The sequence below is a fragment of the Tinamus guttatus genome, unplaced genomic scaffold, assembly GCF_059628265.1.
Source record: "Tinamus guttatus ecotype Peru unplaced genomic scaffold, ASM5962826v1 Tinamus_guttatus_pri_ptg000193l, whole genome shotgun sequence".
Lineage (NCBI taxonomy): Eukaryota > Metazoa > Chordata > Aves > Tinamiformes > Tinamidae > Tinamus > Tinamus guttatus.
In genome coordinates this window covers 2,079,681-2,368,038 of record NW_028288727.1, presented here as the reverse complement: position 1 = coordinate 2,368,038, position 288,358 = coordinate 2,079,681, and the positions used below count along the sequence as shown (strand labels likewise).

The window sequence follows — 288,358 nt, the reverse complement described above, 5'->3', positions numbered from 1 at the left end:
TATGTTGAATATTTTAAGATATAACACTGAAAGATATATACTATCTCAAATAAAATATATTTGTGTGCTGCAAAATCACTGTCTGTGTTCTTTGCATTATGATGTGAAAACCTAAATTGGTTAAATTGATAGTAGTATATTCAGGTATGGAAATATAAAGTTTCTTCACTCAATCTCATTGAAAGATCAGACCATACCTTGATCTTCTTGGGTTTTCCCCTTTCTAGTGTTCTGTTCCTTTCTAAAGTATGGAAGTCAATTTTTGATTCATATATTATAGTACTGACTTCTTAAATCCCCAGTTGCTTCTTTCATACCTACGGTATCACATTCATGGCATACTTTTCAGCACTCAAACCATACTCTGACGTAATTAATTGGCTAAAATAATCCCCTTATTCTTTGGAGATTAGTTTTCATATGGCTAATTAAGGAGATCTCCGTAAAATTTATGGATTTTACTTCATTTGCAGACTGAGTTCTTTGCAGTCTGAATAAGGGATTATTTACTCCATTAAAAGTAGTGATAAAATATTATCTGAAGCAAAAAATACAAGCAAATAATTTTTATTTGTCTTAATTACCTTAACACATACTAAGAAACAGCACTAATAGTAAAAATGTAGTTTCAGAATTTAAAATGTAAATTAAGAATGCTAGCTATAGTAACTCTGTATAGTAACTCTACATGCTAACAAAATTTATAGTAGCTTCTTGCATTCAGTAGCTGGTTAACTTCAATAGTTAGTCCTCATAATAGCCACTCTTACAAGGTTCTTTTCTATCTATCATCTCATGTGTCAATATCATATGCTTGAAAAATATGTGCAGGAGCTTTAGGTTAATTGCAATTGAGTTGAGTATGTGCGTTATTTGAAGAACTGAACTTAAATTAAAAAGCTAAAATTTTCTGGTTACAAATTTTTCTGGAGGAAAAGCCTCCAGACACTTTCTCAAAAAAATAACTAAAACAATACTTTCATAATGGCCATATTCCAAGTAAACTGTAAAATCTTCAGAGAGTAGAACAAAAAGATACACACACACACATATACACACATTATGAAACAAGATCTTTTTTGTTGAATAAAGTTACACCGCATATGGAGGCTGAAATTGCTTAGGCAGAGATTCCTTTCTGTTTCCAGATCCTCTGTGCACCATCCATCCATTCGTTCTGCACACTAGCTGCTTGCTGTTTTGGCATCCCAAACACACTAACTACTATGGGATAAAATTCTGAGGGCTCAACTCAAAAACAAAAACTTTTTTTTTCTTTTGCGGTATATCACAATGGTGCTAACTAAAACAAGGTAGTTGCTTTGTAGATGCAATGAATCCAAGGCTTGGAGCAAAGGAATGATCTCTACAAGATGATCCCATATGATGGTCATTAAATCTTGCACAAATAAGAAGTCACATTTAGTTTTGAGGAGGAAAATAATTTCCCTTAATAGTCTCAGTTTCTGAACTAAATTAAGGCCACTCCTAAAAATCACGATTATACTTTTTAGGGAACTGCTAATTTTCGTACTTATTCCTCAAATTAAGTTTGTTTTGCACATTTTTATTATAGTATAAATGGCTATGTATTCAATCATTTCCTATTGTAAGAATGCCCACAGGCTATAATTAAAACTTAGACCATTCACAATCATGCAAAATATAACAATCAGAATGGAAATATAACTAGAAAATTTAACATCCATCTGATCTGAAGTACAAAGACAGATCTATTATTTAAGATAATGATGGTTGGTGTTGAATATTTTCTGAAATACGTAGAGAAACAGATTTTGCTATCTCTTCCTTTTATGTTCATCAGAGAATAACCTGACAGATTATAAAGTGCATATCTGAACCATTTTTTCACATCTGTCCCTTGTCTTGCAGAGTGTTTTGTTATACACAACTGCCTGGTAATATTTATTTTGGAAAACCTATGACAGGAGAATCAGAACAATTCCACCAAGAGTTTTAAGCCAAGTGGTTAAATATAAATGCATTGCTGCCATTGCTTTGAGAGAGTTTTTTAGTCAAACATTCACCTGTCTTTATTTTCTTTCCTTTTATATCAGTAAAAATTTACACTGCTCTTCAGTCTGTAAATGGTCTTTGCAGGCAGATTCATTTTTAGCGCTAGCCTGCCACGTGGCCTCCAAGAATTAAACAACAAGAATGAGTGGTACTTTGTATAGCCCCATGCATCTGGCATTCATGTATTCATTGTACCTTTAAGCATGTCACTCTGATTTCTCTACATCTTGCAGAGATGTTTAGTTTCAAATTTTTGAAATATTTTCCAAGTGGATCATATATATGCATTCAGTAATTGTTAGACATGGCATTTGGTGTTCTTTTCTTGGACAAAAAAATATGTGGAGATCTTAAAAATAAATTCAGCCCTCAGGAAAAGATTGTGAAGGGAGAGGCATTTGATAGCATATCTCAAAATGGGATTTTGGTATTATATTTCTGAGATGGCATGTGGGAATGTTAGAGGGGAAGATCAGTTTCATCACACTCCTACAGCCCCAAAACTGGCAACTCTTCAATATGAACTGATCCAGGTTTTGGAAAGTGGAGTTCCAGTAGGAACTTCCAGGAACATCCTTCCAGTAGGAGGATGACTTGCTTTGATGACTAGTTAAACATGTAGATAAAAGTTACATGGTAAATGGGAACAAAAGATATAAGGAAGCAGGTTGACTTTTTTTTTTTCCTATTGAAGCCCTAACCTTCCCTCAGAGGAGAAAGACAAAATTAGAGAGCAATTTCACATAATAAGGAGTTTTTCTTTGGAACAGACTGTCTTGTAAGCCTGGATAAGAGTTGATGGTTTTCATTTCAGGGTGTCCCGATCCACCTTAATTATCCCATTCTGCAAACAGGCTTGTTGATACTTAAAATATCTTTATTCACTATTTTTCCTACTAACAATTAAACTGTCTAAATGATTGGCTCCTTTTGTCACCGGTGACAATGACTTTAATAGGCAAATTCAGCACACACCCAAATGTTGTTTGAACTGTAAATTATGTAACAAAAAATGAATTTCTCCCATCTATCTCAGAATTAAAATGTTGTTTCAAAAAATTTGTGTTGTCAAGAAAGTCCTAAGAGTTAATTTTCTAGTCCAGAAATAGCATAATTAGCAATTGTTGTAAGGTCAGAAGTTTTTAAAAATTGAATCAAGCTAAAAAATATTGTTTATATTTTTGCCTATCATGAAATATTATCTAATTATTTCCTTATAGCTCTATTAGTCCAGTTGTTCCTGGTTAACATTAATTTGTATTGGAAGGGGTTTTTTGATCAACGGGATTTTTGGCAGGCTGTTTTGCATTTATACTGAACTTTCACAGGAAGAGCCAGATCTGCAGTTACAAATCCAGAGTGCTAAATTCAACAGCAATAATAAGCATTGCTAGAGTACAGAGGTTTTCCAGAAATTTCCTGTCTCAGGTTTGACATTGGTTGCATGGATTAGGAAGAAAGACTAAAATGTTATGAATCTTAGGAATTTCACTTTTCTGTCATTAAAATGCGTGTTTCATAGATCTTTATCAAGCAGTGATTTGGCTTTATTTCAAAGAATATATTTTACTTTCACCTAAGTGACTTTCAGTGACTCAGTAGGTGTAATTAGAAAACACATTTTAGACACTCTGCCATCAAATATCATTTCCAGTTGGATAGAAGGTCCTGGGATCTGCTTTATGTTTTATTCTGCAGCTATAAATACTTACTGCAGTTTTCCTTGTTTGAACAGAAAATGTCCCTGGATACCAACCGCTCTGCCCCAAGCTGCCCACCCAGTAATTTTATAGCACAGCACACTTCCAGAAGTGTTGATATATTTAATGGTTCAAAATTAAAAAAAATAAATTAATTAAAAAAAAAAAAAAAGGTATGCCTAAATGCTCTGGAAACAGTGGAGTACCTAGTACTACTACTACTGCTCCTCCAGTCTAAAATAAAGCTCCCAAAACCCAGAATCCCTTGTCAGTGTTCCTAAAGAAGCGAGATTAGATTTTTATAGGCTCTGAACCTCAAGGGGACTCAGGCTGCTTTGTCACAAATGCTCCAAAAATAAAAGTAGTTCAGAGCCCTGTTGGATTAACACTTCTTGTTGTCTCACCTGAGATGTCTTCTCACCATCCAAGGTCTTGGTCCTTAAGTGTCTTCTGCTGGGAGTCTCTGAGGAATCCAAATGCCCTGATGCATTGTGTAAGCTGGATAGACACCTGTAACTATAAGAAAGTTACTGTTTCTGCTTTAGGCCCTTTGATCAAACTTTGCAGGCAAAATATATTATACAGACGGACCAGCCTTTGACAGAGATTTGATTCAGTCTATTTTTTGGCACTCTCCATCTTACACTGGATTTTGCAAGTCTAGCCTGGATCCAATCTTTTACACTTAGACCCAGCAATGAATACCACTGCTAAGAAAGGAAGATTACTAAACTTTGGAAATAAAGGATGATCATGTTATGAGCAAATATTCTAAGATTATTTTGCAGCCACAAAAAAATAAAAGCCTTCCATTAAATATGTGAGGGACAGTATCTTTTGTTTGCTTGCGCCTGTTGGTGTGCTGCATTCTCCTACGAAGAGTGTTTAGGTCAGGTGAAGCTCCCTGCTAAGAGAAATTATTCCTTCTTTGGAAATGATTTAAGCAATTGAGAGACCAGGTTCCAGAGTGTGAAAGCTGGTAGGCAGGGAATAGAAAATCCCAGCAAGGACCGGCCCCACTCAGTGGGAGACCTTTCAGAGAGAAGCAGCAAACAGACACAACCAGGCATCAGGCATGAGAAAAGAAACGTCCTCTGGGTCATCAGAGTTGTGCCAAGTCTGCTGTGGCTTAGAGCTACTGAGCTGGCGAGAAGCTAAGAGCATCCCTGCAAAGACACAGTGTGGAGCTATACATAAAGCCTTTTCTTTTCTATTCTATTTGACCAAAACATGCTGAACTGTAGTTATGCAGTAGTCCTAATGTGTATTTTATTTACACCTGACTTCCTTCAGTTTAACAGTCTTTGTCTCCTTTGGTGAGTTCACTGCAAAGGAAAGGTCAATGCAGATCTCCCTGAGAGCACTAGCTGACTATGAAGGGCTTTCAAAATGTCCAAGTTTCTTGTTATCTTAGCTCTGCCAGAGCTTTTGTGCATGTATAACTGTAAGTTTTACAGATGTGGATACTTGTGTTTGGATATACGCCTCTGTGTGTGTATGCCTGCGTGGGCAGACATAAAGATGGCCAGCTTGTCTTAGATGAACTATTCTGGTTACAGCCAGGCTAGTTGTGATGGCACAGATTTCAGTTCAGGCCAATTTTTGCTGCTTTTTGCATCCACTTTGACCTCTGCCAGCTAGTGCTAAACATACAGGTAAGGTGATGGGCTCACCTCTTGCCTATAAAGGTAGGCCAGAGTCAGCTATCTAACTATTATGGTATTATAGTATAATGCCTTTTTTATTATTGTTATTTATTTTTTGCATAGACAAGACCACAGACACTATAATTGTAGGAGAAGTGCTATGCTTCACCATGCTATGTTTTTGACCTAAATCAATATATATATATATATAGTATATATATATATATATATATATATATATATATATATATGTATAAATACATTCAAATACATAGGATTTATTTTTCTCAGGTGGTTCTACAATTCACCTTATGAACTATACTGACAGGACAGGTCAGTATATCTGTGCATTTATTTTGCAATATAATTTAAGTCCATGATCGTGGCTCCATCATGGTATTCTGAGTTTGCGATGTCAAGGTAGTAAGGGGTGACAGTGGGTGACTGCATCATAAAAGATGTATTTATCTGGTTTAAATTTAGCATTAACTCTTTGTTCACAGTAAATCAGACATTCTTATTCAACCCAGTTCAACATGCTAGGCTCACAGCCAGATTCCACCATGCTTACTTGCTGATCGGTACCTGACAGCCCTCTTAATCCTTTGCAAACAGTGGTCCCAGCTGCCCAAAAACGGACTCCCCAGTCAAATAAGCCTTGAAAAATTCAAAACCCTGTAAGAGTAATAAATATGAATGTACTAAGAATAGAATTCATTTAAAAGTCAAATGCCTATTGCTGAACTGATCACCTAAATTCCCCTTATAGCAGCAAAGAAGTAAGCACATTCAAAAGCTGATTCATCTTACTCATCTGTAAGCACCTATGTCCCTGAAAGAACCTTCTTCATTCAGATCTCAAACTTTGAATAGGTAAAATTAGAAGAAGAAAATCCCATCCTAAGATACAAATCCTTATGAAAAACGCATTCACTGCAGTGCTGCACATGGGTGACACAAAGAGGGCAAAACTAACCATAAGAAGAATCTGTGCATATGTTGTGCAGAGTTTTTCACTTTTCCTGCCCAGTACTGTTACTTTGGGTCCAAGTGTTTTAATGTATACAAACACTGCACAGACACACTGGGTCAAATTGTTTGAAGGAACATAGCTGTAATCATTTCTGCGCCCCTTCCTCTAAATTAGCATCTGTGACCCAGCTGCATAAGCAGTTTTTTTTCTGGCCAGGATTGAAGTCTCTTTCCCACTACCCCCATTGTAGTTTTTGTGGAGCAGAGCCATTTAATGCGGGCTCTGCTTCTCTTTCAAGGGTTGGGCCCAGAGCCTTTAACAAATTTTGCATTTGCAATTGATTTGCTCCCTCCAGGGCTTGAGAATAAAAAGCAGTGGATAATGTCTCAGGTTTGGACTTTTTATGATGAAATAGTAAGGACTGGATGAACTGACAGCTTTTTTCAATGCTCCATAATGCTCCTTAAGTTAGACATTGTTTTGATTTTTGATTGAATTGCTCATTTTACAAGGACTATAGTCAAAAGAAAAAAAAATGGATGAGATAGATAAGTATAGCGAGACTGCAGTGCTGTTTTCCTGGAGCAGATGAAGGAACCCAGCATCTCAACCAAACAATACAGAAAAGTTATTTTTTAATAGAAATAGAAGACCTTTTCATTTAGACTCCAGCTGTTTTGCTGGACTCCTGCTCTAAGAAATATCAGTTAAACTTTGTTCCTCTTTTTGGAAACTAAACTAAAGACACTTTCAATCTCAGTACTTCACAGTCTTTTGCGATAAAATAAACAAAAAACAACCCAATGTCCCATGGAGTAGTTGTGAAATGAAGACCCCATGACATTTTTAGGAAGAATAGGTGAGTTGGTTCCAGTGTGGTTTTGACAATTCTCTCTGGTTTGAACTATCTTAACATTTCAACTATTAAAACAATTAGATTTTTCTTCACTTTCTTCAGAGTGCTGTGCCATTTTTCTGTTTCCTACTGAACAGCATCTGCCAGTGCCAGACTAGCAGGGAACAAGTAAAAGCAGAAAAGCTCTCTAGACTCTACATGCTGCTAAAAAGATAATGCAGAACTTTTTGCTTCCTTCCGATTTATTTGTAAGTTGTTTGTATAACATACGTTTAAAATCAAATCCTAGGGACTTTGGTATGTGGATCATCTGGTGGTTATACATTAGGAGCAAAACTTTGACTAAAAAGTAACATTTTTATCTCATTACCTACACAAGTTCTCTATAAAAGAGAAAATAAGAGAAATAGCAGGAACTGCTTAGCTAGTTCAGCTCCCTCTCTCAGACAGAACAGATGAGTCTGGTTCTAACAAAGCCAAAAGTGAATATGATCAAAACTGAGTCTTTAGAGAAACAAAAATGACAATTATAAAAGATTATTCTCTCTCAAAAAACGAAAACCATGAAGCTCATTTGTGTCTAATAAAAAGGGCAGAGACATAATTCAAACTAAAGTTTTTCTTTCCTGTTAAACTAATTTAAAACTCATGATGAAATTATTAATTTTATTTTGTGTATCTCTCAGTAGTCTGGGATTAATAATAAAAATGTTTTTATTTAAATAGTAGGTTAATAGGTAAAAATATGAGTTGAATGGAAAGAGACTTTGGATTAAACTCTTCAAGGAAAATGCTTTGGGCTGCATCCTGGAAGCGGTAAACACCATAGGAAAAGTGCAAGTGCCTTTTTCCGTTTCTTTTAAGGCCATGGGCTCCTGAGAATTTGCTCTTACATCATTACAAGTCATATTTTATTTTAAATATTTATAATATTATTTTAATGAAACATAATCTTCATTTAGGACACAGGGACATTTTTATATGCCTCCATTTGCACAATATTGTGTCCACATACTAGGCCTTCAGGGCAAGTTTTATTGTGCCAGTGTAACATATGTTCCCAATAGGTAAGTGACACATGAAAGGAAAGGAATGTGATTTAATGTTTCAATTTTATTGTTTGTGATTTAACATATGGCAGTGAAGAAGATACAATCAATAAAGCTACGTGAATGTGAAAGCACACAATAAAAGATACTTCAGAAGGAAGGTCTGATTTAAAGACTTACCGAATCGAAGCAGTCAAATACTTCATCACAAAAATTATATTTATGGTCTTGGACTCATTCTTTATTGGCAAGTTGTTAGTGCATAGCTAATGATTTTATAAACTTCCTCCACAAATCGTGTGCAGGCTTTGTATTTCACCCTTTCCCACTGCACTTTTCTAAATGAATCCTAACCAAAATCAGCAATGTAATACTACCATGAGTTTTTCCCTTCTTGGGAAATTGATTTTTTTCTTCCCCTTTTCATTTATAATCTCATCTGCCTCTTTTATTCACTGATTTTCCTTTTCTTTGTATGCGTTTTCTCCCCTACACATCCCACATGCTACCCAGTACTTCTCTTGTCAGTTTGGCCAAATGACATCCAAGGGGACTCCAAGAAAATCATGCCCTAATTTCCTTGTTGGTATACAGATTGCAAAATTTTATTGAAAAAAAAAAAAAAGAGAGAGATGCAGAAGAATACATTTTAAAAATGTTTTTCAAGCTAAAAAAGAGCATTTATCCAAAACATATTTTGTTTTAATGAATGCAAAATTATAGTTGGTTTGACAAAAAAAGTTTTATTTTATTGAAAATAGATGATGAAAATCAGAAAAATTGCATTTTATTTGATACAAAAAAATGAAAAAAGTCTAAAATGGAACTCCTGTATATCTTTTTTTCTAAATCTAATATTCTAGAGAGAAATTGTCATTTTAATGAAATAAAAGACGTGAAAGAAAAATTATGAGCTTTACAATGTCTGCAATCCAGAAGCTCTTTTTGTTAAATAAGATTAATGTAAAAAATGTGTCCCTTCCTCTCTTGTATTTTAATTAAAATATTCAGAAGCAAAATTGAATTCCAGGTAGACAAAGATAATAATTTAAAATATATATCATTTCTAAATCACTTAAATACAACCAAGATAATGGAGGACTAAACTTCCTCAGATAAGAACACTATTTCTCATAGCAAGGTTATATGCTGATGATAAAACAGATGTTTAGATGACTCAAAATGAATATGCAAACCTTTTAAAGGTTGTTTTCATGTAATTCAGGCAGGAGAAATGCAACTTCTGCATCCATGTTTGTTTCGTTTAATTTCGTTTAATTGACATGTGTAACATCCTAGGCAGAAAGGCCAAGCTATAAATATTATTTCTTGAAACAAAGGAGCTAGTGGCTTGATTCAGTAAAGGATCTTGGTGCTTTATTTCTGCTTTGACCTCCTCACTCAGGTCCAAAATTCAAGTCCAGAAGAGCTTTAGTGTAATACCAGAAACACTTAAGTGCAAGAATTGTCTCCCTGTCTAACATGGGACTTTCCTTCAAGAATTGCCATCGCTGTCGTGTTCCCCAAATTCCTAAGTCTAACCAGCAAGAAACAGATTCCAAATTCCAGCCTCTCTGTGATACAGGCATTGGGCAAGAGTGCCTAAATCACATGAGGGTTTTGGCATATAGGAAACATACATACATAATAAGTATAGAATGTGCTTATACTATTCCAGTTTCTTCAGGATTGTAAAACCTGAATCTATGCAGGTATGTCATGGTGACTGACCGCCTGTAAATACCACATCCATGATTGTGTGCAGCACATATGTTACCTATTTGCTTGGTTGTCATATATGCATTGTGAAGCTCCTTTGGATATGGCCTGTAATGAAAGCTATATTTGAAAAAGAATTTTATATCCATGTATATACAAGAGAGAGAAAAAAATACACTTGTTAGAACTTATTTGTATTTATGTGTACCTTTCCCATCATTATAACATGAAGGATTAACCAAAATGATAGTACTGTCTGCAGGAGAACGACAAAACCATCAGGAATTTCTATGAGGTTCCTATCACATTTCTGTCTTCCAGGTTGGGTTGTCACAAAATCCGCAGGATTCATTCATCCTTTTTTCATCTTTTGAATTTTGTGTTGTAACTTTTGCCATAGTAGTGGGAGGTGGAAGATGAAATATCTTTAGCGCTGAGAGACAGGCATTGCAGGCATGAACACCACCTATAAATTGAGGCAGCTGGAGAATGAGACCCATAAAACTGTATTGTGCTGGTGCCATATGGAAAAAGATTCCATAATCTGTGAAGCATTTGATCCTTATTAAAATTGTCAATATATATCTTCCATGGAGATGGAAAACCTTTGCAATATAGCTTTTTTCTTTTCTTTTTTCTTTTTTTTTTTTTAACTTTACCACTCATTCACTATAAGTCACCACAGAGGACCAAGGAAAAAAAAAAAAAAAAAAAAGCACATCAAAGTAAATTACACTTCCCCAAACAAGTGTCCAGGATATTTCTACATTTCTGTACAAATCTTATGTGACAAGTTTCCTCCTAGGACATATCTACATACATTCTCTTGCTAGCTAAATTCTCCAGCTATTGACTAAAAATAAGTCCATCGAACCATGGTAACTGCCTAGCTTTGCAAAGAATGTTGCCTTTGAGAATTTAAAAGGCTGGCAGGAAAAACACCAGACCTTCCTTACAGTGATATAATTAAAGCAAAGTCATCTGCTTATTTGGGACCAGAAAAGAACCTTCTCTGTCTCTCCTAAGATAAATAAATTGGGAAGTCTCCTTTCACTGAGTTATTGTGCTTACCCCTACACATCTTTGAATAGTGCTTCCCCCAAAATTATGAGGCTGACTAAAAGCCGGACCCAGCTTCACATGCTGGCAACCTGAAAGAGCAAATTTACAGCAAGGCGAGAGACTGAGCTATTTCATTACGACCATCAATACATGACTGGCCTCATAAGATACATCAAGGAAAATGGCTGGAACCCAAATCCCTCAACAGTTCAGTCATCAGTCCTCAAATGCTGACTGCCTGGTAAGCGTTGTGGGAGCGCCCAGGCTGTCCAACCAACAAACCACCTTAACTCTTCACCCCGTGTGACCAAAGCCACAACTATGGGAAACAGCTTTGCAGTCATTCTTTTCGATACCCTCCCTTTTCCATGGCCCTTGCCAGCCTTCTACACAGTAGGAACCCTGGAAACCAGCTCCAAGCCCTCTCCTTCCTGACACATCCGTGATGAACAGCTGCAACTCCTTAGGCATGGGGTGCAGCTGCCTTGAGCAGTGCCACAAAGACAGCGAAAAATGGGAATACGCTCTTGTGTGCTTGGTTAGTGGTCTTCATGCAACAGCTAGATGGGTGGCTTCCAGTTTACATTGCTGAGGCTGATAGAAATCATGTGCAAAACATGAATCTGGTACTTTCTTTCACTTTTTTTATTCCACAGCTATTTCTGTGTAAGAAAAAAGTGAAGAGAAGCAAGCAAGTTTATAATGCTCCCTTCTCTCCCTTCTAGGTAAAATTATTCACTAATATCTTTACAAAAATTTTACAGCCTTCATGGAGGCTCAGACTTCAGCCAAGAGACCAGTTTATGACTGCAGTTGCTCAGTACTGTGCTGTGAGCACTGATGCTATCTGAAGTTCAGATACTAAAAGCAGAAGAGACTCATTAGCATGGCATTTTGTCTGGCTAATTAGCCTGCAGCTGAGAAACAGGTTTTATTAGCTGACAGGAGTGCTTTATGAATATGTCTTGCATTCCTTCTGACACCTGAGGAAGCTCAAAGAGGACATGGCACTACGGTGTTAGTATATCTCAATCAGATTGCATTATGATTTGATTTATCAGAAAAAAAAAAAAAAAGCTTGAACTTAGGCAACATGACTTCGCTGCACTCAGCTCCTCCCTGCAGTTAGCAGTGCAAGTGGGCAGGCATAAGCCTGTACTCTATTTCATGAAACTCCAAGTTGGCTGGTTGCTTCCTCTGAGGCCTACAGCAATTCCTACCACCAGCATTGCAAGGAAATAAAAGACAATTGTGTGAAAAAAAAGGATTAAAAAATGCTTGCAAAAAACCCAGTGTCCCACAGTGTTTTATTCATGGCACAAAATGATCCATCTGGGTTGCAGTATATATAAAAAACTTTTGCATGATTATCCCTTAAAAACATTCTTATCTGATCAAATATTTCTCAGGAATTTCTTCATAGATTAAGAACCCAAGACTAGTTTTTGAAAAGACATGGTTCTGCTTGATGCTAAGAGTGGTTATTCACTTGGTTTTAAAGAGGCAGTTGGAGATTTAAATACTTGGCTTGGTTTTAAATAGGAAGTCAGTTCATTTATTAACACATGCACATGATATCTTGATGCAGAAGTCAAGAGAAAGAAGTTAGGAAAGTGCTTAAGCAATTTGGTTCCTATTCCTATGAAGCAGGCAACCTTATTTCTTGAGGTTGCTGCTATGCTATGATGTCTGTTCCTAAGAAACTGGCACTGGGGAATAACGAGGGGATGGATATTTTTTTCTTTCTTTTCCTTCTTTTTTACTTTTTTTTTGTTTTGAGAGAGTTTTAATGAGAGAAACAAGGAAGAACACAAGTGAGTTACTAGTATATACTCAGATATGTATAAGCTTGGAGCAACGGATTTCTGATTGGAAGATGAAGCATCTTTAACGCTAGACACCTGGGTAGAGTAACTTTTTTTTTTCCCCCCTACTAAGCTGTTAGTTTGTCATCTGCTGCAGGCTCTAGTCTTGGAACATAAGCAGCACTCAGCACAGATTGGCTGCCTGCAAAGAATGCTGTAAATTAAAATTCACTCTAATTTCCACTCATCACAAGAACAGTAATATTACAAAAGCAAGCTGGGGTGGTTTGGCTTTCTTGAGGATCACTATGGCAGAAACAAAAACCTGTGAGGTTTGCTGACATGTGAATGTGCAGTGACATTTTTAAAATGTGCACTGACTTTTAAAGATTCTCCCTCCCTGCACTGTGAGTATTAAAGAAGCAAATAAATTCATCAGAGTTTTGTGAACTGGTGTTTCTGTCTTTACAACATGTAGTTGGATTTAGGTTCAGGCTCCTATACTTCATTAAGAAACCAGAAATTCTGCTTGTTAAACTGAAGGCAAATAAAAAAATATATTTGCTACATCTGGGTTGCGAGATGAAAGCATGGGATTTGTCATTATATATGCATCTGTCTTCGATAGGAGACAGCAAGCAATAACTTGTTCTCACCACATATAACACCTTCCAGACAAGAAACTCACAGTGGTCTGCAAAATCAGGGTACCTATCTCGATAACATTTCAAAGATTTATTTATTTCATAAGAGATATTGCTATCTCTATTTCATAGATGTAAAACTGAAGTACAGTCAATACTTTCAGGCTTTAGTTCTTTAAATGATTACTGCTCATCTGTCTTGGCACCTGTCAATGTAGTATCTAGACACCTTCCATGCTAAATAAAAATGCTGTGTGAATATCAACTAGACATCTATAATTAGAACCTAAATGGGTACAAGTCAAGTCGTCTGTGGCTGCTCATCATTAGCTATGAGGATGTACTTTGAAGTAAATGCAGACCCTTAAGTAAGATTTGTGTTTAGAAATCTTCTGTTAGAAACACAAACAACAGAAAAATCTGTGGGAGCATCTCAAGATGCCTGAGCAAGTAAAAATTTCTTTTTCTTTTTGTTTTTCCTACTCACAACAGTGTGTAGAATTACAAAGGACAATGAAAGAAATGTTATGACTGCATATAAGTGTTTTAAAAACAATAAACTAAAATTTACAACAAAGTTCATATTTAATAGAATGTATTCATTGAGAACACTTAATGTGGGCCTATTGCCAACACTCATCTTCTGGTAAAGATTTTTCTTTTTTCTTAAAATCTAATCTAAATGTCCCAAGCTGGGATTTGTACTGCTTTTCCTCTATTTTGTTGGCTGCAACTACCAATAATTCTTTGGGTCAACTGTCTTTGTAAACTTCTCTTCATCTCTTCTGTTGATTCTATTACCTATACCATCAAGTCCTTCTGTTTTTGAGTTCAGTACTGTCAAAGTGCATTTAAATAAAACATCCCCATCTCATCAATTCCTATATTAAAAGAATGTGATTTAATACACTTTTATGTGAATACACATTCACGCACATAGATACATAAAATTCATGTAAATGTATATCTATAAAATATATTTTTCTACAATATTGAAAGCAATTGTAATTTTAGCATGAAATGGTCATTTCCTTTTTCTGATGGTGAGGTGGAATGTATAAATGTTCATTCATATCCTCCTTTTATAAATATTAATTAGAATTGGAAACTGCATATACACATAAAAACAGGAAGTCAAACATATATATGCTAGTTTCATATGAAGCACAGATGGGCCAGGGTTTGAAATAGTTTGTTCAAGAAACAACTGCAACTTGGGATCTATATATTTCTTTCCTCTCTCAAGGTTTCTTCTCCAGCCTGTGCAAACTTTTGGCTTCACAGGCACTCATGAAAACACATGTAACTGTTTGTAACCACAGTGGAATCATTTTCCTCTGGGCAAACAGATTTTTGACTAGAGATAGACATCAGCCATCTAGATCAGATCCAAATAAGGGTTTAATAAGACTGAACCTTCCATATATTGAATATGTGATTCAGGCTTTTCATTTAACCTGTTATTAAGATAGAGACCATTTATGAAATACATGTACTGATTCATCTGTATGTTACTTGCATCTGTGATTCAGTTGAGGATCTCATTTACATTTTGTAATTGAATTCAAGAAACTCATTATCTGAGTACCACTGTGATGGAGAATCCGTTTGACAGGAATAGTCTGAAAAGGCAGACTGCAGAAAAAACTTAAGATCAATAAGATTGTACATGTCACTATAAAGAAAAATGACGCGAGAATGAAGAAAAGTTTACTCAAAACAAAAGCTGATTACAAAATATGATAAAGAAAATGCTTTCTAGATACAGAGAATAGGCTTTGAATCTTTAGATGCTGAAACAAGTGTTAACTTTCTAGAAATAAAGCTAATCATTTCTTCTGAGTCTGTTTGAGGATGAATGCAACACATAATCAATTTGACTTTTGGGTTACTCAGGAGGATAGTATTGGACATTGGTTGCTGTGTGAAAAAATAGCATTGTTATAAACAGCTTTTTTTTTTTTTTTTTTTCCTGGAGTCCAGCATTTTATTAAATGCTGAAGCAGGAAAAGATATATGGGGAGAAAAAAAAATTAGAAATACTTATATCTGGAGAGGAGGAGTATCATAATATCTAGCTTTTCAACAGCAGAACTTACTTTTCTTCAGCATTATAAAAATCTAATATTTTTATCCCAATTTTAGAACCACAATACCTAACTCCAAGAAAAGCAACAATTTTAATTAAAATATAAAAATTCTCTCTAGCCTTCAGATTAAATATAACCATATCGTATATGTCATGTGATGTAAGATATTTTTAGCATTGTTCTTTAACCTCTCCAATCCTTAGATACTGTCAGTAAGAAGATGAGTAAAAGCCACATTTGCTATATAATTTATTGCTACAATAAAAGCTATTTAATTCCTGGAATAAACTAGTGTTTTTACAGGATAATGCTATAAATCCAGTGAACCATACATTAAAAATGGTTCTGGCTTTGAAAGGAGTGGCGTCAAGTACATGGCAACCATGTGACAATACATGGTAGCACCCAATAATAATATAGTTGCTCTCATGCAGAAAAAAAGTCAACTTGCGGTTTGCCACAGCAGGAGTTGCCTTGCACAGCAGCTTGGTGTGACTCATGAGATCTTATTGAAAACACAGCAAAACCTGTAGTTTGACACGGGAAGGCATTTTTTTTCATGCTAACATATCTGTGTATTCCCACTCTTCACAGCCCATCTTCCTCCAGTCTGGCAGACATCCCTCATGCCAAAGGCACCATATTTTAGCATATACTGTAAGTTGCACAATGATCTTTAGAACGCATTTGAGACTAAAAATAGTCCTGCACAGATGGCTACCCCTCCTTAAGGCTATTTCATTAGATTTACAGCATAAAGTGTTGAGTAAAATAATGCAATTGTGTAGGAGATTTCATAATATTAATATTAAAATTGTAAATCTCCTCTAGAGATTTTTGTGAAGATAGACAACTATCTAAAAGAAACGGAGAATAGTTTGAGTGGGATTCTTAATGAATTATAACCATAGCATGATCAGAACAAAAGATGGTTCCTTCTCCAAAGATCATACAAACTAAATAGGAGAAATAAACATTCAGATTGCAGGGTCCAAGGAAACAATGTGGAAATACTGATAAATCCCTTGACCAGTGATATGATACCAGTCTGCAACTTAGGAAAAGTTTGCTTGTATACACAAGAACAATTGTGTAACAGCTTGTGGGTCTTCTTCCTTACACTCTGTAAACTGTAAACTGTAAACAAATAACACTGGTTAACCGAAATGAAGCTTCCTAATTATCATATTTTATTTTTACTATGATACTTTATTGAGATAAATGATGAGAGATATATCTAACCAATGTATATCTCAGCCTAAAGAAAGAAAATAGTTTCTCAAATTTAGACAAATTATCTAAAAAAATAACCCTGGGGTTTTCTGTACTGGTTTCATCATGGTGTCTACTCAAAACAAGATTTCAAATATTGGTACGAGTATTTTTGAATAAGGGGCAATTAAGTTTATAAAACTCAAATAACTTCTTCAAAATTCATGTAATAGATGAAGAGAGCATATGTAATTTGAGAAAGAGACAATTTGTCTGGGTATCCTTAAGAGTAAGATTATATAAGGAAAATAAATCAAATGGGACATGCATACATAAATATTGATTTAAATATGGATATAAGGACAGATACAAATATATAGTTATAAAACCTGCTCACAAATAGTTCCAAGAATAGCTTGACATCTAAAAAATAATGGCATTGTTTTTCCAAGACAAATAACTCCCTAAATACCTATTGTATAAATGACTCTTATAATAAAAAAAAATAACTATGGCATCTGACTTTTATAAGCTCTTAGAGTCCAGCTCTATAACTTCTGCTTTACTTACCATTACCTTTAACTTGTTAGTTTATGCTATCTTTTCTCTCATACCTCATTTGCTACTAATTTTAATTTGTCTCATGCCTAAATGCACTAGTGTTGAGTAGTTGAATTTCCTTTTGCATAACTCGGAAGATATTCGGTTCAATTGATTTGTCTTTGTGTGCAAGCTATATAGAAGAGCCATGAGACTGTCTAAACTGGCATAACATTTACTCCAGTAATTCTTTAGGCAGTGAATAAATGCAGCAAGGAAATGGAGTTATGGAAAATACTGGAAACCAAAGCAGTGGCCACACATTTTATTTCCCCATTAGAAATTACGTCTGATGGGTTAAAATGTTGAGAGAAATCAGTTTGTGTGGAAAGGATGTTGTGTCATTAACTGATGAATTCCCACCAGAAATATTGTCAGGATGAAGAGGAATGGGGGAATAAGTTAGAAAAGGCAGAGATGAAGTCATCCCCCAACCTCCAGGCATTTCATGAAGACATCAAAGATAGAAGAGCAGTTGCTGTAGGGTCCTTCTGCTAATAATAAGGAAAGGCTGTTACCTCTGGAAGGAGATGGAGAGGGACAGAGTAATGCCATTAGAATGTTTACGTCTGTCCATTGATTACAACAATTTAGAATACTCAGACATCTCTACTAAATGGAAAGATAAATAATTTGTGAGATGAATCTGGATCCTGGTTTCTTATGGGTTTGTGGCATGAAGATTAAGAAATGATGTTCTGGCTCAGGAATTGAAGTGTTCTTTTCATGCAGTGTCAGCACTTCAGGAAGAAATAAGCATCTGATGTCCATTAATTGATTGCAAAAATTTTTTACAAGTAAAGAAAGCAAATAACTGTTCGTGTCATGTTGCATCCTGCAGTGTTTTCACATAGCACTGATATGACCAAAAATGGCTCTTAGGAATGTTTGTTAGTTTGTTAGTACGTCAGAGAGGCTGAGGGCTTGCAGGCTTGAAGGGAGTGAGCTGAATGAGTTTCTGCATTAGCCACAGAAGATCCTCTTCTTCACTATATGATCACAGCATGGCCTAGGGGATGTGTGGCCGAGTATTCCCCTTCTCGTAAAGCTGGCATTGCTTTTCTGAAGCAATACAAATCCAGGGGGATCTTGGAGAAACTGAATAACAACACGTCTTAGGAATGGCTGAATGGAAGTATAATGTCCTACTTCACTCACCCTCTGTATTTGGATTCATAGAACTGAAAACTCTCAACACAAACAAATAATGTCCCATAATGTTCAAAAAGATTTAGTTTTCCTGAGATGTTTCAGCTTCTCCGCTTAAAACTGAGAGAACTGCCAGCTCAGGATGCCTTTTTACATAGCAGATAGCCAGTTGATACTGATGTTGCTTCTTGGACTTTGATTAAAACACAAATGTTACAGGAATAAACTGGTTTCCTGCACTGGCACTGGTTGCATTTAGCAACAAGAGATCAGATTCAGCATTTTAGAAGTGACTGCAGCACACACACAGCTGCTGGTACAGCTCTTGATTGACAATTTACTGGAGCAACTTCCTTGCTCCTCCTGCGTCTCTGGGATTCAAAGTTGCTCCAGGAATCTGAGACTGCTTCATGGGGCTCTGTGAAGACTGAAGGTCTGACCTTCATCTCCAGGTTGCTGACAAGGGTTTCATCACCTCCCTGTAGCAAACAGGGCACCTCCACACTCAGGCCAGTCTCTCCTTCAGCTCCCAAGATGTATACCAGAGGGTAAGGTGGCTTGAGATGCTTTGTCTTTTTTTTTATGAGAGTTTTTCCTGCATATGGCTGCTCAAAGTTGGACTCAATGATCTTAAAGGTGTTTTCCAACCATAATGATTCTATGGTTCTGTAATTCTAAGGTGGGGACAGATGGGAGGACAGAAAACAAGAGGATCTCAAACAAGGCTGCCCTGAGATACATGCTCCTTACCAGAACATAATTCTCTCCACGTTTGCACAGCTGCTCAGACCAGCAATCACCCCATCTATAGCTTTGGGGAAGACATGGAGAACTCCAACAGGGAAAATAAACGTCCATGGCACTTCGTAAGGAAGTGTGCCTTTTAATCAAACTCTCCCAACCTCTACCTAGCCCTGAATCAGCCTTGATAGGTTGGCTCTGATATTTTGCTTAGTAGACTGAGAAGCTAATTTGATTCCTCTTTTGGGTGGCCTAAGCTCCAGCTGAGTTAAAATTAGTGCCTGAGATCTAGTTGTAAAAATTCAAAGTAACAGAAATGGCCTACCCCACTGGTGATGGCAAAATTCACTAAAAAAATATTTCTGTGATTGCTTGGTCAGACTAATTTCAGTGACTTTACATCCCTAAAGAGTATTTTTAAGTAGCAAAGTGTACTCATTGGTATAATGAAGGCCAGAAAATAGGCATTACCTACTTTGTGTCATCACAGACTTAAAATTATGCCTAATTTTATTATCAGGAAAGGAATATCTTCAGCAATGGTGAATATCTTCAGCAGAGGGACAGAAGCTGGTTAGGCACTCAAGAGAGATGCAGTAGAAATACCAGTTCTTCTTGTGTTTCTACCAATAAGAGGTTTCAGTAGGGAAAATTGAAATAAGTCAATCAGTTGTTTACTTTCTGATTCCTTCAGAAGACAGTAAAATGCTCTCACCAGAGACTTTGATATTCAAGCAATATCAGCATAAAGCAAAACCAGGCCAGGAACCAGACATTGTAGTTTTTTTTCCTTATTTTTATATTATATTTTTCTTTGATAACTGCATAGCTACACCCAGAAATTCAGTAATTATATCCAGAACTCAAAAAGGGCCATCATAACATGAAAATTTTGTGACATCAGAGTTCTTGGTTAAGGAAATTATAATGATGGTAGAGATTAAAGCCACAGAGTAAGAAAGGCAAGAGAAGCAAGGAGACTCAGAAGGAGACATTCTTGCTTAAAAAAAGCAAGAAACCTTTGCTTTTTGAAAAGGAGTTATTAATAGGTAAGTGACCTTACTTTTACAATGCTTCTTTGCATGGAAGGAGGTTTTGCAAACATTTTTCAATTGGTGTAGGTTTAAAAACATTCATGGGTAAGGTGGAAGAGAAGAAATAATGAGAAATAAATTCAGTGGAAAAACAAGTGTTGATGGTGTGACTAGGCAATGAAGTAAATTTATGAACTGATTGGATCATGGATATTAGCACCTCCTTTCCTTCCAGTGTGAGTCAGCGTGAACATAAACATCAGAGCTATATGGAAAAATGTACCCCTATAGAAAAAAAAAAAAGTAATTAAGAAAATGAAAACTAAAACTTTTTGCAAGAGCTTTTTATTGTCTTGAGGCTTCTTAGGCAAAAATAGTTGTAATAGCTGTCCCAGTTCTTGTCAAACTAGGAGAAGGAATAAATGGGCATTAAGGACAGTGTGTGACATGCTCTGATAAACTTCTAAGCAGAATGCTATTAAGAGATTATAGTGTTTGTTTCTATAAAGATGCTGTGACACCAGAATCCACTATGTTATGGGTTTAAATAAGATACGACAAAAGAAATGCAATTCTTGACTCTGGTGCTGCTAATTGTTTTAGCCTTCTTGGATTAATATAGGAAGTGTTCTCCTTTAGCCAGCTTTAATAGTCTAGTGCTTTTACAAGCAAATTCACATCTCTGTCCCTAATCTGTTTGGCCTTACTTGCAGAAAGGGAAGCCAAAAAAGGAAAACAAGAAAACAGCTTTGTGGTGGTGGTAGTAATACAATGCATGTGTCAAGAGAAATTAGGAGAGAAACTTTTGTCAAAGACAAACTTCACTTCCAAAAATGATATGAAATGGTTGTTGTTTTACTGGTGGACTAAATAGTCACTTTCCTTTTGTTGTTATTGTTGTTTTTAAAGAAATAAATGTAGCCTGGTATATGTCAAACACCAGTGAATGCTGATCACTATTGGCTCCTCAGCCAAATCCTAGATGTTCTTTGTTCCAGCCATATGCTCGTTCCTCTCTACTGTATAACAATCCTGTTTTTGTAAGTTCATTGGAGCTGGCAGATAACTAAGAGATATTGAATTCCAAAGCAGAGTCAAAACTTACTTTATATCCATGACTAATGTCAAATCTGAACTCTATCTAATAGAAATATTGAATAACCTCATGTTAATCTCTTCTCAATGCCAGTTATGACTAGCTATAATAGCTGAGGTCAGATCCTTGATAATATACATATTCTCCTCCCACAGAGTTTTCTTTGGTAAGCAGTTATACTGAGGAAGAACCCCACTTCTAGTTCAGGCTCTCCTGCTGCAAAGAAATCAAAAAACATTATGCAAAACCTGTCATTTAAAAATCCTTGACTCATGGTTGCAGGAATTCAGGGCTAAATTATTAATCTGGCAAGCATTTGTTCTCTAGATACTTTCATCTGTTTGTATACTCTGAGATTTTCTTGGTCATCTACTCTTTGAAATATAAAAGGAAAGAAGGCATGTGGATAGTAGAATATACAACAAAAATATTAGTTCATTACTTTATATTGTATGAGGAATCCCTCAAAAACTCTTCTTAGAAAGAGAACAAGCAGACTGAGCTAAGATTTTTTCTTCCTGAGAGCATAAGATTGTATTAAGTAAATATTGTTTTTATTGTACAGATGTGCCATAACAAAGAAAAATGCATGTGATATTACATTTTCTCTACTATAAAATGAAAAAAATAAAAGTTACAATAAAATAAGTCTAATCCTTAGCCTGTGTTGTATAAACCTAAAGCAATGGTAATCAACCTTGATGCGTGACTAAGGCACACATCTGTCTATATGATTTATGACAGAACACAATCAGAGAATAAACTCTCGTCATTTTTTTTTCCAAGAAATACAGTTCCTTGTAAGAGGATATTTTCCTCTACAATGAAGCATAGCTTTTTTTGTTTTCATATTTTCTTTTCCTCTAAGCTTTCTAAGAGTTATTACACATCCACAAGACCTGGTTTCCATAGTCATTATTATAAAAATCCTTTTCAGTCTTTTCTACTCAGAAGCTCAGAGTTGTTCTTCATGTTAGAGAAATGGTTTAATCATTTTCCTTTCTAAATTAGAAATAGGCTTCTTCCTGAATAATAATAATAATTCTGAATCAAACACCAGATAAATAAAGAGTTTATATATATATATATACACATATGTCTATGCATTAGATTAGTGTGTATAAATAGAGCAAGCTGACTATTTCTGTAAATACTTCTTAATCTTTAATGTCACATTTGTAAGGGCTAAAGAGTATTTCATCTTTATGATTATTTGATTAAATTTCCAATAAAAGCACCAGCTGCATTCAAGATGTATGGTGAAGCCAGCATGGACAATATCACTACAGGAATCGGATAAAGACCATCTAATTAAGCTAACACAGGCCATTGAACTTAACTTTGCTTTAATACAGATATGAGCTGTGTTCAAAGGAGCAAACCGTTATGAAATACTTCTGTTTTTTTTAAAATCCAATAGATGTGTTTATAAATAAATAAAACATCTCTTGAGTTAGAACAGGAGGGCTTGAAATGTCTACACTGAAGTCAGCGATATGATTTCCACCGACTTCAAGTGGAAATTGATAAGTAATTTAAGGCACAAGGTTTTCAAATGGCCTGGAATTTTACTATTTGACTTCATTGCAGATGAAGGCCAGGAATGTGAGTTGAAACATCTTTTATTGATCATCAGAATATCAGCAACACAGAGAATGACAGAGCATGGTAGCAGCACATTTCACTGAACAAAAAACACACTTAGTTAAGAACATAAAATAGTTCCTCTTTTCCTTGTTTACGCAGTTGTAATGAATCACTTTGGAAGGTACATCTCACCAAGTGAGTTTATGTTACTAGTGCTGGCTAGACCTGCCAAACTAGCTGGTGGGGGACATTACGTAAAAGATTCGCTGTGCAAAGTTTCTGGATTTCTGCCACAGGGAGGAAGCAAATGTTGCTTATGTATTTGTCATTTTTAATGACCTTTTCGGAAGGAAATTGCAGGTCCTGTGACATCTATCTGCAGGAAGGATGGCTTAATGGAGAGAAGGAAGGTCTTGCATCAGTGAGAACCAAGTAGTCAATTAGTAATTTCCACAGTCATGCCAAAGTTATGTGATGACGTTTATGTACAGCGTATTCAGATGGGCCTAGAGCAAGCTTAATGAGAGTAGGAGGCATGGGCGATGGATTTATTCGCTGTCTTTGGTATATGTCAAATACCTCATAGCATTACATTACGTTAATCTGCAGTTACATCTGCTTCTGCACCTCTTTCATTCATTCTGGAATCTTTGTCATGGGGTGACCTGAAACACCATAAGTAATTTTGGATATGGAAGAAATATAGTAGCTCCATTTCATGGGTTTTCTTCTGTAAGGCATAAGCTGAAAGACTTCAAAGCAGAGCATCTATCACAAAAAAAAAGATTTTTCTATATGAAAGCATAAAAAAGTTAAAAATTTAGACCTGAGCAAAAGCAGTCAAAGATAATAGTTTAGAAGCTACACTCTACTCTGTTAAAATCTGTAAATTGCATTAGCAGTGGGTTTTTATTTTTTATTTCCACTTCAAATTCCAGTATTTGCCAAACTACTCAAACACGGTGAAAGTCATATGAGGATGACAAGAGGACTCCATTATTCACAACTCTGTCTCCAAATTTCATGGAATTTTCTTAGTGTAAAAACAGTACAAATGTAGATGTATTTATATAGCAAAGGGATAGTCAAAGACAGTAGTGCACAAATGACAGAAAGCAGAAGCAAAGTCTTTAAAAAATATGGATTGGACAAAGGATGCCAGATTCTGCAAAGTACTAAAGCGCTTGAGAATAAGGCTGAGTTCCTGCTGATGCCAGAATGATTTAATATAAAATATCTTGGAGACTCAATTTAGTCTCTCTGCTAATACAAGAAAATTTTAATGGTGCCTCACCTCTGTAGCATTCTTGCTTTAAGCAGTTCAGGGAACAAAACCCTATATTATTTTGGTCACTTTGCAATGGTGTTGGAAACTATTTTATTTCCCTGCATCGGTCTTGTTTGCTGTCTGAAAAAGACAACATATAGCTCCTTAAATTTAGCATCTAGTTTCTGGGTCTCTGGGCCCCAAAAGTAGCCATCAACTACCTTTTTTTTTCTTTTTTTTTCAGTCAGTGAGTAAAATTGTTTTTATTTTCTTAGAAGACCACCCATGAGGCTTTCCCCTCCACTTTTCCAAAGCTGTTTCTCATTGGAACTAATGTGTTTGCCCTTATACATACCAGCCAGGAAAGGCTTTCATTAATAAGGCCAGTTCTGAAAATGCCTGTGTTCATTTTCACCAATAATTTCAGAGAGAGGGAAATGCTTCTCCATCTCTTTCACTGTCAATGTCAGTGAGATTCCAAAATTTTACACATACACACACACACATACACACAGTACAGCTGTGGGGCGTGTTTATGACAACTGGAAACAGCGAAACCTGATTGACAAGAATTGAAAGTACTTTGTCCAAACACAGCAGAGACTTTGCCCATCTCAGAGTCTAATATTGAAGGGACATATTTTCGCAAATGCTCCTTTGGAGATCTTTTGGGGAGTAAAAATGATATTTAGGATAATTTATGCCTTATGCTTTATTTCTTCATTAAAGAACACTATTCTCTCAAAAAAATAACACTTGCTACAATTAATATGACTGGGATAAAACTTATCTCTCTAGAACACAAAAATATGGTTTACATAATATTTAAATACTGCTTGCACCTTATTTTAATGATTTGTGTGACAAACTGTTCTAGCACTGAGTCAAGGCTAAACATAATCTCTTATGATTAGGGTGTAATGCAAATATTGATGTCTAAAGTCAATGAGAAATGCTTTGTGAAAAAGTATTAACACATACACTGAGCTTTGTGTATTTGTGATGTTGTGATAGGACTCAAGTGAGGCAAAGTTGTGTCTTTCAGCTTGAGCTCTTGTCCCTAATGGACTGCTGTGTATCTGTGAAAAATCTCCCTTCCACTCACTCCTGCAAGTTGATGCTGCTTCCCCTGGAGTTTCTGCCTGGTTTCTTTTGTTCAGAAAGAAAATGCAATCTGTTCTTCAAGAGGGTCCTTGAATAGATAACATGACTTCGTGGAGCCTTTTGCCTATCATTAAGACCTTTTTATCATACATTGCCCATAACAAAAAAAAAAAAAAAAAAAAAAGGCATAGAGCGCTAACTGTTTCATCTGAATTTTCTTCAAGTCTATGCAGGTTCATTAGTTAACCTAGTAGCCCAAGCTAATGTTTTGTATGTGGAGTTTTCAAAAGGAGAACTTAAAATAGTAAAGGGTATGTGAAATATCTGCTTAATTTAAAAGCTCTCCATGCCTGCAAAAGCTTATAGTTCAAAATTCTATCTCCAAGTCGAACTTGCTAGTGCTTAAGAATTAATCATATCCGCAAAAGTTCCCCTTCTGCTTCCTCTCTTTTGCCTTGCAAGAAATATTAAAAAAAAAAAAAAAGCAGATTTTCCTAATATATTGTTTGGTTTTTTAATCATGGGATGCTTAACAGGGTGGTCTGTTCTTTTCCCTCCTAGAGCAGTTGTTGAGGGAGCAGGGAGGTATGACTGGACAAGGCTGCCCATTTTGGAATATCAGAGCCAGCTGGAAAGGGGTCAAACAGCTCCTATAAAGGAATGAGAGAGCCCAGCTGTGAGAGGCAGTGGGAGGCAGTTTGGCTCCTGGGATTGCCCTGGAGCAGCGGGAGCAGCATGTAGGGAAAAGCAGTGCAGCTCCTGTAACGTGTATAGGACAGAAGTTTGGTTTGGTTTGATGCGTGTGTGTGTGTCTATGTTGGTGAACCTTCACATTCCTGTGCTTGAGTCAATAAATGTGCCTTGGAGGAGAGTGCCTGGAAGAGCTGTGCGGATGTTGTCAGTCCTTCTTTCTCTGATGAGGTGGAGAATATATCCACTCTATGTATGAGAGTGAGCTTTGGGTTGAGCTTCATATGCATAAGAAAGAAATATGTGCACCTGCAATGAGAATTTCAGAAGGGATTAATAACATGGGTGCTTAAACTTTTGATGCCCCTCTTGAGACATCTTAAAAAAGCTAGTCAGCTTAAAAAACAGAAACAAAACCTGAACCTTGAATCATTTAATACTTCTCTTTTTTTTAATTAAAAAAAAAAAAAAAAAAGGTTTTGTATCTTGGAGATAAGTTCTGGAACTCTTCTGCATCTCATGTTAAAAATCATAGTCCCTTTAATGCACAGTTTTAATTGTGAACTTCAGCACAGAGAATGCTCTTGAGTCCAGATGATAAAGCTCTAAAAATACAGCTGTTGTTGTATCTCTGGAAAAGTGTTGATAGAACTTTAACAGAAGCATCACAATAGAATTATTTTAGTATCACTCTAATTCTACTATGATTAAGAAGAATATGCCTTCTTCAGCTGTTGTATGTTGCAAGGAATGCTTTAATTATGTGCATCATGAGAAAAAGATGCACTTAAATTTTAAGATGTTCTACATCTTTAACCGGCACTTTTTTAATAAAACATCATACTCCATAGAGGAGTAGACTAGCAGGGTGTTCACAGGGCTGCTGTAGTGATTAATAACTGTCAAGGGGAATCCGAATGCTAAACCTGCTTAATACTCCTAGGATGCTCTTAGTTATCTTTTCAAATAACTTGGTTAGGAATAGATTAAGAAAAATAAAATCAAGATTCCGCAGAAATATTTCTTAGGGATTCGGCCTCTGTTTACTTTTAATACGGTTTATATTACAGTTATATTACTAGAGACCTAGAGCTATTAAATTCAGTGGGTTTGCACCAATTTGGGGTTTGAAGTGATGAAACTGACTTCTACTTTCCTCACTGGGCCTTGTTCATGTTTTAACATGCGATATAGTAAGGTCTGAATTTTGTCCTTAGCCTGAAAAGAAAGAGCACACAAAAAAACTGAAGTATGTCCCCAGAGAGTGAATCAGACAGCAGCTATTATATGTGTTTTTAAAAAAGAGAGAGAGAAAAAAAGTTATGAACACTGTTCCCTGTAGCAGATAGGGTAATTTATTTCATTTTAAATCACTGACAGTCTAGGTTACGGACGATCAACTCTTATATTTCTGAGGTATTAGAACTTTTTATTTCTAATTACTTTAATTGTTCGTGATGGCTTCTTTTTGACAGCTGATGTGGACAAGTTCACAACACTGTTTTCTTCCACTGGCTGCCATTTTGTCTGAAAGTGCTTTAAAACCAGCAAAGTTTTTGCCCTGCTTTTCTGCAAGAAAAGTGTATTATAATCTCATCTCTAGCTTCTTATTGGGGAAATTTACTTAGCAAAGCTCCCCTCACCTCAATTATATTTATAAACTGAAAGCACTTCAATAATTCTGTAAATTTTGCTGTATATGATCCATATATGTAAACTTTTTTTCTGTTTTTACTGTTTTTTAGCCACACTCACATATAACAAACAAGATGCTGCATAATTCTACGTGAGAATGTTACATATTCCTTTGCCAAGGAATGCTAGGCACCGCACAAGCACACATTAAAACACCAGATATGTCCTCTGAATCTGTAGGATCCCTTAGCATCTGCCATAACAAATGTAACAACATTAATCAACGTAGCGTATGTGTTCCAAACAGAAAACTTTAATTCGAGATGTTTAGTGAAGGGAACTGACTATATATCAACCAGAGTTTAGTTCCATTTGGCTTTAGCCTTAATGGATTGATTTCATATGGAGAAGGTGTAAGAAGTCATAGCTTTTTCTGCCTTTCTCCCTAACCCCTTTGAGCCCCTTTGCTCTATAGCAGCGCTTTCTCTTTTAGAGCAGAAGGTGAAAGTTAGATGTTCCTGAATGCTCTGGTATGAATTTGGCTTTCTGGTTCACATTTTTTGGCTGATCTTACCCTTTGTGAATATGCGTGAATGCATCTGAGTAGACCTATGAGGCTAAAGTGTGTAGCTCTTAAGTGGAGCTCCTAGGCAAGGGCAACCTGACATCTGTGCTACAGCACGGATCGGATTCCCTGGCATGCTCGTGTGCTCTTTACGTGTTTGCCATAGGTTTCTGCATGCACTGCTTCCCTCCTGTGCTGTACATTATCCATATAGCACTGCCCGTCCCCGATCCAGATAAACTTCCCCCACCACGCATGATTTGCTGCATGGGCTAGAGCAAAACAACGATATAATGTTTCAAAAAGTGAAACTAATTTGGTCCAATGTCTTTTGTCTAGGCTTGCTTTTATAAGAGATCTAACTTGATTCCAATAAAAGTCAGTGCATGTGCAGTAATATTTTTTTTTCTTATTAATGATACAATCTTAACAAACTGCTGCTCCAAACCAAGATGACTTCATTTCATTACACCAAAAAGGCTGATATTTTATACAAGAGCAGTACACCAACTGTGTTTCATCACAAGTCCCCTACCCAAATCGTATTGAATTTAAAATGTTCCTTGTTATATAGTCAAGGCTTTGAACACTTTAAAGCAATACTGTGGTAATTGGCTTTGTTCTTATTTACTTTTCAAGTCATGTAGGTAAACTTTTGTATTCTATCTGTAATTTAGTTATATTTTTCAAATGTAAAACTATTTTCCTTTAGGAGTATCGAAAGAAACATCAATCAAACTGGATAATATTACTTTGACTACTAAGAACTTGTAGCTGTGTGAGGTAAGCCCTCTTTTTTACCATTTAATTAATTAAGGTAAAACTGTTTTTTTGTTGTTTGCTTGTTTGATTTTACCCTGATTGCTTCGTAGTAAAAAGGAATCTGTGCAATATTATTGTGTTGTTTATTATAATAACTAATACTTGGAAAGTCATATGGAATACTAGTTTTCACTAATTTTCTATTAAAGTATCAGCTATAAGCATACATTGACACATAAGTGCATATAGACATGTCTGATCTGGTGGTAGACTGATAGACTAAGTACCTCAGTGGAAGAATAGGTGTAATCCATGGTACATCCTACAGCTTTGGTTCCCTAGGTATGTCTTGTCTGTTCATTAAGGTGAGAGCTGGCTTTCAAGACCCCCTGCTGCACTTTCCTTCCTTCTGGGGAATTTAGATATCTGGTGTGGCAGTGGGTGTCTCTATCCTAGAAAGCAGAGGATCGAGACTAGAGTTCCCGCTTCGGGGTCAGAACATGGTCAGGGTGTGCGTGAAATGGGGCTACAGATACACTGAAGCATTCGTGCAGTCACTGTGAGCTTTTTTTCCCCGTAATCATTAGCCTTTTTTTCTGTGACAAGAGGCGTTTACAAAAGTTTTCTCTTGCAAGTTCAGCTCTCAGTGAAGTATTTGCGTGTCTGAGACAGTTTCAGCTGTAAGAGCTCAGGCGCCACCTCTGCAATTCAAGGGGCGCAAATTTTGGAGGTGAAAGCTTCAATGGGAAAGGAAAACCATAAACCTTTTTTTAATACCCTCACAAAAGCTGTATGATCCTGGAGATTTGTTATTGAATACACTTGTAATTTTTAATATTCTCCTTTTTTCTGTGGTGTTTTTAACTGATTATGGAGTAATTCCTGCTTGTGTGAACCCTGAAGTAATTATGACCACTATTCATGCAGGTTCTTTACAGAAAGATAGGCTTTCAGTAGTAGTTTTATTTAGATGCTCTAAATCATTTTGTGGAGCAGTGTCTTTTCCCTAATTGCGGTGCACTCATTGCAGAGATGAAACTTAAAGCTAGACGCTGTGAATACCCATTCAGACACACATCCTTCCAGTGCAGGTTCTGGTGAAAGGACTAAAGCACTTGAGCTCTTTTCAAAACTCTTTGCCTTTCTTGATGTGCGGATCAGCTGCTGCATATGGAACAAGGTGCACCAGGGTTTCTCATTTTCCTCCCCTTTTCCCCTGGAGTTACAGTCACAGCAGAGACAAAGGAGAAGAGCCTCCTCACTCCCTTGCATAGCCAAGAAAGAGTTATGACAATTTAGCCCTTAGTGCTTAAGCCATGGTCCAGTGCTGCCGAAACTAACTGAGCTTGGCAACATTTGAAGGAGCCTGCCGAAGCGTGAAAGACACTGACGTGGCTATGATTAAAAAGTATTGAAAAATTATAAGCCACACTGCAAGACATCAAGACATTCTTATTCAGGTGCATGAGGTCAGAGCAGGTTAGTAAGTGGTTTGGTTTTTTTTTTTTTTTTTTTAGTTTATGCTTGTATGAGACAGGCGAGGACACACTAAGAACTGTTTCTTGGGCATATTCTGTTCTTCCCCTCACTGGACAGGATAGAATTGTCAGAAGAAAGTTTTCAGTCATAAAAGTAAATCTTGTTATTCGTGTTGTTTAGATGAGATTGCGCATGGGCAGGAGTCCTCGTTGTATCTACTCCTCTGTTTTTCATCCTTTTGATGTAAGATTTTATTCCTGACCCAGTGAGAACCTGAGCACTAACAGAGAAGGACACTAGGGGTTGTGATATATGGTGGAGCCAGACCAAAAACTTAGGTGACTGAAATTGCATTGATATGATAAATTTGGGGGAGGTTCCCAGTTTACTAAGCACCCGTTCACATATCTTAACTATAACTGTTAGAACTGTGAGACAAAGGTTTTATCCTGGATTCTTTTAAAAAGAAAAACAGCACCTTAGCAAGTGGCAGACTTCCAAGTTAACTCCATACTTCAGTATGAAATGAATGTCATTTCCAACACTTTGGAACTATGATTGACCCCAGTGTGTAAGCACAAATATTTTTTTGATGCTAAGTAAGATTTTACTCCTATTTTCATAGCTGTATTGTAGAGTATAGATAAAAGCTAAGTATCTGTTTTCTTTTTTTGGCAAACAATGATCTCCTGATTTTTCTAATCTAAATTGCCCTCCAGGGCATTAATAAAACAAGTCATGGCTCACAAAGTAAATTTCCTGTGTACTAATTGAAAACGGTTTCAAATTTATTAGGATTTCAATCATCTTCCCTAGATCAAATGCTTGTGTTCACAGTAGTCAACATATCTATTAATATATTTACCTGAAAGATAAAAGCTGTATTAAGAATAGGTCTCAAGTATGTTGGGAAAAAAAAAAAAAAAAAAAAACTCACATGTTATATAACTGAAGGTGGTTTAGAAAGACATCTGAAACCAAACACCTTTTTTTTTTCATTAAAAATCTGATATTATTTTACTGTCAAATCCTGAACAATATATGTTGCCAGGCACTGGCTGTAATGAGTGGTCTATTAGAATTTGATGGTGGATCTTATCCTGAGATGACAGAAAAGGCAGGCGAGTGGGGAAATTGATATCTTCTTTTTTTTCGCTAGCTCTGTCTTCATATATATGCAGTATAAACTGCAGGAGATGGAAAGCAAAAAGCTGTTGAAATGTTCCAACTTTCTCCTTCTTCAAGCCTCACCACAAAGCTCAAGCGTTATGTGAACCGTCCCCACAGAACCCGCAGAGTCTCCCCGCCACCCTGGGTATCCTTCTTCCAAAATGCTGCGCCAGGAGCCAGCTAAGGAGGGAGGGCATTTGTCACAGTTCCTGGCACTACATTTCATAGCAGAGTCCCTCTAGCAAGAGACCACAACCCTTTACACAGCCTGAATTAATAATACGACAAAAGCATTTGGCCTCCATGTGGGTGAGGGTTGGCTGGAAAACTAGAATACTGGTTTCTGAAAAATTTGGGGTTTTCAGCTTTTTATTTTATTTTTTTCTTTGTGATAAACTAAGAATGCTGGGTGAGGGAGCAGAAAAACTGCCTTATTTTCATTGTAGAAATGATGTGAATGCTCTAATATCACCTATGAATATTATAGAATTAAAAAGCAAAGCAAGCCAACAAACAAGCAAAATAACAGACACAAAAAGGTAAAAGTTAGGATAAAATAAGTCTCTTTTAATTGCTTCTGATACAACCTTATTGCTTTGTACAAATACTTAAATACTGGGTCAAAACAACTGGCTGGTTGCTGATATGGAATGAAATTTCCATACACGAGAGAGTTCCGTATCTCAAGGGATGTGGTCAACCACAGTTCAGGTAGCTTTCCAATCTCCTACTTTATTTGGTTCATGGTAATCCCTCAAGAAAGGGGGGAAACACACTGTTTGTGAAGCAGCTCCAACAACGGCTTTCTACATTTGCTCAATATATCCTCTGTGCCCCTGGAGAGATGCAGGCTTTCTGGTTGCTCTTCCACTTCTGCCGTGGATTGTCTTCGCTGGGCCATAACACAAATGGATTTTTTCAGGGTTCTCATGTTCTGCCAAGCTTGAAGTACAGTCAAGGCAGATTTACTCCTTTTGGGATATTCTGTGTGGATCTATCTGAGAAATTTTTCACATAACAATATGTCTGAAAATTCTAAGTTTTAATTAGGGGAAAAAAAAAAAAAAAAGCTATGTTTTGATGAATCATATTTGTTCGGTAGAAATCTACTTTGCTGGAGAAGTCCCAAGCAGCTGCAATACAGCTGGCGTTTGCTCCATGTATGTCCCCTGAAAGCTGCAGTGTACAAAAGCAAAATGCAAAGTTTGGGTTCCAACACTTGGGTTTTGTCTGTAGGTGCCATGGTGCCTGTGGCCCCCACCTGCTTTTTAAGGCAAAACAAGAAGCAGTTGTTAAAGTCTAGAAACCTTATTTTATTTAGATCCAATTCCACACACACAACACTCCCCTCAAAAAAAGAAAAAAAAAAAAAAAAAGTGGTTTGGGCTCCTCTCTGTTTAGAGGCATATTCTCGTTTACTATACCTAGGGGGATCATATTAATATCTGCTAGCTATTTTATCCAGTCACAATTTCTCTGTCAAGACTCATGTTCATGGCAAAGACAGCAGAAGACCAGATGAGCAGCAGTTGCAATGCTATAAACTAATTCCCAGATGTAGAAAAGACTAGTTGTAATGGCTGTATTGTACATGTGGAAATTAAGTCTAAACATACTACAGTCCCCATACGCTTGTGAGACTATTAAAATGTCATTCATGACAGCACTATGGCAGATACTGTGTTTCTCCTTCTGTTCTTTTGTATTCGTATAGATTTTTTGGTATATTCATGATCACTCATGGAGAAAAAAAGAAGAAAAAGAAAAGAAAAGAAAAAATGAAATAAGTATTTCTTTATCATGTGCTTCCTGCTATGCTTAGTACAATACTAAGAGAACTTTAAAACATATTCATTGAATTCAAGAATTTCTAGCTCCTTTCAAACTGTTCTAAGCAGTAGTTGAACTTTTCAGTCTTACATACTAGCATTGTCCCATAAGCCTGTAGCTGATAATTTGTCATTTTATAAATGTTAGAACATAAAATACATGTTTTATGCAGAAAAATCCTTTCTTTTGGCAGTACCGTGTTCCAGAAAGTTAGAATATAGAACCATGAGATGATTAGAGAATCCATCAATAGTTAGTGTTCAATGGGAAAAATTTTGACACACATTCTGTGGACTCTCCCAGATACAAGTCCAATTTTGAAGTCATGGAAAACTCTTTTTAATTGGAATGGAAAATTTATACGGAGAAATGAGAAATGGGTCTGAATTTCAGTCGGTTTCAGTGGTTGATCACCAGCACCATAGTGTGAAAACATTTAAAGGTGTAAATTATGTCCTCCATGGTACATAGTCCAAACTATATATAGTGATTGAAGAGTGTAAAGTTTGGGAGGCTTTTTTTTGGGTATTGAAAAGCCAGGTCATTAAAAACAGATTCTCTAATAAAGGTGGTTACACATACATTCAGGAAAGTAGCATTCTTAGTTCTTTTTCAAATGTTCACACTTTCTCATTATCTTTTCTTCTACAATGAAAAACAACGAAAGAAGCGACATTATTCGGAAGGCACTGATGTCCTGAGCAGAAAGGGTCATGGAATTGTTTTGCTGCGCACTGACTACACCTTGATGAAGAGGGATGTTGTGCTTTCTATCCGAGTCAAGATTAGCTTTATGAGCATGCTTGCATTTTTTATTTTATTTTATTATTTTTTTTTTTGCGTAGTAGAAAGAAAGACTTCTTCCACCAAAATTGTAGTCTCAGTCTCTCATTAAAAATGCTGGCAAATGACAATTTCTCTTATATTGGAAAGTCAATATTTCTGAGGTTTCTCCCACTTCTGTTGCAAATTTTGATGTTTTCTATTGTGACTACAAAGTGCTCTTGGAACTACCTGCAAGTCCTCATATAGTGTGCATCCAGAGTAGTTACTTACCAATATTGAGAATTTGATAAGCCAACAAAGATGCGTATAAATGAAAAACAGCAAGAAAAATACTATGTTAACATAATGTGGGGAGTGATTTACTATGGTTAGTGAGCAGCAAACCCTTCAGAAATCAATTCCTAGATTTAGCAGACTGTGAGGCTCAAGACCTGAAGCTGCCTGTATTATTAATAATAATAATATTACGAAAGGATGCAATGAAATGTGGAGGGAAAAGGCAGTCACTGATTTCCCTCTCTTCTTTTATTCTTCTCTCTGCATCTGTTTAACATTGGTTCTCAAATGGATATTTGCAAAAGAGGCCACAACCTTTCTCCATATTTTTTCTTATCACGAATATCATTGCAGGACTCCTTATGAGCAGAGTGAGGAAGGTACTTCTGGGTCCCCTTATTTCTGTCATCTTTTTTTTTTTTTCTTTTTTTTTTTTTTTCTTTTTTTGCCTTTTTGCAGCTGAACTCCACTGCATTCTGCTCTTCTGTTTGGTTCGGTCACAAAGCTGAGGTAAATCTCGGGTTTAACTTTTTTTTCATTTTCTTTTTCTTTATTCCTTTTTTTTTTTAACTAGTATTTGACAAATGGAAGGATGAAATGCTAATGAGAGATCGTTTTAATGCTCCAGATCACTGTCTTGTGTACTGCCATGGTCATTTTTGCCTATTTGAAAGCAATTATAGGTATTTTGAGTATTTTGGTATCCTCCTACTTCCTGATAGGAGGTATTCTATCACATTTGATTACTTTCATGGCAGTCCCATCAGAGAGTTAAATTTACAGCCATGTTGACTAAATCTTGTTTCTGGATATTCCTTACAATGACAATGGGCATTTTTTTTAATAGCATATGAGTTTAGTTTCTTGGGTTTGGTCTCATAGTTTCAATCACTGGTAACTTTTATAGTTTGAATTTTAATTAGCTCCTTTAATATTACAAGATTCAGTGAAGGAGAACCCCTGCTTAGACAAATAAGAATGGAGCTTATTCCTGCATGTCATAGAAAAAAAAAAGATTTTAAAAAAAATCACTTCAAAAGGTTTTCGTACCTCACTCATGCTTTTCAATTCCTCCAGCACCTCTGTTTGTTTCAGTAGGAGTCCTCCAGATGTTTTAGAATCAGAGTGGCATACTAATACTGGTTAGGGAACTCTTAAGAAAATAAGTTATACCTTATTCTATTACTTTAGAGTCCTCATGAAACATTCCCCCGCCCCAAGACTCTCATCAATCCATCTGAATTTCCGAATAGCATTGCATGTACTTTAACGACATCTTAGGTTCAGGAAAAAAAAAAAAACCATGAGAAACAATCAAAGACAGGAATATATGTCCCAGTTTATAGCTTAGACTTCTCTTTTGAAGAAGCTCTGCTGGATTTATCTTCCTGTTGTTTTTCCTTTTGACTCTGCATTCCTACTCTAGGAATTAGGCCTAGGAGAGGGAAAGCTGTACTTTTAGCCTAACCAGGGGCCAAGTACCAATCAGTCTATCTGCACATTCCTCTTCGGTTAAGGGCAAACCTCACTCCAATAGAAACTCTTAGCTATGTCCCAGGCCAATGCTACTTCAAAGGTCAACTTGTCATTCATGTCTAAGCTTAAGCGACATAGTAAAACTGACATTTGAAACCACAAGCCACAATGTTTCTCTCTCTTTTTTTTTTTTGTTAAGGTAAACAGGAGTGGCTCGAGAGTCACACAGTCAGAAATGAAATGTGTACACAATGAAGAGAGGCTTAGGCAGGAAAGTAACAGTGAGGCAATTTATGCAAAGAAAAATTGGTTCTAAAATGCCAAAAGAACATTAGTTGCTATTCTGTTCTCAGTATATGGTAGCTTGATTCAAGAGGGAAATATAGATTTTTAGGAATGTCAGCATGAAGATAAACATCACACTCATAGGTCAAGGGGTTGGGGAAGAGGATATGTTCACCACATTTTCTGGCTTTCTGCCCTACCTATGAATCTGAGCAAGTTGTATGTGGTTATGATAATCATATTTAGAGACATATTGGCTATTTTGTTATTAAAAAATGTACATCTGTATCTCTCCAGGAGGAAATGCAGATTTGTTTCTGAGCCAGCTGACACAGCAAAATAAAAGTCTGAACTGTCCCTTGCTCAGCTGCATGAGGCTCCTTTTCTCATATGCTCACTGCCTTTTAGTTTGAGTAGAATGAACTTCGTAGTTGCTTAATTTGTGTTAGCTATGTAGAAGAACAGCTTGAATATATCTGTATGACTTCTTTTACTGATTCAGTACTATTAACTGATTATTATTTCCCCTTTTTTACTCCTATGCACCTTCTTGTCATTTTTTAGTATTTTTTCTGAATTATCCTCACTTCATAAATGCAATAAGAAGAAATGTTTCCATGGTACTGAGTGAAAGCTTATACTGTACATTTTTATACTCTTCATCCATCCATGTAGAATACATGTTGTGTAGAAATGTGTCAATGTTATCTCAGAAATCATGCCTGGTTGGAATTCAAAGTCATCAAATTTAGGGAGGATTCAAACTGAGATATTGATTTATCTCAGAAAAGATCCTTCTAATTTGATCTAGATTTGAGTTTGTTCTAAATTAAGATGAAATTAGGATATAGATCTGTTGTTTTGTTATGTTTTCTTTTTCTCCCTGTTCCTCCCTCTGAGGATGGACAAGAGATTTTATGCATATAAAGTATAATCTTCCTAGGAAGAAGAAAACATCTAGAAAACACTAAAAACGAACAAAAACAAAACTTTCATCTTTCATATCTAGATTTGTGAGGCAACTTGTGATTTCTTATGCTATCCTGTGTGCATCTGATTTTCCCTTTCTCCAGCTCTGGTGTCCATTCGCTTGTTGAGATTTTTGTTTTCAATCACAAACTGGGAAACTAACTGAACCTATGCGTAATGACCAAGAATCTGAATCCGTATTTTAATAGAAACATCTGTATCTTGTTACAATATAAGTGCTAAATAATAATTTAAGAAAGTCACACACACACACACAAACACACATTATCAACTGTACTGTTACTGAGGCACTGACAGTCACTGATTTGCCTTTATCCTTCATATTGTTGAAATGTGAATAGACAACTAAGCAGCCTTAACTTTTTCTTAACATCTTATCTTTACAGCTGGATCACTGTGAGAAGGAAATTAGTTACTAGGAAGGATTAAAAAAAAAAAAAAAGTAAAATAGAGTAAATAAAAGGGAAATAAAGATTGATTTCTCTTCCCTTAGTGAGTGTTAGCAATTAGATAAACTGATTTGCAGTGAGGTCATCAGTCACAATTGGAAGCTAATTTGAAAATGGATTAGCTTAGAAGTAGCAATTTCTGCTCCATGAGTTTTGGCAGCAAATGATTAAATTTTGTAACAGACCTCACAAATTGGCCGAGATCAATGCCTACCTAAGGTGCCGTTGCACACTGGGAAAACTTCAGTGATTGCAGGCACAGCTGTGGCTTTGGGGAGGTTCCCTGTCCTGCTGGGTTTCCTCTGCTCTGTGCTCTTTTTCCACAGATGTGTTGTTTGATTATTTTGCCCATGGCAATAAGCAGTTTAAGAGAATTAGCATAGGTGAAACTGTTTTCACTTCTCTTGAGAATGAGCTTTTCAGTTCTAGTGCAGGAGTCTGTAACAACACAGTAGAGTCAAAAAGAGGAGGTACCATCACTTCCGGGGACAGAAAATCCCGATTATGGTCAAGGTTTTGGGCTCTGTGGGTCAAAGGAAGAGAAAGACTCTTTCTCCCACTCTGTTCCAAGGTTTCACCTCTCCAGAAGAAGACTCCAAGACCATCTACCACCTTTTCTGAAGACTTTGCCTCTTGAAAATTAGGATGACAGCCACATTACTTCGTCTGTCCTTCTTCACCTGCCTTCCTAGGTCCTGCAGGCCATGAGCCAAATACTTTCCCCAACTAGGCAGGGGTGAAATGCCTAGAGAGATTTGCATATCACCAATGGTAGGGAAGTCCACACTCCAAGATAAGGTTGAATTAATACGCCTAGAGAGATATGACTTATTTGCAGTATTTTTTTTAAGATTTCAGAGACCTTTTAATCTTTGACTTGGGCCAAATTGTGCTAAAATATTTTAAATTTCATGTTAGAGGTCTAAAAATGATTGGATAATTCAGACATCTTTGTCTGGATGCTTCTATAGTGTCTCATTTCAATTTTTGCTTCTGAAGATGTTTACTTTTTCTAAAAAGTAGAAAACTAGATTTTGAAATGGTAACTGATCTTGAGTAAAGGTAGGGAGACTTTCATTTAAAAATCTGAGAAGCTCAACAATTTCAGTTACTTAAAATGGAAGTCTATCTAAATCACCTTTTATTCAGAAAAAACAAAGACTTTCAATGAGTTTTTTTCTCAACTGCAAAAACAAATCATGAATGTCACCTAATTCCTGATCTGGAATACTAACATAAATTTGAAATAATAAAATGGAAAATACAAGATGTTTCATGTCTGTTAACTCAGTCCTTCTAAATGCAGTCCTTCTAAATACAGCTACTAATGAAGAAGGTACCATTAAAAAAATGAAGGCACATCTGAATCAAGTCATATTTTGATTCAATCTTCATGATCATGCAAAAAAAAATCCAATTAAGTGGAAACTTATATGTAATCAAAACAAACAGAACTGGTTTAGTCTCTGTCTGAACATAAGACAGACTCATAAGAACTTCCTTTTCCTGGACTGGTAGAGAATCAGGGTATGCTCAGTCTGGGTCTTTTTTCCTAGACAGCTGAGGGACTAGGATGTCAATGCATTTATTGTATATTGCATGCAGTCTAGATATACTCTTAGAAACAGTCTCTTGTACAAGGTGCTAATTCCCATTAGGCCTGCTGTAATAACTATAAGGTAATCAATACATGTAACATGTAACTATAATGAAATAAATACTGCGTGATCACTGAATATCAGAACAAAAATTTCAGAGTTGCGCAGATGTAATTCTATTGCTTTAAAAGTATTTTTTTCTATTAACTTCAGAAATGGCTATTCCGTGAGGTTCCACCTGAAAACTCAGGAAAATTAAGTTTTACAAGCTCTTTTGAATGTGGCTTGTGTGAATATGTTTGCCACCAAAAGAACAGGAAGAATACATGGAACATAATAATGAAGGAAAAACAAGGAAAAAAAAAAGTGAGGGAATCTCCTAACTTTAAGATAAAAATTGATCAATTTCCAGAATAAATCTATAAAATGAATGAGGGATTTAAAGGGTAAGTATCTTCTAGTGTCTTATTCCTAGCCTAGCCATTCTACATTTTGCACAGCAGTAAATAAGTTTTTTTTCCTGTCGCTACTTATTCATAAACTGAGTATTGTAATTGGAAGAAATAAAAGATTTTGGAACCAATTAGCTCTCTTGATTTCTGCAATAAGTAATATGTATAAGTAGTATCCCCAGAACTAGCTTTGCAAGGACTGCAAGGACGAAATTAGCAAGAACCCTATTCCTGGTTAAGGTCTCATTCTCTTAATTAAGAACATCATGTTGGAACCCTCTTGCTCACCTCCCATCACCTACCCAGGTACAACTTTCTGCCTGCCTTTGGCAGCAGTGTACTGAGTTTGCCAGTTGGATGGACATGCACCTGTCTTCAACACAGGAAGTGGCATTATTTAAACCAAGTCTAATTTGATAGTGATTGCTGTGATTGGAGGGTGTGGTCACCTTGAGATTGCAATCAAATGTCAACATCTGGTTAATAAACAAAATGATTTTTTTTTGTGATTATTGCATAGCAAATTAGAAATGAGTTGAAATTTCCTGCCATTTGCTTAAATGAAAGCCTGTGATGTCAGTGACACCAGCTCCCTTTTTCTGACCTCACAACGTGAAAGAGGCTGGTTAGGGGATTAGCTGTAGGAAAATTAGTTTTAGATGAAGTGTTGGCTAAACATGCCAAGTAAAATTCACCCCTACTAAAGCTCCAGTGATCACATGGGAATAACACCAAAGACATAATTTTTCTAACCTTAAAAACAAAGTTTCCCATTATTTCTTAATTACTTCCCTCAACCATCCTGAGGCTCAGTATTTCTGTGATTTCAAAATGCATGTACAGAGTGAAACAATTTTGCAATGAAAATTTAGAAGCAACTGCAAGCAACTCATGGAGCTGCTTTTCCACAAAGCAGACTAATTTGTGAGAAATCCTGTTGTCCTTCGTTCAGGAAGTGACAAATGCTTGAATACTTTCTGACGTCTTGCAGAATGAAGCCATCAGCAGCTCCAGAGTGGGACGTCCCATCTCCCATGTACCGATTGAGGCTTTATTGAAATCCACAGTAAAACATTTTGTCCATGGCCTTTCTCATGCCTCTCTCTGGGCAGGGAGTATTTAAGATACTTGACCTGTAATGCGCCCTGATTTATGAAACCTTTAGCTTATCAAAAACACTGTCAGATGAACTGAAGAGAGATCCACAAGTCAGGATGATGAAATAAATATATGTGCTTCCCAATTCCTTTTCCAGAGCAAAAATTAAGGCACCCATTTTGCATAGTCAGATATAGCTCCTCTTAGGTGTAGGGAGCTACTCTGATTTATATCATAAGAATGTCATTTGTGGTGAAACTGCATTTCTGGTTTTATAGACTTTTCAGGAATAGAAAAGAAAAGCAGTCAGTTGAGAATCCGGCCTACTCTAAATGGTCTACTTCATGTGGTATATGATAAAATTTCCAAAAGAACGATGGAATTCAAGACAGTCTGAGTGCATCCTTTCTTAAATTAGTTCAAATCTTTCTGTAAATCATACTGTCACTTCTGTCATTTTAACTTTTAATGACCCTCATGCTATGACTCGTTGTTCAGTTAAAAGTCTGCTTATCTAAGTAAAGGGATCAATATATAACATCTGAGATACTATTGGAAGAATGGGAACATATCACGTACTATTATTGTACCCACTCAGCAATAGCCTCACACGGGCTAACCTTCTTGAAGATCTCCATCTAGCTTCTTAAAATAGTCTACAATCAGTCTCAGTGTTACCATCTGGTGTTTTTTTATTTTTCTATTCCTTATGCCTAGTCACTTCAAAGAGTGAGTATATCATAGCTCCTTGCATAAAAAGATTTCAGTTTCACAAACACATGGAAATATTTAAAATGAAATACTGTTTTAGATAGTTGGAGAATCACCAAGTTCTTGTTATATATGCTTCTCAGTTTTTGTGTGAACATGAACATAAAACAAACCAACGCCTAAGAATTTGTATATGAATTTTCTTTCAAGCTTCTTTAGAGACCATTTGAAATCTACAATGTGTATTAAATTATGAACCACAACTTATTTCCCAATATCTAATCCAACATCCACAACTAACTCTTCAGTTGTTTCAGACAACTTGGATGAAAACAGTATGTCTCCGATCTTGTCAAAAAAGAAGAAAAAAAAAACAGTCTGTGATAAAAAAAAATGTCCCTAGCACTCAAAGCTGGTAAAATACTTTACCAATATTGATAAATATTTGGATAAGACACTTGGACTGTACAGAATCTCAGATGTTTTGGGGTCATAGGATGTGGATATTGGTTAGTGGGCATCTTTTAAGCAGTTACAAGCTTCTTTCTATCTTAAGATTTCAAAAGGTAAATGACAGAGACATTATATTCATACTGAATCCCCTAAATCATCTCTTTTATTATGCCTTTGGATCTTTCCATTACAGGGAAGTCAAAGCTCTACGGGCTGACCTCCATTTAGCTTCTTTCACCTTTAGGGAATTCCCAGATACTTACCATGTGCAGTTTCCTGATTGCTTTTACTCTTCAAATGTCCCAAATCTGATTTGAGTATTTGGCTTCTAGCAATAAAGTCTTGGATAACCACACTCCTTTCCTTGTAAACAGTGACTCACTAGGTCTCTTCCTGTCAGATAGTATTGCCAGCAGACTCAGTGGGAAGAGACAGCAAGACATTAAATAGCCATCCACTGCACTTATAAAGGACTTCCGGTAATCTAGAGCAGTCTTTCCCTGACAGCCCTAACTATGAATCAGCCAAAAGATCTACGGATCTTCACTTAGGTTTTGTTGTTTTGATATTGACTTGATGTCCAACCTATAGCCACTAGCCAATATAGCATCCATTACTGAATAGAAGTGATAAATGCTCAATAGTCATTTCAAACCCACATGATACAGTCTGATTATTTTCAAATTGTTTGTATAATGGCTTCCTCATGAAGGAGTTCAGTCTGGAATCAATCCCCAGTTTACTTCTTCTACTAATTAAAAAGAAAAACTCAATGTCTTTTCTGTCCAGATTCTACTTTTTCATTCAAATTACTGAACAAAAGGTCTGACATGATTCCTCGGCTATGTATAACCCAAGTCTACAAAACTGGAAGACATCATCTTTTCATAATGCCTAAGAAGTAAGCTTGATACATAGCAAGGATTCATACTCCAGAGTCCAGTGGTTTTCCTTGGAGCTGTGCACTACCAATGAACAAAAAGTAGCTTTTCACCTTCACCCAGGATCTGCTGAGGCCCTTGGCTGACAAAGTGCATGATGGGCAAAATTTATGAAGTGAAGTTGGTCCATAATGGCGGAGTCCAAACTGCCTTCAAGCTCCCTCTCCTGGACAGTTTTGCAGATGTGAGCTTAGGATCTGGCTGTATTTTCTGCCATGTATAGGCATAGATAGCTCAGGCCTTTACAGCATGTGCTTTCCTTGTGCGCCCTGCACAGCACTACTTTGTGATACATGTAATTATATCAGTCCTATAAAAGGTAAATTTGATATTTTTAATAAGCCCTTTGAATTCTGTCTTTCAGGTGATCTTGTAGTTATAGGCTGTTCATTCATTAATTTAAGTTCCTGTTTTAAAAAATGTGACTGCTATACACTTGCATTTAAGTATTTTATTTAATAGTTCTTTTCTTTTTGTCTTGTTCTATTAAACAGTCTGTAGAATATTGCTTTGTTTCCTCACACACAGGTGTTATGAGGGTTATTTATATTTTAAAGGCTATAGCATGGTCACTGCAAATTCATATTTACCTTCCCTTCCAAATGAAAAAAAAATACATTTTTATTAATCATGAATGGTTTAAATTTGTCTCTTTATGCACCTCCCAGGAATCTGAAACACCTGCTGTGTTAGCCTATGCCTTAGAAGAGTGGAGAGGTTATATATTAGATTTAGACTTACAGATTAAAATAAAGTTTTCTTTATAGAAGTCTGCCTTGGGAATGGCTGCCCTAAGATTCTATAAAAACAATGAGAAAATTTGTTTCTATCCTTGACTACTTAAAAAAAAAAAAAAAAGAAAATGAAACTTAGGCAATGTTGACAAAAAAGTAAAGTGCCATAGGAGAATCACAAATTTTGCACTGCCAACACCATTTTGAAACCTGCTGTTTTCCTAGTAGGTGTCCACATGGCTTTGATTTACCGTTGATTACAAAAAAACATAAACATTGGCATATGCGGTGAAAAAAGACACTGACCCCACTGAGCGAACGAGCACTTGATGCTGTTTGCCACAGTAGAGTCTCAGTTTGACTGTAAAGATGAGTTCATTTGGTTTTAGTTTGAGGAAGCTTTATATTTCAATAAAATCAAAATGAAATTCCCTTTGTTCAGATCAGTAAATTGTGACAGTTGAGTTTTACACAGATTTGCTGGCGGTTGTTTTTGGTGACTCTTGTGTCTTTTTTTTTTTTTAGTATTTTAGTATTATTTGTATTTAATATTTCAATATATGTATAATTTTATTTGAAATATGAAAAAGAAGAAGAAGAAGGAGAAGAAGAAAATCTATAATACAATAAATCAGCATGTGATAATTTTCCCTGTAGCCTTTGTACAATGGTAGAATCAAGTTTAAGGTCATATCGAGGGCTGTAGGCAGCTCGTTGCAGGAGAGGAGGTGACAGATTTGCTCACAGAAAACGTTGGCCTCCTCGTATTGTGACTGCAGTTGCTGTTTGGCTAAGTTGTGGTGTTGGCAGTGAGAACAGATTTATGCACATAAAGCTGCCATTCTATTAGGGCTTTTATAACACAAAATGCACTTCTCAGGTTGTACCTTGGTCTGAAAAGAGCTGAAAGAAAGAGGCAATTGAGAACCCAGAGAATGGTACCAGATGCTGGCCTTTTGACACCAGCCAGCAGGCCATGGCTGAGCACTTCCTCAACACACCAGATTTTCAGCCACCATGTCTACCTTGAGAAACACTCTGCTAAAGAAAAGGCTATCAAAACCACAGCAATTCATGGGCCCCAGGCAAAAGAGAAGGAATTAACTAAAGAAGGTGGTAAAGCCTAAAGCCTGATGCTTCTTCCCATTCCCACATCAGATGCCATTTTTGTTGTTGTTGTTCTTGTTCTTACCTTTACAGCACCAGTTCTTACCTATACAGTACCAGCAATTGAACTTTGTAGCTGGGCGGTGAGGAGACTAGTGGGTTTGTGCTCACCGGAATATCCTCCACACTAGGATATTCTGAAGCACTAGGAATGGGGTTCAGATCTGTCCCATCTCCCTGCATCTGCTGCTCTTTTTCAGCACCTTCAGAAATAAATATATTAAGCTGGGCGTGCTTCACTTCTCCCTCTATAAAATTAGGATGACAAGTTTTAACTTTTTCTGCCCTTTCATCTGTATTTTCTGTTCATACGGTAGGATTTTTGGGGGCTGAATGTGTTTTTTACATCGTCAGAGTCCAAGAGGGAGAGGTGAAAATCTTGCTCATAAACACAGGGAGATGTATTCAGATTTGACTCCTGTAGTTTCAATTAACTCCTTTTCACTTTTTACAGTACCTTTTAGCCAAAAATCTCTAAGCAGTTTACAAACAATGCTATATTCAACTTCACAATACTCTTACGAGTTCATTAAATATTATTGCAGTTGTATAGATGGAAAAAACAGGGGGATGTAGGACGGCTGTGACATAGAGATCATCAGGCTGTAGATTTCCAGAGCATCTGTCCTCTGCTCTAACACATAGGCCATCCCTCCTCACCTACTCCCTGCCAAAATATGTGTAAAGTAATTGTATGGGGAGGCAGGGGAGGCACGTCAAGCTTTACGCACTGCTCCGTCTCTGGTGAAAGTCATGGACACATATTGCCAAATTATTACAACACCAACTCACAAAGCATATGACTGATGAAATACAGAAAAATAAGTTGAAATGGTGGAAGTTAAACAGCAGTCTCTGGTATGGACACCAAGAGAGGGAGGGAGTCTTTGCTACTGCAGAAAAGTCACTTCTTACTGAGTTAAGGCAATTTTGGTCTTTGTCTTAGTAGGGCAAGATTATCTGGAAATGGGCAGATGAAGAGAGCAAAGAAAGCATGATGGTTAAGGAACCCATTTTATGCCTATTGAGCAAGTCCTCACCTCTGTCTGCCCATCAGATGACAGAATAGTCTGTCTACACTTACCCAGAAATATTTTAGTAACTTTTTTCCTCAAAAAGGAGTTTGTTTTTATATATGAGATTATAATATCATATTTCTTTATTAGAGTATGTATTCTTTTACCTATTCCTCATTATATTGCATTCATAGATATATTTTTATATATTCTAAATTATACTACATAATAATTCTTAAGGGGAAGAAATGATGTCATGCTTAAAGCTGAAATCTCAAGACCTGGGTTAAATTCCCACTTCTGCCATAGGCTTCTTGTGTCACCTAATTAGACCTTCTCAAGTTTTGCTCTTCTTTTGCTTTGTGTATTACATAATCCTTTAGAAAATGCTGGCTAGTCCAAGTTAAAAAATATTTTCTTCTACTGAAAAGACATCCCAGTACATAAGTGTGTGTATATACCGGACCGACTATGCGAGCAGTTAGTATAAATAAAGGAACTTGTATGTATATATGTTTGCCCAAGTGTGTATGCCTATGAATAGGGTGCACTTCTTTCATTATGGAAACTCAGTCACCTCTGAGGCAACAACAGATGATGTTTTCTGCTAGAGGTGTTTTTCAAGGACCTTTTGGAGGAGGAAGTGAAGAATAGAGCTTATCCAACTGGAAACTCTTGGAGAACAGATGCAAACATAACATAATTGCCTATATTGGAATTAAGCCAGGACACTAGGGTCAACACCCCTACTCAAGTGAAAGAGCCAGAGGACAGTTCACAGCTACAAAACTGGTCAAGCACTGTCATTTGAGCATATATCCAAATGCAGATGAATGCACTGAACTGAGTACAGATTTTGCTTGTTTGGAAAAGCCTAGAACATTTTTTAATTTACTAATATTTCAAGCAAGCTTCTATGCTTCTTATTTGGGGTAAAGAGAGGTCGAGAAGTTAAAGACAGAAGGAAAAAATATATTCAGTTCTGATCTTGGTGAAACCATCTGTCATGTTGGGGACATTTCTCTGTTACTGAGAAAAGCATCAGACTTTCTTTCAATTTTAGTGAGTGTGGTATTAGGTCCCTAGCAAAATAAATAAATAGATAGATAGATAAATAAATAAATAAATAACATTGAGCCATTCTATAGGAAGTTGCAGTTATAGAGACTTCTGTAAGATAAATATGGATTTTCTTCTGTCACTGTGTTATGTCTCTTATGTGAACCATGCCACCACTCCAGTGGCAGGGCCTCATGGGAGAGCACTGGCCACAAGCTGTTGGGGTCATTGTTTTACAATGGGACATTTGTTTTTTTCGATGAAAGTCTGATCATGATTATTCATACAAGTAGAATGGAGAAATGAAAAGCAAGTAGTGCTGATAGGGAAAGAAAGGTGTTAGAAACTCTGAGAGAACTGCCTGTGCAGGCCAGCATGGGCCTTCAGAAAACATTGGTGAGAGATGCTCGTCTTTCAGTGATGTGAACCATATTTTGCAATCTTTTCTGGTTTTCACCAGCCAGGATATTGAACTGGGCAACGATCTGGCATGTAGATCACAGTACTTTTGCAACAGCCCACGTACAGCTGTGCTGAGCAGGCACCCAGGTGTTTACACCTGTATGCTCTGTCCTGCCAATGCTGCTGTATTTTTTTTAAGGGCAGTCAAAGTTTTGGCAATCCCACTCAGATGTTTTGCAGATACAGGGTGGGTGAGTGAGTGGAGCCCACCCAGAGAGAAGGAATTAAATCATTTCTGTCCCTCAGTCACTTCCTGGTTGTTCTTAGCCTTTGAGGAAGAAGTCAAAGCAGGCAGGTGAGTCATTTAGGAAATGTTTCCGTATCTGTATGCTTATTTTACTGTTTTCTAGCTTATCCGGAAAAGCTTTTGACACAGCATCTGGTTTTCAGTGAGGTCCTGCCTTTTCCCCAGCTATACCGCTGGCTTTCTGAGGCACATGGAGGTCAAGTGACTGTCCACAAGGTCACCCAGTGAGTCAATGCCTCGATTCAGACTCAACTCCAGCATCTGCTTGACTCTTGATTTTTTTTGTTCTGAACACAAGACCCACCCTAAATTAATTGGGGAGGAATTCAGCACTGGTTGGACTAAGTAGGTTCTTTTATGTTTGTGACAATAGCATGTCAGTGTTTTCATGATGAATAGCGGAAATCTGGTACACAACATCCATCCCTGTAGAAGAATTTAGTCGTTATACGAGGAACAAGCTTTAGAAACTTAAAAAAAGCTATACACACAAACAAATGAGGGATGATCCTAGGGCTTTTCAATGATTCAGTCACAAACAAGTTTTCTTTGCTAATAGCTCTTGTGCTTCTGAAGCATTTTCTTCTGTGACCAAGGTCAGCAAAACAGGCAGAAATCACTCTATGGTAGGAAAATGTATTATAGTTCTGTTTTATATCTTTCTTTCTTTTTCCTAACTCTTACTTTTTAATACTTTCTTTTTTGAAAAATAAAACGTATACTGAAGATACTGGTAATGTGTAATTCACTGAAATGTGAATATTCAAATATTTGAGAACATGATGCCTACTCTATAACAAGATAAAGACTTTGAAGAACTCCAAGCAGAAAATAAACTACTCACCTCAATTTTATTTTTCCAAATTCCCTTAAGAGATCATATAATTGTGTTAAATGCCGTTCAGTTTTTCCAACAATAAATTGATGTAATTTGGACCAAACCATTGGAGAGGAGGAGCTAAAGCTAAAGGACTATTTCATGAATGGAGTTTCTTGGATTTTTTCTTTTGGGCAGTCAGTCCCTTGATGAAACCAAGATCACAAACCCTCTAATCTTATCAAAATAGTACATACAAGCACTGGATATTTACATTTTATTCAATAAATGCTTTCAGATTGCTAGTATTATGGTTAGAAAGTTGCAGGAAAGAGTACTAAAGGAAGGGAGCCCACAGGAAGATGGAGTAATTTGAGGTCATGGGCTGTTTTTGGATCATCCAACTCTCATAAAAGAGAATTGCATAGATAATTGTTCACCCCATTAAGTTAGGAGGCTAGTAATTTAAACTGAGAGTATTTGTTCCTTGTGTAGTAGGGGTAGGTAATGTTACCTTTTAGCTATTACTGTCAGATACAACTTTCTCCTCTCATCATTGATGGAGTCAGGAAGCTGAGTTTTCTTCTAAGTTAATCTGAAGTCATAAAATGAACCACGTGTAAATGTGAATCATGAGGAATCTCAGCGCCAACCCTTTCAAATGGAAATAATTCTTTTGCTTGACTTTCCTTACAGATATTTACCAGCATAGAAATTTAAAATTCCATTAAAGAACAACAGTATATAACACAGATGATAGTTTTGAGGAGAAGATGAGAGAGAAGAGGTTACACATGACAAATGTCACTCATATTGCTTAATATTGTTTTGAAAGAGACTGAGTTACTGTAATGATGGGAGTGTTGAGAGCTTAGATAGACTGTAGTAGAACATAGAACAGCTTTTGTAACCTGCTTTAATACACGTTGATTATCTCTATTATATATTTCTATTAAATCTCTATCAAATATTTATTTTTTGTGTTATTTTTCTACCATATCATAAAACTAATTATTAACTTGCTATCTTTTAAGAAATTTTACTTTTGTATACCTGGCTGTTTTCAAAAATTAGAACCATATATACTTTATGCATTCCTATATGATTAAAATGGACATATTTTTTCCTCTTTAAAGAAGTATTATTAAGCAGTTTTTCATGCAAAACTTTACTAGCTACTTTTATCTGGTTGAGGATGGAATAGCCTTCTTTCAACTAAGTGGCAGCATTTGTCCTGGAAATGAAATTCACATTGGCTAAGTGTTTATGGAATACTTGGAACTGGAACTTATAAATTACAATCTCTCTCTATATAGTTCAAAAACAGTGATTTAAAATGTTGCAGGCATTACAATAACTTGTGCTGAAAAATAATGCACTGTTTCATGAGAGCAGGTGGGATGACATTGAAAAAGTTTTTACCACATGCAACAAAAGTCTAGCTTTATGTGCGCCTAAATAAAGGGTACACATGATTAAACTTCAGTTGTGTTCCTCTTTTAAAAACTTCAAAGACGCTACTCGGAAAAGCTGAGTACTACTGAGACATTGGTGGTCTGTAGATCATATGCCCAGGTATTCTACAAAAAAAAATGGTGAGCGGAATGCAACTCCATATTACAATACTAAAAATAACTATATTTTCAAAGATAACTCATCTTGGGACTTTTTTTTTTTTTTTTTTTGCTCTTACTTAGACAAAACTATCAATTATTCAGGTCCAACATAGAGCAACAAAGATGATTAAGGGAGTGGAGCATCTACCTTATGAGGAAAGACTAAAAGTGAGCTAGGCCTGTTGAGCCTGGAGGAGAGAAGACTGAAAGGAGATCTGATCAATATGTATAAGCACCTTAAGGGAGAATGTGGGGAGGATGGGGCCAAACTCTTCTCGATAGTGGTCAGTGATAGGATAGGAGGTAATGGGTACAAGTTGAAACACACGAAGTTCCACCTGCATGTGAGGAAGAACAACTTTCTTGTGAGGGTGAACTAGGTGATCTCTACAGATCTGCAATTCTGTGATTTTGTAATTATTTCAAATCTTGTCATAAATTTTCTTTTATAGCAGAAAATGCAGGAGACCGTATGAGATTATCATGTGTTCTACTGAATCTATAAATGAGGAACAGTAATTTTGCCATTTCCAAAGGTGCTGTAATAAACTGGCCTTGTGAATGCAGCTCTTAGCAGCCATAACCAGATGGAAAGAACCTACAGCTTCAAATAACTCAATGGGTAATAATGGGTAGAAAATGGAATCAACTTGTCATGAACTTTTTGTCTAATGTCTAAAAGAATTATCTCTTTTGCTCATATATATATGTGTATGTGTGTGTTGTACGCACACACATATACATAATATATATATATACACACATATGCACACACACATACATATTTCTTACTATGGTATTGCTTTAAATATGATAATTAAATTATACATTCTACCTAGAGGGGTTTATATTCTGTTTTCTGGGATTCTTGTTATCTTCCATTGTTTTTAAAAATTGAGTGCAATTTTAAAATCCAGAATCCCTGAAGCCCATTTCCACATGCTGCTCCCAATTGTTGTGAGATATCTGTGTTCACCAGGAGGGCTTCTCACTGTACAGTACATAAATCTTGCACAATTGCTGTTTCAATTTTTCTCTTTCCTTTGAACTCTTGAATGGAGGGAAAGAATTTCTTAAAGAGTTCAGTAGGAATGTCCCATTACAAAACATCAATCATCAGATGCCCGTTGTACATAGAAAGTGAGGTGACTGGAATAAAATTGACAGAACTGAGCAAGCAGCATCTGACCTTTAGGAGCCAGCACTTATGATCAGAAGACCCACTCTTCCAAACCTTTAGGAGTTAAGAGTTATCATCTTCTCTCCCCCCCAAAAAATACCTCAGTAAATGAAGTGCTACATATGAATGTATGTGATAAAAGAGGTGGAATAAATTCTTCTCTGACCCTTGGTTGGGGAGTGTTGACAGAGCAGAGGTAGAGAGTGACTTTTGAAAGGAAGGAAAAAGGAATGTATCTTTGGGTCTAGATGGAAGCAGCTGCTCCCCTTATCTTGCATCAGTGTTAAAATAGTCACTGCTCCTTCCATGTCAGCCAAGTCACAACACAGCACGCAACGTGGACTTCAGTTGTCACAAAGAGAAAGAGCAACGGGTACCGTCAAAATGTTGTATCCACAATGTGGACATAAATCTTCCCTGAGCTTTGTCAACCTGTTTGCTTTTGTCTACGCTCTATTTTCCATGTAATGAGCTGTCACTACCATATTATTCTTTCTGAGCTTGCCAATCTTTCAAGTATTTCCAGGACTGGTTAGAGGAGACACAGCTACTGTGAGTCCTGACTCAGCCTCAGACTTTGAATTAATGTGGTTTTAGGGTTCGTTTTTGTTTTTGTTTTTCCTTAGCTGCTCTCCACTGCTTCTCTGTTTTGTTTAATGCAAGTCAACACATACACGACTAATGTAACTGATTAACGCAAACATGTTTTAAATCTTGGTGGAAAGCCTCAGATCATCCCTTGAAGGGACTATTGTTCCTATTTCAAGTGCCACAAACTTTTCCAAAAATGTGTGACCATAAGGTTGAATGTAATTTGCTTTCTTCATGTGCATTTTGATCATGCATGTAAATGTTATAGGATTATACCTGTTCCTCCCTGTTTTGTTCAGCTTTTGTGAAAATTCATAATAATGACCAACCGGAAATTACAGGAGTGTCATATGTAATATTTCCAGAAAAACTTGAGAAAATTCTCTCCTCCTATTATGGAGGCTTTGCTTAAATTATCTCTTGGTTGAAAATGTAAGCTTTTAAACAGGTAGCATGCTACAGCAGCATGCAATAGAGTTGAGCTGCAGATGGACTATTCACAGAAAAATAGCAATTTCAAAGAATGTCAGCACAGCCTTATAGGAAAAAAAAAGGTCTAGCCTGTTTTTGATGTGTGCTTGACATTTATTACTTCCTTTCGGTCTTTCTGTTAGAAACACTTTGGTGATTTAGAATGACTTGACTACTGGCTTCTGGGGGTTAACAGTGAACTCATGTACAAAATGATATTCCCTTATTACTATTCAACTCGTGAAAGAGTATGACGATTCCAAGGTAGGAAGAAAGTATCTAGTAAAAGGTAAAGTCTTCTAGTCATTTATCCTGCTGTCTATATCTGATATACTTGTGACCCAAGAAATGTTATATGAAAAGGAGAAAAAGGGCTATATATGCATATACATATGTATATATATATATAGCCTTCTTTCTGACTCTATCTCCATATCTCTGTCTCCATGCTTACATTTACAGGCTGCCCAGAGAGGTTGTGGAGTCTCCTTCTCTGGAGATCTTCCAAACCCGCTTGGACACAGTCCTGTGCCACGTGCTCTAGGTGACCCTGCGTGTGCAGGGGGGTTGGACTAGATGATCTCTAGAGGTCCCTTCCAACCTTAAGCATTCTGTGATTCTATGATTCTATGACCCCTATTCCTCAGTTACAATATCTGAAAACATATATAATGGTGGTGTTTAATTTCAGAGATCCCTTCTGTAGACAATTCCCATGGTCTCCATTTGCCAGATAAGAAACTGAGGCACTGAGGAACTGAGCTATGCAGAAGGTCATCCAAAGAGGCCACAGAGCAATGCCTTCAGTGAAAAGTTCCTGAGTGCTAGCCAGAAATGTTAACCACTGTTAACCACTGCTCTTCTGTTCTGGGCATCTCCATACGGTCTTGGGCATCTTTGGGCAAGCATTTTCAGGATGTGCTTAGCTAGACTGCTACCACCTCTCCTCATTCCTTCCCTTCGCTTCCCTTCGCTTCCCTTCCCTTCCCTTCCCTTCCCTTTTCCTTTTCCCTTCCCTTTTCCTTTTCCCTTCCCTTTTCCTTTTCCTTTTCCTTTTCCCTTCCCTTTTCCTTTTCCTTTTCCTTTTCCTTTTCCTTTTCCTTTTCCTTTTCCTTTTCCTTAGCGCAAGGTTGGAAAGGACCTTCTGCCCGATCTGACTTGCTAGGGTTCAGGGGCAGAATTTATTTCTACTACATTTCTATTTTATAAACAAATTTATAAATAAAACAAAAAAGACGATGGTAACCATATGCCCTCTTGCAGTTTGTGATTTCAGAGAACAGAGTTACAAGCTTTTCTTTGAACCTGAGAGCAAATATGAGTTTTGTACTCTGCAGATGTTACAGCAAACCATAACCCATCCTGCTTCTCTGGAGTACAGGGCACTGCGGCTTTAATTCATCAGTGTACAGCATGTCAAATGTCAGGCTGTTATCACAGCAATAAACTTGTGATTCTCTTGAAGCAGATGTTTTAATTTGTTAGGTTTTTTTTTTTTTTTTTTTTTTTTTTTTGGTTGGGGGAGTGGGAAAATCTGCTTGCATTTAAATAGATGTTCAGATAGAGAAAAGAATTTGCTTGAAAACATCTTTTCCACCTGTATGAAAACTGCATCGCAAAGGCTTGGGACACATGTGTGAAGCGTGATGTGGTAAAGGAAATCATCACAAGTATGGCCAATTTACAGAAATCTCCTTCATATCTGAAATATGACCTTACTAAAGTCAGCATGGTCATTCCAGTGCAGGAGCACATCCTAGATCATGAGGAGTCCCTGTTGTTTAATCTCTTATTGCAAAAAAAAAAAAAGAGTAGCAAAATCAAGAGTGGCTGAGTTATTTTACTCAGAGGAGCTCCAATTCATTCATCCTTGTTGCCACTGTGGATTAAAATCATACTCTTCAAATTCTTCATTCCTGGGTGTGCTATTGCTTTTACTCTTGTTTGTAGTGATCACTGAGGACTACAGATTTAAAGCATGGGCTAAAAGTGCTTCCTTTGATGGTTTTCAAAGATAGGGAAGAATTATATACCTGTCTGAGCTCCAGGTAAAGAATGTTACAGCTGTGGGAACACCAACTCAAATAATTAATTGATCTCTGTTGGCAGCGAAATACTATTAGACCTTTCTCAGTCCTCAATAGGCAGTAGGGCTGTCCTCAGGCACGGGTCTGATTTGAAAGTTCATAATTTAAAGGATCCATACGGAAGGCAAAGGCTTAGGCAATAAGCTTTTGTGAACAAAGAGGATGCACAGAAAAATACACTCCAAAGTTCTGGAATAATAATGGAATATGACCATAAATATTTAAATTCTTATGAATCTGGGAACCATGCAAACTTCTTGTGATGGGAGGTCAGATCTTTTCCTTTAGTTGTATAACTGATGAAGACCTGGTTGCTGAGTAACATGCACATGCACCAAAGTCTGGTAACACCAAAAGAAATAAGAAAAACTAAACTCCGCATGAATATTTCTGGTTTTCTCAAAAGAAAAACGATGATGACTGTAATGACTCTTCTGTCCTCAGGAATGTTTGTAGGAGTTATCTGGAGTCCATTTAGAATCAAAATGATTCAGCAAAAGTAGGTGGGAGTGTTTAACCCCCAAGATAATTCATCAGATTCCTTATGCAGATACCTCAAAACAGCCACTCAAATGAAGATCAATCAACAGCGGGAGTAAGAGCATTTTTCCATCCTATTTTAATATTATGTTCAATATTAATATTATGTTTTATGAGTTTGTAAGACTGTTTATTAGATAATCCCAGTAACTTAAGTTACCCCAATAAATCATAGGATCATTCAGGTTGGAAGGTCCCTACCTTTAGAGATCATCTAGTCCAGCCCCCTGCACACACAGGGTCACCTAGAGCATGTGGCACAGGACTGCATCTCCAGAGAAGGAGACTCCACAACCTCTTTTGTCAACCTGATCCAGTGCTCTGTCACCCTCACAATCAAGAATTTTTTCCTGAAGTTCCTGTGGAGCTTCTGGTACTTCAGTTTGTGGCCGTTTCCTCTTGTCCTATCACTGACCACCACATGGCCAAAGAAAAGGCAGGGATTTTATTTCGGTGTTTTTCTGCATCCTTAAGGGCCTGTACGCATCATATCTGCGACTAGTAAGACACAAAATTACTCCAACTACTGCTTTCTCTAGCAGGGCTTGGTTTGCGTTTTTACCACCTCTGTTGTATGGTTGCAAGAACCCTGCACTCTGACTGCCTGCTTTTGAATTCATTCCAGACTAGATGATTTTACAGTAGAAATATTCTTTATGGAGATCATAGTCTCTGAAAAGTTCGTGCATTTTTTATTCATCTCAAATCTTAAGACAATTCATTATGGACTTCCATGCATTTGCAGCCCTAACGTTAACCTAATGTGAATTTATTTTGGAGACTTCAGTTCCACCACATAACATGGTTCATGGTACGTTTTCAAGTAGAGACAACTTGATGCAGCAGGGGCTGCAAGAAGAGGGGGTTTCTGTATCCTCCCTCCCATGCACATACATCTTTGGTTACTGAGTGCCCTTCCAGATTATACATCACTGCCGACTTGCTGGTGGGATGTTTATAATTGGAAAGCCTGACATTTGACCTTTAGTCCACGGCCATAGCACATTTGCATTCATGTATGAGTGTAAATCAAGTAGGTTTAGCTCAGTGCTGTGTTTACGCTGCATTTTTTGAAAGGCCGCTCTTGCCATGGCATGTTGGGCTGCTGCCCTTTGCGGCAATGGCAGCACGTCTGTCACCCAGGAATTGCAGGTATGGAGGTGTGAGCAGTGTGAGAGTCGGAGGCCTCGGAGGACTCTTTTAGCAGCTCTAACTGACGAGAAAATTTGAACAGCACCAACTTTGCCTTTGAAGTGTTAACTACCCCACTCCCCTGCCCAAACTTTAGTAGAAATTATAGACCTTGGTAATGAAACTCATGCATCCCCACTGAAGTTCTTGGCGTGAGCTGAGCAGCTAACTCCTGGCCTGTCGTGCCACGTTTTTGTGCAGGCTCTGGCCCCAAACCTGTTCATGGTGAGCCATCCCTCAGCGTGCCTTTGAACCCTCGCCATGCCTTGAGGTGAGCTCCCAACACCGGGACCTTCAATCGCCTCTGCACCCAGGGGCACGCAGAGAAGCGAGGGGAATTTCAACTGCTGGTTATCAATCATGGAGTGCAAGCAATCTGGGGGAGTCATCGGTCTCCCTGTCCTTAGCACAAAGAGGTTTACAGCACCGGAGGAGTTTATTATTATTGCTGGTCTGAGAGCATCAAAGCCATTTTGTTCCCCCTCGAACAGTAGTCAGAGGGGTTAAAGCGAGGTTAAACTGCCCAAACAAAATGGAAGCAATTACACAGTGGAATCAGGGAGGGCTGTTTGCTTTGCCCTTGCTGACAAAAAGGTACTATAAGAAAAAAAAAAAAAAAAAAAGCAGTCCTTAAATACATCTGTCTGTTCCGCTTCACGCCAAGCTTCTCTACTGCAGTCTTTTGGGGAGCATCACCATTTGAGATGCTATCAATTTTCGGTGCGGTGCTGTCGGCTCTGCGAGCTGCTTTGCAGGGCAGCGCTTGCGCCGTGCTGGACGTGTGCCGGCAGAAGTTACGCATTGGATTTTTCTACTTAGCTACTTGGCAGGAAAAGACAGGGCTATGTGGAAGAGCAGGATGATGGGGAATGCAGATTTGACCCATTCCAAACTTTAAATTGCAAGATAGGGAATTGGTTCCTCTATTCCATTCAAGGTTAAATTGCAGCTGAATTGTCAGGCTTGGCCTTCCAGCGACCTACATCATGTGATGGGATGAGATCTGCCTTTATTAGTTTTATTTTTCTATTTCTCAAAAATGGAAGGTTGTAGCATAAACAGCTTTCACTTTTACACTGTGAACCCTGCTGTATCATGGAGCTAAATGGAGTCTTTATTGAATTTCCCGCAGGTTCTTTACTGTTAGGCAGAAAAATACATCAAAGGGTGTTAAGAAGGTGGCGTGTTTAGAGAAAGAATAGGAAAAAAGTTATTTTAATTCTATAAACAAGCACTGACACAGTGTTTATTGAAACTTGTCTGCCTGAAAGGAGATGGGGGGCTGCTCTAGATAACCCAAATGAAGAATTGCATGCCTAATTTTATCATTATGTAAGATTCCTGCAAAATGTTTCCACTGTACCCTGAAGGAGAACTGCTGAAATAGCTTCTGTATAGATGGAGATCTTCTCAAAGTTGATGGTGAGATATTTCTGTGATGTTATGTCACACCTCTAAACATGAGGTGGCTCTTTCAAAGAGTTCTCTGTAGTCTGTGAGGTGTTTATCTTGTCCAGGCTTGCTGCAAGGCTAAAGGATAAAACTAGTAGGAAATAAGATAGGAGGAGAGTACTAAGCTTTTACAATTTGTAAAAGAGCTTGCAGTTTTGTGGTGTATATTGTCTGTTGGCAAAAACTTTCTTTTATGTGGAGAAAGTAATAGAAACAGCTTGTCAACGGAGCCAAAATGTTCAAATACAAAAAAAGATTTAATGGGTTCACAGCAATAGAGCTGGAGTTGCACAATGCTCTCACTTCTCAAAACATTACTGTAAATGGTAAAGACTAAATAATATTCTTGCTCAAATATCTGTGCATCTCTGATAATCAACCACAGCATGCACACGAAGGGCCATATTTTGATCTGCCTTAGTCCACATCCCCTTTTGTCAATGCTTTATTCCCTAATGCAACCCCCAAATATAAATTATGCCGGCTTGAATATACCAGCAGAATTTTTTTCTCTCAGGTTTGTTTCATTTATTGAGGCAAAACCCAGCCCAGAGGACCAAGCAGGGGTATTGCACTCAGGTCCCTCAAAGAAGAAAAAATCCCATGCTTTCATCAAGCCCACCATCTGGTGGTCTGAGCTATGAGCTGCTGAAGCAGGTTGTTCCCAGCAGACACCAGGACTGAGTGTCCTTCTCTGCACTGTCTAAGCATTTTGAGTAAGCACAGGACCAGAGCAGGATGTCACTGTTGGAGGAGGGGACACAATGTTTGCCCTTGGTTCTAGCACCAAGAGGGGGAACATGTTTAGCAAAGGGAACCAAGAGGCAGCGAAGCCTTTATTGCTTTATTCCTGACGTATGCAGAGAGAAAACTTTTGGACTTTTGGATCTCACCCTAATAATTCATTGGGGTTTCATTCCTTCCCCTTAAATAGGCAGAGAGGATAAGACTGATAGCCATTTCCATGGCACTGCCTTGAATTAATGCTTTCAGTAGCAGGCAGTGTAAACAACCATTCTAGGTTGCGCCTTCTGATCTCATCTGTCATTTAGGAGTTCTTAAAGCCAACTGATCCTTTCTTTTTTTTTTCTTTTTTTTTTTTTCTTTTCACAATCCAATTCCAAAGGATTCTTAAACTATAAAAATGAAATCGCTCCCAATAAAATACAATTGGAGCTGCATTATAGTTCAAGTGACAACCAGATGCTGGAAAAAAAGTCCCAAACTATTACTGCAATTATGTAAATTTCTTAGTGTTCTCACTGCATTAAATCTTTTCCAAAGGAGATTTTTTCCAGTAAGATTTTGCTGGTAGTTTTATTTTCTGTTAAAGATAAGCTTTTCTCTTTCTGTATCTACATATATTCTTAATATACTGACGCTAAACACATATGTGTATTTTGTAGGCTGAGAAGCAAATTCATAAGTGTGATACCCACCATGCCCCCAGAAAAGATTTCTTGGCAACCTTTTACCCAGGCAAATCTAAGACAGTTCCTTAAACATTTGTGTCCCTTCCATCCAATATAATTTAGGTGAAACAAAGAACAACAGAAACATAACACACCTTCAAGGCTCTTGTGATTGTCATAAATTCTAACAATATCTGTGTATGAATCTACCCGAGATCCACTTTTTCCTCAAAAACATTTGTAAATGGATCAGATAGGAACCTTTCAAGCATTTGCCAGCTGAACATAGATATGAGAAGCCAGGGCCAGTGAGGGAATCTTTAATTTTTTTTTCTATAATGCATCAACATTTACTTGGTTTGTTTAATTGGCCTGAGCTTTCCGTTCCTTGCTTCTTATTGTATGAATTTTAATGAACAGAGCTCTCTTTTATCAAAATATATGGCTAGAACATAGACAAGTGATAGAAAACCATCTTAGATATTCAGGGTATTTAGATCCTGCTTTAAGTTCTCTCAGCTCTGCAAAATCTCTACATTGAGTTTTTAGGATTTGACCATCCTGAGTCTTTCTCTCAACTATTTTCTCCTTTACCTATATTTTGCAATTATATTTTCCCCTTTATTGCTCCATCTTGTTTCTCTGTTTGGCTTTTTCTCTCCCTGCCCAGTTTAGAGCTTTAGAAATGAAAGGATATAGGAAAGGTCAGGGGTGATTTACTACCTCTCATAAAGGAAGGATAAAGAGACAACAACCAAAATGCCCATTAACTTTTTTTTTTTTTTAATAAAGTGTCTTTTTTTTGGCACAGTGAAAAGCATGTTGTGAAACCAATTTCTACAGGTTTTTGAGAAAGACAATAAATGAAAAGTAAATGGGTTTAAAAACAGCAACAACAAAAAACACAAAGGAGAGAGGCACCAGCTGCAAACTGTAGCTCTGATGATCTGATTGCAAGTTGGTGGGAGGATGGGTCCTGTCATTCTTTCCATTTTTTTTCTTATATTATTTCCAGAGATAGACTAATATCTTCCACGGAAAAAAGGGAACTGAGCCCTTCATCTGAACAGCAGTTTTGATGATTTTATGAGTGGAAATGTTTGTGTAAAAAAAGGTGCTGATCAAGGTGAGGAAGGCATTCCATCTTCATTAAATAGACCCTTTAAGAAATGGAAGAAATCTTACCAAAAAAAAAAAAAAAAAAATACAAGGCTGAACCAATAATATTCCAGTTGTCTTGTAGAAGAACTAATATTCAGACAAGACTTTAGACTTACTCCTGCCAATACATTTCTTGTAAAGAGACCAAACTGAAACACAGATGTCCCATCTCATCAAATGTATATCACGGCTGGCTTTAAGCCATGCTACAGTCTTTCTCATAACCGACCGGGCATTTCAAAAATCCTTGTGTCTTGGTCAGGAGAATCAGCTTTAGGATGACATGACTGATCTGGAACTGCCCTCCAAATATATATATTTTTCCCCTAAAAGATATACATGTTGCAGAGCCAATCATAGCCTAAGTGAAATGGCAGAAAGCAGCTAAAAACCTCAGGAAAAAAAAAAAAAAAAAAAAAAAAAAAACAGCTGTGAAAAAACAGTGCCTGGATGGTGAAGTCTGATTTCCCAGCACTTTTTTTTTTTTTTTTATGCTAGCAGGGAAATATATCGCTTGGTTTTCACTATCTATACTGAAGAATATTTGAGCGATATTGCTCTCACTCCCACTCTTTGGACAGACATAGCCTACATTATACAGCTGGCTCAGTGGCATCCCTGTCTTCAAATATCTTTCAAGAGGTTGTACAGGAGCAGAAAATCTTTATTTCTTCTGTAGTAACATGATTATCAGGGTGAACGTTTGTAGCTCAAATAGTCCTTTTGTGGGGATAGAAAATGCCCCAGTAGGTTTCTCTAATCCTTCTTGAGAGAGACATCCTGGGGCAATCAACTCATACATTCTCTACATTTTTTTTTTAAGAAAAAGGCTGGTTTGCTGCCAAGACCTGTCTAAGTGGTAACCTATGCAATTCATTCCAAAAACACTCATTTATCATTCCCAAATTAATCTTGTAACAGGATAGCTGTTCTTATTTTCATTGTCATTTTGCCCTTTGGATAAGAGATCACAAACCTGTGGATATCTGACCCCAGAATCCACAAAAAATGTATATAAAAGAGAGAAAATAGGAATGGCATCACTATAATTATAAGCAGAAATAACTAGTCATACATCTTCATTTCTCTCATATCACATCTATTAATAATAGTGGGAAATGTAATTTGTGCTGAATATTGTTCAGAGTCCCATGTCAGGAGAATAATTATTTTCAATCAAACTGGTTGTCGAGGGAAAAAGACTTCTTTAAAAATACCTTCAGTAAACACTCAGAATTTATTTTCAATTATTAAAATACAAAATATTCTTCTGGCATGCAGAATGCATTTTGACATGAAAACCGTATAAACAGTGAGCACTTTGGTACTCAAATACCATGCAGAATTTTAAAACAGTGCATATATACACACAGTTGTGAGGGTAGAAAATAATATCTTGGTACGGGCAGGAACAGCTTGCCTCAATGAAAAAGTTATAGATGTAACTTTTTAACTGCAAGCATGCAGCCCTTTTCAAGCGATGTCTTGTAAAAGCATTGCAGACATTGAAATGAAGGGCAGAGGTTTCTGTGGCAGGTTTGGACTCTCGCTTCTTCCCTTTTTTTTTGGGGGGGGGTGTAAAATTTTATGGGTTCTGCTCACACACTTCGAGGCTTTTCTCTCAAAGGACTTTCTTGTAGAGGAACACACTGCAAAATGTGTGATTTCTGACACCTCTCCTGTTCCCAGCAGCACAGGCCTAAATTTATGTTCTCTGTCCTGCATCCCACTCTGCAGGGACATGAAGAAAATAATGTCTTATTTTCCTTCATTTCCCCACACACCCCCTTTCCCTTCATGCAGCGACATATTTCCTCAAACTGACTTTCCTTGTCTTTGGATATGACTTATTGGTAAGTAAATGTTCTGAAAAAAATGGTTCCTCTCCTTGCATAGCTGGAAGAGCTTGAAACTATGGTTTTCAAATACACTTGAAAGCAGAAAACATTCCCCAAACCCACTGAAAAGGGGGCAGTCTGTCCATTGATAGCATTGATCAAGACCTTGATCTTCACCACCTCTGTGAAGTGTTCACGAACTGAGCTACTTCACTAATTTATGAGTTATTATTCATTGAACAGTTTATGTAAAGAAATTTAGGCCATGTATTTTTTTTTAACTGAGAATTTGCTTTCTTTATCCATCTTTTGCTGCTCATTGGCTTGTCTGTGGTAGGTCACTCAGGTCAGTGGTGTTGTTTCTGCTCCATGAATAGAAAGACTCAAGGGTTTGAAAGAGACTAATGACTCTAATAGCCAGGATAAAAGATAAATTTGCTTATGTATAAACATCCTTGTTTGCATGCCAGCTAGGATGTTTATGGCACAGTACATCTATTCTTCAAGCATAGGTGCATGCAAATTGAGAGAGAGCTGGTGGCAAAATGGCAAATGGAGCTTGCATCTCTTACATCTCCAAGACTTGGGAGCAACCCAACTCCCTGGCATAAAAAAAGACCAGACGGAGCAGGAGGCACCTCCTGTCCCCTCCTCTGAGCCCTGGGTTTCACAGAATGGGAAATTGCTGCAGGTCCCGTGCAGGCTGCATGCTCTAACAAGCCTCTAGCCAGGCTGTGCCGAGTGGCAGGGCTGCAGGGCGCAGCACAGCACAGCCTCACGGGCCAGGTTTTAATGAGCTGGGGATGATCAGAGAGATGTAATGGATGATGGCAATTTGTGGAAACAGCTTGGGTCTGTGTTTGAGACATAAAAGATAAATATAAAAGCAAAAAATCTTTCAAAGTTACCCTCCCTCTACCCACAGTTGCAATGTTATAAAAATCTGTTTTCTTATCAGAAGGGTCAACTTTTCAGTGTTCATCATTTTTTTCGTCTCCCATCAGAAGCAACCTCAGAACCCTTCCCATTTAAAAATGTCATCAATACTGCGATGTTTGTGTAGAATATTTTAGCTTAACCAAGCCAGCATATACTGACTAAATTATCTTTGATTGAAAGTTTTCCCATTTTCTGAAAAGACAGTCTTTGTTTGTAAATTATTTTTCAGTTTGAAATCCTTAAAATGGTTTTCACTTTTCATGCTTCTGATTTTTTTCCTCCTGCTTTTGCATGATCTGAAGTAATCGTGCAGTAGGCCCTGTGCATGTGTTCTGAAAAAGAATAGTTACACTTAAACAACTTCTGCAACAATATAGAATTGGATCAATTTGAGAAAATATTTACCTTTGCTCCTGCTTTTCTCCCCTTTTCAGTGAATCCTTGGTTAGAGTATGTTGGTTTTGTCCTCACTTACTTCCTTGGTCAAACCCGACTATAAGCTGGAGCTCCATAGCCCACATGTTAAACTCTCCAGGCTGCCATGGTCAGCCCAGTGCAGGGACAGGAGCAGATGTAGAGAGTGTGCAAGTGCCTGGGGTGGTTTCCTCCCACCACCCTCCAGGACCTTCACAGCACATCCCAAAAACAATAAACCCAACATACCTAAGCTGAAGGCTCCTTTCCATAGCCATAACATGTCTTTCCCAGCAGATCTTTTCTCTCTGTAGCACTGGTGGATGTAAACTTCCACCCACTGCCTGCTTTAATGGCAGGGACACCCACACTTTGGTACCGAGTCTGCTGTCAGCACTCAGACTTTCTCATGGAGTTGAGTTGAGCTATTTTGGGCTGATGAGATCATGCTGTTTAGCAGAGCAGAGACCGCATACGGACAAGTTTCCATCACTTTGGGGAACTGCAGCTCCGGAATCAGTGAGCTAAGTTAAACCATGAGGTTGATGCTGACAGGTAAGATGGGTCTCTAAGACTGTTCCTCTCTAGGAGATGCAAGAAACAGTATTTCCTGCGTTTTCTTCTGCAACACTGTTTTGACTTTTTGCCAATAGCTGCAGTAATGTATGGGGAGGAGAGAGCAAACTCAGGTGTGAATACTGCAGATTTCAGCATTGGTTTCAGCACTTTAAAAAGCCTAAAATTTGTCCCCATTTAATATGTGCTTCCAGTTTATCTCAAGCTGTGTCTTTCCTCCCAGCTTATGCTGTGTTTTGTCTATGAATGTGACCCGTGAATTCCCTGCAAGAAGGGAGGGATGAAGGGATGCCTTCTGTGAGAGCAGGTATTTCTGGCCTTATATGTCCGGAGCCATTTGGTCTCCTCAGCTTTCAGTGAGACCTGAAACCCTGCACCTCGACGCAATAATTTTGGGGAGGTACCTACATATAGCTCACTTCTTTGCAGAAGCATCGTGGTTGAGCGTGCCTAAAGCCAAGCAGCAGTTATATTTGCCTGTTGCTGTGTGGTACAGATTCCAGGCAGAGCTTGGATTTGTGGCTGGGCTCTGAGCCTACAATGGGAAGGAATCAGGATTTGGCCTGGATACGCCTGTGTATTTACATAATGACAGAAAAAGCAAATTCCTTACAAGCAAATATGAGTCAAAACAAAAACACTGTGAAGGTCAGCTGAGCACACCAGTGAGATGATGTTATCCAGCCACACGTTCAACTTGTGAGCTGCCTGACTGGCTAGAGGGACTCCCAGCCAAGAGCCATGCGAAGATGCCAGCTGGGAAACCACCCACCAACACCACAGCTGGCTTCCCAAAACAACTGGAGCTTCAGTTTTGACACATGGCTCCAGGCACAGCTGCAGGGCAGAGCACAGCCACTGAGTAATACCAGGGCCTTCTCACCAGCCTTTCCAGCAGAAATACTGCAGATGGGCAGCACCACCATAAACCTTAATTTCATAGGATTTCCTTTTTCATGGGAGGAACAGTGACACATACAAGGCTAAACTTTTTTTTTTTTTTTTTTTTTTTCAGGGGGGAGGTGGGAAAGGAGGGGACAAGTAACGTAGCTGGCATTGAATTAATCCAGCAAGACAAATGCCATTTTAAGATTCTTTTTTTCTTTTTTTTTCTCCTAAATATATTGGCTAGCTTCTTGCTTTCAGCCAAGATGTTATAAACAATTCACAGACACAGACCTAATCCAGAGTTAATTAAGGCTGATCAAAGCTTACGTGCAGTCCTCGACTCTTAGTGCTGAGGATAAAGCACTGAGGTCTGAGTTAAGGATGCAGTGTCCTTGGAAATAAATATTTCCTCTTGTTGGTCTCAATTTCCTTTAATTTCATTATAACCTCATGTGCATGAATGCCCTTCCATTAATTAATACCAATCTTCATGAAAGTCTTCTTGGGAAAATTTTGAAAACTATCTTGAAGTATTCACCATAAATCTGTGTTTCATTTTTTTCTTTTCTTTTAGAGATGTTGTAATGTGTTTGCTCTATTAATTCTGAGAAGTTACTTCATAATATAATCACTTTTTTTTTTTTTTTTTTTTTTTGTAGGAAGGCTCCAGATTTGACCAATCCCACTACATTAGGCACCTTATTTAGGGAGAGAGAGTCCTTGCCTGGAACAGTGTAAAAACTAAACAGGCAAGACAGTCAGCAAATACTGTCTGGAGTCTATGGACAGATCACAGAGCCATTAGTTCTAAATCTAGTACTAAAATCTAAAATCCTGCCTGTCTGAGCTCCCGGTCCAATCTTCCTTTACTCGTGCTGGGGCAAAGCCTATGTGTGCACTGGGCATGTATATATACCTGCATTTTTGAGTAAAAAAATGTCTGAACCTGCAGGTTGGAAGGGAATTTAGCAGCCAGGTATTCATTAGGAATAATCTTGAGTCTGAGGAATAGATAAATGTCAGCTGATTTATTCCAATGGGCAACTGCGTCCTCTGTAACCACAACAGTGCTGCCATTTGCTAATGATGGATTCTGTTTTGAACTGGGAACCAAGAAGCAGAGGGGTTTCATTTGTATTGTTCTGAGTCATTCACCATTCTTCAATTAGTTTTACTGCAAGGAGGAAAGGAGTAAAGGATAAAGCAAAATGTTAACAATTATTCTGTTGTTGTCATAGCAATGGGAGTTGATCAAATTGGTAAGGAGTGTGAAGCTTTGTGCACTCATGTCTTACTGAGTCAAAGATCCTGAGGAACTCACTTTTCTACCTCAAAAAGCATTGCAGGCCACTTAGCTACTGTAAAGCCTAGAATATTTCACTCTCCATTGTAAATTTCTTCTTTTTCTTAATGTTGTAACAATAAAAATAATCAAAGATTCAGTGAAAAAAAAAGTATGCCATCATTTTGTTGGAAGCATTCCTTAAGCAATTAAGAAATTCAAAACATTTCATATAGGCTATATTTAAAAAAAAAAAAATCCACTCCTTGAGCCTGGATGAGTTTGCCGTAAGAAAGCGGGAATCTGATTATATATGTTGTGAATACCAGAAGCAAATGAAATACCACCAGTGGACACACTGCACGATGAACTGTCATTTCAAGTCTCATTTGAAATGAGAGAATTGCATTGTGTTTCATCACAATTTTTCCATACATATCTTAAAAGGAAGATATATTCTTCAGCCTTTAACATGGTTCTGATTCCATGTTTCTTCCTAAGGGTCTTGCTATCTATCTATTAAGTGTTATCTTCACCACAACCTGCAAGGACACAGCTCTTGCCAGTATGTACATTGGAGTTCTTTTGATGCCTTAATTGGACGTGTCTACAGTGTTGTACTGTAAGTATCTCATTTAGCATTGGTGGTTTAACATCTTCCAGAGCAAAGTGAACCAATGACTTAATTAACTTCCACTTGGGTAGTTATCTGCACTAAGAGCCTTCAGGAAGTATTATTCTATTTGAGGGTGACAAATGAACGTACATGAGGTACCACACGCCACCCAGTGGGAGACCTGACAAGAAACATAATTTATTTCATTAGTGGTGCCAAAATGGGCTTTCAAGCTGAAAATCTAAATATGTAGCAGTGTCTTTGGAGAAGAAGAAACAGCGTGGGCTTTGTCTGGAGTAATTGATTGTGTACAGTTCATAACATATATTTCCATGGGAAAGTTTAAGTTTAGTGTCACTCTTAATCCATCATATTGCAGTTTGTTAGGTGCTAGCATATGTACTATAAAAGAATAAACAGTCATAAATAGTTTTAGAGTTGGTGTATTTATCGACTCTGTTATAAAAATAAATTTAAAAGAAAATGACAATACCAGAGACAGAATTAACTTAGGTGTTTTAGAATATATTTACAATTGCTAGGTAAAATGCAGAGAGTGAGGCGCAGTTACAGTCTCAAAGATCCTTGACTTTCTTCAGTTTTATTGTAATTTATAGCTCAATAGTTAGTGGCAGCCTCTAATTACCCACAGAACCAAAATTTCCTGAGTGAAAACTTGAGATCAAAGGGCATGAATAATAGCCTTAAAGGCATCTCCCCTTACACAGGCTACTCTTAGCCCCTCTGCTGTCCTTTGGTATAAATTAAGCACCTTAGGATGAATAAAACATGAAGCACAGAAGGTTTAGATTTCACAGAAGATGAATGGTTGGATTATTGATGGGAAAAGGAGCATGGGAAAATATAAACCATGTAGATCTAAAAACTTTAAACTCTGTAAGCAATCACCTTTGCTTTAGTAATTTTTTTTATTATTATTAATTTCTTCCAAATCCTTTCTCTTGATGAGGCAGCTGTATTGTTTCGTGCCATTGAGACGCACTTTTAAACAAGCTCAGAAGCTTTTCGCAGTTCATTCTGCTGATTTCAATGGGCATGCGACCAGGCCATAAAACCACAAGAGCAATCGCTGGTTGTTAAAAACCATACAAGCACTTACGTTCAATTATAATGAAAAAGGTGCATACCTCTTGTGTCTCATGAAACTCAGACTTGAAGGCTGCTTGCTTCCTCATATATATAACATGAATCCAGTTCCTTCCTGAAGTAAATTTCATTGCCTTTCACTAGTGTTACACATGCTGAACTTAACTCATTTCATATCCCATCGTGGGTATAGGCATGTGCTACCAAAGGAATTAGGGAAGCAGGATCAAAAACATTTCTACTGTAGGTATTTGCTCTTAGGACAAGGTTTTGTAGGAAGAGTGAGTAGACAAGACAAAGGTTGTATGTTAGTTTTTAACAAAATTATTTTGAATTTTGGTATTTGAAAAATCGATTGCTTAATGTTTCCCTATATGGCAGGCAATCCCATCTTCCTCTGAAGATCGGAACTCTGAATCAGCTTGCCTCCCAAACCAGGGAGAGATATTGCCATTATCTTATCTCATTAAATCCTGTAGCCCAGTTATCAGGTCAGTCATAGGGGAGAGGAGAAGGGGGCTTACGTACTCATTCTGCTTGATCAACATTAGGGCTTTGAATGAAGGTCGTCTGCTTTCCAGGAAGTAGAATCAGTCTTTGTCTCTCCTCTTAAAGCTGCTCCACTTTTTATAACACAATTAAAAATTCATTGGAATAGGAACAGGAACCCAGGTGTCTCATGTCCCTTGGGAGTGCTCTAGCCACTGTCTTATAGAGTCATTTTCATGCTCTCTCCCTGGCTCAATAAATATTAAAGCATTTTATGCAAAGTGGAAGACCTTCTGCAGGAGAAATGAAGAAAAAAAACATACTAGGAACACCCTAGACTGTGTTTTTCTACTGAAGTCTCAGCCTCACTTTAAATCTTTGCCCTGAATCAGGAAAAAAAAAAAGTGGGGGGGGGATTTTGAATAACTCCTAGCTCATGCAGGATAGAACTATTATTGGGAAAAAAAAAAAAGGATAAACTGTTCATCTAGTTCAATCTCGTTATGCAAAAGGCTTAGGATGACCTACACTGCATTTTCTGATATTTTTGTTAAAAAAATAGGAAATAAAGAAATCTAAAGAAATAAAATATAAAAGATCTGCATATCTTCCTATATTTTGTATTTTTTTCTTAGTTCCATTTATTTAAAGGTAGATGCTATGGGTCAATCTTTAGATTACATTGCACTCAAAAGCTTGAAAATACGTTGGCTTTTTTTTTCTTCTCTGTGAAGTATGGTGGAAAAAGGGACCATTTCTCAAGTAGTTTTAATCTTATCTCTGAATAGGTGTAGTTATTCTTAAATTGTCAGCTTTCTGGAAAACTTTGAGCTCACAAAGCCCCATCCAAAGCCCTCTGAGTAGGTGACAGTCTTTCTGTTGACTTAAGCTGTCTATAGAGGGGACACTATCCGAGTTAAAACTTACTGATGGAGAATCTGTTTCTGTTTATATCTAGTATGTTTAGACAGTTTTACGGGAAAGATAGATATCACAAAGCTATCTCACAGAAAAAAATATAAGTAATTACATTTTTGTAGTAGAGGTGTTCCTATTTATTGCTTTTTTTCTGTACTACCTTGCGGACATAACTTATGGATATAAGGACGCTGTAGAGGCTAATGAATTCCAATCAATACAAGCACAACGAGCTAGGATATGTGCACGGTCTGAAGCCCACATCGGTCAAACGGCTCTAACAAACAAAGTCATTTCAGGATATATCGGCACACTCATTGCACGACATTGAGGAATCAAAGGGGCAGGTACCTTATGTGCTCATGAAAAAATAAATCTCTAGGAGCAAACGTTCTCACTTATAGCAGTTTTGTAACAATAAGACCATTTCAAAAGGAAAGGGAGTTCACAGGTCATTCTTATTAAGTGTTTGACTGATTTATTTTAGCAAAACTCTCCTTTCTCCTGGACCTCAGAGAGCTGAGATGCAATTTTCTTCCAGAAATGCCTATTGTACCACACAAGGCTGCTGGAGGGGGAAAGTGAGCATGGATATCCCAGCTGCAGCACCCTTCCATCAGCTCAGCCAAATGGCTGCGGGATGCAGAATTTGCCCCTTTAGATCTCTTCCCTCTCCGCCTCTTCCTGACCTCTAGAGCCTGTCAAATGTCCTTTTAGGAGTAGGCAGGTGGTAATTTTACTTGTCCTTACAATCTGGATTAGCTGTGTACGCTCCTCACTGCCCTTTTCTAAAATATTCATTTACGGAACAACTCTGTTCTGCCTCTAGAAACTGTTGTGTTTTGATCTGCCTTCAAGCATATGCAATGTCTTTGTGCAAAGTCAGACTGCACTGGATGTTAAAAACACAGTGTAGGATGCAATTCCTCACCCATATCATAAACTGTATCTTTCGGGATTCCAACTTCTCTTTTAATTAAATCATTACCCTAATTATCTTGTTAGCATCCTCTGGTGTAGGCAACCCTTTATGGAAGAATGAAATAAAGATTTTTCTTTGCCCCTGTGGCAGTCTCCTGATCAAATGTTCAGAAACTATTACACTAATCATAACCATTTCACTGTTATCTTCCCCTTTTCCCATCTGCCTGACCGCATACACTTAAACTGAGGCAGGGGCTGTCTTACAAGAGCTTCACACTTCTTTTTTCTTAATTGGGACATGTGGGTGGCAGAAGAGTTGTAACGATGGATTTGTTTTTCAGATTATCAATGGCATAATTATGTTATGCTAAGTTGTAACGTTTTTGCCAATGCACTTTCTTACCTCGTAATTTTGAAGCACTGTGTATTATTGCCAAGCCATTTGGGACCTGCTACTCATTTACTAATTAGAAGCGTTGATATACAGCAACTGAAGCAGTTTAACTGGCTACAGTAGAGGCAAATGTTTCTCCCCTTAGTGATAGTTGTTCCTGAGCTCAACACACTTTGCAGAAGTGAGATCTGAAATGTTGAAAAGAGACTTTGATAGTGTGTTGGCACTCCAATTCCTGCTTCTCATTTCCCACCATTAGTTCAGTCCCTTCTTCTACTCATGCCGCCCTCATTGTGTCTATTCAGCCATTTTTTATCATATTATTCATTTATTCCTGTTTGCAAATTTGACATTTTTACTTTAGGAGGAAAGCACAATCAGAATTGCTGGTCACATTTTTAGTTTCTTCATCTTATTTAAATGAAGAAGAAATATGAATCAAAAGCCATCTCCATCAAAGACAGTATTGTTTAGAGAAAGTTGATGTTGGTTTCAGTAGAATAAGGAGTACAAGCTGAAAATATGATACAGCTGTGCCGACCTCTTTGCGATTATTTTGAAAAGTTGGCTATCTGCCCCATCTCGCAGTTTGTGAACATGGCAAATAATTTAACATTCATGTGCTCCTGTTTTGGCATAATGCATATGAATCATGTGGTCACCACTTTCCAAATTGGTAGTCGATCAGAAAAGAGTTAATGACTAATTTTTCTTCACGATTTGTTCTATTATTCTATTTTAAAAAAAGATAGATATGAAATATCACAGCATAAAGGACATTTTGTGTCATGACGCATAAGTCATGGGAAACTACTTTTTTGGTCTGTTTTGAAGATCTAGTTCCAATTTTGAAAGTGCCTTGGAGAGCTGGTCAACAGGATATCCCTTAACGCCAGCCACGTTCTGAATATTCATGGATGCCTCTTTGACTCTGAAGGTTTCTGCACCACTGAATAATCAATCAGTCATTACACATACAATCATCTCTAGCAAATCTCAGGAGAATATGTTAGATCCTATTCCAGTTGTTTCAAAAGTCTAAGGAAGGTTTGCAATTAGATTTTCTCATATCAAAATATATTCACTTATTATTTCTCTGGAATTTTTTTAGAGTAACTGAAATATATGAGAGCAACAGCCCTGATCTGGCTATGTAGGAAAAGAATGATTTTATCCTGAGCAGTGCTCCAGCAAAGGTTGAATAATCTGTCTGGAGGCCTAGAAACAATTCTAGACCTGTATCACACCATTAGTGTATAGCAAGTTTACGTGTGAAAATCACCCTGAGGAATAACACTCAGATTCCTAGGTCAGCTTGGGTGCTGCACTTATCTGCCTGTCATTTCAGACCAAAGCTGATAAGCTAATTAGACAACTTCTGTGCGGTTCTGAATGCAGCAGCAAACCCTATCACCTTAGTGAGTCTCCATCAGTGATTCATCATTATCTCCTAGCACACATGTGATTCCAGAGAATTGACTCAAGAGCTGCTTCTCTGTATCTATATGGCAAATTAGCCATCCTAAAGGACCATGAGTTTGCACTGGTTTAATTTTAGCTCTTTTTCTTTTTTCTTTTTTTTTTTTTTTTAATTTCTGCTGAGCCAACTCAGGTTAAAAGCAGTGTGGTGTTTGTGAAGACAATAGGCTTATTTTCAAGACAACTGGGAGCACTGAGGAGAGGACAAGCACGAAGAGGCAAAGGAAGCTCATCCAGCCATGGCAGTTATGGCCATGGTACATCTGTGCTTTGCATGCAGCTCGGTAATAATTACAGCATGAGTTGCTCAGTCCTTTTGCTTGTGCATGAGAATCCAGTTAAAATGTATATATGGTAACATTTACAAACAGGGACAGATAGTGGTTGCCTCTGTATACACTAGCAGAACATGGATTTTCTTATCTGCCGTCATAAACAGCAACCACAGCCTTGGCTCATGATTGCACAGAGAATGGGGAGGAAGGAGACACAGTGTCACCAGCCTTCCTGGAGCCTACTGAAGAACCACATCTCATTTCACTCTAAGGCTGGCAACGTGAAACGCAACAGCCTTTTCAAGAATACAGTTGGAATTTGCCTGCCATTGGTGCAGAACACATGTGAACACCTGCCATAAATTTGCTATCAAATGCATTCGTTGCAGAGCTTCGGCTGCAGAGCAAACTCACAACAGACAGCAAAACATAGCAATCGAAAGCAGACAGTGCTTCAACTTGATTTAGTGCAAGAAACATGAATTTGTAACAACTGCTGTTGTCTTCTGGTGCCATATGAGAACATTCTTTTGATGATCGTTTGAACAAACGAGATGTCTGTGAGAACTTCTGCTGTTAGAATAACACAAGCTGGATGACATTTGGGGCTTTTGGTTTGTTTGTTTGTGTCAGTGGTGCAGCAGGAGATGCTAAAGCTACCCAAAGTGATGTGAAAAAAATGAACAGTGTTACAGAAGTGCCCACAGCCTCCATATCTAATAGAAAACACTCTTGTTCATCTGTAAAATTTCATACACCTACAGGCTTGATTTCAGATCTGCAAAGGCTGCCCCTTAGGATTAACAGCCTTGCTAGGGATTGCATGAGAGGCTTAAATCCTTGACTCAGACTTTATCCAGCTAATGCCTGATCTGTTTTAACCACCTAATCTGCCTCTATTTTGCATTTACCTATTGTAGTTATGATAAAGCAAGCCCTTAGTTGCATAGTCACATAATGAACGTTAGAAACGTTTCAATAAAGAAAGGACAGCAGCCTCAAATTTAAGCAGTCAGCATCTTCAAATTTAAGCAGTCATACTAGTTTCCCATCAGGCAAGAACTATGACTGGAAGACTGATAAAAGGAAATCATGCTTTACTTATTATTATTTCAAAAGAAAAATCTTATAGTTGTATTTACATATAGATTTTTTTTTAATCTGTTAGTGAGCTTTATTAACATTTGCCATCTAAAATATTGGTTTAGGGTGAAAACAGGGAGGAAGGAATCATGAAAAGTCAATGTTATGATGATTGTAAAATTAATCTCCAAGGCAAAGGCAATCCCCAGATGAACTGGGTAAGACATCAATAAAAGTGCTGAAGTGATAAACCAACATTGTCAGGGCAATGCATCTTGGAAAATATACTCTGCCCAAATGCCATTCAAAGACTGTAGTGGGTTTTCTGGTCTCTTATTGGTAATTAGATGACTCGGGTCCCTATCCAATAAGGGAATTGCAATTGATTTCACAAACGTTGTTCAGCATGAAGTTTTACACACACAAAACTAAATCAGCTGCAAATACACTTCTGAAACCTTGCTAAAGGAATAGAAGAATAGGAGGAATTTGTTATCAATGTTGCTCAGAAGGAAAGACAATAGTTCATAAGGGATTTTAGATAGCAGGATAAAAGCTCCAGCTACATGAACTCTGTAAACTGCTACCTAAAATTTTGCTTTTATTGTATTTACAACACAGCTACTCTGCTTGTGATGGTACAGATATGCCAACCTACTTATAGACCCTTGGTCTAGAAAAAAACATTCTTTAAAAAAACAAGATGCAGCCTGATATGAGAGACTGAATCCAGGGCTATAAAGTAACACACGAACCAATAATATCCATTCTTTTGGAGAAACCTCTGCCTCAAAGACTCATTCTCAGCCATAAGAGCTGAGTAGTCCTCCCAGCCTGCATTACCTGTAACCAGTAATATGTAGTTTTCCACGTGATTCAAAGAAGCAGTGAGGAGCTGACACCTTGCACCAAGCAAGTGCATCCTGTTGGTATTAATGACACTGGACCAAAACCATAGCAGTTGGATAGACCAGTAAGAGAAGTAATATTCAAAGTAAGAACAGCAAATGTTTGACAAAGGAATAGGAAAATCACTTAGATAAAACCTTATAAAATAAACATCAACTAGTTCTTCTGGGAGACACTTAAACATTTTTTCTTCTGTTACTGCAGCTCGTTTTTTAATGTTAGTGCTTTAGCCTATGAGACGGGGTACGTGCATCTATTTATTAGTGCTTTTCTTAGTCTCATATGAGAAATGAGGACAGTGCCAGACTCTTTTATAACTATGTTCCTCCAATACTGATCACAGTCCAAGAATCTGAATAAGCTGCTCAATTTTCTAACCAAGCAATAATATTCACATGAGACACGACATAACTTGAGTACTAGTTCAACAGACGTGATAAGATTTTCTGTGGGGGAAATACCACCCCACAAATTCAGTGGCAGTGTTATACAAGTATGCAGGTATGCTTAGTATCACTAAGAATGCGACTCTACAGCATTTTCATTGTTTTTCTATTCTTTCTTTTTCTGGGGGGGGGGAGGTGAGGGTTGAGGAGAGCACCATTTTCTTGCTAGCCTACAGCATTAGGGATAATATCAGTCAGTGGTTCCATTCTAAACCTGTACTTAAACTGCTTAAAATAACACCAGCTAATCTGTGGCAGAAGTTACTATGCAATAGGTTTCTAAATTAAAATAGTTTAGTAAATCAAAAAAGTTAAAAAAAAAGATTTAGTGCGTATGGTTACATGTTTAGCTACAGTACTTCTGCTAAAACATTTCTCTAGGGAGTCAGCATTATATTCTAACACAAGTATATCTGTCCTAGCCAATATAAACAACATCATGTATGTCTGCTTTCCTTCAAGGTGGTGCTTTTCCTTTATCATTAGCATGACTTTATCACTTTTCCCCTTCACTTGGGCACATGTGGTAAGCCCTGCCAGTATTCTTGATTTCACTCTTCACTATGGGTTGTTATAAAATATTTTTGCCCTTCCTCTAAGGTGTTTTTGGATCATAAAATGACTTTCACATATCCTTTGAATATATATTCTTGTAACACCTTCGCGACTGCCAGGTGGTTTCCTTTGAACAAAATCCCTTCTACCGCTGAGCAGGCTTCCTTGGAAAGCTCTTGGAAAACTACTCTTATCAGCCCATGCTGGTAACCTCAATGATTTTCTGCAGTCTCATCTCAGATGTGGCAATCTCAGTCCACATCTAACCTGAGACCTGATGAATTCATCCTTGCGCTGACAACTCTGTAATGTAGGAATAGCCATTGTTCCTCTGCACGTTTTCTGAGAGAGTGTTTCTGTAGTTACTAAATCTTTTCCACCTTTTTTTATCAGTTAGAAAGTGCATGTTTGAATCTGAAAAAAATCATTTCCAGGTTCTCAAACACCAAAGTTGTTTGCCAGATCCTCCCATGATAATATTTAATAGTCTGTGACCAACTTCATGTAAAAAGAGAATTAAAGAATTAGAAGAAGGGACATGAAACTCCTTATTTCCATTGCTAAAGGTCAAAGGCTGTACTTCAGAAGACTGAAACCCAGTTTTGGATAGTGGTTAGCGTGGTTAGTGTGATGCATAAACCACTGCTGACCAATTTTAATCATACTACAGTGATGAGACTCTGCCAGAGACTTTCGTAGAACTTCCTTAGAATGTTTTTTTCCTTTTGGCACAGAAGTATTAACCTTTCTCTAGAAAAGCCCATCAGTTCCAGAAACTTTTGGGGCTATTGGATTGGCTATTGGATTATTTTGCTCAGTTTAACTTTGACAGGAATATTTATCATAAACGTCCCTGTATAATTTAGCTCTCTAAAAGAACTTGGGAAACTTTTTATTGCATCAGGCCTTTTAGTGATTACTTCAGGCGTTTAATAATCTGCATATACAGCTGTGGTAAGGTCGTCACCAGCTATGTTATATAGAACTTACATTGTGTTTATTCAGCTTTGAGCCACAGTCTATAGTTCTTTCCAAATTTGCTCAGAACTGTTGCTCGTGGCTATCTAATGTTTTGTTTTTATTAATCAAAATATTACTTGTGTAGGCCTTATTAATACCTATAGTGGTATGAGTATACTATTGGTGTTGTATATTTATATATCTGTAGCCAAAGTAGAGGCAGTCAAAATATATTTTAGGCCTGTTGCTGTATATGAGCGCAGATATAACAGATCATTATTCTGCCCAAGTTAAACATGTTGGAGTTTTGAGTGTTTAAATTGAAAAATCCTTTTGTGCCCGTATCCAGATATATGTGTTCAGGGGACCTGTGAGTCTCACTCTGCAGGATAGTTAGCACTGTATGCTAAGCTAAGTTAAAAAGCATATATTTTTTAAGCTTACTTTCTTCTTCTTCGGCTTTCTTCAGCTTCCTCTGTACTGTTTCTCAGTGACTTACTTACACTTATTCCAGATTTCTTTAGCTCTAATACTGCATGTGGCTCTTTTAAGCTTGTGAGATCTTGTACGCCTGTAAATGCAATATGCAGATTATTTGTGGCAACCTAAGCAGCAGAGGAGAAATCTACCTCTACTCCTGAAAACAAGAAGTGACATGATTTCAGGATTTTTTTTCTTTCCCTTCTTTTGATGACACAACTTGCCAGCACTTTGATCAAATTCTGATGACTTAATGTCTTCTTTTAGAGTATATCAGTTCCTTATTAAGGCTACTGCTCTTATATATGTTAGTTGTATTATTTCTTTGCACTGAGTGTGAATATCTCACTATTTTTATATGAAAATCTCAAAATTTGATAAATTATTAATGACTATTATTTATTGTATTAAGAAGAATCCTAGATAACATCAGTATACATTTTTCCAAATTTTCTTAAATCAGCAAAATGTTCACATAACTTCTGATCTTTATCCTAAAGAGATGTTGCAGAGTGAAAATACCATACTATCTTAAACCCAGATAAATAATGATATGGAAAGGCCAAAATTTATTCAAAACTCTGTAACTCTTGTCTAACAAAGCTAGTAATTGAATACCTATCTTTACTAAAAGAAACGTAGCTCAGATTCTGAAAGTTGTAGATGCAAGGCAAAGATTTTTTTTCTGCAACTTTTGTAACCATCTGCCTTCCCAGCTCTGGCACCCATTTACCTGTAATTGTCAGAAACACAGAGAGGAACCAAGCACTGTAGAAACATGCTGGAAACACAGAATCTCAGCTATGATTCTTTCTTTTCCCCTGAAGTGACAAGACTCCTCATGTTTCCGAGACATTGGGAAATACCTTTACTTATGAAAGCTGGATGAAATGGTGCATCTGTGATACGGTCCTTCATTAAAAACAACAACAAAAAAGGCAATAACAAAAACTTAGGTGAAGCAAAGATGGCTTTTGAAAAGTTTTTTATTACCTACCAAAGGTTGCCTGTAGAAAGACATCCTTTTATAGACAGAAAGGAGATCTTGCCCCACTCTCTTCAGCTGCCATGGATGGATCACCTTCTACACAATATATATATAGTGCAATATAGTCTCTGTGTAGCTTTTGTTTCTCCTTTGATAACCAGTGTTATGACAGTATTTTTGTAGTGCAAACTGTTGTCTCAGATAAAGTACTAAAAAATCCTTTAGATGATAAAAGCCATCTGCCTTGACTAGACTCCTTCAGTGACCTACAGATCTCTATCCCATATTACTGGCTTTTCTGAGTTGAAGTCTGAGTTATTTATTTGTCAGAGTTGCAATATTAACCTGTTTTGTGCCAGACTGATGATATCCTGCTTTACATGTAAATACCCAATTGTTTCTTCTCTGAGGGATGTCTCTCAGCATAAATAGTTCAAATGAAATTACAGCACTTCCACTAACACCCGACTGCCATGAAGGAGGCAGAGCCCTGCTGTTCTCTCTAACACAATTTTCTTGGTTCCTGAAAACAGCTTTTATCTGATAGTAGCTGTGTAGTAAAGATTTGTAATCGGAAGTGGATCACAGCCAACTCTTCCACTCGTGCAGAAGATAAATACGCCATTAACCATGTCTCTTAAAGTTATTTATCTCAAGCAAGCAAATGAGTTCAAAGCCCTCCATTTACTGCTATATGACTGTAGATATCTGCTATCAGGTCTTTGTCAGCTAAAGTTGGGCACTTGGCAGGGACAGAAGTGGAGTATACAGTACAATACAAGACATGTATAAGTATGTAAAATGATATCTCTTCACTAGTAAAAGTAGACACTGTACATATATTTTAATAAGGCAGTTTGAAGCAGAATACTATCATCAGGCCTCTCCCTTAGAAGTAGATATCGTGACATCATGCTTTCTTCAGCTGAGATGTCTCAGGGACCCAGGACAGTCCAATATATATAATATTTAATTAGATTGAACTCAGGGCGCCACCACTGTCGTCTGGTGTGAGAATGGGAAATCACCTTCACCTCTATGTCTCTAATGTGACTCTTGCCATTTGACTATTTCAGATCTTTTCTCTTGGGAAATGTACAAGATATCATACAAACTCAGCATTAGTGCCCTTAATAATCATAACGTTCCCCAGGAATAGCTGCTGCTCTTTTTCCCACCAGATAAACACTGTCTGAGCTCAGAGAATATCACTTTTCTGATTTGTTTTGGTTTTGCTTGCTTTGTTTTTATCATCTCCTTTCTCCATTCTTTTCCTTCCTGTCTTTGCTGAGACTTCCTGCTAAAAAATATTCGTGTTAGGTGCAATTGATGCTCATTTATGACAGGACTGACCCTGGGAGGACTTCAGCCTTCGGTGATGCTACTTTCCTGGGAAGGCCAGGTAGTGTTACCCTGTGTTTACTTTTCTGACTATCCAAGTGCCTGTTACCTGTTGTACTCCCTAGGCTGTCTCCATACAACCAGAGCTGCTGCTAAGCAGAGTATACCAATGCTCTTAGTATAAGCTAACACACTCCTGATGGCCTTGGATGTGATTCTGTGCCCCAGGTCCTTCCATGCCTTGAGCTGACCTCAAACCAGATCTGAATAGGTTCTTGGTGCCCTAGTTTTAACGACTGCAAAGAAAAATATTTCTCAGAAGATATCAAAAGTTCTTACAAAAAAATAAAAAAATAAAAAAGCTTTCCTATCATTTCAGATATGGAGAAGACCTTTCCTTTATTTTCCAAATGCATAGGGAGAGCCAGTAGCACAGATTTTTAAAGTTTATTTCCCCAACTTTTTAATCAATAAGTAATGCCTTCCAAGAGATTTTCAGAAGCAGTAGCTTGTGGAGCAATACTTGCCTCCAAATAATAAAAAGTCATTTTTCAATACATCCATTATTTGAAATTCCTGTTCTTTTAATTTGCTTTTGATGGAGGCACTCAGAATCAATACACATTTATGAAGATGATGGTCCACACTTCATGAGAGCAGATGTGTCAGAGGGAGCTATGTAACACATTTTTCAACTGCCAGCCAGAGTATGTTAATGAAATGATTGTGTGTGACTTCAGTCTTTTAATTGAGCTGCTCAGGAATTATGCCTGTCAGGTACAACCATGATAATGCATATAATGCATATGCAGTAATAAGGCCTGAAATATAATAATAATAACAATAATAATAATAATAACAATAACAACAAATAACAACAATATTTGCTTGGGTTTCTTTGTTATTCATGTTAGAAAAAAGAAAAAACTACAATCACAAAAGGAAAAAAATCTGTAATGTTTTATAACACAACGCCTAATCAAAGGGAGGAAAAATTAAAAGGACAGATGAGTGAGGATGAAATATCCTTAACAGAAAGCTAGGAAACTCATTTCCAGTCTGCAGAAAATGACGGAGGAGAACATGTGGCAATTACAGAACCATTTTTATTGCCTTAAAACAACACAGTTTAATTGCTTTGATATAAACATTGAAGCATGTCTCAGCTATGAGCAAAGCAGTGTACTCAATCATGTTACTTTTAATGAAAATACTCTTGCAAATAGGTTGGGCAGAGAACGTTTGTCATAAGTGTTGGCCCAGCAAGTCAGGCAAGCACAGCGAGATAAATAGCGCAATGCGTCCTGCCGCTTGTAACTTAATCCACCCGCACATTTCATTAGAAGGTTCTTAATTTTCACCCGACTGTCTCTGTCTTAATGAAAATGAGACTAGCAGTTGGCTAGAGGCCAGGTCAATTTTGTGCAACAACACAGTAACCTCATCTCAAACTTATCCTTTCCAGTTATTTTACTGTATAATATCTTAGAAATAAAAACAAACAACAACAAAAACATAACAAACAAACAAAACAATAAATAAGCGAGCAAGTTAATATTCTTCATCAAATCGTGCATTGAAAGTTTTCTTTCAGGAGTCTTTAAAATATGATCAGTAAAGAAATATGGCTTTTGAGGAAGTAGCTCTTGCAGATACAAAATCTTGGAAGAGATTAGTGAAATAGGTTTTGCATTTTTCATGCTGTTTCCACGGGACATGTGCTGAAAGCCATAAAGATATGCTTCTTTCTCCAACTAATTTATTTCACATATACAATAATTTGCGGTCAATAAATCTAGGACGGATTTCCATGGTATGGTATTGGTGTGGCAAACAGAATGGATAACTTTATTCATATTGTGGTTGTGGTATTTTTATAATCAGTTTTGTAATGCAATATTGCTGGAGAGTATCATCAAGCAGTGCTCAATTTTAAACAAAGTTTTCCAAAAGAACACATGCTATATACTAATTCATGTCATCAGGGATCCATCTTATGGGGCAAAAGACTCATCTTGTGTGCACATGGCTTTTGGAGGAGATGATAGCACTGAGAAATCTACTTCTACGCTTCTTGAGCCGGGCACTCCAGATGGAACATTTCACCATAGAAGGACATTTAACCAAGAGGAAAATAAGTCCTTTGCCAGCCAGAGTTCTCTTGAATTGCGAAAACAAAACTTGTGGAACAGGGAGAACTTCTGAGATATTTAATGAGAAAAAAATGACTGTAAAATAATGATTTTCACAGGGAATATTGATAAAATCATTGTTTATTTCTTCCACCTGTTGGTTTGTATGTGGAGATTTTATAAAAGGCAAAATATTTAACTTGAGACAATAATTCACTTACTTAGAAACATCTATTTTAGAAGGAAATGTTGAATCTGCTCATTGAAACAATCCGGAGTTTAGTATTCATTAAACATAGTTTACATCTCAAATCTCTGCACAAAGGCCTGTTTTGAGAGGCTAAAAATCCTGGTCCTGCATCTGGCTGAGTTGTTAGTCACCATGCTGAAGTTTAGGCTCAGCTTGCCATTTTTCTAGTGTTTTCAGCTGCAAGGCAGAGGAGGTCCAGGCTACGTAGCCTTCGATTTCTGTTTTTCCTGGAGGTCCTTCACACACGCGCAGGGTGAGCAAGAATTGGCTCTTCCCGGTGCTGGCGCGTACGGGCTGCGCTATTTGTAGCACACGGTTTCAACACACCCCGGCACTGCTCCAGAGCAGCATGTGCAAACCTGTGAGCAACTGCAGCTAGAGCTGCCAAGGATGGCAGCGTGCAGGGATGAAGCTCTGAGCTGTAGGGCAACCAGTGTTGTAATCCCAACCACCACGCTGCAAACTGTAGAAAGGTCCCAGCTTTCTTGGTCTGTTCAGCACTTGCCAAGGATGTTGTTTTCCTTAGTCCTATAAGTCATTGTCATTTTGAAGAGTCATTTATGATTCCTGAGAAATGATGTTACGTTTTGCATTTGATTCCCCTTTTCCTAACCTTCTGCTTGTTGTGACTTTTAATTCCTGTGGAAGGCTGGATGGGATTATATACCTATTTTTTTTTCTGCTTCAGCAAAGTCATTAGACTTTCCTAACTCAGCCCTGGGTAGAGAGTGGAAATATTTTTTAAAGGTCAAATCATAAAACCATAAACTCCAGAGGGAATTATCTCTAGAGAGTTGTATCAAGTGCACCACTCCCTTGTATGAAAACTTAATTGATGTCACTTGGCTGAAATGATCATCTCCAAGCTGTAAGCTGATATGACATTATGTAAGTTATCAGAGTAAAATGCATTTTTCGGATCAGATTTTAAGGCCAGCTTGTGGTATCACAATCGGTCATTGTAAAAATGATTATTATGTCACAAACAGGGGATTACCATGTCAGGTGGGGACTAAGTGCAGGAGCAGATAAATTCTTAAGAGACAACAGTGATTCTGTTTTAATGCGCTGTCTCCAGAAAGGAGGAATGAGAGGGAAGGAGCACAGGGAAATCTGCGACACAGAAGAACTCTTGTTTCCAAATAAGACATTTCCCAAAGTTTTCCATAAGGTGACAGCTGCTCTTCCAAGAGCCACGTTCTGCAGCAGAGTGAATCTGGAGGAGCTGCATCTGATTAGGATTGGCATCAGGGCAACTGAGAGCAAAATTTGGCTTTAATGTCCTTTTTTCACAAGTTAGACCTATTTATCCCCCTCAAAATAGAGAAGGTGGAATGTAATACGTCATATTACATTATGTTCAATGCTTGGGAAGAAAAACAGAAAGCAAGATTTGTTTGAAGTCTGGGATGTGGGCTTTTTTTTTTTCCCCTCCTCCTTCAAGTTTTCACAATTTATTGTGAAAATTCCCCTTTGCCCAAGCACCATATAGACCTTTTGGGCACTTAGGAGCTCTCAACAGTTGCTTTTGCCATCATGATAACCCATTTGCAGAGCCTAACCCCAGGCCTTGGTGCACCCTTCCTTATCATTAGCAAAATCATGCAAGTCATCTGCAAGCTCATTAAAAGCACCTGAAAAATAAAGTCTTTCTCAACAAAATTAGCTTGGACAAACTTAGGTCTGACATTACTTAACTGGGTAAAAACTGGACTTGTGTGTGTCCTCTCTGCAATCACGAGACAAGCAGGCGACCAGATATCATCGCGTTTCCCAGCGCCCGGTCCCTTGGTGGGGGAGAGGAGTAAGGTTTCAGTCGCTAAAAGCAGATGACAAGGAGCTTCAGAACCTGAATACTCGCACACCAACCTGCTGTCTTCATTTGTATTCAACAGATGCCTCGTTTTTTCCCCCTGACTGCCTAGTCTGTACCGATCAGTATAAACAATAGCATTTTTGTCTTTCATGAGCATATTCTTGTTCTATTTCACTTGAAGGTAGAGATAAACATATAAGGATAAAATAAAAAAAAATAAAAGAGGAGAAAAGCAACCTTTATAGGCATATATTTATAGTTTAAAAGAATGTTATGTAAAGCTTTAAGAAACACTCTTGTGATTTGGCTGAGAAATTCATGAAGCAAGTGGAAGATGCATATAAGCTTTAAACAGAAAAAAAAATAAAAGGAAAAAGAAACAACAAAAAAGAAAAACCTGAGAATCCATCTGTGAGATATTTTGAAAAGCCAGGGAAAATGAAGAAGGATAGCTATGCTATTTTTATACTATACTATATACATACAAAATGTATGGTCTCTTTATATACATATATATATATATAGAGAGAGAGAGAGAGTACATATGTGTCCAGTCTTCTCCCTGACTATTTTGGTATAACATAAAACATGTTGCAATTGTCCTGTTTTTACATGATCTCTGTAGCTCGCTTCTTTGCATATGATTTTTTTTTCCCTCCTAATCTGATCATAAGTCATTAAGGTGTTGCTAAGTAGCTAATTCTGGGCCAGAACTAAGGATTTGCATTGTCACAGGGATAATTTCCAGCGCCAGCATCTTCTTCATCCCTCCTGCCGCTCCGCTTCAGGGAATGGCAGAGGGATATGACACCCCACCACCCGTTTGTTCTTATCTTGGATAAGGATGCTGTCAGGGTGTCAGGTGGCTCTGGCACAGCCTCCTCCCTGCCTCTGGCCATATGTTTCCTGCCACCTCTTACAAAAGGAAATTGCACCCTGTGAGCCTGTTTGGAGAGAAGGGAAGCAAAGATGAACTGCAATGGTTTGGACTTAGAGATTCTTAACTTTCTCAGACAGCCCAAGTGCTGGCAGGACTAGCTTATTTCAAGGGTGGAGGATGTGCATCTTGCTACCTGATGTTCCTTCGTGCTGCCATCTCCGCCGCAAGATGCAGGAGAAATAGGGTTGTGCTATCTCTACTCTCTCCCTGTTTCTCTCTCTGAGAGAAACAACGCAGCAAAATACAGTCTATCTATCTGAAATGTTCTTAGAATGACTAAGATATAGAGCAGGATTTCAGTTTATTTTCCTAGGGCATTGTTCTAAGTATATACGTGTGCATGGGTTTAACCTACACTTGAATTTCCATGGGTGAGATTTATGTGACTGACTGGTCCAGCTCCATCCTTACTTTACTTTGGATTTCAACACTTTTCAGGAAACAGAGAGAATCTTTCTTTCCTGTGTGTCTATTCACCTTCCCAAAATACCAGGAACTATGATATCACAGAAAAAAAATATATGAAAATAATGTAATGGAAAAGCTTTTCTCAAACTGTCACAAATTCCCTCCTGAGGAGGGACACAGTTCTCCTCGCCTTCAAAAATCCCTATTCACTGGTGACTGAGAGGGGAAAAGTGAGTTAGGGAATGCTTTTTTAGGGCCTGTTTTTCTTTGAATCCCTTGCTTCTCTTTTAACACACACTTTCACCTATTGCTGACACTAAAAGCATTTACAGAGATCAAATTATTGAAAGTTCAGCCAGATTTCCCTCAACTATCACAACCTGCCTGCTATCCACAGCTTCTACAGCCTGGCTGAGCAGCAACTACACTGCACTCAGTGTGGGCTTTGGAAGCTGTGCACTGACCACTGATCTCATATTTAGTGTGATATTATTTGATTTGATAGCAAAGACTATTTGCACCCACACACTCTGTTCAACAAAATCAGCTTCTAACTATGCCCATGAAAACAAACCAAAACAAATCCTCACTGAAAAGGATTTTTTCTCAGTCTAGAAGGTTAACCAGGGTAGATGTATGATGATGACAGCCCATGGTTATCGTTTTGTTGCTCTTGTGTCTTTGTCAAGTAATAATGAACCACTCAGCACAAGGAGAAAGAAAGGGAAAAAAACATGGAGAGAAGGAATAAAAAGTGATGCCCTGGGAGTTCACCTGGGCTATTTGAAAGCCTGTGACGAGCGGGTGGCACACACAGTGGTGTATTTTTCAAGTCTTTGACGCCTGGCAGTAAAGGTTACTAAGCAAAACGGCAGAGGGCCAAAAGGTTGCCCATGATGGATCCCAGATACAGCAGAACTAGTGATCTTCTGCATACAGAGTGATAAGGAGGGACTCTCAGGATTGACAGGAGTGACTTAAATACTGTTACAAATGAAAAGGCAAGGATGTGGCATGGGAGAAAGGCAGCAGCCACTTCTTGTCATGTTGAGATCTCAGTGTGTGGCCCTGAACACACACTCGATCCCTTAGGATCAGATGTTGAAAGGTAGACAGGGGTCTGAAGAGGCAAATCAGTAATGGAATTTTCAAAGGCAAAAAGGGAAATTCTGAAAATCATTATTTTGATATCTATCTACTGCTTTCTAAGGGTATAGAAGCAGGCCCTTATTTTTCTGGATCGGATTTTGTTGGGGAAAATATTTGTCCGTTGTTCTAGTTCTGAAAAAAATGTTGGTTAAAAATGTCTAAAATGGATGTGAACACCGAACTAGCTGAATCTATAAGACATTTGTAATACAATTTGCAAGTAGGCTTGGGAGATAGCAATGGGGAAACGGGATGAACTGACTGACTATCTTTTCAGGGATCCCTCTACCATTAATTTTGTTGGGCTAGAAGAATAAGTCATTCTCTATTCTAGTTTGAGGGATCATAGACTTTCCTACTTGATTAGAATTTCCTCTGAAAGTTCAACATGCAAAGACTGGATTTAAGGAGCCAACTGTTGCACGGTTGTAGTTGTTGCTTTATTTTCCCCTTTGCAATTATTTTTCTTACATTGGCCTTTCTCTAAAGAATTAGAACATCAAATCTTTCCTTGCATTTCCCTCATCCCCTGTAAAAAAAAACATATGTCTTTGCCAGTGTTTCCTCAGTTAAGGCCCAACAGCCAATAAATATAAGCAATCGGAAGGATGGAAGTAGCAGTGCTCAAAAGTTAATAGAGTTGGAATTTTTGCTCAGTTTGGATGAGCACTCAAGAGCTAATCCATTGGAAACAGAAGCTATTGAGCCTTACCATGAGATGGAGAAAATAAACTTTCTGTAATTCTTAATAATGTCACATGCTTGCTAGTATGTAAAATTGCTTACTAGTGGTTCAAGGTATTGTCGCTGCCAGACCATTTGGGCATCAAGCAGCAGAGTACCAAGGAAAAGGAAAAGTTTATTTAAGTCTGAAGAGCAATCTGCAAATGCAACTGTTGAGACGGGCACATAACCTGTCTACAGAACAGGATGCAAAGGATATTTTTGAAGAATTTGATGAGGTGTTTAATAGGCCTGAAAGCATTGTGAATAAAACACATCATCCTGATACAGATCCCATTATGCTGCCAAAAGTACAAACATCACATGTAGTACAGTCTCATTAGCCCTGAGAAATGAAGGAAAAGCTGATTGTGACAAGATGGTAAGATGCGGTGTTTTTGAGAGACTGCAGGTACTAGTTGGCTTGGTTAACAACCTGATCACATGCAATAACACAAAATGTTATGGATTTGTGTAGATTCAGGAGATTCAAATAAAGCTATCAAATGCAACGTAGCCCAAGGGAGCACTGGAGAAAGACATGTCTAGACTTCCAACAACAAGAATATTTCCAGCTCTGGATGCAAGCCAGTGATTTTGGCAAATCCATCTTGATAAAACATTAAACTCTACACCTTGGACTCCATTTTTGCTGATATATTTTAAGTAACTTTGCTCTGTGATTATTTCAGAACGTAAAAAGTGCCACTGCACAGAATTTCAAGTCCCTTAAGATCCAGGTGGAAACAGCTATTTATAGCCTCTTGAGCTACTGATAATGATCAACATTAAAGGAAAAAAAAAAAAAAAGTGATATCCAGCTCAGCAGGTGTGGATATCAGAGCATTTTTTTTCTTCACCATACAGGCCTTTTAGTTTTCCTTTTCCTTTCTTTCCTTTTCTTCTGTAAGAAAGAGAGAAGAGCAATCATGACAACATTCAGCAGTATATCAAATAGCTTCCAGGTTTAAATTCCTGTCTGTTCGAGACAAAGGACTTGGACTTAAAGGTTTAATTTCATGACAAGTTGCCTGCAGAATTGAAGCCAACTTCAGAAATCCCGAAACCTCCCTGCACTATGAGTTACTCTTCCTCCATGCCAGGTCAGAGCATCTACTGCCCCATAAGCCAGTTGCAACACTGAGTCCATGAAAAAAAAAATAAACTTCCCACCTCCACAGACATTTTTTCAAACATTTGTTTCTTTTTAAGTCATGTTTCTAGGAAGTCCACCCAAAGCTTGCATCCAATGTCATCGTGAATAAGACAGTGGCAGTCTGTGACACCGAAGTGAGGAATGACAGCTGAGATCTGAATCTTCCCAAACGGGGTTTTGCTTCTGAAGCTAATGTGTTGTGAAGATGCATCCCGAGGCTCTCACCCATGGGATGACAAATGCACTTATAGCAGGGCTACAGACTGAGCCTGCTTTTGGCCCAATAATCCTTCAGTTATTACAAAGTGTATCAAAAATATCACTATACATCACAACCAGAACAAATTCAGAGACCCTTTCCAGAACTGTAAATATCCTGCTTGGGAAGCAGCTCACCTGCTAGCGGAGGAAATTCGAGCAGGAAGTGATCAGAGTTAGGGTTTCACATTTCCTACAAGAGTGCATTCTCTGGAGGGGTGTTTAACAACCAGGTACAGTCTCAGAGGGTTTTCTTTTTTTTCCCCTCCGATTTTATCCACAAATTCCACACTGAACTAAGAAATCTTTTGCTCAAATATTACTGGATTAGTATTGCCTATCAAAAAAGGATTTGGGTAATTCCTGGGCAATTCCTGAGAAGCACCTGATTGCATCAATATAAACACATAATGACTCATCTAAAACACAGGAAATGATTCTGGAAACACATAAGTACATTTTTAAAGCACGCTAAAGACCTTCCTAGAGCAGTTAGGCTTTCAAGAGCTTCTAAGTATAAAAATCACAGCAGCAGTGAGAAGATTTGAAGTAATGATGAGTCAGGTAAGGTTGTTTCTTTCTAATGAAAAGCTCCGAATGATGCCAACTTGCAGGTGATTGGAAGAGTAATTCAGAATGAATGGCCCAGAGCAAAAGCTCAGACACATTTGGGTAGGAAATTCTACAAGATCCATCAGTGGGAAGTTGCTGCCCGTACTGAAAGGTGATATTAAATATATATATATATATATAAATATATGAAGAATTATGCCACACAGCATGAGACCAGACCTCTTAAACAGAGCCCACTCGTGTGCGTATCTGGATTTTGAGAGGTAGAACACTGTACAGAGTAAATGCCATTACCGAAAATAAGAGCGTGGGTGCTACCAGCACTCCTGAGCTTGAGAGCAGAGGGAGACCCAGGGGCCACTTGTGATGGGGGTACGGAGTGAGCTAAAAATGCTTCTGCACTTTATCTCTGCAAATGCAAATCTTATCTACGTTAGTGCTTATTGTACGGAATCCATATGTTTTCTGGGCAAAATATATTGGCTGAGATCCATGATTTATTTATTTGGTTGCTGGAAAATAGCCTAGAGTGTTACACATTCATTCCATATTAGAAAGATGCGATTTTAGCTTCTTGCTCTCTTTTCTTTATGTGTGTGTGTGGGGGGGGAAGGGGATAAAAAAGAAAGCAAACAAAAAAAGTAGCTGTGCCTTCTTTATGCAACTAGAAGGAAATTGAGTGTAACAACCCCATTGTAAAATTATGTGTTTTATAAGGTCCTGAATATGGTGCATCTTTTGTGTTCTGCTTCTAATTGTTTGCTCTGTACAAAAGGATAATTCATTAGGCCAAGTCTCCAAATAATCTCAAAGTGACATGAATTCCTTTGCAGAGTGAATGTCTGTTTCAAGTAATCCATGGAAAACAGACAGGCGTCTCTTGTCATTTTGGAGCTCTAATCCACTGCCCGGAGCATGAAAATGCTCGGGATAACAAGTGTGGGAATGACCAAGATCAACATTATTTTGCGGGGTTTTGTTTGCTTAACAACGCCGCTGATCAATAGAGTTGCTGGACCTGGCAGATACAATGCGGCAGGATTCATGAATTAAGCTCAGGAAGCAAAAGAATTTGCTAAAGAGGCACGGGGACAAGCCCCTCCTTCCCCCCTTGGTGCATGGGTATGAAAGCAGCAGTGACAGAGTTTGAGCGCTCGCTTCACCAGTGTACCCAGCCTCATTCTGCAGGAGTTTTTACACTTGAATTAGAACCACACTGACACCCGTATTTGCAGCTATGAACTTCAGTTGCAAAGTTAAGGGCATTTGCTAGACGCTAGTTTAGTGTCACGATGCAGAAAGGAAATCCTGAACTCTCTAATACTCAAAGCGTAGCGCGATCCCCTTCGGCAGGACTATGCAACTGATCCCTAACTCCAGGTAAATAAGAGCAGAATGGAAAGAGCTCCCTCAAATACTCCAGATGCCATTGCTCGTAAAACACTCACAGGCTCCTTCTTCTGGAGAAGCAGAGGGCAAAGCCAAGAGGAGAGCCGGCACTTCTCTGCAGATGACAGTGCTTTGCAAAGGTTGGCTTCCAAGGTGTCAGTGTTGCTCAGGGAGGTGATACATGCTACCTATTGCTGGAAAACCTAATATTCGCCAAATTGCACACTATACTGAATGTTCTGCACAACATGGAAAATGCAACAAGCTGCTGCTTACAATAAGTGGGGTGTTCAGCTGTGTGGGAGGGAAGAGTTAAGTTTGCTTATATGTACTTACAGCTCCTTAGCATTTAGGTGACCTCTGGGGATTTTCTGCCTCCTTTTGCTTAAACAAACAAACAAAGATCATTAGGTAGCTGCACGGTATTGAAACACAAAACTACTATAATCCCAGAACGCTGGAAATGGGAAGGACCGGACCGTTCTGGACTTGCAAGAATGCTTCGGAGGATCCGCTGGTGTAATTTATAAGCCCCTCCAGACCTATACGTGTCTTGAGCTGCTGGCTGGAGCGGCTCTGCTCGGAATTTCTTGCGTTGCAGCGGGGCAGCGCAGGAGGTGGGGAGGGCGGAGGGCTGGAGCTGCCTTCCTAGCAAGGCTTTAAAAGCCTCGGCAGCCAAGTTGCGCGGACGGAAGAGTTTGTGGCTTGTTCTGAGCCCTCCGGCCGGCATCACGTTATGGGCAAGAGATGGGATTCATGTGGGTAGCGCCGCCGCGGCTTGTGCCCGGCTCTTGTTTTTTAAAGGGGGGGGGGGGGGGAGGGAAAGGGAGAACGACTGAGCGCATCTTTTAATTCCAATTATAAAGTGAAATTAAAAAAAAAAAAAAGGAGAAACAGTGCAAAGTGCAAGCAGCTTTTGGAGGTAAACGTGCAGGCCCCGCTCCCCGCCGCGGGGCTGGGGGGTCCTGGGTCCCTGTAGTCGCCGGCGCGCTGGGTGTTTGCTGCCTGCTCGGTGTTTCCTCTGCCTGTGTGTGACACGGGGTGGGGGTGGCGGGGGTCGCGCTTTCCCCCGTTGCCCCCCCGCCCGGTGCGCGGGGCCGCCCCCGCCGCCGGCCCCGCCCGCCGCCCATGTGCGCGGGGAGCGCGGCGCCCGCCAGCCCCGGCCCGGCCCCGGTCCCGGCCCCGGGGCCGCCGCCCGCATCATGCGGCCCCCCCCCGCCACCGCCGCCGCCGCCGCCCGGGGGCTGCTCCTTTTCCGGCCCGCGGCGTGTGCGTGAGAAGGGGGCTCCAAGTTACCCCAGCGGCGGCGGCGGCTCCGCGGGGGGACGCGGAGCGCGGAGCCATCACCTGTTCCCTCCTCCGCTCCCGCAGGTCGCGCCGAGGTGGCCGGCGGCGCCCGGCAGGACGCGCAGCGCCGCGGCCCCGGCTGGCGCGCACCCCGCCGCCGCCGCCGCTGCAGCATGGGCTGCCTCGCCGGGATTGCCCTGCTCTCCTGGGGAGTCTTCCTAGCGGGACGCGTGAACTGCCAGCATGGGAAGAACAACGTGCCCAGGCTCAAATTGTCCTACAAAGGTAAGTCTGCTTCTTTCCTCCTCTTTTGTATTATTTGTTATTATTTATTACCCCGCCTAAAACAAATCTTCCCCTGGCGTTTCCCCTCATATCTTTCCAAACAGAAAGCGGTGCTCGGGGCGATCTCTGAGGATCCCCCGCTCGGTACCCCCCCAGTTTGGGCGCAGACAAAGCGGAGCGCGGCGCGGGGGCCCGCGGGGCTCCGCGCAGCCCGGCGCGACCCGCGCAGCCCCCGCTCAGCGCCCGCAGCCCCGGGGCTCGCCCGGCTCGGCTCCGGGCACGCAGGGCAGCCCCAGCGAGCAGCCTGCCATAGGGGAAGATACATACATACATACATACATACATACATATATATATACATATGCACTTTTTTAGAATTTTTTCTTTCCTTTTTTTTTTTTTTAAGGCATGAAGTGGTTAATTTTCGAGTCATGAATATTCAGCCTGTGCAAATCTGACAATCAGATGCCTAACATAAGCAGTAGATGGTGGGTTTGCCAAGAAACTATAAACTGAAAGGAGCAGATCAGCCCAGAAAAGGAGGAAAGGGCTGTTAGGCGCTAGGAAACGCTGCCTATGGATGTTTAACGCGGTGCAATTTGTTGGAACTGGAACTGTTCTCGGTGCAGTCTGATGTATTTCATTAGTGATCACAGGGAAGGTGTAACTGAAGAAAGGGAGCTGCAAGGTTGCATTTACCTTGCGAATGGTGTATTGGCACTTACTCACATTGCAATGTCAGTACTTAACTTGTGTATCACAGTGCTTGTGCTAAAGGAGGGCTCTGAAGTAGGCAGACTTTCTTATGAGTATAGTTCCTCTGTAGATACATTTTAGGAAGAACTCACAACATCTGGGCAATATGCAACTGGGGGAAGAACTTTAAACTGTAGAATTTGTGCAGTATCATCATTAAAAAGGGTGTCTATGTATCTGTCTTTCTCTCTGAAGTGCTGACTTTTTGTATTTGTCACATTATTGAAGGTTGAGGGAAGGAGAAGCAGGTACAGGTCTGAGGGGAGGGAGGAAAAGTAGCACAGTGCTTCTGCAGTGGAAAAAAGTGAACATGTGTGTGCATGCCTGGTCATAGATGTCAGGCTCAGTTTACAGTGCAGTGTCAATACACTTCTTGCCAGTAGAAATATGCTTTCTAGTTTATTTTTTTTCTCATCTGTCCTTCTTGTGCAGCAAATGGGAGAAGGGTAAAATTCTCTCTGGTGCAAGGCAGGCATCGTTTGCGCACTTTAGATGTGAAAACTAAGCACCTGCAAAACTTGGAGGCATCATATGAGAAATGCAATTTCATCAGAGCACATATATGCATATCGTTATATGTTTAAACTTGAAAAGATATATATGTGTGTGTGAAAATAACAGTTTAAGGGTTCTGAATGTGTTCCTTTGGTTTTCATAAGAAAAAAAATCATTTAATTTCAACACAGAATAGATTATTTTGCATAATGGTATCTGAAGACAGCTATGAACATGCCACATTAAAAAAAAACTCTTAATTTCTTCCAAACTTTCATAATTCTGTGGAAACTCAGATTAATATATAGAAATATAAATCCTATAAAAATACCTGTAAAGGGCTTTAATGGCTAATTAATTATCATTTATTATTTTTTATCCTTTTAAAGTTTCTTGGTGGCCCAGGTCTGCTGTCCCTGTTCACAGTGACTGATTTCATGGAAACTAATTTCAGAGAGTGTGGCCAGATCTGGCTCAGAGTTTTCTCCCACTACTGTATCCATATACAGTTTAGCAGCCTTTAGTTATTCTGCTGATTTGTTATTTTCCAGTTCTGCTCTTGCTGGGAGAAAAAATCTAATTTTCTTTATTTTTTTTTTAGATCAGGAGACATCAGATTTTAATATATAGTCCTATATGAGTAAAACAGGAAACTGAAAAGAACATTGAAACTGTTTTTTTTTTTTTTCATCACTGTAAAAATGTAAATCACTGTAAAAAGAAAACGAGTACAAAACATCAAGCAACCTCTTTTCCAATCTAGTGAAGAAATTAAATGCATGCTTAACTGGAAGCAAGTTAAATGTCTGAAGACTCAGGAATTCACGCTCTTGCCTTTGATTCATATATGTACTTAATCAATCTTTGACTTAAAACATGTGTAACCCTACAACTCAAATCAGACTACTCACATGCTTAAAGTTAAGTACCAGTGTAAATGCTTGGCCAGGTCAAAAGGAACGTGTTGAATGTCCGGCTGCATTGATCCCTAAGTACAGGGATATCATTATTAGGCAGGGAAAACTAAGGCTTATCAGTTGGTGCTTTTCAAGACAAATTTTCTTTCCAGCATAGCATGGTATAGAGAGATAAATGTTAACACTTGGTGTACAAATTGCCTTAAGAGCTGCAGCTATTGAAAATATGTCTTTTTGACACTGATTGAATGCCTTACATATTCATGTGTATCTTTCAGGATGTATTCCTGCTCTATATATTGGTATATGATTCATCTCTATTCAAACTACTTGCAATCAGAGAAAGAACCTCTCCAGTTACTTCTCCAGTCTGCCTCTCCATAATGAACTGAGGTCTAGTAAAATAAACTTAAGATATTGAAAAGAATATGCAGGGTGAAAAGAGTGAACCAAGTGAATTCTCTTTTCATTGACTCACATTGTGCTTTGTTTTAACATGCAGGCTTGTATTTTTTTGCCTAAACAAATACCTTGGAGCTAATTGTCAGTGCCTTATTTCAAAAGAGTAGCAAGGATGTTTTTTACCTTCTTGTTTTTCTCGACTAATTAGATGTCAAACATGGTTAAGAAGTCCAGGCATTTGCTTTAAAAGTTACCAAATGAGTCCTGAAGGGTTAAATCCCTGCCAACCTTGATTTCCTATGGTCACTTGTTTTCAAAGGTCCAGTGTTAGCTCTGCCATTTCCCAGGTTGCTGGACAGAAGTTTTAGTGAACTCCCCATTCTTGCTTCCTCTTCTTGTCACTCACAGTCTTGCAGCAGATTAGAGGCATCCTACAGGGCACATTATGGATAGGGAAGGAAGGGAAAGTGTATATGCATATATTAAGGCTGCATCTGTGGTCTGAAGAGGTTCCTTCTGTTTATTGTAAAACAGAGTTCTGGTTATTTGGTTTCTATCAGCTCGATTTTGGTGGCATATTAGAAGGAGAAAATTTGGGGAGGACATTATTTGACCTGCTGAACTCAGTGGCAAAAGCTGTGTTCATCATGAGGGGTTTCTTCAGTACGTTTTAAAGCTTCCAAGCATTTTCATGTACATGCATGGACTGGAAAGGTTTTTACTCGCATAATAGTTATCTCCGGATGATTTAGGGGCTGATCCAAAGTTCACTGAGGCCAATGAGTGCTGGATCATAGCCTAAATGTAGTAAAACCAGCTATAAAACCGAAGGCTCAGCTGAGCCCTTCTACCTCAGTGCTCCCCATCTGGTGCTCTTCAGAGTTGTTCCTATTGAAAAATAACAAGAATTTATCTTGTCAATCAGTCAAAAGTAAGGGATCCTTCAATAAACCGACAGGAAACAATTTGGCCTTAAAGATTTTTTTTTTCTCTAAATCTTATCGGCTTGAATTTCAGCCTCTGTTGTAACAGTCTCTATACTGTGTCATTAGGTCATAGACTCTGTTCAGGAAACTTCTGCTGAGCTCTACCTCCTCCCTAAGAGGGTGACCAGACTGAGTATGCAAAGTTTGAAACAATAAACATAGTCTTCACTCCAGATGAATTTCTTGTTTTGCTTCCTATTTTCTTTTGCTGTTGTCTATACGGTCAGGTAAGGACACAGAGATATAACTGGTTACAGTAACTTTTGATATAAACTTATACGCCCAGAGAAAGAGTTTCCATCAATAGGCCCCGATTTGCAGGCCTTTTCCTAGGGCAACACTTATTTTTGTCCCTGCATGAGCAGCTCTGGTGAACCCAACTTTCTCCAATCCATCTGTCGCGTCCTATTTGTTCATTGGAAATTACCAAATGCTTTAAATATGTTTCGTAAGAGTACATGTGTGGTTCTTTCTTTGTTATTGTTGCTCAATTGGATACATATTACTTGAGAATAAGTAACTGGAAAAGCATGGCGCACAGATTTAGCTGTATTACTCCCTGGCTCCAATTCAAGCCATATTAAAAATAAGTGTTTTGTTTAAAGTTGCAGTGATAGGAAGAACTGCTCCATTCTTGACGTGCAGCTGATTTACGTTTTTGTATGATAGATTTCCATACGGGTGAAATCCTGGCCCTGGAGAATGCCACAGCAAAACTGCTGTCTGCTTCAATCAGGCCAAGGTGCCCTTCCAAGGCTGCAATGGCACAGCACTGAATTACCTGTGTGGACGTTGGTATAAATATCATACTTGATTTATAGTTTGTTGACCTAATCTAGCTATAGCTGATGACCTGCCAGTGGGTAGGATTGTTGTTTTTGCTTCCAATCAAACTCCATAACTCATAAGCCAATAACTCCACAAATATTGGGAAAGTGGGATATAGCGGGGGGAGAAAAGGGGAGAGAAACAGCAGGGAGGGAGCAAAATGGGACTAGCAAGAGAGTTTGTCTCGGGTTTCAAGGTATTTGTTTTAAAAGCCTTTTGCTTAAACTGCAGTGTGCAGAGTTTTTCTGTATAGAATTTCTAGGCTCTGACATGCCTGAAAAGAAGAGAGATCCACTCCAAATTTGTAAGGAAGGCTGGTAAGATGGGAGAACAGGTGACCTTTTCAGCGTAGGCAGAGGCTGGTAGCATGTGTCAGCTTCCACCGTTCCTGGTGCTGCATTCCTGCATTGCTCCCTGACCTCATTCATCTCGGGAAGGAGGCAGTGAAGGTGTCCGATGCCTTTTTTTTTCTTTTTTTTTTTTTCCCTTTTTTTTTCCCCCCATAAATTTTGAATACTTTGAAGAAGCTCCCCGTCTGTGCTGATCTTCTTACCTTCAGTTGCCTGGGGTCTTTTCTGGATTGATCATGGACAGGACAGACCTCCGGCTTACCCGGCTATGTCCTTCCTGGCATGCCCCACGCGCTGACAGGAGGCAGGAGCTGATGAAGGAACTGCCTAAGCTCCAATCTTGCCTATATAGGGAAATTTTCAGCAAGCTAATTAGGGCTGGAGAGTAATTGGAACAAGGAGAGTGAAGCCTAGCCCAATTTTTTCATTTTGCATTTCCAATTTTCCCATTTAATTCCGGTGGAAAAAGTGGTTTCTGTATTACAAAGCTTTCCTTTTCTGGGAAGCTGAAGTTCTCTGTAATTATGTTTTTGCTGTACGGATTGCAAACGACTGAATTATTCACGGAAGGTGCTGTTTTGGCAGAACTGGGAGCTCTGTTCCTTCACCATGGACAAGGTGTGGAGTTCTTGGGAGTGGCTTGTTAGAGTGTCTTTAAAATTCTCCTCTATCAAAAAAAACAAAAACAAAAACAAAAACATAACTGTAATTTCACTGAGCTCAATTACCTATGGATACTTGAAGTCTACATTAAAAATGATTTCTGTGCTTGGAGGCTTTTTCGATTGGGCCTGAAGCATCTTTCTGGATGCTCAGGACTTATTCAGGTGTCTATGCATGCCATAAGATACAGCAAATCAGGATTTAAAATAAGAAACCCAGTCTTTGCAGGTTGCTACCATGTGCATGCATTATTTATGATAATATATATGTGCACGTGAGTGTATACAGAAAGCATTTACAGTGAGGTCCCTCCAAGAAGGAACCAGAAAAATGTTTTGTATTTTTATCTCTTCTTGTTTGAAAGTGTTTGCCAGGTTTTATTTAAGGCATTGCTATACTCTGACTTATGCTGATGTTTACTCTGTGCTGGGGTTTTTGAGGGATTTCTGATTTAGCATAGGGCCTTTAATCACCTAAAAAACTAATACTAGGGAAATGTCTTCATTATTTCCTCCTGCTGGGACACAGTCTTTTTCCCTTGTACCTAGAAAATTGCAGTGGAAACACCCACAATACAGAGATGCTCCAGTATTCCCCATTGCTTCTTTATCAGCTTGGGTCTGGCTTGACCCTTAGTCAATCTGAGGCAAAATCAGGTCTTCACTTGGGACAGTGCCTAAGTGATGGAGATGGAAGCACATCCTTCCAAGCGCTGTCAATGCTTGTGACATTCTCCAGTTGTCTGAAAGCTAAAAAGGGTGGAATTGTCTTAGGGCTCCCACGCACTTATTTTTAAGCAAACGTGTGGGGTGTGCCAAGTCAGAAGCCCTGGAGGTCGTCGTGGTGTCAACCCTGTTAATGAAGGGTGCGCGCGTGGGTCGCGGGGCAGTGCCGTGTTTGGTGGGCGATTCAGTGGATTCCTTCCCGGGCAGGATTAAAGCTCCTGCTGGAATGTCTGCAAGTTCACGGTCCTCCCACTAGCAGCCTGCACAGGGGTCCACTGCTCCCTTACGGTAACAGCTGTGGATGGTGCGAATAGCTGGGGTGATTGGGCATTTTCTTGACTTTTCCTGTCTCCTTCCTACCCTCCCCCAAGTGGGACAGTGCCACTATGCAGGGGTGAGAAAGGGATGGCTGCAGTTGCTAAGAACATCATGAATCTTAATTCTGCCTTTCTCCTCACCTGGAAGAGCTTCTCCATAGTGTCCCCTTCTCTTTTTGCCATGAGGCTCCTTTTACTCTCCATGAGAGAAAAGAGGTACCTCTGGGAGCTAATCCAGGCTGCAGAAGACTTAAGCTCCTTTGTTATTCATTTACTTTTCATGAACTTAGGCTGGCTTCTGATAGCAAAATACCCTAATTAAACCAACTGTCTCTGTCCACATAAACATTTAAATCTGTGTAAAAATCCCCCCAATTAGACTTGTGCATATGCTGAGTATCTGTAATTTTGAGGTCAGCTGTGGTCATCTAAATGTTGTGTCATCTAAATTTATATTACACTTTAAATCACAGCAAGAAACATAGAATGCCACTCAAATTCTTCATATTCTTAAGACAGTTGTCCAATTTATCTCCCACATTTCCCATATTTCTCCTCCTTTCACAAATCAGCTCATCCCAAATCCAGTGCTACATGCTGGAAGGGACTGTCCGGGTCTGCAGAGCTTCACTAATCTTTTAGCTTAATCATTCCGAGCTTTTGATAAGCTGTCTCGTAATCAGCTCTGTCATATTCTGAAGGTTTCTACACTTTAAATGTAGAACGTTTTCAAGGCTCAGCTTCATGTAAGATGCTCTGCACACAGAAATGCATATGTGCAACTCAAAGGGCAGGTGCCTGGACCTTGCTGCTCCCCTTCTTTTTTGAGTTATCTCATCACTAGTGAGAGTAGGATGAAATCTAATTTAGGTTTATTCCTAAATATTCCAAACAGTCAAAATTTCAAATGTGGGAGATGAGATTCTTTTCTCTTTGGTGATTGCAGTCCCCCCCCACCCCAGGCTAGACTCATGTGCAGCAATCTTTGCAATATGTGAGCACATTTTGTGTCACATCCAGTTTTCATCCTTTGCTGTTCGACAGCCAAACTTCGTAAAGTCAGAAGTTTTTGCCATTCTTCTAATGCTTTAAAACTGTTTGACATTTGCTGGGTTTCTTGCTTATCTCACCAGCTGAAGGCTGCAGAAACTTTAGAAGTGAGCAGTCAAATAAAATTCTCATCTCTTGTAAATATTTTTGTGCAAAGCCTGGATCTTGCAGGAAACAATCTGAGGAATGGAACAGTTATTTGCTTTCATCTAACTTGTGCAAGAAGGAAAAAGAAAGCTCTCCTTTAGTCTCCACTCTAATGAAGCAAAGCTCATGTTGGTTCTGGTGGCCCCTTTTGGCTCCTTTTGAAATTCCAGCCTTGTGTGAGAAAAGGACACAAAAAAGCTCTGGGAGATAATTTAAAGGATTTAGGGCTGTCTTTCAAAGGAGAGAGGTTGGTGGCCTCTTCTACAGGCAACAGACAGTAAATACAGCTCACGAGCACCCAGAAGAGCCAGGAAGAGCAGGGCACAGCTTTCATCACTGTGCCTGACAAGGAGCAGAGCAAAGTCTCTTCAGATTAAGGAAAGGTATCAGAATGTCAGTATTGTTTTGCTTCTTTCATGGACTGCCCACTGAAACTGGGCTAATTTTTCATGAATCTCTGCCTGCCAGAGAAGTGATTTTTCTCAAAACGGTACAAGGATCAACTTTGTGCTGACTATTGCTCTGCAGCATCTGTAGGCCAACTCATGCCCGTTGTGCTAGGTCTGTTCTGCTCTGGCCATATGGTAAACGTCAGTTCCTATCAAGGCATGAAAAGAGGCATAAAATTTGTGGGATCCTGGAGAGGAGACTTTATCTTCTAGATTTTTTTTTTTCATATTCGTTTCTGCTGCAGCAGATGAGAGGCAGCATCAGAACATATTACTAAGATGTCCTTGTAAACAACTGCATAAACAAATTCCTCAGGGAAGTTGTTTAAGGGAACAATTAAGGGAAAATTCCTGCAAGGGAAATTCCTTAATTTCTAAAATGTTGCTCTTGTAAGATATGTCAGAGACAATCCTCGAAGAGCAAGTGTAGGAAGGTATGATAACATTTCAGTAAATGCATATTTTAACATAATAACAGAAAAGGGTGCATATTTACTGGTAGAGAGATCAGGTGAACATAAAACTTTCTTGTGATGAAAGAATTTTAGACATTCTGAAAAGAAATGCTTCCACTGGACATTGCATGCATTTTACAGGTACCAGAATTTCCATATTACTGCAGCACCTTTACTGTTCATTGCAGTGATCTTGAATGTCGCTCTTCATCATGATTCCTTAAAGAGCTTGTCTGCACTTATCTGAAATGTCCTAATCATCAGCAAGGGAGGATTTACAGTACGTTGACCATGCAGTTGTCAAGATAGTAACCCGCTCTCATTATTGCTGGTATAAATTTATCCACAGTTGTTTGTACTGTCATCATAATTGACTCCCAGGTAATAGGTAAATGAGATTTTGTCTCAAGGTAAAAAACATAGGGATTTTTCACATTTCAAGGAGAAATCCATACTTTTTTAAGGAATTTTGTGAAATGTGAATTTAAGGAATTTTGTGAAACATTTGTAATGTGCACTGGATTTTTTTTTCTCTCTGCATCCTGGAGCATCAAGTCAAATGTATCATAAATGTCTAATTCAACTTTCCAGATATTGAGTGTTTTTAATGTGTTTTATATTTCCATTTGTGATTTTCTTGTAGGGAATTGTAATATATTGCTTTGAGTATGGAATTTATGAATCCTAATCCCTTTTCTGGCATCCCTTTAATACTTGGTGTCTTTCATCATTCTTTTTAGATCCCCTGCACCTCACACTCTTTACCAAGCAGCAGTCACACAAAGTAGGAAAATTTTGCTGTATTTGCATACAAAAGGAGGCTGGAGGTTAACTGAAACCCTGCACCACGTCTCCTGATGCACAAGAAGTCTGTACTGCAAGGGGAATCAAAGAAAACACCATAAATATGAAATTCCTTTAATTCTTTGGCTCTTTGGTGTCAGCTTTCTCACCTGTAAAGTGGTATTAAGTCATCCTGTGAGGAATTGCTTGAGGTCAGAGACTTGCCATACTTATTGCCATGCTTATTCAGAGCTGTATCCTACTCTCAGAATAATCCCATTAATGTGTATACTTGAAGTTTAGTCAGAACTTACTTCTGACCAACATACATACAGGCTTATAATCACTTTAAAGTGATTCTAATAATTATATTCACAGCTGTGTGCTCCTGTTACATGAAACACATGCCTAGAATGCAGAGAGTGCATCTAATTTGATGCTGGATATTCCAGACAGCTCTGAACAGGAAACTTTTCTCCACCATCCGCCTACATTTCTCACTAAATATGCTGTGAAGGTGATTAGGGATGATCCCGACTGGAGAAAGGAGCCTCTGTCCTTAGTCTTTGCAACACCCACTCCCAAACATATGCCAGCAAGGGCAAACTTGTTCTGAAACAAGCTGATTTTGGATAATTCCTCTTTTCCACTCTGCACATATCTTACCCAAGACACTTCCCAGCCTTCCCCAAGAATGAGGGCATCCGTTCCCTTCCCGTTTAGGCAATTACTCCCTCATCAGCTCAGTCTAATTGGCTGTCATTGGTGATTCCCTCTCTGGAAAGCCCTTGCTTAACAGCCTAGTAGTGAGGATTAACGGCCCCAATAAATTCAGAAAAAGGAATCCTGCATGGCTAAAATTCACATCCTTCATTCCTAAAGTAAGTACGAAAGCACCTGTTCCCCTCATCAGCCTGGCACATGTGAAAATAAAATTGGTGGTTTGGATATTCCACACAGCTTAAATGTAGCTTTTAAATACTACTTCCAGTTCATTGACTCAATGAATGTTATTTGTTTCTTTGCTTCCACACTTCCTCAAGGTGCTATAATGCTTACTCTGAAAAACATTCTCTTTTCTCTTTTTTCCATAGCAATATACTATTTTTCCTTCCCTCAATTAAGAAATATAGGAAACAAAAAAAAAAAAAAAAAAAGAGCTTATGATGCACTTTTGAACTTCAAAAGAAAATTAGACCAAGGTGTTTTATGGACCATTTGCCAGCCAGGTAGCTGCCAGTTAAGATAGTGCTAGAAAAACTAAACCCAATTCTTGAACAGAGACCAATATGAAATACTCAGCTTACTGAAGTAAAGATGTCTTTGCATTTGTCTTCAAGTGGAGCACTATGAAGACCCAAATGTATTATTATTCTTCCCAAGAATTTTGTCTATCACTGATTATTCTGGTGTAAATCAAGTGTAACTCCATTAAAAATCCTACAGCCATATCAGTGGAGAGGACCACAGATCCTGTTAATTTACACAGCAACATAGGTACTGACAAAAAGACTGAGCACTGCAACTTTTACATTTTTGGACTCAATTTCTGTAGCTGAGACTTAACACAAAAAGTTTTTAAAGGGATATTTTTAATAACTGCCACTCTTTTAAGAGTGTTTTCCATCAGTGTGTAGAAATATGACAAAAGCTGAATTTTGTTTCACTGTGGGTTCACCCCCATTACTATGCATACAAACTATTTTACCTTATGCCAGACATATGGAAGTGATCAATGTATGTAAATTATATGAGGAGAGGTGAGGGATGGCTTTTTAGGCTAGGAAATATCCACTTGTTTCTGGTTATAGGACCCTGAAACAAAAACAGAAAAAGGAGACTTTAGGTTTTAAGACAGGTTTTCTTTTGAAACCGCAGCCAGTGAATGGCTAGAATAGCAATGATTTTTGATAATCACAGTGAAAGCATAATATTGTCTTGAGCTGAGCTACTCTGTTAGGTCTTTTGGACATGAGTTTGGAGAGAACTGCTTGCATGTGCAGCAGCAGATTGTGAACCTATTACATGCAGCAGTGAGCTGCTCTGGGGCCCACTTATTAGTGAGAAAATACTAAGAGCAAGTGCTCCGTGGGGCAAGTCCAGGTTCCTCAAGGCCAGGGTTTAGCGAGCAGGACCAGCCTGAGCATCTGTTGCTCATTTTCCTCCCTTTGTGCACTATTGGTGCAGCACTTGGTCCACCAGGCACTGAACTGGAGTCAGTCTAAAAATGATTTTCTTTTTCTTTTTTTGTGGGAGGGAGATAAGTTATTTTGTTGGATTACAAGTGGCCAAGGGAGGGAAAAGCAAGAACTCCTTAAGTCAGCACTGGCTTTTTAGTAGTTTGTAAAACTACCCTCCCACAGGCAGCCCCTAAGAAATTAATTCTTACATTGTGACAAACTTGCATTCATGGTGCTCCCAGAATTTTCCATTTGTAGAAAATTTTATTCATATTCACTACTGCGGAGTAATAAACGAATCTAGAGTCTGGCAGAGCTTTGTTCCTAGATATTGTCATATCTTTCATTCTGAGCTGAAAAATGGACAGATCGCTGGGTTTCATAAATGCATGCAGAAGCTGTCAAAGAGCCTATTTGCATGTGAATGGTCATGGGAGGTAGGAGGGGAGATATGTAAATAATTCTGTGGATAGCTTCTGACAGCGATAGCTGAAATTCAAAGTACTCTAAAAAGCAGCACCATGAAACATTAACCTATTCACAGGTACAGAAACTCCCATGCCTTAAACAGATTTGCCGTAATAATGGCCACTTGGGGAAAAGCGAAACTTAAAAAGCAGTGCCAAATCTCCCACTGCTTTACATTTTCTGCCTGTTTTAATATTAAAAGAAGAAGAACAAGAAGAAAAAGCCAAAATAACCCCTCCCCTGCCCTTTCCCCCAGCCCAAGACCTAAGCAGCAAGCTGAGCTAGACCTTCATTGAAAATCCAGCAGACAAGTATCACAGGAGTAGAACAAATATAAAGCACCCAAGAGTATTTTTCTGAATTTTTCCAGAGTCAGAGCCCATAGGCACTCAAAATAATCATTACTTTAACCTACTGTACATGCTTTTCGGTATCTCTCTATTCTGCTCTACTGTTGCACTTTAGTAGCCAGTAGAATGGCTAAATGTTCTCCTTTAAAACTAAAGGTGTCCTTCAAAAGATTCAGTTGTTCATGACCCAAAAAGAAAAGAAAAAAAAAAGTGAAAGTAAACAGTAGAAGAATGAAGAACACCGAGTAAAATAAAGATCTTAATAGGCCTTGAGCCAGGCGATTTTCTACATGTTTTATTGTACTTTGTGTCTGCTTAGATAGAATTGGCATGTGTGTATATGGGGAGAGAAAGATTTACGAAACCATTTATGCCTGAAACAACTCCAAAATCTGTGATTAGGCAGGCACAAGGACTAAAAAATATTTCCAAAGTAAAGTTCACATTAGAAGGTGATGTGAATTATGTACCGATCCCTTAATCATGAGATAACGTGGTACCTTTCCTGTAGTTTACCGAGCAATAATCGCTTTTCCTGATATTATTTTGTAGTTTCCATCTACTTACCTCAAAATACCATGCTATATTTCATTCAAGCCTCATAATTCAGTAAATAGCTTGTGTCACCCCTGTAATCATTTACAGCACACATTTTCTTTCTCAGAAAAGCTTCTGTGCACTAATTTGATCTGGTTAAATTATGCTGAAAGGAACTCACTGAGACAAAGTTAAACACAATTTCATTCACTGCATTTATAAAGGGCAATTATTCAAAGACTCTGGAATTTGTTCAATCACGCTAATATTCCTATAATGAAATGTGATTTGTCTTAGTATTTACCAGGAGATTAAAAATGAAAAAAAAAAAAAAAAGACTGATTTTAGAAACTTCTGCTCACATGAGTAGCCCCATTGATTTCAATGCACATGGCACTTGTGGTGTGAAGTGGCCTTTAGGGAGGTTATATAAGTTCTCTTTCACTTATGAAATAATAATCCCACAAAACCAAGCCATTGTTACCATTGCATGAAATTCTTGAGCTTTGGCTGGGTAATAGGAAGAAATAAGGCAAAAGCTATTCAAAATGTTGTTCAGCTCCCAGATGAAATATTTTTCAAACCAGAACAATCTCTCTTGCTCTTGATTGCCCTTCAGCTGCCCTGCACTCTGAAGTGCTGCAAGGAGAGCATCTTAGCCTTGTTGGTGATCAGTATGGGCAGCAGGACCCTGAAGTTGGTGCAAAAGACCCCACTCAGTCCTTGCGTCCTTTCACATGAAGTGTATCAATTTGATCAAGTGCATGCAAGGTGAATTTTCAAATGGCAAAGCAAGTTTGAACTGAGGTTTTGAGCAAAATCCTATTTTCTCTTTTTGAAGCCTTCTGTTACTTCCCTGTTAGCAGGTCTTTCCATTAAAACACTTGATGTAAAAGACCATCTGTGTGAATGTAACACTAAGAACAGGCTAAAAATCAGCCTTGAAGTAACTAGACTGATTTGACTTCAGTGGCTGGAAATAAGTAACACCGCAGGTAAGTGGCTCCACTGGAGGCACTGGTGGAGCCATTGGGCCACATGCTAACGTGGTCTGCACAGTTTGGCAGTACCTACTCGGATGAAGCCACTTGTGGAGATGCTTCTGCTAACCCCAAATTTATTGTATCCTGTGTCATGGGTTAACAAAATGCAGCAAGTCCTGAAGGCAGAACTGGCTGGTGACACAGTAAAGATTTTCGCCTTTTTTTGATAGGCCTATATTTGAAGAAGGAAATAATAAGAATGTTTTCGATTAAAAATTAGGAGCGGAAACCATTTGTGGCATAAACTCCAACAGGAAACACATTTTGCGCTGCTTCTGCTCTCTGGTGCAGTTGGCTGCGAAGTCTTTCCCTTGGCTGGAAGGGGGAATCAATGCAATTAACTGGATCTCTTACTTAAACCGTGTTAGCAGTCAGAGATCAGCCTAGCAACGCGCATCCCTCGCTGACAGGCATGTCCGAGCCCTTCGCAGCAGAGGCACCCGGCACTTCTGTGCACCCGGCCAGGGATGAGTTTCCTGTGACTTACATTGTAAACGTGTTAATAAATACATTCATCAAGGAGGCAATTGCTGTCAGCCTTCAAAGCTGCTCACCTGATAGCTAAGCGCCATGCAGACAAGCATGTATTTACTTACATAATGTACCCAAATGCAGAGTTATTTATACAGCTGTTTTTGGACCAGACCCACGAAGCGCACTAAACTACACCATGCCCTGCTACGAGTTATTTTAAGTTGCTCTTTGCCGTAAATACATAATTCAAAATTGGGTTTCCAAATTGTGGATGATGTGTTTTGTGCTTCAGTGGATACAAACATTTGCATTGTACAGTATATGATATGAGCATGAAAGGTCTGGCATTCCTAAGTCTGTTACAAAGTGTGGGAGGGAGGTGGATGTTTTATCCTTTGCTCATACCAGGAAGGAAAGAATGAATGAGTATCTGCCACGTGTTTCATTAAGGCAGTGTTAACAGTGGACATACGCATTGAGGAGAGAATAACAGCTTACTTGCAGGAAGGAATTCAAATGCTCTGAACAGCAGGTCTTTGGCTTTTAGTGCCTACAGAGGGTGATTCAGCAATGATCTTATTGAAACTGTGAAATGTGAGCCTCTGCAGTAGTCATTTGGCTAGCTAGTATGTGCAGGAGACCCAGCACAGCATTTTGTTAAAGCTGGAATATTTTCTTCAGATTTAATGTGGTGGGGCTAACAGGAACTGTATCTTGTCCTGTCCTCCATACTCTTTCCCTAAGCACCTATTATTTTTTATCAGCAGTTACTGTGTTATACTGTCCTTTAGTCTAATTGGCTATTACTATTCTTAGGTTCCCATCTGCAAGAGCAGCATGGTGATTTCTGCATCAGTGTCAGGATCCATGCTCAGCCCTGCCCTTGGGGACGAGAACATCTCCGTACATACCTGTTAAACAGCAGCAAAGCCTAGTCAGCAAAGTGGTGGTGCTCAGATTTTGTTGTATTTGTTTTTTCTCTGTGTCTTTTTTAGAAGTTTCCTCATGTTTTAAACTGGAAATGGAGTGAAATTTTATCCTTACGCACATTACCGAAAAGGAAAAAAAAAGAACTTTTCCTAATAAAAACATTACTCATACTAGTGTCATAGCCTTGACTTTGCATTTATTGGCATAGATGCAAACTTATATGGCTGTGTGGATGTTTGCCATATGCAAATCCATGCATCCATAAATCAGCATGTGCAGTGGAGGCCGCACAGCTGAAGTGCCTGCAACAGAAAACGGAACCTTTCAGCACCAGGTCAAACACAGTTCAGTGTGTGCAATCAATGGAAATCCCTGTGCTACCAAAATTGATCTCTGGCACATGTGAGATGAGTTTCTGACCGGATCACGCCACCACTTTTACCACAATCTGAGCAGAGAAGTCAGTGCAGAGCTGCATGGACTGGGCTGATAACCATGCAGAACCAGAGAACTTCCTGCTGGCTTTCCCTGGTGGCTTTTGGGGAGAATTAGACAGGCATGTCCCATCAGAATGAACTGCTGATGAAAAATGAAGTTTCCATTTAATCAGTTTTTTTCCACCAGTTCTATCCAAATGAAAGCAGTGCTTTGGATCACTGTGCTGATGTATGTGAGACACATGACTCTGCATTCATTGACATCAACCTGAGCGTGTTCGAGCAGACAGCATGATTCATGAGGACTTCATGCAGTTCAGGTGCTTGTGTCCCTGGTCGTTCCTGCACAGGACCACAATTTCCATTAAGACTTCTTTGATACAACCTCAGAAATTAGCATAAGAGTTAAATGATAACTGTACAACATGAGAGCTGTATCCCTGTCTGGAATTATGGATAAAAAGTAACCATCAGGCAGAACGTGTATTTATACCTTTCCTAGATGCAATTTAGTGGGATTTGAGTAGGATGCAGTGTGAGACAGGGACACTCAGAAGCATGTGTAAGATTTGGGGATATGACTTGGCCATGTCAGGGTTTTTGAGGGCAGGCACTGGTTTCTCCCATTCAATCGCAAGAAAACTGAACACCCAGGCCACAAATGACAGACAAAACATTCAGGGGAAAAAAAATCCACACCTTTCCAGATTTTTTTCCTAAATTGTCATTTTATGAAAAGTTCAGCATTTTGACTGTCTTAATTTGAAAGCAGATGTTGGAATATTGTAATTTCCCCTGAGAAAAAAATTCCTTGCTTTTCTTAGGTTTACTTGCTATGAAACTATGTTGTCTCAGAAAAACACCATGCTTTGTAAAGCTCTCATGTGACTTGTGGAGCTCCAAACTGTCTTGATCCGTAGAGCCATGCCTTAATGTCAAAACGTACTACCCAAAATTTATTGCAGAAAAAAAAAACCCATAAAAATAGATGTCTGATTCTTTAATAGAACATTAATGCAATATTTAAAGGAATAGTATGTGTTACAATTTGTGTAATAGAATTATTATTTAAATAAGGTTTAATTTGAGGTATACAGAGATATTTCAATATTATTTTCTCCCTGGAAAGCATTAATGTAAAATAATGATAAAGCATTTTGGATGAAGTAATATAATATACGGCCCAGATACCTTCCTCAATTTTTTAAGATTATTACCTCTAAAGCTTATAAGACATTGAAATATTGAGATAAGTGTTTGCCTTATATTGTTTCATTTTCATGTTTCAACAAAGTTTACAGTGTCAGGAACACTGGCCTTGTGGCTAAAACCCTGAATTCATGGATTATCTTAAACTCCAGGTTCTTACCCAAACTTTCTGTGTGACTGCAGGTGATCTTGCCATGCCTGAACTTTCCATCTATAATTAAGAGCAGCGCTGCTTTGCTTACCCTACCCTTTTGCTTTATTTTCCTTGATACTGTGTGTTTTCTTGGAGTCAAGGACAATCTTTTTGCACAGTGAGGTTCTCCCTGGACTTTTCAGAACAAGGAGAACAAGTGATAACCAACAAATAATCAGTTCAAGGGTAAAACAAGGCCCTGGGTACCAAAGCAAACAAAGAAAATATTACTGTAGTAAGAAAGCAGTAAAAAGAAATTAAAACATGGAACAATTCCTTCACAATCTATCTAGCCTCATTGCTCAAACTCAAGAGTTTCAGTCACTTGGAACATTAATTTTTAAGAAACAACTCTTACTTTCTCTCTCTTTAAAAGGGGCAAACTTCTAAAAACGTTAGCTTTTCAGATACTGAAGTAAGGTAGTCAGAAAGATATGTTCCATGTTTAAATGATTATTGTCCTACATGGATAGTTCGAAGGCTGACAATTTCTATTTTCAAAATTTCTTCTATGTGTGTGACATCTTCATGCTATGCAGATTTGGTCAAGTCTCTTTCATTTCAATATGAAAAAGCATGTTTGTCTTAAGCTGCTATCAAGGAGAGGCATTCTCATGCTCATTTTTATTGGTCCTGAAACTTTGTATGTGCAATCTCCTCTCTCTCTCTTCTTTTTTTACCCCCAATTCTAACCTGTGGTTTCAGGTATACTTTGTTATATCAGTCAGCTGCAACGCTGTAGATTATCAAGGGACTTCCAGCTGTCACACAAGAAAAATGACTGTTTTCCAAAACAAGCTGTGCAGTCCCCTAGCTTCTGGCATAGATGAATATATGAGTGTTACTAGGCATAGGAAACATTTCTGAAAAGTTAATCCCATGTTGTATTTGAATGTTAAGGAAACCATCTACTCATTCTAAGGGGTTTAACCTTTCTTCTACAGCTAAAACTGGAACAATAGTTATTATTTACGAAAGGTTTCCTTTATTTTCCATGAGGAATACAAACTCGAGCTTTCTGTTTGTTGGGATTGCCCTTTCCTTGATGTAGGTATTCGTTGCTGTTGCTGATTCATTCAAATACAGATTATTGAGGTAATACTAAGTGACAAGCTGTGTTGTTTTGAAATAGCTTGCATTATGGTTCACATCATGCCTTTAGAGACCAAAGCAATGTGTTATTTCACAAATGCTCTAAAGTGTTTCCCCTTATGAATAAAATATCATGCACATAACCTGACTTTCAAGGGTGTACTGTACAACAGAATTAGGATGCAGACCTCACCGCAGCCATCCTGAACTCCTGTCCACTTCCTGTTGGATTCCCACTCTACCTTGTGTGGTGCCTGTTCAAAGCTTATGGAAAGACATCATCAAACATTGATCAGGCCCTTAAACTGGTCATGCCTGAAGGTGCTTCCTTGCAGTAGGCTCTAATCATCTGCTTGCTGCTGCTTTGGCACCGTGCTGGATGCAGTATGTAATTCGAATTCTTGGTATTGCAATCTGAAGCCTTTTAAATTCCGTGGAAGTCGTTCTATTGACCTCAGTGGCCTGTGAATCAGGCCAGTTTAGGGTTGTTAATAATTGCAATAGTAATTCTTTGTCCAAACTCGGCCTCAACAGTTGACGTTACCTGGGGTGATGAAGTGTGATATTATTTGCTTGCCTGGGGTTTCTGACTAAATCTTTTAATTGGCGTGTCAACAGCTCTGGATCTTGCTGTGTCAACTGGAAAGTGCTTCATCCTACAGGACTGCTAAGGAATGATGGAAGGTATAATTTTTGCCCAGGCACTTGCCAGCTTAAGATATTGTACCCTTGGCTTGGCCCTTTCAAACCAAGTTATTCTTGGTTACTATATGAATTGCAAGTGAGAATTAAGAATGATAGTGTAAAATAACATAGGCATCTGATGTTACATAAGTGACTTTTGTCTTTGAATGAACTGAGTTGTAGTTTGTTGGGTGGTGCTCCCGAGTGTCCTGGGGCAGATAAACCTGTGGTCCAGGTGTGCCCAGGGAGCCACTTCTGTTAGACTGACAGTGATTTTGCTTCCACATGTAGAAAGATGCAGGACTCTAATCCATAAAAATGTGAATCAAATCATCAGCACATCTTTTCCAGCTCCAGTGAAATTTACCTCCTACATAACATTTCCAATATAGAAGGTATTTCAAGGGGAAAGTTTCACATGGATTAATGTTTATTGGTTGCCAAGGTAATAGTTTGGAGACCTCTCTAGCAGAAACCAGATAATATCATAAGCAGAAGTAGATAAGTGTAAGGAGGTAATTTATAGACTTTGGGAAAGGTAATTTTATGAGTGTTCGCTATATCTTTTAGAGGTTATATTAATTTGACTTGGATGCTTTTCTGTTAATGAATGAACTTCTGCCTTTCTACTTGTTTGATAAGAGAAATTAATTGTTCCCATGAAAGTTGGCCTCAGCGTACAGTATGAAGCTACAAAACATTGTTTCTGTGTGGAAAACCTGACAGCCTATTTAGCAATTCCAAGATAGCAGCAAACTGAGAAGCAATTGGGTAAGTGGTGTGGCCAAAGACATACCATGGCTGTTTGTCAGAGATGGAAAAAGGACACAAGCACATCAGTCCTGAGTTAGGCAGTTTTTGGAAGGAAAAAAGAAAATAATTGATTTTATTTTTGAGGAGTAAAAATAAGTGGATTTAGCTTCTGCCTTTTTAGATTGTCAGTTGACAAAGAAAAAAGGTTGAGGTATAAAGAAGGAAAATATGGCAAAGTTCTACCTTTTTTTTTTTCTATTCAGCAAATAAACTTTTTTTTTTTCCCAAAATCATAAAAAAGCATCTCTATATTGGGCTTTCCAAGCCGAACATTATGGTGGATACAAGCAAAAGAAGGCATTTAAAATTAATAACGTTCACTTTGAATCATTTCAAGCATAGCTACAGGTTACAAAGTCACTTCTGACAGAAAAAAAAGAGAGAAATCCTGAGTGTTAAGATCTGTTCATATCAGATTTTACTTCAGGGAGGTTCTTCAGAAGTATATAACAATATGGCTCCTCCTCGCCCTTTCTACATCTCCCTACCATGGTCATGGACTTACCCATGGGATGGAGGGAGTCGAGAAGTTGCCAAGTTCCTTTAGAACTGAACACAGCCACGTATCATTGAATCATTGCCATGTATCGCTACTTTTTTTAGTTCCATCTTAGCTCTGTAGCTCTTTATACACACAAAAACAGGACAAAGTGATAATGAATTTTTAGAGTCTCTGATTGACTTCAAATTGTATTCACTTTTATCTGTAGTCTCTGATATTTTTGCAGCAGGTGTCATTTGTGATTTTTCAAAGATAGCTTAAGTCAATGAAAGTGTTGAGTGTTTAACATCCCTGAAAATGCTGCCTTTTAAGAAAATAGGCATAAATATGAAATCAAAATAATATTGCTTGTCCTTACTTTAAAAGTTATGTATTTCTCTCATCTTTACTTCATGCTATATGTATATATTTAAAATCACGTTTTCTGGATCACATTTAATCAGGTGTCAAGATATTCTCCATACTTCAGTATATTCTAGTATGTAGGTTTATATTCTAGTACGAGTACTATAAGTTAAAATAAAAATATTACAGGTACATTGTATTATGATTTTTTCAGGACGTTAGAGAGAGTCAAATGGGGAAACAAAATCTTGAAACTTCTGCCAGAAATTTGAGTCTGAAAACATGTCATTCAGGCTTTTCCTTATTTGATAATTTTTACTTAGCTACATCAGAGGGTTTTGGAGGGCTAGTCATCTCTCACCATGAGAACAGTGGACCATGCTCCCCATTTGCCTCTGAAGTACGAATTCCTTATCTTGTCATCTTGATTACTTACATGGGAGATTTCCAAGTGAATGAAATGGTCCCACTGTCTTTATCAGAGAAACCTGGCAAGATGCTGATTTTGTCTATTTTTTCTGAGAATGATACAGAGTTCCATGAGAAAGTTTAAGAAGGATTACAGCAATAAAATAGAGCTAAATCAAATAATAGATTTTGATGTCTGACTGACATAAATTTTGGATATAAGATGCTTTCTGACTTGAGAACTCAAGGTTTAGTGAAGTTTATTCAGAGCAGGAGGCTGTCTCTTAATTATTTGAGACAATGGCCGCTTCCCAGGTTATAATTTATGTCATTCAAGAAAGCATTGTTATCTCCTACCCCATGACTTTTGCATATATTTCTTTAAATTATGGGTGGCTACTTCTGTTTTCATGGCAGGCTTGGTTCAAGGTCACATTTGGTCAGGTGGGAGAAGGAGGTCCAGTTTCAACAGGACTTAAGTACTGAAGTCAAAGTGTTTGCTCAGCGTAATGCAAATGTCACCTATTAATCATGCTTCCTTTCTTAGAAGAGTTTCCCAGCATGGATGAGTATTATGGATTTGTGGTTATTTGATTGTTTGCTGGACACATGACAGGTCTCTGTAAAGGTCAGAGGGATTCCAGGAAAGTCTGCCAGAGGAAACGTGTGTCTTGCCATGGTTTGTGAGCCCAGTTTAATGTAGGACCAGGTCAGGGCTGCTACTCAGTTCTTGAATAGTCTGTGGACAGGTGAATATTTCTCTTGTACAAACAGTAGAAAATGAGCCCAGGTGTTAGTCTGTCATGCTTGATAGGAAACGTATGCAGGTAAGTAACTACATTTAGCAAGCTACAGCTCACTGCTCTCTGCAGTCCACAAAACTCTCAGGAAGTATGTGGCATTTTGCCAACTATTGGGTGCATTGAGAAATTGTGCACCAAGATCAACTGTGGGGCTGCAAGATGGCTAATGAAGTAACCAGCAGCATCACTGTTCATGGTATTATACACTTTGGTCATACCAAACTGGTCGAGAATGAGGAATTGCAACTGATGTTGGGGTCAACCATATCAACAATATTTTGCATGGAGATATGTATACTAGGTCGGGAGGTTTAGAAAGTCACACAGATTTCATCTATTGGCAGGGCAGTGAGTGCTGACCAATGTCCAGGGCTAGAAATATGTATCAATTAACACTGATCATCTATTAACATTGTGGCACACAAGGAAATATAGCGGGTAACAGAGAACCTGAAGTTCTGTAATAGGAAACTTAGGCCTAAAAAAATTCCATGGATGTGAATATGAGCTCCCCAGGAGGGTCCCAAAATAAACAAAAATAATTTGGTAGGTAGAATTGTATAGTGGAAACCTTGGGAACGCACTCCCATGCTCTGAAAGTCCATAATAAAGTGAACTACAAGCAGTTATCTCCATCTAGATCTTTCCATATCCAGGTCTTCTCTGTATATTTATCAGGAGCAAGTAGGAAAAGAGTGTATGAGCTGAAGTCATGATCAGGGAGGGTTTCAAAAATAAAAAAATTGGGTATAGATTCAGAACTCTAGATACGTCAGGGAGTTGAGCGTTAGCTCTGGGTGGCACAGGAGGTGTTGGACAAAGTAAATTTTCCAGTGTGGTACAGCAAAATCACTGAAATGGAGTGCAGGACATCAGACTGGTTTTCAATAAAATGAACTTGGTCCCCAGCCATGATATGTACCTTGAAAATCAAATATCTGTTAAATGGATCTGATGCTACCAAACCATCTTTGAAACATGTCTAGAGGCTAAAAGCGTTGACATTATTAATATTGAATGATAGCCATGGACATTAAAGGGGAATTATATCCACTAACTTAGAGTAGAGTCATAGTGCTGTTAAAGCAATTGCGCTGACATCAAACTTTGGTTTACCATGTAGTGTTGTGATTTGGGATAACTCTAAACTACAGAAAAATGAGCACAGTGAGACAAAATCTTATTCAGTATATGAAAAATAAATCTGTCTCCATTTTTGGTACGGTTTTTGTAACTGCAGTCATGCTGTTTTATATATCACAAGCAGAATGCTGATTAGATGACACTAAAGAAAAATGAAGGGTTAATGCTGAAGAGTCAGACTGAGAAGTCCTGAAAAGTTGTACATCTTAACTGAAATGAGTTGCAATAACTTTGCCATCATTAAGTTTGGCATGGTAATTCTTCTCCTGCCCCAAGATGGAATTTAAATTTACCCTGCAATCATCACAGCATTTTGTGGCCTCTCACTTGCATGAACACATCTTAGACTTTATTTCTGAAAAACATTGATTTTTAGTAGAAGTAATTTGTAGATCTTACATTTTAAGAATATAACTGAAGTTAAGGCCCGGAGAGAAGAGAGAATGTTTTTACTAAAACTGGAAAAAAAAACAGAAAAAGTAGTCAAGACTTAGCTATACAGGCATTCCTTCAAATCTTCAATAAAGATTTTATCAAGAAGGAAAAGCATGACTTTGGGGGCTTTGGCCATTTTTTTTCAATACATTTAGAACATTACTAAAAGCTTTGGCCTATGAATGGATATAGAGACCTTTGCATCTCTTGTGAAGTACCTTGGATTTCTATTTTGAATTCAGATTAGAGATCATACTGAATGTAAATGCCAGAAGATAAACCAAAATAATCAAATACGGATGTCAGCAATATGAGCCTCTTATAGTGCATGTAAAAGCCTGTTTAAAGGGATTTGTGTTCATCATTTTTTATAATTCAGTGTGATATTGTATTCCATCACCAGCAGCTTAATTTATTTCTTTCACCATCTGTTCTTTTTCTTTCTTCTTCCATGCCAGAAAATCAGTAGCACTCAATGAGCAGAACCAAGCTATACCATAATCTAACTACACTGTTTTTATACTGTTGTTATATTGACCTATTTCTTATATTAGTTTTGTTCAGCTAACCAAAACCTTTGTCTTATAAAACTATAAAATAGGAAACAGTAAATACTCAGTGTAAATTGTAAGTGACAGCACTTTTGTAGCCATCACTTTATGAGACATAACTGAGGCCAGTTGGGTTTTAATTATAGACAGTATCTAAGACTATGTAATAAGTTTAGGTCCCCTTGCCACAGCTCATCCTTGGTGGAGGACAGGCTGAGCAGCTTGCACAAACATAGACCAGTAGTCAAAGCAGTTTCCATGCCAAGCCATATTAATCTAGCGATATCTTGAAATGTCCTTGTGCATTCCTTAAACCACAAAAACAATTACATGAGTTTTGTGAACTCCTGGAATGACGACTGTGCCTTCATTAATACCTTCTTCCCCAATAAAAATATAAATATATACATGGGTCTTCAGAACAAAAAGTTTTAGGTCAGAACACCTTGTCAATTACAGGGCCAGATGAAATCTGGGATTGACAGTGCAAAAGCTCTGAAGGTCTGAAAGGCAAAAATACTTTGGATTGCAAATTCTTCAAGCTGATATCCATCCATCTGTGAAAAACCTGCATAGAAGGCTGCATGCTATATATTACAAAGAAAAGACAGAGGATGCTGATAGTACATAAAAGTCGTACTAACCTTTCCCTGTAGCTTCAGAGCGGTGATCACCTTTCTAGCCTATATAGGAATAAGTTGGGCATTGAAGTGCCATGCCTCACAGAATACCTAAACTGAGTTTGAAACTATTTTTTAAAGAGTGAAGATTCTATAATCTTAAACTTGTTGGTCCGTCTGCATAATATGAGGCCCCAAAATTTCACCTAGTGTCGCCATTAAGTTCATATTTCCAGTTGGCTATTTCTGAGTGATATCTAAATGTCAGAGTATATAATCACCCTAAAACCGTTACAGCAAAACTTTCATAGATTTTACTAGGTAAGGCTTATGCACTTCTCTATAAGAAGTACAAAACCATAAAAAAAAAGTATTTTACTATGGAAAATATAGCTAGCTACTTTGGTACAGAATTCCTTTCCACATGCACTTATAATTTAATACAATTCTTTCTTTCTACTAAGTGCTGTTACTGTAATGCCAGGAATTATGCTGGATTTCAGGTTCATATCCCAACCGTACAATTCAGGATATGCTTCAGACCTGTTTATTGAAATCATTTTATTCAGACTATGGCTAAGATAAACAGAGAAGCAATTTAAAGAAACTTGACGCAGGTCTTTCTGAAAGCCTGGTAGACATAATGATTAATATTTCCAGGAAGGCTGATGATTAGACAAAATAATAGTATAGAGAAGAGCTTTCAGGAAAAAAAAAAAAAGTATATGGAAAAGAGCTCTTGCTGAAAATTGCTGGTAACCTAAACCACCTGCAAAAATACAGTATTTGCAATAGGAACCCTTAAAGGTAAAACAGAAGTGAAAATAATATAATTATTAAATTAAAGATAATTAAGAAATACAAATACAATTGGTAAGTGGCAATAGCATGTCTGTTGTGCCGCCTCTCTAACTTAAGAGCGACACATTCATTAAGCCTTAATTCAAACGGATGTGATGAAAGACAAAAATCTATCAGGGAAAATGTAGCGTGGTGTTCCGCTGTTAATGTTATAAGATGTACCTCTGTGTCAGTTAGCAGTTCACCAGCACAGAGGGTGCTTTCCTTCCATGCCTTGCAACATCCTCATGCTAACAAGTAAAGTCTCATTTATCTGCCCACGCAGGTCATTAAAGCTGGAACCTGTTTGCTTGAAGTTCTGTCTCTTTGCTGCTTTCTTTGTATCCACCCCCGCACCCTTCTTGTGCTCCTTATAATCCCTTAACTTCAATAACAACAGTATAGGAGCTTGGGTTTATAGAAAACCAAAGAAAAATTTTTCTTTTAGTTTCATCTAAGTTTCTGATTCTAACAGGCTACAAGAGTTTTGAATCCCAGGCTATGGAATCTCACATATAGTGGGATCTGATAAATCCTAGAATCAGCCTACTCAGATATAAAACACAGATTACACACATCACCATGATCTTGCGTATTTTTGCTTGCATTGCTACTTCAGTGATAGTGTTTGAGCTGCCTAGGTGTCTTTCTACCGAAGAAAAGAGGTTTACTGTGTAGAGTGCTGTGGAAGTGGTAGGATGTATAGAAGAAAGAGGCTTGAAAGTCTATGTGTAGATAATATAGCCATAGGGAAATATATCACTTACTTATAGAATCATAGAGTAATTTGGGTTGGGAGGGACTTCAGAAATCATCAAGCCTTAGCCTTGCCAAGTAAATAAATAAGGTCAGAACAATTACAAGCAAATTCAAATATTTTCTTCAGTCTCACTAAACTAAGCAATATTAGGTCATTTTATTTTAAGATCCCTGGTCTCAAAGATATTCTTCTTCTTTTTTTTTTTTTCCATTCATAGTTGGGCAAGGGACTTTTAAACACTTCCCAGTTATCCATGCTTATGTTTTCTTCAAATTAAATTAATGTAATATACTCTAGCCGAAAATCATCTTGTAGACTATTTGAGGTTAGCTAGCAAAGAAAGTGTTAGCCCCGTTACTGAATGGGATAGAATGATGTTATGTGTTTTGTATTGGTGTGTTGACTCCTGGATGAAATATGAACTAACTAACTCATTTGATTTTAAAAGTAGACAGCATTTAATTTTAACATAATTTTAGAAGATTATAATTTTTAGTTGAAATGCACTGGATTCCTTGTAAGTTGCAACACTTAAAGTATTTGAACTTCTCTCTAGTCTTTCCATGTTTTGATACCACCCAAAGTGTATATATATATATATTTATTATTTTTGGGGTCACAATTTTGTAATACACCTATTTGGAAGATTTGAATGATTGGCTATGCATATTCTGGTGTACATATACTGTATATATAGATAAGATTAGATTATTTTGGACGAAGCAGCTGCTGAAACTGCAGCTGCCTTCTGGGTAACATCAGCTCTCTCCTCACCCCACTTGGATGGAGTGAAACCAAGAATATCTCAGTTCCTTCATGCTATCAGGGCTCATTTTGACTTCTACTGTTTGTAGATATAGTGTAACTTTTGATACCCATACATAAATACCAAGATATATAATAGGATAGTTCTACCTAGTATATTTTGTATGAAGGAGTATAATTCATACAGTTTTTCTTTGCACTGCTTATTTAGGTGAAATGAAAATAGATCTTGCTAATGGTAGAGACAGGTTTGTGTCTGCCTGGTTTAGAAAGTGGACTTTTCTGTGCCTGTCCTCTTGGCTCTGCTACATCTTTCACTCTTCCCCAGAAGTGTGGAGATGCTGCAGAGGCAGCTGGTAGAGACAAGCACTCTAGTAATTCAAGCAACTTAAGAAGAACATCTGTAAGGGAGATAAGGGTATTTGATTTCAGCAAGACAGACATGGTAGTGTCATCTAAGCCAGATGAGTTAACAATAATTCAAGAATGTTACTATATATTCTATACTTCAGGAAAAAAAGTAAATCTGTGGAATTAAGAAGAATCTGACAGAACCAATGTCTGCTCTGCTTTCTTCCTCCTGAGTGCTTATTAATTATAGACTATTGGCATATACAAAAAATGCAATGCAAAGTTTAGCCTCTGTGGCACATATCTTCAAGTGTGGTAAATAAGAGATCAGGTGTGCCTTGTTAGAGCTGTAAAAATACTCCTATTAAAGCATTCCAAGATTTCTTGTCTTTCTGAGATCACGGTTGGCATGTGTTTTATGGAGACAATCTTTGTTTCCTCCTACCTTCATTTGACAGATCCCTTGTTTGTCAGCCCAGTTAAGAATGCTGTGTTTTTCTGGGAACACAATGCAGTTTGTTTCTGTGGAAGAACTGTTAGCCTCTGGGAACTTGTTTTTTATATCGTGCATCCAAATGTGTTTTTTTAGTAGACATTCACTTGGAGAGCTGTGAAGATTCCCAGTCTCTGTTGTGATCCTGAAGATGAAGTTACCTTATCCTGTTTTCCAAAAAAGTCACAGGTTTGGAGTTTTGTCAGATCTTCTATTTCATGTTTCTTGCCACTCCCCCAAAACTTATTCCCCATGGTTACATGGTACAAGGGGAAACCAAACAGCACGATCTTTCAAATTACTTAGAAAGAACAGGACTTTTCTGGAGCTTCTCCAGACTTCTTTTATAAGTCAAGACACTGCAGAACTGATGAAATACAACTTGGTTATCCCTCAGGCAGATAAAAAAGCCAACTTAAAAGTCTGGGGCTATAGGCGCTCAGACTTTGAGGTGCTTTTGTCTCTCAAAAATTTTCAGGGCAACAATTGTATAGGAGTCGCTCCTCCTTGTAACCCAACACTATAATTTAACAGATGCCAAAGGACTTTAAAGGACCTTTTAGCATCCATCTCTTGGTTATGAGGTCACTGTTCACTCTTCACCAGCACTACAGCATCCATGAAAGAAAGTCAGTAGAAGAATTTACCGACCTTGAATAAATCTGTTTCTTCAAGACATAGTTCCCTAAGACTTTCTTCTTCCCCACTGCCACAGTGTCTACTTGAAGTCTGAACTGGCAAAAGAATTTAAGACTGGTTGAGCCTGCTCTTCCCTCTATATCAGCTTGTGGGAGTTCGGAGGGGGTGAGATCATTTGGTGCACAACAGAGCCCCAGCAAAGAGCTCCAACTTGGCAAATCTGAACTCGCTCTTGTGGTTCTCGCACCCAGCAGAAACAGTCCATCCTCAGCACTTGTTTTGCTCAGTAATTCCTCTTTTTCTATCTCTAAGGTAACTGGAATCTGCGCACGCTTTTATCTTTCAGCTCATCAAATGTAGCAGCTAATAGTTAGAAGGTGGCACAATAGAAAGGAGATGCTGCATCAGCATGTGGGCTGCAAGTGGAACAAAAGAGTTTTCCTAAATCCAGCATGAAAACATGAAGTTAGAGGCAGTGTTCAGCCAGGCAGCAACGGGCCATAAAAGGAAAATGAGTTACGCTTAATGTTGCAGTTCTTTTGTCTCCATATCAACATTGCCTCGTTTCTTAAACAGCTATACTGCATTACAATGTTAAGCGGCATTTTTTGCTTGTTTTTGCATTCTGAGCTCAGTACTCACAAGCACCTTTGCTGTCTTCCAAACTATTCTTGTACAAAACAGACTATTAATGCACTAGTTGTGGTTCCTTAAATCCTAAGTCCCACCGTGATCTTTATGCCTGCAGGACAGATGATAGAGTGCGATCTCGAGCATGCTGGAGTCAGTAGGACCAAAATTTGTTCTGCCTGCTGAGACTACAACTTAATCATCACGAACATGGTGGTTACCTCTGTCTCCTTTGAGTGATAATTGTCACCTCATCCAATGAAATTTTTAGAAGGGCCTTTTTTATAGAGATATAATACATCTCACAATACAATTCTCAGTAATAATCTATGCTGAGTGGTCATACCTGTGTGGTAATGTAGTAAAGATAATCATTATTAATAATGAGTCACAAACTGGTGTATTTCTTTCACCTGAAGACAAAAATCCTGTGAAAGAAATAAGGCACTATATGTAGAAAATACTAATCCAGAGCAATTATCACCTGCTTGTGTTTGTATGACTTGTAAATGTTGTTTTTTTAAAGGAAGCTGTGATTGATAATAGATGAGAAGATGCTGAATGAAAATATGATTGGTAGATGAATTTCTACACAGGTTTATTGCAGTATACTCTTGTTAATTGAGAGTTTGGCCTGAAATATGTCTGACTACCTGTATCTGACACACATATCCTACAATGCAACATTTGATATTTCTATTCAGTCTTTTTCAAAAAAGAATACAAATCCTCATTTGCCCAGTAATGCAGAAACAGTGGTAACTATTCTTTATCACTGTCACATTTTTTGTCTTGTTTAAGCATGTGTCATCTCTTCTGTTCCCAATTTGCTTTATGCTTTTGCTTGTCATGAAGAAAAGCTCAGGAATAATCAGTCAGCTTCAAAAGATCAATGAGCACTTTTTTCTTTCTTCCTTTCGCCCGCCCCGCCAGGAGGAATGTGCCAGTACTGCAGTATTATTTTTAGCGCTAATTTCTCAAAGTTTAATCAGTATATTTAAATCTTGGAAAACAAGCAAACAAATAAATGAACAAAAACAAACAAACAAACAAAACCCCCCAAATATTCGAAAATGACCAGTCCAACCTCCCTGCTTATGTCAAGTCTGGCTTCAGAGGTAGAGGAGGGCCTAACTCTGTTCAGTGTGTTTTCCACCAAGTTTCGCAAACTCCCATGGATAGTCCACAGCATCTCTGACATCTTGTACTAGTGTCTGACCACTTTCTTTGTCAAGACTTATTTTCCTTACATACCTTTTGGTATTTCCCCTGTTGCAAGTTATGCGTGTTAGCTCCTGTCCTTTCACTGTGCACCTGTGATAAAGGTCTCATTCTCGCTTCTCTCTAATATCAGAACAGGTAATTGACTACAGCAATTACATCACCTTTAGCAGTCTATTATTATTATTATTTTGTATTTTTATATTTATCATATTTTTCTACAAATGGAAGAGCACAAGAGATGATTAATATGTTTATTTCCATTTTGAAATGCTTCTAGACTGCCAGAAAAAATAATTGAGAGTGAGACTCAGGTCTTATTCCTTATTAAAATGAGGTTAGATCTTTGCATGAAGGACTAAATTCAGTGTAATTATTATTATTATCTGCATAAGTAATAAGGTTTGCTAAATTGGAGTCTAATATACTTAGTCAATAAATTATGGTTACCATATCTTACACAAAATGGTCACCTTTGTATTTACACTCTATAGGTAATGGTAGTTTAGATTCAGTGAATCAAACTCTGGAGGGCAAGGACTGGACACAGAGTATCAACACTGGATGGTAATTGCTGGCTTATTTAAATGGTGGCTTATTCAAATATAGCCACCAAAATATAATGGCCTCTAATGCTTGGGAATGATTTGTGCTCTTATGTTCAGTGAATACTTAGCTATATCCTTTATGTAAACATCTTACTCACAGTAATCCAGTAAGGACATAAGGTAGAGTCTGTTTATTTTAAGAGGTAAACCACTCAGGATTATAGAGGAATTAGGATGTACATGCAGATATGGAGGTTTCCGATGTAAGAAACTCTAGTTGTCCATTTGGTTCACTTACTTGTGCTTCATAAATATAACTAAGGCCTCCTACCTGCAAAATACGTTCCTGATTTACAGGGACGTTTTAGCATATATAATTTGAAACAGGAATTCAATACCATTGGCTTCAGCAGAAGTTGAGCATATGCTAAGTTCTCAAGGCTGGAAGAAGTCATACACTTCTTTGTGCTTCTATGGCTATGGAGTATTATTCAAAGCAAAACTGATATTTTTATGTACATGTAAAGGCAGTGCCTTATTATTTGCACACTATTTAAGTGGGCCTGGTATTTCCCATGATAAGCCAATGGTTTCAAATTCTTATAGCCCTTGACAGCTTGGACAGAAAGTTTATATACTGTGTTCTGCTACATGATATATATATATGTTTTTTTGGCCAACATGGTCATTTCTGGATGAGAATACATGGCATGAAGTCTGGACCACGATCTCCGCTGGATCTGATTCCAGAAGGGAGTCTTGTCCTCCTCATGTGGCTGGAGGATTCAGAAGCTCATTTCATATGGGAACTGCATCAGTACCATGCAGTTTTAGGCTATGATTTCTCAGGAACTCCTGATTCCCTTGTGCACAGGATGGAACAGAGAAGGCATCAAAGTGTTGTGCTGTGTAACATGTACCTCCTTCATTTACTGCAAAATCTTGTACTGGTGATGAGTGAAGCAAAGGAATAAAAGGCTAAGGCATTTGGTTCCTGTCTTAGAGACCTAAACTATTCTCTTATTGTTCTCTCATTCCTGTGTGATGAGCTGGATAGTCATGGACTGAGAGTTGCTCTTTTTCCAGGCTCCCTGGCTACCTGCCCTGTGGGTTTGCAGAAGCTCTTTTGTGGGTTTGTGTTTTGAAAACATGTAGCCCATAATACTAAGCATTTTCAAAGATGAGGGCTTGTTGAATCAAACTGAATGTCTAATATTTTAGGGTTTCATTTCATTCACTCTGTGTTTATATAGTAGAAGTAGTAATACACTCTCCTCCATTTCGCAAGGGTGTTTTAAAAAATATAATAACGTTTGTAATTCAGTCAGAGTCATTTGATTACTATGTAGTCAATAGGCCACATACTGAACAAGCTGAAAAAGAGAAGAATAATATCATGTTCCATCCATTTTGTGCATTAAAGGAGGTAAAAATAGCATATAAAAACGCATTTTCTGTAAGTAGGGACAATTAGTGAATACTTGCAATTAAAATGATTCAATTCACTGTAATGCTGATATCTTCTTAATAGAAATAAATGTGATCTATTTCTCACAATTTAGAATCTTAAATTTAGACAGGAAGACTTGAACTCTTTGTTAAGAATCTCAGGGGAACCTTGCAACTTCCACTGACTCATGTAACATTTACTTTAGGCAAACTGCCTCATCGCGTAACTAAGATTTAGGCTCAGGTCAGATATATTGGATAGCATCCATTGTTTTAGCATTACTTTGGAACAAAATTCTCAAATAACATTAGTAGGGCACTAATATCTTCTTGGAACTCTCAGCCAGCACTAAATTGTTCTTCTCAAAGATGACTCTCAACTTGTATCAGTTACAAACTAAGACAAACTAGAAAACTCCTGCTGCTCATGGTATTTCCCCTACAGAGAGCATTGCAAAGCATGTCAGTCTGAACATTAAATCAGAAGATAAGAGAATTATTTGGAGCACTATGTGTAAAAGTGTCACCTGGTGACATCTGTCAGGGGCATTCATTTTAGCTTAAATTGCATTAAAAGATATGTTTTTGAGGTTATAAGGGTAAACGTTTTGGAGGAAGTGCCTGGAAACATAGGTCCTGCAGGAACCATAGCCTTAATCCATTGGCTTGATTCAGTTTTCAGCACAGTCAGTAAAATCCTGCAGCCTTCACTTGGCTTTGGATTAGACCTCCAGGGTCATGAACTAGTTGAACTCAGCAGTGGAGCAGATGCAATCTTCCTCAACTTTGGGGCCTTTCTACTAGATTGGTGTTCAAACTTGTTAGCATCTGAATCTCAGGAGTACATTCTGGTAAGTACATCTGCAGAAACCAGCATATGCAGCAAATGTATAAATTATTGCCTTAAATCTCAAAGCTTATACTTCTAAAATGGGCAACAGTAACCTTATTTTAGGGAACTGGGTATTATGTTCATATTTATGCCCAAGCTTGAAGACCTGCTGTTCTGTGGAGTGTTTATATGCTCCTTATTTAGCTGTCTTATTAGCTGTCAGAGCACAGTTTAATTAAGTAATATCCCACTTAGACTGCCATTAGCCAATATGGCCAAGGTGATTTTCCTCTGACCACTGTGGCTTTATTTTATTTGTTCAAATTAGTGTGTTAACTCCCTCTGAGGAGGTAAGTAGTGTGTCACAGCTTGAGGCAGGACCTCCGCACATGACTCCCTCTAGTTCTTAGTGGGCTTCGGGCATGCAAATGTTGACATTTTGAAATTGTTTCCCCAGTAGGTCAAATTAGTATTAGTGGCTACAAAAAGAAAACACATCTACCCTGATGCATTTCATAATTAGACTAGCTAGAACATAAACCCAAATGTTTCTCATTATATTAGAAACAATGTCAACTGCTACTGGAATTACTTTTGTTTAAGGAAAAAAACAAAGCAAAATGTTTTCTTTTTCTTGAATAATTATTTTACAGCAGAGGAAAGAGAAATGCTTACAATACGTGGGCAAACGGGTGAATTTCAGAAATATTTAGTGCACTGGTTATACAGACTGGTAATGCTCTCTGGAGCTACAAGGTTCACTAATGGAGCCTGTGAACCACTGTATTCTTGAAGTTCTCTCCATGTCTATGAGTCAATAGGAAAATTCCCGATCATCAGATCAGGGAGTCATTTCCTCAGCGATTTTAGAAGAATGAAAGTAGTCTACAACAAGTGTCATGATACTACTTTGTAATGTCTTCCTTTAGCATTACTTCTACCTTATAAACATGTAGAAGCTTTATTGTTACATGATGTTGCTTTATTCCAGATTTAATCAAAATCCTGCCAGATAATCTGGGGTTTTGAAGAGAAACCAAATTCACCTTATTTCAAGTTGTATCCACATCTGCTGTAAATTAATTTAGGTCTACTGAAGGCAAGAGGGCTATACGAATTTAGCTGAAAACTGTCTCCTTAGAAGTTGGAACCACCCAGTATTACTTTAGTTTGGAAACACTGAATCAGTGTCTTCTTCAAGTTTAAATGAATTAAAAAAAAATCTCTGGAGCATACCACAAACTATAATATGTTAGTGTGTGACCATCAAGGAAAAATGTGAGTTTTCCTTTCAACTTTTAGTGGAGGCCTTTGTGAAATGGTGCTCATCAGTCAACAGTGACTCACAGTGTCTTGGATCCCTGTGGGCATTTGGAAGCCTGTGCAACAGTTGACATATATGTACAGTTGCATATTGGATCCAAAGGAACATTCTTTTGGAGGGAAACTAGCGGAATAACCACTGGAGCTGCTCTGAATGAGTAATATCATTGGATCTGGATGGCCAAGTGGAAAGTGCCCTGCCTTTTTCTTCTCTATCCAAAGCATTTTTTTAGTGTGTCCTTTACCTAGGCCAAACTGTAAACAACCTAGTCAAGCAATTCATTAACCTCATTGTCACCAGTGGAGAATGATCCTGAATTCATGCGAAAATTCTCCTGTGCTTGAAAACTCCAAGCACAAAGAAATGCACTGAAGCAATGAAAAAAATTAAAACTCCCTGTACACTTTCAGAAATTGTTACTTTCGGATAATCCTCATTTTAAATAGTAAGAAAAAAGAGGTAAAGCCTACTTTCTGTTTCAGTGTGTTTCGGCCACATTAATATCTTCAGGTTACAGGTCTTCTAAAGGCTTTTGTTCTGGCAAGGGTCTTAAGCAGGTAAAATAAATTTGATCTGTGATCTTGGTCTGGGCAAAAAAAGGGGTAGCTTTTGAAGCTTGAGGAGAAAAAAATGATCAATGCAACCTTCTTATTTATATTCCACCAGAACTTCAGAAGCAGAAAACTTGCATTATTTTTCTCCTGATGCAAAATTTGCAAAATTTGGCTTAATTTTATTCCTGATGCTAACACCAAAAATAATGATGCTAATGTGTTGATACAATGAATCATTTACTCAGTTTCACAAGATGCCTAGGAACAGGGATTGTAACTCCTTTTACTATTAAAAATAGAGAGCAAAAGAAGCAAAAAATACTTTTTTGATTATCTTGCTTGTGTGTCGCTTCCCTCTTGCTGAAACTTGCTGCAGAATGTGAGGGGAGATGTGGCCAGATGCGCTGCTATCCTCCAGCTATTTCAAGTGACACAGCATCCAAAAGGCACCCACTTCGAACAGGGTCGTGTTGGATTGGCTGAGTTCTCACATGTGCCTGGAGTCAAAACATCTTGAAGTTACTTTTAATTAACTTGAACTCCTTTCTGAGGTCGCTCTGAGCAGAGCCCAGCACACCAGACGATGTGGTGTGCCCTCAGATCTGACTGCATTTACAATGACATGTCTTTAAGCAAATGAACCTGTGCTCTGAGGTCAAGCACCACAACCTCCTACCCAAATCTTGTCACGCATTACGCCCATCCAGACGGCAGATGCTACCTGAGAGCTGATAATCCACTCATTTTCCCTCATTTCTGCAAATCGCTGCCATTTTTTGCTGGTGTTCTTTTAAAAGATCAAGGATGTATGTATTATTCCAAAATAATAGCTGTTTAGAAGTAATTAGAGTTTGAAATGCTCTTACAGACCACAGAAGCAGTCAGTGTGAGAGGCTGCTGCGTGTAAATACTTTAACTTGCCTGAGACCAGCTGGGATGTTTGGAAGAGGGGAGACAAGGAGAGAGGAGGAGAGCATGGCTGGGAGCTGGGAGGAAGGATGGCAGGGGCTATTTTGCCTGATTACATGTCACATCAGACAATGTGACTATCCTTCTCAAGGTATCTATCCTCATTATATTATTTTCTCTTCTTTTTTTTTTCCCATAATCTTACTTCTTTGCCCCTTGAAACCATGAACATCTCCAAACCATGCCAAGAATTTCTACATCTGAACCCTGGAGAAGTGAAGCAGACTAAGACAAGTTTAGGGGGAATAGAAAGCTAACTAAAGAAGTGCTTTGTACCATAATTTCCTGATATTATCAGAAGTGCAGTTCAAAATATGTTGGTATGTCATGGAATTTTAGTTTGAAACATGCTCCTTCCATCCCCTTTCAAATATGTCCAAGGTCCATAACGTGAAGGTAAAGATTACTTTAAGGTTCCTTTTCCATATTGAATCTCTTCCTTTTTTTTTAGTTAGAAATTTCTTGTTTCCCATTTGGGTGTGTTTTAATTACATAAATACTGAAAACAGGGTTAGTTTGGTTTGTGTAGCTCAAGGTAAATTTAAATTTTTGATTAATGGAGCAGTGTTACCCTTGGAAAAAAATCACTGAGTTGAAAAACAGCAGTGAGGACTTCGTTGCTATTTGATTAATAATTCTGATTATGACATGAATACTGAAAGGAGGAAATAGAACTTCCTTTTTGTTTGCACAGAACCCAACCTAACACTGTGTAGGTGCTACTGGCAATGCAAGAAAATAATGTTGATTTAACTAATTAGAATTTCAATTTTATGTAATGGAAACCAAATATATTCCACATATCACAGAATCACAGTGGTATGATTCTGTTACCCATGTTGTAAGCCCTTTGATTTTCACTAGAGTAAATTCAAAGCAAAAATCGAGCATCACTTGCTGTATTTGGCACCGAATTCTGTGGAAGGAAGGTCAGAGGGTAAGAAAAAGTTCCTTCTTGTGTATGCTGTGATTAAAGCGAGTTAGCAGAGCTGTGTGTGTGGGTATATGAGCTCCCAAGACCGTTTAACGGCGTTTGGGGCTTTCAGCCCTTTGCTGAAATTCATCCAAATCCCGCCTTGCGGATTAGAAGAAATAAGAGCTATCAGAGGAGAGAAGGATGTAAATCTGAGCTGAATTTTACTCATCTGCTCTAATAATGCAAGCAGACAGTTCCTCCAAGGGCTGGCTATGTGATCAAAGCAGAGGAGCGGATCCCTCTTTGAAAAAACAAATTTTAACAGGAGGAGTGGTGATAGCTATGTCTGAAATTGAAAATATGAGGTCACTGGTTTGTACCTATGGAAGAAAAGCTGGACATTGTCCATCTAAGACAGCTGTTTTATAAAATAATATGATTTACCTGCAGCTAGGACTGCCCCAAAGTCTATTTGCACTTTATGAATCTCCAGGATTTTGAAGACTTGTTAGACAAATAAACACAAGTGTTTGAAGCATAAAAAGACTTTTTTTTTCAAAGAAGTCAAATGCATTTTCCTTTATAAATCTGTCCCTGAAGCAGCGAAAACTTAAGTACTCTTTATTCTATTTTACGATTTTGCATATGCCACTGGATTGCTAGGCAAGTTTCATACCCTATAGCACCTTCATAAGTATTCAGTGTAGTTTTTATCATCTGCTCAGCAGATGTGTTAAGTAATTAAAAGTCAGAGCATGCTGAAAAAAAAAAACTGTTTAATTTCAGACTGAATTTTTCTCTGTTGGGCTTTCAGTGATGTCAAAGTATTTTGATCGGTAGATGCACATCCGGTTTTCGATCCTTCTTTCTAGGAGATCCTGCTATAGGTTACACTCAGTCTAACACTGTCTGAAATTGGATATGTAAATCTGTCATGGACCTTGCCCATATTTGTTATCAAAAGTCTGTGAAAACTTGATTGTCCAATAACAAATTCACACCTGAAATTGAAACAGACATTTTTTTAAAAAAATATTCTGCTATTTCCAGCAAATTTAGCACCTCATCTTATTGATTCTAAAAAAATCTCCCTTCTTTTGAAGTATATAGATTTCTTTACGATAAAAGCAAACTTTGATACTCTTAGCCTTGAAAAAAAAAATATATAATTACCAGAAAGATTTTATTAGCAGAACTCCAATACGCTTTTTAATGCACTTGTTAACAAAGTTCTTATTTTGATCAGTAGTTGTTGATGATATATTAATTATAAAGACACTGACTAGACATTGGAATCCTGGGTTAAAATGTTAGACTCAAATGAGAGTGGTATTAAGAGATGAACGAGAAAAGAAAAAGTCAACATTCTCACTGGGTCAGCTTTCAGAAAGGAATTTTCTCAAACGTCATGGTATTTTAAGTAGTTTGTTGCTTAACAGTCCCAAAACATCTTGACAGATTCTGACATTACCCAGACCATTTTCTTTTCACCTGAGAAGCTGTGTTCTTTTTTTCCTTCTTTTTCTTTCCCCTGAAAGGATTATATGAAGAAATAAGCTATTAGAAGTGGAAAAAATAACTAAAAATAAATAAATAAACGTAAAGCTTTTCCAGTTTCACCCATGCAAAAGCTGCAGGTAAGCACCTTATCCTTGGACTGATTACATCTGGCTTTTGGTTGTCATTCAGATCATGATAAAGCACTGGCATACTCCCTGGACTAACTGAAAAGTAGCTTGCGTAGTCTAGTGTAGCATCCTGGTCACTGAACATGAACTTCATGAAACCGTGATTAAATGAAGAGCAAAATGCATTCATCTTTGCTGACCCCTTAGCCATGGCTGTTAGACTCTGCAAGTAAATTAGTGAGTTTAAAGTTTGATCAGCTGCTCTATTTTATCTACAGTTGATATTTTAAGGGCAGATAGATGAGCCTGTAGAATCACAGTTCCTTTTCTGCTTTACTTTTGTTCTAGGAGAGAAAAAAAAAAAAAAAAAAAAAAAACTTTTCTATCCTTAACAGAGTCAAGGGTCTTTTTAGTTCTCATTTCTCTCAGTATTATTATAAAAGGGCCTGAATTCCTTACCTGAAATCATCCTGGAGTCAGGACTCAGTAGATCTGGTCTCCCCAGGAGATCTACACATGTGCACAGAAGGCAAGAAGATTTTTTCTTTCTTATCCACCTCCAAGTACTCTCCCATCTCGTTATTGCTTGGCAGTGAGTAGAAATTGTGAGCTGTTCATGGTTGGACCCAGCAAGAGGTTAGGCCAAGCTGAGGATGGAACATGACCATATTCCCACCTTGTTCCCCCCTTGACCGTTTGAAATATATTCTAGAAGAGTGAGAAGGACAATCCTTGAAGTGAATTCTACCCATGATTTCACACTGTTAACCAGGGCCCGTTCTGCTCATTAAAGCCTAACTTTCCAGCAGTATCAAACAAATAGTGAGAATTAATGAACTACCAATCACATCTGATAGCTGAGCTGCTTAATGAAAGAAACTGAGGTGTCTATTTAGCTGCAGATAGTATAATTTAGGGTCTTGCAGTGCCATGTTTTACTTACCAAACTCATTCAGGATGCTTACCCAAGGCAGAGAACTGAGTTAATGCTGCTACTGTGTTTCCGGTATTTCAGCTGGTATGTTGAGACACCATTAGCTCAGTATTTTGCTACCTTATCTAGTGTGTTTTGGAGAAGCCTAAGAGTTACAGATGTTGTAATTAGCATCTGGGGACTCACAATGCACTTTCATTACTTCTCCTGTACAGTCTTTATAACAGGGTACAAATGGGAGGTAGCAAAAGTGGTACCTATTCTTATTTTGGTGGTGCCTATTTCGAGCTAGATAACATTTCCCCTTAGATAGAGAATTCAGTAAAACCAGATGCTTGTCTTTTTTTGTCATTATATATATAAATACATACAGATGTATAGGGGTATGTCTATATGTCTGTGTATATGTGTACATACATACACATATAGGTGTTCATTGTTTTCTACAAATATGCTGTAAATAATCTTTATTCTCTGTGCTTTTGTAACAAATTTGTTTTTAAATATCTTTGCAACTCACAGTTAAATCTGTATCATACTCATAAGAGATATTACAATAATTTCACAAATACATGAAATCAACCTCTATAAGCCCATGTTTAGCTCAAAGGTTATTATTTCTCATGTCTTATAAGAAAATAACTGAGCAATAGGGATAATCTGGATTCACTTTTAGGGACAAAGAAGATAATAAAGAGAAAGCAGGTTGGCTTTACAGATCTAAATGTTTTATGTCTTTAAAATATCATGTGACTCCTTCAATTATTCAAATCAAGAACACTTTAAGGGCTGTCATGTAGCTAAATAGCGCTGACATTAATGAGCTAAAATCTACTCTCAGTTTTACAGTATAAAAAACATATGCATCAGTATTTTGAAGTCAAAGGAGTTAGTCCATACTTATGCCAGTGCAACTGAAACAAAACATTGGTGCAACATTCCTCCTTTCAAGGATCTGGTTTTAATCAAACTCTACTTGTGGCCCTCAGGTTTTCTTTGCTGCAGTGGAAGGTAAGCAGGAGTGTTTCATTTAAACTGCTTGGCCTCCATCACTAGTACACCAAAAACTGCATATCTTGTCTTGGCTGCATCTAATTGACTACCTCGTAATGGCAATGTAGTTTCTTGAGCTACATTTCTGCATTACATGTTCTTTCAGAACTAAAGTTTTACAGCACAACCAAAGTACTCTTTCTAGTAGAGTTCAGTGAAACCTAATGATTGGCAACTGTTATGATAAGGTGAATGAGAAGGATGAAAGCTGGGATTGATTAAACAGCTGTGAGAGGCCCTGTTCCAATTGTATTTTGATTACTGATAAGATAACCGTCCCTTTTCTCGCTGTGATTTATCTCATTGAAATTACAATAACACAGAATTGCCATCAACAACAAATCCTGTGTAGCTTCAAGTTCATCTGGCTCATAACGTAGCAGAAAACAAAGGTGCTGATTGCAAAAGTTTTCTTGTTGCATTAATAAAAAATGGATAAACCACTTAGTGCACAATATGAGCTCATGCGTTTCATAAACCTGGCTTTTTTCATCTCAGAATGAAATGATCACGTTCCTAAGCACTGTAATTCTGAAATTTTGCAATATCACAAGGTTTCGAGGTTTGTTTTAAAGTTGTTTTCTGCTTCTATTTTCTGCTAGCCATACTGTGAAATTAAATGATCATTGTTAAAAATCCTTTGGAAGTGTTGGCACATTTAGGGTGTTATTAAAAGCCTGATAGCCTGAATGTTTATGGCAAAATTGTAACAAAAGAAAGATATCTGCTTTTTAAAAAATACTGGTTTTTGCTTAGCGTGAAATATTAAACAATTGATTAAATGGCTGTCCATTACTCTAATTAATTGCACTGAAGAAAATCTCCTCTGACTAAACATGGCAGTTAATCTTGGTTTGAATTATAACACAGCCTGTTAGCAGGATTCTTTATTACTTTTTGTTACAAAGGAAAACCGAATCTTTCTCCTCACTAGGGGCCAGATCGCAAGGTCCCAGTGACATTTGAGGAGTAGAGGAAAGAAAGCAATTCAAGTGTAAAACAGCAGAATCTTACCAAAAAAAAAAAAAAAAAAACACACACACACACACACACAACATATATATATGTATGTATGTATTCTTCAGGACATTGGAATGTTACCAAATGTTGGATTTTAAACAGGGTCAGTTTCACCTGTTAGTGACACCTGAAAATCACCTCCCTGAGTTACTAAAAGGAGGAAATATCCCGCTGTGTGCATAACAGCTTGTCTACTTTGTCTACTTGTCTAGTTGACTTGTTCAGATGTGGGAATTAACTCGCAAGTCTGACACATTTTCCCTTCTGCATCCCTGGTTTTGCCCAAACCCCTCATCTGGTTAATGTCTTTCAGGAAGTTCTTTTGACATGCTGCCAATTCCCGCCTTTTTCTGCCCTTTTCTGCATTGTTTGATAAGGGCAAAGCAGAGGGGTCCCACGCAGACTCTTCGCTGCCTACATGCTGAACTGTAAAATGGGTAGAAGAGGTCAGAAGTTAGAATATCCACTCCTTTCCCTGCACAGTAGTCTTAATGTCTTGGAATTAATCAAATAATCACACAGAGAGTAATGACTAATATATATCTAGGTTTATTTAGAAAGATATATATGCTAATATACAGAAGAGGCACAGTGTGCATCTGCGTAAGCAGCATATGCATGTGCAAACACGAGGCCACCTGATACTCTGGAGCTAAAGTAAAAGCCTGGCGAGAGAAGAAGGAAATGTTCTAGCATGACATTGTGGGAGGCATTGCTCACAGTTCAGCAAAATCCCTGTTTGATGGCATAATACTCATTGACTCATCTTTTATCTACTGGAGATATACTGTGAGATCTTATCACTGCAGGCAAAGGAATGAAGGTCGGGAATTTTGTGCAACCATCAACCCACTCATTGATTCATGAGCATGTTATGACAAGCAGAACTGAATGTATTATCTAGTCGCCCTGCAGAGTCACTAGTAATATGACAGGGCCAGATTTAAATCCTGGTGAAGAAACTGGGGGTCTTTCCCTCTGATTTCTGTGGAAATTGTTATGGGCCTTTGATCCTTATCAATACAAATATCTTGACTGATGTGTTATTGTGAAAACTGCAATGGGAACAGAGGCTAAAACTCACAAGTTTGCTCACTTGTAACACAAAGCTCTGCTCACTAAAAAGATAATTTACTCAATATTGAAGTAGGTACAAACTCAGATGGTTTTGGTTTGTTATGTTCTCTTCTTGACAAAACTACTGAAACAACAGGGACATAACACAAATTCTACAGTGAAATACCAGCCATGGATATAGCAAACTCAAGATTTGTCTGAATGTATTCATCTTAGCTATTGCTGTGGTTTTCTGGCTTATCTTTAATGAAAAACGTGTCATAAAAATAAACCAAACTTACATTCCTTGTGCGTGCATATTTCCATTGACTTCACTGTGGGAATTTGACCCTCAGTGTGTATACATATTATTAAACTGAAATTCCATTAGCAAATTAAATAATCATGCATTAGAATTGAGACAAGAGTTAGGGGCTGATTTTCTTCTGTACATTTGCCAGCTTGCTCTGAAGCAAGTGAGTGTTCGGGCACAGGTCTGGATCATAGACTGGATCAACAAAACCCTGGAATTAATAGAAGAAAGGTCATGCAGAATCCAGGGGAAGGCATACACAAGAAGTGCAAATACCAGAAATCTTGGACATTGGCAGAAAAAGATGAGTAAAATGGAGTAAGCAAGTCAGAAGGACTACAAATTATTTTCCTAAATGCATTTGAGGTGAAGCGGTTAATGAAGAGAAATTGTACCTCAGATCTTGAGAAACTGAAACTCCACATGGCTTCAGTGACTATTCCAAGTAAAAAATCAGGATAACATAGTGTTTTTGGACATGTCGTGCATTTCAGACTGTTGCTTTTGGTCACCTGCATCACTCTCAATAAATGTGGGAAGCAAGCACCAATAACAAAAACAATGAAGTCTTTATTACTTTCAGAGTATCACCACCCACTCTAAGTTTACCTCTTCTGGCATTTTATAGACAATATTACAGTCATAATGTGGAGTGGTTAGCTTTACGGGGAAATGTTAGAAACAACAGGAATGCATATGGCTGAAGATACATCAAAAGGAAGTAAGAAAACACCCTCTGAGCAATTATTGAAGAAATGTTTTTTCACTGTAACTGTTGGAGGAGTAAAGTTCCCAACTTTACAATAGAAATAACTGGATGAAGCATGGAGAAATGAACAAGCACTGATCCGCCATATACCTCAGCAGCATGACTGATGGACCGTTCACAGAGTTGATGGATGTTGGTGCCCTTCAGGGAATGAGTCCTGTCACCGCTCTTGTTGTCATTTTCTCAGCAATAGCCTCTGGCTGGGTACCGAAAGAGCATTGGATGGTAAACACTTGGAAACTAATTAATTTGAGGAAGTAGAATACGTAATTTGTATTGACTGTGCAAATGCCATTACACTGTTCTTCAGCAACCCTATGCAGAATGTCATAGAAAGCGCTTTGTTACTGGAGAAATAAATGAAAATCAGAATGAAAAGCAGTGGAACTGCAAAGATTATTTAGGTTTTCACTCTTAGTTGCAGTGTAACTCAATACTAATTAAATCTGTAGCAAAAGAGAATCATGAGCACTTAAAGGTCGTTTCTGCCCTTCTGCCCTCAACCTATATTCTCAGACTAGGTCCTCGTTCAGTAGAAAACTGATTTCACAAGAGGATTTAAAATATAATGACAATAATATTCTAAGACTTTTTTTTTTTTTTTGAAATAGAACTGAAAATCTGGCCATCTCCTACAAAGGTGAATTGAGTAGGACAACAGGTTGTAGATTAAAACCCAGGAGTAATGTTCTAATCTTACAGAAGGCAGCTGGGAGCTAATTCAAATGGTTTTCAATTTCAACTTCACAAAAAAGAAAAAGGGAAAAAGGAAAAGAGGGAAAAGGAAAAGAAGGAAAAAGAGAAAAAAATGTTATCTTTCCTTTAATGCCATTGCATATTCTAACAAGTCACAAAAAAAAAAAAAAATCCCACTTCTCTGCACAGCTACACCTGGTCCTTTTAAGTCACACTGTGAAGATATATGAATAGTGAAGATGGTGATGTAATTTACTCTTGGCCATAATAAATGTTAGGATCCAATGTTATTATCTGGCATTTTTCATGAATGTTAGAAAACAAAGGAAAACATCAAACACCATCTGTAGATGTGAATATTCAGAACAGAAAAAAAAAAAAAAACTCATTTTATTTTAAACCAAACAGCTTTGTGTCTGACTGATCATCTTTTCATTTATACCGGTTTCACATTTTCATAGCTAACTGATTTCAGCAGCTTCTTCTCTTTATTCCACAGTCGCAAAGGGCAGAATCACACCTAGGAGAGTTCAGACTAAGACGGAGAAGAACAAATTATGAGGCTTTTTGACAGCTATATTATAAGAAAAATTAACAGATACGGATGACAGCAAAGCATTTCTAGCCAGGAGAGATCTAAGATGAGTTAAGCAATCAATCATCTGCATCACTGTCTATTCAGCAGAGAGACATTCAACATCTGAATCAGTCATTACAATGTAAAGAGAATTAGTAAAGTCTCTAACAAAATGCAAATAAGTGAACTGGAGGACAATACAGTCAAATTCTAAAACTTGGCAGGAATCCAGAAGAATTATTTTGACAAGACTGCTTGGAGTGATTTGATTTCTTCTTGTTACCTTAAAAGAGAGAGAGAGAGAGGGAGAAAACTTAAGTCCTGAGTACAAGTAGCACGAGTTTTAAAAAGCATGCTGCAGGATAAATGTATATAGTCACGTTCAATCAGAAAAAGCCTGGAATAGGGAACTATAGATCATTCACTGGCACTTTGTTCCACCCCTAGGTAAGGAAGCTCTTTTTGATGTGATTGAAAGTTTGTCCAATTAAGTGCAAAGAATACAAATCTAGGCTGAATGTTACACATCTTCTAAGTGTTATCTTATCTTCCTTGAATGTGTTGCCTATCCATTATGCCATATCAGCCAGGAATCTTCTTCAAAATTCACCTGGTATATATGAATATAAAATATAGGCTTAGTACCTGTGTGCCTGTTAAGTCATTGCTAATGAAATTCTCGACAATTGTAAGTGTTGGATGTTGCTGCTGGTATGTAGATCCAAAGGAACTCCATCTGACATCTTCCGTGTTCCAGTTAAAGGAAAAGATGGAAAAAGGGTGCAAAAAAAGGAAAATATAGCAGATTCAAGTTATGTTTATTAAAAAAAGAGGTTCACCTTGATTTTTATCAGCACAATGACAGTAGTTGAAGCAATGGTTGAAAATGGAAGAGCTTAATCTTAGTACCAAAACCATAAGCAGTATCATTAGGCAAATTCTGAACATTTTGAAGCTTTTTTGAAGGGAAAAATACAACTCCTTGGCTTGCATGGCTGGCCAGGTACCATACTCATGAGCTGTTGGAAAGTCTGACCATGCCTTCTAGTAGTCTTCTCCATGGCTGCCAATATGTTCACTCCCTTCCTCATCTTCCTCCCGTATTCTGCTCGGAATATGAATGCGGTAGCATCAGTGAGATGCTCCTGCACCTGAAGCACTTTGCTTGCTCTGGTGCCTCACAGAGTTGAGGCTGGCATCCAGGCCAGTTGTTACAGAGGATTTCCTCCATGTGGGTAATACATATGAGGATGAGCTGTACATGTGTTTTTATCTCACCAACTGGACTTTTTTTTTTTTTCCTCCTTTCTCATAATTTATAGGTCTGTATGAAATAGTTTTTTTTATGCTGGAAATAGGAGATTTTACGCTTAGATGTGGTTATATCCGCTGGTCATCCTCAAGTTGATGCCTGAAAATCTCATTGACAGAACAAAACTGAACTTTGTCCAGTACTTGATGAGTTACATGGATAGAATTTGCCATCTAAAACCTTCACAGAAGATTCTCATTGATTTTATTGATGTTTTGACCTTCTGTTGTATTGAGCTGAATCTCACTAGCAGTTTGGGTTTGGATACTTAAAATGATAACATTCACTGGCCCAGGTACAAAAAGCTCTCATTGGTTTTCAGTCCATAAATATCACTTGTTAAAATGAAATCCATACAAAGTCAGGATACTAGTCTGTATATGACTTAATTTTATTAACATAGAAAGTATTGCCTTTGTCTTACAGAAATGTTGGAATCCAACAATATAATCAATTTTAATGGACTAGCTAATAGCTCCAGTTACCACACTTTCCTCTTGGATGAAGAGCGGAGTCGACTGTACGTCGGAGCAAAGGATCACATATTTTCTTTCAACCTGGTTAACATCAAAGAATATCAAAAGGTACCTTGAATCATGTTTTAAGTGCTTAAAAAAGTGTTTTATGTGCTTTTAACATTCAACAACTGTTGTTACCCAGACTATGTCAGGCACCGTTTGAATCATGTAGTAAATGTTCTCTTATCAGGAATACTATTTGGCTAAATAAATAAACAAAACTCTATAAAATGAAATTTATAATGAGATTATAAAATGAGAAATAATACAGTAACTGTAGCAATGATAAGTGAATAATCCAGCTGTTTCACAAATAAGGCATGCTTTCATGTTTGCAGCTAAATAAAATAAAGATGACAATTATGGCAGCTTGTACAAAAAGGCCATATTACCTTGTATTTGTTGCAGGTAAAAAACACATCTCTTTGAGAATCTGAGTGTTGATATCTGCTTTTTTAACACAGCACTTTAAGACATTGCATTTCTGCTGCTGCTGAGCCATAACAGATTAGAAATTGATTAAAGAACAACACATGCATAAAAACTTTCTGTTCTTGATGAGAAGTATAATTTTATTGTAAAAGTTGAAGAGAAATTAAAAGCTGACAAACAGCTTGGTGATGATCTGGAGTATGCTTTGTTTGAGACCAATAAATAAATAATAATAAATCATTTTAGCTTTTCATTTATTTTAATGAGACAAAATGCTTAGAAGGTAAACAGTGAGATGGAGGTTTGATTTGCTATATTTAATGTTTTGATGGTCTCTTTTAAAATCTAGAGACTACCCCCTTACAGGTGATATATTGCTTCAATACTCTGGGACTTTTTTTCTTGGTGTTCCTGACCTTTTGCCCGTTTGACTATTAGCTTCCTAAGATGATAGCAATAAATACCTTGTGTTTTCTGTTCATGGGGAAGACAGGCTATTCATTTGTATTCTCTAAGGAAAAAGGATAAAAGGAAAACTGAGTATTTTCTATTCTCTTTTGAGGGGCTATAAAGGAAACTAGCTATTTATTTGAATTCTCCAAGGGATTCATAGTTTAATGTGAAAAACATCTGGAATAATTAAAAGAAAGAAGGTGTTTCCATTGTAGAAACCAGTTCTGCAGAATGGGAGGGATTGTATCTTACAGATTTCAGGATTCATATACCATTAAAACACTCCCTGGAATTATACGCAAATACTAATATAATAAATAAAGAATTGCTGTTGGTGTCATGGAATGGAAGGTTCAAAACTGACTTAAAGAATAAGCTCTAAGTCTTATAATTAAACATAAGGATTAAAAAAATAGTAGTTAAAAAGTAGTTTGGCTTTAATAAAGAAACGAGAGTCACTGAAGAAAGTTAGATCAAAAACATAATGTTGCTGGTGCTGCACTTGAACTGAAACTTCACCAGCTGTTGCTGCAACTATATTAAAAAGAATTAAGGTTTCTATCTGATTGGTGAAAGCAACAAATTATTCCACAGGAGCAACACTCAGAAAGATAATTTGCCATTAAAATGGTGCAATTTAGCCCTTTAGCTCTAGGCTTTTAAATCAAATTAGAGAAGAATATTGCATGGTGACCATAAAAAAGAGAACATTTAGCCATTCATTTTACAAATGAAAATACTGTTTTGAAAAATATAGAAATCTTTGCCCAAAACTTGAACTGAACTTGAACTGGTTCTTTTGGGAGATCAGAGAAGTTTGGTTAATGTTTTTCAACCTAGTAAATTTTAATTTTCACATGTCTCTGCACATTTTAAGCCAAGAATAGAAACAGGAAGTAGCAGGACTCCTTTGAGAGAGAAAGTGCTCATGAAATTTTCAGCCCTATTTTACAGACTTAAGAGGTTTGATTTTTGTTTGGATTTCAAAACACTGTAAGATAATTCTGTATTTAAAGATGCTATTACAAATTTTATTTTAAAAGCCATACGTAACCTTTCCTCCATTCTCTTCAGCCATCTCTATCTTTTTTCTTTCCCTTGTTTAATACTTTCCTATTTACTTTCTTTAAGAAACTGTATTGAACACCAAGGTTCTAATCCAGACTTATGGCCATTCATATTGCATTATCTGAGGCTCCCAAATGAATAGCCTGGCATTTTATGTGAAGATGATGTTTTATTCTATATGTAATTCCTAAAAGCTTTTCAAAAAACATGAATAATTGACTGTGAGGGTCTCTGGCTTTTCTCTGTATGAAGTGAGATACATTTTCTACTAAGCAAACACCATAATAAACTCAGATTTAAGATTACTTATGTTAAGCTACTCAATAGGAATAGCAACAACATTCCTATTTTGACAGCATGATACTTTTCAAATACCACAGTTTCTGCTGTTGTTATTTAATGAAGACTCATAAAAGAGTGAACTAGTAGATGCACTGAAAAGGCAAACACCTCATTTATGATGCCATAAGCCTAATGTGAGACTGCATTTCACACATATCGGATTTATTGTTAGCAAAAATCTGTATTTTTTTTTGTTTTCAGTATCCTTTTTTTTATATCAGGTTTAAAACAGTGGAAGAACTCTTTCTCCGCATAATGGAGAGTCAACCCTCTTATCATTAGTATTCAGGATTCATTGCTGAGATTCATAATACAGACTGCTTTTCAAGATTGTTTTTGCAGTGATTCCTATCATCATCTTTATTTTTTTTTCTGTCATGACATTTCTTTGTTGTCAAGTTTTATGGAAGAAAAGGAAATAAAGAAAAGAAGAAGAAAAAGAGAAAATGGGTAAAGACATTCCATAGCATTTGATCTGCAATTTGTGATTATTGAAGGATGAAATAACATAATATGATTTTTGTGCTGTGTCTTTAGATTATTTGGCCTGTGTCTCATTCCCGAAGGGATGAGTGCAAGTGGGCTGGAAAAGATATTCTGGTAAGTACAAATCTTTATAGCATTCCTATAGCAAATCCTTTATAGCATTTTAAATATTTTATTATGCCTTATTGTGTTAATTCTTAAAATATTTTTCCTCTTCTGTAAGGCCACTTATCTGATCATAATATCTGACCTCATATCTGACCTCACTCTTTATTCTTTATAATGAATCTTTACATTTATAACCAGGGGTTTAAATCCACAAATGGAAATTATGTAAATGAAATAAAAATTATTTATCCCCCACCAAGAGAATGGAAAATAAATTTCTCTTCTCAAAAAAGAGAAAGGAAGAGAGACATCAGAATAAGAAGAAAAACTCTTGCATATTTCCTCTTGATTTCGAGGAGCTTATAATTTTGACATATTTTTGCACTCAGGTCCCAGTCCTTTTGCGAGGGATTTTTCCCTGTGGCATCTCCCTAGGGTCAGTAGGTTTTCCTAGGCCTTTTTTTTTTTTTTTTTCCTGGGTGGAGTTCATAGAAAGTGAGCTCAAAGTGGTTTTAATTTTCTGCATCAGTTTTAATGTCCTAGGAAAGTCATGGTGATGCTAGGCATAATTTTCTGTGCATTTTCCCTCATTCAGGTGTGCATCTCAGTCTCTGCATGCATTTAAAAAGCAGGAAATAAATAGCCAGTGGACCCCAAATATTATTCATTCCACTTTGCTGATGACTCCCTTCTGTGTAAGAACAGCTTGGGGAATGGGCAAGAGCTGAAGAGGGGAAGGAGGGAGAAAATATGCACATGCAGTAAGCTCTGTAGAGGAGCCAAATGGGAAATTCTTGTGATTGCCAAGGTATAAATGAAAGTGGAGCTTGGCCCCATGTGTATATGCTATTGGCCTGATTTTCAGAGAAGATTCTGTAAAATATTCATAATGCCAACCATTTGCCTCTTGAGAGCTCCACGTGAATAATTTCCTAGGTCATAATAAAAATAGGTTCATTGGTCTTTACCTAGGCCATAGAGGACAGTTGTCTTCATAAAAAGCCATCTGGGAACAGTAGAGGTAGATTAGGTGAAAATTGAGAGATATGGGCTGAGCTATATATGTGAAGGGGTGGATAAAATAGTTGGCTATAGCAGGTACTATCATCTCATTAAATTGCAGTAATATGTTTAAATTAATCCTACTTCATGTTCACAAATAATTTTCAGGAGTACATTACAAGGTGAGGATTAGAATATCTAATTTTCAAGGTTAAAAAAAAAAGGCCAATGTAATATGTATGAACAAATTAACTATCCTTGCAGTCCAGTCTTATTCTTTTTGTGACATTAAATTAAGTAGATTTTTTCACAGCCTGAGTTGAAATCTAGAAAATAAGAAATACAGCACTGAAAGCATACTCTTTTAATATTTTAATCCTTATTTGAGAAGTGAGGAGTATTTTCCATACCCTGCAGTAGGCTGATTCCAATACATTCACAATATATAGAAATACTTTATTACTGGGGAGAGATGTGGAAATTCAATTCTCCTTCCTCTGGCTGTTGTAAATTTGAGAGGACTATTTGTGCCGTAACAAGTTTATGCACCTGCCACCTTATGCTCCTTCTGATGTCAGGGCGTCTGCACTTGGTGGTCAGGAGGGAATGGTAAATTCAATGCCATGCCCCAGTGCTGGGTACATCCCCTGTGCATTAGCTGCCTGCTGGGACCATAGGGCATAAGAACAAGAAAAAGACCCACATCAGGACACAGCACAGCCCAAGCCGTGGATAGGAATAGTACAGCCAAATAGTTCTAATATCGGATGTTTTGTTTTGGAAAACAGTTTTGGAATATATATATATATATTTCCTTTTTTGATTTTTTTTTGTTTTGTTTTCTAAGCATCCAGACTTCTCCACAAGTGTAGATAAGAAATAAAAAAAAATAGGTCATATTTGACGTGGGTCCAGTTTTGATAGGCAAACCAAAAAGATGCATCTCTCTTTGTAAAGGTTATAATCTTTAGAATAGCTATAACTACCTGTTCTTGCCATTAAACAATGTGTTAAAAGTTAATATAACTGCTTTAACTGCAATTACAGATAACGATTACAAGTCATTTAAGAAACTTTGTATTCTTCCCTCATTTATTCATTAAAGCCATTGACAGTACCTTGGGAGTGGGAAATATAAAGGCCATAAAAATAATTCAACAGCCTCTCATTAGAGAGACCAAGGGAAATAGAGGACAAATAAAGTGGCTTATAAAACACACTTGATTTAATAGTGCTTTCAACATGTCCCACTGCTACGTTATTAGATATTCTTCATTTGTGATAGTTCAAAACTTCTACTAAATGACAGTCTGTACCTTTATACTGGGGTCTTTTTAAACTCCCTTAATTATTGGTCTCCAGGGAAAAGCAGTGCTGAAAATGCAGGTCCCTCTAATAGGGCAGGTGCGCGGCAGCAGCTGCAGCGCGCGCGACCCGGCCTCTGCCCCCCGCTAACCGCAGACACGGCCGCAGAGATTTCCCCTCCTAATTATAAGAGGGAATTTACTGTAGTCTTTAGTCTTTACTGCATCGAAGGGGTTCCTCAAACTGATGCCGTCAGTCAAAGCAGTCCAGGCAGAGCGGTCCCTGGAGCTCCCCACAGTCTGCCTGGAAATACCCTAGCTTTAATGACTGGGTTTTTTTGTTCCCCCCTTTTTTTTTTTTTTTTTCCCAGCCCTTAGTATATGTTTATTAATTGAGTTTTGCTCTCTGTATAGGAAGATAAGCCTTTTGAAGTATGCTTGGCATCTCATTTTCATATGGGGAAGATGGGAGGAGAGGTTCAACAGCTTTCCCTCTCCATACAGTACTGACAGTTCACAAAAGTGAACTACTACTTTCTCCTGAAATAAGAGATTTTTTTTTTCCCCGGTAAAATCATAGTTACTTCCTCACACAAGTATTTAGTATTACAGTTTGTTTCCATGTCCTCATATACAGGGCAAGTACAAAGCAATCTTACTAATGAAAAATAAATGACTATTAATGACAGATTAGGAATTTACTTACACAGTCGAACTAATGCAGTTTACTTATGCAGTTGAGGATTTCTCGTTAGTCTGGGCCTTGGGCATAGATAGACTCTTTTTTGATCACTTCTGCTGCTATAGGTTCTGAGAAAGTTTCCTATGACTCCTGGCCAGATCTCTGATGATGACAGAAGATGACAGTCCCTCTACACATACACAGTAAATCTGAATTTTTATTCTGAACCTTACATATAAACATGCACAGTTTTATCCCTCGCCAGCAAGCATCAATATTTTGATTTTTAAGAACTTGCAGGCACCTGGCACCCAGCAGTGACACATGGCAACTGTATTACACTCTGTTATGCATGTGCTAAATAACAGGCAACTGTGAAAAAAATGCAGCTACCGTTGCACTCTTAACATGCCAGGGATATCATAAACCAGCCAATTGAAGCTTGAATGATTTACAAAAAATCACCAGAAACACTAGCTAGTTCCGCAGGTAGGGGCAAGGAAATGTGTTCATTGACTGGAAAGCTCGTCTAGTCCTTAATCTATTAATTTTCTCTGGCTTTAAAAGTTTAGGCAACGTTGAAATGCGTGGTGAGTCGGCTGCTGTATCTAGGCATACCTCTGCCCAGTTTTGACTGGGGCACTGTGACAGTAGCTCGTTGACACATAGTTAATGATGGAAATCCCTGTTAAAGGAGATGATGGAGTGTCCATTATGTGAAGGCTTTAAGGTTGTGTTTCTGAATGGCATCTTAGAATGCTCTTTTCAGTGGTGATCAGAATATCTAAAAGTTATTCAGACCCTTCCAAAATCCTAGCTCAAACTGAATTGTTGAAACAGGCCTTTTTGGCTTTGACATTTCTGAATTTTAAAATGCTTACTTTTAACAAAGTCACAAAGGATGGGCTGAGGACAAATAGACTTATACAAGCTTTGGTTACTGTATGAACTCAGTTTCTCTAGTGCGAGTTAAAAATTGGGTATAATAAGGAGTAGATAAGCTTTTCCATACGTTTTCTCACATGAACAAGCAGACCCATAAACATAGCTTCATGTCATTCTACTTAATAGCTAAAGCATTGATAGCAACAGACTCTTTATGCTACATGATACAGGCATATTCCCTATATTCTTCTTTATATTCAAATGTGGCTGCACTTAGTCCTTCATTTATGGTTTAGGTGGATGGATTCTCAGATCTGTAATTTAGCTCACAGTCCTTTTTCTTAAAGATAACAGTTAAACTGAAATCTTCATATATCATTCCAGTTTTGTCTTCTCTTAAAGTTTTCCGACTCCGCTCTAAATCAGAGGAACATTATCCACTCCAAAGGTTTCTGTAGCCTTCAATCTATTCAATCAATCAATCATTATTATTTTTATGATTGCAAAAAAAGAGAGAAAAAAAAAAGCAACACATAACTTACCAAAAGGCCCTCAGCCATATCTGGTGATATTTTGGATAAATGAAGTTGTAAATGAGTGCTATCCCCTTTAACTCATTTTACTACTGCTGTTGCCTTAGGGAAAACAGAGGCACAAAGTGAAAGTAATTCCTTTCATGTGTTTTTGTAAGCAAAGATCTGGCGAGAGAATCTGAAAATTAAATATATATTGCCAGCTGTTTATAGAAAACCTGCTCCTAAATTAATCTCATCAGGCATGGTTCAAATTAACTCTGGTCCCTTGTATGGGCCAAAGAGAAGTTCATCCCTTTCGTTCACACATCTCCCCTTGGAAGACATCTGCAGCCAGATTCCCAGCTTCACTCTCATGAACCCTCGCCACTGTAACCATCTCCTTTTTGTCTCCCGTTGTTTCTATCAAAGCACTGAAATCCTTTGAGATTTTGCCTAAATCCCTCTATCAACCCTGAGGAAAGGAAAAGGTGAATGTCCTCTGGAAATAGAAAGGGGTAAAGCGGCATGAAATGCAAAGCAATGGTCCTCAAGTGAGGACAGGGACAGAATTTATGCTCAGTGTTATCCTATAGCAAGGAGAAATGGGTCTTCTGGGCTGTTTGTAGGTAAATAGTGCTGCAGTGTCTTCTTTTCAAATATGTCATCTGTCCTGGTTAGCAATCCTGGAAGAAATTATTACCTGGGGTCTACTCCCTCCTTCCTTTTGTCTGTGATTTTTAATGTGGATGTCCTTTAGTGCCAAGGCATTTGGGAGTGAGGACAGGATGGGTCAGTTTGTAAGCAGGATGCTTCCTTGGTGTTGTTATTGTGTAAAACTGCTGTGTATAGACTCCACACAAAATAGGTCAGGATTGGGGGGAGGTACCCAAATCTACAACTCCATTACTTGGAAGAGATGAGCTCAGCACGGTGAAAAAGGAATATAACACGCTCAAGCATTTCCCAGTCCTGTGGAGCTACCTAATGGCATTTTTCCCCCCAGGAAATTCTGGCTAAACCAGCCCCTGTTCACAACACGTTGAATAACGTAAAGCATCATTTATGTCACATCGTTAGGGTAGAAGTGGGTATGACAGCCTGTGTTCGTCTAGGCACTTGCCTATATTGCCTTATGTGAACTGACTAGGGCAAATCGTTTACTGTAATGTAATAACTTATGCACTTATAAAGAGGAAGGATTAAGTTAGCAACTGTAGTTTGAATTTTCAAAAGTTCATGTTTTACCCATGTATGCATCATGGGAATCACTTAAGTCTTTAAACATGGTGAACAAATTGATATAGATCAAGGAGAAAGCTGATTTTCCAATTTCTGACTTATTTTTCTATTTATAGGTGTGACTATAGACATTTGCCTCTGAGAGAAACCTAATGTTCATCAGATTTAATGTCTTGAAAAAATAACTTTTCTGTTTCTGAAGTATGAAGGCACACAGAGGCAGTGAAGGGGAAGTAGAGGGGAAAAAAAAGTATATTTCCTCCCAAATTTATGTTTTCAACATTTTTATCAATAGATGTTCCTTATGAACCCAGTCTGGCCTAGACGAAGTCTGAGAATTGCTTTTATTTACAGCTGAGTTACTATCCACTATTCCAAAATGACTTTGGGTAATTCCTTGTTATGATTTACTACATTGCAAGATGGACAGGGTAAATCTATCTGTACATTTCTTTCCAGAGAAACACATTAACTGGATAACTAGTAAAAATGATGGATATGCATACTCCCTGTTTTCTTTCAAGGCTTTAGCCTGAAGCTCAAGTAGTCAGAGGAAAAGGTTTTCTCTCAGTGCTATTCAAGTCTCTCTTTTTTCTTTCTTCTTTTTTTTCCTGATTTTGCCTCGGATTCTTTCTGTTTTAGGTGACAGACTCTTTTTGTTTTGTTTTAATGAAAAGAAGGCTAGCTGAAAATTTAAGGACAGGTCTAATGTCAAAGTTCATATATCATAGTTCCTGTATACTTGAGATATACTTATTATTTCCCTATTGAATTAATTCATAACTAATTGTCTATCTTCAGTCTTATTACATGCATGCTGTACTGTACATACACCAACCAGTAAGTAAGTTCACAGATTTCCTCCCTGCTGCAAATAAACCTAATATTATCTGTTTTCTTTTGGAATGAGTAAAAGAATTAAAATGATAGTTAAAGAGAATGCTCTTAAAATAACCAAGAAAATTATATGTAATTACTTCCAATGTCAAAGCTAATGCTTTGCTCAGTTTTCACATCTTCATATTCCTAAAAAAAAAATTCTTTTCAGTATGGAGAAAAAAATATTTTCGAAAGATCTGGCACAAGAAAATTAGGAACAGCAAATGAATTCCCACATTGTGCAACTTTGTGGTCGTCTTAGTGTCTTTATTTACATGCGCACCTATTACTATAAGGAACAGTAGTTCCTTATAGATGCAGCATTCCTTATAGATGCAGCATTCTTTTGCTTTTTTTCAGTGCTTCGTGCGTTTATATCTGCTTTCAGCACCGAAGTGTTTGGTGTATTTATCTTGGGTGGCTGGGAGTAGAAGTCGTTGCAGGTTGTGCCCAGTGCTGAATAAAGGTGAGCTGAGTGATGGGGAGCCTCAAGTGCTTTATGCGCATATAACAGGCTTGACAGCCTGCTTGTCTCCTACACCCCACCCAATTAACAGGTGTCGGGCCCTTTCGGAAAGGTGGGGTGCAATCTGATTACTCCCTGAGACAGGCGATTAGTCCCCACACCCAGATAGAGGAGATAGATAGACGATGAGAGAGACTCTTTAGATCTAGACTGTGGTCGCAACTTAGATTGCTGCTGGGCTTGGTGAGACTGCTGGAGCTGAAACTAGGCAGTATTGTTATTTCTCTGTTAATAAAGGCAGGCCCCAAATGTGGGGCAGTTTCATCATGCACAGCAAAACCAATTGTGTTTTAAAGCTACGGTCAGGAAAGTTCTGGCTTCTGGTTGTTCTCAAGGCTTCATGTTTTTTTGAGTTGTTATTCTGTCCGTTCAGTTAATTCTGTGCCGTAGGTAGTATATGCTACTGAAAAGTGTAACAATTTAAAAGAAAAGCAGCTTACTGACACCCATGGAAAGGTTCAATATATAACAACTGTATTGCAGCTGCAAAATCCTGAAAACCCACTTGTTTGTTGGACTGCATCCACAGAGAGCTTTGGTTCGTCTTGTTAACCATACATTAACCAGATGTACAAAAATATGAGAGGATCATTAAAGCAGGTATTTAGTGCTGCAGCCTTTTCTTGGCATCCCTTTAGCTGTTCGCGGGTCCAAAAAAATTATTAGCTGCATCCGCTGAATGAAGATTTACAGACTAGAAACACTCTCATAATTCTGACATGCCAAATACAGAGAAACTTCTTAAGAGCCTAAGCAATCACTAGGTCAGATGGTGAGAGCTAATAGCAAAGTCCCCAGTTTTGAAGGCCAGTTTAATTGATATGGTCAGTTATTAGGGTCAAAGGAGGCATCTCTAAAGCATGGATTCCAGTGACTTCTTCAAATGCCTTCTAGCTTAAGACTGTTTTAGGAAGGGCCTTGTGGAGGGGTCCCATATCTCTTTGTTTCACCTTACGGGCAAACTCTGGGCCAAACGACCAAATACCAGCATGGGCCACCAGATGCATAGATAGGAAGATAGACATGCAGGGCTTTCAGTGTTTCACCCTCACTATCACAAAGAAAGGACCAAGGGAGCTTTCTCTTTGCTGCACAAGTGTCTGACAGTAAAACTATTTACTAATATGGCATGCAGCTTTGTGGCTTGAAAGAATTAGGTTATATCTGTTTTCTTTCAGTGACTTTTTTATTATAGTCTGTGAGTTGGCTTCTCTTTTCTTTGCTTGATGTTTTAAAAGTTTAAATTCAAACAGACATTCTGCAACTTGAGTAAATTATACATTTTAAATATTCTCATGACTCCTGTCATATCAAAAAAATCAGACAGATAACAGACATAACGTCATTGGGAAGATAACTGGAACTACAGAAAGCTGTAGTAAGCAACCAAAAATGTCTTATCAACCTCTACAACCTCATCAGCAGCTTCAATCTGAAACTTCTCAGGGCACGTCTCAACAGCAGAGGAAAATCTAAGTCTGGAATTAATCAAGAGTTCTTCTATAATATCTGCAGTGGTCACCATGACTAAGAAGACTGTCACCCTTGACACCCCAGTCAAGATAAGTCAAGTCATCAAGATCAGGATCCAATACAAGCACCACTGGATCTCAGAATCTGTCAGCATTTTCAACGTCCTGAAGTAGGGAGGGCCTTCAAAAGTTTCATTTCAATGCACAAAATAACATAGATTTACAAAACAGACAAAATATCTAGATATTTTGTTCACTTAGACATACTCTAAATTCCTTTTTTTTTTTGATGATGCAATACCAAAATACTGCTGTGGGTGTGATTCCTGAGAGCTAAGTTAATAGAAATCCATTTCCGTAATACAGAGAGTGCTTCAGCTGCTTCGCTAACTTCACTCAGCAGTTCAAGCTCATTCTTTTTATTCGGTAGGAACATAATACTTTGATCCTGCTGATTGTATAGTATGATAACGATGAAACAGGGAAGGGAATGAAGCTATTAATCCAAACCAAGGGGCTTAGAGAGAGGTGCACAGGGGTAAACCCTAGGCTGCAGATCTTTTGTGCCAGCTGTGTGCAATGCTGGCTTCCCCCACTCCAAAATTCCCTGGACAAGTTGAACTGGAAGGTTATCTCATCGTGTACAAGTGCCAGGCGTGATTTCCTCACCCCATTAAAGCCTATGCAAAGCTTCTGGTACTGGCAGACTTTCCGGTTAATGCCTATGCAGCATTTTGCATAATAACTTCACAGCAGTGCTAGAAACCAGTGTACTCCAATAAAATAAAATACAGTTTTAAAAAAGAAGAAAGATTACTGCATTTTAACAGGCCTGGAACCATTTGCTTTGTTCCCTGCTTATTCTGTGTCTGCTTAAGCAGACTCTGCTCTTTGACCAAGATTTTTAAGTGCTACCATAACACAAAGAAAGAAATATTAATGATTTTTAAATAATCTCACTACATTTGGAGAGAATGAGAGCAAGGAAATTCCAAAAATTTGCGCACATGTGGAGAAAACTGCTATAGCATATGCAGTGTAGAGTTCACCCTACCGAGGACTTCCTTGCACATGCTTACTGACAAGCGAAAATGTTTGCAGGATCTATCTGAAAATCTGTCATTTGTGTACGAGGCAATCACACATATATTTATTGCAGTAACACTCCAGAAATATTTTCCTTGAAACAGTGCTGCTGCATGCTGAAAAAAGATACGTAGCCTATGCAGACTGATCAAAATGCCACTGGCAATAGCCCCCTAGCAAAAGAAAGAATTGAAAAAGCTGCTTGATAAGTGGGGAACATCTTTCAGCAGTGTGATAAATTTGAATGACAGCAGTAATATCAGGGATTACTTATTCTCCATGGATATCCCTGACCTTGCCACTTGAGAATTCAACTAATTGGGCAGAAGCAGAAGAAGAAAGTAAACATATTAATTAAACTCATGCATGGGATTTCATGTTGAAACTGTCCATCCACTTTGATTTGAAAGACAAAACACATATTTGTTTTGTTTATCCAGCTGTCAGACGATAGCTTTAAATCCCTTTGCCCATCCAGTTTAGATGAAACCTTCTGATATTTTAATCACTTGGCTAAGTGGGAGGGTTGGAATAAAGGAAGAATGTATTTCAGGGTCAGATCCTTATCGTGAGTAAATCTGCAGAAGCCTATTGAAGCTAAAGATACTGTAACAGATTACTTAGCCTTCTCCTTACTGCTCTGCATAATCTGGTCTTACTCATTTGCTCCAATATCTGAGAAACAGTTATGGACATCCAAGCTGTTTCAAGAAAAGAAAAAGGAATAGCTTATTCTGAATCAGGAGAAAACCTGGGCATTGGTGTCACAGAGACTTACTGTTTTAACTTCCACTTAAAAAGGTGTATGTGAAAATACTTCGCTGTGCCAGTAATCCAGATCGAAGGATGTGAGCTCCAGGCTTCTGTAGGAGAGGTAATTATGGGAAAAAAAAAACACCTAAAAAAAACCCCACCTGAATTCTGTTTTAATTTTCATACACAGAGCAGATGTTTTGACAGATGGATGGACTTTATTTTTGTAACTGTCCAGGAAAAGTCTGCATAACAAAGCCTAATCAGTGTTACATATCTGTAGTGTTTGTTTTTCAATCTTTCTGCATTTGGCTCCTATGCTTTTTGTTGCAGACATTTTCTTTGCAATTTATTTTTTCAGGCTAATCTCTCTCTGCATAAGCCTTTCTATCAATTTGGTACACAAATACTAGGAACCTCTTAAAAAATAAATGTGTATGTTTGGTTAGTAAGTCAGACTTATTGATCTTTATTTGGTGGGAGCCCTGCTGGAAAGCTTTATTAATGCTTTAGCCTTGAATAAGGCAGCCACTCTGCTCATGCTTATTATATAATAGTGGAATTGAAGTATAAGAATCTGTGTACAGACCTGCTGGGCGTATGACTGTAATTCACACTCTGCATGTAAGTGGCTAATAACTTCTCAATTTGTACTGTAAATGGGAGATTAGTACAGTTGTATTTGTTGGCAGTGAGGTTACTGCTTTTCCTGCAGTGTCTTAATGTGATTGCAAAAAATTGCTATATCTACTTTAATTTCAATGAACTTCCAGCATTTGCAGCTGAGAGATCTGAACCCCTCAGAGGTTCAGAGGAAGCAGAGCAGGTGGGTAGTCATCACATACCCACCTACAAGTGTATTTGAAGTTCAAACTTTCTTATTGCTCTGATGTTATTCCTACCTGACAAGAAGCTTCTGGGGGAATATTTCTTCTGGAAGGCCAAATTCTTCAATTCCGGTATGCAAGGTAGATTGGCTTTAATTGAAAGTCTTCCTGCCTTACACACCACCCCAGTTCAGAATAGTTTGTGGTGTTTATACCGTTTTATGGAGAGGTGCAGGTGCCAATTCATTCAAGCAGCAATTGTGCCATCACAGTTCTGTAGAAGTTTTACTGCAAAAATTTTTAAAAGCAGCAATCCAAAGTTCTCTTAGCGAGGACAGAGAGAGAGATCTCGTGGGTCTTGCTAAAAGATCCCAGACATTGTGTAGGGGCTTAGCTGCTTAGATTTGAAAATAGAGCTGCTTCTGCACAAGGACTTTAGCTCTTGGGGAAACCTCATGTCTTTTATTGAAATATGAATGAAGATTAATCCTCTCCAGGGCTTGGCAAGATAAATGAATGGAGGTTTTGAGACCTGCAGTTAACTCCCACATTATGTACCTAATTTTGTCTTTGAATCTGTACCTTAGTCATTCTGTGCCGTATGCAATCACTTGCATTTTCCGCTGTGTGTGTCTGTGTATAAATTCATGCTTTAGGGCGTAAAGCAATGTTGAGCTTTTCTATGGATAAGAATTTTTCCTGATGTTTTCGACTGCCTGATCTGACAGGATCATTAGGTGGAAGACTACAATGATTCACTGGAATGATTGCAGTACTCCTCTTCTTTGGGAAGTATTTTCATAGGATACTGTCATAATTTGCAGGGCTATACTCTGGAGAACTTCACAAAACTCACATTCATTTTACTCGCATTATTACACTAAAAGTACTTAGTACTCCAGTTCCACAGTTCTTTTACCTATGAAAAAAAAAAAAAAAACCACTGATCTCTACCTGCAAAATAACCTTAAAATACCATTTTTATTTCTTTAAATGCTCTACTTAAGAGGAGCAATATTCAAAGGGTCTGGACATATCCAGAATATGTTCTAACAATTTGCCATTCCCGAGGAAAGTGAAAGTGAATGCAAAAGTAGCATGGGCTGAAGGTTGTGCTGAAACAGTGCTTAAAAATCCCTGACAAACGCGTGTATCCCAGTTTCCGGTTCCTGGGTACATCCCATTCCTTCTGTGCGTATTTCCTGCCATCTCCTGTGTTTTACTGAGCTCCTACATTTCTCTTATTGTCTCATGTTGCTGGCACGGACCTTTGCATTCGCAATGGTGGGATGGCGGCAGGAGGTGCCACTGCCAAGTGGGACAAGGCCAGGTTGAGGAGAAGGACATAGTCTCGGCCTCCAGCCAGGGACTCCAGTGCTCACCCTGCAGCTGAGCTGACGTCCTCACCAGTGTCAGCAGGAGAATTGGGTGCCAGGTTTCACAACTGGAGGTGTTTGAGTGCCAGAGATTAGCCTTGTAGCAAGGATGAGAACAGGGAAACGTAGTTAGTGAAAAATTAGGGGGTTATCCAAGGCACATGTAGAAAATTCCTGGGAGAGCCCAGTCGCTTGAATGCACAGATACATCCCCTGATTGTTATTATCCCCTGATACCTTTGTTGTCACTAATGTGTGCTGGAATTTGGAGGGAACCATTCAAAGTGATTAAAGGTTACATTTTAGAGCTATGGGGGAGCATGTTCTTCTGTAGACCACATAAGGTAGAAAAACCGAATATTCATAATTTCAGAAGAGACTCCTGCTAAGATCAGAATGCTTATGTATGAGGAGAGATTTTCAGGCATTGCAGCGTATCTGTGCAGTTGCACTTAAGCCCAGCTAAAGGGCCGGACCTGTTCACCCAGCAGTGAGATCAGAGATGCTGCTAGTTTGGTCCTGGTCAGACTAGCGCTGTCTCAGAGGTGAGGCAGGGACTCCACTTTGGACTTCCTGAGCTGAAAAGGTCTTAAATCACAACTGTAATTTCACTTTGATGTCATTTATTCTCTTTTAATACCCCTTTTTATTTATTTTTTTTACAATCAGGTAAAATATATAAACTTAATCTTGTTAGGGAGGTGCATGAGAATTTACTGAATGAGCCTTAATGGCTCCTTTATGCAGCCATAAACCACAGGGAAGAGATATTAGCAGTTTTAGCTGGACTAGGAATGTCAAATATTATATAAATTTGTTTGATATTTTCAGAGGTTTATTGCTGTAAGTATTTAGCTTCCCCATTGTTTAACTAGGCTGTGTGTTTCTCAGACAACTATGGTAAAAATCTGTTGTGCAAAGAATTAAGGAGAATTGAAAAGCAGGGAAGAACGAGCCAAATTTGTTTTTGGATATATAATAGAAATCCAGAGTAACGCTCCCAGTATTGGCATAATTACACTGCAGTGTAACAATTTTGAACAGTTGAAGGAAAGATACAGCTATGAAGGAGTTAGTTAGTTACATTTTTCCCTTCCCTTCCCTTCCCTTCCCTTCCCTTCCCTTCCCTTCCCTTCCCTTCCCTTCCCTTCCCTTCCCTTCCCTTCTTCCTTCCATATAGACCAGTGTCTGCCCCTATACTAAGGAAGGTTCTCCATCTCACCTTTAACATATTAGCTAGCTAATACCTTCTTGCTCTGTTACAGATAAGCAGTCATACAGTATTTAACATATGATTATGGAGTCAGATACCATGTTACTGTAAATCTGAATAGCTCCAGTGAAATCTGCATAAACTTATTTTAGCTTATATTTTCAGCCCATCTACCCTGCAAATTTTGAAAGGGTCTGTGTCTACTGGCCTCTAAAACCTGCAATAAAGAATTGTAGACACAAAGACATTTTTAAAATCATGATAAACCCATGAGGCTTTACCGATAAGGTAAATCATAGTGCCACTGAGACAGTGGCAAGATTCAGTTTGGCCAGATGTAACCCTAAGTGAGAAATTTTTGAATTCTTTGCATAATGATCAAATCTGTAGTTATTTTTAAAACATGTAGAGTCAAAGTAAAAAACATGGAGTGCTAAAGAGTTTAAGAAAGGGTTGATTTCAATTTCATTCATTTTTAATGTTATGTGAATTTATGGTAGTTGCTCATTTTTACTCTCCAAGGTACTGAGTTCATAACACCCTTCCATAAAGTTTTCCCATGTTTCTTTCATTAAAAAGCAAAGAATAACAGTACTAAGAACAATATATAAACACACAGTATAATTTTGATGATTTATTTCACATATTTGTCCAATGCTCTACCACAGTGGCATGGGAAGGCAGACTCTGCACATAGTTGCGTTTATGCATGTGTAGGAGGAAGAATACATATCCACCAGATTTTGTGTGTTTTTTTGTGAAGAAAGGTCAGAGTGGAAATAATGGAGAGAGATGCCATGTAACATCCATCTCTATTTCTTACAATTTCCTGCTGGATTGCCTTAACTATCTCTGTTTTCTCTTCCGTCTTGGTGGGAAGGATAGCAGTCAGCAGTAAGCCAAGGGCAGGGGATAATGATGCTCTTGGGGCTGTTCTTCTTAATACATTGCCAATCTCTGCTGTCTAAATAAACCTTCAAATTGAAAGGGGAATGCCATTTCAGCAGAGTGACACAGGGGAGCATCATTTTATGTGCATTGACTGCTCTTTGCTTTACCCACTGGCACCTCCTTCCTGGCAGGGCTGTTACTTCATGCTGGAGTTCACTGCTTTAGTAATCAAGTTGCAGATGGCGGGGGTACTAGTCAGGGACATTTCTGGGAAGACAGTGGCTCAAAAGGTGTTTTTCCAGGGGACCTGACCCGCTTTGATAGCAAGAAATAGGGCTGCCTGCTGCAAGACCTACCAAAAGGATGCCTTGGCTCTGGACTAATAAATTCTTCCATTGCAAGTGATGGACCAGCCGCACTTCCCTCTTCCACTACTGTAATTGTGTTTTCTCTTGCCATTTGCCATTTTCATTTATGGAAAAGAGGCAAAATTGTTTTTAATAATAATGTTTTATAGAAAATATTTTATTTTTAATTTATTTTTATACATTGTAAACATTGCGCAATACCAGAAGTCCATAGAATAGTTTCCTTGGCTTTTAATATAAACTTTATGGGAAATGGCTATTTTACACCGATGTACTTATTTTTTTCCAATTTGCTAACAATTTTTTGCAACATTGTGTTGGTATACTGACACTTCACAAGAATCATCGTATTGATTTTCATTGTTCAACCTGATTAAATTAAAAATATTAAATGAACAGAAAAAGTGGGCTCTAATTGTCAGTTTAGGCTTGTTTCCTTTTTAACAAAACTAGACATTAACAATGGTAATTTTGTTAACAAACTATAGATAATATTTTAACTAGGGACTGGTAGTGTTGCTGTTCTATTTTTAATTGCTGAGAACTTAAATTATTAAGGGTGAATAATTTATTTAGGTAAAAAATACAATGTCTAAGTCTTGCAAAGCTTCTATTCTTGGTGATGTGAATAGTTGCCTTAGACTTGAGAGTGTGTGTAAACATCTTTGTAAAATTGTCCCCTAAGCATATACAGTAGAGGTGAGACACCACACATATTATTGTTAGAAATATATCAATGATTTATTTTTCATCAACTAGTTCCATCTGGCCCATCGTTTTTTCTAATTGTTCCTTAATTGAATACAATCAAGCAGTTTCTCCATTTCTCTTCATTATTTCACTCTGACACTTTTCTGTAAATGGGTTTTGTCTTACAAACAGAGCAATAAAGTTAATTATAGACCTGAAGAGAGTCTGAAGGAAAAAAAAACACAGAAAGATTATTTGGGGGATATTTTCCTCAAGGGTGGATACTTCATTAAATGTCAACCAAAGATATTTAAATTGGATCCTCAATCAAGGTGTTTATTAAACGTCTAGTAATAAACAAGCTCATAAACAGCATGAAATGATCACACCTTTAAAATGTGCTCCTTCTGCCATGCATCCCTAGTGCAGAAAAGCTCCCATTACTCATGATCACTGCTTGAATTAACTTTGTGGATAACATTATTTTGTTTTTGTTTTTATTCCTCCATTTCTTCACAGAGAGAATGTGCTAATTTCATCAAGGTGCTTAAGACTTATAACCAAACACACTTGTATGCCTGTGGAACGGGGGCTTTCCATCCCGTGTGCGCCTACATTGAAGTTGGAAGCCATCCCGAGGTAAAATATCTTAAAACCTGTATTTTGCTTTTTTTTCCTTGTGATCAATCTTGATATGTAGCCAAGATTTCTGTGCACCCAAATTGCCCCGAGTTCTGTGGCTTGGGTGTGCATCATGTAGGACGTGCTCCTGAGTCTGCTGCTGCTGGGCTGCCTGACTAATCATACAGCATCCATATGTTGCCCTCTTAATACAAATAAGCCCACCCTGGCTTATGAAGTTTAGTGCACCCAAAAATCAATGTCACTAGCCGAAAGCTCTGGGATTGTGCTGATTTTCCTGGCTGAAGTTTTCATGAGTATGGCTCTGCACTCTTATCACTTAAGCATTTTAATCCTTAATCATTCCACAAAAGCCATTTTTTCTAGTTTCATATTAAAATGGGTGCACAATACAATGCTTTCAGTCTGGCTTACCTGAACGTTGTTCCATGGACTGTTTCAATTTATCAACTAGATTTTGAATGTGTTTGCAGCAGTCACATTTAATTTATGGATATGTTTTATTGATGAATCCAAAACTGTGTTGCTTGAGGCTTCTCAGGAGCAGCTATTTCAAGTTACTTAATGGTTTTGCAGGTCAAGTTTTCAGATTTCCGTGGAAATGAGGACATGTAAATGAATGAAAGCTCACTCAGTCATTTAAAAATCAGATTTACTTCTTGTAGATTAATGAACCTTTTGAGTGTTAACTCTATAGTTATAGTCTGGAAATCATTTTTCTCCATAAAAAAGTCTTCTGTTATTTGAAACGTGAGTCTTCATATTGTTCTAAGTATGAGGTTTTGAAGGGATAAAGAAGCTGCAGAATATAAGGGTTTTTTTCTTTTTTTTTTCTTTTTTTTCTTTTTTATTCTTTAATGCTTTATTCTAGAATGCATTCTTGGCAATTAGCAATTGTCTCTTGACCACACACAGTATGTCATTGCTTACTGCATTAAACAGCTTCTCTGCTTCCTCAGATCCATTTGGGAATTGGTAGGCATATTAATTAACTCTCATTCTCTAAGATGTGTGTCAATCAATTCTTGGCTATCTGCCAAGTGAATCTATCTGCAGAGAGATAGCTGGTATGAGGTCATTTACTTTTCCATTTGGCTGTTTTATGAGTGTACCGTAAAACTAACACACACTTTATCAAGGATTTATAGCAAGGATGTCCAGAGAATAGAGGCCAGATCCAATCTTGGTTTAACATTTGGGATTTTGAAAAACTTTGGTCAATGCTGTCTTTGTCCTTGGCACTGAGAAAGAATATTTGAGTAATCTTCCTTTTAGCAGTCCGTAGCTATCAAGAGAATCTAAGTCCTTGTTCTCTTAATCTTTGCGCAGTGAGTTTGTTGGTGCCCATGTGCCCAAATCTTTCTCATGACCTTTGGCTTCAGCTTCACAAACCAGGGCAGTGAGAAGTGTTTTTACCTCAACTGTCTCAGGCCTTGTTACACTTTGATCTCCTTTTCATGCTTAAGTCAGGAGTGAAACCAGGCTCCCCTGCCCTTTCAGTGGCACCAGTCTCTGTATCTTCTGCACCATCTCAGATGGTCACTCCATCTTCTCAGTCCAGCCCGTGTGGAGAGAAGATGGGGCAGGCAGGAGGCAGCTCCACCTTCTGCCGCTCAGGTTCCAAAAGCGTGTGGCAAACCAGGGTGTCATCCCTGTAACAGGGACAGTCAAAGGAGCTGACCAGGTTTGGAAGGAAGAATAATCTTAACTGTCTCTTCCAAAGCTGGAGCCTGCTCCTTCTTTTCCTGCATGCAAAATGGCCAGGAATTTTCACATGCCTGGAAGAGGAGGGAGCTTGATTGACAGTACCCATTACAGTTATGAAGTATGGAGGATACAATATTAATCCCTGCCTCCCTGCATGCTGCATCTGCAAGAGCCGGATTGTGTCACCATGTCACACAGCAGCACCGGACATGCCAGTGAGCTGGGGGCTGCCTCTCTGGCGTCCCTGTTTTACACCTCCCAAGCATACTAAAAGAGGGAAATGAAGGTGAGCGGTTGATTTTGAAATAAAAAATTGTCCTATAGGATATTTCCTGAAGATTCACTTTCTACTTTCCACAACACTTTCAGAAAATTAACTGACTTCTCCATTATTTCTTCTTATTTTTTATTTATTATTATTTCTTCTCAAACACTTAGAAGAGGTAAACATGAAATGATGAGAGAAATAGCTGGGTACCCACAGTCTGATAAGACTGCTTGTCTATCTGATCTCTAAATGCAGCATCCCCAGCCTGAGCACAGTGGAGAAGAAGAAATGAGCATGGCTGTAGCTGACAGGGCTGGAAAAGTGAAATTAAATAATAAAAGAAGAGTGGGAAGGGATAGAAAGAGACACTGAAAGCAATTGGAATGGATTGTAAGAGGCTGGAATATTTTTATGATTGGGGGGAGAGGAAATAAATTACTTTATGTGACAGCCATAAAGTAATGGAAATATGAATTGCTAAATCTATTGCATATCTTTTCTATATGAAGCAGCATATTACAGCCCTGTTCCATATTGGAAGAAAACTGTTTCTAGTGATGAAACTAGGCAGATCTAATTGAGTTTGATGAAGTACAGTAAAAGAAATAATAATAAAAAGGTAAAAGGATATGAACAGCATGCTGTGCATCTGATTAAAAATGATCTGTGCAAATGTATATAACCTAATATGTTGTGAATTACACCACATTCTAAGGAGTAAAGCAGACTAATCTTTCTTTAAATCCATTCCAGATGTGGAAGTGAATAGCCACAGTATTTAGAGGGAAGAATAAAGTTAATGTTTGAATAGACTTTCTTATAGCACATAGGCTTGAGATCATATTTAGAGAAGACAAAGAACATGTATAGGCAGAAAATATTTGAGAGGAACCTAACTTGGACGATTTGAATCACCCACTGGAAAATCTCTATTTCTGACTGATAGAGCAAAAAGATATTCTTACTCAAATGTCTATGCTGTGTCTTTACTATGTCTCTGAAGTTGAGTGACCTAACACAGACACCTACACCTATTTTGGGTCCCTGCAGTTGAGCAACTCATGACAGTGACTCCTCATGAAGCAACAGAATACGGGAAAACAATTACTAGATAGCACAGGAACATAACGAGCCTCGCTATGCTCCTGCTCACACTGATTGTGGATGAAACAGTATTGAATGTGTGGGAATGGTGAACTCATGGTTGCAAAATTGCCTAAGTCAGATCTGGGCTTAAAGGGAACAAATCCAGGCATGGGGAGGCACAGAGGCACATTAAAACTACCTGAAAAGCGTGGCAGGATGCAGAATGCACCTGCCCAGGGGCCGCTTCCCCAGCCCTCCCTGTGGGGTAGTTTGCATGCTCAGGAAGGAACAGGGTTTTCCATTTGCTTAACCCTTGCACACAGGTGGGAGTCTAGTGGGTGCCCCCTAGAATCCCTTACTTAATTCTCGGCCTTCTCAAGAGCTGACAAAATCGTTTGCCAGCTCCTGGGCAGGAATGCACTGGAGTGGCTTCAGCCAAGCTAAACCAGCAGACACTGCAGAACTAGTCCCGCGTCTTTTATTACCTCCTAATTCCAAATTTCTTGTCATTGTCTGACAGATTAAAACTCATTTTTGGCTGGATGAACTTAAAAGATCTGGGATCACTTTACTTGCAGGTTATTTCTTGTTCTTAATAAATAAAGAAGCTCTAAATTTAGTTCAGATTTATGATGTACATAAAACATTAAGTTATTGCATATGAAGTTATATAACGCTACCACCTGTAACATATTTGCTTTTTTCCGGTCTCTGTGCATTTTAAAAATCTTTGCTTCAACTCATAAAATGTTGCTAAGTTATACCTTCGACTCCTTTTGTCCCTTCTGTACTTCGCATTAGAAGAAGTCCAGAGTGCATTTGCTAAGTAAGGGACATCCTGTTCTGATACATTTATGCATCTGCCTTTTATATATACACATACACACACACATACAATAAATATAGTGATGGAAGAGCAGGATTTTCCTTAAAGAATAGCTTTGAAGGAACATACTACTTCAAGGACCAGTGCTACTGCTGGTAGAAAAAAAAATCAGCAATAACAACAAAAATCTTGTGTTTCATTATGTAATATAAAATTCAGGGTAAAACAGTGACTTCACTAGTAGCAGATGTGGCATAAATCAGCATAAATTCGTTGAAGATGGAGGAGCTGTGTCAGTTTACATCAGTTAAGATTCTGGCCTGTGGTTTTTAAGTGAAACATTTGAGCAAATGATTTCTTAAATTAAGACTCACCTCAGGCTAATTTGCTTTCCATCTAATTAATGCTGCTTTTATATGGCATTTATGTGCTTGCCAAATATTAAGAAAAGGAAATCTGCTATAACAAATATAAAGAAAAATGATACTGCTATAGGATGATTCGTGCCTGGGTTATAGCAATTCTAACCATAATTACAATCATAAAGAAATGTTGATAAAGGGAGATCTAGTTTATAGAGCTATAGCAGTTCAATTCAGAGGTGCTTTAATCTTCCAAACCAACAGCTATCATGTTGCTATCGTGGTTGAAAATAAGGCTTAAAGAGGTAGATCTCTAGTTAGTGTACTAAGTACCGTCCCTTCTGCTGTTCCATTTTGTCTGGATTTCCCATCCCTTTGGCTACCTTGTGTGAAAACTCTCTGCATGAAATCAGGCTTTTCACACATGTACAGTTTACCTCCACTTGTCAAAAAGAATAAATCTTGGCATAGTTAGAGCCTTCCTAGCATTTTGAAGGTATATCGTTTCATACACAGTTATATGTAGCTATATATAGGATAGATTTTTTTTTCCAAGTCATAATTCATTATGTCCCTGTTTGTGAATGGGAGCTCCCAGTGACCCACAGGCAGGATTTACCAGAAGGAGAAGAGTAGCAGGGGAGAGGAAGCATGATGGCCCTTTGCCCTAGGACTTCCTTGGTGAGGTATTTGTGCTGGTAACATAGGACAAACATTTCTGTATGGAAATTCAGATGCCTTCTTGGAAGCCTTGTATATTACTTAGTATATGTATACACACATATTTTTAAGCAACGTGGTGCAGTAGCATTCGTTTGCTGCTGGCTTTGTGCTGGGTCCCAAATGGCACCTCTCATTACACAGTGTTATCTTGTGATAAAGTTACACAAGTAGAAGGTCATTAAAAAGTGGTAACTTGATTCCTGCTTAAAAGACTTTTAAAAAAAAAAAACTCCATAAATCCCTTTGTAAACAAATATGAATCCAGTTCATGGTTAAATCCCTTTATTTATGAAGACCTGTCTCTGAATATATCGCAGCTCTCCTTTTAACTTAGCTGTATTTTGAAGAGTTTTATTTGCTAACTGGGTTAAACTAGGTGTCCTCAAGTTTTTCAAAACTCTGTCCTGTCATCTGAACCAAAAGATAATTCCAATAAAAGCTTATTTCCATAGTCAATCCTTTAATGTAAGACTATTAGGCTTTATGTGGTAATTTAGCTGTCGGAATAGTTTAATTTATGAGGTAAACTTTCCTTAACGGAATAGTGCCCATGGCAGCAATGGCTGACATCTCCACCCCTTGCTGCTGTGAAAGTCTCCGCAGCTGCTACAGACACTTTATCCACCCAAAAGTGAGATACCAAAGGGAGAAATTGCAAAGGAGACTTTTTTTTTGTAAGGCAAGTATCCTATTTTTAGCAAGATGAGAGCTGATTTATTAACCCAAAGTAGATGCATGCTTGACTGTGGATGTAAAACAGACAGTTAGTAGTATAATCATTTAAATTTGAGCTAGTGTTCATTTTTCTGACATATTCAATTAGGAAGGAAGTGTCTCTATGACAGCTGAACATTTGACAACTGGCTCATCCATTGGATCTTCACTTTACCCATACAAAGGTACATTTGTAAGAATAGGGCTAGTGTAGATCATACGTGCAACGAATGTAGCCCAATATTTTAAAATTCAGATGTGGTACAAATACCCTTTTTTGGCGAAAGTATTTAGCAAAGTGGTCATGCTTTAATCATTGGCAGGAAATGTGCACATCTCAGGTTCACAGCCATCATGTGATGCGTTCAGGACTGCCCTCGCATATTGCATAATTGCACCGGAGTCGTTTGGAATCTATTTATGTCTGAAGTGACAGAAAGTCGGTAATTATGTCTAAGGTTCACTTGGAGATTTACAAGTTGAACATTTAAATGCAGGAAATGGAGTTAAGGTTTAGACTGCTGCAAGTCAGAACAGCGCAGTTGGCTTTTTCATTCTTCACCTTTATTCCTCAGTCTGGTGACTTCATTGGTGTAGGTGAAGGGGAACACAATCCTGTAGTTAGTCATACCGAGAAGAGCTATAAGAGACGATGAGAAGCGGGACAAAGACATGGAATTTACAACTGCAAGGGCTATTTGTTGCACAGCAGAAACCACTAATGAATCTCTTATTATTATTCAAGTCCAATCAGTTCAGCTATTCAGGAAAAAACTTTTGTTTAGGGCTTGATAAATATATTCAAATTGTTATGGCCGACCTCCCAACTTATCCCTAAAGAAAAAAAAAAATCTACTCCAGAACCCTCTTACCTTATCCATATGTTTTAAGGAAAACATAAATGAAAGTCACGGTGCAGGTGACGTTCCATGGTTCTGCAGCTTGAATTTAATTGAAAACTTTTCTGAGATGAAAGAGAGCTACAATATGGTTTGTAGCAAGTGTCAGTGTTTCTGTGCGTCTGGTCTGGTCACCAGAGAGACACAATGATGCAGAATGAACCTTCATAGGTTAATTTTATGCTCACTTCCACCAGAGGGAAAAAAAAAAAAAAGATTTTTTCTTGGTGGAAAAGGCTCTAGTATGCATGGTAGTGTCACATTTGCACCTCCTGCCTCCTAATGAGAGGAATCTCTGTGCTAGCACGCTGCCCGCGCGCTCACTGAGGCCCGCATTGTTCCCTGAGCGCCCATCGCTCTGGGCCCAGGAGCGCCTGTTGATTACAGTGAGGACTGTATACAGTGTGCCACAGCTGAGCAACTGACATGAATGAGGAACTAAAGCCAGTCGACATATTCATTAGGTTCAAAGAAAGGAGCCCCAGCACTGTGGGAAAACTTTTGTTTATGCTGCTAGAGGGGAGGGGGAAAAAAAGAGTGAGATAGAAAGGGACCTCCATGGAACTGAATTCGTGATGTGGACTGTGCACACACACACAACGCACAACAGCCAAGAGAATTTTCACTTATATTGCATGCAATACCTTGTGAATCTGGGCCTTAAAAGCTTATCACAGGAAGGATGAGTATCTTAGAATACGCTGTGATAATGCATCATTCAAGTCAAAGACATCTTTTAAGATCTGGCTCTAATTTTCCTTTGTGTGTGTGCTGCTTTTTTCCTAGTAGCGGTTGTCCTCAGTGGAATTCTCCATGAATTATACCAGTATAACTAAGATTTAAGTTCTCTCTTCCTTTGTATTGTCAGAGAAAAAGTGTGGATTTCTAGCATTGCCTGAGCTATGAGTCAGTGTTCTGTGATTGCTTTAGGAAAATTAATTCTTATGATCATTGCCAGTGGAGCTGAGAGTACATTCAGAGTTTGCACTTGGACATTGATTATTTCTTCTGTCTATTAAAGCTCGCTTTTAAAGGAATTATGTATTTCCAGGATGTAAATACTCACATTGGCAACATGATTGCCTTGTCTTTTCATAAGACAGTACAGTTTTGCCAAATCATTACAAAATTAGTGGGGTTTGTTTGTTTGTTTGTTTGCTTGTTTTTAAGAGAGATGGCATTCAAATGAAGGCTATAAGACTGTTTTCAGAGGGGGAATATTATGTTCATCAACAGAGTCCATACACTGTTTCTAGTAGCACAAAACTTGAGCATTATCTTCTTCTTACAGTAACCATTGAAAACATTAACCCAACTCCACAGTCATGCAGCACATGTGAGATCTCATCCACACATCTCCAGGAACAAGAGATGAGTGCGGCTGAATCCTTTGATCTCCAGACCAACATGAGGGAGAAAAAAATAATCAAACCACCATCTGGTGGAAAATCAAATTAATAAAAACAATGACAAACCAGTACACAGGATACCCTATGTGTTAGAAATGAGTTAGAGATAGAATAATTTCTTGATGCAGAGGTGCAAGGCAAAGCAAATCTGAAAGAGGGAGTTTACCAGCACAGGTCTGGTTAGACCATCATCGAAGCTGCATTATCCTTAGATCTGTGTCACTCCAGCTGACAGGGAGTGACTTCTTCGAGAACAATCACATTTTAAGTGTAATTTCTGCAGCTGAAGGAAGTGGCTGTATTGTGTGTATAGTGCTGTGCAAACATCTTGTCAAACAGGCTTTAAACAAGCAGGGTCACAAAGCGGCAGGTTTCAGCCAGGATGATATTCTGCATAGAGGCCGTGAAGCTGTGAAACGTAGAGCCTCAGACAGCCCAGAGCTTGTGCCAAATGTTCCGGTGTGAGCCCAGTCAAGAGCCTGTCGATGTTAATGAACTCCTGGAGTTTGTCTGAAACCTTATGGGAACTGGGCCTTAGAAGATTGCTTTTTCCAGCCTGATTTCTACGTGTATTAGGTAGGAATATTGACCTCTGAGAAGTAATGTGCCCAGGCGTCCTTAAAAAGCGAGCTGGAAAACCTTGCCTATTTTCATGCTTTCAGAGCTAACGTTTCTGCATGAACCCAGCTGTATGTAGCTCTGGCAATTGCTCATGGAGGGGTCTTGGAGGTCTGTAAAGCAGTAGTGCAAATTGTTCAATGGAAAGAGAGGCCCATGCCCTAGCCTCTGCCCCAAACCAGCCTCCTCTCACAGTGAGAACACTCATGGATTTAGGCGCAAGAGTTTAAGCAAGGAAGGAAGGAAGGAAAAGGAAGATAGGAAAAGGAAGGAAAGGAAGGAAAGGAAGGAAAGGAAGGAAGGAAGGAAGGAAGGAAGGAAGGAAGGAAGGAAGGAAGGAAGGAAGGAAGGAAGGAAGGAAGGAAGGAAGGAAGGAAGGAAGGAAGGAAGGAAGGAAGGAAGGAAGGAAAGGAAGGAAGGAAGGAAGGAAGGAAGGAAGGAAGGAAGGAAGGAAGGAAGGAAGGAAGGAAGGAAGGAAGGAAGGAAGGAAGGAAGGAAGGAAGGAAGGAAGGAAGGAAGGAAGGAAGGAAGGAAGGAAGGAAGGAAGGAAGGAAGGAAGGAAGGAAGGAAGGAAGGAAGGAAGGAAGGAAGGAAGGAAGGAAGGAAGGAAAGGAAGGAAGGAAGGAAGGAAGGAAGGAAGGAAGGAAGGAAGGAAGGAAGGAAGGAAGGAAGGAAGGAAGGAAGGAAGGAAGGAAGGAAGGAAGGAAGGAAGGAAGGAAGGAAGGAAGGAAGGAAGGAAGGAAAAAGGAAAGAAGGAAAGGGAATGAAGGAAGGAATGAATGAGAGAAAGAAAGAAAGCAAGGGACTTTCCATAGCAGGAGGCCTCCTTGGTGTTTTTCTAGGCTTCTTGTGCATCTCTGTTTTTCATCAACAGCTGCATTTGGCATAACAAAACTGGCTTCTCCATAATGATTAAGGGATTATTTTGCGCTTTATAAAAAGCAGAGCAACTGCAGGTGAAGCTACCATTTCTCTGAGTAAATAGCAGTGCAGAGGTATTTCCAGGGGTCGCCTGGTGTAAGGGTAAATAATTGTTCTTTTCTTACTATCTTGACCATCCCTGCTTTTATGTGTGTTAAGACTCACTTTTATGTGAAAATGCTTTCATAACACTTTCCAGATGCCTTCTTGCCTTTACAAGTTTTTGAAACCGAATTTCTTCTGTTTTATAAAAAGATTGTCTTAAATTTGTTACTATCTAAATATTTTTAAATCATAAAATACCACTATTGATTTCAGCAAGAAAAAAATTCTAAAGGTAGATGCTTTTATTAATGGTTAATACTTTGATCTTTTAATCATCTTAAGAAGATGAGATTGGACCAAACTGTAAAATAATGGGGAATTAATACCCTATATGCCATATCTAAGCAGAGGATAGCTTTAGGAGGAATGATCTTTACAAACCTTGGGCAGAAACAGTTTAACTATTGTGTCACTTTCTAACTTTGCTAACTACCTTTACAAAGGTTAAAGAAAACGTTTTTTTATCAGTATGAAATCTTTCATCTTTTGCATCATGTGTTTTGCTGGCACAAGATGACACAGATAGATTAACAGTCAGGTACTTCAAGCTCTTAAAACTCTGACAGGAAAAAAAAAAAACCCTTCAGCTTTCTTTAAACAATACTTTTATGAGGGTGTGAAACCTCGCTGGGCGCTGTGTGCATGACTGCTGCAAGAGCAGCCATCAACAGGAGGAGAATCCAGCTCAGGGACTGGCCAGGGCTGGGGCTGCGCTTCGTGCAAGGAGGGAACATGGGACTGTGCATAAAATTATCCAAAAATAACGGACGTGCAAGCAGTGCAGAGGCATAAAGAACTGTCTTGCTTATATACTAGTCTGTCTTTTGCCATGAGGAATTAATCAATTTACTTCTGTGAGACTGTGAGATATTAATTATTTTGATGTTGGAAATTAGACTAAGTGATCACAGCAATTCTTTCTATCCTAAAAATCTAAGAATAAAATCAGTGGAAGTTAGGGGGAAAAGAAAACCATTTACTCTTCCCTTAAGCCCTTACCTTGTTTGTAACAACTAGTTTCTGCTCGTGGAGCTCAGTAAGTCTGCTTGAAAATGTGGTGGCCTCTTGAGCTTTTGAGCATAAACCAGGCTGAATGGTCCTCATGCAGCAGTGCTGCTGTGAAGGGAACGCAATGCGTGTCCTTCCTTCTCCTCCCCTTCTTCACAGAAGACAACTAATGTATGGCTGTGCCCTGGCTAGGATGAAGTGTATGCCTCTGACTCCTTCGTGCCCCTGTGGACTTTGAGTAAATTAGTTATTTCCTAAGAAGTAACTCATTTCATCGGGAAAGGGTAACTTTCCGCCATTATTTGGCCATTTAAGGAAAGACAAACTAATAGTATTTTTTTTTTCCTCTCCTTTTCAGCTTCTGTATTAATAGTGAATATAATTCACACAAGGCTATTTTAATTTATTCTCAAGCTTTGTTTTTTAAGAAAAGAAAAATGTGTTTTTTTTTTCTTTAACTCGGATAGTCAAAATAGAATATGAAAAACATACTAGATGAAAAACCAGTCACCACAGGAAAAACTTAGACTGAAGAAAGGTGTTGCACAGAATGAATAAATATATCATGATGAATTCATGCCTTTTAGAATTGGCAGTGACTTTCTATGTCATCTAATCTGTCCTAATTTGTATACATCTACAGTCAAGCATTTACAAGTCTGGACTGTCTTCTCACCTGTAGTGATATAAATCACAATTAGTGATTCTTGCAAAGTAGCATTAATTTCCATTTTAATCCTTTCTTTTTCAAAGATAGCATGCCTAGTCATATTTTTAAACATTATCCTGAGCAACTCTCTTCCTATTCTGTGTATGCAGCAAGCAGTCCCGGAAGAGCTGTGGTATAACTTTCCTCTTGTGTGATTACATATATTTTAGTTAAGAAATAACACCTGATTTATGAAAATCTATGGATTCCTCTGAGTTGCAACATGGTCACACTAGGGAAAATATGTTAATAAATGTTGGCAAGTACATAATCAGATGAGAACACAATACTCTCCATTAATGAAATATGATCCATAATGAATCTTGCATGGGAGTGCTAATAACTATCTTTAGGTTAAAGTGCTCAGATGTCACAGTCTAACAATATCTGTCTTAGATGTGTATCATTACAGTAAAGTAATTAAAGGTTACTTAGCTGTTAAATGGTTACCTTGGAGGAATCTTGCAATAATGTGGCTTCAATCATGCCTCCACAAGTGTAATGAATTGAAGAAATTAAATATCAGCCTTATAATAATCTATTTTACGCGCAGAATATGTGGTATATAAGTATCAGAATGATCAGGGTCTGTTTCCACATGCTCCTTGAGTGCAAGGTTCAAGCAGTGTGAGGGGAATGTAAACATCCACTGGATCCTTTTCATACCTCTGCACTACCTGTCATTGAAAGCCTGGAAATTAATGGCTATGGTTTTGCTAACAGCTCTGACTCATCAGGAAGATACTTTCAGGGATTACTATCTTTGCTGTCTTCTGAACTAAATATAAACCATATCATAAAAGTTAAGTAATCAGCTTGCTCTGGGTACAAATATTTCACGTTGCCCGTTTAAGTGCGAGTGTGTGTAACACCACTCACTAAGCATGGCACTGCAATAAGAGCACATATCTTTCTTCATAATTTCTGTGATGGATTGAAAGCTGATTTCAAAGATTTTGACTTCAAAACATGTTTCCTAGTACCATGCAAACCAACAGTGATACACAGCATATATATCACTTTTCTCTTTGTTTAAATGCAAACAATCCAGTAGGTAAATAGATCATCTATCTGAGCCCCTTTTCATATGTACCTCAGAATATGTAAAGTTCAAATCTCTGCTGTCCTGAGACATTGGCCCTGCCCCAGGCAATGAGATTATTCACATACCTAAAGTTTCACTCTTATTTAAATGTTTTGCCTGATCATGTCTTTTGACAAATCAGAAGGTGAAAAAAAAATCTCATCCTGTGAAAAACTGTGCTCACAACGAGACTAGGAGAGCATTGGCAGGATGAAAAGAAGGATTCTTGATAGGAATCTGCCTTTTTCGTGCCATGATGCAGCTTTTGTGCCAGAGACAGAATTGGCAGTGGTGGCACCATGTTATCTGTGATATGCAAAGCTCCTGCACATTTCACTTGCGGATGACACTGAGGTTACATCTTCATTTCCAGTCCCCAGGCTTCTGCTTCAACTTCTGCTTCAGACGTAATTGGTTTTACTGCCTGCAATTCAGATTTCTTGCAAGATGAAGCTTCAGCCATTGTTCTGAGAAAATGATCCTATGTCTCTGGGCCAAAAAATCCCCAGATAAGCTAAAATAGCAGTGATGGAGCTATCTGTACACTGAGTATCCTTTGGATGCCTTTTAAAGACCTTCTACACACATAAGGTCCCGATGTTTCCAAGTTTCAGCTTACCTGGAACAGACACCAACAGTCAGAAATGAATTCAACACTCTACCACCTTATACTCCAAGCCTCCAAAAGGCACCAAGTTACAATGTGTAAATTTAAAAAGGGACTTAGTATCTTGATTCTCAAAGAATTAACTAGCTCCATGTTGCTGCAGCTTCTTAAATAATTAGACTTTTGCTTCTTCTTGGGCATAGTAAAATATACATATGCAGATTGCTCCAGCCTGATTCTCTACCTGTGAACTAGAGAGGAGACTAGAAGAGGCCTCCATAACAGAAGAGTATTTTCTGCCTGTGAGTTTTTTGTTTTTATTTTTTTTCCTTATGTATGATTTTATTTTAATTAGTATTTAGAAACCCATAAGTGTGTAAGCAGAACAAACAAATAGCATCAATTACTTTTTCAAAGCAATACCTCCTTTTATTCATTTCATTCTATATTTCCATATTGCAGTATGGGACAAATGGTAAACCTGACATTGTTTTTCTGTATGAATCAATCAGAATTACTCTAGCTGTAGCTAACATTTATTTACAAGCTTGCAAAGGTTTCATAAGGGGTATGACTTTAACTACAATACAAACCATGTGTCAAAGAGCAAAAAAAGTACAAATGATGCTGTTGTTTTTCCCCTTGATTTGATCCAAGTTTCATTCTCTGCTTGGCTAAGAATTAGTGGTCATGAAGGTGATTGATAGCTCAGAAATATTCATGGTGCCATATGCAATTTAATCATAGCTGTTTGAGGTGCTTAACTTCATTTACTTTATTAAATAACAATTTATTTCATTCTGCTTTAACAACAACAAAAAAATCTCTTTGTGTAAGTCATCACCCTTTGTTAGAATCAGGGATCTAGTTTCATTACCCCAGTGTATATTTTATTTTTTTAATTAAGTAGACAAAGTGAGAGTATTCATCAGACTACTGTTTCCATACTTGGAATCTATTCCTGGAGTACTTATAGGAGAACAAATTCCTTGAAGTCAGTAGCAGTTTAATCTGGATAATGAATTCTGATTCCTAACCAGAAAGCACTGAGCCTCATACTGAATTTAGGAAATGGAAAGAATGAGCATCATTTAACATGGAAAAAGGCTACAGAGATATACAATAACAAATGATGTGGACACGAGTAGAAGATTTATGCATACTCTAAAAGACTGGTGGGAATAAATATAGCAGCGATGGAGAAAGCTGACTTTGTTTAACCTCCATCAGGAAAGGGAGCCAAAAACAAAAGTCTGGGCAAGGCAGTGGGGAGTTTTGATCAGGGGAGCTCAATCTGCCAGACTGGAGTCCTGTCCACAACCAAACTTGCGAATATCTAGCCCAGGTGGTGCAAACCCTTCGTATCCTCTCTGCGTTCAGCTCAACTGCTACTTCAGGTCACCTTTCCGAGGGTTTGGCAGGCAGGTAAGCTGCAGCACGGCCCCTTTCTGCTTGTCATGCCTAGGTTTGTGAGTGTTATTTCTCTGGGAGGTAATAAAAATGTAGCAAAAAATAAAAAATAAATAAAAATAAAGGTTAATACAGAAATGCTAAATCTCTCTGTCCAAAGATTATAGCATAATAAATTTGTTAACTCAAGATACTTTCCTGACATTATAAAAATACTGACATGTCAGAATCACAAAATAAAAGTCTTAAAAGAGAGGACTAAAAAAAAAAGAAAAAGAAAAAGAAAATGTTATTTTTTGGATGATACAGAATCCCTTGAAAAACATGATTTACTTTAGCTGACATTGCAGAAACTACTTTAGATAACACTTAATGATTTGGCTATTATTTTTACGATCAGTGTATTTCATGGGGTACTAAAGATAATAAATAAGGAAATACTTTAAAACAAATAACAGAAGACAGGAAGGCTGGAGACTTCAGTTACTTACAAAAAGTAGAACATCTTAGTCATATGAAGCACTTAGTCTCATGAGCCACATTAGTCATCCGAGTAAGGGAAATCAACGCCTCTCCAAAATGATCCATTTAATGGAATCTTTTTATTATTTTTTTTCTGGCTGTACCTGTAACACTGTTATATATGGTTTGCTGGGTAAATAGTAGAGTCAGAAGTAATTCTAGAGTTATCTCTTGTAATAAAAAAAATTGAACAGATAAAGGTAATATCCTTTAGGAATAACTAAAATCTCAATAACAGTAAGAGTTAATCTGGAACAAATTGGGTCTTTTTCATTTGTGGTGCTCCAGTTTTGGCTGGCTTTTGATTTTGGTATTCTTAATATACTGTCAAGTTTAAAGCGCATCCCTCTGAGCTTGTTTCAATATAAGTAATAATTATTTGTTTGTTATGCAAGTATATTTAGAATATATTCTATTTGAAAAATAAGATTATTTCTTTTAGTAGTCGAGTACCACAAATGGATAGTTCCTACCAGCTTTTTTCCCTCCCTTACCTACTTTTTTTTATCCTGTATCTATCTTGATAGTTTCTCCCATTCTTTGAATTTTGGGATTTCTTCTTCTAAATCACTTAGAATCCTCCATATTGACAGGACTGAAGTGGAATTCAGAGAAGAAAGTAAGAAGGTCTAAGAGAAACTCCAAAAGAAAAGTTAACCCAGATTCATTTTTAAAGAAGTAGTGTTGTAGTAAAGTCTGGTATGTTGAGAAGGGCAGTAAAGGTTGGATGTGAGGGTTGGTCCTTGCAGAAGGCACGAGGATGTTAAAGAGCCACCTGATGAAAACTGAGATGAGGAGAGCTAAAATATAAGCATAAATAACTAGCAGTGTCTTTACAGAGATGAAGGGATGAATCTAAATATTTTGTTTCAGTGTTAGCTAAATATTCAGGTAACTTTCATTACAAAGAGATGACTTTTTTTCAAGGATTTTAAGTGAACGAAGGAAGACAAAGAGAAAGGAGACACAAGTCCACATTTGTTTTTAAAGTTGTTTGTAAAGCCAAACTTTCAATGTCTGCACTGTGGCCACTCTTTGACTTCTGTGGAGACATAGAGCTTTATGTGCCAGTTCGTCCAACTAATATAGCCATTAATCACATAGCTGTTTAAGTGCCTGCTCGAGTGCTTTTATGAAAAGCAGCCTTGGATCGCCATTCAGCAGAAACTTAAGCAAATGAGTTTATTCTTTTCAGAGAGTTCATTCACACAATAAAGTAACACCAGGACTGGACCAAATCTGGAGTCTTTCTCTCTCTCCAATATGTTGCATGAGATGCTTCAAAAAGACACATTTGGAGTTTTCAGCCACAGCTCTGAGCAGGCAACATCATTGACAGGACACTAAAGGGGAAAGGGAGACAGATTTTGTGTTGCTAATAGTGCCAGGGAACAGAAGGTCATGAAATAGAGGGAAGGAAAAAAAAAAAAAAAAAGGGCAACAGGAAAGATTAATCAATGGCAATAGCAAAGTATTGGAAGAATCTGAGATCTTCAGTCTTTTGTTTTTTCCTACTATTGGAAAAAAAAATGTTTTTTTCCTACTATTTCCACTATTTCCTACTACTAATCTGCTCCTTTGAAAGTTAATTAAAGCATCATTTCAGAGAGTGGAAGTTATTTCACTGATCTAAAGCACCTGAAACACAGCCAGCTAACTATAGCCAGTATAGTTACCTAGACTTATATGTCGTCAATGGAGAACGATAAGCATCTTTAGAAATAGTGCTTATCATCTTTGTCATCTACCTTAATTTGACCCTGAAAAAAAAGAAAAAAAAAGAAAGAAGAGAAAAAAAGAAAAAAAGAAGAACAAAATGATAAAGTGAGGCAGGTACTCAGAAGTAATGTGTTTCAGAAAAGTTCCTGCATATTGATTTACTTTTCTCTGAAATGGAAAGAATAAAATTAAATTGAATCCAAGCTGGGAGCTCAGGAAGTAGTATGGAATTTCAGATACAACTTAGTTGTGCAAGAACTGAGGCAAATTATTATCCAGCCAAAGCACAATCCACACCAGCTTGCAGAATAAGATATACCTAGGCACTGTCATCAAACATACATAGATCCTAGTGCTCTGACTCACATCCTTGAACTGTAGCTGTGCACCAAAACATATCGATAAGAATTATGTGGTGTTCTTCCTCTGATATTGACATCTACAATAATAGTCTTCATGCACATGTTGAAAATTACTTCTGTATGTGGATTTATGTATAAATGACTAACAATTAATGTGATGTGTTGCTAGAAGGATAGGAGTGCAGCAGAAATCAGGAATAAGGTATCAGAGTACTGAAAGATGAAATAAGTCTGTCTGTTTTATCTTGTACTGATTTCACTTCAATTTTGAGACCTACCTCATCATGGTGCAATTTTTAATTAATAGAGTTATGACTTCTTAAACTAGTTAAGAAGATTAACAGGGCAGGATTTAAGACCCGCGACCAAAATGTGATGAAAACCTGAAATGAAAGGTACTTAAGATAGAAAGGGGCTTCGAAATACCAACAGACAAAGTCCAGACAGCAGGGAAATAAGGTTAAACCATTCTATCTGAAGTCATTTCACAAAAAGAAGAGGAAATGTATGACATATGGTATCAAGTAAGGCACTTGAAGTGGAGTCTAAAAATGTTAAAAAAAGACAGCTGTAAGTTTGCATGATTAAAAGGGGAAATGAAAGATATTATGATATATCGAGAAAGCAAGGAAGAGTTATGAAACCCAAAGCAGATTTACTGGATGTTTGTTTGCCTTTCTTATCAACTAGTTCCCAATGTTTTTATTCAATTTATCTTCAAATTCAACCTCCACCTCTGTCTTCCGCTCTGTTTCTCTCAGTGACATCAGTGTTGGCTATTAGCACAAAAACTGGGTGGATCTTTGAGCCTTGAAACAAAATCAAAGAACAATTTAGGGAAAGAGATAATTATATATCAGCTCTTCTTCCCTCCAATATGTTTAAACAGATTAGATTATTTTAATAAGTGTTGGATGTGATGGGAACAGTATTGTTATGTGAATTTCCACTGATGATATTTGAATCATAAAAGTCAGTGCTAAAATCTTTACCCCAATGTGTAGTATGACTAAGTAAGTTATCTGAATTTTATATAGGGACCCAACTCAACTTTATTCTAAGCAAAAGGACATATTTCTTCTTAGTTTTTGCCTGTAAGAGTGTTTAGCTATTCAATATTAAGTTGTTTTAGAGAATTATATATCACAGATAGTGAAATTTCTTGCATCTGTTGCCTGTTCTTGTAAAATCCAGGGAATTAGTAAGTGAATGAAGGCCTGCGTATGACAATACCTCTGAGGTTTGAAACTCAGTCAAGATATTTCTTGGGAAACTAAAGGCTAACTGGGCACCGACTGGTGCATTTTCACACGCGATCCCTGCAAGCTTATCTGGCACCTTGTGGGCAGCATGGCGTGGGCTGAGCAAGCCAAGTTGCCATTAGCTTTACTAGGAGTTGAAATGGCGAAAAACCTCATGGCGTTCAGGCTCAGGGCCGAGAACATCAGCTTTTTGCTTTGGCATGGGTTTCTTGGCTAAACTGCCTGATTTCCCTCTGCCTCATTTCATAAGAACAGTCAAATTTGTCCAAAAAAAAGAGGCCCATTTAGCCCAGGGTCTTGGTTCTCACAGGGCCGAGAATGGCTGTCGGGGAGAGAATCAGGAGAGCTTGCAGCAATGCCCGGTGATAAAGTTTCCCAGCCCTCAGCACTTGTCGTTCGGGGATTTCCTGAACCCGGGGAGGAATCTCTGTGTTTAATACTTTTTGATGCCTTGCTTTTTGATGAATTAGTGCAGGCGTTTCTTGAGCTCGTATATCTTTTTAAGCAAGCTTGATGTCCCAAGTCCCACAAATGGTAACGTGCAAGAAATGCACTTTTTTTCCATTCATTTTAAAATTTCCAGCAGCTAGATGTGTTTGGTGTTCCCAGTTAATTTTATAAAATTGCAAAGAGTTTTCTTCATATCTTTTCCAGTTTGCTGTATACTTTTCAAGTTAGAGGACTCTAGCTTCAAGCACTATTAAAAGTGTGGGCGTGCCATGGCTTTATCCAGAGGCATAAGCATGCAGTGGATTTTGTTTTTTGTCTATCTCATTCTTTAAAGCGTCTAAAAAATCAATTTGCTTTTTTGACTACTACTAAGCATTGATCTTTTTCATAGAAAAGTGATCATACCTTTAAGATCTTGTTCTTAACTTATAAAATGAAATACTGTAGTAAGATTTGTAGAATTGTTCTTTGTGGAACGATACAGAGCAAAACAGTGGACTTCATAAAAAGATGCTACAAAATCCTCAAAGTGAATATACTGAAAAAATCAGGATACATTTCTTTAATTTGTTCTAGATGCCTAGAGTTGGTCATTTTAATCTCCTCCACTGATGAATAAAACATTTTTGGATAGAAATGTAGTTTTAAAATTCCTATTTCTATACAAAAAGCGATATTTCTTGTGATCCTTTGAGGCCTTAGTGAGAGGCCACTGCAAAGTGAGAAGTGACTGCCATAGACTGGCTGGGCTTTGGAGCAGATGCTTAGTCATTGCTGTGAGAGTAAAATGCCAATCCTGCAATTTGACTTCCTGGCTACCACTAACACCTCCTGAAATGGAAAGACAGCTGGGCTATTATATTTCAGATTCCACTTGTAAGTGTTAATTTTAATGTCTGCATTAAAAAAAAAAAAGAAAGAAAGAAAAGAAAAAAAAAAAGAAAAAGAAAAAAGATGCTTACAAGGAAATTTCAGCATCTGTGCCCAAGTTTGGCCACTCCTAGACCAGACTTACCAAGTTCTTTCCTTTCCTAGAGAGACTTATGCTTCGGCAGGAACCAGAGTCGACAGTGTATCAAAAACTTGTCTCCTATTTCTTGTCGGTCTGATATCAGTGCTCACATCTTAGGAAAACAGAGCTGCAGCTATAAAGAAAGATAACATCAGCAGAGTTCAGAAGGTGCCTCAAACAGCACAATCACCTTCTGCTGAAGTATTTACGTCCAAGGTAAAGCTGAACAACGTTATCACACAGATGGTCTGAGCAGATTTTAATAAATACAGTCACGTATTTTTTCCTTATCAGTTAAGGATCAAATTTGCTGGATCCAGGATGAGTTTACAGAGAGCAGCATTCCATTTGTAAAACTAAGAAAAGATGGTTTAGAAACTACATAGTGCCTTAAATATTGCATTTACAGTGTGTACATGCAAGCAATGTGTGGATTCCTCTGATACTTGTCCTGCTAGATCATCCTCAAGACTGATTTTTTTTCTTTTAGTTACATTTGCTGTCACTAGGATTGCACAAGTGCTGCTGAGGACACAGCTGAGAACTCAGCTTATTGTCCACATGTGCTTTTGTTTATGGGTAACAAATCCAAAGGACAATTTGGTACAGAAGGTGAGATGATTAATATTTCAGGTCTTGTTATTTTTATTTGTGGATCCATGTGTGTGTATAATTATAAATTTGAAGGATCAGCTAGGAGATGTTAAACATTTATCTGCGTAAATGCAAATTAAGCTAGCATTTTTCAGTCAGATATCTGAAAACAAGTAATCGGTATGGCTTAGAAATACACACACTCTTTCTTCTCAGTGTTTGTTGCCATTACTTTAACGATGACAAAAAGCAGAAGAGTGATGGTTTGGATGCAAGTTTAGGAGTCGCGCATTTATCTGTTCAAGCCTTTTAAATTGATGGTGATAGAGAACAACTGGTTTAATTCACAGTCTTTGTATGGATCTGCTGTGACCCCCACTTAACATGTAAACATGGCAAGGGATATGAGAAAGATTTCTCTGACGTTCACTGAACTCAAGGGGAGTCTTTCTTGGCCTTCACAATGAGGCTATAAAGCACACAGCAGAACTTGAAAGAATGTGCATGGAGGGAAAAGTGCCCAGGATTGCACGGAGGTGGGGACGGTGCTCAACTGTGTGTGCCGTCTGTAGGGTTTGTCCTTGATGCTCCTCTGAGAGTGTTGGGTCCTCACTCAACGTAGAGCCCAAGCCGTGTGGGTGAGGACCAAAAGGGCATCTTCCCCTAGCAGAAAAGCACCGTGTAAGTTAATCATTTTGATTCAATTAAGAAAAGGTTACAGAAAGTTATTCCAGAAATCAATAGGGTTTAAAGGAGAGCTTGTCTTCCTGCAAGAGGATACTGTGTTTGTTAGTTTGTTTAAATCAGCTAAGTTTGTTTATGCACTATGATCTCAATGGGCAAAACATCCAGGCGCTTGAGCCAAAGTTCTGTTAAATGAAAGGAAGCATTTCCCCTTCAAAAATACGAATATCGGTTACCGAGTTATTTGGCTTGATGCTGACTGACCCACTGACACTGCATTCCTATTTATGGGTGTTCATATATAAAGCATGAGCTAATGAACTACTTATTTTTGCCAGTTTCACTAATTCTTTCCCATTCTGGGGACTCCTGGGTGCTAGAAAAGTAGGCAAGATAGTGAATAGAAAAATGAATTTAATGCTTTTTTTTTCCAGTCATCTTGAATCAAAAACACTTAAATACATCTGTTTCTATGTCAGCAAAATTTTTGTTGCGCTGGGAGAAGAATATCAAACATTCTTGACTTTTTAATAATAATAAAAAGTATGAGAAATGCATCATTCTTAAACCCAGTGCCATGAGTAATAATTGTAATTTGTCACAGAAAGAGGTTATAATTATGTCTACTGTTACTTATGGCTCCACGCGCACAATTGAAGTTACTTTTTCAGAGGTATTGTTCTCTAATGCTATACCAGATATTAACCTGTTGAGGATATTAATTTTTTACTAATGAAGAAAAATTAAATAAGGCTGCACAAGGGTTTGGTGGTGTCACCCTGATAGTAAGCAGAGGGAACCAAGACTGAGGATGAATGCTTATTGCAGAGATTTCAAATTTAAGCTGTGCCTCATTCAAATGAAAAACAAAATTGCCCAAAGGGACCAAATTTCACTTTTTATATTCCAGATCTCATATATAGTTTTATAAATCGGAGTACTTTTTAAATACTGCCACTTCACAGGCTTCTCTGAACAAAAGATTGCAAATAGATTGCAGTATCTTAAAATAAAGCAAAGCGTAATAGTTGTTACAATAGCTTGTTGCAATAGGGAAGAATTCTCTGTTGCTTCTTTGTTACTTGCACAATTCTCTGGCAGTACGGTAATTGGAACTGACTTTGGGAGAAAGAATTTATAACATTTTTGTGGACTTCATCTTCATGTTACTCATTTAGAGTCTGTTTTTTGGAACCTTTACTTGGGCCTTCACTTGGGTTCATAGCAGATCATTCCTTCCCACCATCCTGCTCGTAGGAATTAAAAATACAGTATACACAGCAATGCAGACACGTGACTGACTTTTCAGAAGTGACTAATAGTCTTAGGAATTTTAAATTGCCCATTTCAGCACACCCAAGAAAGATTTGACTTCTGTAAACATTAGCTATTCTGTGAAAATCAGAGCCCTTGAACAACTCTTAAATAGGGTGCCCAAATCGGAAGCATGCAAAATCACTTGGGAAATTAGAAAATCTTGGCCATATGCTTATATGCTAACTCCACTGGACAAAGTCTTTCTGTATGTTCCTTCTCCAATTTGCAGTCATTTTCGTGTTGTAAATAAGATACCCTTGACAAAACCTGACTCAGACATGAAAGTTGCCCAGGCAAACTGGAGAACTTTCCCTTGTTAAACAGAACCCTAATTATAGAAGCAATTTTGCAAACAATCCCCTGGGGTAAGCATTTTCTTTCTCATCAAGAAGGCTCTTGAATAAAATAACACCTTTTCTAACTTCATTTATTTACAACAGGACACAAGATTGAGACTGGGTTAGATTTATTGCCATTACATCACTGATGTTCAGTAATTCATAAAACATTGGGTCTAGGAGTTAGCACTGCTGTTATTTCCTCTGATGCCTGACCTCACCACAGTCTAATAACATACAGGAAATCCAGAAGACAAAGGGGGAAAGCAGTGGTCTTGAATGCTAAAAATAACTATAGAAAACCAGTACAATCGTGTAATAGTGCATGGGCTGATAATTTATTTAACATAATAGTAGAATCTGCTAAAGCAATTAGAATTTGTTCCAAATGTTTTTAATGGAAAATATTTTGAGGGGATAAGAATAGGAACACTTGAAGAATTGAGCCTTTTGGGTTATGTAGTTCAGTTACGGGTACTGGTTTGAGGTTTGTGTATCTTATTGCTTACATATGCAGACCACTTAATAACTTGACTGGAACAGACAGTCTTTGTATGCTGGTTTTGTTTCTAGAGGTCATCCTGTAGGAACCAGACAGTGATCCTAGGTGATGTATTGCACTTGACAACCCAGAAAGTTTCAATACAAAGACATCTGAATTCTCAGTGTCCTTTGAGAATTGTTCAATATCCTTGATGGTATCTAGTGTCTGGTATGCCATTGAGATGGCATTTTTGGTGTCTATACCAATCAGTCAAGGTTAACATATCATTCATGTTAAATATGTGTTTCTTTTTCCTTTTTTTTCTTTTTTTTTTCTTCTAATTGATATTTTTTGTTTGTTTGCCTAAAGGGATAAATAATGATAATATAATGAAATTCCTTGGTAGTTTAAAATCTCTTTATTTCTTTTTTTTTTTTAAGATTAGAATAAAATTGTACCTAAAATATAAATTTAGGCAGTGCTTCAGAATTGATGCAAGTGTATACAATTTTGTGCACCAAATTTGAGACATGCCTTAGGGAAAAAAACAAAACAAGCCAAAAAAAGTTAAATGACACTCATAAGTCTGCTGTCTGTAGCTTGTGAAATATTGCAAAACCAAGATAACAAATATATTTTTCTTTTTTGAACAGCTGTTCAGTTTGACTGTGCCTGCCCTTTTTCTATTTACATATCTAGCACGGCTATTTGAAAGAAGCCATTCTTCATATAAATACCAATATTAGCATGCAAACTAGTATGTTCAGGTGTGAACGAGTCTTCACTATTTGACACTGACATTTTGTTTGTCTTCCAATCAGAGGCAAAAGGAATTAAAAATCATAAACTCCAAATAATGAAGAGATTAAACCAGCTGTTCCTAAGTAGCTCATTTGGCAAGGTTTCTCTCTTGTTAAATTCATTGAATTACATTTATTTATTTAGATAGGTAGATATAAAAAATAAAATGCCCTTTTTGCAAAGGTTTATTGTAATGTAATATATATTATCTCAGTTAATCTCAGAACAAGACAGGTGAAAAAGGGACTGTAGATATTTGACTGAAACTGAGGTATTGAGAGGGTCAGTTCTTCAAACTGTTGTCTAGAGAGACAGATTTTCTGCTTATCAGATTCCTTTGCATTTTATGACATCTTCTGAATATTATAAGGCAGGAAAAATTTCTAATATAAGAAGTGACATACTATGACAAAAGGAGAAAAAGAAATTGGGATCTCTATTCTGCTTTCATTGAACTGAAAACCAAGGAAACATGGAACCGATGGTCATCTCAAGAGGTCACTTAGTCCATTGTTTAATATCAACATAAAGATTTTCATATATCAACATTTCTGTGTATATTTACAAGCAGAGTGTTTCAGGAGAAAGACTACTTTTGGGGGCCCATAAAGAAGAATACAGGCCAATCCAGAAACTGTTAGAGAGAGGTCAGGCTATTATCACGAGGCTGGGCAAGCACAGAGACGGCAGATCTTCTCTGGTGCTCCTGATCAGATGGTTTTGCAAATAATCTTTCTTCAACAAAGTTCCTTCTGTCTCCCCTCTAGCCCACCACAGCAGCCCAAGAGGGTCTCGTTCCAGGTCCTACAGAAGCTGGAGACTTCTCTTTCCCGGCAACAGCTTTTTATGAAGGATCTGTCACTTACAGTGATAACTCATGAGCTGTTAAAACTCTGATAGCTCAACTCTGTTAAGCTCGGATTGGAAAAACAAAACATAACGAGAATGGTATTCCAAAGCCTAGTATCCTCCAAATGTGAACAGCATGCCACATGGAGGTTGAACATTAAAAGTAAGAAGCCCGCTGTTTGTATTTATGTACATATATATATATATATATATATATATATATATATAATGATTTAAAGCAGTTGCCTTATTGCTTCGATCACTTTTCACCTTTTTCCCCAATGGTTACCACTTGCCTCAGCACTGACATTTGTTTTAATATTTTTTATGCGTAATTTCTCACATTATATTTATTTGCACTTACACTTAGAAAAAAAACGAAGCATTCCACTGGGATGACTTTAATAAAAGTTGCTTATTAAAAGTTCCATAACAGCATTATTCCCAACACTGAAACCAAAGTCCTCATATTTAAGAGTTTTCATGACTCAATAGATTAAGTGTGAAATAGGAAATATACTAAGAATAAGAACATAGCCATATCCCACATAGTTGTTCCACTTAAAATTCTTCTTGAAAAGTAACACAATTCAAAAATAAATCATTCTTCATAGAGTGAAATGTGCTAAAAAGATTCTGTGGAAAATCCTTGATATAGTCATAAAATGAGTGCATGGAAAGTTGTACAAGATGAGAGGAAAATCAAATTGAAATTATATATTGAGGGTGGGGGGAACAATGAAAACATCAGCTTCTGTTCTGAAAGAAAAAAGTCTCTGATCAGCTGCCCCAGCAGTGTTCAGTGCAGAACTGTTAGCTCAGATGTATATTATATAGTCTCACATCTCTGAGACACCTACAGGTTCCTCTATAATCAATGAGGAGAGGTTATTTCCTTGGGAATGTCAAGTCTTCATTGGTCCGACTTGCCATCAGAAGAACCTGCTGCTTTCTGCTGACCGTGAGAAGGGGGCAAAGTTGGCAACTTTGGATAGTGCTTCTGTTCAGTGGGAATAAATCCAGACCTTAACATCTTCAAAGGTTTGCCTCTGTGTGGGCTGTGGGACATTTGCTCTTGTTTTCACCTGTGCTGTATAATATACAGAACCCGATATTTTAGTGCCAGCACTTTCTGGCTCAGTTAAGAGACACTTCCATCTGCCCTAAACCGAAGTCTTCCAAGCGGATATTCCGGATATTCCTTCCAACTGCGTTGTCATACTGCATGCTGCATGCACTCTGGCTTGCTTTTTTTTTTTTTTCTTTTTTTTTTCTTCCTACTTTTTCCCCATGCAATCTATTTGTCTTATGTTTCATGAAAGTAGAACAGGATCTATGAGAACAGCAAGGGAAATGTGAACATCAATAATGTTCACAGCTGTGGCCAACTCTACCTTTTTTTTTTTAATATTAAACAAAAGACATGCGAGTTCCTGAAGCTTCTGGCATCCTGAATGTTTCTGGACCATCCCACATTACCATTCGTCAGCTTGTCCTGATGATTGACTAGCCCCTGGAAGACACCCTGGAGATGTGCTCCTTTCTATTTATGGTTGGGGGGTTACAAAGAGTAAGGATATGACTTCCATCAGCTGAACTAACGCAGCTGGGGAGCATCATTTCTGTCAAACCGTTCCAAGTCTTCCGTGCCTTATAATCTAAACCAGTAATACCTTTTTAGTAGCTGTACACACTCCATCAACACGGCCTCTTCAGATGATCTGCTTGCTCTGCATTAATTCATTATAGATTGGCAGCAGTTTTGCTGTGTTAGGTTCTGCAATTCTGGGATGGTTTCTGTATAAAGTGCCAGAAAGCTTTCATTAAAAAGAAATGACCCTGAATTTCAACAGTCATTGCTAGCCATCCTAGTAGCTTAGTTCTTCACCACCAACCACAGGCTTTCTCACAAGCCAGAAATAGTGCCAAACTGGGAAAGAATATATAAGAAAATCTTCACTAAAAACATCCAATTTAAGCTGTCATATTTCTTCTTGTTTGAGACATTTCTGGACTGGTTAGCTGCTGAGATAGATGCCAAGTCTGTTGCAAAAGCTATCATACTGGGTGTACTTATATATAAAATTACATATTAATGTAGTGTATGTTTGTGTTTGCATGTGTACATATTTTATATATATATATACATGTATACACACTGATATCATTCTGGGGGGTTGAAGCTATTCAATAGCTAGAGGTGAAGAAATTCTGCTCAAGTAGTAGTCAACAGTCAATGCCATGATTTAGGGCATTGTTTCAGCTCTGTTTCAGCAACTTGGAAATGAAGCTCTATAGCCTTAAAATGGCAGATTATGGGTTAAAAAAAAAAAGAGAGAGAGAAAAAATTAGGAGAAATTGTACATTTGTTTCAGAACTGAACTGTAGTTCTTTCTGACTTAGTCTTGCCATCTATTGCAGTATTGCTGTAGGTAATCCTTGTTCAGAGGGCTGGGAAGAAGGATGAAAGATTTGTGGCGTGCTAGCTTGCAATGCAAAGCATCTTAGGTGGACCATGATTCATACTATAACATGAGCTGAGGTGGGATGAGGAGGTCCTTAGCATCGCGGCATGGTAGTTTCAGCTTGGTGTCAGTTGTTGTCACTATGAATTTGTGAAATTTTCAGTGCACCATCATATCGGTAACATCAGGACCTGAACACTTCTCTAATGTTTATAGTGATAATATGCATTATAGAGAAGCATAGGTTAGGTAGGAAGCTTAGTGTTTTAGAACTCAAGTACTCACCAACTAAAATACACCAGAGCTGGGTTTTTATCTACCCCAGAGAGTAGATCCCCAGAGAGTCTTGAAGTGCATTGTAATGTCCCTTTGTGTTGCCAGAACTCTTAAAGAGGTGTTCTGTAGAATAAATTTGGCTTAATAGTGAGTTTCAGTGATCTTTATTTGAACATCTATTTCCTTTCCTTTTTTTTCTTTCTTCTTTTTCCATTTTTTTCTCTCCTTTCTTCTTTTCTCTTCATATTTCTAGAGAATTTCCTCCACTGTCAGAGGAGGTGCTTGCAAAAATAATGCTTTGTCATGAATTTCTGTCTCTGGTTATATAGTAGCGCTCATATGGCTTCCAAATAATGAGCAGTTTGTGAGTCTAATCTTTTTCTTGCTGTTTATGGCAAAGGGGTCTGCTGAGTCACTGTGATAGGACTCTTTGCATTCAGCCCAAGACTATAAAGCCTAAGCAGCAGCAACATTTTACATATTCGAAAACTTTCCTAAGTGCAAATAATGTGCACGCTCTCCAGCTGAGAGCTCTTGTCACTTTTTGTGCAAATGAAAGTCATGATCACACCAACCAAAAACTGAAGTCTGAGCCTTGGTCTTTGCTAGCTGCAGACAGACTGATTTTGCCCTGCCCCGGATCATTTCTTCACCTTCATTCTCCCTGTTACCCATGCACAGATTATCAGGTGGAATTTAAGTGGATAGGGCAACTTACACTTCATTTTGGCCTCATAGCCAGCATATTGGAGCTTAAATCTTCAGGAAAAATATCAAATAGATGTTTTACAGATAATGCAGGGATAAGTTTTTGCCCTCAAATCCTCTGTTTGGTTTCTCATCTCATCTCCACTTGACAAGGCATCTCAAGGGCAGGATTTGGTTGTGTAAGCCACAGGACAGGGACTAGAACTATCATTAGTCAAACTTCTTTTTCACTTCCTAGTGGTTTTTGTTTTATTGATTGCAGGGTAAAGGAGGCAGTTTCTTATGGAGAAGTGTCTTTATTGTCTCTATTGTCAGTAGACAAGAATGATTTTACTTCTGCACCCAAAGAGATATCTGGACAAGTTAGGCTTCTTTTAGCATGTTTCTTAAAATTCCACTGGTACCTAACAGTGATTATTACTTGCTGATGTGTTTGGAAGCTTATTGCATGTGCCTCTACATTACCTTTTAACTGAAGGATGAAAACACGGTGGGATTTCCTTGCCATTTCTGTTATTTCAAATAGTTTATTCCACAAACCCTGAGAGAAGGGTAAGTCTGTGTCTTGTGCTGACTTAGTTCTTCTTACTTTTTAGCCTGTTGCACACCGATATCGGTACAGTCACAGTGACATAAACCAGAAGAATAGTCAAAAATCAGATCCTTCCTACATCAAATCATTTTCCACATCTGTTTCTAATTTGTTTTATAATGACACATGGGCTTATTTTGGGAATATATTCTGCTTTAACTGTCATGCCATTGACTTTATAGCCTTATCAAATATCCACTGGCGTGCAAGTTGAGCAATTATCATCTAGTAAGAAGAAATCCCAAGAAAATGTAGATTGATAATAACATATTTCAATAATGGCTTGTAGCATTAGTGCCGTTTTCTATTATTGAAGTTGAGATCCAGCATTCTCTTCACTCTTACTACTTTTATTTATTGTGAAAAATCTTGATAGAGACCCCACAGCAGAAAATCTTTTTTTTTTTTTTTTTTTTTTGATTATTTATTCATTTATGGTTAGAAGGAGCAAAGACATAAAACTGGATAGGAGTGAGAAATGTGTCTGAACTATTAAAAATAAAAATAAGGACAAAGAAAAAGAAAGAAATTCAATATTGTGCCAGATATTGCAGTCATAGGATGACAGTATAAAGACAATCAGAGAGGGTGCATCTACATGCACATGCTATAGGAGACTGAGCTTGAATTTTTGGGATCAATCTTCAGAAAGCTATGCCCAAACAGTTTTTCTCATAGTGCAGTAAACCCTGCCAGACTAACTTGAATACTACCACTCCATTTTCCCTTTACCTTTGTCTTTAATAAATTTTTGTAAAGTCCTTTTGGTGTTCTTTTAAAAATATGCAACACACACACATGTGCAGACACACGCACACATATATATTCACAATATAATCAAAGAAGCCTTTAATAAAAACCATATTCAGAGATGTTTTGGAAAGTATAGCCAATTAAAAATGGCTTTCATCTCTTTCAGACAATAATTTCAAATACTAACATATTCAGTAAATACAACGTGGACAATATTACTACTGAGAATTCAGTGAAACCGTGAAAATTATATATGAAGTAGAGTAGATGAGACAAGACCTGTGAATGTGCATTTGTGCTTTTGACTTGCTTCAGCACCGTGTCCATTAGAAGGTGGGCATTTTTGTGAGATCCATAACTTGTGTGGGTTCATATCTCTGAAGACACAAGACCAGTTTGAATCGAATATGCTGCTCTCTATTGACTTCAAATTACCTTTTGTGTCCTTTCAAAAAAAATAATGTTGTTTCTTTCTTCTTCCCTCTCACAGGACAACATTTTTAAAATGGAAGATTCACATTTTGAAAATGGCCGAGGGAAAAGCCCTTACGATCCTAAATTGCTGACAGCTTCTCTTTTAGTAGGTAGGTGCCACAAAATATGTTCAATAAGACATGCACTCACTGCAGATAATGGCCAGTTTTTGACTTTTCTTCTCCTGACTGCATCTGTGATGGTTTTGTTGGGTGTGCACTTTCTTTCTAGGTTAAAGTCATTTTGGTTTTACCTTTAATTTTGTTGACCCAGGTGTTGTCTTGAAAAATAAGATGCATATAAACCAGGATTCACAAGAGTGCCTTTATCCCTCTATAAAAGTTTGATTCTGCAAAATGGTTCTTCTCCTCAGATCTGGAAGGTTCTGGAGGTATTTTAATCATTGAATTTATAGTTTGACCATAATAACATTGTACCAGCACATCTAAAAGCAAAGTAACAGCAGGAATAAGCAATTTCTTATATCAGTTTTCTGACAGGGAAAGCATATCACTGAATCATAGCCTCATGTGAGTTGGATGTATGCAAATGTTTACAAGTCCAGGCTCTAAGATCATGATATTCCAACTGAAGAGATCTGTCTTACACTGAGCTAATCTAAGAGAGAAACCTGTCCAGATTGAGGTATTTCAATAAATTAAGTATTTTTGAATTGGTAATAGCTTATTTAATGGAAGATGAATATATAAGAGCACCTGGATTGCGTTAGCCTAATTGAACTAATCTAATTGATCTAATTGATTTAACCAATTTAATTGAATTAATTGTGTTGATTGACCTTCCCTTTTCCATTAAAAAAAAAAAAGGTAGAAGATGCTTTGTGAGAAGAGATTAAGAGTGAAAAAAAAAAATAGATTCTTCTTCTCACTTGTAAAACAACATTGCCCTTATGTAGCCACTCTACCCTCAACATGCAATTTTTCTGGCAATTAATTATGGTTTCAAATCCAAGAGGACAAAAGTAGTTTCAGAAGTCTGCAGGTTCTCATGTAGAGTAAGTCTCTGGGAAATGATTTATAACTAGATATCTTGTTTTCTCCAGGCCTTTACCCATATTCTTCCTGAAGGGCCTAGCCTAGCAACTCTCTGTATTGTATTTACATTGCATTTAAGGATAAGATATTTAGAAGAGATAGACAAGAATTTAGTCTTGAGTGTGCCTCATTTCCTGTTCTTCGAAACCTCTAATGATGACAGGTGAGGAGCTAGCCTGAGGAAATGCACTTTTTAAGAAAGAAAAAATCATCCTCCTCTTGCTCCAACTTGCACCCTGTAAAAACAGCAAAGAAAAGAAATGAGTATGTAAAAGGCCAGTATATAAATTAGTGCCTAGAGCAACTTAAATTTGTGGCAGAGCTGCTCTCAAGGGAATGACTTGACTATTTACTTTAATATACAATAAAGAAAGAGAATGATGACAATCCAGTATTACATGGTATACCCGGTATGTAACTGCATAAAGTCAACAGCGTCTAGCTTTTCACATTCCTTTTTCTTTTTCTTTTTTTTAAACTCAGTCCTGCACAAATATGATTATCTTATTTCCCTTGGCTTGGATTTCATGTCTTTAAAACATCTTTGTTTTCATGAGCCCACTCCCTTTCACTATCATTTTCAATCCATGTGTTTTTCCTCCTAATAAACAGTAGACAAAGCATCATATTTTGCTGTGAGTCAGGATTCAGATAGAGCTATGAGTTTATTAGAACTTATTCAAAGGCAGTGACTAACTTTTAACTTCAGTCACTGATCTAAATGCAGGACAAAGCTAAAACTAACATTCCTGTATCCTCAAAAACAAACACCCTCTCTTCTCAACCTTCTCATAACTACCTTACAGACATATTGTGATACTGATTAATTATAGTGCAACATTTATTTAAATCCTTTGACACAGAGCTTCCCTTGAAATTTAAGAAAGTGTATGCCAAATTCACCACTGATTCACTGTGGCTTATTCTGTGTTTGCCAAAAACACAAATTTAATGGGACTATGTTGACCCAAAGTAAAATAATTTCCTGTACCAGAGTAGGTGGACTTCACCTGGGGAAATGGAGAAGAAAGAAGAACAAACTGGCCAAGCAATGGCTTTATGGAAAGGGTTGGTCCAGTTGGATCCTGCAGTAGGTATCAGGGGGGCTGAAACAGGGCATGAGACCACAGTTGGAAGACAGGCCCCTTGACCACAAATGCTTCATCAAAATGGGTTGCTTTAGGAAGAGAAAAGCTAACCTACTACTTCCCTTCTTTAGAGCTGAGTGACAGCTCTAATACACCTGGCCCTTCACCTGCCAGAAATATTTGTAGTCAAGAGCAACCTGGGATCATCCCAGGTTCATCGGATGAAGGTGTAAATTGATAATCTCACATTCATTAAACTGTAGCATTATAGTTGCAGCACAACATACCTTTAAAGAAGATAAGAGAAGGCTGAGAAATAAGAGTGTTTTGTGTACAGGATGGGGAAATAGCCTCTACTCTTTGCAAGAAATACTAAACAGAGAGTTTACATAGTAGAGAAGAGAATATTTTTGACTCAATAGCCAAAAGGTGAATCTTAGGTAAGTGAAATACAATTACCCAAGTTGGAATTCAGGCAAAGCACCAAGGGTAATCTGCAAAAAGTAATCTAAGATTTTTTTAAAAGTCATTTGTACTCAGGGTTCTTATTTTGTATTTCAATTGAAAAAAAACTCTTATAAGAGGTCAAAAAAAATCAGTTTTCCCTGCCTCCTTATAAAATTCAATATTTGAAAAAACCCTAAAGAAACAGTTCAGCATTATTAAATTGTTCCAATATTTTTTTCCATGATGTGTTCCTTGTTTCATCCACCTGCAAACATTTTTCATTATTTTTTAAGAGTTGTTCATTAAAGGTAGTTATTGCTTCTCTATTCTTAAGTAAACGCCAGCTGGGAATGTGATATAACCAGTTCTTAATAACATAAGACATTATTAATCCATTCCCATTCTATATGTTCCTAACTAAACAGTCTCCATTCAAGTGGGCTAATGCATTAAAAGGTAGACAGTATCTAATCCCTGGGCCCTACTAGCGAGTATTTCAGGGCAGGAGGAAAATGAGAGGCAGCAGAGTTTTCAAAGAAAGTAGTCACTGGAGAAAATAGTCTCTGAAATACAATTGCTTTACGTTAATATATCTGTATAGTTGAAGAAAACTCAGAGAACGAGATATCCCTTGTTCTATTATCAATCAGATGCTCTTTAGGAATTCCCACTTTAGGATTTTCAAAAGCTCTGATAATACGGTGTCCTCAAAGCTATTTATGCTGTGTCTCACTCCTTTCTTTTATATACATTTTAAAATATTTTTGCATCAGCTTAGGTACCTTAATACTCCAAAATAGAGATTAATCTGAATGTGATCCGAAGGATGATGGCTTCTTAACCAAGGAAGAATATTTCTCTCCTCATCTACTCTTCTCCAAATTAGCTACTAAGTTACATACAATGTGAGTGAAGTCAGACCATCATGAAGTTTTTCCGAAAACCTTAACTTCAGTGATATGAATAAACCTGTTACTCAAGGGAATCAGATATTGTTTGGGAGCTCTGCTACCCGGGGGTGGGGGGGAAAAGAGAGAAAATTCAAGGCTCATTTTTACCTGTATTATTCATCTTTTGAACTTTCTTGTTGCTTTCAAAAAGGAAGCTGACACTTCTATGTATATTTTTATATATATGTATATATATATATATATATAATGCTGTTTTCTTTAAGAACCAAATATAAACAATTGATAAAATAAATATATTCTTTAACATCATCCTACCTAATGTGACTGGGAGATGCTGAGGGAATGGTCTTATAGTATTGTGCTGCTCCCATTCAGTATGTGAGAACAAATGGTTTCTTTCCAAATGGAGAGTATATACAGGCTTTTGTTGTCACTTCTTTATTTAGTGAAGTCAATGTATGTGTTCCATGTGTCAGCATGCTAAATCTTTAATTGTTTTTGTTCAAAACATTTTCTGAGGTTCTTCCTAGGAAAACATTAGCAACCCATGAGCCTGCTCTGAACAGAAAGTCATAGTCCTTGCCTTACACTCTTGGACTTGAAGTACAAAAGAAAGTATTTCCTTTTATTTAGTCTTTTATTTTAGAAGTTTGTCAGTTTGTGTTTTGTTAATTTCCACTTCATTCCTAAAACTAACGAAAACTGCCTTTAAACTGCTATCAACCAACATAATGGTGCAAAAGAAGCATTTTCTAGATCAGTGAGTGTCCAAAAGGTCTTCATAGGGAATTAAAAAAAAAAAAAAAAAAAAAAAGAATCTTACTTCTAACCAGAGAGAAAGCAAAATTCTGATAGTCCTGCATCAAGGAATGCATTTGAAGCTCACCCTTAATTTGGCAATAATCTCTCCAAATCTCACAAAAAAAGAAATGATATTTTTTGTCATTTCTATCTAAGCGCAAATCCCTTTTTTGCATGACTGTAGTACCACACTTCTGATCCTGCTGAGAATGAGAAAGGGTAGGGCTGCAGCTATGAGAACACATTTAAAACACCAAAGGGCTAATCTACAGCGTTGGTGCATGGGGGGCTACTTATCCCACTTTCCCCGTTTTAGAGATTGTATCTGAAATCCACTGACTTCAGTGGATCTTGAATCCATTCCTGCTGGAAATCAAAGCAAATCCATTCAAGCTGTAGGCTAAGCGTATTGATAGGCTAACTGTATTGAAACTTAGAGGAGCTGTTGTAGAAAATAAAGAAAGGGCAGCTGGTTTCCTACAGCTCTTTCTTCCTTTGGAACACACAGAGAAAACCATTATTGATAAAACTCTTATGCTGTCTATCACCACTAAAAAAAGAAGTACAAGCCAGAACAAGAGCACAGCAGTATGAAATGGTTTTGGAATGAACTGAGTCAAACCCAGAAGACCCATTAATTTCAATGGTGTCTGTACATTGAGCTAGAAGCTGATGTGCCTAACCCCCCAAGTTTCAAAACTTTACAGATAGGTAGTTTCAATGAATTATTGAGCTATTTTAATAATGTAGCATTAAAGATATTTTTTTTCTTCATTGACCTTTCCATCTGTTGATAACCAAGAATAAAAACAAGGCTTGTTGGTTCCTCCTGCCATACACTTTTGATTTATATTGATTTATCCTAACTCAGTGGGGTGTAGAAGACAAGAAAATGAGAATAAGGTTAAAGAAAGGTTAAGCATAGCTTCAAAGCCACTTTCACAGGGAAAAAGGTTTTCTGTTCTCTAAAATCTCAGCTGTGCAGCTACACTATACATAATAATCACTATAATTAAGTGATTGTCTCCCCTCTAAAAAAGTTGAAAATGACATAGAGCAATGATAAATCATTAATTAATGATATGCTGTTCTGTTTCACTTCTGATTACACCTCCTGCCGGGCATGACTGGTCTATTTGCTTCTAATCTCTGCCGTGAATTCGTTCAATTCCACGCCTTTCTGCTATCATGTTTTCACCCTTCCTGACTTCCATGACTACCATATGGTACAGAGCTACTGTATGTTCAATTGATAATTTCATGCTGTCAGTGTTCTTGGGAAAAAGATCCCAGTGATATTCAATGGGCTTTCTTGGACGAGGTTGTCTCACCATGGAAATATCTAAAATTGCTGTGAAAATCATACACTTGTTTCTAAAGGGTGTTTTAAAATGAGGATATGGTAGAGTTCATCATGACCATGAGAAATTTATTACCTTAACTTAAAGAAACATTTGTTTCATCCTCAAACTTATCTTTTCCATAGGATAAGGATCTCTTAAGATGAGATGCTCAAAAGCAGCAGTTGGAAGGATATATTTTCTTTTAATTCTATATTAAAGGGACAGCATAAGGTAGTTCATCTCATATACAGACATGAAAATGCACAATTTTAAAAATAGGTTTTAGCACTTTCAATTCAGATTAGCTTCATGAACAAGCTCTGCATTAAATCCCCCCAAAATATGTGCTATACTTTGATCCCTGGATGTTTTCTGTAGATCTGATTACTATCTAGTTTTTCTCCTATTCATATTTAACTTGACCTGGTCTTTTCAATTTATGTTACTTCTATCTTCCTCTGTAATTCTTCTAGCTAGTTCAGGAGGAGCACACAGAGACTCTCATATAAGTTTCATCTCCAGTGAGGCTGTGTATTTGCCATTTATGGGTTGAGGCTATAGGTCAATTTTAATTCACTTGTTCACTGTGATATGTGTGGGGTTGAGGTGTCAGAAGATGATCTCATTTGTTCACTCCTTGTCTTTCTTTGACAGTCTTGCAGTTATAAAGGTGACAGAAAGAAAAAGGCATCATCTGTCTTCCCTGTAGAAGATGCTATCATCACAGGATTTCCCTGTAAATACAGGAAAAATATCCCAAAAAACAAAAACCCATCAACCAACCAGTTTCTCTATGAACAATTTGAGGGGCTCAATGGCTTTCTAAACTGAGGATGAATGCACTGAATTCTCCTCTTCCCAACACAGAACCACAGCGAAATTGAGGGAAGAATATCTTGAAGTCCCCATGTCTCTCATGTCCAAACTAGGTATGTTTTTAGGGCCACATCCTGCTGTATGCCAGGATCATGGTACAGGCTATCACCAATCCAGGCTAAGAATCTAAGCATATTGCCTTAAAAAGCTGCACTTTGGTATGTACAGCTCACTTGAAAGAGGTCAGAGTTAAGCTTACATTGTATATGGTTTATTACTTCACTCTTGCAATTTTCACATTATTATTATTAGTATACATCGCTGACCTATCATGATTTGAGAATTGAGAAATACTGTTGACAATTGTGTCATCCCACAGATGGTGAATTGTATTCCGGGACCGCAGCGGACTTCATGGGCAGAGACTTTGCCATTTTCCGAACGTTGGGGCATCACCATCCCATCCGAACAGAGCAGCATGACTCCCGGTGGCTCAATGGTATGTAAAGTGTACATTTATCTGGATACATTCACGTGGCCATTAACGATTAGCACTCAGGTTTGTTCCTTTGCCATCTGGGACATGCACCATCATCTTTTATTTGGAGCAGAATTGAATATTTTGAAATTCAAGGCACAATAACTTACATTATTGTTTGCATATAACTAATCAGCTCAGTAGCTGCTTGCTTGTATGTGTGCGGTGAGGGGAATAATTTTGATGCACACCTGGTTTTAGGTTCATGTTTAGATTGTATTTTTATGAAAACACTTTAAAATACATTTGGGCACTTTATCCAAGTTCTACTGAAAATTTCACCACTGTAAGTAGTTTTAGGCTGGATTTTAGCTGTATAAGCATACAAACATTCTTGGAAATGAATATCTATCGTTTGAAAAAGCTGACATCTGATTTCAGTGATCCAGTGATAGCAAAGTAAATGTAATTCTTTTGAGTTAATTTATATTTTAATTTTTATAAAGATTTGGCAAGCAACTTTTGCTGTACATGTTTCTTGCATCTGTCAGACTTGCACTCCTGTTTCTGAAATCACAAAATATTTTACGCTTAGATATTTTTCTCTTCTAGCCACAATATTTACATCTGTGCTGAGGTCCAGGTTTTTTTTTATGTGGTTTTGCAATTCAGTGCAAATTGTTGATGTAAATTTTGGAAGTGTAATAGCAGACTATCTCTTAACAGCACAGCTTCTTATTAGCTACAGTCGAGAACATTTAGTGTCATTTTGGTTATCATATTAACTGTATACATGATCCATAAAACAACCAATCTCTGATTCGTAACTGAAGTTAAAAAGTACTGTTACACTTAGGATAAACAATATATGCATATGATATATTTATGTATGGGTTATATATATATGGGATATGGTGGATAAACATATCTATATCTGTATATTGAGATGTATATGTATTTTATTATAGCATGCTGCATGAATCCGACTCTTGTCCCATCAAATTCAGTTTTGTCAAACTGAACTACTGGGAGGACAGATTTAGGTCCATTACATTTCAGTTCTGCAGTCTAGAGTTGCTCTGTAAACTAGAAATATTCTTCATTGATTTATTTAATATAATAACAGACACACTACTTGGACTCCTGGAGATGTTAGATTACATGGGTTACAGACATATCTGTCCATCTTGGTAGATTAATAGTAGGCTAAAGATCACACAATACCCGTTTTCATTACAATAGGATGAAATAAAGCCCAATCATGCAAGTAAAATGTGTATTTTTGCTGCAGCTTTGCACAGAGGCGGCTGTGCCGGGAGGATTGGTGCCGTGGAAGAGCACAGCCACGGTGCACAACCCCTCTCCTCAGGCGCTGAAAGTGCCTCATGCAGGTTCATTTATCACTCTCTCGGTGCTAAATGTAAGATCCACTTTTCGCAAATTGGCACCAAGGTACCATCTGATGAGATATGGAAAGCACAACTGTTCCACGTGCTCAGAATGGGGAAGAGAAGGCAGTCACACCAAAGGAGCTTACAGACCTCAAGCTCCCTAAAGTATCCTCTATACACATCATAAAAGTAGAAAAAAAGCATTTACCATAATGCAGCATGAAGCTGATTTTAGGCTTGAAACAGAGTTACAATATATTCCCACATGGAAAGTTTCAGAACAACTTAGAAAGGTAAGAATCAAATAGGAACCCTTAGAAATAATTGTCATAACTGCCTGTAACTGATGAGAATAGTTCTTAAATACATTTTTAAAATAACTTCCTTGCAATTTAATCAGGTTACATCACTTATGCAGAATTCAAAAGATTGGCTTAAAACTTGTGCTGCAACATTCCTATTAAAGACTCTAGGACTTTACAGTTAATTTCTGAGCGATAAGGCCTTGCCAGCATTTCTGTGGAGCAGTCCTGCTTTCAGCATCATATAGAAGAATCCAAAAATGATAATTGTTTGGGTTTGAAACTATGCAGGAATGTCAGTCCTTTTTTTTTTTCTTAGTCATTTGTATTTTTAGAAGTGTAATTATACAAAAAGCTTTGTGATTGCAGATGTATTTAAAGTGTACGTACTTTTAATGAAGTATTCTTGCATTGAAGGATGAGGAGCTCTCTACATTCCTAGAGAGCTGCATAAACTAGTGCAGCTTTTTGAGACTTCTTAAGTTTGCACCTTTACACATTTCTTGTAAAGGCATGGGTTGCTCTTCAGTGATAGGCTAACTTTCTGAGGTTATCTTCTATGATGCACTTAATCTTAGATTAAAAAAGACTAAAAAAGGACAGAAATGTTGATCAAACTTGCAGATAAGAGAAATCTTTGTCTCCGTGGAGATTAATTGCTAGAGGGTGAGACATTCAGTTGTAAGTCCCTACTAAGGCTTATTTGGTTCACAGCTGGAACTTGAAACTGCTTTTTCCATGCTAACACTAAGGTTAAAGCTGACGGGGTGTGGAAAACACTGCTGCTTAGTATCCAAACATGGAGAGGAAAAGGCAGTTGCATATCAAGAGCTTGCAAACTTCCCCCTCCCCCGCCCCCCCCTTTTTTTTTTGAGAATTTAAATGTCATCCTAAACTGACATACACGGAGGACGCAACCAATGCCCATAGTAATTAAGCTTTTCAGATTCAAGCAGGATCCTGCAGAGATCCCAGGGTCACCTGTTGAGGATGCTTCATTTTGCCTAAGGAGGCCAGCGCTGCTGGGAGGAGAGCTTTGAACTGTCCCCAGCCCAAGGGAAGGTGCTGACCAGCAACTTTTCAATGCATTTTAGTCTTTCTGAAGATTTTAGAGGCTGTTAAGCTTCTAAAGCAGTTTCATTTTGTATAAATAATTGAACCAAGCCAAATAAAGCAAGAGAGACTGACTCAATAGCCATGCGGTGAGGGCATTCAGCTAGAACACAAGGGACCAGGCAGCAGGCTCTGTAGCTGTGTACATTTAATTATTGATACAGCCTGGGCCATATGTGACGTGGAGGCATTTGCAAAAACACTGTAAAACATTTTGGTGCTCAGGGAGGTCCTCTTGGACATGAAAAGCAGCATTTCAGTGCCCCAGCCGTGTGTTCTCTTAGAAGCCATGCGTTTGCCCACCTGAACATTTGTTGGCTCCTCTAGTAAGTGCATGGAGTTTCTCTGCACAAAAGGCTTTGACAGCTGGGATTGGTCCTTGTTAGGGACAAGAAAGCATTTGAACTCTCAGGGGAAAAAAAAAAATCCTAGAAATTGGAAAAATATCTCCTGTCCAACTTCAGTAGCGATTGTTCTGGTGTTACACATCTATTCTGCAGAGTCCTGGTAGTGCCGTGTAGCTGAAACACTTCTTTTCCCTTAAAATGTGCAGTTTATCTATCTGTTACAGTTGGTGACGTTAGAAGTTATTTCAAGAAACCCTAGATGTGTTCATGCTTCTGTGTTTCAGCTAGCAGAAGATGAGCGGAGGTCTGAGTAGCCTGGGGCAAGTTCCCTTGTTAGTGGGGAGGTCCCTGGCGGGCCCAAAGCAGCCGTTTTGCTCCTTTCCACCCACTTCCATCTCCCCAGCCTGGGAAGTGTTCGCACAAGAGCTGAGGGCATGGCTGGAGGCAAGGAGGCAGGAGCGGCAGAGCAGGGCACCAAAGCACTAAGCAGGGCCCCAGCAAGGCACCACTGCGGGTGCCTTCCTCTTCTCCAGCTTCTGGCCTGAGCTCAGGGGAGCTGGCCATGAATTGCTAACATTTTGTAAAACGACTAGCTGTAAGCATCTATATCAAAGGGAAAAAAAAGGAGGGGAGGAGGGTGTTGGGCTGCAGAAGGTTTGAAAGGAAAAGAAATCACCAAAGCTGCATGAAGGTTGCATTAGGAATCTGTTTTGCACCCCAGAGAATAAGGCATTTCTGGCCCCACTCATCCTCTTTACTAGCCCTGGTGTTAAAGAGGGAATGTCAAGCTGGATTTTCAGGCTTGGCTGGAAATTCCCTTGCTTTTTGTGTGTTTAAGCCAGCTCTATAATTTTATCTTACCATATTTTCTGGCTGAGTTTTTAAAGTGGGATAGTAGTTGTGCTTAGTCTCCTGGGGTTATTGTCCTTCGTAATCTTTGCTTTACGGTTACATAAACAGCTGAGAAATATAGAAGCTGAGCAACTGTTCGATAAAAAAGAAAATGTACTCTTAAATTTCACAAGCTCCTAGACAAGAAGCATGGATTTGATATACTTATGATATTTGTACAGCACTTTTTACAACCATCATTCTATGTTGTTTCTCCTTACAACAGATTGTGGGATTTCTGAGGAACGGCAATGTACACAGATAATTTTGCATATTTAGATATGACATAGTAGAGATGTTTATGGCAAGAATAAGACAGGATTTCAGCTAGTTTATAAGATTTTTTTTTCTGGTAAGAGTGCACTAAATCAGTCAGGATATTCAATAATGAATCTTTCTTCTCTTCCAACCATTCTTGAGGCCTACATGTATTAATTGGCTGTGCTCGGTTTTTGATTTTGCTTTGATTCAGACAAATCAAACCCATACATAGCCCCTGACATCTCCCTCTCTTGTCTTGGGAAAAAAAAAGAGGCAATGGAGGCTATAAATACAGTAAAACCCCACTGAGTAAAGAGCTACTGAAATAAAGGGCACAAAAACTACTGGGGCTGAAGTGGATAAGAATACGTTTAGTCTTCAAATTAAAAGTTTTAAAACTCAAGGGGAATGAGACTAGAAAAAAAAAAAAAAGCTGCTCAGTGTATCTTAGTATCTCAGTATCTTAGTTTTCTGAGGAACTTTGGTCTGTTTTTATGTGCAGATAGGAACACACTTGTCTGGCATAGCCTGGGACTGGACTGAGGAGTCTCTCCCAGGTCTGCATGCCTGTAAATGTACTAAGATAAATTTAATCAACCTTACCAAAGACTCAGTGAGTGTCTCTTACATTTAAAATAGGCATTTCTCCTCTTTGACCCAAATTAGGCAGCTGCTATCTCATACCATGCAGCCTGCAGAGAGGAACAAAGTCCTGCACTGTGCTAGCATTGCTTATACAGGCATCAACAGCTCCAGCCCTTGCAAGAACAAAACATGCCCATATATGCAAGTTGTATTTCTCACTCAGTACACCCTCCCGTCCCCTTTCTCATTAGCTTCATTGCTAAGAATAGTAATAAATAATTTCACAGTGATAAATTCCATGTGTGACAAATGTCACCTAACACAGTGGTAGGAAGTACTCAGAAACTATGGTGACAGTGGCATAATAATCTAAACAGAATGGAATACAAACTCAATTTACAGTTCCTCTCCTACCTTACATCTACAGATCCATATTCAAGATGTTGAGCACGAATTTCAAATTGCTTTTCTCTTTGGAGTCTAACAAATCTTTTCTCCATACATGTTTCATTACTCCCCTTTCTATCCTTCCTTTCCTCTCTGAAGAAATGTAGAATTTCTGAAAACACAAAAATTTACTTCTTCCTGGCTGTTACTGCTTGATGTTAAGGCAGCCACTGACCTGGGAGAATGCCGTACAGGGAGCACTAAGGTACTTGAATCAGTTGACACATTCCTTCTGGTAACTGCTCCCTGGATCTTTATGCAAACTAGGAGAAATCTCTCACTGAGGAACTACAGGGCAAGTGGCAATTAGAGGATGTACAAGTGCTTTATAGCTCCTCTGGATGTGAGAAAAAGTATGAATGTGCTGGGTTAAAAAAAAAAAAAAAAATCCTAATTTCCAAGACTGCCAAATGGCCTGGATGAAGGTATTTTTTTTTCCTAGTAACTAGACCTTTTTCTTTCTCTTTTTCTTTCTTCCTTCTTTCTAGTCTTAATAGTGTAGGATTGAGTCATTATTTTTTTCATGAAATTTAAGTGCTGTAGATGCTGTAGATGAGGTCTTTGATGCATTTAGCTATAGAAAAAAATAGTAAAAACAGGAGAGGATATTCCTGGATTGAGCACATCTTTTGAGGGCTTCCTGATACTCCAGAGAATACTACCTGGAGCAAAAAAGACTTGCATCAATAAATATGTTGGTCTGAGCTAGAGCCACAATATGCCTGGGGAATTTATGGTACAAATTAGTTCAGGAACACCTGACTCTAGGATATATACAGAAGGGAGAGAGATATATAGACATATCACATGGTTTCCTGGTTAACCTTGGGCTCTTACTTTGATTATAGCTTGGTCAGCCTTATTACCCAAGCCAAAACATAAGGATTGCAAGTGCATATTAGAAGCCATGCTTTGCTGTAGTGCACGCTGACTTATGCACTTTGCAGACTGTATAGTATTAAAAATAATGTGAGTGCTATATGAACAAAAATAATGTGAGTGCTTGGTGCACCGGCTTCACAGAAAGCCAGGAAAGCTTGACTGTTTTAGAGAGTACAGTTTGAGAAAAGAAGTTCATAGGTCTCAGGACAATCATGTTGGGTATGACCCAGACCCAAACAGTTAAGTGCAACTTAAGTCTAAACTGCAGGCTCTAGAAGCAATGAACAGCTTTAAAGTCTAGGTGCATAGCCAATAACCCCTGGGAGCCCAACACCAGGGGGAGACCTGAGAGAAGAGAGACCTGTACCTAACTTTATGGGGCAAATCAGGTGATCCTGTTCAGCTGGTCTGAGCTGAGTTTGAATGACCCAGATGAATTGCTCACTGTGGACATAGCCCTAGGAGAGTAAATCAATCTCATCTGCGACCTCGAGCGGTAGGAGCTGTAAAAAGACTGACCTGCATGAGCACAGGGCAAGAGTCCCATGGACCCTGCATGTTTCCAGCTCTGTGCCCCTCTCACACTCATTAATAAACATCAGCAATTGCCTGATCACCCCTAGTCCCAGTAATACTGTATATCCTCTGGAAAGCACTTTTTTCTCTCTACCTCTTAAAAGGAGAAATTATTTTTTATGTTTTTATTTCAATGAATAGCTTGCAAAGTTTGGCAGTGATAAACTTTAATGGTGTGCTACACCAAAGGTAACAAACTGTGCATTGAGCTCAAGCTGTGGTAGCTGTAGCAATAATCTCTACTAAAAAGCTTTGCATATTGCTTTCAGTTAATATATGTTTGAAAGGACCACATCTATATATGTAGAAATATAAACACACAGGCTACCCACATTCATTATTCATTATCAAGAAAGGTTACAGAAAATTTGTGCCCTGGAGATGAATTTCAACAGAAAGAAAAATAATAATTTGTCCAAGGCAGGTGTAATGTTAAGGTTCTAAGAATTCACTTTGCTTTGTTCTCTGTGTAGGCCCCAGTTTAAATTACACAACATGGTTTTCTTTGTAATTATTATTTTTACATTTTTTTTTAAATATCTAAATCAGCTTAAGAAAAAGGAGAGTTCAGATTTAGGTGACAGTATGACAGAGACATTATTATAGCCTATATGTGTGTAAACACACACACACACATGTACATATAAATATATATGTATAAAATACGCCTGTATTATAGGCCTTCCAAATTCAAGTCAGTGTGCTGTGATTTTTAAGATCTCTGTAGGCCATCATAGCTCTGATGCTTGGAAAATACCACTTTTAGATATCAAATTGTGCCACCTTTCCTGTTAACAAATGTGACTAACCAGCTTTCCAAGAAAAGTTAGGAAAAAAAAAATGTTTCTTGGGAATCACATAGCAGAATACTAATTGATTTAAACCAAGTGGGAGAGAGCCTGTTATAGACCTCATTATTGGGATATGGCATACTTCTGATATATGTATATATGTATTTATTTTAATGTACTTATGTTTTTTCCCCTCCTGCTCTAGCCATCAGTTTAATTAGTGCTGATCCCGTCAATACCAATTTCCTCTTCTCCAGCCACTACGTCCAGAGTTTGGTGGGCATTCAATAGAGATTTACTGTTGACTGGGTAATTTGAGTTCATGTGTATGGTGAAAAATCAGTGAGGAGAATTACCTAGCAAAGTGGATGCCATGACAATGCATGTCACCATGGTGTGACCAGCTCCGCTGACATAGGTTTCAAAAGCTCTCCCCCTGTGAAAATGGGGCCTGTTTGCAAATTAATTAGTTTCTGGCAGCAGCTTGATTGTTGACCCAAAGTTTGTAGAGTGGAAAAACAATCAGATTAGTGTGTTCAATATAAAGGCCCAGCGCGGCGCTCAAGTGCAGTTTGCCAAACTGTTGAAGCCGTGAATAGGGTGAAACAAATTCTTTCTTGAGAAGCCAAGGCAAAGGTTAAGTGTGATGTGACTCGAGCATGCCGGCTGCAGCGGGGGGTGGAGAAGTGGAGGTTTCAGACGCGCAAAAATGGAGAGTGCTAAGCGAGTTTCATTGAATTTGATGAAATTCACAGCTTTGGCCACAAAGTGTTTGGCAATGTTTTAGCCTGTGTTAAAAAGGAGAAATGAGCTGGTTTTGTTTTAAGGAGTTTTCTTTGAACAGTCACATGGGATATCAGTGATGATGCCTCTAAAGAGTATTGCAGACAGTTCCTGAGCCTCAGGCCAATTTTTGAGGGCCTGCAGAATTTGAGAGGTTTATCAGTTCCACCCCGATCCTGCCACACACATATCCTTTATCTCCAAGGATTCAGTTCAAGCCTCCCATTTATCACCTCCAGGGTTTGAGTCTAGGCATGTTCTTTCTTTTAAATAGTGCTGGTGCCCCATCTCACAGGCCAAGGTGGTAGAAATCAACTATTTCAAACATACAGATCAGCTAAGACTTGTTATTAAGATCGAGAGACAAAAGTGTGTTAGCATATAGATACTAAAAGATGCCATGGACCAGATCTTCAATTGATGAAGGACCAGAATATCATAACAGCAGTCAAAAATGACCTGGTGATTTGTGCTCACTGCTCACTCATTTCTTTAGCAATGTGTTTTATTTTTTCAGTGACTAGTTTTTTATATAAATCTACTCTTTAACTCCCACTTAGGGAATTCATTATTGTTAATGAATTCCTTATATGATTTTATGGTTATAATGCATTCATTTATTGTATGCCCTTTTAGTATTTCCTTTAAATCAAGCAAATGTGACAAAAATCTTTTTTTTTTTCTTTCTTCGGTATATCAAATAGAGAAAAAAAAAAGAAAAATGTTAGCAAATATGGAGGAGGCCATGATCATGGGCAGTTGATGTGGTTTTCTCTTGAACCATATCTAAACTGATTACAGGGAAGCCTTGTTGGCCCGAATCAGAATATCCAGCTGAACTTGGAAATGGGAGGGCAGAGCAGTTGAGGTGGGAATGGGAAGGGCTGCACAACCATGTAGTCACCATGTAACCGAGACTGGCCAGCACATCCAGCAGTGCTAATGATGGAGGACTGTGGATACAAACCCTTAGCCTCTCTCTACCCCTCTCCCAACTTCCATAAAACTACAGCTGCTACGTTTCAACCTGTTCAGACTTTGTGATTTGCTCTTCGTAATGGGCTGAACCTAAGGCCTCCTTTCTGCTAGCATTCCTGAATCATGAATTGCTCAGCCCAAAAGGCACTCAGTATTGCTTGCAATTATCACAAGTGAGTGCTCAAAGCAGTCACCTGATGTGGCACCTTGCCAGTTGAAAACATAATTGGCTCCTTCCACAGGCAAATATCCACTCCAGGGTGAAGCTGATGATGAAGTAATTATTTAGTTCAAAGTAAACCAGGTATGTGAGTACCTGGTCTGTGCATTAAGATCTCAGTTAGTGGTAGACACAGCTGAATTATTCTGTAGCTTCAGACCCTCCCTTTCCCGCTGTCTCCATAACTTCCTCTTCTCTTTGTTCATGAAGTCGTGTAAATTCCAGCCTGAATGCTCACAAGGCCAAGTAATTGCTTTTGTTCTTTGGGTTATTTAATTACAAATCTCAGTAGATGACAGGTCCTCTGCACTAAAGGAAGACATCACATTTGCACAGTTACAGAATCCCAACACAAATGTGTGTGGCAAATCAGTGACTGCAGATTTATTCATGCCCTCTGGGACCTGCACTGCCTTTTCAGCTTAGCATGCAATATGATTTAAATTACAGCTTGTGCAGAGCTGTGCCTTGGGATTACACTGCATGTTTCCGACTGTTTATAGTTCAGTGAGCTTTAACCTCTGTGAGTCTGAAAATTAAATAATGTCACGGCTGATATCAAACTGATGGCTGGTACTGGATTGCTAAATACTGTCTTGTATTCTAAGCCTATTTTCACAACAAAGTGGAAACATCAATGCATTTAACCACAGATAATACATTCACATAATTCAAGAGCACAGTTTAAAAACTATGCTAGCAAATAATAGCAAAGTTAATATTAAGTTGCATTCTTAAGCATGTGTTATAACTTTTTCTGTATTTAACAGTTATGCTACTGACTATATTAGAGCAGAACTATGCACCATTATGTTAGCAGGTAGGCACAAAGATTATGCAAGATCAAGAAATATAGATTTTTTTTTTACTTTAAATTCTGTCTTTTTAATTAATTCCTTGTTGATACTATAGTTTTATTATTTCTGAAATATTGTGATGTATCAAATGTTACATCTTGAAAACTCTTCAGTGCTGTAATAGTAGGTCACCTTTTTACAGAAGAGGAAGAAAACCATCTAAAACTGATCTAATGAATAAATACATAAAACTATTTTAATTAATTTACTTTAAAATAAAAATTTAGTTATGTAATTACATTTTAGTTATAGAATTGTGTGTGGTACCAAATTCTCCAAGAGATCCAAGATTCTCCAAGATCTCTTCTTAATTTTAGTTGTTACAAGCATTGTTCATTCTTGCTTTAGTTCCACGAATCCGGAATATCCAGGAGAAATTTAGTTCTAATTCATTTTGAGCCTCTACGGTGGATTTCTTCCCAGGTTGTTACAGCTGAAAGACAAATGGTGGCATCAACAGTGTAATTTAGCCCATAGAACTTGGCCATGTAAGGAAAAGAAAACAGAACATGGTCAAATAAGAGGCCTCTACCAGTGAAAATGAAGTTTCCATTTGTCTCTCTCATTCGTCTCTTCCTGAGAGTTATTTAACCGTGCAACAAATAAAGTTAAAAAAAAAAAAAAAAAAAGGACCCAAATACCCTACAAAAAGAATCACATTTTTCTAATATGATGGGCAGAGCCTGGACAGAAAAGCCTTAGAAATAGGCTCCTCAGTTGATATCTTTAGGCTTTGATGGAACAATATATCCTGAACATATCTCATTTTGCTGCATCTCTAAAACAGTCCATTCTTTTCCCACTGGCCTTAAGAGCAGCCTCTGTTGCTTAGCTCAGGCTTCAGTGTCTGGCTTTTAGGTTTCAAAGTGGCACCAAGCATATCCCATCCCTAGCTCGTGAGCCTTTACCATTTCATTCTTGTAGAGATCCTTTCCAGCCTTAACGATTCTATGATTCTAAAGCTAGCTGTTTTACTTGATTTTCTAATAAGAATGTGGATAGGCTGAAAGGTTGTTTTGCACACTCTACAGTTAAAGAAGAAATAGTAGATTTTATGGTATGTTTAATAAGTGTCACATTAGCATATATTCACTAACAAATAGCTGATATTCAGAAGCAGTGATGTGATACTGTAGAGATAAATTAACTGTATTATTAAAATGCTTTTAAGAATCTCAAAAATAGTAACAATCTGTAGCAGTTTTGTTATCCAAAAGTCTGTTGAGGGTAACCCACCAAAATTGAGCCAAAAGCCTATTCAAGCTCTATTTTTTTCCTATTCTCATACTCCTATCTACTCTATAGTAGATATAGTCTGAATGTTTCATATGTAGAAAGGTAAAATGTTATGAGGCAAAATTGTCTTTTTTGAAGGCAAATGTTAGGCTTTTGGGACCAACATCTCTTATATGATATCCAGCAAAACTCAATGTTCCAGGGTTTTCTAGGGTTGCAGCAGACATATTAAGTAAATAAAGAAAATATTTCCTATTTACCTTTAAAAGAGATAAGCGGGTCTGTGTTCTTATTAAGTTTTTGGATTATAGAAAAGTTTATTTTTAACATATGTTTGTAAGTATATATGTATATATTTCATTTCCTGTTGGTAGGCTTGTAAGGCTTTTTTGTTCAGGTGAAAGCATCAGAACTGTAGAATTATTAAATGAGTTGATATAGGGAAAAGAACAGAAAACCTTTAAGGACAGAGCTCTTTTTTCAGGTCATTGCTCAGAAAAACAGAAGAAAAGTTGTTTTAAGGACTGGATTACATATTTTACCCATTCAGTCCACTGCTTTTATGAAATGTTAGAGAACATTCAGAGATAATACATTACCTGTGAATCTGATCTGAGGACTAGTGTTTATTGATCCCTTTCCTGCTATTTGAGTGAAACTCAAATCCTTTTATAAATACTAGAAAAAGTTCCACTGATGTCAGTGAAATTAAGCTTGGTGGGCATGAAATGTTTTTGCAAAGAGAACTCTTCATGCATAGAAAAAATGTATGTACTGAGCGGCTCAAACCCTTTCTAGGAAGCAATAGCAAAGTAGTTGGGAAAACACCAAGCGTTGGATTTGCTAAGGATATTTCCTAGAGATTAAAGCATTGCGAGAAGGTTTTAAAAAAAAAATCTTTCCAGGGTTGGGGACTGGCAGTTCCTTGCCATCAATTTAAGAGGGAATGAAAAGTATATGTCATAAAATACATAGAAAAAAAGAACTTAAGTTTATGGTATATACAATTCAAAACAGCAAGTTTTCAAAGTTTACGTAACTTGAACATCAGGCAGATGTAGCATGTTGTGAAGCAGATAATGTCTCTTTTAATCACTTTATGCACTGTCCTACTTTGTACAAATTTTGGAAAGGAAGCAAATAATAACAGCATAATAAATGATGCAGAAGACTAAAGGAATCACCTTCTGTCAAAATCAAAAATCTTGTTTTTTCATGTGCTTTAGTGATGTCTGATGGTAAGATAGATGACAAGTACAGAAATATCTGATTGACAAGCTGCAAAATTAGCATGGCTAATGCTAGCAAGTTTTTAAAACAGTGATTAGTACCCTGCAGCTGCTAATACAAGCATATAAACATACATATACACCCACATATGCACCTAAGAATCAAGATGCCCCAAATATGTTAAAAAAAAAAATGTCTAGGTTAAATGTATGTCAGTGATTCCTGCATATTACATGGGTAGGCCCAGTAGGTAGGACTGACACTATCTTGATCTTACATATATTTTAGCTGATAACAGTGCGCTAGCAATTTCCAACCCATAAAAGCATTTCTTTTCTTGTGTTTTATATTTCCGAAGCACTATGATAGCACTTGACACACTGCAAAATCTAGCAACTGCAGAACACAGCCCTGTTCACTTGCTTGCCCCTTTGGTCTCCATAATATATTCTGTTACTCCAAAGAAATTTCCATTAAAGGCATAGAAAGCTCTGTGAGTGGTATGGTCTCAACACTTCTGTATGAGATGGGTTAGATGGGCTAGTGAATCTTCCAATTTTTTTCATAGGAATGTGTGAATGGGTTGTGTGAATGGGTTGTCATTATTAATACTCAGGTCTGTTACACACTGACATACTTTTTTCGTACTTCTCAGCTTTGTTGTTGTTGTCGTCCTTATGGACTTGTATTGGTAGAAAACATCCCTTCAAAATCTATTTTATTTCTTCCTGTTCATTACAAGACTCATTTTTTTTCCTGAATTTCTATTTTATTAGTTTCATCCATTTAGTACCATTTAAATGATTCTGCTAATCTTCATTCTTCTCCCTGTTGTTTATTTATCACAGGCATGCACGACCATGTTGCACATGCCTCCATCACAGATTTTAAGTAATGCTAAAATGCCCTGTTTTCTGGGGCTGATCCAATGCTACACTGGGGATAGTTTTCATTCCTAAAAGTTGAGAAGTTAAATATGTCAAACATTTCTGAAGTCTTATCAGTGAAGACAAAAAAGGAGGTGGTGTGTGTACAGAATAAAAGTGTACGCCAACTACGAACAATTTGCAGGACTTTTCAACAAGAGCAGTCAACCAGATAACTTTTTAAGACTTTTCTCTCTAGTTTTAATTGCACCTCTATTATTTAATATTTTCTCTCTCTCTCTCTTTTTTTTTTTTGAGCAGAACTAACATGTCATATCATCATTAAATTAGCAAATTATTTCAACTAGGTACAAATCCTGTTGCTTTTTGGCGGCTGAAACTAAATTAAGTTGGAGCTACCAATTATGCCCACATGACTCCTGAAAGAGATTGTCATAACTGATGTTATCACACTGAATACCCAAGGTTGTACTGAGGGCTTTTGCTTCCGCTTACAAATGCCTTGCTGCATTTTATGTTGTTGCACTAGCCTGACAGATCATTTAAAAACAGTCATTCACCCAGTGCTTTTTTCAGGCTTTACTGCCATCCTTCATTACTCTTACTTTAATGGATTCTGTGTCAAGTTGCTTTAAACTAGCTGTAAAAGTTAATTATAACAACAAAACCATTTTCATAGTTTGACAAAATGACCTCAGATTTGTGGCCAAATCTAAAGGATTTAACAAGAAATTAAATTACAGGAGATGGGGTAGGTAAGGAAATTGCTACAGGAGTGAGTGTTCTCTACTGGCTCACTGCTTGCACAATGACTTGGACTGATGATCTTTCCCCATGATCATCACTCACCAAGTGAGACGGTAGCAGTGGCCTGTCCTACTTTTGACACAGCGTTTTGGAGAGGAATGTTTTCACAGCTACATGCCACCTTCCACACTCTTCAGGCTAAACCTGACCGTATTCCTATGACATACGTCATTTGGATATTTTCTTCCTGTTTCAAAAATAGGCTATTTTTGACACCAAAGCCATGCTAACTCACAATACTCACAATGGGAAAAAAAATCATTTAATATAGGTATGGTGGCTGGTCCTGATGGGGACGTGGTTGTGCTCTGAGGCATCTTGGTTGTGACGACTGAGACATCTTAAGTGTCTCGGTCTCAGGAGATACATAGAGGGTGAAGATATCCTTGTCCGTCTGCTGTTGTTAAATTTAAGGTTTCATGCTTTTACCACTTGTGTTGCTTTTGGCTGTCCCACTTTCACTTCGGTGAAACGTGGTCACTTTGTTAATCCCCAGCTATTTGTCACACTGAGCTTGATCCAGGCCAGGAACTTGTCTCCTGCAATGCACTACGTCAGGTTTTAGATGATGGTGTTGCTGCAGCATGTGCAGTCTGCCTTCAGGACTCTTTCTGGTGCCCTTTATTTAACTTCCAAATCCCTGAGGGGAATAAAATTCCACAAAGACTTAATCACACATATTTCAGTGTTCCAGAAGGTCTGAGAAAAAAACACATTAGTGGAGAGTAACAGCATGGTCTCTGAGTTTTGGGTCATCTAACTTGATACTGTTTGGACACAGACTCCTTCGGCATCTCCAGGGACTTCTGTTCAACCTGCAAAATTTCAGAACTTGCCAAAGGCAGGCCCAGAGCATGGCTGACTGCCAAAAGTGTGTAATACCCAACACCCTTTCATCTTCAAGATCTCCATGCTTCATTTCTTCCCTCAATATATCACCGTTTAACATGAAGACTGTGGCATGTACTTCTAGTCGCTAGTCCAGAACTGCAGACATAGGCTGTACAGTTAAGGCACAGGTTTTCCATGTTTTAATTTCCAGGCATCAGTGTCAAGAAACTCTTGCTAAGTGACTGGCTAATGAAGCAATAGGCTCTTAGTTGGAGGTTAAGAAATACAGAAACTTGAGGTTAACTTTTCCTCACTGGAGACAATATGCTGCAATACTTTTTTTTTGTTCTGTGGAGGACACCAGTCATCTCAGCTGTCCAACCATTTTCTCTAAAGGATGAGTATATCAGCTTAAAATTAACAGTGCTGATAGATATGCAACACCTCCAAATATAGTCAACAGCAGAAAAGAGGTGTTAATTTTGGTTGTTGTTCTGCAAAGAGATAATAATCACCTCCTTTAAATTCAACAGGGTGGGTAGATCATAAGCACTGTTTTGTGAGAAATCTAATTTACGTTGAGAATGAAGCTATAATTTTACTGAACTTTGGTATTCACTTTTCTTCACCATATAATTAGTCATTACAGAGAATCAAAACTATTGTTGTCTTTTCAGAACAAAGGCTCCAGAAACTGATAATTGCATCACAGATCAACATTTTCTTCTTTCTCCTTCCTGGGTATGCTGTTACAACAGAAATGCTCATACCTCTAAGGCAGAGGAGAAAAAAATCTCTCTGTAGTGACATCCTCGAGACTTAAGCCTTGGCTGGTACTCAGAGCCTCATTTACACTACTGTAGAAGTGTTAAGTACCATAAATTGAAGTTATGCTCTCTTTAAGGTCTTGAATGTTAATGTAAATTAGATCTGCAGTGCCCCCAGCCACAGAAAATGGGGCAAGAACCAAAGCGAGATTAAACTCCACTTCCAGCACTACTTAAATGAGCTTCTGGTGTTGTCTTTCCTCTTCCTCAGGTTATCTTACTACATTTTTTTTTTTCTTTTGGGAAACCTGGGTCTTCTGGAGATGCATCCAGTAGATCAGTTACCTATTTTCTCTGAGCTGTCTTGGTCCATGATGTTACCATGTTCTCTTTAGATCTTTTCAGCCAGAGTGGCATACTTATGCCTTAGTATAGTGACACTCATAATTAAGCTTTTCCCTGTTTGCTTTTGCTCCAACTATAAAACTCTAATTCCCTAATAAAATCACTTAGTTCAGTTTTATAGTCTCTTGCAATGAGAAAAATCCATAGGTGATCTTAAGAGTAAGAGTATGAAGACTATATATAGAATTGAATTTGCAAGAAACCTTAGATAAACCTTAAAGTATTAGCTGATAATTATAATCTGACTATGTCACCAAAGTTACCCTCATTAGTTTTTGGGAAAATGAATTTAAAAAAAGTGATAAGATTTTAAGGAGGAGAACAACAGGAACTATCATAGCTAACATAGTATTTTAAAATCACTATTCCTCAACAGCATTTTGTTTCCATATTTTTATATTACAAATCTGTTTGATTTGTAATGTATTGATCTGTAGATATCCTCAGTCTCGAAAACTTCTGTTCTGATGAGAATTTTATCTTGTGGCTTCAATGACGAACTATAGTCCCCATAGTGTGATATCTTAACTAGTGATATCTGCTGGGCTTTCAGTCATACATGGTCTGGCTGGGCTGTCACACAGCCATCTCTTCCTTCTCACAACTTTGAAAACACTGTTCTTCTACCACATCTCTCTGCTCTCAGGTCTCTCCCTAGTCCTACCTGATGTGTCAGCAGCTGAAAGCAGGTTACCGCAGAATCCAGGTATTAGTTCCACAACAGCCGCAAGTTATCTCCTGTGCAAGGAGTATTCCTTGAGATCCACCTTTTAGGATGTGGTCTGATGATGCCATCAGTGTGGTTGAGGAGTTTAATTCTAACCTGCAAACCCATGAGAGGTCCTTTTCATCTGCTTGACTTACTGGCAACAACAGGCTGATATAAGGTGAAGAATTAAAATGACGGGACTTCAGGAGAACAACATTAAAAGCTCTGGCATTTTGTAAACTATGGCGGAGCGTTTAAAAGCATGAAGCAAAGCTCTCTCATCGTATATTAAAAGCTTTGTCCTCTGGTGACCTTACTGAAAGCCACAGTGGCTTACAGCTTTGCTGCGTGCATTTGGGACCAATGCTGTGAGTGCTCCTGTCCGTGGGTAGAAGAGCCAGCTATGATTTCAAGTTCATATGGTACTAGCTTCTCTGCTAATGCTGGGTCTCGGTGGACAGCCACTCTATCTATTTATGAAGTCTGAGTTAGCTGCCTATTGTTGTTGTTGAATTTTTTATTTAAGATTCCCTAGTCCTGCTGCTTCCTCAGGGCCCTAGTCGCCCTCCAGTAAATTTCATTAAATTATAGCAATTGCAGATTTACTGAGCGTAAAATTTCCCTATAGTTTCCTTGAATTTTCATTCTGCAAACTGGTAAATTAGTCATTTTGAGTGTAAATATGCACTAAGAGGGGCATCCAATTGGAACTCTTTACAAAACAGTTCCTGAGAAAACTACCTTTTTAATTCTGTGAAATGATGTCCCTAGTTTCTGCACCTTTATTCATTTTTGACAGCTAATTTCTGCACATTTTAATTGATATATCTTCATTAAAATTCTAACTCAATTCAGTTGAAAATCCAGTTGCTGACTTTCACAGTTTCTTGCTGTTGTTTTGCGTGTGTGGGTATGTGTGTGTGCGTGCGCACAAGGTTGTACAGCTAAAGAATAACATTTGTAGAGGAACAAGCGCAGATCGATTTTCCTTAGCTTTTTTCTGAACCTGAAGTGCTGAGACAAGCAAAACATGTTCTCATTACTTAACTAAGCAAACAATGGCATATAAATCATAGAGGCAGCTGGACCAAGGTGTCGTTTCCATAAAGAGGCAGATTTCTCACAAAGGACATTTTAATGGGCTGCTGCCAGTGAGACTTCTGCAGTGCTGGCGCTTGCAGAAGGGCATGCAGAAAGTGGCGCTGGAAAGGTGTTGTGTGGGAGCTAAGAAATAGCTCCATAGTGAAGGGAATTGGAAAAGGAGACTGAAAAAAAGGTGTGTTCTCTAATAATTTGTTTCTTGAGGTTTATTGTTTTACATCAAAATCTTTTATTTTTAGCCTGCTCGCATTGGCTGCAAGATCAGAGAAGTGGTTTTAGATGTAATTTTATTTTGATCATGTTTATACTGTGGCTTTGTTTGCCTTTGATCATGCTTAAACACGTTTCAGACATGCTTGTTTGAAGTATGCTATTTTTGAAAACACTCTTCCACTTTGTCTGCTGGTGCGTGTGTTGTTTTTCTTTTTTTTTTTTTTTTTTTTTTTTTTTGCCTTTAACAGTGAGTCATTGTAAAGTATTTGACGTCAAATAACTTCTTAAACTCATTTTCACTAAACGTGCTTCCCAGACCTTTGAGTGAACAAGAGACTTGCTTTTAGACAAGAACATCACCATAAGAATATTTGAGTTTTTCTCTAATTGGAGGCACTTTTAGGGACTCCAAATACCCTGTAATTCATACCCAGAAATTTGAAGTCATCCCATCTATCCTCAATGGCTGCAGTACACCAGTGTTTTGCCATTGCTGCCAGTGGTTTCAGATCAAAGTTCCACTTCCCATTCAGTAAAAGGGCTTGAAGTTGCTTCCAACACGTCTTATGTGGCTGTGCTGAGTGGATGAAGTGGGTCAGGCCTGGCTGAGTTATTTTAAACTTTCTGCCCTTGATATGGAACTTTTATATTTTTGCAGGCAAGTCTCGAAAGCCAAGCACGTGTGTCCGTGCATAAGTCTCTCCTATTACATGGCTGAGCAATTAGGAGAGCCAAGAGCAAGCCCTCCATCTGGGGACAGCATCCCCATCGCACCCGCAGAGCGCGGTACAGGGTGTTGCCTGACTGCCGTCCCCCCAGCCGATGGATCCATCCTGAGCATGGGCCAAAGCCCAGAGTTAAATGCATCAAATCTTGGGGAGGACAAAGCTCCTTTATTAATGGAGCTATAAAGATCACCCTGTCTGTCACTATCACGCACTGCCATCCTCGTGGCTTTATAGCCGACTGAGTTATCAGCAAAATTTCCTTCCCTCAATACACACACGCTCACCCATGCTCACAGCATTGGCTATGTAATCAATATAGTCATTCTGTTCAAAAAGCAGTAAGGAATATCTATTTCTGTATGCTACAGGACACATATAACCTGTTCTTTCCTTTGCTTTGTTGAGGTATGAAATACAGAAGAGGAAAAAAACAACCAACCAAACAAAAGCAATTAACAAGAGCAATGGCCCTATAACATGAAGGACCACTCTCGTATTGAATTAAATCTATTGATCTAACCAGTTGGCCAAAGAGCCTGAGGTTTGCTCAGTAAAATAACGCCACTGTAATTCCACAAAAACGAGTCCATGATATACAGAAGAGATGCTCTAATAGGAGGCTGTGTGGAGTTTTATTGCGCTGAATATAGTTAGGATTAGCAAGTGCTAATTGAAAATCTGACTTCTTGCAGATGAGCACTGTTTGGTTTAAAAAAAAATGCAAAAGCATGTACACCTGTGATCTCTGTAAGGCCCAAATTATCAGCCTTCCACCCTTCTTCTGTGCCACCACTCCACTAGAATAATTTGTAATATATATATATCATATTCAATATTTTTGTTGTGTTTCTGTTGTCCTTGTATCAATCCATTTCTATTCGCTAGGCTGCCTTAGTGTTCCAGGTTCACTTGCAAAAGTATGAGTGGGAAAGAAAAGAATAATAATATGCTAACTGAGGGCAAGTTTATATAACCTTACTCTATCAGCAGTATTGCTGACTTGAAGAGGACTCCCTGTGGGATCTTCAGAGGGCAGTGTAAAGTTAGATTTTTGATGCCTGATTTATTTTAGAATTTGATATCTTGTGATTTACAAAATCCATTGTGCTAGAGACAAATCATTTGACTGTTTAGGAATGTGTTTAAGTTTTGGATGAATGTTTTTTTGCCCCTTTCCTCAAGGCCTTTTGATTGTAGAAAACAGCTTTGTGTGTTCAGGGCAAAAGTGCTCCAGATCCAGTAGCCTGGGCCAGTGTCTTCTAATGGCTGTCCTCTTCTTCTGATGTAATTTTTTTATGAAATATGAAGATTTTAAGCTGTGGCCTATGTTTCCTGTGAAACAAGTTCCATTCAAAGCATTGGTAGTTTATACAAAGAATAACAGATATTACTCCTGTTAGGATATGGTGTAAGTATTATTTATCCTGGGCCTCACATCAGTGCAGTATGAAGGCTGTTGGATGCCTGCTGGAAAGAAAGGAAGGGAGTGTAATAGGTTAAGCTGCTGATCCTGTGGGTTGGAGAGCTTCAGCTTCTTACTGATGTTTAATGATTTCAAATGTCCAAAAGGGTATATCTTAGAACAGGTAATAGAGAGTTCCATGTGTCTATATTCTGAGTCTGCATTCAGCACAGGACCTGGGAAAAGGTTGAGCAGCAAGATAACCAAGTTTTCTGATGAAAATTTCTTTATTCAGCATAGCAAGACAAAGGAAGACTGTGAAGAATTACAAAAAGATCTTATGCAACTGAGTAGTTAAGCAATCAAATGACAAATTAAATTAATCTTGTTGAATGATGTAGTGGTAAACCATGGGGAAAGTCATGAGGAAGAATATGCCCATCTTCACATGCGAAATGACGGACTGTGGACTGAGCCTTACCAAAAAAGAGTGAATTTCTGAGTTAATGGCACATAAAGTTCCTTGAAAATGTCAGCTTATTGCTCAGGAAGTTATTACTGGAACACATGAAATGTTAGGCATTAACAGAGAAAGAACAGAGAATTCAACAAAGAACATTATTATAGCCCTGTGTAATCGCTTGAATGCTGTGGATACTTCCAGTAAAGGAACTCTAAGAGGCATCAGATGAAGCTATCAGGATCCATGTACAAAACTAGAGATCAAAAGCAGGTTATACTTCTTTCACTTATATACCTGAGGAATAAACTGCAAAAGTATACCGTGAATCCTGGAAGTTTACATGGACTCGGGAAGAGGCTCTACAGATACATGATGAAAAATCTATTGAGAGTTGCTCTGTACAGAAAAAACAGCCAAGTCAGGGGATTGGGTGCATGGAAAATAGTTGGAGGCTGGGAGATTATCCCAGGAAATTAGCATTTGAATTTACCATGTTCTTTCTTTTTCCTAGGTAGTTGCTTTTGACCAATGTTGGAGTCTGTGTACAGATCTGAGTACTCATTGGTCTGCGCCCACATGATCATTCTTGTGCCATGTAATGTGAAATGTGCAAAGTCCCATTTATTATTTAGCTCTTGTGGCTTCATGTGAAAGTTGTTATAACCAGTATATGCATAAAATGATGCCATAAGTGCCTATATAATAGGCACATCTAAACATGTACATGCGTATACATTAATATACCAAAATAGGCTGGTTGCAAGCACAACCATCTTAATAAGGCAATGAATTTAATGGGACAACTAGTGTAAACTGGCAAAAGAAAATGCAGTTCACTATTTCCGTGACTATGTGGCATAAACTTACACTGGAAAGAAACTAGTACAAGACACTAAAACTGCTTATAATTTTATATAGGAACAGGACTATGAGTAGTTAAATATAACTCACAGTTAATTATCCCAGCAGGATATAAACTGGTTGTAAAACAGATTGGTAAATCTATTGGATATGCCTTCTTTTTCCAAATATAGTGAGAGATAGCAGCTGAAGTATCTCAGTAAAATAAAGTGGTGAGCCAAATTCACCACTGGTATGGATTTATGATTTATGCAGATTTCTCTCCTAAAATTTCTTACCACCATTTCTGCATAACCAATCAATTTGTCTTAACATTATGTATTTTTATGTGCTGATATCTCTTCTTCATCATCCAAAAATGGCATCACCATAATTAGCAGGAAACAAACATTTTCTGTGACAAAAAACTAGAAACAGATAAGATAAAACAGGTTTTCAACAATCTTGAATAGATTTTTTCCCCCTATAGAAATTCATGGCTATACTTCTATTCTGGAAACAAATCAAAAAAATGTTGGGTTTTCCCAGGGAGATGATAGTTTGGAAGTAGACAGTATCAAGGAAACATGTACTGACTAGGTACGGTACCAGGTGAATGCTGGTGTGTGTTGACGTGGCTTGCCTGTAAGCTAATGTAGAGCAAAAACATGCAAGATGGTTATTTGTGTTACACAGGAACATGAGGAACTGAAGATTCGGATTTGAGAAGGTACTTCTTAGTTCCTTTGGCTTCATCATACATTTTGAGCCTTTGGATCTTTTTTCTAAAAGCAGAGTTAATTACCGCAAAGAGATAAGAGGAATGTAAATACCCCTTATGCGTAACTGTGCAAGAATGTACCTAACATGGGCATATTTGCCATATAATACAGTGGTTGATGTGCAAAGTCACAAGCAGTCAATGAAGACAAGTGATTTAATTCATGGGTCAGTAACACATGCTATGACATTGTTTTCTCAGATCCTAGATTCATTAGTGTTCACCTGATACCAGAGAGTGACAATCCAGAGGATGACAAAATCTACTTCTTCTTCCGTGAAAATGCAATTGATGGAGAACACACCGGGAAAGCCACTCATGCCAGAATAGGGCAGATCTGTAAGGTAAAGCGATCACTTACTTATTACTCAGAATAAAAAATAGTTCTGAGATAACACATAGAAAGGTGTACTATTCATTTCTCTTCTGGTTGGGAAACTTCACAAACTGTGATGTTCTGTTTAAAAAATCATAGTCATTTTTAAAGGCTCAGAACATGTCTGCAAAAGACACAGTCCTTTACAGGAAATGTGATACTTCCAGGTAGGCCAAAAACATTTGAAGAATTTACTTTTTAGAGGAATGTTAACACCTTTGCATTCCCACATTAGTGATTTTTTTTTTTTTAAGAGGCAAAGGAAGATTTTAAAAAATAGTTGTTTAAGCTAAGATCTATAAATGGGCAACAGTTCAGAACAGTTCACTTAATGATTCCAGACTGATTCATCCATCCACCCTGATAAACATCCAAATATTTTTCTGACAGACTTTAAAGAAGATTTCTGCAAATTGTGACATTCATAAATGTTATATAGCTTTGGCAACTGTGGTATTTACTGTAAAATTTCATGTTAATCCATAGGCACAATTTCAATTTATTTCCTCAAGTCCAGACATAGCTGCTTGACAACCAGTTATCTCATATGTATGAGTCTTTGGTATACTTTTGCTCCAAGTTTTGCTGCTATGCATCTGATCCCATCATTCTGGCGTTTTTATATACCTTCTTCATTCACAACTTGTATTTCTCCTTTGTTGCTACCCAGTTAAGGATTATAAGCCTCTTAAACCTTACCAGGATGTGGGTTGTTGGGAAACCTGGACAGTCTGTTTGTCTGCCTCCAGTGTTGTATATTTTAGAATATATAAGGAGTTTTTTGAAATGATGTCAACTGTACAGTGACATAGTGATACTATGAACTGTATACTGATACCATGTAAAAGAAATTTAAAATTACGTCTTTGAAAACATAATGCTTTTCTTATGTAAAATTTCTGTTTTCTAAAACCAGCATCTTGGGATTATTCAATGCTCTTTGTCTAAGATTTCAAGGAAAGACTGTTATTACAAGATGTTAATGCGGGATACTTTTATTGTATAGAATGACTTTGGTGGGCACAGGAGCCTTGTTAACAAATGGACAACTTTCCTGAAAGCCCGGCTGATCTGTTCTGTGCCAGGACCCAATGGCATCGACACGCACTTTGATGAACTGCGTAAGTGGCAGCTTTCAATACAGAAACATTTCCCACTACTGCCAACACACAAAATAACTTTTTTTTTTTTCCTCTCTTGTTATTGTTACAGAGGATGTGTTTCTAATGAACTCAAAAGACCCTAAAAATCCAATAGTCTATGGAGTGTTTACAACTTCCAGGTACAGAAAGTATCATTTTACTTGCAGGGAAACGTGGGTGGCTGCTTGTTTTAAAGAGGTCTCTTTGTTAAAAATGTTTTTAAGAAACAAAATTTTCTTAACCTTTGAACTGCGAAGTCGGTGGCAGTAAGCAGTAATGAATTAGGTTTCTTTCTCGGGAGTGATGTACATCATCACCCCGAGCCAAGAGATGACACAGGCGATCAGTTCCTCTGGCTGCTCCGGCCTTTGAATTGGCTTGTCCGAAGTTGCAGCCGTCCCACATAGCGCTGGGAAAATAACACCAGGCTTCAGTATTTCTTAACTTAGAAAGCATAAAAGTGGAGAACTCTCATGCGGGAAATTGGCTACTCGTCAAGGTATTAGGAGAAATATTGTTGAAATCTGGAAAATCTAAAAATCTTTCGAAGTTGTATTATTTTACTGTGTCTAACTGTGACTCGAATATTTTGTTTGCACTTTCTACTAAGAACAAAATTATGCTTGGCCCGAGGAAGGTCTATACCACTGGTGGCAGAGCATATTGCTGCATTTATCTCTGAATTTTAGTTTTTAAATAGAAAGAATGTTTCTAAAGATAACAGTGCATAGGAGAGAGATTTGCAAGCACTAAGTGTACTCAGTAAGAAATCTCAAGGTAGGGAACAGCACTGGAGTTGGTGTGTGTGCTGCCCAAATGACGAAAGACAATATGAAAAAAAAGAAAAAGAAAAAATGTGAAGTGAAGCAAAGAACTGAATAGTCCCCCAGAGACGGGACTGCTGACATTTCCTCAAGTTGGGCCTTCTGGGGACAATATGCTTTAAATAGTGAAATAGCAGCTGTATGCTTAGCAAAATAGCTGGGAGATGGTATCAGTCCTGCTGCACTTTGGCAGGAGGTGAGCGGGGATTGCTCTGAGAGCATGTCAAAGTTTGGATAATCAGCGCATGTAATAAATTAGAGAGCAACAAGCTGCTATTCCCCCAGCTCTCCCACTTGATTAAACAGACAGATAATTTAAAGAGCTTGTTGTGATTTCTTCTGCCCTGGTCTCTAGTAACATCTTCAAGGGCTCGGCAGTGTGCATGTACAGCATGACGGACGTCAGGAGGGTCTTCCTGGGGCCCTACGCTCACAGGGACGGCCCCAACTACCAGTGGGTCCCATACCAGGGACGAGTGCCATATCCACGGCCGGGAACGGTGAGTACCCCAGGAAACCTGGGTATCTAAAAAGAGAAATCCATGGAAAATATTCTCACACATTTCATGGTCCTTGAGCTGAGATCCAGGAAAGAAATTTGCACCAATAGGTGCAAACAGAGGGAAAATCAACAGTTTCCTTGTGTCCAGAATTTACAGAGCACTTCTAAAGCATGAAATGGTGGGGTAGCTTAATTTGGAATTTTCTTTGTATGTTCCTATTAAATATAGGAGAAGTTTGAGCAGTGGCCGAAGAGCTTTGCTGAAGGTCAAATGTTTAATAAATCATTCTGCATTATTTTGTCTTTGGAATTTGTGTTTGTTCCAGTTATTGACTGAACCATTCTTGCTGAGAATACGAAACAGAGCATCTGCCTAGTTGTTAATAAGTATGCAATTTTTTCCCACCATTGAATTCAGTACAAAAGATAGATATTTCTGCCAGGGATGATGGAATAACTGTAATTGCTTCCACTAGCATTTTCTTATTATTATTATTAAGCTGTGTTTTGACTTCTGTCTTTGTTTCTCATTTATGAATGACTAAAACATCAGTGCTGCAAGATACCCATATCTGCAATTCCCTAACTACTGATGTCTGAGGTCCTAGAAGTATTTCACTGTCTCTAACATTGCCACTAGTCTAAAGAAAGGGCACTTATGAATATACATATGTATTAATTATAAATGTTGGGGTAGCTCTGCAACGTGTATAAATAGACTTGGCCCATTTAAAATGTGGAATATCATTGCTGAGGATTTTACCCATATGTATGTATATCTGTGTGTGCATATATATATATTTATATATTTAGACATAGATATAGATATGGACTATATATATATATGTATGTATGTATGTATGTGCACATACATACATATTTATATATATATATTTGCTCAAAACATTCTTTTAAATGTATCCTTAAATGTAAATCTGATAGCAAACCAGGAATATCTTAGATGCTTTTTCAATTACCGAATTTTTATTTTTGTTTGGTATTTTTAAAATTGTTCTTTCAAACTAGTTCTTTCAACTTTCTTTCAACTGTTCTTTCAACTAATTTCCAGCAGTTAGTCAATGTGTATGTTCAGCCTAATGAAAATTACTTCCTACGTAAAAGAAAACAGTGATTGTCCCACAGCTGGATTACAAGCACTCCTCTATCCCTGTGTGTGGCTGCAAAAGGGTTTCTTAATCTTTTCAGAGTTAAAACACAAGTTCTGCAACTTAAAGAGAGATTACTTTCCTCATGTGATACTGATTTTTACCTAGTCACTGAAATGTCAGATAACTATATATAATATAGTTATGTATTATATAGTTTATATACATATATAAACATATTATAGTTATATATATTGTAAAGTTATGTATACTACATAACTTTGATGTCCCTTTGGAAAATGTGAATGAGTAGATTTCTTCTATTCCTTGTATAAAAAGCTGGAAATCAGGGTCCAAAATTCTGCTTCTAGGCTAATGGCCTTGTGCCAAAATAGTGAAACATAGTTTAGTGATACATATACTTTTTCTGACTATTTTCTCAGGATGCATTTTACACTTAGAATTTCATTTAAAAATACCTATACTAAAACTCTGAAGGAGAGTGATAAATGATTAGTTGAGGCCAGCAATTTTTCCCAGCTCACTGCCAGTGACTATAATCCTAATGTCTACCACACAGAAAGTGTGGTTTTGTTCCTGATAAAACTGAGCTTTAAAATGAGAGAAGTTTCTGGCTGAAGCTGAGTGTTTGGTTTCTAAAGTGATAAAATCTGATTTGTTTTTGATGTCTTTGAAGATCTGTTGAGAATACAGGAGAAAGATTTTTGAAGTTCCTTTTGAAGCTCCTGTCAGTCTTGCAGCTTCCTTTTCCAAAAACAGGGAAAGGAAAGGAAGAAATAAAACCTGAACTTCTTACAGTGATTCCAGACTGTACTTTTACAGTGCTGAATTATCTGAGGAATTTCATAGGTGAGATGCTAATAAACTTCTTGAGCATCTGGTGACTTGCCCAGTTTGAGTAATGAAAAGGAAAATTAATGGTTCTTTTGAAAAGTCAGATATCTTTGTAAACAATCCTACATCGGCTTCACTTTTCTGTCTTTACATTTTGAAAAGAAGTTACCAGGAGTTTTCCATTTTTATTTATTTATTTTTAACCTTAAAAGTTATTTTGGAAGAGGATGGAAGATTTCTTATATATATATTATAAATTCTAACCAGACATTCTATGAATTCAGAATCTGATTTTTCTCTAGTGTATGGTACCGAGTCTGTCTTTAGCAATGAGCAAAAAACATTTTATTCCTATTGATATCAGAGTGGGTGGCTGCAGCTTCATATTTGTTATCTTAAATTCCTTAATAAGCGGGTTAGGGTAGATCCTAGCAAATTTTTCTTGGCTAATCTCTACTCAGCACGCTGCATGCCAATGGATGTTAGATGTGAGAGTTCTTCTGATTCCACTTGAATCCAAGATAGGGCTCCAAACTTTATCAGATTATTCATACTCATGCTTAACTTAAGGCACCAAAGTAGTTTGTTTTCTTGGTATTGGTGAGATCACTGAGCTTTATAAACCAGAGTTCTGATGCTAGGCCCATTAGCTTGAGCTTTACCATCTCGTATCAACTGCAGTCTTGTCATTAGTAACCAGGATAACATCTTCATTTTTGTTCCTTGGTGGGGCATTACTTATCACGACTGCTTAGGTTTTATGTGGGCTAAAATTCATCTGTAATCAGTTTATTAGTTTATTAAATCACCTATTGATGGTCTCCATTTCACTCTAGTGACAAGAGTGGGAGTTATGGCAAAGAGATTTTTTGATTTTGAGATCTCAGCCAGATTCCTAAAGAGGGGTGGGATGAATATGAGCTATAATCTAGTCCAGGTAATGAGCTTTAGATTTAAAGACACAAAATTGCTGTCATTGTTTATTCTCATAAAAATAAGGCTTTCAAACAGTACTCTGGTCTTTAGCGAGTTTCTCATTTAAATAGAGAGAAACTAATGATAGTTTTATGTGATATTCTTTCCTGCATAGAATACATCTTGGTCAAGATTGCTGCCAGTAAAATCTTTTGTTAGAAAATGAGCCAGAAAATAAATATCCAAGCAATTGAAACGCAGCTGAAATACATTTACTTTGAAATGAATATTCATTTACTGTTTTTCAGTGTTTGCCCAGCTGCAATTAACAATGCTTAGTACTTATGTAGTGATTTTTCTACTTAAAGCACTTTACATAAATTATCTAATTAATCATTATCTAATTAATCTGAGTTATTAGTCTTGAACTATAGTTAGAATATTAATCCAGATGTGAAACAGACTTTGAAACTGTTTTAAACACAGTTTTTAAGACAAACTATGGCTTGGCCAATGGTTATGGAAAGTCTGTCTGATTATATCTGGGTAACATTTCAGTATGAAAGTGCAAGAATATTTAATAATACAAAGACTGAAAAAACTTGATGCAATAAAATGACTAACTTGTTTTCTTATTTTTGTTTATTCTACTCCACATACATGAATCAAAAGTTCTTTCCTTCCTCCCTTCCATGCCATGTCATGGAGCAGAATGCTGGAATTTGCTTACTTCCAAATATGACAAAAAGAGACAATTAACACCTTATATATCTGTGTGCTTGAACTGTCCCTCTGCTGAATATACCAACTATTCTTTTTGACAACATTGATTTTTTAATTTCATTTCTGATGAATTATTAATAATCTAGACCAAGGTGATAGCAAAGACAATCGATTTCTTCTGCTGAGCATCCCGCAAGTTTTGAGTTCTTGCTTAATAACATGTTGTCCTCTAGATTTTTAATTATTTGCTAGATATTATTTGTGCTTAAATAAAAGGCAGATTACCTTAACACCATTTTTTATATTTTATGTTCAAATTCTGTGAACAGAATCACTATCAACTGAGTTTCATATTTGTATATGTCAAAAATTGATATCTAAGAAAAAATTAAGAGTTAGGGACAATAAGTTCTCTGCTCTATGTCTTTGACCAAGTAATTTAATGTCATTGTGGTTCAGTTTCCTCGTACATTCTGCTACTAATAATGCTTACTTTGAAGTATCATCTAATTGTTCATAAAATAATTTAAAATTCTGCAAAAAAAAATAAAGGGTAAATTATCTGCAGTTCTAGACTATTCAGTAAGAGAAGGGGAATGAATGTTTCTGTGGATGTCGAAACCACAGTCCTACCTCTTCTTACCTTCTCAACTTCTTTTTTTTTTTTTTTTTTTTTTGCTTATAGTGGGAGAACAGTAGCAGATTTCCCAAATGAGAGGCAAAACTGACTGGCCCATCCATGATCACAGAAGGTGACAAAGGGGCCTTGTGTTTCTCCATAGGGACCAGACACAGCTTAATTCCAGGTGGACACAGTAAATTTCCCATTACTGTGCAGTAGAGGATAGTAAGGATACCAACAACTAACTAGGACCTATTTCTGAGAGAACTTTCTCACTCTATAGTGACAGTATCACTGGCAACAGCTGCTGGTCATACAAGCCTTTCTTTACAATCAATGGAGAAAAAAAATACATGTTTAGGACATGATTCATTCAAGCTATTTTATACTTACTGACTTATTTAGATATGGGATAAATTGTGCCTTTCTTTTCTGTTTAAGATAAGAGGACCCTAGGTATATACCTCATATAGATGCAAATATTATGTCACATTTAGCCAAACTGTTTTCTGGCTGCTCCTATCTGCAGATATAATTTAGTGTAACAAGATCCATGTTATCAAGGGCTACATGGATGAAACAGGTGTGCTGAGACAATCAGAAGTCTAAAAAGTCAGCAGAGCAAGGAGATCTCCTGACAGTTAAGTTGATTTTATTGAACAACCTAGGAAAGGAATCAGCTTACAGTCAACTTCAGAAGAGAAATTTTTGAAAGCAGAGTGATAGTGTGGTTAATTAATGTTCTGTGGTAAGGATAACAAAATGCTGAACTTGCTGGTCTTGTATAGAATGATTTTAGAAAATTCAAGGTTCCTTTCTTCTGCCAATTTTAAAGATTGATACTGATCAATAAATTACTGAAAATTCATTTTCATGCTATTATAGTAAGAAAAATTATGTGTGCTGATCATTTATACTCTCTTAACTGTATTAAGTCCAGATGAGATTCAATAAATAAAACACAGACGTTAGTGGCAAAATTAATTATTGATGCCTATCAAGAAGCAATTAAATTCCAATACCTTACTTTGTAATAGGCTGAAGAAGGTGGAATGATTGTAGTGAAATGGTTTTGTAATATTTGTATTGATCAGTGATAAAATTCTCTTTTGTATTCTCAGTGTCCCAGTAAAACCTTTGGAGGCTTCGATTCTACTAAGGACCTTCCTGATGAGGTTATAACATTTGCAAGAAGTCATCCAGCCATGTACAACCCTGTTTTTCCTATCAACAACCGTCCAATCATGATCAAAACAGATGTGGATTACCAGTTCACCCAGATAGTAGTAGATCGAGTTGATGCAGAAGACGGCCAATATGATGTGATGTTCATTGGCACAGGTGAGATTTCTTGAATCTGCACTGTTTGCCTTACAGGGGCATAGATAAGATAAGATTTCATAATTGTTTTCCAGTGTAAACCTGTGGAAATTTGGAGCCAGATTCCAAACTGTGTGTGTGGGGAACCTTTTGTGTTGCGTAAGGATTCTCTGTTACAGATTCAAGCCTTGGCCTGCACAACTTATTCCCTAGGAGCCTTGCCAACCAGAGTAGGATCAAACCACTGTCTTTTCAACTACTGTTATTAGGGAGTGTTATTAGAAATATCTTGCTCTATTAATTGCAATTCAATTTAAAATTAAGGTTTTTGAGCTGCTTATTTCATTATCATGAAACACATCATAAGAGGTATTGAAATGAATGAGGCAAGATTCCAGGTACAGGAAATGTCTTCTGTGCCTTTCAGGTATTTCAAATATTGCCTAAAAATGCCCAGCTGTTTAGTCAGAAGAGTCATCATTTTACTTAAGATGCAGATGCCTGGCATATACACGATGTTTTTAAAAAAACTATACCTAAATAGAAACATGTTATCCTTTCAAAAGCATCTGCAGAATCTCATAGCTTGGGCATCTTATCAAAAGTAGAAATATGCATTCAAAGTAGGTAACTTTTCAGAAAGATAATAGCAAGAAATAACAGTGGCCCGAAATTAGCTGATGTGCATGTGATTAGGTCCAATGTCTTCAGAAGAGTTATCCTGCTTAGCAGTTCGTTCATCTACTCCTACACGTTTGATGATTTTCCATGAGTTGGCTGATGTTTCACTTATGTTGAATAAAAGTATATATATCATATTTTTGTTGAATATAATTGCTAACAATTAGACATTGGCATCATAAAATCAAAACAAAAAGCCCACTGTTCTTTTTCAGCCTTGGACCAAAAATTATTGTTTGTCTTATAACAGTCCAATTTCTGACTTGTTTTAAGTACAGTGTTGGTGATCTAGACTTGGGGTCAGATTTCCAAAGCAATAAATCTCAAGGTTTCTTTCATGCTGTTGCCTGAAATATATTATGAGTAAACTGAAAGCTGATGAAGATTCGTGTACCAAACATGCTGCATATGTAGCAATTCAGAACATTTAGTGCAGGAAATGCAGCTCTGCAAAGAGTTTTCCAGCTTTTGAAAGCTGTGAACCGAGTTATTAAATACCAGCATTACAATATGTTCTTGTGTAAAACATCAGTAAGTGGTTTCATATGATTTTACGTAACACATTTTTTCCACCACTGAGAAATACTATCGAGTTTAATGCCATCTTACCTTTGACAGTGCTTTGTGCTTTTCAACAAGTTTTCTATGACCTGATTCAGCCCACAAGAAAAATAATAATAGTAATAATGGCAATATCCCCTTGGCTGAAGTGTGAGAAAATAAGCCTTGCTGCATTCAGGCTAGGATCTAGTCCACTAAACATAAAACGGATTTATACCTACATTTTAAGCCTAATACCTACATTTAAGCATTTCACCTAAGTTTGGCATCCAGTGTAAGAAAGATGCCCTGGCTTCTTCAAGTAGGAGAGGTAAATCCTTCCAGAGAGAGATTCATTCAGTCTTCTTAGAGGCCTCAGTTAAAGATGAATATTTACACAGAAGGTCCTGTCTGTCTCCGGGGAATACAGATGACACGCTTAAAATGAATCTATAATCTTTTGATAGTTATCATTATGTACAATGGTTCTTATCTAATCACTCAGGAAAGGTGTCCCTCTGTGGAAGCTTCAGTGGTATCTAGCTCCTACCTTTGTGTTGAGGACTAGGAACACTCATTTAATTCACTAAACATGTAAAATTCAGGCACATGGTAAGTGCTCTGGATCCCATCCAACACTGCTGCTATTTGCGCCCAAGGACTGTAAGAAAAGTATTGAAATGTTATTACTTGCACTTGCCAAAAAAAGATTTCAGCACCAAAAAGCACAGCTTCATAAGTGTAGAGTGTTGTTTTTTCTCACAACATTTCACTTGCAAACAGAAACTGCTCTTTTTTCCAGCAGAAGGTTACCTCCTCATGGGACTGGCGTCTCAGCTGGGACACCCAGACCTGGGCACGGGGAGACCAAAACTGCACCCCAGTGTTCTGACCTCATTCCTCTTATGGCAATTTTCAGAATAAGGAAGGGCATCTCGCACGCTGCCGCAAAGGGAGAGGAGGCAGCATGAAGGACCCCTGCCACAAACCACCCCTGCTCAAAGTAGAAGTAGCAGGGAAGGAAACAGATACACAATCTGGGCAAATGGCATTTTCCCCAAACAGAGCACAAACTGGGGAGATTAGGGGCTCTTGTTGCAGTCTAGTTTTCCTATTTATTGACCAAGACTTGTTGCAAAGCCAGAATTTAGCCCTTTGGGGTATGACTGAATTTTTCAGGGCAGGTCCGTCCCACCAGATTAGATACACTTCTATTTTCCCATCTCTATTGCAGTGACCTACTTTATTCCCACATGCCGCTGAACTTCAATATGTTAAGGAAACACTTTTTTTTTTTTTTATGATGATGATAATTGAGCACAGCATAATTAATAGCTCATCTAGTGTGGTCTCATTTTCCTTTCCTGTGGGTGAAATCTTTCACCAAGCAGTTTCTTTCCTACTGTGGTTGTACTAGAATGCTTAGGTACTTCTCAAATGAAATCATACAGGAATGCTGGAAAATATATGAGAAAGAACAGCATCTAAAATATCCACTTAGTGCATATCCTTAGTGTCTGCTGTTTGGGCTCATTTGGCACAGTCAAGGTACATCTGTCAGTAAAGCAAATTAATAACAGTAATCTTATCTTACTTACTGGAGCCTATTGATCCTACAGGAGAAGTAGTAAGCCATTTGTGTGAAACTGTTTGAAATATTGCTCTGTAAAACTTGATCTAGAACTCTGATAAAGCTCCACTTTGGTACCTCCGACCTCATTAGAGGCCACAGTGATTAACAAATTGTAACTTTGACCTCAGCAGCTTTCTTTAGCACTAAGCAACTAGAGTAGTTGTAGGATCTCCTTAAAACAAAGAGGTTTTTTATACCCACTGCCCCACACAGATTCTACAACTTCACTTGCTTTGTTTTATCAAAACTCCACCTATATTTCTGCAATGCAACACTGATGGCCTGGGACTGGTGACAGGCACAGTCCAATGCATAATATAGGCATGATATATTGCTAAACTATTATTTTTATTAGATCAAGGTATTTCTTATGGCTCTTATAGTGTATTTTCCTCAAAACCACAGTCATCAAATTGGTCTCAAGATAAATAAGGAAATGCATCTATATTTTTATAATGAACATTAACATTATCTGTTCTGAATTATGCTGTTGTAGAAATGTGGATTTTTCTTTTCTTTTGTCATTTTTGGTCATTTTCAAGTTTATACTGCATTTTTTTCTGTAGTGTTCTGGCTACTTCTTGCATTAAATATTTTCAGTGTTTCAATAGTTGCAATATTTCCCGTATTGAATATGGGAAATTATACTTAAGTGCTTGTTTTGAGAGTAAAACTTTAAACGCTTGTTATGAGAACAAAATCTTTATAGTTAGTTCTATTACTTTGATACTTTTATTCATTTTTAAATACTTTATATTTTCCTAAACTATTAATGATACTAAGTGTACAACACAAAACCTCCTCAAGGATGTGGCTGTTACATCTATGATATGTTTTCATGGCATTACACTTAGCTGATTAGAAAGAAAAATTGCATCCAGAGTGGTTCCCATTTCAGGGAGTCTGCAGTGAGGTTTAGCAATGTAGGAATGATGTATTTTCCTTTTCTCCCCACCCCATCTTGGCCCCACCCCCCAAAAAAATTTTATGGAAACAAATAAATATATCACAGGCACAGAAGTTTTAAAACAGAGATGGTCTTAAGTCACAAAACATGTATAAAAAATAAAGTCTGAAATTCTGCTCATTGAGCTTGTTAATGTTAATAACCAATTTTAAAACTCCCGTTAATGTGAAAGGATAAAGTGCTAAAATACTGTCACACGCCTATTTCTAAGCAGAAGATACATGTTGTAGTGCTTCTTACCCCTCAGTGGAGACTATAATCTAACATATAGAAATATAGGGGTTTTAAGGGGTATATACATCTTAGATACTTTGTTTGACACAGGGAAGATCGCATGCACTTAAGAGATGCAACAGCTTCATCTGTCTAACAACATTCACTGGATGATTCTGTATCCATCCTGAACCTTCTAACATTTTCACATGCATTTTAACATGAGAGCGAGAAATTCATGCTTCAAAATGGACAATAAAAGTGGCTGGGTAAATGGCTGCCTTTCCTTCTTCAGTTTAGTCACTGAAACATCTGACATTTTATTTTGTCACTTAAATAATATCTAAGTCCTGTTCTTTCTCTAACTGCTGAAGTAATATTTCTCTTCCGGTTGCCTTTGTTGAGTTTTGATAATTAAAAGATTTCAGTGAAATGTCCTGGTGAAAGTCTGTATTTTTCTAGATTATTTTAAATATCAGCTGATATTTTGAATGACTTGTGCTGAGTGATACATAGTTTCCTAATCTTTACATGTGAAATAATTGCATATTACAAGATACCGAGATCTCTGGCTACTCTGAAATAGAGATTTGCTTATTAGAAACCTGAAAAAATACTTTTTTTTTTTTCCCAAGATATTGGAACAGTTCTTAAAGTGGTTTCAATTCCTAAGGAGACTTGGCATGACTTAGAGGAAGTCTTGCTGGAAGAAATGACAGTCTTTCGGGTAAGTGCAGCTGAATTTCAAGTGTCAGGTTGTGGATTTGGCTGTGGACAGCTGCAAAGGGAACTTCTTGTAGTCTAGCCAAGGACCAGCCTGGCATGCCCCTCTAATTAGCTTGTCACTTAGAGACCCAGACACTAGTCAAAATAAACCTTGAAACTTTCTGTGCTAGCTGGAGGTTATTGATAAAGAAATAGCATTCTGGGCTCTCGCTTTGTGGTTAAAAATAAATTAGTACCTGTGGATCCTGTAGGCGTTTCATGCTACAGTTAAATATGAATATGTGCAAGTAGTGGAATAATGTCTATTTTCTCCTGCACAGACATGCAGTACAAAAATTTTAGAGGCACATAAAGTCTTGACACTATTCAGATTATCAGCATAACATCACTCTAGGATGCTGTCTGAGGAAAAACACTGTTCAGAAAAGTTTTCTTATGCCCAGCAATTTCAGATTTTACTTTTGTTTTTATGAGTGTTATTATTATTATTGTTATTGTTCTAATGGGCGGTCTTGCCTCTAGCAGTACCAGTATTGAATAGATTTCTTACAGGGGCCGCTGTTTTGAGCCCAGAGACAAGAGTTCCTGTTTTAATGATGAATGGCTTTTCTGAGGGCAGAAATTGTTGTTGTTGTTGTTGCTTTAACAGAAAAATAAAGTAGAAGCTATAAGGAAAAAATGAGACAAGTAATTTGTGACTCTCACCTTTTTCTTTATTACACATGCAAAAGTTGTTACATTAACGCACGGTAATTTAGCAATCATTGATAATGTATGAGTCTCTTTCCTAAATAAAGTAGAAGTGCCAAACTAAAAGAGAGCAGAAAAATCTAAAAGGGAAAGAAAGATAAAAAATAAATGAAATAAAACGTTTTTTTTTTCTGTTGTTTTGTTTTCCCCAGAAAGGCTTTACAGAAGACATAGGCTTAATGACAAACTCAGATTTGGGATTTCATTTCACTTGTGTATTTATTTATTACACAAAAGGATTATGGTGTTCTGATATATTCAAAAGCTTCTTTATCTATCTCCTTTGGCATTCATTTAAGCCTTAAAGAAGTCATTACTGTACATCAGTAGAATGAACAGAATTTGTGTGCTTAAGATACGGATCTTTTAGTAGGAATTTGCAATACATTTTAAATGTATCTTAACTAAATGTGAGTTTTCCCTGGTCACAAAAGAGCCTATCTCCGTGTTAAGGAATATATTTTAATGCCTTAATTGCTTTGTGCTGAGAACAATGGTTTTCATTTATAATTCCACTAAACTAAAATTCCCTCATATCTTTTACATTGATAACAAATACCTCTTTTAACCCCATTTATGCAAAATTTCTCTGAACAGCTGAGCAAACAAATGAATGAGTTCAACTTCTATTCAAATGTTACACTTAATTGATGCTTTCTAAAACAAAGTCTGTTAACCCATTTGTAGAGGCAGGTCCACATCCTTAACATTCACTGACCCATATCAGATTCTCTAAGGATCAACAGTTAAAAGCTACTCAGTACGAACTTTATTCATGTACATAGCCCAAAATATGATGTATGGGATCAATAGTAGACTTTTAGATTCAGTGTAGTTGAAGATTTGACTTGAAGAATTTTGTAATCAAATGATGCATTTTCTACTTCCCATTCAAACAGCTGGAACTGAAAATAAATGTAAATAACAGCCTTCTAATCAAGTCTCAGTGCATTTATTATGTTAAATATGGACTACAGTCTTTTATCTAGGAAAGTAGGTATTTGTTTAGTATCTGCTTGTTATAGATCAGTATAATTAAGGTTAGAAATTTAGTTAAGAGAACACTAACTCTTCTACTGACCCACATGGTTGATTAAATAATGGATATTCCGGAGTGTAAAAAAATATTGCTTGCTTTGATTCCCCATTCTTCAAATATGAGTAATTTTTTGTATGAAAATATTGCGGTCCAGTCAACAAGATTAGAGCTGTGATTAGAGTTTGTTCTTGTGAATAAAAATTGTCAGGATTTTTTTCCCTTAATACGGTTGAGGTGTGTTGTTTTCATTCTATCACTCATAATATACCATATCTATGTATTTTGGTATAGCTATTATTATCCTCATAGTTTTGGGGTGATTCTTTAAAGTTAGTTCTAATATTAATTTCAGACAGTGAAACTAGTGACAAAGAGTATTCATTGTGAAATTGCAAACTACATGGGAAATTGTATGTCTGCAGTCGGTGTAGCACTTAATGATGCAGTCGAACATCCACAGGATTCTAATTCTCTTATAAAATATTTCACTCTAAAAGGAGTGAAAACAAGAACTCACATTGCTAAAGAATATCTAGCTTAATTTCAGGCTTTCTAAGCAAGCAAATAGCATTTCAATAGAACTTATGTTTTGGGGGCTTATTTTATATTTTAATTCTTTTTTTTTTTCCCTAGGAGCCCACTGTTATTTCAGCAATGAAGATTTCCACAAAACAGGTACTGTATGCACAAACTTTAAATCACCTTTAAGTATTTATTGGCTTCTGTTTTTAAGAGACAGTAACTTGGCAGTTGGTAAAGACATATTAATTACAGCAGCAGCATCCCATCCCGTTATATAAACATCAGTAGTTTCTCAGGAAAATGTGACATGCAGAGGGAAAAGGAAAAGTCTAGTTTGTGTTTTACTAGTAAGGTGGAAACTAAACACAAACCAACCAGCCGTCTGGAGGCTCTCAAGAAAAAAAAAATGACATTACTGAATGTTTCTTTGACAAAGAAACTATTTTTTAAAAAGTGTCTAAATTTGGTCCCTCACTCTAGTGGGACTAGTTCTATTCCTTGTGGGATTAGTACCACGTTCTGTAAAAGGAAATTCAGTTCAAGTGACAGGGCTCTGACTCTAGTCAGGCACAGAAGTATTAGTGAAGGAAGGGGTCACCAGAAGATTATTATCTAACCCAGCTGTGGCCCTACCACCTTGAGATGATTTAGTAGAGCTTCAGTAAGTACAGAATAATCTTTAGGATGCACGAAGTACTGAACGGCTCTATGAGCAAACACAAAATAAACCAAGACTTGTCAGGCTGCAAAGCATCTCAGTGTGCAGATGGGCAGGGGCACTAAGAAAGACACAAGGGAGCTCTGTACATTCCTGAGAGGCGTGACTGCCTTCTCATCAAAGGATATTCAGAGAGTGTCATGGAAGAAGCTGAAGGAAATACCTTTTCTATACTTGCAGATATTTGGGTGGTTGCAAAAAAGGGAATTCAAATCATTGATAGAAGATTATATCAATGAAATTCTGAGCAACAAGATGGCGTGGAAGCTTGGGGGAATTAGTCTTTTTGAACTAGGTGCTTCCAGTTTTCTCAGCTTTGTGTGATTTGTAGGCTAATTTTGGAAATACTAGCACCTTGTTCACACTCATTTTATTCCAGTAATGTCACTGTCACTACAGAAGACGTTTTATAGGACTGGGTGCACCAGTCCTACAGTAGTAGTAGTAGGAGGTGTGTCTTCTAAAAAGATTCATCTACCTCATTCTATACATTATTGAGTAAGAGTTAAATTTGTTCTGTAATGGACAGAGCCCAAAATGCTGTTTGAAATGTTTCACATTTAACTAGAAATTCATTGTATATATAAAAGTTGTCTGAAAGCATTCATGTATTTGACAGAAAACATTCTGTTTGGGGTGACTTTTCTGACATAGTTTATCAGCGAAAAAAAAAATGAAAATGGCAGGACCAAAAAATATAGTATTGAACAATGAGATATTTAAAAACAAACCTGTCAAGTTGTATATATGTTCACATCATACCAAAATGCTCTGCTTTGGCTTATTTTTGTAAGTACATTCCTTTAAAGCAGCTGATCACATTTGATAATGGGCCATGCATTTTAGTACAACCTCTTCTTCAAAGCATCTTTATTTATTCAAGAGAGATTACAGTTTTCCCTGAGCCTTTTGAAAACAAATTTACAATATTAAAATTGTCTAAAGCTAAAAAGAGCATAGAATGTTAGTTATTCAAGCAAAGTTAAGCTCATGAAAAATCAACCAGCCTCAGGCGAAAAGTGACAGAATCATGATACAGTGTGACAAGCTTTTGGCACTGTCTGTCCATCAAATAAGTCTTTGGCAACATGTTTCCATTTTATATTTATGGTTAAAAGTACTGTCGTTTTACAATTCAGACACTTTACTCATTCTGATAAGCAGAGGGTTTTCATAAAAACAGCACCATTCTATGTGTTGATCAAAGCAGGAACATGGAATGTAAACAATAAAATCAGCATGTTCTATTTAATATTTCCAACGAAATCACTTTATTCTTTCACTAGCAAATATTACATCCAAATATAAAAGCACTTGTATGGGGGAAGAACGGGGGTCTCCTTACTTTGGGAGAGTTATGCCCCTCTGTATAACTATGGCCCTAACTATCTGACCCTTGAGCAAGAGTTACTTCTAGCAAGGACTTTATGTGCAAATTAAAACTAAGTGTTGATACATTAATTTTGAACTCTGACATCTTTAACTCACAGGAATTATATTTTCTTGCTGAAGCAGCGTATTCCTCCCAGCGATGCTTAGAGCCCTAGATCCATTTTAGCATTATAATCTGAATGAGGCTTAAGCTTAGGGAGCATCGTTACAGACTTCCAAGGGCAGCACCCTTGAGCCTCTGTAATAGTCTGCAGCCACTTAAAAGTCACAGTTCTGGGGGACCCACACTGCTCTTAGAGCCTCTCATGTGAGGCTTCAGAATTTGCTTCTTGACTTAAAAACATGGCCTTAAATTCATGCCTGGCTTTCAAAACCAAATAGACAGTTATCTTTCAACATGTGTACTGTGGTCTTCAATAAAAAGGAGTTTAAGGAAGCATTTGCTAAAGTTCCTTTGAAAATTCTGCCTAAATAATTCTTTTTAAGCATTTCTTTTTTCACCTCTCTCTCTCTTTTTTTTTTTTTTGGTTGTTTTTGTTTGTTTGTTTTGATTGCAAACAGAAACTCTCTTATTGCTTTCTGTAAGTGCTAGGGAAATACTGCTTTTAGGGCAAAGTCATGTGGCTAACAGAGACCACCTGATTGCTGCAAACTTGCTCTTTTCTATAGTTCAGATACTTAAGCAAAAATTTTTAGAAAACTTTTTTTTTTTTTTGGCTTTGGTTTGATCTGATAATCAACTGATTTATTAAATTAAAAACCTCTTGGGAGAGCCTTTGCCCAAAAGGCAGTTTGACTCTGCCAAAGTAAGGTCAAACCATTGATGCAAATCATTCCATTACTACTTTTTAAGTTTCATTCTGACTGGATTTATGTATTATTAGTGTCCAAAATAATGATCACCAGCTGGAGTCCAAAAGCATGATCAGAAGAGCAGCACACAGGGCAGCCTCTAGGCTGTGTAGCACCTGAAACCCTGAAACACATGGACCGAACTTTATGAACTTATGTACAAGGAATAGAGTCTTTAAGTAACCCTATTCTGGCCTCTTTTTTTTTTTTTTTTTTTTTTTTTTTTTTTTTCTGCCTTATCTTCTGGTCATTCCCTAATTCTAAAGCTCTAAAGACATTTGTTAGAAATCAGGGAGGGTTTTATTTTTGACAAAATGAAACTGGTTACAGTGGTGCCTAGGAAACAATTACGCTATACTTCTTTATTTTCCTATATGCATACTCTGCGTTGATTTTTATATTAGCTGCAGCACACATTGCTACACACATATATATATATATCAATGCGCCAATTACCTAGGACCCAGATCAATACCATCTGGACATTTCAGATACTTAACTGAAGCTCTAATTTGACCTTTGCTTCCTCTATAATCAGTAAAGAGAAAAGGCATCTCTTGAGAAATGGTTAGGTCACCTAAGATTTGAAGTACTGCTGTTTTACACCAGAATATAGCCCTAAGCTGGGGTGTCATTAAGTGTCTTAAGTTAGGGAGAACCTGCCTATCGTGCTTGACGCCTTCCATTTGGTTCGCAGGGATACAACACTAGCTGGGGACTATTACATGCAATTAAGGCTTTGCATAGAGCTCTGTGTGGTCAGAGACTTTTGCCAAGAGAATGTGGTTTTACAGTCTGACTAAGGCGCTGTAATAGACGGAAGCAGCTGCTTAGATAGGGCTTAGTTTGCAATTTATGGTGAATTTTCTTTTGTCCTTTTTTGTCTCTTTTTTTTTTTTTTCTTGAGAAATGCCTGTTGTTTATATAAAGGCCAAGGATGTTTCTGTTGTAATTAATATGTCTATATAAACTGCCAAGTTGCTGTCTCTGAACGAAATGAATGCGGCACCTTTCACAAGAACTTTAGGATTTGCTATCTCCTGGTATCCCGGTTTGTCATTTCCAGGAGACTGGTGACTTCAGCCAGCTTGCATCCTTGAATTTCCTGTGAGTGGTGCCTCCAAGACATCACTTTTTGATAAATATTCTTCAAATCCTACTTTTCACATCAGCCCTATGTTTACTGAAGTGAATACAGTTTTGCATTTTTGTGGTAGGTCTGCTTACGGATAGACCTTAAAAAGAAAAAGTGCTGGATAACAAAATTCAAGCTTTTGATTGCTAAGTTTAAGTGTTTTCAAAACTGTTAGATTATGCCATTTATCTTTTTGTTTATATATTTATTTTGTGTTCTCCTAGTTTTATGTCTCAGGGGGAATTGTGTTTAATTACAACACTTGGACTTATTTTCTTTGTGAATTAGTGCTGAGCTGAAATAGCTCTTTTATGATTTTCACATGGGTAGGTAGTTCACTTTCCTCATGCCCCTTTTGGGACTCGCTAACCAGATGGACCACATAAACTTGATTTTTAAACTTTATTTCCCTTCATCAGATCCTCTTCTTTGAATTGCATCTTCCACTAAACACAGGGCTTTTCTCCAAAATCAAAGAAACCATGTTCAGTTAGGGAAGTGGACTGTAGAAAATAACATAAAGCATCAAAAAATACCGATACACAAAGGACTATGTCAGTACTTCCAAGCTAAAATATCTCAGCATCTGTCTGAAATAACTAATTTCTGTCTGAAATAATAATAATAATAAAGTACTATTTTATGTAAATATTTATTTATTTATTTTACTTTTATAACAGCAACAGCTCTACATTGGCTCAGCCACCGGAGTTTCACAGCTTCCTTTGCACCGCTGTGATGTGTATGGAAAAGCATGTGCCGAGTGTTGCCTTGCAAGAGACCCTTACTGTGCCTGGGACGGCTCCTCCTGCTCACGTTACTTCCCCACTGCTAAGAGGTAGGGGCAGTTTCGCCTGTCTGCCTGCCTCGCTATTTGTTTTAACTGATGGTCTTAATATGACCAGAGGGCTTTGGAGATTTTGCATGGGACAGTTAACAAGAGCCCTTCCTATTCCAAAGAAAACATAATTGTGGGAGATATGAGCTGTGTGAAGTCCTGGTTGATTTAAAGTGAACACTGCTACTCCTTGGATTGGCTTGAAAGGCTGCTGTAGAAAAAACATTTGGAAAACCGTTGTCTCTGAAATGTACTCATAATTTTTTATTTCCTAGTAAATTGGAGCAAGAAAAAAAACATTTTTTTGTCTAATGTGAGAAAGGGAGATGCTATTAAAAATATATTTTAAAATGTACTCTCCTTCCAACTAGCTTATCTCACATTTTCATGAGTTCCAGCATACAGAAATACCTATAAAGTGTTTGAACATGAATGAAAAGGTGTTACTTAGTGATATATAGCATGATTGTTATTATTTAAAAGTATCATTTATATGTGTTGATGTGTGTGTAAATGCTACCAGATCACAACGATAACGATTTTACATTCACTCTGCTCTGATGTTAAAAGCTTTGCAATGTAAAGGTTAAGGGAAAACAGATTCTACAAGTAAAAAATGTATTTTTTATAAGAATTTACAAGTCCAAGTTGCCTGGTTTGAAGATTTAAAATCATATTTCCTTTGCCTTCTTTAGTCTCAGAAATTCTTGCTCTTTACAACCTGCTGTTCATTACTAAAGTAGAAATGAGTAATAGCCGAATTAGTAAATGCTTGCAAATAAGAATACTACTGGCATAGTGCTGAGAGTCTTTCCCTTGATGTATTGGTCAAGCAAATGATGAAAAAATGTTCAGAGAGAAATCATGTCAAAGCAAATATGTCAAACATCTTACACCTATGCAGAACCAAAGAATTTATATGCATTAAGGAGCCTCTATCTTAAAATTAATGTTAACAAATGCTTAGTTGGGAATGTTAGGACTCCAAATTCCAGATCTGGATTGGTTGTTGGAGGGGGGAAAACATGTTGGAGGATGAAAAGTGGTATTTGTGTCATAAATTTTTCATATGGAGAGGATTAAAGTGTCAGCTTTTGCATTGCCGTGTTTGAAAAAAATGTTTAATTGTTTTTTGTTTGTTTTGGAGAAACAAAAAAGTTTCTCTCTTATGTTTATGGAACATAATGGAGAAACTGAATCCATTCCAGAAAAAGCACTGGTTGGGTTTTGTCACCTGCATTGACTAAATTCAAATTTATGGTAGGAGCAGAGCAATTTCTCTGGAGGAAGGCAAGGAAGGAGAGGAGAGGGAACGCTGAGGGCCTGAGAGGCTCATCAGCTCCAGGCTGGAAGGCAGCATGGTTGTGCGATCTCTTGAGTCAAGGAAGGAGGACAGGAATTGCTGAATCACTCTGCTCTTCCCCAAGTACTCTGAGCCTCCTCTTTTTTTCCCATTTGCTAGCGCTATTCCTATTCCCAGCACATCTCAGGACCCACAGATAGCAAAATCCTGTCATTCACCTGCTTACTTGGATGCAAGGAATAGGGTGCTCTGTTTTTCTTCTCCCTCTCTTCACCTTTTTGTCATCAGCAGCAGGCCCAGCTGCCTGCTGTCATCAGAAGCGCAAAGTAGCCTTCCAATTGGGATGGGAGGACAGGGAAAAGACTTGGGCTAACAAGCAGCAGAGCTACAGGAAAACCTAGGGGTGCAGAATTCCCACTTCTTGAGGCCAGCATGAAAGAAGGCTGGGATCCCAACACGGCATGCACAAAACAACACGGTCCTACCCCACTCCACTTCTGCCTTGGCAGCAGCATCAGGAAAAGGCTCTGGTAGCAGAGGAGGGATCTGCTGTTTGTCTGCTACCTGCTCTCCCCCCTTTTCTGCAGCCAGCCTTGAATCCATCTGTGACAAAATCGGCACTGCTGGAAAAGGCTTCAATGTCAACATTTTCCTAATATAGCATCCCTGTAGTTTAAGGCTTCAGAAATATTGGGAAGTCGAGTCCTGAGGCACTTGTGCAGATGCTTTACTAATACTGCTCCCTCCACCCCTCCCTTTTTTTTAAGGGAGCTTTTATGAGCCATGATTTTAATTTGCTTTTCTCTCTTTGTGTATTTAAGAAGTCTAAATGACAGTTGAGAATGCCTGCAGTGTGACCACTTAACTCTGCCCCATGCAGATGTGTTCTGGCTCATATTTCATGGATCATCATGTTGATACAAGGCTGATATGTGCGACATTTTCCTGAGATTCTAACTAAACATCTCCTCCCAGGTCCACTGACAGTAATATGAGTCTTTCCACAAGCTTCTTTCCTACAAATAGTATCCTATAAATATGCTGCCCTTTGAAATTTAGGGAGGGAGTAATAAAATACTGTATTTATTCTCCTTTATGTCTTGGATGTATTTTTATTTGTTGAAAATGAGGAAGATAAACATGACCTCTGATATTAGGATCAGTGCATATTTTTGAATCATATATCAATCAACAACGTATTGCTTCTTAATACAGCATGTTAAGGTGTCCTGTTATACAGGGATAATTTTTGTGAAGTTTTTATTCAGAAAGATATAAAAAATTCACGCTTTCCATTATATATTTTTAAAATGTTTTTTGGTAAAAGCGGTGTGACATTTCACATAAATAACTTCAGAGATAACACTTCAGTAGTATTCAGTGAAAAAAAAAAAAAAAAAAAAAACCTAGAAGGTTAAAATGTTTCCATGCGCAGAAGTGGGCTGGTGCCCCTGTGAGAACTCTTCCCATGTGCTGATGCTGGGCTCTTACTCAGAGCTTGCAAATAGGGCTGGTGACCAGAAGAGAGCTGCTCTCTGTGCTGCAGAACAATAGCTCCTTAAAAATGTGGGCTCTTGTCACAAGGGAGGGACCATCAGTGCTTTTTACAAGGCTACTTGACTTCTGCATATCCGTTGCTGGATGCAGTAAGCTGAAATCACAGCACTGTGCAGCAGCCTAATCCTCTTTGTTCTCCTCTAGTTTTGCAAGCCCTCAGGCTTTCTCTGATTCCTAAAGTAAAGTGCTCACACTTGAAACACAGCTTTGTTTGCCTTGTTCCTTTCTTTTCTCCTTTTTTTTTTTTTAGTATGAAACTGTTTTCTGTGGCTCAGTTGAATTTTGAGTCACAGCTATTTGAATAAAAAAAGGAGAAGACAAAAACAGAACAGTAAATGCAAAATAAGACAGTATAAAAAGGCTTTTTCTTTCTCCCTCTCTCCCTCTCTCTTTTTCTTTTTGAAATACAACATTTTAGCACAAATCAATATGTTCTCCAGAAAAAAAAAAAGAGCAGATCAAGCCGGGGAAAGAATAAATATATTAAGTGGTTATGCAATAAAAACTAGAACCAGAACTAGAATCAACCTACAAAAGATGGAATAAATGTAGAAAATATAATCCTGGTTTCCTTTTAGACATGTCCATCTTAAACTTTCATTTCAAGTAAAACTGCTATTAAATTTTAAGTATTCTGTGCTTGCAGAAAAGTTTCATCCTATTTATATTTTTGGTGCATGTTAAACTGTATGTATTGTTATGGTTTGATGCCTTAGTTGACCCTACTATGAATGAAGTCTGCTCTGATCAATGTCACCAGCAAAGCTGAAGTTCATAAGCTCAGTGCAACAGAGACATGTATTATAACTGTAAAGGCTGATATCATGAACTGTGATAATGCACAGAATATGGTAACAAAATAATTTCCTTCATAGTGCTGTTTAGATGCATTCGTATAACCCATATAGTTTTAAATATGTTCCTTTTGTTGCTCCTGAGTCGTGTCAAATGTACGTATGGCCACGGAGAATGTCTCTAACAGTTTCCAAATGTGGTATTTGTAGGCGTACAAGGCGACAGGACATCCGAAATGGAGACCCCCTTACTCACTGCTCAGACCTGCAGCATCATGGTAAGTTGTGAGTATTAGCAAAGTAAAAACAATTTGAACGTAACTTACACACTATATATGAGTAGAGCAGGAAGCAAATGAATCATTTGGTAGGGGATTTTTCTTAACATATAGGAAAGATGAACGATATTCCAGTTTTGGTTGCTTACAGTAGCCTGGATCAGATTTAAAGAATCTCATTTATGTTTTTTCTCAAGTTAACAATTTTAACCTTTTAAACTTTTTTTTTTTCTTCTCTTGCCTGATAATATCATCCCATCGTTCTAGGTATATTGTGTCAGAGAACAGCCATACCAGTTTATGTGTTGCTTCATATAGATTTGATAGGATGATAACCTACCACATAATTAAGCACCCTGGTTAAACATGGCATGGCAATTAGTGTAGGTGCCCCACTAGCAGCTTCTTAGAATCAGCATTTTCCTAGGAATATACCTGTCTCGTGTTTTCAAAATGGATTTTCCTTGCCATCTTTTTGGTTCCGTTGACTGTGTTATTTCCACATAGTGTACTGACCGGAATTTTGGGCTTCTTGGCTGATAAACCTGACTTCTCATTCTCGCAGTTACCAGTTTGTTGCCAACCTCTTCAGATCCTCACGCACAAATTTTTTTTTTTTTTTTTTTTCTATTTTCTCCTAACTGAGCAGAACACTTAGGCAATACTTCCCTCTGCTGGAAAAAAAAGCTGATTACTCATGTTTAAGTTACATCTATGATAATAGTTAGCTACCAGGCAGATTTCTGGTGTCCATAAAGTAGATGTGGCTAAAAAATGAAGTGTCTCAAAACTCTCATGTCTTCCACTCCTTCTAATAGCAGAAATGACAAATAGTCCAAACTCATGCTGTTCGCCACTGTATTTTTCACCACCACTGTTTTCTCTACCTTCCTTTTTAACCCCTGAACCCCACAGCCAGCATTACTGCTGTTTCTTTTTCTACATCATGATCCTCAGACTCAGGACAAGTTACTAGGAGAGGAGAAGGGTTTGCAAATGTGAATAAATGGACTGTGATCAATGTGCAGTTGGCACATTTTGTGAATCAGGAATGCAGAACTTTGTGAAGTAGTCATTTTGAACTGGCAGCAAGGTTGTCTTCAGTTTCATTCTTCAATTTCATTATGTTTACTAATGCTTGCTGGCAAAAAGTTATATTAAATATGCAGCAAAAGTTAGCTAGTTTTCTTCTCTATGTATTTTACCCAATGTAGATGAGATGATCCAAGAACTAGTACTAGGGCTGATATGGTATTTTCAGTTCCCCAATATGAAATTTTCAAAAGGCTCTAGATGTGAACTTTGTTATCAGAAGATACATGCCTTGGACATTGCGCTCACCTTACTATCTCCATCTTAAGGCCATCCATTAAGATTTGGGCTATCGCAGGCTCAGTTCTGTTTTTGTTTTGTTTTTGTTTTTCATGTTCCCTTCCATTTACTAACTGTATTTTATGAGGCAATAGGTCTATTGGTTATCTTCCTAGACAAGAAAAGTAAGAAAGTAAGATTAACTCCTTCTCTCTAAAAGAGAGGGAATAATCCAGTGCAGTTCTTTCATTTATTACTTACTTGTATTTTTTAGTTACTTGCTACATGACAATCATGAGAACACAAGATCATGAAAAAGCTGTTATACGCTACGCTTTGTCATAAGGAGCTTAAACAGAGACTTCTTTACTTTTGCAACTTTGTTAAAGGCACAAATCAGAGAAATAGGAGATGAGAAACCACTTGGAAAAATGTTATTTAATGGCAAAATGAAGACAGTGATTAGAAAAAATGGTAACTTGCAAAAAGTACCAGAGGAACATAGTCCTAGGCTTTAGACCTGAAGGATGCACTGACAGAGTGTTTTACACAATGATGCTTTAGCGTGTTTTAGGAAAATCTTCCCCTCCTCTTAATTCAGACTTTTAAATTTGTAAAATTACTACATTCACTTGGCATTTGCATAGGGAAATATGTATCATGTTTTACACAGACAGCTGTATAAACTGGCCATGCAAACTCACGCTGAACTTTTCCTTTGGTTATCACTAGTAATTTCCTGGACATCAGGTGCCAAATTGAGAGTGTTTATAGGCAAGAATGTGCTCCAGCAATCTTTTTTTCTACTTTCTACACATTCCTTTGTAATACCTGGCAATTGATTCTTCATGTGAATCAACAGAAATACGAGCTAAGAAAGATCTGTTATTGTATATCTGACTTGTAAAGACATTGCAGAAAAATGCCAAGGCCTCAAACTGAATCAGCACCTTTTAATGAGGTGTAGGTAGCGCTATCACTTGACCTTTTATTCAAATATATGGAAATACTATAAATTCACTACCAAACAATATTAGAGGGAAATGAAGATTCTTAGCTCTATAAATACATGACCAAAAATATACCATATAAAATCATGATCACCTTTGTCAGGTAATAGAAATTTCTTTTTAAGCCTTTCAGGGTATCACTATCAAAAAAGTCTCAAGTTATTTTTTGGAACAATTTGTGAATGAATAGCCAACTTTTTTCAGTGATCAACACTGGTGGGATCTCACAGAATTGCTCTGAATTTGTCGTATAGAGAGATGGAATAAAGAGAATCTGTGAAGCCGTCTTGAGAGAATCTGTGAAGCAGTCTTGGTATAACTACTTAGGCACTCATAGTTCTTCAGCTATGTCAGAGATTACATGTTTAAAGGATCTTTATCACGATAGTAAGCTGATACAGCAATTGAGTTAACTTTGCAAATTACAGCTCTCAGGTTGACATTTTGGGCTGAATTTCATAACCAGCTTCATGATGTAGTTTTCAAATTCCCCAGCTGCTCTCCTGGACTTTTCAGACTTTCATTCTTCCTCCTACTTTCTCTTGAGGCCTCTCCCTACTCCCAGAGCTTCTTTCTGATGTTGTCGTTATGCCATCACTCTGCTTACTTTCTTGTATTTCATGTGCTCAACATTATGTGAACACTATACTCATTTCTGGTTCTGCCTTCTGCTACTTTACATTGTGGAAATGGAATTTGAAGGGTCTCTTAAATCCTCCTCTCATTGCATGGCTGTTGCCTGTACTATATTGTTTAGATCTGAACAAATTTAAAGGGGACTTCTGCTTCTTTCCATGGGGATTTCTAACAGGTTAGAATATTATGGACCAGACCCAACAAAACACTTGGAAGAATACAATGGCATCAAGGAACCCAATTTCAAAATAATTTCTGTGAAAACTGTGACAAGCTTTTTTGGTACCCAAGATGTTGTAAACATTTAAGATTTCTGTCAGAAACTCCCTGCATACTTTAAATTATGCTACCGCTCATGGACAATTAAACCTAAAATAAGTATCTATATTTGTCCTTTACGATTATATTTGGAGTCTAGAAGTTTGTCTTCTTGGATCTAAAGAGCCCAGTACCCAGCATTGTTTGTTCTTCTCCTGTATAAATCCACTTTGACTGTGTTGTTTTCAGTAGTGCTGCAAAACACCTGTGCCAAATTACTAACCTACAGTTGAATCAGTTATGTAGGATGTGCCAGAGGAGGATTCAAAGCCAAGGCCATCCAAACTATCAGATTGCTCTTGTTGAATCCAGGCCATTCTGTGATCACGAATGAAAAATTAATGGAGCGGGAGAGAGAGGGACAGAAAAAGACCTCCAACTCAAGGGTAAAATCCTTGTGTTTCCATCTTTTATCCGGAAAGTCTGTAAATCTCAGTTTCACAGAAGCACGTAGCTGAAACAGTAACATATGTGTCCCAGACAAACAAAAGGGAAGTTTCAGTCATATCATTCGTATAACATTTCCTACTGTCTGTCTAATGTATCACAGCCCTGCATGCACTTTCTGTTGTGGATCCCAGGTCAGTTCTTGAAGTGTTTCTTGTTGATCGTATGAGGTCATTTGCTGCCTGATCAGTGTGAATTATGTTCAGGACACCTAAGTCAAAAAAGTGCCCCAGATCACTCTGTTCAGTCTGGATCCATGGTCATCATCAATCATTTCTATTCCCAGTCTTTGTATTATCACTCCCAGTCATATTCAGTTTGCTCCTTTACATACTTCCAGTTCCTCTGCTTTATTGACACAAATGGGCCCAGGCTCCACCTCAAACCTTTCCACTGGTACCTTTGGCAACCTTCCTGCTTTGCTTTCTGACATACTCATTCTTCTAATGTTCCCCACCTTCCTGGCACAAAGCTGCATTGATATTCTTCGTAGGGATGTGGTTTTTGAGGAATGACGAATATGTTGATTCATTTACTTGTTTATATAGCACCCCACTTGCTTGCTGTAAAGGTTTGCAATCTATCAGAGGAAAGCAAGCTAACCCATTCCTTATTTGTTTAGTGTTTATAGGCCATTTGATGCTTCATTGAGAAATGGGCCTAATAGTGATAAATGTTTCTGTTTTATCCTCATCCCTCCTCCCATCTTCTTTCAGGACTGAATGTCATTATAAAAAGACGTATGATTGCTGTGTCAACAGGAACTCAATTTTATTTTTACCTTTGGCTCAGTAGTCTAGCAAACAGCCTGTGTTTGCTAAACAACATGGCCAATATAATAAAGGAATAGTGAAGGCAAACAAACCTCGAAAAAGAGTTCTCTGAGATGATTTTAATAGACATCATTTTCCTGTTAAAACATATTCAGGTTTCTGAAAGACTTCCAGTGCTAAAAATCAAAAGCAGAAAGTGGAAAGAATGACAAATAATGGAAAAGAGGCAGGAAACCCCATGAGATCAACATGGTGTTAAACAGCTTACCAACCCCTTCCTCCACAACTATTCTCCAGGATTATTGTACTGTTGCCACTTAAATCCATAACTACATTTTAAAGAGCTAAGGTGAAGAGTTGAAATATGATGCCTTACTGCCTCTGCGGTATTGGAGAAGAATCAAATGCCATATAAGTCCTATAGTTATGTGATATTTCCAGCAAGTTGATGAATATCTTGAAGCATTGTTGTTACAAAAGGAAGTAATTTATTTAACTTTATTTTCCCCTCCCATAATGTCTGTTTTATTAACCTCATTACATTTCCATAAATTATATCAGTATGAGAGGAAATGATTAATTGAAGATTGTTTCCTCAAAAACATTATTCCTGGTCATTAACAGCTTATATAGCAGCAAACTGCTATACCATATAATCTAAACACATTATACTGCTTTTAAATAGCTTCATGTTTTATTACTTTGTTCTAAAGTATTATAATCATAGAGCCCAGGAGGCATCATTATAGACATTCTGCAACTGCACCGTGAGTTTTCTCACTGCATATACCTTCCTATTAAAAACTCTTATCGTATCCTAGATGCTTTCTTGATAAGTAATAATGTGGTTTGCAAAGAAAATCACAATGAAGACCATTAACTTCACATATTGAGATGTTAATAGCTTTTAAGATTTAAATATATAAATGCACGACCTTAAAAATACCTACAAGTATAGGAATATTGATGGAGATATTCCAAAAACATAATGATCTGGGAAAATCTGTAATTTTTTTGGACTGCAAAATACCTTCCACATCCCAATTTCTAAATTAAAAAAAAAGAAAGAAATGCCGTTAATTTTTTTTGTTTACTGACTTTTTTGATTCTTTCTATTGTTTTACTCTCTCTCTCCTTTTTTTTTTTTTTTTTATTTTTTCTTTCTTTCTTTACAGATAACCCAAGTGGCCAGACCCTGGAGGAAAAGATTATCTATGGAGTAGAGAATAGCAGCACTTTTCTAGAGTGCAGTCCAAAATCTCAGCGTGCCGTAGTCTATTGGCAATTCCAGAAACAAAATGATGACCGCAAAGAAGAGGTAGAGTAGAAAAAAATAAAAAATGCATCTACTCCTTTTTATGAAAATTACTTGAATCTGAGTTCTTTTCAGCAAAACACTGTTTGCCCTTCCATTCAGATACACCTCAGATCTCAACAATATCTGAGAATCAACAATTCAGATATACTCAATTTTCCCTTTGCAGATTATCAGCAAAAGCTGGCATACTATCCAAAGTTCCACTAAAATCATCGTGGAAGACTTATTTTGGGATCCGAATATTTCAAAGACATGAAAATTTTCTTCTGGGGGAGAGGGAAGGGGGTTAACTCCATTATTATTATTATACTATTTATCTGAAAGAAACAACAGAATGTTTATGTACTGTATGCTGTAAGTCTTAACTACGGGTAAGACAAAGAGGCAGAATGACAGACTGGAAACTGTATGAAGCCAAAGGATATGAAAGCTTGTGTGCATATTGTGCATATTTTGCTTCAATATTCACAGAGGTAAAAATTGACTTTCCCTGCATGTATTACATTAGGCTGATACTCTGTTTTCCTCCTTCTCTTGTCACCAACATTCTTATGCTATTACTTAGCCAAGTTCTCAAGTCATTTGTCAAGCTAGGTCACACAGTCTTTTGATAGAAAATAATCTGCTTTCTAGTATGTAGGGACACCAAATTAGAAAGCAAAAACTTGTTCATCACACTGAAGTATTTTGAAGTATTTTGAAGCCTTTTTTTCCAAAGCAAGTACTAGCTATTTTTTTACATTAGTAACTTTGTATACTTTTGTTATATGCTTTAAGTACATTAATAGTAAACTGTTTCGGACAACTTCTTCATGGAGAGAGCAACAAAGAGGTGTCTGCCCCTCTCCTCCACAGCTTCACACGCATTTAGAGGAGGAAAATGTATTCCTAGATGTTGATTCATTCAGAAAAAAATATAATACTTTGAACAGTTATTTGTTGAATATTAAAATTTTGAGATTTAATCCTTGTTATTTATTTGTTAACTTTCCACTTGTCCAGAGGACACTTCTATGCATAAAGGTTTTTGCAGTAAGGAACATTTCAGGAAGAGAACCCACCTTCCCCAGGTAGTGATTTGAGTTTGACTAAAACATGGCAAGAGTGTCCTTTGTAGTATAGCCAAATGGATGTACATTGATTTGCTCATTTGCATCATCTACCAGCAAATACTGAGTAGGGACTGAGGAGCAAAATATTCCTTGCAGTAGATCAATAGTTTTTCTAGAGCCTTCCCTAACTACAGATGACTGGCAAAACACAGCCCATTTGTGAAGTTTTTGTTTGTTTGGGAGGGGAGAGATTTCATTGACTGGAAGGAACTGTACTGAGGAGTTAATATGATGAAAGAATAATTCTGCACATTGATAAAAGCTAACTTTTTAAATGTTTCCTTTTTTTCTAATACAGATAAAAGTGGATGATCGAATGATACGGACAGAACAGGGTTTATTGCTCCGAAGTCTTCAACGGAGAGACTCTGGTATTTACTTTTGTCATGCTGTGGAGCATGGTTTCATGCAAACTCTGCTCAAAGTGACCCTGGAAGTAATTGATACTGATCACCTGGAAGAGCTGCTCCATAAAGAAGAAGATGGTGATGCCTCCAAGATCAAGGATGCCACCAATAGTATGACCCCCAGTCAAAAAATCTGGTATAGAGACTTCATGCAGTTAATCAATCACCCCAACCTCAACACCATGGATGAGTTCTGTGAGCAGGTTTGGAAAAGAGACCGCAAACAACGTCGGCAAAGGCCTTCCAATACACAGGTGAATACGAATAAGTGGAAGCACCTACAAGAGAATAAAAAAGGTAGGAACAGGAGGACCCATGAATTTGAGAGGGCACCACGGAGTGTCTGAGCTACATTACCTCTAGGAACCTCATCCAAGTAGAAACTTGTATAGACAGATAACTGGAAAAAAAATGCAATATACATGAACTTTTTCATGGCATTATGTGGATGTTTACAAGAGTGGAAAGCTCAAACGATTTCCACCAGGTTTAAAAAAAAATGATTTCTAACTTTCCTAGTAAATTCTTCCTCTCTGCACCAAGACTAAGACCAGAACGACCAGAGTTTCAAGAGATAAGTCACCTGAACCTAGCTTACTGCTCAAACAGTTCTGCAAGTGTTCAACAGGCAGGTTTTGCTTTCATATAAACAAAAAGCTGTATTTCATGCCGTCATCTTAAAGGAAAAACAAAAGCCACCTTTCATCATCAGCACTACCATTCCTAGACTTATATATAAAACTGCATGAACTCATTAAGCTGATGAACGTCTAAACATGTGATTGGACATGAAGATTTTGTTCTTGTTTTGTCTACCAGTTCTCCTGTTTATATTTACTAGAAGAGGAAAACAATACCTAATGAGATTGTTTGTGGAAATCTGAACAACAAAAGCCATCCATCATCCAGAAGAACAAAAAATGTGGAGTACACTGGCCTACTACTGATGACTTCTTCCAGCTTTGATCTAAAGATGTATTTTATTAAAACTATAATTTAAATGTACCATGACAAATATGCAGCAAACATTAGCTTTTTTCTAAAATAGATTAGACTTTTTGTCTTAGAATTATTGTACTTTTTAATTACTGGTTTAGAGGAAAAAAGACAACTTCCATTTATGAGCTGCTTTACTCTTTTGTTTGGAAATTCTTTCAGGGGAGCTAGTCGCACTGCAGTTAACCTCCTCCCCTCTATCCCAATAGTCTATATGACATGTAACTTCAAAGCAATTTTAAAACTAAGCTATTTTAACATGAAAGTCTCTGTATAGCATGGAAGTCTTCTGCATTCTTTTTTTTCTAAGTATGGTATTTGAAATGATTTAGCTTGTATAATATCTTTCTATAGATTGAACCAATGAAAAGGAGAGCAATTGATTTCAGTTGTATATTTTTTTTAATTAAAAGTAAATAACATTAAAATATACTAATGACACTCTTGCTTTCTTGGTTCATAAATATATGTGAATGCTAATATTTAAGTACTGTGGCTCATATAATGTCATATATCTATGAGCAAAGCTCACATTCAGTTTAAGGCATTTTGTTCCCAGCTCAGTGGTCGAAGTATGTCCACACGTCTGATTCTCAGTGCTCCATCTGATCTGTGGACCCAGATCAACCAAATGCAAATAACCAGCATGAGGCCACATAAATAGTGAGCTCATAGTTGTCTCTCTGTCACAAGGTATAAGCCACTATTCTATCTGTGGTGAATGGGTTGGACTAGATGATCTCCAAAAGTCCCTTCCAACTTCAGTCATTCTGTGAAGCCTGTTGCAGTAAATGGATGAAGAAGTTCAGCTTATGACTTGTATTAGTTTATGCTAACAGATAATTCAGTCCTGTACTTCTATCTTGTGTTTAATTCTATATGCAGGAGAGCAACAGGGTAAAATAGATCCAGTTCATTTGCACTGTAAGTGTCAGCTTAGGGATGTAAGTAGTGGATTTGATTCACCTCAGCACAGATGTGCCTTTGATCCCCAGTTCTATGGTGTCCAGTTCCTTTGAGATCATCTTGATCCAGCATCCCATATTTTATCTTGATAGAATCAGTAAATCAGTAAATAATTTCAAGTAATGTTACTGTGGGAAAAATTGCTAGAACAAAGTCTTTAGTTTACTAAATGAGCTTTTATATAAAAGTGTGTCTGTGTTGATGACTGATCTGTTTTGTTGCTTTTCACTCCAGATTATTTAATTTATGAATCACAACACTGTCAGCCTTATCGGACACAATATAACACAACTGCTGTGACAGCATCTCTCTTACAATATGTCCCAGTCTCCTTGACACTCCATAATTAAAGTATCTTTCTGATTAGTGAAGCCTTGGCCTCCTTCCCTCCATACTTTTTTGATTTTTGCTAAAGACCCAGGCATTTTAGTCTCCTTTGAATCTTTTGCAGGGAATGAACTTATAACGTTTTTATCCATTTAATTCTATAGTAAAAATTAATTGAATAGAGTATGAGAAGGCTATACAGACGTGGTTCAGGAGAGCACTTGGGTATTTAATTTTAGAGCAACCCCAAGTTTATCTTATGCTTAACTTGATGCCTGTGAAGCAGTAATATGCAGTTAAATTCCCATGCTTTCATGAGGTGTTGAATAGGGATGAATTTAAACAGAGATTCAGTATGTTCTTTCCTGTACAGAAGTATTAATTTTTTTGGCTTAGCCTATGATTAATTTGTGAACATTGTTGTCAGCTGAAGTATTTAATTGTAATCACAGAACACTCTTTAGCCTTTTGTGTAGGGCTATTGTATACCATGGAGTCATTAGAATACTCTTTGTTACAAAAGGAAACAGTTTTAAAATGAAGCTCAGAGATTTCAGTGGGAAAAATGCAGATTGATTTCAACATACTCTGAATGACTTTAGTTTCCTTTCTCACATATTAATGGTATTTCTGTCTACCTTTTTTTTTTCCCCCTACTATGCTCATTTCTATAGCAATTACCGCAGAAAATCAACACCAAACCAACCTCTTTCCCTCACCCTTTAAGAAAACAAAAATTAAATGAATTGTGTATGCTAAGGTATGTTATTCTCTATAGAAGGGTAATCAACAGAAAGAAAATTGTAGAACCTGCAAGGCTTTTACCATCTCCTAATAGTCTAATTGGGCAATTTAAATGATCAGATTTTACCTACTTCAATTGTATCATCAATTCTCATTTAAAGGCGTAATCTTGTTCATATCTTTGTGTCAGCTCATACAAGTAAGAGGGCAGAGGATCAAGACAACAGCTGAAATTGTTGATTTTCACGTTCTTACTATGGTCAAGTTAAAATGGCATTTGATACTAATTTAAAATGAACTTTTTTTTTTCTTTTTTCAAATAACATAGGCCTTAATGAATTAATGTGGAGCTGCTTCTCTGCAGCTCTGCAGCTGCAGAAGCTCTGCAGCTTCTGTAAAACTCCCATTTTATCATTATTTTTAATGCGACATAAGAATTGAAAATAAAGGTTAAAGTATTTCTGCAAATCATCAATAAAACTCTCTAAACTTCTAGTTACAGACTTCAGATAAAGTAAGTAGAAGGTTGTGTTTCAGCTGGAGAGAAATAAAAGGATTTCATTTGTAACCAGAAAGATCTATTTCATGTGTTTTAAGATAACCATTCGCAAGGAACAAAAAATCATAATTATTGAATATTATTCTTACTAGTCTATGCTTTGCACTTGCATGGATCACTGAAGGCGGGAATTTGTTCAATGGCTCCTAAAAACTGTATGGTTATTTTAAACTATAACATCAGACTAAGATAATGTACATCTTTGCAGAACAGCATTAAATCTTCATGACCCAATAAAGTCACTATGTAAAAATATAAAATTAAATTAAATGCATGTGAATGCACATTTACTGATCTTTTTTTATGTATTATTTAGTGAATATCAATGGTATGTGTTTAATAGTTCAATTTTTGCTACCTACACATTAGCCAAAAGAGATGTAAATATTTTTTGACTAGATAAGGAGGTACAGTGTAAAGTACTGTTATCTAGAGGTACTCCATTTCAGTGTGTTCAGCTAAATACTAAAATGCAAGGTTTTGCCACACAGATGATAGGGTGGTTTATTTGCTACATCAGTGCCAAAGTTATGGGCTTATTCTATAAGCACATTGCTCACTGGTTAGTAAATATTCTGCTTCTGTATTTATAACTTCAATTCAGATGGGAACTAAAAAACTGGAGAGAAAAAAAATGTAATGAAACTGCTGCTGTAAATTATTTCTTTTAGCATGTATTCAGTTGTTAAATAAACATTTCTTCCAAATATTTGAAGTTCCCTGTCTTGACTGTTTACATGGAAATGTGCCCTGTAACCTTCATGAGCATATGGAGGGCATTTTTGCCAATATGCTATCAGTGTATATGAATTCTGTTTACTAGGCCAGAACTGTTGCTATTTTATTAATAGTTTACTGTTTCTTTTTGAAGAATACAAACTCTTCAAATACCTGAACTGAAAGCTGCAAACTTCACCCTGTCTTTTGGCACATCTGCCTGAGTGTGTGCAGACAAAGCTACACGCACACACCAGCCACTCTGCCCGGTATCAAACTGTAAGTTGCCCTGTAAGCCATGCAACCACCAGCGACATATGGAGCATGATCCAATCCAGTCTGTGCTCTGTTAATATAGCTATAATATGGCTATACTGCTTGCTGCTGTGAGCTAGCTGACTTACACAGCAAGCAAAACAAATCAGTTCTGTCTGTTGTCAACATACCTTTGGATCCTTAGGTTATTTTAGCAGCTGTTTGGGATGGAGAGGGGCCACTAAATAGTGGCTACCCACTATGCACTAAGCATTGTACAAACGTTGCGAGACAAATACTGCCCTAGAAAACACACTGTTTAAGTAGAACAGACAAGATGTGGGGGAAATGAAATGTCACTATTTTCTGAATGGCACATCGATAATTGCAGAGACAACCAGCACTGGCTAGTCCTCACTACGCCATTCATCTTTCTCTGTCCACGTATTTGGCTTTCTATAAAGCAAGGATAGAGATGCCTATTTCAAAAGGATATTGTGATGATGTTTTGTTTTTGCTGTGAGTCTTCCAAAGACATGTCCCAAAATAAGCCCTCATCATCAGCTAGGCAATTCAGGGGAATGCAAAAGATTTCTTCAAGCACAAGAGGAAAGGAAAGGACACAGAACGCAGTAAGTCCACTAAGTGAAAGACTGGAATATTTATTTTCTTTCTGGTTCAACGGGTGCTAAAAACAGCAGAAGACCCTTATTTCAGGATGTATCCAACGTTATGTCCTTTGCTAAAGCTTCCTGAAGAGACCAAGAAAACAGATTGTCTTCTGAAGCTACTTTTCTATGTGATCAAGAGCATACAAAGCCTACAGACAACCTTCAAGGTACTAAGTAGGAAGAAATATATGAGTTAGTTAATGCCTGTTTATTCATAAATATATATACATATACACACATGCATATATATACATGTATATATCTGTATGTATTTTATCCACCAGCTCTCACTGCAATGAAATCCCCTTTTCCCTAAAGTATTCCAAGCTCCGCTTGTAATTCAAGTGTGTCTCTGAAGAACACGTTTGGTGACCTTAGCTATAAATTGTTATAAATGTTTCCTTTGTGAAGACTGAAACTCACTCTTCTGTTTCCTTACAGGTTGCAGCCACTGAACTCCCCGTCAAGCACACACATTTAATGTGAGACCAATTTATGATGCATTTTCTAAATCCTAGAACAAAAGCACTATTCTCCCCCAAATGCTCAGTAACAGGATTCAAGTCACTCAGGGCATTACTGAACCAGGGAGCTACTTGCCTGCCCGTAAATACTCCACTGAAAGGTTGGGGGAGCTTGATAACAAAGCTAGAAACAATGTAATATAGGCTTTGTTTGAGATGGTTTTTGTCCTGGAATTTATCAAGGACTGACATTTCGGCGAACCTCAGGAAGATCTGAGCAAAATCCCAAAGCCCTAGGGAAGCAGTTTTCACAACGAAGTAATTTTTATTTTGGTTAAGAGAGCAACTTCCATTTTTTTTTCTTTTTTTTCCAAGGTATTTTTGCACCTCTTTAGGGAATGGGGCTCCCCTTGCCTCTAATAATAACCCAAAAGGGCCATAATTGAGGTTTCAAATATACATCCTTAGGCATTGCTAATATCCTCTGAGAGGAAAGATCCCAGTTGTGGATGGCCAGAACTCCCGCAGCTGCTCCAACCAGGATGCAGCTTTTCTCCCACTACACCTGTTCCTAAAATTGGTCAGTTGTCATCGACCCTTTCCTTAGTGCAGGAGTAAAAATGGGTCCCAGTGGGCAGGAGAAAGCATTTTTTAGTCCTAGAACTGAGCAACAGCCACTAGATACCCATTGCACTTATGGTGCATGGTGGAGGCCAGAGACTGCCAGCAGGGTCACCATGGCTTGCCGTCCTGTCCTGAGGAGGGTCTTGGATGCTCCAGGCACCACCACGGGGACAAGGACGGTGATAGAAGATCCTGGAGCCAGGCTGAAGCCATCACCACAGGACGCTGGTGGGGCTGGCATGGGTTAGGGATGGACGTGGGGAGACCCCACAGCCACGAGGCCTGTGGCCAGCATGTCACTTAACCTCCTTGTAAATATTATTTTTCCACTGGAGAAGCAGGTATTAACAAGCTTTAAAGGCACTACTTAAAGGCAACAGAGGTTAGTAGACCACAACCCTCGTCAGTGGGAGCTTTTAGGTATAAAACAGGCCCAGCTCCGTGGCGCCAGAATAAAGCAACCAAGGGAATTCCTATAGATATTGCAGTACAGCAAGGAAATATGAAATATGACTTGATTTGAACTTCTGATTTCTTTCTATAGCTGGGGGGCAGAAGAGGAAAGGAGCAGAGAAAAGAAATGCAGACTTCTCAGCTATGCTTTGCAATGACCAGTCCCTTAGGCCTTTCAGTCTCGCCTGTCACTTTTGTCTTGGTTTGCAGAACTACACAGAAAAAATGCATTCCTATAAACTCTGCTTGTGCTGAACAATCCCACATTGAATAGTTCAGTAAACCAGAACAAACAGACAGACTGTGCGGGTTCCTCCAAAGCAGGCCTCACTTTCCTCCTCTGTTTGTTATTTTATTACTACAGCAGGGTCTCTGCTGCTCCTTTAGTTAGGGTTTTGTCAGCACTTCTGTTGTAAAACCCTATTTTTAGGGATTTATAATTTTGTCTAAGGTAATTCACTGCAGCTTTAAATGCAAGGTTTTAACCTAGAAATTATTTTACAGTTTCTAAAAGAAAATGGCTAAACATTAATGAATTCAGTTTTGAAAACTAAAAAAAAGGAAAGAAAAAAAAAAGAAAAGAAAGAAATACAGCTTTATCGTTGTCAGGTGGTTGTTTTGGCACAGTGAAGGTAATGAGTTTCTTCCCATCTTTGCTGTCTTTGAACCTTTTTTAGAGCTAGCTGTATGTTGGTCAGAAGTCCTAATTCAGACACATGTGCAAGCACATTGCATCTTTATTTGTGACATAAGTGTATGCTCAGCGTATGTTCATATGGTACTACTGAAGTTGAATGTTTTCTTGATTTGCACATGACTGCCTTCATGAAACCTGATTTTTAATTGCTCTTCTGTATAAAGGTAATACTGACTCATCTCTCACCTCTGTTTAATAGCTGCTCTACTTCTAGTACAGAACAGAAAGAAAAAAGGTTGTTGTTTTCACACTGAATAATTAAAGAGAAATAACATTATTGCTTGGAGTTAATTGAAAAGCAAAAGATGATAATTCTTCTAGATACCACTGCAAAAGTTGTTCTCATTGTATTTTCCTTTATTAATGCAGACTCCATTTCTTATAAATATGCCATTGCTTCTAGATACGAAAAATCTGCTTTTTTTTCACTTTAATGCTAACCAATATTTTTAGCTAAATCCTCACCCAAATAAATAGAACTGTGTGGTTCACTATCTTTTCTATTGGCTGGAATCTATCAGATGGTAAAGGCACTGAGAAGTATGAATTCCAATCTCTGCACTTTTCACTAAAGTTCAAAATGTTACTTACAAAAGCTAAACAATTCAACATCACTGTAAAGCCATTGAGTATAAGAGGACTTCATATAATAATTAATACTTCACGCAGTATACATCTCTGTGATTTTCAATGTCTGGAAGGGGGGAAAATGGTTGTATGCAGAAGAATTAAACTATTTATAGTTAAGTTCACTGTTGCATGTCAAAATGGTAGACACAATGCAGCTGAAAAAGTCTTGCTTGGACACTGACTGGAACACATGCATGCTCTGCAAATAATCACTCTTTTGTCTCCCAGAAATACTCCTATTTGGCGTTCTGTGTGCATTGGTAATGTATTGGCAATAGTGCACATTGTTGCCTGTTTGCAGAGGAAGTCTATGGACAGAATTGACTATCAGAACATAACATCTGATTACTTTTTATCAAGAAAACAAGATAAAATACTATTTTAAAATACATATAAAATAAAATCCTGAAATGTCAGTCTTCATTCAAGTCTCACAGACTTGCCTGCTTTTTTTTGTTGTTGTTTTATTTTCAAATAAAGGCATCTAAAGCTAAGTGCTCTATTTCCTGTTTAGTCATTAGAATGGCAGATACTTCTATTGTAGGTGTGGAATATTTTTGAATTCCTTGCAAGCCAGTTGAATTTTACTATGAAATGAAATGTTTATCAGGGCCATAAGATGGACTGTTAAACTTTGACTCTCATACTAGTTGGGTGAGTTAGATTTATATTTCATAATTAATGCATATACTACCAAAAAAGAGCAAACTGCTCTTTTGAAGAATACCTAATTATCCTACCCAATGAATGAAAGCCTCTTTTTTTTTTTTCTTTTCTTTTCTGCTAGACTTTCTTTCTGAAATGGGAACTTAAAATTTAGTAGTTCTGAGGAATGACAACCTTAAAGCACTTCACTCCATCATCTCCTAACTGGTAGATAATCCTGAATGAAGAACCATGCTTTGCCTTCATTTTTCCTCTGGCTACCCACTTTTTCCCAAAGGATTCCTGTAAGTCCTCACAATAGTATGAGAACTACAATAGCCAAGGAATTTAAAAATGCATATTTTCATAATATAAGCAGTGGTTAAGATTATCGTTAACCTGTAAAGGCCTGATTTTCCATTTGAAGACTTCATGAGTATATGCACATATACTTCCAGTTCATTTGAGTTTTACAGACCTAATGGACTGCAAAAAATCTGGAAAAGTTCTCAGAAATGAAAAAAATTCTGATTCTATTGTACTCCTTGCAAACTCCATCATTACCTTTAATGAAACAGGATCAAGCAAGGATTTGCATTTCTTGCCATGAGCTGCTGAAAGGAATGTCTCTAGACATTCGGACAAGATCAGACCTTGTAGGACAACATGATTTTACAGTGACGGAAAGTGTGCTACATATCAAGTACAAGGTATTATACATTTTAAATATTTGATTTTACACTTGATTATATTTGATTTACAATACTTTTTGGAGTGAACTGATTAAATACCTCACTATTTGGATTATATGGGAGTTTACATTTATCTTTGGAAATATGTGTCAATCTGTTGTCACTCAGAAAGGTGCATCATTCCAGATTTCTGCAGTAGATCTTGATGACTGTACTTGACTTGCAGTAGAAAACTAAATAGAGCCGTCAGTTTTACATATAAACACCCCTGGTATGAGTATGAGTTTCTAGTATTACCAAGAAGGATATTTTCACATAATAAAAAGAGCTCAGCCTGAATTTTAAATCAACTGTTTTGGGTCTCGTTTTTCTTTTTACAGTGCCTTTCCTGAAATCATGGTTTATAGGAATGGCTGAATATAGGAAATGTAACATTGTCCTACAAAATGATTCAGTATCATGTTTCAGAAGATAGGAAGTACCGGCTGCCTCAGAGGAAGGTATAAACAGTTCTTCAATCAATCAGCAGTGATGAGATAACCTGTTCACAGGGGAGCTTCGTCCCTACTACTCATTAGGCAGATAACGTATGCTTTAAGTTTTCAAAGAGAGTTTTGTCTGTCTGTTCTTCAGGAATTAGGAAAGTTATGCTATTAGGAAGCATTTGGGGCCACTCATTCATTTAGAGGCAGTCGTAATCCTGATAGTGGTTTGGCAGGCTGAAGTAAATCTCTACCACATCGATTGAAGGTCATTACCAAGGCATTGTAACCCATAGATTCCTTATGCTTCATTGGATACCTCTGTGGGTAACACAGGAAATTTCTGTAGTATTTTAACAAAGTATCTGTGTATTTATTGATGTATTTCATCTTGTGCTCTGGTTTCTTAGTAGGGTAGACAAAACTGAACTTTGCCCTAGTGTGAAAGAGAGGTCTCGTGCTTGCTCTCAGAAGAAAGAAACAAGGAGCAGGGAAACGGCAGGGCTGAAAGAGAGGGTCACTGAGAGCATTAGTAATGAGGTGCTAGGAGAGGACATCAAGGCAGTTGGTCTACTGATTTCAGTTCCTGAAAAAGGAATCTGGACTCCGCAATGTATCTAGAAGTCAAAATAGTCCAGGTTCCTACGATTTGTTGTCAAATTTATAAACCTAAAGTCCAAGTATGAGGCTGAGGGGAGGGAGTGGAGATAGGAGGGGAAGGGCAAAACAGTGACTCGATCCACTGTTGTCAATCTTCAGTATCCAGGAGAGGGAAGTTAAATCCTCGTGTACTTTTAGGGCCTGATCTTCAGCACACACGTGAAAGCATATCTGGATCTAAAGCTACTTTGAGTAGGTTTTTGTACAGTTCTCCACAGTTCACAAACTAATTAAGTCTTAGTAAAATTCTTTACTGCTAAAGTCCAAAATTTTCTGACATTTTTGTTTAGTTTACATAAGCATTTTGTTCTTCTAGAATTCTTGTTTTCAAATAAGAAGCAGTTTTTCCCTAATACGACATAATTCCCTAATATGATATGATGCTATGGAAGGATCAGAAAATAAGCAATAGTCTCATGATAATTCTTAGTTTTTTTTATGACACTTAGTATCATTTTGCAGATTCAGGACTTTTACAAACTTCTGATAACATCTAAGATATAAGATTCCTGGATAAAATGTGCTCCAAATTCATAAGACCTTTTTTTTTTTTTGTTGACCCTTAGAGAATCCTGACTAGTTATTTTTTTCAAGTTGCTTATGCTGTTATATCTTTCAGGTGCTTTAGAAAATCCCTCTGAGAACAGTAATTAATTCTTCATAATAAAGGAGTATGTAAGAAAAAATACCTCGGATCAGATCAGAGGTCTGTATCTTTTGATAAACAGTTCTACATATTTATCTTACTTTGTAGAGAATCCTACATTATTTTGCTTGGGCTGAGCTTCATATAGTATTAGACACAAAATTTGTAATGGGGTAATCCTTGAGCAATCAGTCTATAGTTACTCTTTAGATGGCTCTTTAAATAACCAAAATAGAAAATTCATTTACTCATTGTTTTCTGCCACAGATATGGTGGATCTAAATCCTTTTAGCTTTCAAATTTTGTTCACTGAATTTTATCAGTTTGATATTCTCTATACAATTCCATTTAGATTAAATTATAGTTTGATTCTTGTCTTAACATTAATAGCATTTGTTGCTATTCAATAATTTTTCTGCTTCCAAGTGAATAATCTCATTTCTAAATACAAGACTCTAAGTGCACTCTAGGGCTCTACAAGTAAGAATACTTTGCAGGTGAACAGCATAAAACTACCAAATTCCTCCATACAGCTATAACTCCTATTTAGATTATAAGGATCATTATTTGTAAGGGACAAAAAAGCTCTCTATACCGATCAGCTATTAAAAAGCAGTGCCTTCTAAAAAGGAATTAAAATGTATTGTGTATTTTTTTAATTGTTGTATATTGTGAAGATATCAACCAAAAAATAAAAAGAAAAAAGAAAAGAAAAGAAAAGAAAAGAAAAGAAAAGAAAAGAAAAGAAAAGAAAAGAAAAGAAAAGAAAAGAAAAGAAAAGAAAAGAAAAGAAAAGAAAAGAAAAGAAAAGAAAAAAAACAACCATTTAAAATCATACTATACACAAATATAACATACAAATATAACACAAAAATAACCAGGACTAAAGAGCTTATTATGACTTAAGGCAAGATGTAGTAGGTCAATATAACAGTCAGCTGGGAAGAAGCACAAGGCAACACAGAATCACACAGAATCACAATGAAATAATAGTGATTGGTCTAATAAGCAATTGCTTCACCACAACAGCAACCCAAATATTGCCAAGTATTGTTATACTAAAAAAGAAAAAAGACAAAGACTTTTTAACTAGAGTCTGGTTGAGAAAACTGATTGCACAGCTGAAATCAATAGAACAATGCAAAATATAAGAATATACTTCTTCTATCATTATCCATTTTATTTTTACAAGCATCATGGGAAACCAATTATGATGACAGCTGCGATAAGTCATCGTTAAAAATTGTACTGATTATCACTTGTTTCAGATTACTCATATGAGGAATAACTCTAAAGAAAAATAAACCTGATTCTACATGCACAATACAGCCTATTGTCCTGTTAATTCACTCAAATTCTTTAAAAGCAACTTAATCCTGTAAATAATCAAATGAAAACTATTGATAGTTTTGCTTCTAGAAATATCATTTGTATCCTAAGAATCAGGATCATTTTTTGTTATTATGGGCATTGCACCTCCTGTGTAAGGAACTTTCAAAATACTTTCCAGACTTATTTAATATCTAAATATCTATGTTTTCCATGCTGGGGATGGGAATCAGAGGGTTGTATATATATATATGTATGTATATGTGAACATATAGCATATTGCCCACAGTCAGAATGCATTGTTGCAGTGAAATAGCAGAAGACTGAAAGAAGAAAGGCTTCTGCATACATTTGAAACCACAGTGATTATTTATGTTGGCACTTCCTCATAATTGTTAGATTAAAAGTACCTCTTTCATAAAAAAGTCAATTAATTGAAGAATTACTTATTAGATCTTTATCAAACATTAGTTGTCTAAAGGCATCGTAGAAGCAGCCAAACTGCCTCCAACATGTCTTTGCTAAAAGACACGTTCCTATTTCCTAAACACTTATTTTATGAATTCTTTCATTTAGGTGTCCCCCTTGAATAAATAGACAAAGTTTTTTTTAGAAAACGAGTATTCTGCTGAAAAAAATCACTTTGCAAAACACTTGGACCTCCTCTAGGAGTCTTCTAAGTGATATTAACTTATTTTGAGAAACAATCTAGGGTTTAAAGTCATCACGATTTGTAGTGCAATAGCTACATTTTTATTAGTTATAAGCAATTATAACAAAATTTGGAGGCATATATTTGTAATGTGAATTCTGATACAGGCACTTAGGAAAACATAGGACCACTTCTGACCGGGCACAGATGGAGTTACTGGAGAACATTAACTAACTGTCTCTGCAAGAGTATCCAGCTTTGCTAGGTAGTATGTTTGCAATATGTATTTCCACATTTCTTTTTTATTTAACCCCGCAAAATATTTGAAAAATATGTGATGCAAAATCGCTCTTGTTTCATACCACAGGTTCTGTCCGATATGAAACTAGATATTTTTTTTAGCATATAATTAAAATAGCCTTATTTTTTTTTTCATATTCTTGCTCCTTTTAAAACATATCTTGTTCCATAGTAGAGATTATATGTGGTATGATTTCAAGCCAGCTCTGTATAAATTACACAATATCTTTCAAACATATGAAATATATTTCATCAACTGCAGGGAAAATATGATTTTTCCATATGGGATAGTTTTCACATAAGGGAGTTTTGTGTTTCTATGGAGAACATAATATACTGAGACAAATATAATAGGTAAGGAGTTGTAAACCACAAAGTGGGAGAAGCAGGTGTCCAACTGGATTTTCACATAGGAAGGTCTTGAAGGTCACTGATGGTGATGAGGTCTCAGAGATTCCCAGATCCTCATAAAGTTACTCCTTCCCTTCCCAATACACTAATCTCCTACTGCTCTTGTATAATCTAGTGACTCGGAAAATAAGGCCTGTTTTTTCCCTTTAGTTTGTCAGAAGCAAACTAAATGACAACAATTTTCTGAATTGTCATTTATTAAGGCAATTCACAAAGGTCTTCACCCAGAAGGATATACATACATTGATGTATCATATTTGTCATCCTGCTGTCAGACTACGATCTCCAGAGAATGAATACGTAATGGTAGTAAAATTTACAGCCAGGTATGGCTTCCCCCACCATTTTAAAATGTGAGAGGAGACAATTTGATCTCCTTGTCCAGCAGAAAACCTAGTGATGTCAGACTGTTATAAAGGGAATACTTGATGGTCACTTCCTTCTGCTTTCCATTTCCCATAAAGGGATGGCTTCCATCCAGAAGAGTTAGTTGATCTTTGTCCGTTGTGTTTTATTCTCTCTCCTACCCTGCTTGCTGTTTATATGATTCAGTTTTAGGTATGATTCACAGGAAAGATTTGCTTGGTGTTTTCCTTCACCTGGAGTTCTCTTTGTAAATTATCCTTCGACTTCTGATGTCCCCAGTTCTCTTCAATTAATGATTGTTTCTGCAAAAGAGAATGCAACCAGTGCAGGGAATTGCCTGAGCCAGGAGAACCTGGAAACAAATAGCCGTGTTTGATCATTTTACTACTATCATTTGGTAGGCTAACGCAGCAGACTTGGAACTGCCTGTGAAGATTAATGAATGCTAAAGTCACTACATTAACCTAAGCATTGAAGGTATTACTCTTTGGGTATATAGGGTTAATATTTTAAGAATATTGTCTAAAGAAACCAAATGGCTTTCAGACAGCCATCTCAGCAGAATAGCCATATCTCTGAGAGGAGCTCTGGAGGAACAATGAATATATTTTCTCACATGTATTACTCTTTGAAAGTAAAATGAGAAGATAACCCACATCTCAAGTCAATGGTGCCATCATAAATCACAAGCAGGGACACTGTTAGAGGAGGAAGCAGCTCAGGATATAAAAACAACAAGATATCATTGTAAATATCTCACAGAACTGAATATGCTTGTAATTCACACTGTGTCTATGTCATGATTTTTGTTGCTTGGGTTTTAGTTTGCTGCTTATATGAAAGTACAACACTAACTTAAAAATCACCTTCAACATCAACCCAGAAAAAAACTGAAATGGAACAGATTAATAACCAGATCTTTGTAAGGAGGGGCTGATAAGTGCCTTTTGTGTGTGTGTGTGTGTGCATTGGTTGTCTTGCTATGCAAAGCTCTATGCACGAAGCTATATATTTTGTCTTTTGGCATAACTATTCATTCCGTATTTTGTTATGGGATGGGTATTATAATTGCCTTTAATTTATGATAACTATAAATTACAGATAGATCAGTTCACTAACTAGACTGTCAAAGTAATAATAAATTATATCTCAAAGAGAGGTGCATGCCTTTGCCCAAAGCAAAGGTATGTGAATGACATCTTATGTCTGTGATTTTCTTCTGTTTGCATGTTTATGAGGAGAAGCAAACTGCCTGCCTCCCAACCATTCCTGTGTATATGGAGAACACTTGCTGGCATGGGCCAAGAATAAAATAGAATCGTAGAATCATTATGGTTGGAAAAGACCTTCAAGATCATCAAGTCCAACCGTAAACCCTTCAACACCATGTCTGCTAAACCATGTCCCTGAGCGGCTCGTCTACATGGTTCTTGAACACTGCCATCGACAGTGACTCCATTGCTTCCCTGAGCAGCCTGTTCCAATGCTTGACTACTCTTTCTGTGTAGAAATTCTTCCTAGTGTCTAACCTGAACCTCCCCTGATGCAACTTGAGGCCATTTCCTCTTGTTCTATCTGTAGTTATTCTGGAGAGAGATCAACCCCCACCTCATTACAACCTCCTTTCAGGTAGTTGTAGAGAACGATAAGGTCTCCCCTGCGTCTTCTCTTCTCCAGACTAACTAATCCCAGCTCCCTCATAAGGTCTGTGCTCCAGCCCCTTCACCAGCTTTGCTGCCCTTCTTTGGACAAGCTCCAGCACCTCCATGTCTTCCCTGTAGTGAGGGGCCCAAAACTGAACATAGTATTCAAGGTGCGGTCTCACTAGTGCCAAGTACAGGGGGACGATCATTTCCCTGGTCCTGCTTGCTACACTGTTCCTGATAGAAGCTAGGCTGTTGTTGGCCTTCTTGGCACGCTGCTGGCTCATGTTCAGCCAGCTGTTGACCGATATTCTCAGATCCTTTTCTGTCACACAGCTCTCCAGCCACTGCTTGGGGTTGTCGTGACTGAAGTGCAGGACCCAGCACTTAGCCTTGTTGAACCTCATACAGTTGGTCTCAGCCTATCAATTCAGCCTGTCCAGGTCCCTCTTTAGAGTTTTCTACCCTCAAACAGATCAATTCTTCTTCCCAGCTTGGTGTTGTCTGCAAATTTGCTGAGGGTGCGCTCAATCCTCTCATCTTAAAGATCTTAAAGAAGACGGGCCCCAACACTGACCTCTGGGGAACACCACTCATGATCAGTTGCCAACAGGATTTAACTCCATTCACCACCATTCTCTGGACCTGGCCAGTTATTCACCCATAGAAGAGTACACGTCTAAGTCATAAGCTGCCAGCTTCTCCAGGAGAAGGCAATGGGAGACTGTGTCAAAGGCCTTACTGAAGTCCACAGCCTTTCCCTCATCCGCTAGGCGGGTCACCTGGTCACAGAAGGAGATCAGGTTGGTCAGGCAGGACCTGTCTCTCATGAACCCATGTTGGCTGGGCCTGATCACCTGGTTGTCACACACATGCTATGTGATTGACCTCAAGATGATCTGCTCCATAACTTTCCCTGATACCAAGGTAAGGCTGACAGGCCTGTGGTTCTCCAGATCTTCCATCTGACCCTTCTTGTAGATAGGTGTCACACTGGCAAGTCTGGAACATCCCCTCTTGACCAGGACCACTCATAGATGATGGAGAGTAGTTTGATAAGCATTTCTGCCAGTTCCTTCAGAACCCTTGAGTGGAGCCCATCTGACCCCTGACTGTTTCCTCCTGGGTTATGGGGGGTTTATTCTGTACTCTATAGGTGTCTTCCAGCTGTGAGAGCCAAGTACCTTGAGGATAACTGATCTGAGTGTTAAAGACTGAGGTAAAGGTGACATTAAGTATCTCAGCCTTATCCTCATCCTTAGTGATGAAGATATCTCAGCCTTATCCTCATCCAATAAAGGATGGGGATTCTCCCTGGCCCTCCTCTTCTTGTTAATGTATTTGTAGAAGCATTTTTTCCCCATTTTGAAATGGTGAAATGGTGAATATACTAAGACTTAAGCAGCATGGAGAACTGTGAGCCAGTGCCTGAGCCCAGACCCTTGTTCTGTTTCACTTACTAGCACATACATAACCAAATCTCCACTAGTCACAGCCTTTTGTAGTAAAGAGAAATATGTAACCAACTCTCAGTCTGACTGGGCAGGATCAATGCATTTAAGATATTGCAACCTGTTTCCCTATCTTTGAGTGCATCATTTGCTCTATTCAAGAGAGGTGAAGTCTAGACATCTCATCCTGAAATGCTGTCCACTCTGGCAAGGCAGATCAAGGGGACTCTCAGATAAACAAAAGTGACTGTATGCAGTGTTAGTATCCTTTAGACGTCCTAGACACTCTAAAACTAGCTCAGAAACTTTGAACAGCTCTTCAAAAATGGAAATTTTACATTGTAAATATGCTTTAATTTGCAAGTACAAAAAAAAACCCACAAGACCAAAAAACTACTAATAGAATTTATCACATCTATATTTATTTACTCAGCTGTGTGTTTATTCACCCATCTGGTGTTACATGAATTCAAGAACATTGCAAAGTTAGTTCAAAAATAGTTCAAGAACTATTTTATAACTGTTTTGAAGAAAAAGACACCTGTTAGTGCCAGAGCTTCTTCCCTTATTTGTCCCAGACAGTGTTCACAGTAATCTAGGATATTAGAGTGATAGATTTGCTATTATTTCCTTAACAGTTTATCATTCATCTTATTTATAAATAGTAGGTTTGCTGCAGGGTAACAGCATATAAGGTTCGTTAACCTTAGGCAGGCTGCAGAGTGGATGATAGGTTTTCCTCTTCAAATACAGTGTTGACAATGTCTATCAATAAAGACACTAAAAATGTAGGCATCTTTCATCAGACATGATAGGCATGAGCCTCAAATTTCCTTTAGCACTTCTAGTACATCTTACTTTCTGTTGTGCTGAATTCTTGGAAAGAAAGTGGTATGTGTTTTGGCAATGGCTCAGAGAATGGCTGCTGCTGTCTGGGGATATATTTCAGATGTGGTAACCGCTCTTTAAGAAGCGTGTTTTGGTACTTCACTAGTGTAAAGATAGGGTCCAGGATAGCTTTTATTCAGATTACATTGATAAAGCAAGAGAGAATTGGGGTTTTTTTGGTCTCAGCTGTGTAGAAGAGTTGTAGCAACTTGGGGAGGATTTTATCTTCATCTGATTGTGTTTTCTGCTGAGTCCCCCTCTGGAGCAACGGAGGTGATAGCTGCATATTCTACAAGTAGAGCCAAAGCTCTTGAGAGGCAGCCACCTGGTAGGACCCGAATTTTTGAGCATGTTACATCTGCAGCACAGTCTGTTACTCTACCACGTGCAAAACAAATGCACAGGAACAAGAAAATCAATAAGTATCACAGAAATATGCAGTATGATTTGAATAGAAGCATTCAGATCTTGACTGCTTAATGAAATATGTGAAAGGGAAATAGTCTTCACACTGTGGCTTTAGACATTTAATTTATGTGGCTAAACAATACCCAAGACACTCACTCCACTCAGCAGAGCTCCTGGTCACCAGTTCACCAATTCAAGCACCTCATCTACATAGTTCAGTTTAAATGGTGTGATATTTTTGCTCTGACTCAGTCTTTCAGCCTGTATGAGAACTGTTCAAAATAAGATGAGGAAGACTTAAAACTGAGCGACTTTCTCCTGGGGTTAGATATTCCTGATTACAGACATAAGTCAGGGAGGACCATGCTGGTGCACAGGCACCGTTTTGTAGAAAGATTATTCTGCTAAGAAATACACTTCTGTGGCATGGGACATGCATGCACACATTCATTTCCTACCTAAAACGAAGCCCAGTCACATATATGCTATTTTCTAGAATGATGCAGATTCTTGCTTATCTGAAACATATGAAACAAACAGAGAACCATTTTTTTTTTTCAGACAGGATTTCTTAAGTATGACAAACAAGTTTTTTTTTTTTTTTTGGCTGGGACTCTTGATGAGATTCTCCTCCTAAGTTGTGGGTGCTCTCCTTTTTAGATGATTATGAGCTCCAGATTTGTCTCAGGTACCAAAATTTTGGTACCTAAATTTCCTAATATGCCTCCAAAGGTGGGCCTGGAACTCATTGACAAGTAGCATGGGTTTTCTTTCAGATGGAGGAGGACAGCAATCTCCTTACTCATGCCCACCTGTTAAGCATAGCTCTTGCTCTGTTGCTGCGAAGTTTGGCTGTTAATCAGCTCTAGACGGCAACACCAAGACAAGAAGAGACAGGCAGAAATCTTACCTGAGCACAGATTTGCTCTAGTGTTTCACAGAAATCAGGATATTTAGGAAGCAGTAGGTCCTATGTCCCTAAGGTTGAAATGTCAAGCAGCAAAAGGTCAGCAGAGAGCAGTGTGGCAAATCATGGACGGTGATAACACTGTTTACAGGGTGACATACACAGCAGGGAAGGCATCTGTGCCAGCTGGCAGGAGCAGCTCCTGCAGGAGGTGGACCTCAGGAGGTCATGGGCCTCGGGCCTCAGGAAAGTAGCCAGGGAGTAGTAACTGAATCTGCCATGTGTCCCAGGCATTGGAGACTGCATTTCCTCAGTTATAATCTTACTGGCATGGTGAAAATTAAACCAAGATCACATTTGGAACCAGGGTACCTTTATATTTGCGCTATATTAGTCTGTCTACTCTGATCGACTCTTTGTCTCAGTTTATGCATTTGCAGAAAGACATCTCACAAAAGTGTGGGGAGATCTACCTTGTAGAAGCAGCTGAGAAGCCGATGATTATTACTGCTTCAAAGCAGTACGAATATGAGTTTAGTTCACTGAATGGATTAGGAAGAATAGATTTGACTCAGAACTTGGTAAGGGAAAAGTCCAACTTGATTTCAGTGAATTTAGGGTTAGGACTGCACCAGAATACAGGGCACCCTGGTAAAACGCTCCAGTTTAAGAGCTGGTTTAAGAAGAAAGTGCAGGGAACTTTGGATCAACTTTTTCCAAGCAGCTTGGAGAACTTATTCCCACCTGGGGAAACTCGGTCCTACCAACTAATTTGGAGAACAGGAAAAAGGAAATTGCACACTGGCGGGGCTTACACGAGACAGTGGAGCAATCTCCTTATTGCTTAAACATGCAAGCTACAGACTGTCTACTCTGCATTGCTTTTGTTGTGGCACCCCTCCCTCCCCAAAAAAGCTGAATAAACATGAAAGATCCACAGACATATTACATTTTGCACAACAGAGTGCAGGTTTATAGGGCTTTGCTACATCTTGAACAGATCAAGTGCACCTGCATGTGAGGAATCCCTATCCCTCTGTATAAGCAGGCAAAGGCACCTCTGCTCTTGGGGCATAGGTGAAGGACAGGTCTGAACTGCAGGTTTTGTAGCAAAGTTTGGTTAACCAAGGCCGAACCACCCAATTTGTAAGGAGCAAGGCTGCCATCAAGTGGTAAAAAAATTAATATGACTGAGCAATAGAGTAGAGAAAACGTTCAGAGGGAAATCTGTGTTTTCTCTCAGTTTGAGCAGGGATCTGTGCACGGAGTTTCTTCCTTTTTTTTTCTTAACATTGCAAACTAAGAAACACACTAGTCGCAAACTGCACTAGGAAAAAAAAAAAGTTCATTTGTTTTAAATCAGAACCTGCTTTTCATCTTGTCTCAAAGACATTTTTTTCAGTAATCTTAAGTTTTGTGTGCGTAATTTGATCATCATTTTGCCTACGTGTAACTGAGGGCAAGCATATATTAATTTAAAATTAAATATCTCATAACTGAAACAGAAGTGTTTTATTAAGGTACATATCTCATTTTGAAAAGGAATTGGCATTTAAAACCTAATTCAAAGCTCATGAGAATTATTCCTTCCTTCAGCAGGCTTGGAATCAGGCCCATATGCATAAGAAGGAAATCTGAAGTTATGCATTTTGGATAAATATTATCATGCATATTACATAAATTCATCTCTTGGGACACAAAGATCAACAGGTAGCATTAGAAGGAAATTTCCTGATGTATATCCCCTTGAAGATCTCTCTCAAATATAGATGCTTTTACCTAAAAGCAGCAGCTCAGTCAAATAAAGCAACATGGTAATCTGCTCCTGAGGCAAATAACATGTTTTCTGTGCCTCCATTTCCCTCTGTCTAAATCAGGGATAAGGGTCATCTCTCTTGCAGGCAAGATGTGAGATTCAATACAGTCTGAATAATAAAGCATTCTGAGCTCCTCAGAGAGGAGAGAGCATTTGTGTACTTCACAATACTGTTTATGCAAGATGTAAACCTATCAAAGGCTCGAAGAAGGCTGCATTGCCCCAGTTCTTCCACCCTCCATCTCTAGATGATGCTTCTCAGCAACCTTCTGGCTCTTTGGGCATCCTTGAAAGATGGGGTTCTTCTGTTCTAAGTCTTACTGTGAAGTACTGTTGTTAAAATAAACTCTCTATCAAGGGTGAACCAGTCTTCTTAGCTTAACTAGAAGAAAGCAAAGGGAAAGCTTCACCCCAATTTAGCGATTCCTTATTGAGAGAGTTAATGAAAAGCTCAGGAGTGCAGACTGCAAAGTTTTAGTAAGAATCAGTTTTCAAGAGAGAAAAAAAGATCAGGGGCAAATTAGGGCATGAATGTCTACAAAAAGAATGCTTAAGGAGCAAATCAGCAGAAGTTCTGGTAGATTCAGGACCAATGGAGATGTTTAAGATGTTTTAAAAAATTTAGATTTTTTAAAATTATGTCTTTATAACATAAATTTAATGGTGGGAATCACATAGCCTGTTTAACCCTTAGATAAAACAGTAGAATTACAGGAGCTCCTCTGACCTTAACACATTTGAATATGTGAAGAACTCCTTAGAAATTGTTTCTTTGTTAGAAATATTTGTCAAGAATAGCAGAAATTGTTACCATTGGTTAAAGTAGGAAAATATTTGAACTAGTTTAAAAATGGGAAAACTATTTAGAGAAAAACTGCTCACTTTTATTGAAAAAAAAACCAAGAATATTCACATTTGAAACGTCTCATATGTGAAGTGTCAAAACATTTCAATCAGGCATATATCTAGTAACAAAACTAGGAACTTTTTTGTGGAATAAAATTATCTTTGGAATAAAGTAAAAAAACCTAAAAATAGTTTTAATGTATCTTAGTATTTTCTTTTCCAGATTCAAAGCATTTTGCCTCATTTTTCTTTATACAAAATTACAATATTCAAAAAAACAGCATTTTTCTGTTTATGGTGGGCACTGCCCCTTTTCAATTCCTTCCATCCTCTTCCCCAGCATTTCAGATGAAAGATCAGAGGACTAACTCCAATGGAAAAAACAATCTTTGGATCCAGAATATTTGATAGATTAGGCACTTCTTCTAGCTTCTGGTCATTCTAAGTGAAACAACTACTTCACTTTGAGCATCTGAAAAACAGACATTTAAATATGAGGCAGTTACCTTGAAAGGTTATTCAACTCATCTATCTTAGATGCTTGTATTAAGAAGAGCTGAATCACCCTCTGTAGGTGCCTATTTCTCTTCTCTGACTAAATGAGGAGCCTAGCAAGACCAGCTCCGTTTTTGATGTCTAACTTTGAGATGCTAAGTTTGACAAATGAATCTTGCCTTCTGTTTCTAGCAAAGTAGGACCACCTAGAAAGAAGAAAAGGCTTTCCTCTTTTTACTTTCTTAACTCAAGAGATGATTTATGATTATTTTAAAAGATTTTAGTCTCTTCTTATTCAAATTAATTCACAAACCTTAATAATTCTTTTTTTCTATTTAATCACTTCTTTTTTTTTTAAGACAAAAGCAACAAAAGGAAAACATTTTACTTTTTGTCAGTTACTGATATCAAAATTCAGTCCACTTTACTGTCATTCTTTCTTTAATGTCAGTCTTTCTAAATAGGCTTGTTTGAGCAAAGAGGTCATTTAAATATAAGAGCCTTGGGGGAATCTCCTATGTAAAAAAAAAACAGTAATCCAGATTAATGAAGCAGACATGATTTCTGTATAATCGCTCACATTTGAAGTTTGCTACCACAGATTTGTCTAAAACAATCGCGATACAACCAGAAATTAAAGCCCTGTTTTATAAATCAGACATTAAGCATCTATATAAACTGTAAAGTATCAGGACTTCTTTAATCTGAAGCAAAATTCATATCCTTAGACTCAAATACTAAAATATGTCTAAAAATGTTTTTTTTTTTTAATGCATATTTTCATTCATTATGCTATGTTCATTCTAGAGTCCCCTAAAATTAACAAATTCTGTAAAATAGGTCATCTTTAAATTATTCCAAATTACTCCACAGACATTGTCTTTATCTTTCGGTATTAATAACAGAAGTGGAACGAAGAGATGGAAGATTAAAGAAAACCTCAATAATCTCAATAATCAATCCAGTTCTTTGCATGATACAGAAGACAAGATGAAAGCAGTGATCCCACTTTCCTGCTAATTTTCAGAAAGTGTCAAACATCATTATACCTCTCTATTTGCTATAAAATCAGAGTACAGTTAAATGGAATATATATTCCTTAGCTTCACAGAAACTTTTGAAGTCTCTATAGTGGGCAGATTAGTAGCTAGATGCAGCCAAGCTTAGAGAGTTCTTTTTTTTTCTTTTTCTTTTCTTTTTTTTTTTTTTTTCAGTGATTTTTCCTTATCTATCTGTAAGAGATTTTGCTGGAAATCAGCGTAGTGAGCAAGAATACCCTCTAGTGGTAGTCTGGAGCTTCAGCTTTTTTCACTGTCTGCTAAACGTTACTTCTGCTGCTAGAACCAAAGAACCCTTGGTCGCTTATATGTGTAGAGCTCTCATGGTTTACATGTTGGTTTCTCACAACAAACTCTGCCCTTCTCTGTGATCCCCCACAACTAGATCCCATAGCCTGGCCCACCGCAAGACCTGGAAAATATGAAAATATGAAAATCAATGATCTTGAGATCATTGCAGGCCACAGATTCTAAAGAAGTAGTGGTGAACGTAGCCAGACCTGAGGGATTATCCTGGTCAAGACATTAAATATTAAAGCTATAAACCTGTTTAATTCTGCCATAAATCTCAGTATGTCATTGTTGTTTCCCTCAGAAACAACATGCTGGGTCCCCATGCTCTTTCTCCTAGGGGTCATGCATGTCTTCTGGGAGGGGGACCAGAAAGGATGCTCCTCTCCTATAATATATCTAAATATTTAGGTACTTAACAGTCTGATGATTCTTCACCTGTCAGATGCCAATTCTCTCCTCCTATCTAGGTACTCATGTAACCCTTCTCAATGTAATGGCTAGAAACCCCAGATGAATTGGAAGGAAATTCCACACAGCAGAAAAGTTCATTGCAAAACCATGTGGAGAAGCACACATGTAACAATCCAAATGTGTGTTTGAAATGTAAAGCTATTCCAATACATGCAAGTGACAATAAAAGAGCTATTTATCTTTTGGTAAAAAAGGCAGCTGTAAAAACATTAGCTTTTCTCAACAGGGGCTTCTTCCAGGTGAGCTCAAATATTATCCATAAGTACATCTGAACCGACCATTTATTTTTTGAGATTTACCAAGTAATTCCTGAGGTTATTATTTATTATTTTAGATCTACTTCATCTTTTAGACTTTTTTATTTCAAAAGGCTGAAAGATTTTAAGTTATGTCAATTTAAATTGCAAGGCTTGTGTTGGGGGCAATTGGGTTTGACTTTTTTGTAAATGCTAATAGCATAAAAATACTATTAAATCTTCATTGAGCTATTTTTGAGGCTTTTTGTTTAATCTAAAAGCTAGTAAGGATCTAATTTATGAAAAATGCATGCATTAGAAAGATGACATTCTGTTCTATATTTCTCATTTAGTAAAAAGCTCATTTTCATGGAAAAGGAGGTTCGAACAATTTTGCCCAAGTCTAATGGTTTATTTTATAGTATTATGTCAGAAACTAAACTGTGCAAAAGAAAATATCAATTTAGAGTACATCCTTTCCCCCAGAACTTTGGCAATCTGCATATACTTATAATAAAGAAGAGAAGAGGAAATGATCATTACAAATGGAGCTTCAAAAGCAGTACATCTAAATGGAGCTTCAAAAGCAGTACATCTGATGCTTCAATAGCTTTGAGTACGCTTAAAACTCTCAGACATGAAACAGAAAATGGAAACTTGATGCTCACATTTTTGAAAATTAACTCTTATGAGTTTTGCCCAGTCCTTCACAAAAAGTATGATTGAGTTGAAACCTGAAGTCAGATATTCAAAGACCAGTCAAGTATCTTAAATTAAAAAACAAAATCATTACTTTTGAAGACAATGATTTATGTAATAATTTGGTCTGATTCTGCTTCATACTCCTGAGTTACTGCTGCTCGAAACTTCTTATTTCCATGGGACAAACTTGTCCTCAGCATCACAGGCTATTCATTCTGTTCTTTCCAAAAATATCATGTTGACACTAGGTTTTGTTTTAGTGGCCAGAAGAGTTTTATTTTTCTTTCTCCTAGTTTACTAACCATATTGCGAAGTGGAGATGGAAAGGAACTGAATGCCACCTGTCTTTTGAATGTCTCCAAAGCTTTTATCTGTTCATCCAGATGGCTCAATTTGCATTGACAGTTTTTGTGGCCACTTCAATTATCTTAAGCTGCCTCATGGTGCATCTAATTATTGTACTATGCATTAAAAAAAGAACCTCCAATTCAACAGTAGATTTAAAATCAAATGCTGAAGAAAAATATAATAGAAAGAAAAAGAAAACCAAAAACACTAAAATGTGTGGTGATAAATTTCCAGTCCTGTAGCTTGGATAATGTTAGAAGACTGTGTAATTTATTTTTTGCATTATGTTCACTGTGACATGAAAAGAACTGTTCACCTTTTTCTTCATATCCTTTTTTTCTGTTAAGTTATAGCACATTCTGAAAATAATATTTTTATATTTAATATTAAATATTCATATTCAATATTTTCAATGTTTGATATTGCCTGCAGGCCATTGTCAATACCAATATGGAATGAATTTTGTTTTTCCAAAAGTTAATGTAAATGTAGGATAATTCTAGATTAATTTGTACCAGTGCAAAGGAGACAATAATTTTCTGCACTTATTAGTAGATAAGTATTTGATTTTTGAAAGTCAAATGAAATATACTAGGAATTTTCAATTATCTTCTGGTGATCTCCCTCTGTCATAGAAATTCCTATTAAATAAGTTTTCCACAGAGGGAAACAAAACAAAAACAACAAAAAAAGCCTTGTTGCTTTTTCTTCTCTTGAAAAAAATATTTTTAAAATCATTTTGTTTTGGGACAGAGTGATCTGAAAGGAACTATTTCGTCTTTAAAACAATCAAAAATATTTTTTCATATGTCCTGTAAACCATATTTGTTGTGTGCCTGACAGTGCCTCCTTCAGACTTGCCAACATTGTCTAAGGTTTGTCAAACTTAAACCATATCAAATCTGCTGCACATGTGCAATTTATCTGCGTCACAAGTATGTCACATCCTAGATACTTCAGATTTACCACACATATGTCAATTAGTTCATTGTATCAGCTATGCAGATTTTTCTTCTGGAAATCTGATCTGTCACCTGCTAGAGATTCCTGCTCTACATTGTATCGTACTGTGCAAATTGCTAGAAGGGCTTTGTCACCTCCCAGGCAATGTAACTTTAGGGACACATTTCTCACTCTCTTTGTTTGAATATTCTATTTAAACTGCAACTCTACATACCTGCATTAAGTATACCTCAATCATGCAAATGCTAAATCTGTATTTTGCATTCACAAGAATTTGGAAAAGGGAAGCAGAAAAATGTAGGTGGAGAAGGAAATAGGGATACAGGCAAAGAGTAAAACCAGCAGTTGTTTAAAATTTATTTACTTCAACTGTATTCTGTTCAAGCTCAACAAAAGTCAAAATAGCAGTTCAGATTCAGGTCCAGTCTGAGAAAATAGTTTAATTTGTTATTTCATTCAGCTAGAGTTTGGTTCAACTTTCTTGTCTCTAGTTTGCATATTTAACTACATTTTCACTAGTAGAGATACACCTGTCTGTTGAAACTGTTCAAAAAGTTCTGACTAGAAAAAAGAAGATTATTCTCGTTTGTTTCAGTTATGGTTGGTTATGGACTTGACCAGTGATTTCCTCTAGAAGGTATCCTCTGCTTAGGGGTGCGTATATGCTTATCGATGCACATAGGAAGTCATTAATACACCATATTTTGATACTGTATTGCTCCAGCTTCCAGTAGAGAAATCAGATAAGCATCTGTAAAGAACCATCATTGTTCATGAACATCCTAATGTGACTATAATTACCTTAGAGTAATATGGTTATGTGATTTTGCCAGAGATCTGTTTCAGTAGTCAGTCACATCTCCTTTTAGGTCTGGGTTTTAAGAAGTCCTTACTCTTCAAAGAACTCATCTTAACTTCTTCTTTATTTATTTTTTATTTTATTTTTTATTTTCTTTTTTTAGGTCCTCATTTTTCTCGGAGTCTCTCAATGTTAGACCCATTCCATCTCATCAGACTAATAACATGCAGCAAAACCCAAAGAAAGTAATCTCAGAGAAAAGACATTGTCTCACATTCTCAATTCATTGACCAACAATGCATATGCTGTCTGAATAAAAGTGAACAAATCATAAAATCTTGGTTACCTTGTTCTTCTATTTGGAACTGGGACTATAGCTTAATGATTATAATATAATTTTCCATCCAGGACAGCATCATCACAGTGCTCACACTTAGAAATCCAAGGATTTGTTAGGACAGAATGTACTACCATATGTTATACCATACCATATACCAGACTACCACTTACTGGCAGGTTTTATAATGAAATGTTTCCATTATGCAAGTTCAGATTCACCTGTAGACAGTGAATGTTTGAGATAAAGAGACAAATGCAATAGCAGCATTCTACAGTTAATAAAAAACAAATCCCTAATTAACTGCTCAGAAAACAAAATATGTTGACATAGATTAACAGGTTACAGTCTGCCAGTTTTAACCTCCTTTGAATATGTTAAACCTCTAGCCTATAGCATAAACAAAACAATGCAATTTGGTCGAGCTTGCAGTGGAAATGAGTTAAATGAAGTTATTTACAAAGGTTAGCTGCCATAGGCAAAATGTACAGAAAATCACACTCGTTCAGCCAGTGCCCCAAAACTTGTTGAGCTGTGGTTATATGAACATGTGTCTGAGCCTGATGTGTGATTATTTTATATCTACCATTGCTGATTGATTATGACTAGGCAGTTTTCCTTGCTGCTACCATTTCCACACCATTTCCATTTGCCACATGCCATAATGTGCATTCATTTTTCTGCTAGTTTTCTATTGGATTGCTTTTCTTCTTTCAATGGTCAACACTTCACTTTTTCAAAATGTATGTAGTTTGAAAGTGCGTTAGAGAAAAAAAAATAGATTAAAAAAGATACAGTCTTAAACAGCTAAATTGGAAAAGTTCTCAGGATAAATAAAATATTAAATAGAGCAGAAAAAAATCAACATATGAATTAATTGCAGTGTAAAAATTCCCATTCAAAAGAGATGCAAGGAAGCTTTTTTTTTCAGCTCTTATTGTTGTCACTGCTGCTGCAGAGGACCATCATGACCCATAAAGTAAACTCTCTAGATACGATTATCTCAGAAAAGAAAAAAAAAAAAAAAAAGTAAATTCAGTTTTCACTGCAATCAAATGTATATTAAAATGCATTAAAAATCTAGAGAAAAACTGTCAGTGCTCCCACATGATGAGTACATGGTCAGTCCAAGACTCAGTTACTTCTTAAACTTACGAGGCACCATTAGTGACAGAAATCCTTTATCTGGAAAGAATTTCTGAAGATGATGATTTGTCAGAAGGCAGGGTCAGATCAGACTGCAAGAGAGTGCTATAACTTAAAAGACAACAATGAACTATCATTAACCATCTGAGTAACCATCATTAAACATAATTAATCATACTGCCAGGAATGATTGGTGCATTTGCATCTCTTAGATCTTCCCATTGAGAGCAAATACCTTTACAAAATATTCCCGTCAAAAAAGAAGATATAGAATCCATACTGAATTAACTAATATAATTGAATTAACTAGATATAAAGATCTCTGAAAAATCACAGTAGTTTGAAGACTTCAGGTACAACATTGGTTCTTGATGGTAGAATTTGAATGAAGAGATGAATCAATGATGAATCCATGAAAATGGCAGACTCTGCATATCAGGAGCAAACAGCTGGGTTGAACGTTTTATTTAAAACTTGAGATGAGAAATTGTCCAGAGAAAAAGAGAGAAGTTGCAGCAGTCCTTGATGTCAATGGTCAAAGAAGGAAGATATAATCTTTGACTTTCAGATTCCTTTCTAATCCACAATATGTGTCAATTAAAGGTTAATGGACTTTAGTCATTAGTACTAAAAGACTATAACATCAAGGAATTATTTTGTTAAATTTAAGAAGATGTTATTAAATTCTTATTGTACTCTAAGCTGCGATTGTTTACAAAAGTTGCAAGTAAACAAACCAGCAAATCCAAATACCCTATGGAATGACTGAGTATTAATTTATCTCGTTTGTCAGGAATAAGATGTAAATGGTCTATTAATATATCTGAAATTGCACAGTAATTTATACTGCATTAATTCTATCAAATGCAAAGCAATTTTAAACCTGTTTTATTGCTAATTAATATTTTTGCTGCTACGTCACAAGTAAATGATTAGGAGGACATCTCTAAACTCAGCTCTGCTCCTAAGAGGACCCATATCATCCAAGTAGTCAAGGATTTAGATAAGTTAGGATGTTTTATTAGGTTACACAAATACTGATGATTACAAATGCTTTCTTTAACTGCTGTTAATGATCTGTATAGAATTGTAATTTAATTTTCTTTCCCTGATGTTTGTGTTGCTCCATTTAACTTAATTTTGCCAAAGTTTCAAATTAATGAAGTATAAAAATCTTAATTCTATACAGTAATGTAAAAATGCAGTTTCTGAGATATTATTTCATTGCCATGAAGATGAATTTCTGCTCTTATAGAATTAACAATCTCTTGTCCTGGAAATATCCTTAAATCTTTACTTCACTAGTTGAGAGTCTTTCTGAAATTCACTGTGGCTGTTTTGGCATTCTGATTTAAATAAATACTGATTACTGCTTGAGGAAGCTTATATTGCTCACTTCCTTTCTGTCAGCTGGAAGTCAAAAAAGCCAATGGTTCTTTGAAAGACGAGACTCAGAAGCTGTTAAAGTTTAAAGTAAAGTTTCTTTTACTCTTTGGAAAAATAATGTCAATGATTAAACAACTATGGTACAACTGCATTCATTTTGATATATAAAAAGAGGTCAAAGTTTCATTTGAAAACATAAATCCATTTTAGAGAGTAAAATGTACTGATATTGACAAAATATTTTCTTTCAATTTCATATGTTTTCTTGAAAAACACATCTATAATTAGACATTGCATATTTTCTCAAATATATTTTTATCAGATGAGTTAATAAGCTTAATTTGTTTACCAAAACAAGTTTTGACAACTCTTCCACAGGGTGTAAATTAATTTCTTCCAAAATAATTAGGGAGGAATACGAAAAATACAAAAATATTAAACACATACATCCCTTTAGAAAAATCCTTCGAGGTTTTGAAACTCTCTCTGACTTCCTGATGAGTTTTAACCATGTTCATTTTAATGACAAAATAATATTATCAAACCTCTCTCTAAAGAGGTTAAATAATACATTTAAATATTAAGATAAAATTTGATATGCCTACTTGAAACTCACTGTGCCTATTGATTACTGATCAAATTAATGAAGGGCTTATTCATCTCTGTTAATTTCTTTGCCAATGATTTTTTTTTACATGTTACATATTTTTAACCTCTTTATAATAGAGGAGTAAATATTTTTTCTTGATTTTAATTTGATAAAATTTTGCATATAATTATCTGAAAATGGTAGGATATATTGGGATTGAAAAGTGCATCCCAAAGATATTTGTCAATGAATAGGTTTCAAGTGCATTTCAAATTTCATTGAGCGTCATTCCAAATGAATTATTCTGCTGTTAAAATACAGCACTAATTCCACCACGGAGTTGTGTGGTTCTTGTTTTTATCCCTGCTTACAGTACTATAAAAATCTGTGGCCCAGAATATTATATTTCCTTCCTTGTTCAATGTCAGATATCAGATATGGCCTGTGTTTGGCAGAGACAGAACAGTTTGTTTGTTTGTTTGTTTTTACTATTTTTTACTACAAATAGACACAGGGCACAAATAAGTTTGGTTTACTGAGCGCTGTTTTAGAGCACTATGTATAGATTTCTGTAGAGAGTAATATCTTGGTTACCTTGTGGTTCGCAAAGATGAGATCTGGAAATTCTTAGCACTATTGGAAGAAGTAAGACAAACATCAAAAGAGAAGGAGAGTGTGGTTCCGCTGACCATCATCAACTCTGACTAAAAGATACTAAATGTATATAGGGCTTATATAAACATATACACACACGTATATTAACCATATTGGTTTGGGGAGTACTTCAAATTAACTGCCACAGTTGGTTAGACAGAAATTCCTTGATCAGATGCTATTTTTCATCTAAAAGAACCTTTCAGAGCAACAGTAAAGCCACAAGGCAGGCAGGTGTTTTTGTTTTTGTTTTCTTGATTTTTCATCATTTAAGGTTATGCTTGTAAAAGAACAGCTAGTGAAACAGAAGTGATTGTTCATATTCTGAAGTCAGTGTTAAACATGATGGAGCTGATTTGTAGAATCAGACTGAAAACCAGGTTGTTAGTCCATGACATAGGTCCTGTTTGCAGGACTGGACAAAGAGCTACTTCTCCTAGTTACACAAGTAGTTGGTCTCCAGAGACAGTCAGAGTTTTGGATAACATCAGCTTTAATGAGAAAGCACTTACTGGGATATTCCCTCTGCAAGGAAAGGAAGAGGAAGACCATACCTTTCATTTTGTATTCCCCGGGAAAGGGAGCCTTCTAACTGAAATCACAGTATCCAGCATCAGGTATGTGTCTTAGGAAGGTGGACATGTTCATGTAGTAAGACCAATACCCAAACCACATTGCGACTTCCTGAGGGACAGTTATTTTTTTCTGCTAATAATCCCTCACATAAAACATTTAGTTTGGCTCATCCACCTTACAAAAATTTTCAAGGAAAACTAAATCAGTGAAGAATCAAATCAGACTGTAATTATGGTACAGCTATGTCAGAAAAAGAAGTCCAAGACATTTGGATATGCAAAAATAACAGGGTATTTAATTGCATATTATTTTGCAGAGAAGTATCAAATAAGAATCACACAGAATCACACACAGAATCACACACACATAATGGTTAAGGTTGGAGGGCTCCTTTAGAGATCCAGTCCAACCCCCCTACTCAAGCAGGGACACCTAGAGCATGGGGCACAGGGTCGTGTCCAGGTGGGTTTTGAAAATATCCAGAGAAGGAGACTCCACAGCCTATCTGGGGAACCTGTTCCAGTGCTCTGTCACCCTCACGGTAAAGAAATTCTGCCTCACATGGAGATGGAACTTGCTGTTTTTCAAGAAGCCATGACTACAGCAAAGAGTCCTATGTAGATAAAGCAAGATAATGTTTTGTTGAATATTCTTATGACTGAAGTTCTGTGAATGGGAAATTAAATGCAATGAAAAATGTGTTGTTCCTATTGCTTAGAATCGTGCAAGAGAGATTCACAGTGAAAAGGATAACACTGAGTAATGCAGTTCATGCTCTCCTTTTAAGAGAATTAACTATCAAGCAACCTCATATAAATCTGGTTGATCCCACTTGAATCCAGGGCTTTAAGAAGACACAGAAGAAAAATTTTAAGTGTCACAGAGAATTCTGATGCGCCTTAAAGATTTTTCCAGTGAGATGAAAAAAATGGAGGTAAGAAAGGTGTAAAAGGTTTATTCATCATCTTCATATTCCTTGTATTAACACGTTTTATTACTGACTTATCTGAGAAATTATGTACAACACATTTGGCTTAAACAATAAATGCAGAGTGGCCACTCATCTTCCTGTTTATTGACAAGTGTTTGGAATTCTGGGAATTCTAGTTGAATTTTCTGGAGATGCTGGAAGGAAAAATAGTTATCTTGATTCCAACATACTGTCTTACATTCTTATTTCTCCTTAGTGCTTTTGCTCTCTAAAAGTTATGTTCTAGTTTAACTTATTGCCTATGTTAGGAAGGAAGATAAACTATTATAATAAATCTGTTTGCTTTATTATCTCTGTTTGTGAAAATAAAGTATAGAGTTTAATGATTTACATCATTGCCTCATTTTGATGACTCTAAAAAGCCTTTGATCTAAAAGTTCATCCACTAGTGCAATGAAAAGGCATTAGTTACAAAATATGTGCAGTTTGAATTCTGCTTTTTCTTCATTAAAAGTCCTTTATTAAAAGGAAGGAAGGAAGGAAGGAAGGAAGGAAGGAAGGAAGGAAGGAAGGAAGGAAGGAAGGAAGGAAGGAAGGAAGGAAGGAAGACTTATGATTACTCATATTTTAACTATTAGATCCCACTGACATTGTCTACCAAATCATCACAGGCAGAAATCACAGGATTGCCTTAATTATAACAATAGCATTTCTTTCTCTTATCATTATCTATGCCCTTTGGTTCTTTTTCCACAATCACAGTCTTTGAAAGATCTTTGTTTTATTTCATTTTCCCCTCTCCTCTCGTCTCCTCTCGTCTCCTCTCCTCTCGTCTCCTCTCCTCTCCTCTCCTCTCCTCTCCTCTCCTCTCCTCTCCTCTCCTCTCCTCTCCTCTCCTCTCCTCTCCTCTCCTCTCCTCTCCTCTCCTCTCCTCTCCTCTCCTCTCCTTTCTGTTCCTCTCTTTCTTTCTCTTTAGCTGGCAAATTTTTTTTTTCTAGATTGCCTCTAAGCAACTGAGTATTAAAACAGTTAGGAAAAAAAAGTTTGCATCACCAATCCAAAGCATGTAATGAAATCCGTCTTTTAATTGAAACCACACTGGAAGACAAAGCAGCTTTGGTACACTAATATTTGTTTAGTTCAGATCCTTTGTTTGACACAGAGCTGAGGTTTTAAATGCCATTTCTCTGTTTGGCTTGTGGACAAAAGCCTGATCTGCTTGTCTACTAAAAATAATGTAACAACAAATAAGATCAAAACGAAAAGGCAGTTATGTCCAAGATAAATTAGATGTAGCTTACATGAGTCATGTAAAAGCATGTGTGGAGTGTCAGGGCAGCAATCACCTTCTATTTTTTCTTGCTTTTCTTGAATGCTATCTAGAAAGAGAGAAAAGCAAAGAATGCAAATTATTAAAGATACAGAGAACATAGCTGGCAAGAACATCTTTACAGATGCTTTTTGCTAGTGTGCACTCGCATAATGAAAGTATAATGTGTACAGCTACAGAACTCGTGTGTTGCACTTCAGTGATGTTGAATCACTTTTCTAAGTTATCTATTCACTGATACTTACAGTCCTACTGGGTAGAGGAGGATACATGGGAAATAGTCTTCAGGATGCTACAAAGTCGCTGAATTTCTGTCACTCCACCTATCTGTCATGTTGATTTCTTTGACACTTTATTTCAGAGGCAGTGTTTTATCTACTTGCAGAATCTTTCCTCACAAGGTAACTCAGCTTGATAGCCTCAAATTCTCTAGCTGTTTGCACTAAAAAGGGCATGAGATGTTCCAACAAACCTCACCATCACAGCAGGAAATGGCAAACTTCAAACTTTTAGCATTTGGCTTTGATCAAGGTAAGAATCAAAAAGATTGGCTAGATATCTGAACTACCCTGCCATCTTGAGTCAGAGTTGCTAGGTTGGAAATCTCTATTTTCAAGTTTTCTTGGAACATTTTTATCCCTTTGCTTTGTTCTTGGCAGGAAATTGGAAAAAAAAGAAACAACTCTATTCACGCAAATGACAAGGCATCTGTGATTTCTTTGCTAAAAGGTATTGTTGAGGCCAACACAACACATTACAAACCAAGACAGGGCATTTATACACAAAGCAAGAAAATTCTGAGTGATCATTTAAAAAAAAAAAAAAGAAGAAGAAGAAGCCTAGCATTCCAAAAAGTAACAGAACATTGTAGGATAGATAAATCTTCAGCATTCATGGCATAAGCCTACCCTTTAGAGGAAGTGATTAGTCAGATTGCACTACAGAATTTCCAGGTTATACTATAATTGCTCTACTGCAACTTTCTATTTTTTTTTCTCTGAATTTTTTTATGAAGGTGTTTTTTAGGGACAGTTTTATACCACATTTAACAAGTGAGTTGCACTAAGGAATGGAGGGAAGAGGAAACAGGAAGAAAAGGAAAGTGGTTTAGGAGAGAAGAACATATCAAACTCACAACCCATGGCAGATTCATCAGAAATAAAAGTGGATGTCCCTTAGGACAGTCCCTCAACCCCCTTGGGTTTTAGGAGAAGTTCAAAGTCACTGGAAAAATGAATAATTTCAAGATCAGTGTACAGATATTATTCAATTAACTTCACCCAAGCAAAATGAAGTTTCTGACCCATTTTTCTGGCCATTCAAATATAGTTATTTGCTTTGTCTGGGCACCATACCAGAATTTATTTCTAAGTTTCTTTAAAATAAGTTGCTACTTCCTTACAACACTATCACAATCATTCATATATTGATCTGGATAAGTATGCGATTATGGAAAGAAAACTTTAAAAAAGCAAATGAAATTTCAATTATAAATGTCATTGACATGTCACCAAATCTGTAATAATGTTTGGGTTACCATCTTTTAAACTTTTAAAATTCCCAGACAATGCAGAAAAAGTTTGGACAGTAAACGAGGGAGATCAGAATGGTTAGTTTTGTCCATCTTTAGTCTATTGACTGAAGTTAGAGATGGGTAAATGGTGCAAGACTAGAATTTCTCTGTGTATTTTTGGTGACAATTCAGGTCTAGAACATTGATTAGTTTCCATCTTGTATTGAGGTAGAATTGTACTGCAAGCTTATAGAGGTCCACTGGAAAATATTGTTTCTAACAATGAAGTTGTACCTGAAGATTCAGGGAGCACAGTGCTTTTTAACTCATCGAACACTTCCCAGTGCATACCACCTCTCCGGAAAACTACAAGCAGAAAGCTGTTCATTTATCCTTCCTTCTCCTTCTGGTCCAATTGCTTCATCTGTAAGCATCACAGAAGTATGAATCTCTGTCCCTGTTGGGGACATATGGACACTTTACACTGTTTACCTAAAAGCCAGTGATAATAAGAAATGCAAATATTTCTACTCTAAACAAACAAACAAACACAGAAAAAAAAAAAAAAGAGAGAGAGAGACTTGAACAGGAAACTATTCATGGGTGCTGCAGAAATGAGGACTACAGAAATACTTGGATACGGAAATAGCAGACAGAAGGTGTTCTTGCACAATGTTAATTTTCCTCCTGGGCATTTTCTTTCAGTTTTCTTTCTTCTCCTTTTTCTGATTGTTAGCTCCACAATAAATGTTCTGGTTGATTTAAACAAGTAATTGGATTAAATTAAGGACACGAAGATGTGGGATGAATATCCAGAAAAGCTTCTGCCAGCAAACTGAATGATCATCAAAGTCTCCCAAGGGAAGCTGTAGGAAACTGCTACCTGGGACTCTTAAATTAAAATGTACTCTGGGGAACAATCTGGGAAGATGACCTGGGTAAATTACTAGAACTTCCCATCATTATAGCCTGGAAAGTCAGACATTATGACCGAGAGTAGGAACACAGATCGTTAAATTTTATAAGGAAAGTCGAAGTACTTACCTATGTGACATGAAAGTTGATGCAACAGAAAATCATATAAACACTTCCAGACATCGAGGGAGTCTCAACTATCCTTTAAAGAGTGGTGGGAGAATGATGCCATATGAAATTTGTTTTTTTCAGTGACCCGTGTTTTACCTGCACACCTCACGTACAGTTTGACCTGGGGGTTTAAGTAACTACATTCCATTCACCTAAGAGCACAAAGAACTACATGTTCATAGCATTTTACATATTACTATATTTCCATACTCCTTAAAAAGATAAACATATTTTACATTGGGAATTTATAGCCAGCTCAGCAGGCAGTATGAAACTTTTCAAATTTATGGAAGAAAAAAGAATCTTATGAAAAAAGGTCAGCAGTGGTCATTTATATTTTTAAATTTACTTGAATCTTATGAGATTAATAGCACCCAATGCCAGCTGGGAAAGAAAGCAGTAGGGTCCATTACCAAGACAGAAGTCCCCTGTTCCGTCTGCTTTAAAATGCTCTACTGTATTTATGGACTGAGAATGGTGGTTGATAGCATTCAGGATAATCTACCTAATTACAGCTTTCATAAGAGTCATCAATCCATAAAGATATCTGGGAGCATCATTTCTGTAATTTCAGGTAGAAGTAGTTGGCTCACACTTTGAAGGATCAAATGCTAGTTTCTTTGTGCCCTAATTTTATACATACAAAATGTGCATATTATTATTTCCTACATCATAGGAAAAAAATACATCAAAATTAAGATGTTCCAGCACTGTGACAGTAGAGTCTCTATGGTCTCTAAAATAGTTACTTTATGTAGCATATCTTGATATTAACCCACCAGAGATTCTGTCTCAATGACTTTAATTCTACTCTCAAATTGTGATAACAGACTCATTTAACTCAAGAAGAATTCTACTTTGATTGTCATGTAACTACACATGCAACAGCAGAAATATTAACCAAGATGTAAAGAAGATTTAAAAGCAGAAAATATTTCGTTTTGCATGAATAATGTAAAATTAAAAGAAAATGATTTAAATATCTTACACTAATGAGTTACTCATCTCCAAATTCAACACTAATTTATAATTACAGCTTCCTGCCACTATAAATTCTTCAGAGTCCAGGTAATGTTTATAAATTACATAAAATCTTCCTCTGATCTGATTAAAATTTCATTTTCTGCCTTAATTATATCAGGCAGGGTTAATCTGACAATTAGAAACCCCTTTGTGCAGTAATTTGATGTAGGGGATTTAATTAAAGTTAGCGGATGGTGTCTTAATTGTTTAAATAAGATTTTACATGACTTGGAAATTCCTAGATTGATTGCTGCCAATCCATGTTTCAATCAAGAAATACTAGTTTTGGACCACTCACTGAAAACTAGACTAATATGAACATCTAGCTGGTGTATGTTCAATACATATACCTGAAAAAAATCTCTTTGCAAAATGATTTCCTAACTGGTTGGACTCACTGGGGCAAGCGACAGGAGATTTGGTATATGATTGCTTACATATTATTATGAAGCCTGGTAGTGTTCCAGTGTCCAGGCAAAATTTAGGGCACAGCCTGTACTAGTTTCTTATATACAATGTAGACAAAGTTACCACACTATTTGGGGCAGAAGAGAAAGATCATCTATGCCTGTAAGGATGCTTGGATATCACCTATGATGTGGCACGTCTACACCTACTCCATTCCACAATTCTTTATCAAGAGACAGGGATCCTGGAAGTCATAAGTCTACCATTTTGGATACATTTCTGTCCAGAGAGTTGGAAGGACTCATAGTTCAGGTTTATTTAGATACGGTGAGAGGATTCCCATAGGAGTTTTTTAACAGCTTAAAAAAGAAAAATCATTTAGCAGTTGTGCATCAAGCTTAGGTAAAATGCTGTAAGATACTGTATTTATCTCCTGTTACCATATGGCTTTTCTGAGTGAACTTTAATGCCAATAGCATTTTGGGACTACACATAAAACTTATAGTGACTAGACATGACCAGAAAAGACAAATTTCTGCTCTGACTTTAAGTTTTACACCCACCAATGAAAGAATGGAGATACATACATTTATTTTATTAGCCAAGTATTCCCCTGCTCAGAAAACATCCTTTGTTGGATTGCAAAGCTTCATTTGAAAATGCTATGCCATTGTAGAAGGAGGAGAGTATTCAGAAGAATTTCAAAGATCTTGAGGTAACAGACTTTGCAGCCACATGAATTTCAGATGACACCATGCTATAATCTAAATCTGACCAATATTTGGAGGAGAGATTTCTA

The 288,358-nt window shown here is 37.5% G+C and overlaps 1 protein-coding gene across 1 annotated transcript; it reads left to right on the top strand.

The window, feature by feature from the left end:
• Positions 1–91,360: 91,360 nt before the first annotated feature.
• Positions 91,361–249,526, top strand: SEMA3A (semaphorin 3A). Its single transcript, XM_010213041.2, has 17 exons — positions 91,361–91,487; positions 138,103–138,260; positions 141,027–141,089; positions 157,311–157,430; positions 187,568–187,661; positions 194,392–194,511; positions 217,516–217,658; positions 218,697–218,811; positions 218,903–218,972; positions 220,012–220,156; positions 225,501–225,720; positions 230,369–230,460; positions 232,882–232,923; positions 237,548–237,705; positions 241,570–241,637; positions 247,308–247,450; positions 248,861–249,526. The coding sequence occupies exons 1-17, from the start codon at positions 91,376–91,378 to the stop codon at positions 249,314–249,316; spliced, it is 2,319 nt and encodes a 772-aa protein (XP_010211343.2). The 5' UTR covers positions 91,361–91,375; the 3' UTR covers positions 249,317–249,526.
• The last annotated feature ends 38,832 nt before the right edge of the window (positions 249,527–288,358 follow it).

What these genes read in the sequence shown, in the direction of transcription:
- SEMA3A (XM_010213041.2), top strand. Translation starts at nt 91,376, where the DNA reads ATGGGCTGCCTCGCCGGGATTGCCCTGCTCTCCTGGGGAGTCTTCCTA. An exon ending in TGAAGATTTCCACAAAACAG is followed by an intron (nt 232,924 to 237,547) that starts GTACTGTATGCA and finishes CTTTTATAACAG; the next exon opens with CAACAGCTCTACATTGGCTC. An exon ending in TACTTCCCCACTGCTAAGAG is followed by an intron (nt 237,706 to 241,569) that starts GTAGGGGCAGTT and finishes TGGTATTTGTAG; the next exon opens with GCGTACAAGGCGACAGGACA.